The sequence below is a fragment of the Hirundo rustica genome, chromosome 5, assembly GCF_015227805.2.
Source record: "Hirundo rustica isolate bHirRus1 chromosome 5, bHirRus1.pri.v3, whole genome shotgun sequence".
Lineage (NCBI taxonomy): Eukaryota > Metazoa > Chordata > Aves > Passeriformes > Hirundinidae > Hirundo > Hirundo rustica.
Window position 1 is genome coordinate 48,676,298 of NC_053454.1, and position 247,788 is coordinate 48,924,085.

Below are 247,788 nucleotides of genomic sequence, written 5' to 3' on the forward strand. Positions count from 1 at the left end.
GGTAGGGAAGAGAATCAGAAGAGTGAAAGCTAGAAAATTCAGGGGTAGAGATAAGGACAGTCCAATATGGAAAGCAAAAGCTGCACATCCAATTAATTAACTACATCCCATGGACATTCAGGTGTTCAGTCACGAGCAGCCCAGAAAAGCCAGGCTCCGTCAAATGGAATTGTTAATTGAGAGTACAAACACCTTAGCTCTGAACATCCCTCTTCCTCCTTCCCCCAGCTTTTATTGCTCAACAAAATTGTTATACGGTGTGGGATATATGGTGACTTTGATCAGCCAGAGTCAACTGCTCTGGCCACATCCCCTCCCAATTTCTTGTGACCCCCCCCAGCACCCTCCCCTGTGGAGTGGCAGAAGAAGCAGAAAATCCCTCAATTCTCTTTCAGAACTGCTCAGCGATAGCTGAAATATCCTTGAAGTATCAACTCTATTTTAGTCACAAATCCAAAACACAGAGCCATAAAAGTTACTTTGATGAAAACTAAGTTTATGACTACCAAAATTAGTACAGCTGTTCACATAAAAGTGACATGGATAAAATCAGTACCACTTAGCTTGTTTTTTATAATAAATGTTGCCATAAATTGAACCTTTTCTGAAGCCCCTCCATGTTATCAACACTGTTTTGGTCACAACTACAACACATAGCATCTTACAAAGTTCAATGAAGGAAATTATTTCTTTTCCAGGTGAAAGCAGTAGACACCTCCAATTACCTTTCAGGGCTTTTTTCCCACAAGTTGAGTGCCATGGTTTTCATGTACTTTTTGTCACTGTAGTGGTTTTAAGTCACGGGTTCTCATTTTTTTTGACTCCTAGGCAGGAATAGAAACCAGTCCTGAAGACTTTTGCTTTTTTTTTCCCTTACATGACTGTGTAGTCTTGACAGTTATAGCCTGCATTTACATGAAAGTATGTATTTATGCCAAAAGTTTGGAGGGCTTGAGGTCAACTAGAAGCTAGCTGAGCACTGACTGAACTGGGATGTGTTTTGCATAAAATGTACAAAAACATCATCCAAAGATAGAAGTCTCTTTGCAACAAGATGTCTAAGAAACAGAATTTGAATTACACTTCTGGAATTCTTGGCTCGGTTCTGTTGAGGGGATGGGGTTTTTGGCCACTCATTCAGACTTGCTCACTCGTGAATCTCTCTTCAGCACATTGAAAGGTGAAATGTCTCACTTGAAATGTATTCCTTGTTCAGCATATTTGCTGATGTGCATTCACATCTCTCCCACAGTCATGGATGCACTTGCAGGATTTTGCAACCCATGGGAACGTACAAAATTGTCGAATGAATAAATTGGTTTTGTACATCAAAATAAAAACAGCTCTCCTTAGCCATGGGATTTCATGTTTTTATTTCTGCTACTGGCTGCCATCATGAGCTCTTATCTTCTTTTACAAGTGGGTGATGTGTATTCAGTTTCTTGCTATGCCCCTTGCAAAAACCCTGGCCAGTTCATTCAAAGTGCCATTAGTACTTTTGCCAACTGTATTGCAAATCAGCAGATACCTACCTTACAGAGGATTATAAAAGGTAAAAACTTAAATTTGTATCTCTATTGTACTTTGGTAAGAACAGAGTGAATAATTTCATGGTGTTCATTTTATTGCCAGGTGGTACTTGGCAGATGTTCTTTCAGCTCACTCTAAGAAAAGGCAAGGAAATACATGAGCAGTAAAGATGAGAGAAGAACAAGAAGAGATGGAAAGCTTAGGAAATGCAGGGATTCTGTACTTAAGCAGCACTGATATATAAACAAACAAAAAATATTAAGAAACTTTTCTGTCCATGAGTGCACAGCAGACCATTACCACTTAAGCTAAAGCTGTCTGGATCCTGATACAATTTAATTTACAACAAATATAAACTCAGTAGTTATGGGAGAATAAAAAAACAAAAAACAATTGTTTTTAGAAGAAAAAAAAAAAGGAAAATAATTTAGCCACTTCTATATTTTCCACCCCTCATCTCAAAATGGAAGTGGTGGAATGGACAGCAGCTCAGAGAAGGATTAAAAAAGGCCTTGGAACAACTTTGTACAAAGAACAACTTTCAGAAATAGATGAGTGCGAAATAAATTAAAAGTGAAAAGGAACACAAAACTAGGCTAGAGAGGAAAGTTAGGGTAAACTTAATATCCTCTTCTGTGCAAAAAAGATCTTGAGAAATCAAGTAAGGCTAACACAATGCGTGTTCAAAAGAAGAATGCAGCCATTACTGCAACAGATCTCATTTATGAAATTCCTTGTCAGTTTGTTGTGGGAACAACATTAACTTTTGAGAAGGGAACTTTGCCTTAACTTCAAGAGGAGGCCAGGTAATTGCTGGAGAATGCTAGAATTCCCTGAGCATGCTAGATAGCTACAAGTTCAAGCTGAGTTTAGAAATGGATGAAGGATGAGGGACTACTCAAAGTATTATCCCGTCCTTCATCCTATGCATTCACTTTTTGGTGGCAGGGGCAAAGTCCTGTGCTAACTGGACTTCAAATCTAATTTATGGCAGCTTTTTGGGGGGGATTCAGGGTAAGGTTTTTGGGGGGGGGGGGGCGGGGGGGGGTGGTTTGGTTTTGCTTTTGGTTTTGTTTTTTCAAAGGAGGAAAACAAGTTTATAGTGTCTGAACAGTTATAATGTCATAGTAAAGAAAAGGATGGACTAGGAGAAGAAGAAAATGTCATCATAAATGTGTGACACCTTGTGTAGACACGATTTTGTTTATTTTCTATTACAGCCAATACAATAGAAAATAGCCAAGACCTATGTAAATATTTCATTGATTTTTTTGTGCAAGATTTTTTTAAACTAATTATTTTTAAACCATTTCCCTTTATTTTTTCTTCAAATAAATATATTTAATGAAAAATTTAAAAAAAGTAAAGCCAGGAAAACACAAAAGGCCCCAAAATCCCAGCTGTTCCCAAAGAAAGGCAGGGCTGGCTCAGACAAAAAGATGTTTTTCGATGATTGTAATAGACCTCTGTTCTGGAAGCATTGACTTTGATTGAAGTGGGAAACAGCACAGGGCCATTAAATATGTTTACTTCTCTTCAAATCACTGATTACTTTTCTTGAAACTGCTAATGATATTCAAACTGTTTAGCAGTGTTTTTGAACCACATATATCATGAAATTCCTCTGCCAACATCGCTGCAGTTTTCACAGCATGGGACAGTTGGGCACATGAAAATATTCTGTTCTCCTGCGTGGCAGGGTGTTCCAATGAGTGCCCCGGCAGGAACGCTCGTGTTCTCCTGACAGACAGCCTTGTGTTAACAACCAGCAGCAAATCCCAGAGCAGTGACTCACAGGGCTGGAGGAGAGTGGAAGACTCCAAGTGTCTGCAAGGCCTGTCATAAACTTTGGAAAGGGTATACTGGGCCTGTGGAATGAGGCTGGATGTGAAGTTGGGAAAAACATTGGATGTTTGACCACTGGTTGAAGAAAAGGGTGCCTGGGGACATGCATTGTGGCGTGCTAGTGTTGAGCAGAGGATGCAAAGGAGTGGGTGGGAGGGATGGATAAGGTGATAAAGTGAGGCATATTTCCCTTCTGTTGTCTGGTTGGCTTTTACATGTACTGAGTTAGGGTAAACATTGCCAGCTGTAGGAACTGGCTCAGATGGATGACTAATTTCACACATTATAAAAATAAGAAAAACGTGTTTGGTCCCAGTACAATGAGATCAGAATTGAAGATAGCAATGCTATTTTTCAGTCTGAATGTTGTGTACTTCGGAAAGGTGACAGTATAGTCTTGCAATTGTGTGATGACCTTAAATATTTCATAAGCATTACTTTTCTATGTTTAGCTGTCAAGGCTTAGACTTACTGTGTCAACTCATTGCTGGCAGCCTACTTGAAACTGAATATCAAACATCTTCTTACAACATTCCAGAATAGGTCCTTAGGCTGGTTTGGTTCTAACATTGAGGTATGCAAAAGAAAAAGTGGGAAAAGTTTTCAGGGGCAAAGCTAAACTTCTGAACCCGACAATATTTTTTGTTAATTGTTAAGATTATGCATGAGAAAGTGTACTGTTACATGGTCTTACCTCAAAAATTTCCTTACTTGTCATAGAAGATCCTTCAAATGCTGTTTTATTCTAGTGAAAAAAATGCAGCTTTCTATATTCTCTAGGCACTATAATTTATCATGAGTTACAATCCTTCCACAAAATCTAACAGCTCATAGAACAAACATCAATCTGCTATGCCATGAAAGAGAAATTATTAAAATTGAAGCTCTTGTTTTTACACAACAGTTAGTAATAAATCATACTAGAACATCATTTCAATGTTGACATAGTCTAGAAATATTATATTTCACTGAATAGATTTCTGAAGTCATGTTTACCTATTTGAGAAAAAGCATTTAACTTTCTTCAAAAAGTTCAGAAGTAAATATCTACTTAGTTTATTTAAAATATTCACAAAAAGATGCAAGTGAATACGCCTTGGTATTATGCAGTGTCCTTAATTTTTTTTTTTTTTTTTTTTTTTTTTAATGTGGATTACAAAGACAGTTGAAATTTTCATTATAAGTTTTCTTGTTTTGTTTGTGGGTGGTTGGGGTTTTCATTTGTTTTGTTTTTATACATTATTGAGAATTTAACTCAGAACTACCAGTTCTATGAACTGAATTTTTCAAAAGAGCTTAGAAACCTGTGGGAACATCCCTCTTCTGACTGATTAATGCAAGCTGATGTTATTTTTCAGGTTACTTTATCTGATCTTTGTCATGGTGATATATGTAATCTATTTAACTGTTCCAGCTGCACGGAGGCTAGAATAAATGAATATGCCTCTGTATGGCTGAAAAATATTTAGATAATTTTTCTTATTTATTTAGCTTGCCAAGATAAGTATAAAAAACAATTTTTTATTCCTCTGAAAAGTAATTGACACACATGGAAAAACCATCCCTGGCTATATTGTAAAGATGTTTAGATGAGGCACTTAAGGACACGGTTTAGTGGTGGGTTTAGCAATGGTAGCTTTACAGTTTAACTCGATGATCTTAAAGGTGCTTCCCAACCTAAATAATTCTATATATCCCTTTCACGCATAAAATTATACAGCAGAGTATAATTATTGAGTTGCAGCCTATAGTAAGGTGTTATTAAAAACAAATATTCTCTGAGTCTGGTAGATAGGAAAATGTGGCAGAAAAGAGAAGGGAAATATCAGAAGATGCAGAACAGTATTTTGGATATGTTCGCTAATATTGAGACACAGTTATACCTGAATCTAAAGATTCTTCTGTTCCTGAATCTAAAGACTTTTCAAATTATTTTGGTTTTGTTCATAAATACAAGAGCTTTATTCACTTAAGAGTCTGGAGCAAAGACAAAAAGTCAGAAACTGTTGCCCTTAAAAGCACATTAATCTAAATTTAGAAGTCTTTTTACTTAATAGTGGTTTAGAAACAACTTTTCACGAAAGCTGACTGAGAAGGAGGGAGCTGCCATTTAGGTGGCAACCCCTTTCCTGAGCAATAGTAATTCTGTGTTGAAAAGCCCAGTAACTGAAAGTTCTTTAATTCTATAACAAGTTATTGACATAATGTGTGGGAATGAGCTCCTTGCATACTTCTAGAGCACTGGCATATCTTTCTGTTTAGCACCCATTCAAACTGAGTCCAGATGATGCAGTCCAACAAGGAAACAGATTAACCTGAAACTTACCAAAGTGTCAGACTCTTTACCGTAATAGTATTTGAAATTTCTTCTGTGGTTATCTGTCTGAAAAAAATACCATAGAATGTCAAAACAGCTGAGGTAAGAGGCGATGTCTGACAAGCAAAACTTGTCCAATCTCCTTGCCCAAAGCAAGCGCACGTGGAGCAGTTTGTCTGGGTTCTGCTCCAACAATAGCTTTTGAATATCTCCAAAGAGGGAGACTCTACAACCTCTATGGGCAACGAGTGCCAGTGTTTTATCACTAACCTTCACATAAGTGTGGGGGGTTTTTGTTGTTTGTTTGTTTGTTTGTTTCTCCCAATGTTTAAACAAAGTTTGTGGAATTTCAGTTTCTGCTCATTGCCTCTTGTCTTGTGTCTAGGAATCCCTGAGAAGAGTCTTTCTCTTTCAACCCCTCAACAGACATTTATCAACTTCCTGCTCTTCTAGCATGTCTGTGTTGCCCTGGTGAGCACAGGACTGGACATAAAATGGCTAATGCATCTCACCAGGGCTGAGCAGTGGGGAAGGATCACCTCTCTCCATCCCTGATGCTCTGCCTGTAGCAGCACTGACTTGTTCCAGCATGTTTGCCACGCCCATGACCCTGTAACATAAGGTTATAGAATAGTCTAAAGTGGCAGAATTATAAAAGAAGAAATTAAGGTCTGGGTATCTAAACAGGTGTGTAACGCAGGAAAGGTGACAGCAACAATTCAAGAAGGAAAAACAAAAAAAATAGTTGGTGAAAATACCATTAAGGAAACTAACAAATTTGCCTTAGCAGATCTTTCTCATGAATATGTGGGGGTTTCACTTTGTCACTTCAAATTCTGAAAACTACAGCTAGTGGACTACTATGTTGATTAAAATGATTGCTTTAAATTTTTTCAGGATGGGGAAAATGTTGTGTATTGCCTGAACCTGAATGTTAGCATGTGCATATAAAGGAAGAGAACAAAAACAAACAAGAAGAAAAGCCAGGAAATGACACAAATAGAAGCAGATATTGAAGGTGTTTTAAAAGCGGTTTTATTTAATGGCAAAATTGTGGCAATAGTATCATCTATTTGAGGTATTTTTTAAAAACAAGTTCTATTCAGATTTCTATTAGCTGTTTGATAATGTCTTTACTCTTATTTGTGTATTATACAGGAATTGTATATTTATATGGGGACTTGCTGCATTGTAACAAAAGAGATTTTGCTGTTATTTTTAGTCTCTCAATTTGAAAAAATCTATACTTGTACTGGTTACTTTAGGTACTTAATTTCTGCCTACCCAAGTGTGTTAAATCACAGTCTGTTTGAGACAGCTGGCACTGCTTGAGAGTTATGTCCACCATGTTTTAGAGTTTACAAAAGCATAATTTATGTTGTGATTTAATTCAGAAAGGCACTACTTTAGTAAAAACAAAATTTTTCAGAAATTAACTCTAAAAACTTGAGTCCAGTATCTGACTGAAAGAATTATTTGGCTATCACTTTTCTTGCATAATTCTTTAGACTTTTTTGGTATTTAGCAATGCTGAAATAGTGCTAGAAGTAACACAGTTTGCTCAAGAATGTGCTTTGCTTGCATAAAAGGAAGCAGTGCATGTTGGGGTTTCAGATTGTTTGCTATTATTTATTTGGAAATTTCTGTTTAGAAGTTAACAATCACACTTGCAAAAAAAAAAAAAAAGAAAAAAAAAAGAAAAATGATAGTGGTTGTTTGCAATTGCTATTACCAACTACATGCTAATAGATATCTTTGGAGGTTTTATATAGGAAGTCTGTTGTATTTCTTTAGCGAGACCCAGATGACCACCGATGGCAAAAGGAAAGAGTCTGCTCTTTGACCGGGGCGGGGAATTGTAGCTTTATTTTCCCATCCTCGCCGGTGCCAGGGAGAGAGCAGCCCCCCCTGTCCCGGGGCTTTTTCCCAGGGGGGGAAGGGCCCAGAGGCAGGGACAAGCCACTGCCAATCAGGGATAAGGTGGGAGAGGAACAGAGTTGGGTTACATTCCAGTGTGGGGCATGGGCGCGGCCGAGCAGGGACAAACCATGGGATAACAGTTTCCAAGGGGGACAGGGAAAACAAATCCAATGAAACACAATATAAACCAAATTAATGTGCTACAAAAGAAGTCGCAAAATAAAAAGGATAGTAGGAAGGAATTGGAAATACTTAATAGCTGTAGTAAAAACTGACAGTAAAATCAGGTGTCTTTGTGGGCAAATTTTCATCTGAAGATGTGCCCTTGAAAGGTCTCAAAGTGTCTTGTATGTGGTATGTATCCTGAAGATTTTATTTGGGTGGATTTACAGGTAGTCTTACCAATCAATATTGCCTTAAGATATCAGAAAGGAGATTAATCTTACACTGGCACCAGATTCTGTCTCCAGTAGTCTTATAAATCACTTGAAAGAGAACAATAGTTGCAAATTTTGTACTCAATCTATTAACTTGGTAGCAAAGTTTGGAAATCTGAAATCAAACAGGTTGGTTCCATACTACACATAAGGATATTGTCAGTAGTCCATGATGTAAGACATAAGCCAGTTGTTTCAATCCTTCTAAAAGTTTGCTGTTTTAGAGGGGGCAAAGGATATAGAGTTAGGTTCCAACCCAGCTGTTTATTTCTCAAATAGTGACACCAGGCATAAATAGTTCTGCCAGTCAAAATTAGTCTAAAACTTACGAAGACTTAAATCCAGAAGTCTTAAAACATTTTGGTGACCTTTTTCAGAACAATTCATCTGTTAATGAATTTTTATCATTATTGACATAATAATTTTTAAGACCCTACTATTATACAAAACCATTTTGTTCTTCTCATTCTGTGTTTCTACATACCAAACCTCATAATGAACGTTACTTTCATGCATTGTCATGGTATACAATAATAGAAAAAAATACTGATGTAAATACTACTCAACAACATCAAAGCTGAGATTAATTGCTTGGAGAAGAATAAAATTTCTTTGTCCCTCTCTGCCTTCAATTTTTCGGGGGCTTCTCTTTTGATTTACTTTTCTGTTTTTCATGTATTTTGTTCATTTTATATGTTGCTTGGCACTCTGCATTTATTATTTTGGGAACAGTTCAACTTTTGTCCCACTATAATAAAATAACAAAAATTCAGAACAGTCAATAATTTAATCTTGTTTTATGATAATAATATTACACCGCTTGGCATAAAATACTCTGTTATAGATCTAACCCAGATCACAGCACATTAGCAGGCTGCATTTTTTGCTGAAGACAGTATTGATGATAGAAGCTCAGTTCTAAGATGAAGAGTCACATGACATGTTTTAGCTACACTTTCATGGCAGACTTCCCTTTTTGCTTCTTCTGTTCCCCATTGATGGTTCAACCAGCAATCTGATTGAACGTCCATCATAGATTTTCTTGGGATCTTTTTTATTTGACTGTTGAGCACTTGGGGTACTTTCAAACCAGTCATACAGTCTTGCCAAAGCTTTTCTAACTCTTGGGTGGAGATGAGAGGAGTATTTTTAATACTTCTTAGTCACAGAATGTAGGTTCATCTTGCTGAGCACAGCTGAATCCATGCTACAGTACCAATGAACAGAACAGAGGATGTGCTAGGGTGGCCTCCGTCTCTGCTCCAACAGCAGTGAGGCAGAAGATGCCATCTGAATTGCTGTCTGTAAAGAATCTTGAAAATTCCTCCCAGCATAAACATCTCATCTGTGTATCCAACTGGACTGAGGCTGGATTGACCAGGTTGTGCACCACCTGGAATGGTCCCGCAGACCAGGATATGGCAGATGGCTTTGCAGAAGCTAAGAAAGCTTCATCTCTCTGCCTTCAGCACAGCTGTGGCTCCATAATTTTAGGCATTTGGAGTAGTTAAGAAACCTAGAACACCTATGCTTTTCCAAGCTCTTCTTCTGCTTCAGATTGTTGGATGGCAAGGTACACTCTGAGAATGGAGTGAATGTAAAAACAATAAAGGCACCAAAGGAAAGATTCAATATTTACATTCCTGCTGCTGTGAATCTTCTGGTGAATCTAGAGTGCTACTCAGACCATGACTTTATGCAGTGGTGCTTTCACTATACTTTTTTTTTCTGTCCTTGGCTTCTCTAGGATTTATGTATAACTTTCAATTTCCCTTTTTTAAAGATCTGTTTTAAAAACTATTCTTTATAGCTTATCCTTTTGACATACCCTGTCCCTCCCCAGGAATCTTCTTTCAAGCTTTGACTCTCTTAACTTCTTACATAGGAATTCTACTCTCATCAATGTTCCTTTCCTTTCTCTTTTTCTTTCTCTTTTTTCTACCTTTTTTTGTGTATCAAATTGGAATTGTCATAAAGCACAATGATTCCTCAAGGCAATCCAAATGTAGCACTGTCTCTCTTAAAATGCCGTCACAGGTGAAATAAATTTCATACATATAATTAGAAAATACATATAATTAGAAAATAAGTGCTATTTAGATTCTTTTCCTGTGGTGCTTCTGGAAGTTGGACTGATTGGTTAATGATGAGCTGTTGAAACCTTGTCCTCAGTGTTAGAGAGCACAGACTAATCAAAGAAAGAGTTAAACTATGTGGAATTGTGTAAAATTATTCTGGAGTTGCATTTTCTATTAACAAAAGATGTCATAATCACCATATTTTATTGTCATCATCATCCCTCCCAACCCTGAACAGATTACTCAATAAATAGGTGACAAAACAACAAGGAAAAAGAACAAACAAGCAAGGACCAACCCCCAGCTGCAAACAGCTGGCATTTAAGTAAAGCCCTTGTTTCTTTAATTGCCAGATCTTGCCTTTCTTACTCTTGAGAGAATTCATTGTCTGTAAGAGTACCATAAAGTAAATTTATGTGAGTGTGATGGGTATTCCTTGACTTTTAGAGCAGTTGATGCTGTGGAAGAGTGAGAGTATGGCCAAATTCAATTAGCCAGGCAATATTGCATATAAAAATTAGTGTCACCATAATTCCTATCTATGCTTTCAGACCCATCCACAACATGACACCAGCACAGATGGCAAAGTTATAAAACAATAAATCCCATAGGAAGCCTGTTGCCATTGGAATAGGTGAGGATCTCTGATAAGTACAGAAGGGTTGTCCTTCTGTCCAAGTGCCACAGTCTGAAACAGAAGCTGCAATCTGTGAAACTTATTTATCCATTCATCTTGAGTCATTTCTAATGCTGGCTGACCACAACCCTTGCTCAACCTTCAGGGAAAAAAACCCCATGCATACTAAATCTCTCCTGATTATTTTGATGTAGAAGCACCATAGGCCCAGATTACAAAAGTTTTTAGAAGCTTAATTCATACTGATTTAAGTAGGGCTATGCATCTAAGCAACTTTGACATTAGCAGAGTTCCCTTCTGCTCTTTATTGCAAACAAAATGACAAGTGTCTTATATTCCAAGTGAAATTGTACAGGTTAAAATATGAAACTATACTTATTTCTTTCCTTCTTTCATATAGAAGCAGCCAAAATTTCATACATTTTTTTTCTTGTCTTTTTTTAAGGAACTGCTTGGGCTCAATCACAATATATACCATAATAACATTTTTCTTTCCAAAGGATATGTGATGTAGCCCTGATTCTGTGTTGATAGGAATTAGTGGATAAATTTCTTGCTTTCTTGGAGTGCAAAGCAAAAGCTTTTGCTTTTCCTGCTAAGCTGCTTAACATAACCCACTTTTTTCTCACTCTTCCAATTCCTTCCCCCATGCCACTGCAGGGGAACGAGAGAGCAGCTGTGCAGTGCTGAGCTGCCTACAGGGGTTAAACCACAATGACTGTATGTAAAATTTGTGTAGTGTGAAGACTTTCGGAATCTCATTAAAAATAGTTGGTAAATAGAGATTTTGAAATAGTAACAAAAACTGGATTATTTTTTCCTTGTCTTTTTGAAAGGAAGAAAAGCTTATGAAAAATCCGATTGCAGATTACTCAGCTTTTCCTTTTAGAAATATATCTGCATTTTTTATCTTCTGGGACAATGCACTTTAAACTTTTTCATGTGGCATAAATAATTTCTCATTGTATTCCAAAAAATATTGACTGACTCAATCTGCCATAATGCATTCCTCAATCTCAGGGAAAAAATAAAATTTAAAACATAAAGGCATAAAATCAGAAAAGATCTGGGGAGGCCTAGAAAAAAATATCACTATCAGGAGAACAGGAAGCAAGGAAAATTGCAAATGAAAAAAATCCAGAATAGTATAAGGGGAAAAGGAGAATTTCTGTTTTTAACCTTTAGGAAAAGCTGAAGTGAATTCCAAGTTTGAAACAGAATTTCAAACCACAGAATTGGAGTTTATTCTGATTTTTCATCAGAACTTTTAATGATTTTCACTTTTTGTCAGCCTGCTTTGTGACAGAGAGGAGTATCTCTCTTTTCTTCTATGCTCTGACAATATCATAGGGAATGACATAGTGTATGAAGTGTCAGGCATATAATTGATTCCCACTTTAGCTATATATGTGGTCAGAACTTTTATAATGGTAAAAGTATTTTGTTTCAATTCTGATTCCTTCTTTTCATAAAAAGAAACCCTCATTGGTTTGCTGTTAAGTGAACAGATGAAATACAAATATTAAATAAGGTCAGAAAAGTTGTAGTCAGGTGGAATTTACAAAAAAGCTATAGAAATCTTGTTTAGCTTTCTCTAAGTTTTTTTTCATATGTTCTGTGCATATAGGTTTATATGTATTTGTGGACAGTAGTAATCCAGGGAAAGAACAAAGGAAGGAAAGAGGGGAAACAGCAGTGGGGAAATGGAGGTTTGAAGAGCAGCCAGTAAATAATAGAAACACTGTTAACATATAAAATAAAAAATTATCATGATAAGGTTTTCCTGGCAGCTCTATAGACACGATATAGAAAAGGATTGTGTTTTCTCTTGGAGAGGTATTTTCTGCTGTGGTCAGTACTGAAAGATTTTTCTTTACTCAAAATGTTTGTTTCAGTCTCAGGCAATTTCTGGTTTTACTTTCTGGAATGGTTGGAAGGCCAGCTGCAGCAAGACAAGGATGGCATTGCTCCCATGATACACAGAAATGGGGTTGTGATTGTCTCTAGAAGATATTTGATGTTTGGAGTGGTTACATGCAAGGAAAAACTAAACATTTTAGTTTGTAGTTTGAAAAGGAAAAGATGCTTCCTTCCAGTGCTGGCAATAGCTTTCAAACACCTGTCTGCTGTGCTGTTAAAACATTTGTATTTCAAACACAGCAGCAGTGGAAAAAGGATAAACTCTCATGAGCTGAAAAAACATGTGGTAAGTTTTGATGCACTATGTTACTTCATGCTTCATGCAGGGAGAGAAAATTGGACACACTTGGTTGTGATGGGGCTCAGCAAGACTTCCTCAAACAAAATACAAACTGCCAGATGTGCTTCATCTGTGTTAGATGGAAGAAGAATATAAATGAGATCTAACACCTGTGTGCAAACTGACATTTCAGATCACATTTTTTCACACTCGGTGTGTTTGTAGCATTTAGCTGTGTCGCTTAGGGAAATTGCATGACTATTCCATTATGTCATTGAAGAATGACTTGGAGCTAGGAATTTTTGATTAATTAAAAGTACAACAGGTACTTTCACCAATTGTGGAAGAAAGTATAGGGATTGTAGGCCTCAACAGCTGCTTCATGGCTTGTGTTTCATGAGATGGCAGCAGTAGCTCTGAATCTCTGACACTATTCACTCATCTGTGCTCATCCTCATTAGAAGCAACACCATTTCCAGCCCCCGAGAAAATGAGGCATTATTTGTTCTTTATAGTAAAGTCTACTGTGTATTGTTTTGTGATTGATTAAGGAAAATGTGGCTTATGTCAGGAAAATAGAAAGGTTCACAATGATTAGCCTTTGAAAACCCAACTCCTATTACAGTGACAATATTTTCACTTTTTCTTTATGTAATTATTTAATCTATGAAGTATTAAAATTTTAAATGCACTGTTGACATAAGAAATTAAGAATTCATGTAAACTGTAATGAAATGAGAACAGTAAAGACAGAGGAGAAGAAATTAAAACCTGCCATGGAGAAATAGCTTTCACTCTTCTCGTTGATCTCAGTAATACTTGGCAGGACTACAAGGTTATTCTGATGTTTCACTGACTTTTATCTATGTGTTTGGCAGCACAAGTGAAAACTGTAAATTTTTTTATTATGGACATTCCATTTCCAGTGTTTTCAGAAGACTCAGTGTTAGAAAAATGAAAAAGTTCTTCTGGAACTTGTTGCATTTTTTGCTCTGTATTTCCACTAAGTGACAAACCTTACTTAACAAGAAATTACAACATAAATTAAATATGTTGAAAATATTTTAACTAAAGAAGGTAGAAAACAAAATGGACCTTTATGAAAAAAAAAATGCAGCAGTCATTATAAAATGGAAAACTTTAAAGCAATTGCTACCACAGAGATCCAGCAGGATTTTCTGCATTTCTGATTTTTAACTTTTTATTTGTTTTTGTTGTTCTTTGAAATAATCTTATGTTTTAAAGCACCTTTAACTCTCAGCAGCAGACTAAAAACATCTGGTTTTGTTGAAGGGATGTGCTGGAAAAGAAAAAACAGGTCAGTGCTTGTTTCAATGACATGAGCTTTACTTTTGTGCTACTTCTTACTAGAGACCATATAGACAACTTTAGTCTTCTTGGAGATGGTGACCAAGAGTTGCTCTAGCTAAAGGAAGAGAGACTTGAGAACTGGCCTGTTTATCAGAATTGCTCATTTGGCTGCAAATGAGCTTCTTTTCTTGCAGCTTTTGGTAAAACCATTTTATTCTCTTTTTATGGAGAACAAATAATCCTAGATTTTCGGACAATATTTTACATGTATAAGAGAGAAGAAATACACTGTTGGGAAATAGATCTAGAGTATATTCACTGGCCACAAAGCATAAAGTGAAAGGGCTGTCCAGTACCTCTAACAATAAAGCCTGTCCTTCATTTAGACATTTATCATACAGGAATAATTAATTATAAGACACATTAGTCATGTTTTGAATTTATCAGCTGAGGGCATGACTGAGAAAAAAATATTACAGAGTGGTGGCAAGGTCCTATAATGAAACTGTAGGCCAGGTAGAACTGGATTTTTAACTATTACATGGAGAAATTTTAATCTACAGATTTGAGGCCTTCTAAAGTCCAGTTTTATCATGCTTCTACTAATAAAAGCAATTGCTGCCAGTTTAACTCTGATAAAATATTGAAACAAAATCTCTTTTTAGAGAAAAATATAATTCCACAAAATATGTATTTATGGATTTTATTTTTAATATTCTCTTTCAAAGTGGGGTGTCAGAGTGCAGAGATTAGAAATAATTCACATTTTCCCTTTCTTGATAATATAAGGGAATTCTCAGAATCTGTAAGATGGTTGCACCTAATATATATAACTTATTACAGGTCTCTTCTAGCAGCATTGTAGGGAGAAAGCTGGACTTGCCAAATTTAAGCTGTTCAGGGTTGAATTTTCATGTGGAGATCAGTTGCATTTAGAGACATTTGATCAAGTAGCTGACTGCTTGGGCCTAGGAATGAGCAGGGATTGGAATGCAGGTTGGCAGTATCCGAGATGTTACCACTGGAAATACAATATTCCCCACATAAACCTATTTTTACATTATGTTAAAGTTATAATTTTTCAATTTTATACTCTTTGGCCCTAGACAATGCCTCTGAAACAGGCCCTAGAATTTGTTGGGTATTTTTCATGAAATCCTTTGAATTTTGTAGGCACTTTGGTGGGTACTATATTTATTGTCATCACTTAAGAGAGTTATTGCCATAATTGATAATTTAATGAGTGTATTTTCTCAATGCAATGTGCTGAACAAGAGAGTGAAAAAATACATATTATTCTGTAAATTCACCTTGAAGCTTCTGATACGCTGTGTTCCAAATTACTCTGCTGTCATGGGGTGACTGTGTATCCCCAATTGTCTGTTGGGTGCAGGGGGGAGGGCAAGCGCGGTTTGTTTTTCCCCAGGACAGCTCTGCTCATTGGAGTGACCTTGAAGCGGGGGAGCTGGAACACAGCAAGACGAAAGAAACTCTGTTGTTTTTTCCCCGGCAGTTAGTTAGTTTAGCGCTAGCGTAGCTAGACGCTGTAGAATAGCTGAAGATGTTTGCTTTTTTTTCTTTTTCTTTTTTTTGTCCTTTTTTCCTTCCTTTTTGCTTTTTTTGTCCTCTCCTCGGAACTGTTCCAACCTCTCCGGACTAAGGACCTGGGGAAGCACCGGGGGCCTCCACAGGGGATCCACCCCACCAAGACCAGTCCTGTACATCTCCTTTTCTCCCAGCATCAGCAGAGACGGAGCGGTGGAGCACAGTGACGACCCTCGAGGAGACTTTCTTTAAGTTTGTTATCCCTCCGTAAGCGGCACGAAGCTCTTGTCATCGGGTATTGTGCTGGGAGTGCTTTGCCTGTTTAATAAACAGGTTTTTTCCACTTCTCTCTGAGGAAATCTTTTTTCCCGAACCGGTTGGAGGAGGGGAGGGGGGCCCCGTGGGAGGGTTTCTCCCAAAATCTACCTAAAACCACCACATCTGCTAACTTGGAAAAAAAATAATAGAAGGGGATGTCAGAAAAAGATCCAAAAAGAGGCCCATTTACTTGATTAGTAATAAAATGAATAATAACACTAACCAGATATTAACAACTTTTACAAAGCAAAAAAGGATATGAAAATATGGTTTCATATTGACCCATATTAAAAAATGCACCCAAATAGGTCGAAGGTGTTTCCTGATCTAACCCAGTTCTGCCCCTTCGTGGGCACCCTCTTGGTTCTTCATCACCATCTGACTTGATCAAATGAATTCAGCACTGCTTCTGTAGCATCTTTGGACAGCAAATGTATGAAGTTAGCTGGAGTTTCTTCTGCATGCAAAAGTCCAAAAGAGAGGAAAAGATGAGGGTCAGATCTTCTGAACATGAAGGCTAAGTAAGAATAAAAACTAGAAAAACTCATTTTATGATTAAAACAAATTTTAATTATCTTTGTATAATTGATATTGATCATACCACTACTGAATCAACATGGTTCTAAGCTACGAATTGTAATTTATCATAAAAAATGTTTCGTTTAAACGTTTTATAAAGAACTGGTGGTTAGTCAATATGAAGAGTTTTAATATTATGCCGTAAGCCATAAAGAAAACAGTTGAAGCCTAAAGATAAATACTGCCACAAGTCTTTTTATGAGAAGCACAGACAAAACAATCTTGGAACAAGATGGATTACCTCATAAGCAAAAATGACTTCTCATAGGCAAGGCAATAACTTGCATGTAACTTCAAAGTATTTGTTGCTTAAAACTCATTAGATTGGTTCTTAAATGTTTGCAGAGTTTTTTAAATTAGGCTTTGTCAGTGATAAACCAAGAAGCTCGTATTTATTTCCTTGTTACATGTTCAAAGATGAACTTACATACTCTGTTATTCCTCTCTAGCTGTCAATAGGTAACTTTTAACTGGGGAAAAGATAAATTATGGTTTCGCAGAAACAATTTATGGTGATTAATTTGTGCACATTTTCCACAAAACAACTGGGATTAATGCAAATGGATGGGCTAAAAATGATCTGTCAGATATAGCAATATTTCTTATCTATATGATTTCTTTTATACATATAGCCTTAACATTAGAGAAAGTAACGCTTCTGAGATCACCAGTAGAGTATTTTAAAAAAAGAGAACATGCAAAAATACACTGTTTTGAACCTGACATAATGTTTCTTACTACTGAATATATAAACATTATTGAACTACACAAAAATATTGTTCACTAGTCTGAGTCATGACAGCTGGAAGAAGTTTGAAAGGCCAATATCAATGTATTTTTAAACATATACTTTTATCTGTAATTTAAGACATCTGATATTGAAATAGGCATTTTATTTTTTTACATAGTAACCATTTTACAGCTAGGTACTTTTGCAATAGTTAGTATATTCTACAGAGAATGTTTTTTTAGAAAGCTAATCTTCAAACTTTCAGAGTTTGAAGACCAATGGTCCCTACAGACTTGTATGTTGATGTGGTTTTGGTTTTTGTTTTAAAATATTACTTGAATTACATCTCTAGCAGTCTGAAGGTTTTGACTGATACATCATGTCAGACCTCTAGAGATGATAAGACAGGTAAGATTGTGAAAGCAGTTCTGATGTAGAGTTGGGTTTATTTTTCATGTTATATTCATAGAATGTGAATTTATTCTAATTTTTGATGTGAAAGGGAATTTCAGAATCTCATATAATTAATTGGAAAGATTTCAGCTGTGACACTTGGTGACAATAATTACATTTCTTCTCCTGATACCTGAGAGGGATCACTGTTGAGTGCATGAAATGTCTGTGGCACTAGGGAAAGGAGCAATTCTGTTCATACTTGCAGTTTTCCATAATGTCTAACTACAGGCACTTCATTGGATGGTTTTGGCAGTGCGTATTTGTATTACTACACATTCCTTTAACTACTACTCACAGCTGATTTTTAAAGGTAAATATCTAGGAGGACATTACGTCCATAAAACTTAAAGATTATGCACATGTGAATACTTGAAAGTGTTCCAAGAAAAATTGCTGATCCACTTTCTACAAGTATTTAATCTAATCAATTCATTGTCAAAAATGTTCATCAGGTTTGGTTTTGACCTAATGCTGCTGTTCACATTCAAAATCAATTTTGAACTTGAAAAAGCAGATTGGAAATATTTTGATCTTGAATACTTACCAAACCAAAGAAAAAGAAAGTGCAATGTGAACAACTGAATGTGTCTATTCATTGCTAATGAGATTCTGAATTATTTATACCAGCTTAAAAACAAACAAACAAACAAACAACAACAAAAAAAAAACCCCACACACACCTCACTGCGTACAAAAGATCCACTAACTTCAAAACAAGTTGCAATAAGGAATGTTGCCCAAGACACAAAATCAAATTGCACCCTGGATACAGACAAATCATTGGAAATGAAGCTTGAAAAATCCATATTATATCTTCGTTATTATCCAAAGTTGAACATAGAAAAATGATCTTGTGTTTAGGGCAATGGACCAGAAAATAGGCAATTCTAAGCTTAATCACTTTTTCTGCCTTGTCCTCCGTGTATGATAGAGACAAAATGTCTTTCCTTCTCAGGTACATAAAATCATAATTTAAAATAAACTCTAAGACTGTCATAATCATGTGGTGCAACCAACTGATCTGAAATATTTATTTTGACTAAGTGATAGTCATAACTTTGATTCTCAGTGAAAGCAGCTATGCATGAAACAACATTTCCCTTTTATGTATCATAGCCACCCCTCTGGAAAACAAAACAAAAGCTTACTCTGCTGTGTTAACTGATGTGAGGATTTCTTTAAAAATAAAGTTTACTGATAATTTTTTTAAGTACAATTTTTTTTCTTTGCACTTAATAGATTATTGTGGGATTACATCTCAAACAGAAAGTCAAATATTGTTACTATAATTAAAACACTTAAAAGTTAATTAAAACACAGCAAAATTTTATTGTGGTTAGTCCAAGTTCTATAATTCACTGTCCAATTTATCTAATTAACACAAAGTAGAACTCATTAGCAATACAAGTGTAAATTCTTAGTGAGAAACTTATTAATGTATACCTCTATAAGAATGGTGTCATGTTCACCCTTCTCATGGCTCTCCTGATGGTCAGGTCACCAGTTACTGTCTCCTCAAGAAGGCATCTCAGAGAGTTGTAGTGAGCGGCCGTCGCTCCCAGTTACTGTGGTCGTGTAATCAAAGAATCACAGAATGGGTAATGCTGGCAGGGACCACAGTGCCTCATCTGATCCAGCCTCCCTGCTCATCCCAGAGCACAGGGCACAGGATTGTGTCCAGACCATTCTTGAATATCTCTGGTGAGGGAGACTCCTCAAGTGACTGCTTGGTCACTTACATGATAGAGAAGTTCTTCCTCAGGTTTGGGTGGAACTTCTGTGCATCAGTCTCTGCCCATTGCCTGTTTGGCACCACTGAGCAGAGCCTGGCTCCATCCTCTTGGCACCTCCCATCAGATACTGACAGACATTGATGAGGTCCCCTCTCAGTTGCTCCTTCTCAAGTCTGAACAGGCCCAGCTCCCTCAGCCTGTCCTCATAAGGGGGATGCTCCAGCCCTTCAGTCATCGTCCTTGCCCCAGGAGGACACAAAGATCAGTCTCTATAAGTCTGGGAAAGGAGTACAGGCTACAGGTATGAGCAGATGCTGCTACATTGCATACACCAGTGGCTAAACACACATGGAAGCCTGGCTATTGCAATACTGTGGTCAGTCAGTTTTTCCTTCTGTTAATGAGAAGAGCTGATAATACCACACTGAAACCCCTAAACACACTAATAAAGTTTTGTGAAATATTGCTCCGTGAAAAATAACTGAAGACAAAAGTGGAGTGGGGATAGATTTAAAACCTGGAAATGCCAGCTGCTTGTACTTCTTTCATGAAGTAGAAAGAGAAGTTAAAAGTGAAGGGAGAGCAGATTTCTTTCACTGGCTGAAAAAATTGTATGGAAGAATCATGTTCTGAAATGCAAAAGTACAGCAATAATCACTCAAAAACGGCTCTCAGTAAAATATTTTGTGAATTATTATTTTTCTGTGAGATATTGCAGAAATTTATTAAGGCAAATGCATTTCTCCAAGAAGTTTGGTTTAGAGAGTTTAGCTTCTCGTAAGAGAAAAAAGGGCTATCTGTAAATTCACAGATTCAGTGAAAAGTGTGAAGTAGAAAAAGTGTTGGATATGAATAATACAATCTTTAAAGAGTTGTGATTCATTATGAGTTGTTTAAACTTTTTATAGTAAGATAAAACCCCCAATGTCCTGATTTGGGGTGCTTTTTTGTTTTCCAATTGCCCTAAAAAACTTACTGGTTTGTGTTATAGTTATTCAGGCTTAAATGATCTTAAATGATCCCAGCTGGAGCTTTAAATTGTCATACTCTATGAAATAGGTAATCAGAGAATGAATATTACAAAACAAACTATCATAAAAACATTTTCTAACAGTGTAGGGCACCTTAAATTGACCTTTGTCAGTCATAGTGAAATGACATAAGAAAATACATTATTTAGATGCACATTTTTCCTATATGTTAGGCACAGCCAGTAGGCACTAAGTCAGGCTGAGGGAGAAGCTGCCTTACCTGTGGCTGCATTAAAAATTCCTGTGCATTGCTAGAACACGTACAAGAGTTTGGCCTTTGTAATGCCATGACTAAAACTTCCTGAAACTTGCAATTTTGCAGTTTACCTGAATACACAAATTCCATTTTTCCTAGAAGTCTGTCATAAAACAACTTATATTCTTGGGTAAGAAATAAGAGTTCTCCTGTTACTATTCTGCATTTACCCAGAACTGTACCTCCGCGTTTTTTATTTCCCATCTGGGTCAGAGAAAAAATTTTATTGACATTTATCTGTGGAAACATTTTGTTGAAGTTATCATACAATTGTCACCCTTTTGATTTCTCCCTGTAGAAAGCGGACCTGCATAAAGATAGTTATCTCATATTACAGAATATTAACATAATGGAAGCACTGCTTAAAAATTAAATCATTTCATTAGAGTAAGTGCCTGCAACCACTTTTCAGATGACACAATGCATGATAAGCCATAACTGTGGTATGAAGCAGGAAAATAACTTATGCTAGAGGATAAAATGTAAGGTAACCATCACAGTTACAATTAGGCCTGATGTTGCTAGTTATCATATTAAATTTGGCTGTACCTAACGGAAAGAGAAAGAGAAATAAAATGTCATCACTACTTACAAAGTGATTGCATTTGCAAATTTATCTTTATCTTTGCTTCCCGGAATTCCATTCATATGTATAGCAGACCTGAATAATTTTTTCCATACATTTATGGTAGCAGAAACAATATTTGTTTCCCTCTCAAGATGTTTTTCCCAATATTAGGCAAATTTGTTTATGTCATTGCAATGATTCAGAGCACAGAGACTGTAAGCTAACAGTGGTCTTATTTTAAATAAACCCCTCATATTTGAGAGGCGTACTGTGACAGAGTTGTTAGTCGTTTCATTTATCCCTGACAGTGCATCTGTGTATTTCATATCAGATACTAAGCTACCACCTGTATTAGAAATCTAATCTGAACATTTTCTCTCTGTTATTCTTTGTCACTTGTTTTATCACTGTTAGAGCTGCCATTGGTGCATTATCCCTGGACAGGGCACTAAACCTTGCAAACACCAGTTGTTTAAATGTGTGCTCTGATAATGGCCTGAGTGCTGCCTGTTCATTATTTCTGTTCCCAGTGTTCTGTAAGGGATATTGCTTACATTAAAAATGTGCTATAAATTGAATATTTACTGCTAGAAATCATATGTAGAGCTGGACCTACAAATGGAAAACTGAAAAACCCCCAACTTAACAGGCTGCATGAAAGTACTACACATCAGTCAAAGAAATGCACTTTCATATGTGCTGTCATGATTTTGTTTTCCATGCCAATTGCACGTCAAAGTTCAAAGAGATTTTTAATCTATTCAGTCTGTGCTTTGCCAGATTTATATCTGGCATGTATATGGAAATACATATCTGGTATATATATGTAAATTTATATTTATTTCAAAAAGCTCCCATAATTTAATCTTTTGCTATATCACACATAATGTAATTGGGAATTGCTAAGAAAACACATTGAAGAGAAAAAAAAACAAATAAAACCAGCTTATGAGCACAGCACACCTGTAATTGAGGTATATTTCTCTCTTCAGTAATCTTCAATGTGGAAAGGAAACTTAAAGACGAACAAAACCAAACAAACCCACATAAACCCAAACAAAAGCCACAACAAAAGAAAAACAAATACAAACAAACAAACAAACACCACCCCCACCCTCCAAAAAAAACCAAACCCAGAGAGGATGCAATAAACTGATTTCTGATATCTGAAAAAGGTTTCTTTCATTTTCTGACCAGGAAAAGTAGTTGAGCGGCTCATGGGATTAAAGGAGTCTCTTGGAGACTCAGTGTACTCAGCTCAATGCCGGACTTCATGCATTATTTTGGACAAGTCATTCCCTTTAACCAAATTTTGTTGATTGAAAGATATTCAGGTCAGAAGCAATTGTATTCTGTATTTGTACATGCCCTGAAACAAAAGAAGATAACTTATTGAAATGTCACCAGTAAGCCTTATTTCTGCAGTATTCTGAGCCAATACTTTTCTCCTAAGGTTCATGTTTAATTTAAAATTTCCAGAGAATACATTTAGTTGGGAACCTCATATAAAACATAAAACTTCTGACAAGCATCCTGCAAAATAATAGCAGTGTGCCATGTGAGTTAATCGGTGCCAAAAGGAAGAGGAAAAACAAATCAATTAGCAAATGTTATCTTTTCTCTGATGTAGGTAGGTTTTTAATTAGACTGTTTAATCAAGAAAAAATTCAGAATAAAAATTTTTGCAAATGCTGTTAATCTGTTTCCTGATGTAAATCCTGAATAGTGCATCTCCTCACTTTTCTAACTCTTTATTATTTCCTAATGGCATTAAAATTCAGATTTTTAAAAATTACAGAATTTTGTGTTGTAAATGTGGAAAAAAATGTTTGCCATTTTTCAAGCAACAGCAAGGAGATGAAGCAAAAAGTACCTGATTTTGGAATGCAGAGGTATAGCCAGAGAAATTAGTTTTGTACATGTGATTTAAAAAAAATATATAATCCAAACCCCAGACACAAAAACCAGCTTTGAGGTTCATAGTAAAATAGCTAGTGTTCATGCATGAAGTTAAAATTAAAGATGACTCAAATAATTGAACAGCATCAATATTAATGATATGAGGAAGGAAACAGCAACAAAAAGGTGCCATGCAATTGAAAAAAATGAATGAATGAATGAATGCACACGAGAATATCTGAAAAATACATATATCTCTGAGGTGTGTGTTAAGTCACAAAATGCCAATGATGTTGAATTATTTTTTTTATATTCAGAATGATTTCTTTCCATCTTTCCTATCAAATAACTGAAAAGTACTTTTGCATATCACACTGATAAGAGATGAGGGCTGGCTATTATTGGCAGCACTCATGGCCCTTCACCACAAGCAGTACAGCAGGACTAGTGCCACTTGTCTGCCATGGCAGAGTTCCATCATCACCTGTTAAAAATCTGCTGCAATAGTTGTTGTTGTCACAGTATTTTCCATTCTTCACCCATACTGCAGGAATGTCATGTTTCCGATAAATTAACAGCTACAAGTACAGATGCTACCAATGTGAGCAGGAAAGAATGGAGCATCCTGTCTGTGGCTGTTCTCCAGCACCTTTCTTTTATTCATTCTGCAATATGGTGTAGGAGTCACGTTTTTGAGCAAAGTTGTTGTAATACAAATGAGAAAGTACGTATAGCACAATATGTTTTTTCCTAAGTATTTAAAATTTGCACATATCTAAATTATTTCTCCATTCTGTAATTTTTATAGATTTTTTTTTCTCTATGTGTGGAATTACTGTCAAGCTTCTACAGAACATATTTTCAGGGTGCAGCAGGAAAAGGAAAGAAATAAAAGAAAATCATCCTGTTCCCAGCGACCATCGTCATGGTCCCTTATGATGACAGTAGTTGTCACACTGTTTGGAATAACTTTCTTTATGAACTTTTGATGGAATTAATATAGCAAGCAATTAATTCTTAAATAATGAGGGAAGAATAAAAACACAGTAAAAATATACTAAACTATAATTTATTGCAAATTACTGGAAGAAAAATATAGAAATATTTTCTGGTAATTCAGCAACTGTTAGTTGGGTTACTGCTGCCCCTGGGTAAACTGACATTTTCATACGCACTAATTAGCAAAGAGGTCAAATAAAATCTCAAATAAAATAGTTCATTTGTGGCATTCTGCCTCTATGGAGGAACTAATCTCAAGAAATAACTGGAATAATTGACAAGTTAAACCCTAAGTGTTTTACTCACCAGGACTGGCTATTATCTACAGCTAATTAACTGCAAATGAAATGGAGAAAAATAAATTTGTAGATTAAAAAAAATATTTTTATTGTTTAATGAAAGCTGTGAACTGTCTTTATCCTGACGTAAGTGATGATGTTGCTGTGCACACAGAGACACGCTTGGTGTTGGTTATGATCGAATGCTGGAGTGCGTGGCAGCAATTCTGAGGCTGCCCTGGTGAAGCAACACAGCCCAACATCTCTTCCACTCATGTGGAAGCTGAGCTAGCAACTCTGCTGGGCTGACAACAGCAGTGAGCTCTTTTGCTAATTAGTGCATAGAGAAATACCTAATTACAGAAGAGTAGTAGTGACTCAAAAAGAGACAGCCGAAAGTACCTGAAAAAAATTACAGTCTGTATTTCCAAGCCAGCCACAACCTCACTTGTTTTAATCACAGAATTGTCCAGTTAAAATTTCCAGCTGCTGCGAACGTAATTTTATTTCCATGAAAAACGGAAGGAGAAATGACTGAATATTCAGCAACAGCATCATCTATTCTCTCAGAATCAGCATCTAGAACACAAGTGCTCAAGATCATGCATGTTTATACATATAAATGATGCTAAATTACTGCATCCTAAGACTGCTGTTAAGATGAGCAAAGCTGCTACTCAGTAAGCTGCAAGTTTCTATGGAATTAGTTTTGAAGAATACTATTTTTATATCCTCAAAATACTTTAAAGAGACACACATTTTAAATGATCACTTAAACAAAGATTTGTTTTACTTTCCAGTGAAATAAAATCTTATAGCTATAAAAGCATCAGGTAAATTTCTTTGCAAGTTATTCTACATATAAATTTTAACAAATTCTTAAGTACTCTTTATTTGGTATTTTTCACTACCTATTTTTTTCCATTCATTTTATATAGATGGATATGTTTGCCGGTGCATAATGATGCATTTTTATATATTCATGCATTGTGCATTATTACAATTTGCTATTTCAAAATATAAAGGTTTCATGAGGATGAACTTGGCATAATGTTTTTCCACATAAAAGTTAAAATAAAATGTAGTTTAATACAAATTAAGGCAGAAAGAAAGGTGTTTGTCAATAAAAGTTAGTAAAAGTTTTTGTGCAAAGAGCTGGAGAAAGCAAAATTTTAGAAACCCACAATTTTAAAATTACTTTATTGTCATTTTTAATTTTATTCTCCATGAAGAAATAATTTCAGGCAAAATCAGTAATAACTTCAAACGGTCATTTGATACTTTTGAAATACTCTGAACCAAACCAAATTATGTTTTCCCCAGAAATGAAAGCAAATATTAGCTTCCTACTAAAGGCTCTATGAAAACTAAACCAAGTTTCTCCTTCTGTGAATTCAGGCGGTATTCTCTTCATAGATGCTTTCAAGTGTCGGTTCTTGAGAAGTGTGAATGATAAATTCAATTAATGTTTGGATACTTGACGCCGTGCGTTTATGTTACACTTGATTTATTGTCTCTTTTTATTTCAAAGCATATGTATACCATGACCTATCTGTCCACATAATTTGTCAGTAGGAAGAATACTGTGTCATGTCAGAGGTCTCTTGTCATCTGCAGCATGTATAGGGCTGACTGTGTTGCCATTTTTTACTGCTCATGTGATGTATTTTAGCTCCCTTTGAAATAATTGGAAATATTTTCTCAGTGTCAATTGTTGAAGCACAAGTGTGCTTTGAAATTTCTGAGTTACTGGAAAAATTCCTCAGGCCCCATCGATTTTAGTTCTGTTCAAAAGTGTTATGAGCAGGAATGAATCCATAAAGCTGTACTGTGCCACGTGCACTGGAAAAAAGGGTCTTGCAGTCCTTTAGCTCTTGTTTGACTTTCAACTTCTGTTGCTTTCTTTTAAGATCATTCTGGTTTTATTCAAGATACAAAACGCATTCATTCACAGAAATACTTAATGAGCCTACAGAGGTTTTTAAATTCTCATTATAATTCAAAATTAATAAATGTACATAAGAATACTATTGAACGCAAACACATAAGCAATGACAGAAAAGAGAAATAAAACAGAGCACTATATGACTCAATTCTTTAATTAGACTACTGAAATATATTCTATTAAAACAATGCTTAGATCTCACATGATGAAATACAAGCCTTGAAGATTGATTATTCTTTTTCTTAGGGAAGGACATAATTTACATTTTGAAAATTATCCCTCACCTAAATGTCTGATTTTTTAACTTAAAACTCTAGACAGCATTTCATTGCTTAGGTCATGGTTTATCACTACGTTATAATCAGTAAACCAACTTCAAATCTGAGCATCACAGACCTAAAAGAAAAGACAACAACTTACCTTCTAAAAACTTAAAAACTTATTTTGTTATCTCTTGCATTGATATTCAAAAATAGGGTATTACTTGTGAACTTGACATAGGTAAAATATTGAAACTCGGTTGCCTAGAGAATGATTACTCCTCATTAGTAACATGTAACTACAAAAGGGTTAAAAGAAATCCTTTCCTCTAGAGTCAGGATGCAAAAATGTAACTAAAAATAAAAGCTGTTTCAGCTTTTGAGGACAGGAGGAGCAGAAGAGACTGTTAGTCCATCCAAAAATACACTCCTTATATCTACAGACATACAGAAAAGGCATACTTCCTTCTGCATGAAAATTAGGTTTTCAAAGCAAAATGGAAAGTTATCTGTGAAGGCAGAACCTTTTACTTCACTACATCTGACTGACAGAGGATTATATGAACAATAAAGATCTGCTTTTCAACATGTCGATAGTTCTAAAATACACACAAGAGCTGTTTCCTTCTGAGATGGTCAATTCTCTTCTGGATTTATATTTCAGGTAACCTCCAGCTCTCCTAAGGATGTGAGTGGTGCTACCGCTCAGAATTGGAAACGTTTAAAACAGCACTATATCTGGGTAGAGAAATTATTTTACAGCATTTTCATCTGCAAGCTCTTGCTGCTTTCAGTTACGCAGGGTGGTTCTTCTGTTGCTGTGCAGTGACACATTAGGCTGGGCATGTAAAGTAATGAAGTAATGCACTGTGACTGATACAAGCTGATGTTACCCTTCACAGCACAACGCTTCATAATGTGTTATGTCAATGAGAGCATTAAAAAAAAAAAAAAAAAGAAAAAAAGAAAAAAAAAAAAAAAAGAAAATTCATTCTCCAGGCAGAACTGATAGAAGAATCCAAGAATACTCACCCTTCTCTCCTCCTCCCCTTTTCCTCAAAAAAAAAAGAAAAAAAGACACTGAAAACGGAGGCCAATTTGGTTTTGACACACAAAAATAACGTTTGGAGAATACATAGCAGTTGGTGGTTGTATCATACACTAGGGCTGAATTAAAAAGGGAAAATAATTTTTATTTTAAAACCTGTCTTTCTCTTTATAGTTAACAAAATTTCACAGATGTGATCTCTACTGGCTTTCAAAGCCATGTGTTTTTAGAGGACTAAGACTAGAGTACTAGTAATGTACTTCTAGTCCACATAATTTTATGAGCGATTTCAGCTTGTAAAACAACATGTTATTTCAGTTCCAAACAGAAATATTTCTTCTTTTATGAACTGTCTTGGGTTTATCTTCATTGCATATTCCTTTTATTTATTTTAATTTTTAAACTTTATGTCTGTTTTTTCAGGTGTGCTTTTTATTTGGTTTTTTTATACAGATATTTTTCTTGAAGATCACATGAACATACTAGCATAGTGTTTTCCTCATGTTATTGTAAGCTTCTTGAATTTTTTTATTGGATCCTCTTAAATTTTGAAAATCTTTCTATCTTATTCTCAAATTCAGTCCTTATACCAAAAAACCCAAACCACACCCCCTCTCTCTCCTCCAAAAAACCCCAATCCAAAACCTCATACACACACACACACAAAATGAAACAAAAAAGAAAAACTATTTCTTAGACTAGTTAGGCTTTTTTGGCCTAAAAGTTCAAAATTGATGAATTGATAAACTGTGAAAATTGATAAATTATTTTTATACCACATCTTACAAATTAGGCAAAAGAAAATTCAGAAATTGATGAAACTTCAGCATTCTGAAAAACTATGGGGGAAAGATTAAAAATTAATTTAAAAATTATCTGCCTCTTTATTGGTGTATCTCAGCTTCCCAAGGATTACTCACTCAAATCAGGTGATCCTCTGGGCCACATTGCTTGTAATCTCAACCTCTATAAAACTTTTTTCATCCACTTATAGTTGTATGAAAGTTTGACCTTCATGTGAGAACTCAGCCAGGAGGGAGCTCCCAAAATAATGCAGAAGTTTCCTATGGGAGGGGTGCTGCACTTTCCAAGCTTCTGGAAACCCAGGTAGTAAAGGCATTCATCTTCTGTAACACATTTTTATGTTTTCAAACATGATGATTTTACCAATCAAATATTATAGTTAGTGTATTTTGTTGTTACTTTGAACACGATCCAGTTTCACCTGTTCCACATAGTCAAGGATTAAATGATCACATTTACACTATATTTTATGGCTACTTTCTGATAAACTGAAAGGAAAAACTATCAGTAAGGATAAAGAAGTAATTTATTAACTGAAAAAGTCGCCATTTCCTCAAAATAAAGCCTGAATTTGCTTTCCAATGCCAAGTCTTCCATTTTAACAATCAAGAGGAAAATGTTATATTTTTCCTTAATGTAAAAGATTATTTTAGTGTGTACTTGTGCTTGGTTTTTGGTATTTTCCCCCCCCCCAGAATAGTGCCTGTCTGTACGCAACATTACTTGAAACACAAAATTACAAGACAAATATCAGAAACAGCAAATATGTCATATCAAGAAAGCAGTATCTGATTAGAAGAGATCTGATGTTTAAACATATTAGTAGAGATTTAAAATTAGTGTGGTGGGGTTTTTTTTTTAATTAGATAAAGGCACTGTCATAAGTCTAGCAGATATTAAGTAGTTAAGTGGATAAAAAATGAATCACATAGTGAGAAAACTTCTATAGATGAGTCCTTAATTAGTTATGCCAGTGTTGATGTAACTCCATCCTGTAGTCTCTCTTTCAGTGTTTACTCATAAAGGCTTTATCTCCACTGGGAGACAACACCCAGTGGTTAACTGACTGCTCAGGAAGGATATCATGAATAAATTTTCATGTGCATAAAATTTAGCATAGCCTCTTTATTTTAGCACCTTGCCCCCTATACTTCGCTGTTTCCAGCACTCTGCAGGAATTCCCATTCCTGTCACTGACCTTCACTTCCCTCTGCGTGCTTCTGCTCCTTACTTCTCAGCTTCCCCTGAAAATATTCTTTTTTTTTGTAACTTCCATCAAGACAATGTAACCAGCCAGCACTGGGCTTGTTGTTTGAAGTGCAGCATATCCTGCTACAGTAATAGCAAAAAATAATTTAAGTTAATTTTTGGCTATGGGGAAAAAAAAGTTTTGAATCTTTTCAGTATAAATCCTTTTTTTTCCTTCTTTCTGCAGCAGTAAAAGCTGACATAGAAATAATAATAGGGGATTTTTTGTTTGTTTGTTTACACTTGTGATACCTGTAAACCACAGCATTTGGCTAATCTCATTTACTTGATGGTTTTTAACCAAAAGAGGATGGAAAAAATTGTGCAAAGACTTCACACTAAGGTGCACTCTTACACTTCTATAATAATAGCAATAATTTACCATTATTGTTCTACCACTGATGTTTAGAAGGCCTGCACAGGGATTATTCTGTGGGGTTCAGCTCCAATCCTTTTTTTGTCTGCATTGTGTATATGTGTGTGTGTGTGCGTGTGTGTGTGTTAATAAATCTTTTTCACTGGTCAAGGGAAACAGGCAGTTTCAGAGAACAGTTTATAGATTTGGGGTGAGGCTTTATAGTCAAAGCTTCACTCTCTATTTCTCTCTGAAATAAATGGAATCCAGATAAGAATCTGGTCAGGGTCCCAGCCACAGGTTTGACATGTGACCCCAGAGAGACCCAAACTAGGGACCACGGTGAATATGGGTGTCAGTGCACAGCCTCCATTCCCTAGGGAAAGTACTTGGCTAAGTTCTTAAACAGTTGCTACAAGCAGATATCTGAATTAAGTTGGAAATAATCCAAAATTTCAAAAGACAAAAGACCAAAACTACAACATAGACAAAGTACTGTCTGTTTTCTGTGGCTACATGTGCTAATGGAAATAAAATATTACTGCTGTTGTGTTTGTTATTCGGAAAAGGCAAGGAAGACTAAAATATAGTTTAATTTTTTTATGTGGGCCGTCAAACACACTGTTGCTGTGGGCCAGCCAGCTGGAGGGCTGCTGGGGAAGGACACATGGTGTGTTACAAGCGCCAAGTCTGCTAGTTACATGCTGTAGTACAGAGTAGTTCTTAGATGGGCAAGTGCTTTTATACAGAACAGATCACAGGAATTGTAGTTATTACTGGAATGTAATATTAAAACCAACATGAAAACTGACTAAAGGTTACAGCATTTGGTATTACATTCTTTTACAGTTAGCATATAGTCCTCTTGGGGTGAGAGTGATGGAGATAAGAACAAGTGTTGTAACATGAGATCTGACATCATCTGATTTATTCATGTGCTTGAACAGTTGGTTATCTGCTTGATTCGTCATTTAAAAAGGAAGTTATTACAACTAAATTTTAGCCACAGACATAAAAAAGAGGGAGTCATTCCGAAAAAGACTAGAAAACAGCTCACCAGTATCTGAGTGCCTGTTCTGCTTCTTTGCTTTTGCATACGAAGGAACATAGTAATGATGTGAAAATAACTGTCAGAGTTCCATTTTCTTTTTCCTGAAAGCGGAAGAATAGGGAAAAATTCTTTTGAGGATGCATGGAGCATATTGAAGGAAATTTAAGACATAATTATAATCCTGTCACAGCTGGAAGAGGCAGACTCCACCAGGAAGCTACTTCATCATCACAGTTTAATTTTAATATAAAAAGTTCAAATATGTAAGATGATTAAAACTTCCAGTGATTTAAGGCTTTATTTTTGGGAGATTACAGTTGCTGCAGAAAACTGAGCACACTCTACCTTGAAAACGGAGGGCACTTTTCTTTGCTTAGGTTATTTAAGTAGAAAACATCCGTAGTTGAAAGGATTGAACTGAGTGTGGATTGAACATTGTGACTCAGTGTTCTTCATTTTGAAATGACAAGACACTCAGCATTTGCCCTTAGTCACGGCTGGTGTTAATTGCTCTTAGGTACGGTCATGAAGAAACTTTCATGCCTAGTGGTGCTCAAGAAGGCTTTAACATACACATTTATATATGTCTTTAATAAAAAAATAATTTCATTTGCTTTTAAGCATTGTATACATAAATGAATTTCTATAGATATATTTTCAGCAACCTAATTTACATAGGCTGCAATACCTAATCAGTCTAATCCATTCTTTCTGGATAATATTATTCTGGTAGGGAAACTTAATTTATCCATATATTTTATTGTTGGCATCTTTTTTCTTTAAGAGCTATTCAAAAGTCAGAATAATAGTCAGTGCAGACTTTTGTCTGCTTATAATAGAAAAGTTTTTTTGGATGAGAGGAGATCTCTCTTATTGTACCTTACATTTTGGAAAATGGAAATGCATTCAGAGTTAATTCATAGACAGTCTGTAATAAAAATAGTAACAGTTTTATTTAGAACAATATTGTTATTAGCTAAAAAATTAAGCAATACTTTATAAACACTTTATAGAGAGTTTAAACAGAACACATTTGTTCCTCCACTTAAGACGAGCCTACAATTTTGTAGTCACTGTCCTTTTTTTCCCCCCCTAAGATTCTGTTTCAAAACTTGGTATTGTTCTGCTAGGGTGTGACCCTGTGGTGCCAGTAGGACACAATTAAAGAAAGTGACATTTATGCAAGAGAAATTGACTGGTTTCATAGGGAAAATATTCCTAATTAAATAAAAAAATAATAAATAGGACAATGTAATAGTTTTCTGGAAAAATATATTAAAAGTTAGAGAGTTAAAAACCGTTAAAAAACTGTTAAAGAGGAACAGAGACTAATAATTAACTTTCTGCCTGTAATTTAGCTTGGAATATTTTGCTTAGGTAGATAACTAATCAGGTTCTACTTGTAATGAAAAACCAAGGTTGAGATTTTGGCTGGAGGACTTTGAGAAAGTATGTTTTTTAAGGATAGGCATGTCAGTGATGAAGTGAAAGGATGAAGGAAAAGGCCACCTGTATAAATGGGACTTTGTATACTGTGGAAAATGGTAGCGCCCACAGAGAGAAAAGTGACAACTCACCACTGCCAGCACCAACTCCCAGCATCTTCCCTTCTCAGGACTCCCCTCTCATCTTTTCTGAAAGCAACAGTTAATGAGTTCAGAGAGGTCCTCCACTTGGTAAGGGTATTGTAACACATGCAGGAAGGCTGGTGAAAGCGGCAGTTCAGTAAAACCAAGTCTCGTGAAGTTGCTTTAGGTTGTGTAGCAAGAGCAGAAGCAAAGCAGAAAGCTTCAAGTGCATTGCTAGAGGAAGGTCAAGGAGTTTGTTTGGTCTTGAAAGAAAAGAAATTAAAAAGATCTCTGATGGGAGGAATAGGTATGGAATGGGAAGACTGTTGACAGTCTGTTTTCAACTTAAAAAATACTCTGAAGGAATGTGGAAATTGTATTTTTACTCTATATGTATTTTAATTTGGGTTTGCACATACAGAGCCTCATGGAGAGCTAGAACTTGGTGCTTGCCAATCTAGGAGCTTCAACCTGAACTTGCAACACACACAGCAGGGCTTCAGAAAAGACTCTTGTACTCAGTGAGAGTGAGGAGAGAGTTCATGGTATGGGAGGGGGGGAGACCAGTATGTCCTGCACTTTTCACTCTTCCCTCCTTCTTTTCCTCTTGTAGAATTAGTTCTGGTGGGGACACAAAGACAGAGTGAAATCTGTCCTGACCTTTCTATGCAGGGTTGCTGGGAACAGTCCCACCCTCATACTGTAGTACAGACACCTCAGATCTACTTTTGGTAGAGATTACCTGTCATCATTTTTGTAAATATTTTTGGGAAAGAAGGAAGAATAAAATGCAGCTTTGTCACCTGGCTTACAGAACCTCTTATTTCAATTCTGACTGTGTCAGAACTGTAATGATCAAAGACTCTCGCAGAAGGAGCATTTACATGACTACCCTGTATTTAAGCCTCTTCATCTTGTAAGCCATGCACTTGTGCTCAAATATTAGCTAGCTTTTCTTTATTTTTTTGTTTGTTTGTCTTTAATAGTCACTTTTCAAGGCCTGATAATTTGAAAACTCTTCCAGATTTTGAATGTAGATTGAAGACATACTGCTGTTTTCCAGTTAATGAACTTCACGGTTAATTGTGGCATGAAAAAAAAGTATTGTGGATCCTTTATATGCACTCCTATACCATCAAAGTCTTTAAAACCACACAGTTCTAATTTCAAGTAGAGCCACAGATATTGTAGGTAGTCAAGTCTGAGGACAGGATTAAAAAACCCGATTTAAGTATACACACAAAACTCAGTTTAAATTACAGAGTTTTAAAGTTTCTCCATAAACAGATTTTCCTCTTTTTTTCCTGAAAATGGAAACATTCTGAGTTTGAAACCTGCATTCTAACATAAGAGCAATGATTGTAGATATTGTGGTAGGTGTTTGTAGGGGAACAAAAGTCCTCCTTGGTGGGACTTACACATGCCTGTTACTCTTCCATAAAGCTTTTATGAAGCTGCAGATTATACCTGTACAAGAAAATCAGTTCCCAAACTCTAGATCACTCAGTCGGGAATGAAAGGTATCTCAACAGGACCTTCTAGTTAAAAGCAAGTAAGTGGAACAGGAACTATTTTATTCTACCTTACGGTTTTGGCCAAAGTAGAAGGCAAGAACAGGTTATGCTGAAAACATAAAGGATTATGGTGGAGGAAACTGAGCATAATGTGCTGGTGAAATAGTGTCAGAGAGCTATAAAATAAAAACTATCCTAGCATGGATAATGTTATCAAATGTAACAGAAGACACCTGTAAGTGGATATATTTCATGCCTGACAAGCCTGACATCCTCTTGCACTGTAACTCTGTTGAATTAATATCTCTGGTCTTAACTGTGCTGTGGCTCTACTCTGTAGAACCATCAAAAATTATATAACAGAGCAGTCTCTAAAGCTTTTGATGGAGCAGTTGCAGTACAAGACTTGTATGTAACCAGAAGATCTGATGGTCCCAGAATTATATCAAACCAACCCAAAGTTCTTCATTCTTTATTTAGAAAAATGAACCAAACCCTGAATTTGAAGAGCCCATGACAGATGAGAGACCACTATAGTTTAAAAAATTATTTTCCCCTTATTGCTCTCTGTGTTCCCCTTACTGCTCTGAGGAAAACACTCTACAGTTAAAAAATCTGATGCTTCAAGTACCTACAAACTTGTAATCAGTGTGCTGCTCTAAATAGCAATGAAGCGCGCCCCATTCTGCATTGTTAGCATATGCCACACTTGGATAGCAAGCAAATAAAGTGAACTAAAAATACTGGCTTCAATTGCCTGGTGACAACGAACACATAGAACCTGTCAGACTCTCATTTAAAAAATAAAAAAAGAGAAATATTTTTATGATTAAATTAATATTAGTATCATATCAATCATGACAATTCCATAACTGAGTCTTTCTTAACAGATGTTTTCTTCAAATTTGTGTAGTGATGCTGAGGCTGCTTGAAGCTTTCCCTACAGCTTATGTTGGTGTAGGGTTTTTTTAGGTCAGTGATTACAGTACACACAGATGAATACAGAAAAAAAGAGTATTTGTACTCTTTTTGGCTTTATTTTGCTGATATTAAATCAAAGGGAAAAAATAAGAATTTGGCGCTATCGTCTAAAAATCAGTCTCATTGTCCCACTCTTTGTCATTTTAAGTTATACAAAGCTTCTAGAATAATTCACAAGATGATATTTCCTTAAGTAATTATTAACCAAATGAAATTTATGAACTTTATAATCCTATCTTGCCAGTCACAAACCTGTTAGAGTCGTGATGGACTTAGCACCTCTACAGTTTGCAGAGTCTTACTCTAGTATACAATTTTTATCTGAAAGATTTGGATTTGTAACATTTCCTGTCTAAACCAATAAAATGAGATAAAGGTCAGGTCTGTACTCAGATGAAATATCTTATATTTCACAGGGTGATCTAGAGGCTCAGATAAATTCTTACTCCTCATTTAGCCCTGAATCATTGCCATAGTTCTGCACCCAGAATTTCTGTCTTTTGCAAAGACATCCAGCATAAAGATCTAACTTATTTGGTGCTAGAAATAAAGAATTCAGACACAGATATATCAGTCTCTGTTCTGGCAAAATTCCAGGTTATTAAATTCTGCTTGTCTAAACCTTTGTTTGTTTGGTCATTGTTAATTGCAAGGAGGTATTTTATATTTTGTGTAGATATCTCATCTCATGACCATTGACCCCTGGATCTTAAATTCCTTTACAGGTAAAAGACTGAAGATATTTATTTTGAATGTGTGAATTTTCTGAAAATGAGATAAATCTCTTTAAATTTATTACTGATATGCAGATCTTAGAGCATGTCACACCATAAAAAAATAATCGCTATCCACAATTTACAAGTGGGAACAAGGCTCAAGGCATTGCAATTATTGGGAGACCACACAAGGACAAATGTGAGAAGAGAAGATACATCTTCAAAATCTGTCTATTTAATTCACTGTATAGACTGTAGATTGAACAAATCTTTCATTTTGCATTGTTTTGCAAATTCAAAGAATTCAAAGAAATATTTTAACACACTGCACACACCAGAACTTATTGAATCATATAACAGTCAATCAATCAAATTCATTTACAATTCTGATAAAAATTATTCTGTGTCACATTATTCACTATGGGACAGTGTCAGCTGTGCTTTAAAAATAAGTTCCTAATTTTAAACTGTAAATCTTAAGAAGCTAGAAAATAGCTACTATTATCCAAGGGAGAGGAAAAATACAGTGGTTTTTAGATGTCAATTTGCGTTTACTTACGTTAAGACAATTTCTGGAAAATGTGTTTTAAAAGTAGCTTTCAATTTATTTCCATTAAGCAGAAGTGAAAACATGATATATTCTGAGTGAAGTCAAAGAAAGCAGTGACATTTAATGATGGTTTTTAAAGGAGGGTAGACAAGTTTTCAGCCAGGGCTTCCAAACATATAAGTAGTTCTAGCAGTTGAAAGAAGAGAATTTAAATCCATTTGACATCCTTAATTGGATGTTCCCTCGCTCTCTCGCCTGTCTTGCTATTTGCCTTTACTTCTCTCTGAGTTTTTCAGAATATTAAAAGTGTTAAATTAAAAACTGCCTAAAAACTATGCACATAAGTATTTGTAATGCCCTACTGTCTCAAACCATTAGAGTCAGTGAAATTACACCTGGTGATACTTTACCACCCACCATTTACCACTCAAGTCATATAAACAGATGTGTACACTTCTTTAAAATCCTATTTTTGCCAGAGGTTTGGCATGTGAAGAATTAAACTGACAGTAGTGGTGGGTTGATACAGAATGGGAGTAGTGTGAGCTCTGCACTAGTGTGTGTTTATGTGTGTGTGCTTGTGTATGGATACGTGTCCTAGTATATATATATATATATATAAATTTTCTGGCCAAGTTTTTTATGCTAGAATCTAGATTTTTAAAAAGCCATATCACATTATATCAATATTCAATATTTTCCAGTTGACATTTTCTTGTCATGTTTATTGGTACGTCATGTGGGGCATGCTCACAGTTCAGTAATAAAAGACCACCAAGCAGCTATCACAGTACTTTCAATGACAAAACACCTGCACGCAAGGAAAGAAGTGAAGTTTTGTCATTACTGGTTATAAAACACAAAAAAAGAAAAAGGAAAGGTAAGAAGTAGGAATAATTATGAGAGGAAGCTAACACATACACACAGAGACACACCCACCATGATTGTGTTTATGTGCATGTCTTTGATTTATTCCTGTTTTTAAATTACTAAATTCTGTATGGTCCTCTTAAGTTTAAAATAATGTGGTAGAACAAGAAACAGTTCAGAGAACAAAATGAGAGTTCAAAGCTATGGAATAACTTCCATGCAGAGAATGACAGGTAAGCAGGGAGGTTTTCCGAAGAACTAGCAGAAGAGGTGGAAGTGGTGTGTGGAAACGTGGCTCGGATGCAGAGAGATCGTAGGTATCAGTAGTCATTGTCTCTTCCACGACAAGAACTAGAGTACCAAGTTAAGGCACAAGGTGACACATCCAACACCAGTACAAGGACTTTGTGGCCTTCAGGATGTGTACAGGATGTTGCAGATACCAGACCTTTATACAAATTTACTTTATTTCTGAACAAGAAAATATATCAAGCATAGATATATAGAAACACAGGGTGTGAGTAATTGTAGCCAGTTTGCTGAAACACTGAGAAGCAGATTTTCACAGTTTTTTTACTGCAAAATTTCACTGTATCATGTACTTTTATGCTTTGTTTTCCAAGCAAACAATCCATGAATTTAAGCAGAACAAAAATTAACACTGTGGGAACATTCTTAAGCCCTGAAGCTGAGGTAAGCAATGCGACGTCATTGCTTTAGTACAAACTTTAATCTACCACAACATAGATATTGTAGAAACGAAGAAAAAGACAAACAGGTGGGATTTGTTGAATTTGAATCTTTTTTAATCACCTCTACTTTTCATTTTCTTCTGAAAGATTATTATTAAGTAGATCCTTTTTGGCTTTCGAATTTTGAAGCCAATATCACTGACATTTAAAATAATGTATGCAATTTTTCCTCCTTATTTCTTTATTGCATGATGCTTGAAACATTTTTGTTATGTTTATAGTTTAGCATGGAAGTGTCCGATCTAAGCAAAATCTACATTTTCAGTATTTTCTTTTGGTTTTTTTATTTAATTTTACCACCCCCTCAGTTACATAACTGTGTTATGCGGGGTTTGTTTCTTTTTTCCAAACCACTAATTTCAAAACATTTTATGTGTTTAGCACAGTACTTCCCAAGCTATTGAACATATCAGCCAAGACAAAATGTGGCAGTTGTAGCCTCAGGTAACTCATAAATTGGCTGCGTTCACATCTGAGAGAGAGGAGGAAAAAGTACAACTTGCTGTGCTTAGCAGTAACTGAGTTAATTATTTGCTGACATTGATATTCCGTGATAATTGCCACATTCACAGGATTCCACAGAGACTCATGTTACCAAGTTTCAAATGTGTTTAACCAAACTAAAAGAAATAAAATCGAGCAGTTAATGAACTGCAGATTGCCGGAAGGATTATGACAGGAACTATAGCACAACAAGCTTGTCCCCCTCTTATACCCCCGTCAGGTGCCTGATGCTGACCTGGGACAGAGCTGATCCTTTGGCTCAGTGTGACTTTGTGGCTGTGCAGGGTGATCCCCAGACGCAGCTGTGTCACATCCACAGCGTGCTGTGAAAGCAATGTAGAGCTGACAGTGGAAAATACTGGAACCCCCACACACATAACTCGGCTGACTCACAGAATATGACTTTGCCTTGGCTGTTGGTCTGCCTGAGTTGCTGACCACCTGGACCAATAAGTGCTGAAAGTCCCTTCTTATTCCCTGGGAAGAAGTGAAGCTGAGAGGGAGCCAAGTTCTGGCACCACAGACAAGGCATTTTAGGAATTGAACCTCTTAGTTCATTCACAGGCAAAGAACAACAGCTAGCAAGAGATACTGAGAAACAAGGAGTTCAGATTAAAATTAGCAGGTGGTTTATATAGGTAGGGCAGTTGCTGGAGAAGAGGCAATGTAATAAATTATTGATCCTGTGGAAGGTGAGACAGCTACAAGCTGGAACACACAAAGCTGAGACAGGCAGAGGGTAGAAACTAAATTACCTCAGAGAGTGTTGAAATAGATCTGGAGAGCAAGGAGGGACACTGCTAGTGAAAGGGAAAGAAAGATGGTGAACTTCTGCCCAGAACAGGAGAGGGTAAGAATATCACTGCAGAGAGAATTCAAACTGAGACAGAATTTCTGAGACAGAATTAAAACCGGGTGAAATGATAGGGGGCTGTTGAATTAAAAACAATCCCTTATATTTCTGTTAACATGGATTTCTAATGAGTTTTGAGGCTTCACATATGAAGTTCTTTCACAGAAATATAAGATTTTTGTGTTTACTATCCACAGTAAAGTATTTTAAAACTTCCATGAGGCAGTAACATCTGTGACACTGAACTTTATTGCCCAACTGACTAATTTGTCTCACTTTATCTTTGGTAGTAGATTAGTCACATAATGGGAGACTTGAGCAGGAGCTTGAGTTCTTTCTTTTGGTATGATAAATACACACTTCTCTCTTCCGACATCAGAGCTGTGAAATAAGGAAGCGTTACAATTATACACATAAATGCGTCTAAGATGTCAAACTTTTGTGACAGCTATTTTAGCCCTAAGAACATCAAGGTTATTTTGGGGATTCTCAAAATTTCTATAGCATAAATGCAGGAGGAGAAATGGAAGGGCTAGTGGCTGTTGAAGACCTTTATCCATGTAACAGCGGTCTGATGTTCTCACGCAACTGATGGAAATAAGTAAAAAGAATTTTTTTTAAGGCATGATTAATTATGGGTGAAGCTGGTTAAAAAGCAAAGTTATGTGCAAAGTGTTTCTTGTGTCTTGGGTATCTTTTGTCTTTTACCTTTGGGTAAAAATATTTTTTTGCTGGGTTTTTTTTTGTTTTGTTTAGTTCTCTTTTGGAACACAAGCAAATGGAAGGAAGTGGATTAAAGTATCATAATTTTGATACTTAACTAATAAATCCACACAATTCCTGATCCCTCTGCAATGAATTAAGAAAAGGTCTAACATAATGAACTTTATTTCAGCATCTATTCAAGGCCAAACTAATTTGTTTTTCAGAATTCCAGAATGTAGCTAATGAACAGATTAATTAGGAACAAGGTAATGATTTAGAGTGCAGGATTTGGGGAAAGATGATGGACAAGGAGATGAGAGCAGACAGATGGGACTTCTACACTGTCAGTCATAATCTTCCTTGTTGGAAGTGAATAAAGAGTTTGAGCTAAAAAGAGGTGAAAGTCGTTTTCTGAGTTTGAGAATAAAAGTTCTCAGTCTACATCCATGACCATTGCAGAGAAAAAGTAGATTTATAATTTTGACTGTGCTTTTGCCCACTCCTTGTAAGTGCTTGTGAGTTATTTGATTATTACTGCTTGCTGTGCAATATCTCAGAGCCTGGGGGCAGGAAGGAGCTCACCAGCTTGATCAGTTTCTCACAGCTTTCTCTGAAGTACATCCTGTGCCCCTTGGTTATCTCTCATTTTTTGCACTCTCACGTTACTTTTTAAAACTGAGTTGTTAAAAATGAAATTAGAAATCTTGTATGGTTTTCCCCAAAGAGAAATTCCATGTTTTTCTGGACTTCTTTAAAAGGAGTATGGTTATGATGATACCGACTGCCACCATAGGGTCTGTGTGTTTTTAACAGTGCTCTCAGGTAATATCTACTGGTATATATAAATATATATATATAAGTGTGTGTGCATATATATATATATATATATATATATATATAATTTTTAATTTTTTTTTTTTTTTTTTTTACCATAACGCATGTTGTGTTTCCTCAGCCATCAGACAGTGCCCATATGGTGATTTAGGAAACCAGTATGTCCCAAAGGTACTATGTGTTAACTCATCTAGTGTAAAAAGGTATTTGAAATCCGACACCTTTTCCCAAGAAAATTCCTCTCTTAGCTAAAGGCAAATGTTCCCATTTTGCCTTTTTTCAGGTATTTTAGCCTTATCCAGAAAGAAACAAATCTAGCAGGCAGAAGAGTAAAAGAAGTTGAAGTATATGCATCAGTTTGAGCATTACCCTAACCCTGAGCTTATCCTGGACACCGTGCCTATCTTTATACAGTCTCTATGTTCCCTTTTGTTAACTCCTCATTAACAAACCAGATGTTTGGTGCACGTTCCTTTCTTAAAAGTGAGACTAGTGAGCAAAAATACAGCGATACAATTATATACACAGGTATGAGATTAAACACACGTCTGTAAGGTTAGATTTTTGTCTGCTTGCCCCCATGCAGTCAGTACAGACACTGAGTACCCTGTCATGCTGGTCTGATTGTGCCATACTCACAATTCTTTCCTCACTGCTCACCCTCCTTGAGTATCTGAAGGATGGTGTGGTTTACATTCATTTTAGCAAAGAAAAGTCTGCCAAGGCAAGTTGAAACTTCCCCACTTCAATACTTACATCTGTGATCCAGGATTTGTTCAAGCCTTTTAGAATTCAAAACATTTCAGAAAAAACTCAATGTCAAGAATAACATACTGTTTTTCTTTAAAAGTATATTCTTTGGAGTTGCTTTTTGGATCTTGGTTTGGGTCATATCACTGGGTATTTGATTTTTAAGCAGAAATTGAATATTGAAACACTCATGTTAGATGATGCTGGAAGATACTAGGTGTGCTTGCAGACACCCTGAGCACACCCCCATGCTCCCTGATCAGCTCACTGATTACATTCTGGTAGCATTCATAAGTCTCATGTAACTGGAAATTTAGTAAATCTCAACCTTTTTTGTTATTATTATTTCTGTGTAGGAGATCACCTGACTCGTACATGGCCATGCATCCTTGCAAAGGGAACAGAGTTGCCTCAGGTTCTCTGTGTGCACAGCTGCTCAGTATTAGCTTCCTACAACACTCAATTTTGGTGGTTAACCAGAACCCAAACTCTCAGGTGCTTAATTGTTGCGAGCTGTGACGAGACACCTGTATGAAATGTGGAACCACCTCAAAAATCTATTAAGTGAAAGACTCTGAGCCTGTGGCTGGACCAGCCCCAAATTTATTACAGGAGAGTTCTTGCTGCCAGGGCTCCTCTGTAAATGCATGCATTAATTTGTTCACTTTTTTCCCCCATTATCATGTGAATATCATGTCAAGAATTTCACAGTCACATTTCAATCTCTTTTTTTCCCTGAATGTTGTTGTGGGAGTACTCCTCAGTATTGTATTTAAAACCTTTCCCTCTAAAAACCAAGCCCAAACACAAACACAGGCCGACGAACAAACCCCCCCATCTGATGCTAAAATTTACTGTTGAAAATCAATTATCTTGTTGCAGCTTTACCTTTCATTAGGCATTAGAAAACAAATAATCTTATAATCAAAACAATATTACACCATTTATATAAAAGATTGCAGAAAGGTTATATCTTTCCCTCAGGGCCCATAATCGAGTCTATTTCTATGCAGTTCAGAGTTGGTTAAACAGCTGAAAGTCATAAAAGGACAGGGAGTGTTATAAGATGTGGAGGAATTTAATTTGTGCTAGTTTTTAAAAGTAAGACCATGTAATTTTCTTTAATTTTTATGACAAGCCCCAAATTAGAGAAAGACAGATATAGAATGACAGGGAAAATACTAGTAAAATATGATTTTGGAAAATTCAATGTTGTGTGTGAGAAGGTTAATTTGTTACACACAGCTTTGAAAATAGAAACTTAAATTTCAGAATATAATTATGTTCTTCCTTTACATTTATCAGAGTCAGAGCAAACCTTGCCCACCGATGTTTAGAGGATATCCCTCTGAAGAAATTACTTCATAAAGGAAGCTGGCATGGACGTGAATTGTAGACTGTGACAGGGCTTGCATTATTTTCAGTGCCTGTGACACCTATGAGCAGTAACCAATCACCACCCTTCATATTTTGCAGATTTTTATATATATATATATATTATTTTTTTTTCCTTAATTTGGAGTTGAAATTGAATACATGAGTTCATGCCTCTTAGAACAGGGGCAAGTTCAACACAGTGAATATTTTCCTTCACTTGTGTTTCTCTTATTTGCTATTTATTCCTGGAACATTATTTATAGATAGGTTTTCCTCCCACTAGAATTTTGATTTTAAAAATTCTGAAATTCAAGTCACACTGGTTACTTAAAATTCAGTCTGGGGGTGGGTGTCATGGTGCTTTAGTTCTGCTTACACCAGGAGAACCATACTGCTTTAAACACCACTGGGTATAATTTTGATGCCAACCAGTTACCAAGAAGGTAGCTGGGAGACTTATATCAAATGATGTGTAAACTTTGTGCATTGGAAACACCCTGGTCACCCAACATTTAGTTCTACAGTTAGTCTCCAGCTTGATTCTTTGCCTGTGTAATGCTGCAGTGTGCTATTAAAACTAACAGATGTTCACTCTAGAGATGGTTGTACTTCATCTGTGAACAAAGTGACTCCCATGAGGATCATGACAAGGTATATTTTCTGTCATAACTTGAAACTCAAGCAAGTCCAACAGATGTAAAATTTAACTGAATAATTGAAACAGAATTTGACCTACATGTTCCCAATATTAAGTTTTAGAAAGCATTTATGATCCATGCAAATGAAGACAACTCATGCATATTAATATAATGCTATTATTCTAATTATCTTTGCATATGGCATAGTAAATATTGATACTATTAATAAAGTTAAAGCAAGATGGAAGTGAATATTCATAATTTAGCTCACAGTACACTACAGATGTTTTACACTGAAAATTAATTCTGTGTGAAGTTATATATAACTTTGATAAGCTTTAATTTGGCTGCTTTTTTATCTACAGTATGCTTATTCTGTCCTTGATTATCACCTTCTGGCAAAAAAAAAAAAAAAGTCATCTATGAGTTTCTCCATTTTAAAAACTAGCAAGAATGATAAGTTAAAAGAGCTTAAATTTTTCTGATAAAGAAAACCTGCATCATTAATTTAAAAAACCTTTTATTTTTTTCACCACTGGAATAAAAAAAAAAAAAATTTGAATGCTTCTCTCTCTCTATCATAGTTGATTTTTCCTGCCCATTGGTTTAGTATGATTTCAGTGTTGCAACTTTTTTTTTGTTCTTGATATCTTCTTCCTCTTTTTTGAACCATCCAGACTTCTCGAATTGCAACTGAAAGATCCTGTGCAGAGTCCCAAACCTTTGCATCAACTTCCATCCTTGTTCATCTGAGGTATCACCTCTTGAATACTGTTGGTATCTGAGATTTAGTCTTTCTATGGATGTGGAACTACCTCCTTTTGAATTTGTCTTTATTGCCTCATTTCTCTTAAATTATTGTAATTCCTAGGGCTGCATTTAGACCACTGGTCTCTTTTTGTCTCATCCTCACTCTGACAAATAGCTCTTGTCTTCTTCAGTTCCAACTTCAACAAGCTCTCCTCTTTTCAATACTTCTCTTTTCAATGATTTTCTTCTTTCAATTCTCTTCTCAATCTTTCTTGTTTTCTGGGCTAGAGAAAAAGAATTATAAGTTTAAAAAATACTTTTAGAAGGAGGATTCACTTAAGACTAAATAATTCCACTCCCTTTCCACCACTGCTTATTTTCCTTGGAACACAAGCAAGTCCAAGAAGTCTTCATGGGCTCCCATTTCTTTTGCTTTGGTGGGTGGCCCCATGCAGATGCTGCAAGGCTTGCATTTATTTTGTTTTCCCTTGAAGAAGCAGTTTTATATAGAAAAGCTGTGTTTTAGCATGATCTGCTCTCTAGAGATAAGTGTCCTGAGGTTTTTTTCTTTCTGGCATTTGTTTCTTTTCTTCTTGCTCTAGACCAGAAGTGCTTGGAAACATACATTTACATAGCTGCAATAAAAGTTCAAGTCTTTTAAGCTCCTGTTTAACTCATTTTGCTTTCAAGTTCAGCTACTGACTTGGTACATATATCGTAACTATATAATTCAGTATATACACTTAAAATTGAATATATATAAATTAGTATAAACTAAGGGAATGAAGAAATTGCCGTTTGATTGCTATTCTTTTTCATTCTGCAGGCAGAGGTACCTTGCCAATAAACAATAAATGGAAAGGAATTAAAACAGAAATTAAAAATTAAAAAAAGTCTTCAGGGAAACTCTGAAATATATTTTAAACTACATTGATTAAGGCATATTACAGCTTGAGATAAATTAAGAGTAAATCTACTTCAGCAGGGTATAAAGCTCACAGATATGCTCAGAGTACATTTAACAAAATTTTATTACTAAGCGTTCCTCAGTTTTGCACATCAAGCCCTCAGGTTCATTTTTTCTGGATGCCTGATTGCATTATCTGTGCCGAGCACAAAAGTACTGACCTGAAATTCTTGTTTAAGTGACCAACAAAGAATCCTTTTTTAAAATGAGTCACAAGCATGGACAGAATCCTTTTCTCTAGGGTAAAATAAATTATGCTGCCATGATTACAAGTTCATAATTTTAAAATAATTTTATGCTAAATTTAAAACACATATTTAAAGAAACAATATAAGCATGAATTATGAATGATACCTATTAATTAATTCACAGTTAACCTTGAATCATCAGCAACTGCAAAAATATTTTCAGCTGCATGAGGTAATGATGGGGAGGATACAGGTGAAAGAGAAGGAAAATGTGGCGCTTTTTTTCTTAAATTATTTTTTAAAGATTATCTTTTTAGTTTATCAAGTAGAATACGAAATACTTTTATTAGTGAATTATGGCTCACCACTTGTTCAAGAAAAAAATCATTAATATTCTCACAATCATCATACCACTAACTAGAACACTAGAAAAACACCCACAATGTCAAATACAAACATCCAACAGTAAAATTTCAGAACTATCAGCATTAACACCTGGGTAGCCCTCAGTTTAGAAAAACTCAAAATGAAATTATCAGGCACATAACACATCAGTAAAGTAAAACTGATATCCCTGCAGTCTCAGAAATGCTATTAAAATTATAAGTGCCAATGGTGTTGTGAGGTAGTAAATGTATTTTTCTGGTGTTTATTCTTAACTTTCACAGAGCTGCAGCTGAACAAACAGAATGAAGTTGTTTTGAGTGCCCAGGATGCTGATTATAAGTTATCCATGTATGATATACGGTTTCTGAAAACATCTTCAAATCACTCATTGCTCAGCTATACTCAATTTGTTCTAGAAAGCAGAATGTTTGTAACATGAAAGCTGCATTTGAATTATTGTAATTCAAGTCTTTTTTATATCCAATTAGAATCTGATTTTTTGTTCCAGTCAAGGTCTCATCTGTGAGGGACTGTGATAGCTCCCTGAATTTGTAATACATGTCAATTTCAAATTAAAACTTTGGATACTTTTTCATTTTGTATTCTGAATTCAATCCATGTTTCTTATGTTTCTAATTTCTAAGGAAAAAGATCCTCCTCCAGCTAAACCACAGATTTTTTCAGCAAGAAAAATGCTTTCTTTTGCAACAAGTGCTCGCATTTATGACAGGGTTCTAGGCTGTGAATCCCCAATGGAGAAATAAAACACTTTAACTCTGTGTTTCCTTTGGCTGGATTAACCAGGCCTTGATCTCTCCTCTGAGAGCTTCTGGCTACAGTCAAATAATGTAGTCCGCTTTCTTTTCCTTTCTTTCCTTTCCAACATATGTGGAGGTTACTCACACTACTCACCCCTTGCCAGCTGCTAATACAAAATGGTATTGCTCTCTAAGGAGACTTGTTCTTCATGTGTTTTTCCAGAGTTCAGTATAAATTCTTCCCCTCTCTTACAGTTCTCTTACAGTAGTTCTGTACGGCCACGGTTTAGTTTTACTTCTGTTATTCTGCCCTTCATGCATACACATCTTTCAAAGCAGGCAACACAGACCTCCTCAGCACCAGCCGTCAATCCTTTGAGTCCATTCCCTGCTATTTCTCACAAGGCTGCAGAGCAGCTCTCCCTCAATACCCTCGATTTCCTTTCAAGGATGATCTGCCCCGCAGCAGAGTGCACTGAGCTGGCTCCCTGCACAGCCCTATCTGCAGCGCTGCTCCGTCCCCCTGCTGAAACGTGACGTGTTTGGGAGACTGTAAAACATCACAAAATCAGATTCCGCAATTCAAACACCTGGAATATCCTTTCCATTCCAACACCTTTCCCTTCCTACCTTTTAGGTTAAGATGTACGTTCTTCTCTGGCCTGCTCCGGGTCTATGTGCATATATATGCATGTATATGTGCACTCGTGGTAAAGCAAGTGCACATATACTTAGCAAACAGGCAGATCTAAGTCTAACTAGGGACTAAAGTTAAAAAAGTGAATCAAATGTTTGATAGCGGATATCTGATCACTATACACAGTTTAAAAGGGACTATTTGCACAATTTTCAAGCACTTCACTTAAAGAAATTGCTACTTTTCCCAAAGTAATTTTGCAGATCAGCTAAAAGAGCACATTGAAGGTCTTTAGGTCTAAAGCAGTCAGAAGAGAGCTGTAGTAAAAACTTGTAGTTCTATCTAACTACAAACATATTAATTGCTAAATACAACAATAATGGAGAGGTCAACAAATATTAGGTATACAAAGTAAAGTTCTTTCGTCATGGTTTCTCTATATTAAAAAAAAAAAAAAAAAAAAGTTATCTGATCCTTCACATTCTCCCAATGAAATAGTATTGAGTATACTAAATATCAACATCAATGAAAACAAAAGTATTATCCACAGACACTAAGAAACTCTATTCACAGGCAACTTAAACTGCATCAAAACCAAATCCAGAGTTACTTTAAATTTCTTATTAGATTTCTTATTAGGCCAATATGTAGATGTACTCAAGAAGAACTGAATAACTAGTTCTTGAGCAGTCCTATGGTTGCTTTTACTGTGTTTTACATACCTCCAGCTGCATTCCATGGCCAAGGGAGTAAGAGTACGTGTTGATCCAGCAGTGCTGGATGGGAGGAGTCAGAATATGAGATTTGCAAATACTGTTTAATCTACTTTGAAAATTACAATTCATGGAATTTCATGCATCCATTTTAAATTGAAACCTTCATCTGGAGAAAAACCTCGTATCTTTCACAGATTGCATCACTTGTTAGGTGTCATGCTCCAAATTTGGATTTATTATGTTTTGGATCAAGAACTGTTTAATTAGTTTGTGCAAAGAAACTTGCTTAAAATGGAGAAAGACAGGATACTGAACAAAGAAAGTCCTTTTTCAAACTAGGAAAACAGACCCAAGATTCTGTTTTCTGTTTTTGCTCACACTTTGGGCTACAAATTATTCCGTGATTATTTATTTAAAGGCCTTTCTGCTCTAGACTACCATTCACGCAATGAAAAACTGTATAAAAACCAGCAAACAAACAAAAAAGAAAACCAGCAAAAAACCTTACAAAAGCAACATAAATTTAAACATTACAGAAAAGGCTGATCTAAGGAAAATTCACTATCTAAAAAAGGTATATATATATAAAGCTGTGAAGTCTGTTGGGATTTAATGATGACTGCCTTTACAGTCAAGAAATGACAAGAGAGAAATAATGTAGCTAGCATTTCTAAAACTTCATGCACTTCCAAACAGATACACCTGAGAAAAAAAAAGAAATTTGAAACGGTTGAAACGGTTGAATTTTTTTTAAAATTAATTGGATTACCTCATAGAAAAATAATAATCAGAGTACCAAACATTTAAACATTTGAATGAGATTGGGCTAACGGGAGGGAAAGTTCACCCCGAAAACTAGAAAATTTTACAGCACTTTCTTGATGATAAGGCAGCAAAGGGAACTGATGTGACATCTCAGTCTAACAGAAGCAAATTAGTTTATTCCCCTCTGTAACAGCTAGTCGGAAGCAATGCAGTGCCTACTGATGAACTGGATCACTTTACCAAGGCTTTTGGTGTATATATATATTACATTTAAAAGACATGATGCCTTCGATATCAAATCTTCTCTGTACCGCAGTACACACGCAAACACACTCACTAAGAATTTCAACTTATTGTTCCACTCTTGTCTTATATCAGACATCAAAACAATCCAGAAATTCTTTCCTGGATTTCTTAATCCATCAAATATCATGACAATACATTCAGCATTTTATCACGATATGCAAAACTAGCATATTTCTTTCTTAACAGAAAATTAAATGTTCTGATCTTATTCCCATTTTTACTGAATGGGAATAAATTTATTTTAAAATAAATTATTGGAACAATATTCTTGAGAATGTTCATCTGCCTCAAGAATATAATTTCTGCTAGCAATGGTTCTTTAGCTTCATACAAGTGTCAGTGATGCTGGCTAAATTGTTGAAAGAGAAGAGGCTTTGACTTTTCTTTTCAATTTATTCTCCCCTCCCCCCCACCTTTTCTATTTTCCTTTTTTCTTTCCAGATAGAAGACTGCATGACAAAGGCCTGGAAGGACCTGGGAGAGCAATTATCACCGAATTTCTTACGCTTGCTCTTTTTTCCTCCCTGTTTGCTTCACACTGTTCTTCTTCTTTATTTTGTCACTTAAGAAGCTTTCTGGACAAGAAGTACATTGTTTCCCAGGACCGGAAAATGTTTCAATACTGTAGGTACAATTTTAACATACAATTACCATTATAAATAATGGAATCTTATTTAATAACAGTAATCTGCAGAGGCTGAACTCGTGGAGCTACTTCAAGCGCTTTTCAAAACGCACAAAAATAATAATAAAAAAAAAAAAGTGAAAATTCTTTCAGCAAAAGAGACTAATTTTTATATAAATTGTAAAGTGAATCTTGTTGGGTTTTAATCTCACAAGATCTTAATGCTTGTCTGTTCTGACCCCCAAGAATTCTGAAGTGGATTCTACAGAGCTTTTGCAAATATAAAAGAAAGAATTCAGTGTTTCTTTGATGACATTCTGGTAGGAAAACATTTTCCTTTCTTACACAAGCTGCATAAAACATGAATGCATTCTTTCCACTTTATCCCACTGAGATCAGACAGGGAGATTTGCCCCGGAGCAGCCCTAGTTCTTCAGATTATTTTGCTTGTTATGCAGGGGGTACATTTCTATGTTGTTTTTTCATTATGCTACTTCAATTTGGCAGGTAGGTGGTATTCCTGTGGATCCAAAAATGCACCACACAATGCAACAATATTTCACACAAAGCAATATTCAGGAGCCTAATTTAATTTTTGCCACTTTCAAGTGAGTGATTTTTTTAATGTCTCTGTTCGTTGTTTCTTGTGGTTCATAGTGTACTTTCGTGAGTCTAGAATGGGTACTTTGGAGACATTTTATAGCCAGAAAATTCTGATATCTGTTAGCCTATTCAGTTCATAAATCATGAGAATCAGAGTTCTTTTAACCTTCATGTTTGCTGCTAAAACACTCAGCTTTTTGTGTGAATGGTATTTTTCTCTCTGGTTACAGCAATCTTTAATATCTTTCTGTTCTGAAATCACATTTCTTCCAGTTTATTTTTAATGCCAACAATAACAGCTATCGATTTTCTCATCATCCAATTTACCACAGTCGACACACCAACAATTCACAGCATAAGTCTCAATTTTCTCCTCAAAGCATCACGCTTTACTCATATATACTCATTCACCTGGCCCTCATGTGGGAAGAGTAGGAAGAATCATCCAATATCAGCACTCACCTCGAAGACCCATTTTCTTTTTGAAAGGGATGTATAAGATCTAAAAAATCAAGGCAAGCCTAATCTATAAAATAACCAAGCATCAAGACCACGAAATTCCTTAGTCAAATGATTTTATGATGTTGTCAATGAATTTGTTCCATATTCCACAAAATAAAACAGTTACTTCCACATGGTTTCCTATGTCTGCTTCTACATTTCATGTAAGATGTAAAGACTTTTTTGAGAGAAGACATCAAAAAGAGTCTGGGCCTTCCTGCCACTGACCTATTTTGTCAAAACAGCACCATAACATTTATTTTTGAAATTTAGGAGTGATTACAAACAAAGATCTCGATAGCAAATTCAAGCATGTCCATGTTAACCAGTTGAAATAAACTTTCAAGTCACTTTACCTGAAAACCTTTTTTTTTTTTTTTTTTTTTTTTTAAATATAGTTTGGCTCTTATTCTGCAGTGTCTAATCATTTGTAGAGTTACACATTAAAAAAATCCTAGGTTTTTCACTGAATCCTGGGTTTTACCCTGGAGTCAAATACCTTCTGAAGCTAAATTTGGCAATCCTTCATTTGTGTCCCCAAAGTCCCAAATGGGATCTAATCCAAAGTGCTTGACAAGATAAAAGCATGAAATCTGTCTTTTAAAAACCACATATTACCATTTTCTCTTCTTGTACATATCTATAGCTCTGGCAGCTAGGGCATTCTAGGCCAAAAAGTAATAAAATTACTTAGGTTGCCTTCCTTGTGAAGATCTCTTAAACCCTACTTGAAATTATAGTAATCTGAACAGTAAAGATAGATGATATGAAATACATTGGTGTTACCTTGCCAACGAGAAAGCTTAATCAAAAATCTGGTGGCTGAACTTATGAAGAAAATGTATATTTTCCTAAAGTTTTTCTACCAGTCTTCATAAATTACTTCTACATACTTTGCATGAAAAAAAAAAAAAAATCTTTTTTTTTTATCTATAGAGGTAGATTCAGTTAATAAATAAAAAAAGGAGTCAAGGCAAAAAACCCACACTAAAAGAAATTAGGTAATTTTAAAAAAAAGAAAAAAATAAGAGAACTAATATTATGCTGAAACATTAGAAACTAATGAAATATTTTTCCTGGATTCCCAGCAGGCCAGCTGAGCATGGGAAAAAAAAAATAATTATCCATTAGATTTTTTGAGCATAATATTTATCTTTTTATTACTTCTGTTATCCTCTGGAAGGCTGGTCATTTCCCTCAGTGGCCAAACACAAAAGAGAAGGTGTTCTAAAAAGTTATCTGAATTTGATCATTTTTCCTATCACAAAATTAAAGCCAGATGCATGTGTGTTATCATTATCTAGACAAATACATCAGTGTCATAAAACTGAAGATACAATGAGAGTCCTAAAAGTGTCTAGATAGATGTGTACAGCTATGAGATAAGGAAAAAAACCCACAATTTTAGATGAAAGTTTCTGCTTTTGCAGTGTACCTATTCCTATGGTTTATTAAAGAATCAAAGCTTTCACTTATAACTTTTTTTTTTTTTTTTGTAAATCTCTTTGAAAGCTACTTGAGGACAGAAAAAGGGAAGACATGAAAAAAAAGGGGAGAAACATTACTGGGAAAGATTTTACAAGCCATTGCTTGCTAATAGGTTAAATGATCATGCTACTTATTTTGTGTGCTAATAAAATGTAGTCAAACAGATCTTTAGTAGTCTAAAAAGTAATTAATAAATGATACAGGAAAAAAGCCATCATTTTTATTTTTGTGTGTAAACCTTCCTCTCAACAGGTCATTGAATTTGTAAAGGATTACAAAATCAAAGCAGTTTAGGAAAACAACTAAGGAAAGAATACAAGGGATAAGTGTAACCAAGCGCAATAGAATTCACAGCAGAGTGCAGAAGAAATTAGACAGAATAGCCTCTGTTTCACTAGGAACTATTTTTCAAAGTTTTAGCAGCTTACTAAATTTTCCAATTTTAGAAGCTGTGAAGAAAGAGTTATAAATCACCTAAATATTCAAACTGAGAGAAGTGGGGAAGAAATTGCTCACAGAGTAGTTATTTGTAGCTCACTGACAGATGATAACTATCCTAAAAAAGGACAGAATAACAGAATATCACTTTGAAATATTTTTACTGAACTGAAATACTTTTACTAAACTGTCCACTCTGAAAAACAGATTAAAATTTTATCATTTCTTTTTTTAATAATAGTGATAACCCTTCTGACCCTCTGCTAAGCAAAAATTGAAACTCAAAGAAAAGCCCCAAAAAACAAAGCAGCAAATAAAACCCAACCAAACAACAACAACCAACAACAACAACAACAAACACCTGAGGAAAAGAAAATAAAACATTAAGTAGTCTGGTTAAAATTCAGGAGTGGAGGAAGGAGAAAAAAATTCAAGATTAACATCATATTTCACTAAAATTACCTGCCAAAAATGGAATGAAGCAACAAGTACCAGCAGAACTACCAGCTTACTTGGCACTAGTTATGTGGCAGCTAGTTCAGAAAGATGACTATTTCTGCCACTGTGTTTCTAAAAAAGATAGAAAAACTGATAAGAGTCCAGAGAAGAGCTATATGGGATAAAAGGCATCCATAAAATATAGTACATTGAAAGATTTGGATATTCCCTGAGGAACATAGGAACATATAGTTAGCTAAATTCCTAATTTAAAAAAAACCTTCCATGTTATGATGAACAAAAAAAGATCCCTAACATCAGATGGAAATAAATAATGAGATCAACTCAGAGGCTGTAGAGACATTTTTCACTGTAAGTGCTCAGAGAGAAAGAATAAACATTTATTAAATCTCCTTTAAAAGGTCTATGAAAACATAATTCTACCTCCCAGCTGGGGAAATCTTGATTCTCTCTAAAAGTTCTAAACATAAAACTCTATTTTTGATTTAGTGAATTGGGAGACAAATGAGTTTAACACCCCATGTTCTTGGAAGCCTAATAGATGAGAACAGAAGAGATAATGAGACATAGTTCTTATGCAAAAACCAAGCAAGAAATGAGGTTACATCTGTCTAGTATCAAGAAAGCTTATGGACTCCAAACAACTGCTGTGGAAAACTGATTTTTCTAGACTTTTCACAACCAAGCATATATTTCTGAAGGTTTCTGAGCATATGTGGTATGTTACATGACAAGTTGAATATATTTAAATCAGCCAGCATTTAACAAATAAAGTTATTTCACATTGGTAGACTAAAAAATTCATCTATGTTAATAAGTTTTAGCTTTTAATCATAATCTAAGTTTTACAAAGGGGGAAGAACTCTTTCCTAGAGATCAAATATTTGAGATAACAAGATTTAGTGGTGTTCAGTGTCCTAGTAAATGGAGGAAGAAATCTGAAAGAAGTTAATCAGCTGCTTTAGATTAATAAGATCTGATCATAACTTTTTTGAAGGTCAGTCACTTTTGAAGTTATGGGTGACAGCAGTAACATATACAAAAACTAAGGAAAAATCAGAAGCTGGTTTCTACCAAATGTGAAATGGCTTTACGCAGCTTGAGTTGCTTAACAGGGTGAACATTTACTTTTTCACCAGAAGAAAGTGCCTTTGAGTGATGAAAGCTGCTCATAAAAGGGATGACAGGAATACTTAACAATCTACCAGCCTTCTGCTTTCTTATCCTGTTGAGAGCTAGTCCACAAGATAGGTCTACAGGAATTTCTGTTGGACACTTTCAAAATACTGACATAAAAACTTTGGGCATGACCTGGGAGGAAGCTAGCAAGCCAGTAAATGAGAAGAGCAGCTTTTATGTGGTATCTGCCTGCATATGTCAGAAAATTGTAACACCTGTGGCCTAAAGACCAAGTACAGACAAATATCAAGCTTTGCACTACTCATCATGCCCTCTGCAACTGTTGTAAAAGAGAAATTATCAATATGAGATACGAATTAATAAGGATTTTTTAGGTTGCTTACCGTGTAATAGCTGACAGAGAGAAAGCCCCGATGTTAAACAGACTACAGACTGAACTTTCAGGATCATACGCAATGAGATTTAATATATTTTCATTGCACATAACCCTTCAATGCTTCAGTAAATGACAGTGATAAAGTATTTGGATATTTTTTGGTTAATTTTATTTTTACATTGGAATAATTTCTCTTGACTTTTAATGTGGATACATTTGACTTCACACTTTATGAGCATTCCATCCGTAATCTCTCAAATGTTCTGCAAGGCATATTTAGGAGTCCACATCCTTCAATCTAACATTTTATGTCCTACTGCCATCAATTAGTGTGAAGCTTTTCAAAAGTGTAGTAAAAGAATAGAATACAATTTAAAAATCATATTTCATTTGGAAAGGACTTGCAACAATCATCCAGTCTGACTGCATGAGCACTTCAGGGCTGACCAAAAATTGAAAAAAAACCCAAATATTAAGATCTTTGTCCAAGTGCTTCCAAAACACTGACAAGCTCAGGGAATGAACTTCTCTAGAAAACATATTCCAGTATTTGACAACCGGTTTCTCTGTCCCAGTCCATCATTTGGACTTAATGTATTTCATGCTACTGATGGTGCCCACTGCTGCAATCTAAAGCTGATAACTGAGTGCTAAATTCAGTATTTCTCAAAATAAAATGTGAGATATTAAGGTGGCTATTAGCTCGTACAGTTTTACAGAACTCATTATAGCTAAAAGGGTTCTTAACTCTGAATATTAGCTAGGGATTCTAACTTAAATTTCAAGCAGCTTGAAGTTGGTGGGGTGAAGAAAGAGAAAAAGGAAGCAGGGGGAAGAAAGACAAGAAGGCCAAAAAGAGAGTAACATCTTGAACTGCTTTCAGTTTTTTCATTTTTTTTTTTTAACCTCTAGCTTTTTCATGTTTCATGTTAAAATCTTTGTTGCTGAGTTGTAAGTATGTGGAGAAAAGGGTGTTACCTTTGCATGTTCTTTTGATGTCATTCTGCCTTTTTTAAAACCAAAATATGTGCACCTAAACATTCCTCTACTTCTTTCTTTCATTTCAAAAATATGCTTTTATTTTCAAAAGTTCATAAAATGCTTTGATATACCACACAGGTTAAACTACTCAGCTTTATACATGTCACTCAGCTTTATACATGCATATTTCCTTAGAGAACCTTCAGCATATTTACTGATATTAAACATTTCCTTTTTAAAATGGAAATGTCTAGGCAAATGTCTTTGTTTAGGAAAATTTTTATGAAACTTGAAACGTTTTAAGGAAAACAGCAGATCTGTCATTTTGCTCATATGACTAATAGATTTTAAAATAGAGATTGATTAATTTTGTGACCATGGAATAATTTTAAAGGGTACCTAAATTTTTAAATAGAAAGCCCTTTCTCATTTTTCAAGCAGAATAAGTAAATAGGTTAGTTGAGATTGTTACGAGGATGAAAATGTGTTCGTTGCTTTGGGGATATTTGAACTCTGCAGTAAACACCAAAGGAAAATTTAATTTTCATTAAACTGTCAGAAATGCAAAGTGCATTTCACAAGTAATTTAACACAACAACCAAATTTACTAGTTCAGCTGTAGAGTCACAAACTTCTGGATCCTATGCATTTAAAATTTCTTCTGAATCGAAGCAGAAGAATGAGGATTTTTTCCCACCACAATGTGAGTAGTTGCATGAACTATTTCACTTGACCTTTCCATGCCTGAAAACCAACTGATTAATTCAGCCTATTAAATATATAATATTAGGATTCATATCAGAAATAACTAATAATCTAATTAATCTCATAATTCCTATTTCCTGTTCACTGTATAGTGAAACTGAAACTAGTGTCTGATTCAGTGGGTATATCTCAATATGGCTTGCTATTTATCTTGTTTATTCATAATCCATAGTATTTCATAAGACTACAATAAAACTATTTTTAGTGCACTATAGCCCACATTATAACAATAGAGAATTTTCATATTTCTTGCAAGAGGTAAATTCAGCTTTTGGGATTGATACTTTTGTTCTGGGAGTGAGTCAGAGAATACAGAGCTAAAAGGCCTGGTCAGCTATTGGGTAAAAATGGATTTGGGGTGAACTTCACCTTGCATCAACCAGTCAGCTGGATCAGCCAGTGTGGTTGTTATTTCTCCAGAAAACCCACAGGTTTTGCATGTAAAAATACAGAATATCTTCAATTATTAGGGCTTAGGCTAAATATAATTCAACAATATATTCTTAGGTAAGAACATGAAAGACAGAGGAAAAACACAGGCAAAGTCTTACAGAACAATTGTACCGCTGTGGACCTGTTATACACTAAAATCTACCACAGCTCTCAAAGTGTTTTGTGAAGAAATTCTCCCAAGACACTGCATCTCACCTAATTAGGAGAAAAGGAATCTTCCCATAATGCTCTTCCTGTAAATTTATGTTTTATTTGCTTGCACAGTGTTGCAAATACACATTTCAGGAAATATTGTTTAACAACTTCAATATTAACAATTCAGCGAGCTTTCAACAGTAAAGGCACAATTGCCACAGCAACTAGAAGCATTTTAAGAGAAACTCAGTTCTCAGTTCTCAAACTAAAAGGTGTTTGCTCTTTTTAAGGACAGCATCTCAAAAGCTAATCTTTAAACAAGTATTATCTGAAATTTGAACGAAATGAGGAGACCCAGAACTAAAATTATTGTAACTTTTATTAAGGTGTTTCAGGGCAACATGCAAATTATAGTGATTTATCCAAGATACTTATTTTCCTTCTGCCTTCAACTCATCAGAATAGAGCCATAAAAGTCTCCTATGCCCTGTGGGTGATACACCTGAATGGCCTATATGATGGCCTCCATCCATTTAAATTTGTTAATCAATTAACAGATTATTATTTAGCAGGGTAAATTTTTGTGTATAGTGCAAACAAAGCATTAAGATATTTTCTGTGCCTCAAGTATTGTATACCTAACATAGCCCAGTTAGGACAAAATATCACTTTTTGAACAATATTGGGAACCAATGTTGAATATTACACCGTTTTTCAATAATTACGTAAAATTTGTCAATGTCAAAAAATGTTTTGTATGCATTGTTTAACAAGATTTCTAGGAATTTGGGGGGGGGGATAGATTTACAATGCATAACACAGGTAAATTTCTGCAAGCTGTTGCTCATTATACAGATTATGTTTAAATTAAATTCTATTTCTATACTAATTCTCATGATATATGATCTACCCTACTCAGATTCATGTTATGCTCAGTCAGTATACTGGACACACCAGGAGAGAAGTTTTTCTCTGCAAACCAACAGACATTGATGTTATATTACATTAGAAATACAGAACGCCAGATACCCTTCTATTAACCAAAATGTAACTATTCTGTCATAAAGAATTGTTTCATAATCAGCACTTCCCTGGTAGAGTCACCATAAATAAATAAATACAGGCTGAAATTAGAGTCTAGATCTGTTTTGTGTGTCTTCAAAGCAAAACTATTACCTCTTCAATACTGAAGCTACAGTAAGCAGTAATGGAACATACTTCAGAATTCAAAGCACTAATAAGATGCACGCTTCCTTGTCTATATTTAAAAGAAGAGAGTCCTTGATGCACAAGGTTCTATGGTTAGGTCTGAGCATTTTTAAAGCCTGAGATCTGAGTAGAAATTCAGAATACAGAGTGTGATCTCTGAGAAACTGAAATCCTAAGTAAGTAAAAAATCAGCTATACTGCTAAGAATAATGCATTAGAATATTTTATAGTGGCTTGATTTTGAAGCTCAAATACACTATTTAAGATAATTTAATTTTCAATTTTTAGTTGGCCAGTTTCTCTTTCCTTTTTAATAAAAAATTTCTTTTTTGAAGAGTTATCTGTTGTAATTAGTTAGTTGAAAAAGCTCAATACATCTGAAAACACAAAATTATTAATATACTGTGATCCCAAGAGTAACACAGTATTTCAAGGAAATATGAGCTCTGTTGAATGATCTTTTGAAACACAGGAGATAACTTTGTTGAAAGAACTGAAAGTTGAAAACTGAGCCTTTGAAAAACATAAAGAAGTGACTCACTGTTTGGAGCCAAAGTTGCAAATAATATCTTTGAGAAACAAATAAATGAATCATTTGTGAAAAAGGGAGCAGATGATTTTCTTAATCAAAGCACTGATTGACAAAAGAAAATGGAAATATTACTCTGGAAATCAAACATCTGTACAGTATATATATGGATATGTAAAGTGTGTTGATACATCTATTAAATAACTGAAATCTTCACATCCTGTCCTTGAACAGGATACTACTTCTACAGTAGTATCCACTTAGATTATAAAATTAGTTCTGCCTGCAACAGTGGCAGTCTTTAAAACATTTTATGTGTAGTCTACTGGAAACAGGCAATACAGTCAAGATTGTGAAGAGGATCAAGGGAGTTGTCACACAATTGACCACAAAAATTCCCTACATTCTAGTCCTACTTAGGTTGCCCTCTGGAAAACTATCAAGCTTCAGGGCTCTAAACCACTTGTAATAGCAAATACTTTTACTCGACCTGTCATGCTTTTTCTTTAGACAATTATAAAGATACAACATCCCCAAACAAGCAAACAATTGTCTCAAATTTGTTGTACCTACCATCCTCCTCAGTCATTTTCACCAGAAAGAAGCAGAACCTAAGAAATTGGGCTGGGTTTTTTTTTGGTTTTTAATTTTTTTAAATTAAATTTTGACTTTTGTGTGAGAGAAACAAATTTTTTTCTCAATTTGAATGTTGAAAGAATTACTTAAAATATTTAATGGTCTGCAATGCCTCTAATTTTGTCTAAATTAATATATAAACCAATAAAATATAATTCAGAATGTAAAGAAAAGATCTTTAAGCAACATTTATTTTTTTGTGAAGTTTAATGTTGAAACAGATGAATTCTTGATATTGTGAAACTGTTTGAATGCAGTTTGTTTCAGTCATCAAAAACCTTGAAAGGCATGAAAGACACAATCATAATACCTTGCCTTTTTTTCTAAACAATTTTTATGAATGTGAAGCTCAACATAGACAAAAGGGACTATTTAGGAGGAGATAGCTAGAAATCTGAAAAAGTCAAATTTTCAGATTCCTTAAAAAGAATTTCTGCATCGCAGTATAGTGATCACAGAAGTCGGGAGGGAGACATCTGCACATAATCTAGTTTACCTGCCTACCAAGAGATGGCTTCAGGAAATCAAACACTATCCCAAATACAAATATTTTTAAACCCCCAAACATTAGTCTAAATTAGATTAAAAAAAACTTCAGCTTTACTTGCATAGGTGATGATACAAATTTCACATAATCTCTGTTTATGTAAGGAAAAAAGCTCTAAATCCACACAATCAAGTATGCTATTCAATCAAGCTGACAAGAAACTCCCTAGGATCACTGGTTATTTCTTTGTAGTTCATTTGTTGGACAGCTTTCTGCTCCTTCTTCTATATGAAGCAGGACCTCTGGGGAGCTAAATGTTCCCGAAACTCTCTTGTGAGCATTCTTTCCAGTTCAAATTCTCTCTTTCTTTTTACTGAGTGGCCAAGATCTGAACTTGACTTTTACCATTGCCACACCTATTCTAGCATCTGCTCTGTAACAACACTATTCATGTGACAATCCACATTACTTCCTTTTCATATTGTTAAGAAGATTAGAGAAACTCATTGCAATGAAGGCATTAGTCAGTTCCACCTTGCAAGAGCTCAGGGTCTATATGCAGGCCAGAATACAATAAATTAAGTCAACAATCCACGGTCTCCAATGATGTGATGTTAAAATATAACACACAGAACGAGGAAAGGGTGATAAGGAAACTTTCCGAGTAAACTTCAAAGAAACATAAAAAAGCTTTCAAAACCCTAGGCACTTAATTAACAAATTTAAAGTTGAACGAATATAATAGAGATTAAGATAATTTTCTTACAATTTCTCATCAGAAACAGTAAATTATCTATCTTAGTATACGTTGGCTACATTTCCGTATGATTACTTTGTGTACAGCTACTAATGTTATGAATTCATCTCCATTTTGAAGGAATTCAATGCAGAAGAACTCACCTTTATATGAACCCACTCTATACAACAAACCTTATATCCATCAAAGACTAATACTCAGAGCAGAAAACAGTAACTTTGGAGATGATTATCTAAACTTTTCCACTCACATTTGTTTAGATTTAATACTCAAGAAAATTTACACTGATTTTGCAAGAGTGAAATCTTGTGGAAAAGAAAATAAGCCAATTTTATTTGTTTGCACCCTATAAAAATGGTAATTCTACTTTTACACACTTCGCATTTTCCTTATTATTAAAGCATAAGCAAAATCTGGTATCTGAGAATGTTTCACTATGTCTTTTAGAAGTCATACTTTATTGTAACTGAATTTTGTATATGATTTTGTATATATCAATTTATCAATATATCAATTTTTGTATATATCAATCAGCCATTTGTGCAAAAAAAGAGCCAATTCAGTGCCAAAGACAAAACTAAAAGCCTTTTTTTCTTTCTTTCAGGAAGCATGGCTTTATTCTCTTTCATCTCCCATGTTACAAGTAAGACATCCCTTCTTTCTTTTATTATCTGTTTAAGAAATAGATGTTTCAATTAGTTGTTGGAGTGAGAATATTTCAGTATTTTATCAGTTAGTGACAACTCATTTAATGACAATAATTTAATTTCTATAATGACAGTCTCACTTTTAAAATTGGTGAGATACTCATTGATGTTCATAAACACTCTCTGGAATTGATGTCATGCATCATGTCTGAAAACCACAGACTAATTTAAAAATTTACAGTCATTGTGCAATGTTGGTCTTACTAATTTGATGAACTACGTTTGTAGTAGTAGAATAACCACTGACCCATTACCTCAAAAGTCCACATTTGCTGTTTCATTGACATTTGGGTTTACAAAAATGCGTACAGATAGGATGAAAAGTGGGATTTCCCATCCATTTTTGGCAATAATTATGTCTCACCACAAACATTTGTGCTTTGTATTCATTTAGAGTCAGTCCATGCCAGGTTGACTCAATTTTGATTTCATTAGGGATGAACATACGTCAAACATTGTTGACTGAGTTAAGACTTGGATTTTCAAAGATCCGCAAAATCTAAACTACAGTGACCTGAAGTAACACTGATGCTTGTCACCTCAAATGAAGATCAGCAAAGGCATTTGTATGGCAGAGTTTATGAGGAAAGCAAAAATTGTGTAATGACTAGGCAAACCCAGAGGCATCCTGTTCTAGATTGAATAAAGCCTACCTTTAGATTGATTATGTTTAGCGAGTTGACTTGTGATTTCCTCTTGAACCATGAAGGCTGAGCCTTGACTGTTGCAGCTTTTGACTTCTTGCTGTTTCATCCTACACATTCAATACCTCTCTCAGCAGTTCCAGGGTCAGTGTTATTCTGTGAGAAAATTCACAGGGTATATAGAATATGCATTACAAAGCCAAAAGATAAGACCTTTCATTGTGGATTGTTAAATAAAGACAATTCTACTTGATTATCATTGTTGAGACTTTTCTGGGTGCTCTACATGCTTCTGCTCAGATCTAATTACATGGACTTCTCTAATACTTGCCAGACTCCTCCAGTTTTCCTGACCAGAGGCAGCTCTCCCCCACAACTGTGCTCATAATTTATTTCTCTTCTGGACATCTTCTATCTCCACAATTCTTCTTTCTTCAGTGCATCATTCAATATTCATATTATTTAGTTCATGGAGAAAATAGCTAACTACCTTTTGAAATTGTTTTTAAAAAAATTAAATCTGCCCAAAACAATTATAAGAAACCACAGCAGCTGCCCTTTCCAGTTACTTTTTAGCCCTATGTCACCTTGACAACAAGTGAGGTTCATTCAGGCCAAACTAGCATTACTTCAGTGAAATCTCTTTTCAGATAGCCCTTGGTGTGTTGGGGGCAGGTACTAGCTCAGCTAGTAACCTGTGGTGAAAGTTATTAAGAACAGGAATTAAGCTACAGCTCAAGCCCCAGGTGTTAGAATTAAAATTCAGTATGCAAAACTCAAAGAAAAGTGTGTTTGTACTTTGCTTCTGAGGAGGACAGAGAGGCCAGCTATTACACACCTTAATAACTCCTTAGTCAGTTAATAATAGCATTCATTCACAAACCATTTATCAAAATGCAGCAAATTTCAATGTAACCTGAATTACATTTTAGGAAACATAGAGTGTTTAGAAGAGAAAATTACCTTTCATCACAGTTGAGCTGCAATTGCCCTGCAATCCCGATAACAGAATTGAAAAAGACATCATCAATTGCTCTGAAATATTAAATCTTCTTTATTTAAGAGTATAAAAACCCATGTAAAACTTCATTAAATGAGTGAAAAATTGTACATCTTATGGACTTACAGTACAAGCCAGGTACACTTTTGGTAATAGCTGTTTCAGCTTTGTAGCAGTGCGGAAATGCACTTTAATGGTAAGGATCAAATGCTGCCAAAGAGGTTATTGTATTATTAACATCTTGGATGAAATTTAAAATGTCCTTAAGTTTCGGGTTCTTCATGAAAATCAAACTCATAAAACCTTTTGCACTGAAAAACAAAAGCTATATTCAAAATGTTTGAAACATGATACAAAAACAACAAAAACCCCCTGATACTGAAAACTATTCCCTACCACCTCCCTTGAATATTTAACATTTTAAACAGCACTCAGAAAGTTCATGTTCACACAAAATACACTTTTTTAAATTCATGTTTTAATTGCATGTCTTTCTGGGTTTCCATTAGAGGACGCGTCTATCTGAGGTCCTAGTACTTTTCCAAATTGCCACGACAAATACAACAGCATTATTTCCACAAAGGCATGGGCCACCCAGCAATCTACAGACTAGTGAAAAAGGACATTTTTTCCTTCTTCTTCTCTTTATTACTTGGTGGAACAATTCTTCTTCTGTCTTAAGAAGAAAGATGGAAAACATGTATCTTCCCACATGTGAAATAATTGTTTCTTACCTGAAGATACGGATGAATGTCACCATAACACAAGAACTTTAAAGTTATTGATCAAGTTTTTCAGTATAAAAGGGCTTAAGTATAAAATTAAGATATGCCTTACAATTTCCCACTAGTAGCTGTGGGGTTTTTTTGAGTCCCAGGAAACCAATCCTCACACAGCTGTTATTCCCCCATTTATTCTCTACATTTTTACAACCTTTCACTGCAGATTAGTTTCAGTGAAGGTCACGCAATGTCTGACTCCCAAAGGAGAAAATGTTATTCACAGAAAATTTCTGTGATATCAGATGGGGAAATCATACAAATGAAAATATTGGTATAGGTAAATTGTTGGGGAAAAAAAACCTCAAACAACACAGTACCTCTGCAGATGTATGTAGAGACATAGCTCTCTCAGAGAACCATACCATCTCTTCCAGAGAACTGCTTCATTTACATAAAATACTACCTAATCAAAATATTCCCTATGAGTCTGCAGAATTAAACAAATTTATCACGAGAAATAGCAGAAACTGAGAGAAAACAAACTTCATTCTGATACAAGAGAAAAACAGCCATAAATTTTTCAGCAATATGAGGAGAGAGATGGAGAAAAGTTTTCTCCTATATCAAAAGTTAGAAAAAAAATCCCTTTTCATCAAGAAGAAATTCCAAATTTGTGTAGACACAAATGAAAGACTATTAAGCTATTAAAGAAAAAGACTAATAAGCTACTAAAAAAAAGAAATTTGATCTAGGTTATGTGATGGGTTGATGTGATTTATTTCTGTTTACCAAAAACTCAATTAATGGAAAACCAGGACAGATAACTAAAGGCAAGTAACAAGGTTTGAGGTACAGAAGAAAGAATGCTATCCAGGTACACAAGATGGCCTCTCTTCTTGCTTATGCACAGTGATTAATGGGACTCTTTAAAACAGCAATGAACAAGAAAAACAGGACTTGAAATAAATGCTATGTTAATAACTGGGTTTCATGGCAGCAGGCCCAAAGGCAAGGCTCTCTAAACCATTATAATGTTGCATACCTTGGACATCCTGCGATTTAAATTTATATTATATTTTAAAATAAACTAAAAAAAAAGACATATTTGTCTAAAATTTATGGTAAATAACCAATGTTATGGTCAACATCCCCAAATCAGAGTGAATGCTATACAAAATTTTTGTGATAGTACCTTAAAATAAAATATTCCCATTTTCTTCAGAGTAGCATTTTAATAAATATGATCCAGAAGACAGAATGCTTTAGAGGGAATTAGGGAGGCATAATTAATCATAGATAGTAATTTAGTTAATCTGTACTGATAAAGTACAGATTTATCAGGAGGCTGATAAAACATGGAACCAATTTCTGATTTAATTGGACAAAAACCAGAATCCAAGCGCCCAACTCATGCGTTTCCACTAGCTAATTTTACATCTTATGTTGAGTCTTCTAAAGGTGTTAGAAGGCATATTGATTACCATTGCTTTTTTTATATTCACTATGTATTTTAAAAAGATCAATGAATAAATAATAGGTTGAAATTTCATGAACCCACTTGGAAGGTAATGCTCTTTTCATTTTTAAAAGTTTTCAAACTGTTGGTTCTATGGCACAATTTTAAAGGCGGAAATAATAATTGATTTTTCTTATGTTTTAGTCCATTTCAATGGGTGTAGTCACTTTTTGTTAGCTTCATTGTGCAAAGGAAACTTCACACCATTACACATTCTGATGCTGGAGGTCAGTGCTCACTTACTTTCCTCATCTGGTAAGATCTTCCATCTTCAGGCTACAAAGAAACTTCACAAGCCCTGAAGAGAAAAAAACCAAAGAGATAAAAAAAATTCTTCCTACAGGATGGTTGTCTTTGTTGATTATCTAAACCAAACAGTTTTGTTTAATCTCCAGCATCATTAATTCTTTAGAACATGTAAGACAGAGTCCCAAGGGAAAATTACTCACAACATTATAAATTGCAATGGGCTTTTCATAGACTTTTTAGTTTTTAGAAGTAGAAAAATAGTGTATTTATTTATTTTTCAACTTACCATAGCTGTAGAAATAGGCAAAAATGTGCTAACCGCAGAAGAGCAACTAAAAAGGTGAAAATATATCACAGGGAGACACAAGGAATTATCACTGAACAATTCAAGAATGGTGCAGCATAGCTGGGAAAAGAACTGCTCCCATTTCCATTTTGCAAGTTTAAATAAGGGTGTGGTTTAATAAATAAAACATCAAAAGATGGAACACCTTTCAGGATGGATGAAACAGCAAGATGGCAACATAAATGAAGTAATGACTGCGATATTCAACATATCAATCAGATTTGCGTTAAGGTCAAAAGTCAAGCAATAAATAATGTCACTTTCTGTTGTGAAAGGCTTTTTTCCACTTTATTACAAACCTCATTACTAGGAAAGAGCAGGGTTTAAGGTAACTTTAGGACAAGACCACGGAAAATAAGGAAAATAGCAACCCACTTTATATTTTTCTCTTTTACAGATATGTCATTTCAGAAACAATTTTTCAAAAGTATTGGAGTCCTTGCAGCTCACTAAAAACTGATTGTATCTGGCTGTAGGCTTGTTGAGCTAACAACACTGGCGTCAGGGCATCTCTGACCTTGGGCTTGCGTTGGCCTGTCTGGAGTGGTGATTTGGCCAAAAGAGCAAACATGCTGATGGCTTTAGTTTCAGGGAGGTGTGTGGCATAACACCTGCTGTTTTATCTGGGATTTGCAGGAGATGGCTTGTAGTAACAACTAGTTGCTATGTGTAGAATAACTGTTCCTGAGTGCTGCACGAGTGCAATGCGTGCCAGGACAGACACATGACTGTAGCAGGAACCTTGAACCATCATAGCCAGCTACCAGAGGCACCAGAGCTATAAACTCACCAGGGTTAGTTTCCTGGTTAACAAAGAAATGCAGCTCAGGGAAATGAGCAAAAGCTGTGTTTGGGACAGCGAAGAGAAGTATGGAACACATTCATGGATAGCTAATGTGGATACACAGCGCAGCCCTGAACCAGGGAAGAAAGACAAAGGCGTGGAGAGTGCTAGCAATGCATAGAAATGACTTCCACTGGATTCCTACATGTGGATGAAGAAATCATCAACATCATACTCCCGGCAAAGAGCTTTGTATGCTGCTGACTTGTCCACCGACAGCCCAAAGCCACCAATCTCAGAACTTGGGAAATGAGTGGAAGGGAAATAATTATAAAAGAAAGAGGTGCATGCTTCGCAGAAGTTTGCATATATTAATTTTAACAGTACTTCCTTAAAACTCTAAGTTCTAGCAACACCACAACTAGATTAATAGTAACGTTTTGATTAGAACTGCTAAGATTTCATCTAGATTAATAATAATTCCTTAATTTACAAATTCAGTGTATTACCCAACTTACACAAAAGAGAAATTTGAGTGCAGCAAATGGGTGGGATCCTCCAGAAGAGGAGGATCAGGGAATCCTGTTAGTGTGCACAAAAATCTAGTTGAGGGTAAAAAAGAACAGGGAGAAAGACTCTCCTCCATGGTGCCCAAAGACAAGAGAAGAGGCAACAGGCATGAATAGCAGTCATAGGAAATTATCTTCCAATACCAAAAAAACAAACAGGGTTTGTGTCAAGTGGATTGTACATCCATAGGTAGTTGTAATTTTTTACTTCTTACACATTTTTGTCTGTTATGAAAAGAATTTAATACACTCAAACATAACAGAAAAACATATTAGAAGAACAATATTTTGTACCAAAAGAATTAGTCTAGAGAGATATTAAAGTGGGAGAAATAGAAAATATATAATACAAAAGTTATTAAATATTTGCATTTTACCAATCTTATTTCTCATTGCCTTCACTTGTGGTCTTTTCTAGTTGTCACAAGACTAGTAAGCAGAAGAAAGGCAACCCTAGAAACAGTGAGAGTTCACCCAATAGAGCTGCACCATATGAGATGCTGTTCTCTGACAGCGTTACTACATTGCAGAATGTATTTCTGAGGAAGGTTTTCATTTAATATGCTTGTATAAACATTCCTGTCCCAGCATAAAGAAGAATCATTGGGAGTTTTGCCAACTCATGTCTTAACACAGTGTAAAGACACTTTCTCTGGATGTTACCAGTGGCAGCATTTAAAGGAGATATGTTAGCTCCTCTGCAGATGACTTAACACAAATTTTTTAACTGAAGGAAAGTCAAGAACATATTGGTTTTTACTTTGTTTTTAAACTAGGTGACATGGACAAGTTCTATTCACTTCAACAAGGACATAAGGCCTGTACATATTTCAGTAAGTTCAGTGAGTAGAAATGCTGTCAGGCTGTTTTGTGTACAGTAATTTTCTCTTTGTTTTTTGAGTAGAGTAAGTTTCTCTGGCAAACACAGCAACAAGATGTACTGTGTATAAGTGAATTAATGTGTGTATAGAACTTTAACAATTAGCTTGAGGACACCAAAACAAATGCACCAGACATAGGCCTATGTGAGCTGAGATACAGTTGATATTCTTTTTAAAACATGCTTATAGACCGGGCTTTTTTTTCTATGTTGTTATCCCTGAAGGTTAGATTAAACCTTTATAAAGACTTTGACACACTTCATTAAAAAGCAAAAGGGTAGCACTGGAGTGACTCTAAGTGAACAAATTAATCCAAGGTGAAGGAAAAACAGACTAAAATTATTGACAAAATCTGTGGGTTGCCAGCTGCAACAACCAACACTGCATCTATCACAGAAGGTTAATTCTAATTTTTAAATAAGGAAGCTTAGCTCTTTTTTTTACATGCTGATATCTAGTAAATAGGAATAGATTTTTACTTTCATTTCAAGGTTTTCTTCTCATTAATATCCTCTCCTGCCTCTTTTTGTTGTCAAAATTCTTTCAGGAAGGGTACATGCAGAGAATCATTCAGAAACAACCCAAAAGCCGAGGAACGCATTTATTTTAAGATAAGATTTTCAGTGGAATAGTCAACCTAAATGCAGAGTTGCCTTTATTTTCAATGTAACTATAATAAATATCACAGATTCCCTGACTCTCAGACTTCAATTCAAAAAATTCTTTATGCTTTCACATGCCTTTCAGAACTAAAGACTTTTATGGACAGTCAGTTTCAGTGGGCTGATGGTTATAACCAATCCAGAGAAATTAAAATATATGTACTATGTAGCTGTTCTTACACCATTATTTGAATCTCCCACACTTCTCTGTGGTCTTTACTCTTTATATTTCTTTAAAGTGAAACAAGCACTCAGTTACCTTCACTACAAAATATTGTGAACTTAGCACACCACACTGTTCTTGTATTCCATCTACAGTTTGAGACCTCATATCCACCCTTTCATGTATTTCATATACAAAAATACATAAAATTTCTGTTTAATTAATTAATTCTGTTAATTAAATTGCATTCAATATTCATTTGTCCAGTTAAGAGGTCGAATTTTCTACAGGGCCTCTTCAATAATAAGCTCTTCATTCTCTTTTAGAATTATCATTTAAAGACTAAGCAAATAGTAACTCTGCATAAGTAAAGACCTGATGAATTGCCAATGCCAGGAAATGCCACGGACATGGCTATAATCCTGCACATACCTGACAGATCCAACGCCACATATACTAGATCCAGCACTGCAAGTAATTTAAAGAAGAGGAATGTCTGTCTTTATCACTTCTGCTTCAGCATCGCTCCAGTGATTTGGGCTGTTGTAGCAGCTGGCTGAAATTCTGTCCTCCTCAGGCTACAGAAAAATCTCTTCTAGGAATGGGCAAGAGATGTGATTATGACCCAGCTTCCCTTGCAAATATAGGATATTTATTTTTATTTTGAAAAAAAAAATTTTTTTCTAAATAATTTATATTACATGGTTGTAGAAAAGTTGATTCTTAATTGCGCTGAAAGAGCTAGGTAAGGTAAATCCTGTTTATTTCTTTACCAGAAAAAAGAACATTTACTGCCGGAAGAAAGGTATCATACGAAAGACTGGCAGATGCAGCACCTTCCTTAAGACATAAAGAAAACAACTGGGAACAAAAAGACTGAGAACTGCTATGCCTGCTTGTCAGGGACTCCTAGATAACTGGTGGTTTTATTACAGGAGATTCCTATGAAAAATTGAGAATAGTCTTTTTTTTTTTTTTTTTCCTAATTTCCCAGTTCTTTTTAAACAATCTTTGTCTCTGCACTGAACCACAGAAGTTCTAATTATTTTGTATCTAGCCTTTAGAATAAGCTAGCTATGAGGATCTGAGTGTAAAAAAGGAATTTTAGGGCATGCAGGCTGATCTTAAAAAAACCTTCAAATAAAGATAACAAGGAATACATTTTAGTGACTAGCAGTTTATACTTTTCCAAAGGCAGCTCCATCTGAGAGCACCTATGAAATGTATGCTCCCACAGGTAATAAACAAAACCCCTCTATACAGAGCAGCTTTGAACATAATTGGAGATTCATAAAAAAGTATGTGGGTTTTTCACAGGTTGCTTTTCAAATAAATCCATAGATATACTACCATTTTTCTTAGAGGTCACCCCAATGAACATTAATATAATTACAATACCATTGCTGAAATACTTGTAGTATTACATACCCACATGCAGTCAGAGGTTAAACCATTTTGGGTACAATCCTGCTAACTAATCCTAACATCATTTTCTCCCTTTCTGAGACTGAAACAGAGGTACTGGAACCAAAAGAGAAGATTATGTGGAGAATATAAAAAAATCCCAGCTGATATATTTTGTACCTTTCATTTCTGTTTCCCCGAGTAAGAAAGGAAGTGCCAATCCAGCCGCTCATTTTCAGCAGTTGAGGATAATCACAAAGGACACCTCACCATTACCTTCTCATCTGCAGAACCTCTGACACCAGTTGGTATCAAACAGTGGAAAACTATCCATACAAACAAACAGAACAAGGTCAGGGAGAACGAGGGATGGCAGCTTTGTTTTCCATTAGCAAGTGGGACCTACTAGAGGAGAGTTCTGGCAAACACCAGGGCCAGCTCAAGGAAGCTGGTGAGAGCATGAAACCTGGATGCTGTGGGTTAACACCAGCATGCAATCAAGCCCCACACAGATGGTCACTCACTTTCCTCCACAGGATGGACAAGAACTTGAAGAATAAAAGTAGTGAAAAGTCATTGTGTGAGTTGAAAACACTTTAGGAGGTAAAGAAAAGCTGTGCACAAACAAAGCAGAACAAGGCCTTCCGTTCATTCACTTCTTCCCATGATCCAGTCAGTGTTCACCCATTTGTAAAAAAGCCAGGCTCCATCACACTTAGTGGTGACTTGGAAAGGCAGATTCCACAAGTTCAAATATTCCCATTCTTTCCTGCAATGTCATTTGCTGTTGGATATCCCTTTGGTCAGTGAGGATCAGCTGGCCCAGCTGTGTCCCCTCCAAACTTCTCATGCAGCCCCAGCCTACACTCTGTTTAAACATTCCTCAGCAAGAGCTAAAACCTTGGTGTGTAATCAACACAATTTTGGTCAAATCTAAAACATAGTCCCATATCACCTACTGTGAAAAGAATTAACTCTATTCCACCTCAAACAAGAACACTGGACTAGCTACCTTTTTATTAGAAGAGGGGTTTGTGGTCTGTTTGGTTTCATTGTTTAAATCATGGAGACAATCTTTATGTAAATTCAGATGAAAAAGATTTCAACAGCTGTTTCAGTAAAGATTGGATTGTGATAGACCAGTTTCAGAGAGGTCACAGAGAGACAGACGTATGAAAATACCTATCATCTCCCTTTCCTCTTAAAAATATTGCATGAAATTGCTTAAGACATTCATTAAGAAATTGCTTAAGATTCTCAGACTTTCTTTTATAAAACTTCAACATCTGAGACAAGATACCCCAAGTAAGAATAATCACAACACCAAGAGGTAGATCATCAGAGGAGAAGAGAGAATTAAGCTGCAAAAAGCAGGTAAGATGGCAAATATCATAGAGATTCAGGAAGAATAGTGAGAAAGGTCAGGGTGAAATAGCATCTCATTTCACAAGACATTTTAGTGAGATATTTTAATTAGTGCCACCATGAGCACATGGCACTTTAGTAAGACACAGCTCTGTGAAGACCCTCACTGATTTCTAATGCCAAGCATTTGGCATTAGATGAACACTAAAAACCAGTTTCATTCCCTTTTGGAATATTGCCTGTTAAGAGTCAGAGTACCCACTGGATTTCTACCAAAGTAAGAAGTCCTAATGTATTAAAAGAAATATTATATATAATAGAGGACCGCTACACTTAAACAATGAAGGATTTGTGACTCAAATGAAAAAGAGAAACAAAACTGCAAAGATTTTTAAAAGTATTTCAAATAATTTCCAATCATTTGGCTTTTAGCAGTCTCCAAGCAGTTCATAGGAATGAGACATTATTAAAAAGTATGGGATCAGGAAGGAAAGATGTTATCAATACTTACATAGCAAAATGAGAGCACTTGTATTTTTCATATCCAGATATGGACATTCCCCACTGGTAGATCTAATTCCCTCTATTTCAAAATAACCACAAATCAGTCTGTTTCATTGAGTGTGATAACAAATCCTTACTGAAGAGCAATACTGCTTTAGTGGCACCATTGACTATGGATACCCAACTCTGTAATTAATTAAAAAACCACGATTCTGTGTCTAAATAGAAAATTTACATGTTAGTTCCAATCTATTGATTTGCAAAGAGGAACAATAATTAATGTCTGTGTATGTATAATACGTGTATGTTACGTTTGCAAATAAATTCTTATCTCATTGGTTTTGTTTAATTTTACCAGAAAATTTTACTGGGATATGTAATCAAAACCACAAAGCATAAGGAGTGTATATAAATAAAAATAAATATACATATATATAATTATCAAATATAATTATATATATAGTGTATTATTTCAGGTAGGTCCTGCTTCCAATAAAAATATCCAGGGTTATTTAAGGTGGGAATACTGTTTGAAGTCTGCTCTGAACACAGGAGAATGGATTTCCAAGTGACAGAAAAGAATCCTTTTTCCTGCTTGGTAAAAGATGCATCTGATTCTAAGCTTTATTTAAAAGTCTAAAACTGGAAGTAAAGAAATGTATGATATGAGATAACATAAATCAAAATGTCTGTATGTGATACAGGCTATTAAGAGATAAGGAAAAAATATGTCAGTCAACAGGCTGGGCACGAGATGGTTCCATGGTTTTCAAAAGCACCAACATAGTAGTCACACTGTGAAAATTCACTCAGATATTCTAACCAGATGCAAATGTTATTTGTTCCAACTAAGCACACTTTTCAAAGAAATATTACTGAGCAATCATTGTAAACAAGATGCCTTTGGAGATGTTGAGGAGGTGCTAAAGTGAATTTCCTGTTAGATCAGATACTGTGGAAAAATACACTGTTAATAGAATGAGACTGGTGTTGAAGCATGAATTTATTGACCTAATATAGAAATACAACAACAGTGAGAAAATGCATCAGCCTTTGATTCACTTTGTATCAAGAAATAATTTGTTGTACAGTATCAAGAGTAATAAAATATGTAATATATCTGTCTTTCAAGCTCTTCTCTTTTTTCTTGCTTTCTGCTTATGCTTTTTATCTGTTTTTCCAGATCCATCCCACAATTATATAGGCAAACTGTCATTTCAGTGCATCAATTTCCCTATCTGATAACCAGTTTATCCAGTCTCAGAGTTTACCACTTTCAAATTTTAGATATATTCATGTCAGAGCTATGAATGTATATACATAGAATTTAATTGCTGATAGTGTAAAAAGAAAAAAAATCCAGATTCTCAGTTTTTATCTTCTAGTCCTCTGAGTAAGCTTTTTTTTTCCCTCCCCTGCTTTATAGTTCATTTTACTATAGGTAGATCCATGTGTTAGGTATATCTTTCAGTAAACTATTTCTGACGGAACACTGAAATAATGGTGTTTAGCAAAAACCTGTGCACAGATTTTGTCTGCCTTATTTGGGCTTTGAAGTAATCGAATAGAATCCAAACAAACTGTTTGCCTGGGTTCCAGCAGTTTCTACCGGCATCTTTCTGGATTGATTTTAGCTTGGACTTTTTGAAGTGTGGAGAAGAATCAGTTTCATAAAGACCTTCTAAGATTAATGATATTGGCTACTCCTTTAGCACAAGTACCAAAATGTTACAGTATACCCTAACAATTACTCGTTCATCAGCAGTCTGTACCACCCATTCCTTTAGTTCCAGTCAGTCTGCAACACCCATTCCACTTTAGTTCTCTATTTCCAAAACTGAAGGCACTAGAGCAGATCTAAACAATACCCATCGAAGACCTCGTACCATATTTGTTTCTGCAATATCACATATTTTTCTCATAAATTGGTCATTGATGCTTTCCAAAACTCAGCTGTCTTGATTTCTGCTTTGGGGGTTAGTTATTCCCTATTAAAAACTCTATAACTTATACTTCACCAGTTGAAAATGTGTAATCATTGGCACTTATCAGCAAGGTAAGAGTTATAACACATTTCTCTTACATTTGTGTTACTGTGGGCTGTACAGGCATAATCACAGTTCAATAGCGATCTTCTATTGCATATGCTTATCAGTAATTATGTTTTTCCACTAAAATAAACTAATTGTAGAAGTAAGAAACAAAACAATAAAAAAAATAAAATATTTCCATGATACATCTGGTTTATTATGTAAACAAGCAAAACAACAAAACCAGACAATATTTACTGAAAATGACAAACAACAATTACACCATGTTCCAACTCAGCAAAATCTCAAATGTAAAAACCCCCCCTTCTTCTTTAAGTATTTTCCTTTTCTTTCTTCTGAGGACAGTAAAGAAAATCCATTACTTTGATGCAAACTGCTGTGGATGAGAGATCAAATATTTTTTGCACCCTGAAGATGGTGTTTTGTGAATTTCATAAGCAGGTCACCAAGTAAATTCTGTTTGCATTTTCAAGTGGACAACTGTTGCCAGATGTTAAATTGATCTCTACAACTTTTAAAATATTTCTTTGTAAAAACAGAAAATGGAGAGATCAGATAACTCCAGTATCTCAAAAACTACAACACTGCTTTAAAAAGGTTAATAAATATAGGTACCACAAAAGAAGATAATATTTAAAATCACCATAGGTAAAGGACTTCAAGTATTTCTTTTCTATACTGTAGTAGGATAGCATTTCCTCTAAGCAACTTAAGTTCTGAATTTTATTTCTGCCTAACAAAACTTGGACCACAGAACTGGAGGTCAGGCCACTTCAAATATATGGAAGGAAAAGACTAGTAGACTTAATATATCCTAATCCTTCTCCAAAAGCTTGAGTTGAGGCACCAGTGATTTCTTCTTTTTTTTTTCTTTTACATCTTTTTCACATTTACCACCCTAAGAAGCCAACTTCCCATGCAAAATACACTGACTGACTACGCTGCAGAAAGTTACCTGTTGATCTGTCACTCACCTGCAAATACATCTCCAGGTTCAATCTGTCTGTTCAAGCAGACAGAAAATGGAGAATAAGAATATATGCAGGAGTATAACAAAAGACATTCAATCTAAGCTCTTTACTAAGAAGAAAAAAAACATGCTCGTTTCCTTTTTATAGTCATTTAGAGATCAAATAACATGGAAAAAAAAATTTATGTCTGCTGCTGAAAGAAAATAGTGGAATGAGGAAATCTGTGGATGCGCTTTCAAATTTTAAGAAGTAACAAATTAAACAACATCATCAAGTGGTCATATATCTGACTGGACAGGCACAGTATATGAACTTCAGAAGTTTCAGCTATGAGCTGGAAATAAACAGAGGATTTAAAGAAAAAAAAGAGATTCTATAAAGGTCATAAAATGAAAGGTCTTGGCAGTGATGCTGACAAAATTAACATAATGCTATATATTAGGAGAAATTAATATATGTTTCTCCTTTGTTCCTACTGCTTTAGTTAATATTCTTAACAAATCTTTCATAACTGTCTCAAACTTTTAAAATACACTGGGTTGACCACAATTCAGTACAGTTCAAGCTATGACTGGAGACCCCAGTAGGCAGCTGCATAGAACAGTGTGATAGCTGCTAACATGAATACCTAAATTACCCGCTGTGCAGGGAAATAACAAAAATATTCTATTTAGAGAAGTAGTTTAATTTGTGAAATCACTGTTCCCTCTCAATATTCAGTTCAAACAAATTACTTTAATGTAGAAAGGCTATGAAATGAAACAAACAAAAAACCAAGCAAATCACAAACACAAGAAACTAAATGCATGGGTGCACAAACGAGAACAAGTACTGAGAAAACCAGCATATTGTTTTGCATATTTTCCCATTTAAGTTTCATCTTTCATTAAATTACACTGCTGTTAAACAGGAAACTGAATTTTTGCTTTTGTCAGTGTAATTTCCTTCTCCTAAATGAATGAATGCACCTTCAGACCCTTCTATTAGGTAATTAGCTAAATTATTCATTAATAATTAATGATTCAGATGGACCTGTTCTCTTTGCATTAAACAAATACATTTAAGATTCTCTACAGGGCAGTGCACTTTGTGAAAAATAACAAGCTAGACAATTTACTAGTGATAATAAGGCAAAAAGGGGGTTTATTTCTTAGATAACGGACCCTTAGAAAAACAACACTAAAAAGAAAAAATGCAAATAATGACAATTAGAGCTTACTAAAATAGCTTCTGGAACAGCCCAGATTCCAAATAACATGGATTTTTTTGCATACTAACATTCAATGACATAAAGACTACTGGCACAACAGAACTGGTTATATATTTTTTTAAATATATATTTTTGCTGAAGTGGTCTAATGTACTCTTTCAACTCCTTTTATCACCACAGCAGTATCCCAGGGTCATCCAACAATAGTCTGCTCTTTCAAAAACTTTTTTTATCTTTTTTTTATATTGTGAGTCATATATGGTTACCTAAACCAAGGCTTTTAAATGTTTTAGTACTTTTCAAAGTACCAAAAAATCAATAGCAGGTTGAAAGGTCCCCAAATGCCTTTCGATCATACATTAAACAGTGCAGCAGATTTTCAATGTTGAATCTGCCCTAATATCTGTTAAAGGACCTTCCAAAACACGTTTTTGTTTGTTTCTTATATAAATAGTGACCCTTAGCAAGTATGCTCAGCTGTTCTGTAGTAAATATTTAGTAACAGAAATTTAGAATAAAACTCAGAACTTTCTGAATTGAATAAACAGTAGGCTGTATGCACCTTGGATACTTACTGCTGTATCTTATTTCATCATGGATATCTTTGATGAAATAAGTGTGGTGTCATTTCAGACCTGCAAAACCTGTTTCAGAAAGGACAAAAAAAAAAGCTTGAAAAGTTTGAAAAGATAGGAGTTTGAAACCTTTTATATTCAGTCTAACATTCTTTCAAAATTTCCTTAACTTCTAGACCCTACCACTTACCAATTTACTTTGAAAAGGGAAAAGAAGTGGATTACTCCATAATGCTCCCTCCAACCTAGATGCTTTTGATTCTAAATTTTGTAACAAACCTTTCTGTGCCTTCTTTCCTACTGATGTAACCAAACAGTTATTCTCCTTTTAATTTTGCTTAAACATTCCATTTCGTAACACCGACAAAAACTTAGTCTGCATTACACTGATAATTATTTACATAGCTAACCTCTACTGATTGATCCCATGTCCTCTAGGTTCTATATTTTCATGCACTAACAATCAGAAAACGCCTCTTTACAAACCCCATGAAGCTCTGCTTCCATACTGTTAGGCATGAAAGGCTCCAGTCAATAGCAAGAACTCCTGAACACTATGACAACATAAATGATAAATAAAGAGCAGCTTTCAGATTTAGGATACTCATAATCTTGAAACAATCATTATTTTGAATATTTCTCTGCTCTCCTAACACTATTATTCTATTATATACTACTTATATTTTGATGAATCAATAACTTTTTGTACCTAAACCCTTTTCACATAGTATTTCAATCTCAGCAACAACATGAGTTTTTATATTTTAATACTTGTGTTCAAGAAGTAGTTCTCAAGGTTTTCCTATTATCAACCACAACGTAGAAAAGGGGTTTGATGTGGAACTGTCACACAGCATGAAAAATCAGGTTTCATGACTGAATGCATTTTGCAACATTATATTAGACCTTAAATGAGTCCACAACCTAATAAACCTCTGATGCATATGTGACCATTGAAAAACATCCGAGACATCTTCAGTGACTGAATTCGTGAGTCATGATTCTACAATATGCTTAAAGATTGAATGTCAAGATGAGATGCTTTTATTTTCCCTGGAATTATTTATCCATATACATGTAAAAAATACTTAATCACAGTTTCCTTCAGAGCTGGAGAATCTTTTGACATATGCATCTAAACAACCTGCAGTATTTGTCATTTTGTCCCAAAGAGGCAGACTCTAGTTTCTAAAAACTTTAAAGTTAAACTTTCAAGAGAAGAAGATATACATGCAGCTTTGGTTTACTTTTAGGAACCAAAACTTTGAAAATCCATGCTAAAATTAGAAACAATTTTTTTCATTTAACAGTGAATAGGATCCTGAGAGTTTTCATAACTAATCTGAAATATAGTATCTTTTTGTCATAGACAATAGATCTATTATAAAAACTTTTACATGACTAAATTATTGACATTGACCCACTTCTGCCACAGTCCTGAATCAATTGTGAAGAAGCAAAATGTGCTTCTTCAAAGATAATGCCATCACAAAGACTTCCAGGATGAGTACTGGAAGTTAGAATCAAAAAAACCCCTGTCCTTTACATTATTGGATGATACCAGCCAACGACTTCAGCCTGCTTTTCACAGAAAAGCTGAATTCTATTATGTTTAGTCAGTGAAAGTCTTGATGTGCTCTGTCATATCTACAACACTAATTTTAGGACTCTTGCTCAAGTCTGTTTTGTAACCAATGGGGAGCACTTTTTAAAACATCCCTGCAATTTACTAACCAACCCAAGGCACTGTGCACTTCTAAATTACTTATGTACTTTCCTACTTAAAGCATTTAACAAAATTATATAAATTGGCTTTTCGCTTTAAAAAAAAAATCTATTTTCTTTCTCTTAAGCAAAGTTTCTTTATTCATACAATGGCTTTTAGTCCTTTAACTAATTTTCTCTGAAGGTAAAACATTTTTCATTTTAAATTATTGGAGTGGAAAATTGCACAGGTTTAAAAATTTATGAAAAAATATGTAACGGCCTGCGGTCTCATAAAATATGTATCATACAGCACCATATTTATTCCACCTACTTGTTAAATTTGCTTAAAGTGCCCACTGTGATTTGTTTGGCAGAACATGCTTCTTTTACCATAAAAGTCTTTTCTGTGTCTTAAATTGTTATCTATTGTTTGAATTCTGCCAGGAAAAAAGAAAGCATTGCATTTCTGATTTTTTTTCCTGTCCTAATTAACAGAGATTAGCTGATAGTAGAAATATAAAACAGCATTATTATAATGTCACTGAGGAAAATTTAAATCTGAAGAAAACTTTATTTAATAATAAATATAAATAAATATAATAATTATATAAATATAGTTTTTACATATAAGTGAAAATTTCCCATCAAGATACAGGAATTTGGAGTGAAAATACTAATTTTGTTTAACTGTGATCATCTTTCAAATGATCTTTGTTCAGTAAGAAGCTTAAATATCAGAATATTTTACAGTAGATACTGACAAATTATTTGATGATAATATATCTGCCTAGCTGTGGAAAAATTTGCAATATCAGCAACATAGCTCAAAGAGAATATCTCTTTAGCCAAGTTTTTTCCAAGAATAAATAAATATATTTTTTTTAATTTCTGTACTAGCTTGTAAACTAAGCAATAAGTAAAACAATAAAGATAAAAATAAAGATTAAAGATAAATCTATTATTTTAAGATAAAGAAGTCCATAAAGTTCTTTAGAATCATTATGAAGTCCTAAAACAGTTAAATTTAAAAACAGTTCTAGTTCATAGCTGTTTCTGAATTTTCCCCACACTTAAAACTAGTGAATTTGCTAGTAGATTTTGAAATGCCACTCACTATGCCATAGGATGTTGAACTCTTTTTCATCATTTGACAAAATAAAAAAAAAAATATTTTTCATCAAGTAAATCTCCATCAGAACTTCTTATGATATGAATTTCCATTATTTTAATGTATTTATATCAAGAGAAACATATGCAGAGGTACTCATCGAGCTGGGCCACAAACCCTTCGATTCGGGATTCAATACTGCTGTTCAGTGCATGCTTAACTTAGTAAACAAAAGTAGTTACGGATTAGTTAGTTATAATTTGTACAGCAGGAACACTAATTGCTATGAAAAGGAATATGTAACTCCAAAAAATTAATTGTACTATTTGAATAAAGACCATAAGCAGCTCATGAATTGTTCAGATTTTTCCACTTTCATTAAAAAAAGATATTTCAAAGTCCATAAAATCTCTTTGCAGTTGTACCACTAGAGACATTAAACTCCTGTTAAGTAACTACTGAAATTCATACCTTCCAGAACAAATTGATCTACCTGGATATCTGACTCCATCCATGCACTAGGATTTTCTTCTCAGACTATATCTAGAATTTTTTAAGTTGCCCCACTCCTCCAGATCTTTCAATTACCTTATAAAGCCTTGCTAGTTTCTGCTCATTAATTTTATTGCTGGAGATCAAGGTTATTTTTTGCAGTGTCTTCTTCCTGGCAATCCCCCAAAGCTTCCTCAAAGTTTCCCTAAAGCTTCAAGTATTTTTAGACCTAAAGGATAGTCTGTGGGTCCCTGAGGCAGCAGGGTCCTTATGAGGGCCTTTTGCTAAGACAATTATCTTAATTGCATCTAAACTCAGGGAAATGTGCAACCCTCCTTTCTTGTTCTCAAAAATCTAGATTAAGGAATTTACTGAAGCACACAAAAGGAACATAACTATCCTTAATTTGCCTGTCAAAACTGAAATAAATCAAATTATAGCTACTTTTAAATGTTAGCTACTCTTTAAGTCTGGTTACGCTTCAGTAGATTTGCAGCAAGAAATAATAACTAATTAATCCTAAGGAACAGGATTCCAATGATGTAAAGTAGAATTTTATATTGAAAATCTTAAATGTCCAATAATGTTAAAATATTCTGAATTATCATCAAGCACCTCTAATCAACAATTAAATCAAAGGGTAATGTTAGTGAAACCAGGTAAGCACAGTTCCAAAGAAAAGACAGTATTCTTCAGTATATCTTCAGAAAAGATATAGCATCATTATGTTAGCTACAAATTCACTTAGCTACAAATTCTCTGCTTACTCCTGTTTATAGGTGATAATCTACCTTAAAAATGCAGTACACAGTTGTAGCAGGATGCTTTGCCCTGTAATGCAGTCAAACAACTCGAACAATACTCTGATCTATAGTCATTTCACCCTAGTTCCTTTTACATCTTAGAGTGCTTTTGTTTTTACAGACAAAAATCTCAAAACATTCCATATTATTATATCTTTCAGAGAGTGGCTAAAAATAATTTAAATGACTGCAAAGCTTCATTAGTTAAGGTCAATCTGCCAAGATGACATTGGCAAAAAATAGTTAACCAAGGAAACTCTACTGGGCAGCAGTGAACAGACACCCGAAAAATATTTGGTGATTTCTATCTTCTGTAGTACAAAATAGAAGTTTGCCCACCTTCAGGTGCTTCAACAAGGGTTCACCAGCAGAAATCAGCTTTGGGGGTGATGTGGATAGAGAGGCAGTGGGAAGGAAGACGAGGAGAAAGAGGGGTTGGAGTGACTGTGGGCCTCCCCCCAACAGTATTGGTGTACCCAGACAGCCTAGTGGTGCTCAGATGTGGGTCTAGCTGGGCAAAAACTGGGGGTTTTGGGGTACTGCCTCCCAAGGGCATTGGAGAGGCTATCTGGGAGCTGAAGGATATTTTGAGGAGAGATGAGATCCCAGGGACTCTCAAGAGCGGTTGATGAGGGGTTGTGATATTTTTGGGGAAGACACCCCAGAGTATGGATGTACAGGGACCAGGGTTGTATTGGGGTGGGGTAGAGGGCAGCACATTTGAGGCTGGGGGGATTTTGAGGAGAACACTGAGTTAGGGTTCAGGTTGGGGTGTTTCCCTCAAAGGTTTCATGGATGAATGAGGCCAGTTGTTGCTGCAGCCCTTGTGCCTTCTTGATGGCACCTTTTCTCCCTTGAATTTTCTCAAGGTGTAAATAATGCTGCTCCTTTGTCTATCTCCATGCCTGATGTAATTCTCTTTCTGCCATATAACTAAAGTCAATGACACATCCTAGAGGGCTTTTTTCAGTTGCTCTATTTCTTTTTCCAGCCTGCTAACTTTTGGGTTGGCTTTGTTCATCTGGTTTCTCACTGTCAGAGATGTCCTCACTGACCTTTTCTTGCACTTGAAGTCATTGCTTACATGCTCTGCAACATACACATCAGCACCCCGTGATGTCTGATGGCTCCCAAGGCTCAGGTTGGAAAAGGATGAATTGGACCTAGATGTTGCTACTTCTGCATATTCAATGGTAAAAAAACGCAAATTGACAAAACTTAGGACATAAACATCAAACAGGAGACAGTGCCAGTGGCTGTTACCAACTCGACATCAAATTATAAAAGAGTTTTCAACAGTTCTAAATTAGACATAATTTACGGGAAAGTCTTATTTTGCATTAGTGTGTAATTCAATCCTAAAGGGAGAACTCTAAAACCTTTGCTTTTACATACCCCCAAATATTTTTCTAGCCTTGTGGGCTTCTAGGTACAGCTCATCCTGTTCCTTGTCCCAGAGCTCATTGCTTCTCCTGTTCCTGAAGGACACAAGTCCATCCTGCACCCCAGCACCATCAGGTCTACTTTGTGGCCCAGTGGGAATGGCCACTGCACCCCCCTGCCTCACCTCACTGCCTCCCAGGGGCTTGTGACAGGCAGGACTTGCCAGATGTTGCCAGATGCCACATGCAGAAAGAGGAGCCAAGCTCCTAGGTGCAGATCCTAGGAAGCTGCCTGCAGGACTAATCACTGTCAGAAATTCCACCAGCCCAGAACCACCAGCACCACCCTGGACCCCTGGGTGTGTCTATTGGGTCTCCACACACTCCCTTACTGTGCCTTTCAGGGAACATGGCACCTCTCAATGTGATTTTCTGTGTGTCACAGACTCCAGGATGTATCTTTTAGCTTGGTATCTTTTAGCTTGGTATCTTTTAGCTTGGTATCTACCCATACCCCACTGCTTTTTTATACTATGATACTGATCATGCCTTTAAAATAAAACTTTTTCCAATTTAACCTAAGTTCCAGCATTGGGTTTCTGAATGAAAAGACTAACTGTGGGTTGAAGACCTTTCCTCTTCCTTCTCCCAATGACACGTGTAAGAAGAGAAGACACCTCTAGCTATCTACTGCTTATTTCCAGTTCTCTCCAAATTTTTAATACGTACAAGGATTATTACATGGATTAAATAAGTGATACATCATGTATTAAAAATGAGTAAATCTTTTTGTCACAGTAAATTGCAACCAAATATAAACCAGAAATGTTTTATAAACATATTAAACTGGTGTGGATTAATTTTTCATACCCATGAGCTTTATACTACATGTCTTGCTACACCTTCACAGTACCTTGCCTTAGCATCAATATGTTCAAAGTGGATACCAAAATTAAGGTTTATGAAATACAATTTTAAGCGGAAGATGCTGACAGCAAAAAGAGCCTCTAGCATATTAAAGAAAATATGGTTTTAGAGCAAGTGAGAAAGTCCTCACTTGTAAGATGCTTATAGAATAGATTAGTCTGCAGATGCTGCATCATATGCTTGGTCACACAAAGAAATTACCTTTAAAATTGAAAGATAATCCACGCAGTGCGGATTGAAGAGTTGTGTGTATGAAAATGTGACAGGATCTATGATCAGTATGTCTAGGAAGTAGGATATTGCTTTCATTTCTCCTGTTTTGGAAAGAATTGCAACGGGAGTTTTAAAAGTGCAGATCATACATCCCTGTACAAGGAATTCCATGGGCTTCAATCAGTAAGGTATTTTTGGTGTTTTATTTTCTGATTCTTTGTAATGACAAAATAGCTGCAAAATCAATTTCGTGAGATTCCTTTCTCTTCCTTAGCATAGAAGACAGAAAAATATATATGATATATATGATATATAAGATATATAAGAAAAAATGGGAAAAAATGTTACAGCAAGAAGGAGAAAACCTTCTTAGGTTTGGGGGGATTCACACATTCTCTAAGACCCTTTGAAATATCACAGAGACATGCTAACTCTGCCTTTTAGGGGAAGTAGGTACTGCTACATTTCATTAATTTTTTTATTCTGAAACTGAGAGAAGTTCACTGGTGTTTATAATTGCAAGTGATAACAGCGTATCCAAATTGTGTGCTTGTAGGGAAATTGAGTCAAGCCTCATGACCACAGAAGAGTGGCATAGATAAAAGCTGAAAATAATTTGCTCATATATAGATTGTAACAAGTTTAAAAGTACTTTTCAAGTGTCTAATCTTTCTAATTAGTTATATTTAGGAATTCTAAAATGTAGAGATATATAAATAGAATTATATTCAGAAATAAATATGCCTTTATTTAGAATCACTCAATTTCTGAAAGAATACACATAACCTTTCAGTATTATAATACTTTTTTGCTTCTCAAAACAAGAGTCATTACAAAGGAATAGCAGAAAAGGAAAAGAAAAAAAGTAGGTAAATTTTTTCTCTTTGAAAATAGTTTCTTCTACACTGGTTAAAATAAATTTAAACATTTTAAAAACCCAACAAACACATAGCTAATTATAAAAGATTCTTTTCCAAAGAATGCTTCTAGTATGACAGATATTCATTCAAGCTCATTTTGGAGATGCCACTTTGAGTTAGATGGTTATTTCTGACCAGGCAATTTGAAAGAAATCCCCTTATACTTGTTGATACTTAGTTGACTTAGTCTGAGTTGACTAAAATTTTAATTTTTTTATCTTCATTCTGCAGATAGTAAAAATTTAACAAATTGCTTGACTTTTAAATGTGAATTACTGTCAATTCTTAAAATGAAAACTTTCTCTTCTCAGGATAAAATATCTGTGCGATTTTGCAGCTATGTATTTACCTCCAGAAGATGTTAGTTACATAGTCTTTTAGTGGAGTGGGAAGAAGAACAAAGTTTCAGTGGGTATCAGTTATCATAGGAACACAAAAACCCCATAAATTTGGACACATGTTCTAATGATCATTCATTCTTGGATTCTATTAAACATAAATTTCTAAAAAAGCACTCCTACGCTATAGATGGAATCTATTCAACAACTGACATTCAACAACAACCCATTGGCTCAGCTGCACACCCTCAAGCTCAACAACTTCTTTTCTTCCATCTGCTATAATATGACTAGATAGAAATGGGTGATTGAATGATCATGTGTAAAATGAACCCAAAAGGAAGAACTTGCAACACACACAAAGAAAGGATGCATGTGCATCCTTAGGGTAACAGCTTTTTCAGTCTAAATTTGTCTGAATCTGGGCTATGTGTTGAAAGATCAAACATTACTTAAAAGCCTCTCAAAATTAAATCTGAGCCAGAATGAGGTTGCAAAAACAACACCATAACTAAATCTCAGCTGGTGGTTCAGAACTCAACTTTTTCAGCCATAAGAAAGTCTTTATCTCAGCCTGCATACTAGAAACAAGATGCTGGCCTACATGCAAAAGATGCATTTGTGTCCGGTATATTCAATGGCCTCAATTCTCTTCCTACATTAAATTCAAAACAAACCTGTGAAGCTGTCTCTATCTGTACCTTAAATTTACACTCTTACATCCCCCTATCTCCTGCACATTTATTTTTCCTTATCCTTATAAATGTTTTACATATATGTGTGTACATATATTACATATATTCCATATATTTGTATGTGTATTTGTCCTTTTGTGTGTTCATACTTATGCTCTCGAGCATGTCATAATCTATTTCAAAATTTGAGAGCAGTTTAGGATTGATAAGAATAACAAAGTATAAGTCACCAGTGTAAACTTCGAAATATATATATTTGAAAGCATTAGGAAGCCTGTATTGTCTGATTAAATATGGGAAAATGTTTTAATTCTGAGATATTTTAACCAACGTAACTTTTAGTGATTTTCAAGTCAGCTACTCTCTCATTCTCAGTCACAGACTCATTACAGTTTTCATGTTAGTGAAATCTAAATGAGGCCTATCTACATATCTCCAGGCAGTCCTAATCAGAGCTTGGTCCTCACCTCTGCAGCAGGAAGACAAAAAAGCATAACTCTCAGCCTTAAGTGGATCTCTTGTGGCCTATTTATACTAAGGATTTATTCACGCTGTGAGGTAAGAGCATTCAATTCTTCTCTCTTCAGCAGAGAGAGCTGGAAATCCTAAAAATCACAGCTTGAATCAGAGCAAACACTCAGATATCTTTGACTTCCTGTGAAAAGGGTCAGGAAAAATCTAAGATCACAAAATATCTCACAGAATGAAAATGCCCCATCTCCACCATCTCAATTTGGACTTCAAAGTGTTTCTTTGGAGATGGATGGGTAGAAAAAGTCCCTTAAGAAATGAAAGCTGCAATTTTAAATACTTTACTGCAAGATATGATCAAATTACAAAATTATATTTTATTTAAGCAGTAACTAACTTGTGCATTTTAAGAATGAAATAGCTAGGGTAACAGGAAGCTTTTAGATTTCAGCACTACATAAAAGAGGAATAGAATTAAAATTTATTTTTACTCTAAAAAAAAAAAAGGAAAAAGGTTTATTTCATAAAAAGTAACAAATTCTAAAGTCTCATGGAAGTTTTTGATATTTTTACCTTGAAAATATCCCCAAATACTGAAACAGAATTTTTTCAATGAAAAATAATTTTGACTGAAAAGTAAATATAAATTCTAGTCTTTCTGATAGTAAGAGAAATAATACTCAATTTAAAAAATGTTTTTGCTGTAGCACAATAAAAGATGATTATGAAAGGGGAAATGTATGCAAGCCATAAGCAAAAACTTCCTGATACTTATATACATTATTCATAGCACTGATAGGAGTATTCAAACTAGCCTCTCATTTGGTATGATTCAGGGTAGCATCTTTCCACCAGTTACCTCATTATTGATCAAAAACCCTTTCATTTGGCTGAAATGCATCTCTGAACAGAGTCATCTACCCTTGTTAACAAAAGACAGAAATTAATTTCCTTCTGCTCTTTCTCCAGTGACTAAACTCACTGTTAAAATTTGTGGACAATTTATACCTCAGATTTAGGACTTTGTAGTTTACTGCATTTTTCCCTAATAAAAAATATCCAACAGCAATTCACATGTCAAGTTTATTCTAACAAAACCATTAGATGCAAGTCTTTAACAACAAAATTTTATCAGTTTTTGAGAAATACTAAAAAGGGTATTGGAAAACTAAAAAATCACCAATCATGAAAAGATAGTTTCAAAGGTCAAAACCAGTTATTAATCTCCTTTGAAATGCAAAAGACATAAGATGTAAGGGTGATCCACAACATCCACTAAGATTCACTGCAATGCATTAATCTCTGATGCACTTTCATTAGTTCCTCCAACAAGCTGCAAGCCCTAAAGAATACACACTGAGATACCTGAAATGTTTTCAGCTACACAGAATCCTGAGTTTCCTGGACAGCAACACCTGTTTGCCATTTCTAGCATTACTTTTCCAGAACACTCCATCAATTCCATCAGGAATCCAAGTGCACTTTCTGACCTTACCTGAAGGACTGGCTTGGAATGTATTTCAATAGAGAGGAAAAATATTTGGTCACTGAAAAAAAATTCCAAACTTTGTATTTAACCTGACTGTTGGCAAAAATGTGGATCTCTACAAATCTACTCCTCTGAACTCCAAGACAGAACAGACATTCCAAGAGGCACACCAGGACCAGGGCATCTATCAAGTGTAAGGTGACTATAACTGGGCTGAGATTGACACAGAAAAAGGGCACATCTCACACTTTGATACAGCATCAAAATCAGAAAAGTGGTCATGACTATGGATGACTCACAGCCAGCTAGGTTCATGCAAGTGCAAGAGGAGTGTGATAGCTATAACCTCTGAGAAATGAAATCAGAAATAAACATTAACAGGATGTACAAGGCTATTATTTAGGATGGTTACTATTTAGTATTTGTACCAAGATAACTGCTGATAAATACTTTTGTCCTCACTAGCCAGTAAATTCTGTGCTTCCTTCTAATCTGGGAGTCTCTGGACAGTCCTCAGTTACATTCACGAGTACACTAATCATAAATGGCTTGTTACTGCCAAAAGACTGCCTGAAGCTCCTATGTTTAAATTGAAAAATCATCTAAGGCATGAGATACAAGACGGTGTCAGAGATCTTTAGGCTGGGTGAGCAGGGACGGGAAAAACCCTTCATCCAAACTAATGCAATGATGTCTTCCTACAAGTGTAGACTGCTCTGGTTTTGAAGCCATTCAGACCTTTCTGAAGCAGATGCAGGGCAAATCACAAGACTGTTTATTCACACAGCTGAGAACTCAGAATTCAGCCATTACACTGATTTTGGAGATTCTTTATCGGTTCTGCTGCATGGAAGAGGAAGACTTTGGAGACAGAAATTAAGCACGGTGTGTGGAACAGGGCAGTCTTCAGACTTGTGTTAGATAGAGACCAATCCCAAAGATAAATCCTGGAAAGTATCGGAAACCGGAGAATTCCAAGAAGCTGAGGCCTTGGATACTTTCAGGGAAAGGTTGTCTTAATTTTTAGTCCAAACACATACACTATGAACAAAGGTACAGACCAGCCACTGAGAGGAAAATCAAAGCAGGTATTCCCTGCTTGGCTTCCAACAACTACTCCTTTGGTATCTTTGACTTATGTTTCAGCTACCTTTTGTAGAAATAATCCTATGCAGACCCAAAAGAAGCTTCTTACAGTAACCACTCAACCCAAAATTTTAACAAGCATTAACTACCAGTCAAAAGGAATATTGGAACTGTGCTTGTATATGCTCTGAACTGATGACATCCTCCATGCAAATTCAAAGTACTTACTAATGACATTCTCTTCAGAACTAATAAGCAGATCTATCCTGGTTTTGGTTGTTTGCTATTTTGAGGTGAAGGTCTATGCCATATTAATGACATCTTCCAGGACAAAAAGCAAAGCTGGCATGAGACAACACTGTTCATTTCACTGAACTTGAGAAGAGAAGGCTAAAGAAGCAAAGACAAGGCACTGAAAGAGGCTTCCGAAGAGCACAGTGTGATAATTCAGATATCCACTTTCAAACCCAAGGTCAAACATTCTTTCCTTCCTCCCCCACTGCTTTTACCTTCAGGAGGTATGCACTGGATGCTAACAGACTTTCTCTTCAAACAAACAATTTTTCATTCTGGTTTTGTAAGATCACAACAGACAACAGGTGCCCAGATCTTTAACCAGCACACTATACAACATCCTATTAAAAAACCAAGGTGCTCCATATACTTTTGGTCTTTTGTTTCTACAGCTGATGTATAACAGGAACTGAAGTTCCATCTGCCTGCAAGCTAATGAGAGTTTACAGAAGCAATAAAAGAGTTAAGAAAAAACTGCACTGTTCCAAATCCGGATTCTGGCCTGTATTTGCAAACAAAATCTATGCTGCCTAGTGTTTCATAGTGCTGGTCCCTGATAAAATTCAGTAGATGACACCAAAGGGCAAATATTAGTGAACTTTAAATGTTTTTAGACAAATGTTACTTCTCACTCTCCAAAAAAAGAGCAAAACATGCCAATTGCCAAAGAATATGCTTTGTAATTTGTAGTAGTAGGAAACACAAAAGAGAATATTGATTTTCTCTGTTGTCTAACAGTCTTTCCCTAATGATAATTCACTACAAAGTAACCCTAGAACTGGGAGTCCCCTCCTCTTAGAGGATTGTAACTTTAGGACAGGACAAAGACCACAACAACACAGAGGAGGCAGCATTTGCTCAAGCAATCATTTTCTCAAATGAATCTTAAGACTGACAGCAGCTCTGTCTGCAAGTAAGCACACGACTCTTCAATGAGCAATGACGCTTCAATGACTTTCAATAACCTTTACACACTAAGAGACAATAACTTTTCTAATTTAGGTGCCTAGGATGCAGTGTCTTACAATATCCTTCTCAAAAGTCTCACTGTGTTGCATTTACTCTATGCCATAACTTGAAGCACCTGTACAGTTTTGCTTTTTTGTCCTCCATTTTCATTTCTATTCACCCTGGGAGGAAGATGTATAAGCATGGCAGCAGATACTAGTTTAGCTTACTATTGAAAAAAAAAATTAAATGTAAAAATGTTCTCTCTATAGCCATGCATTTTTAAATATACCTTTGTCTCCCATTTTTAGAGTCCATCCAAAAAAAAAAAAAAAAAATCACTAATAACTAGACACAGTGGATTTTTCAGGTATGCTCATTAAATCCTACCAGTTCTCAAAAGCAGTTTCTGACTCAGCTCCTTCTTTTACTTTTGTTTAATATTTTTGGGACTGACATTTCACATGTTTGGTCTATACTTAAGAAGTCAGTTGTTTGCTTATTGCCCTCTCTCCAAACTTGAAAAAGTTCCTTGAAGTCAATGGGGTAAACAATGTGACAACAAAACAGTTCTCCCCCATTGATCAGAGTATGTAAAAACCCCAAAGTCCTGATTTTGGTCTACAGACCAAACCTTTCAGAGGTTTTCAGAATAAATCTCATTACCACTATGCATTATGAGTAAAGACTGTACAAATAAAATCCTGTTATAGGAAGACATGGTTAGACAAGTGAAGCAGTAAGAGACTAAAATATTTCTAAGCTTAAAAAATTTCAAGTCAAGTTGTGATTACAAGGGCAATTGGCTACATTACGAAACTGCCAAATACTAGAAACAGGAGAAGATGCATTCTTCTGTGGTTTATGCTCCCCTACCTCCCAACTTTGCAGCACCTGAATTTCTCTATTTGGTAAATATAATTAACAGCTTCTTCATATGACAGAGTAGTTGTGGAAGAACAGTTAATTTAAAAGATATTTGCTTGTTCCTGAGGAATATAATGAGACTTGCAGATCACAAGCAGCATAAACATGCTGGAAAGAAAAAAGTACTCAAAGCCATCTTTAAATAAACTGTGCTTGTTCTAAATTTAACAGTTTTCCAACACTATTACAGTCATGGTGTTGGTGCTGCAAGATTGTGATCCTGCACTTTGATAACTTTTTCTACTTGTACTTTCTGTGGAAAGTATTCCTTCCTTCTTGTCACCAAACTAATCCCGCCACTTGACACTGCCCGAGGTCCCGGCTGTTATCACCACCGAGCCTGGGCACCCAGAGCCTCAGCGTGCAAAGCACCGAGCACCCACAGAGGTCGTCACTACTCACTTTTCTTTCTTGTTCATTCTGTGACAGGGCTACAATCAATCAACTGGTGTTTCTACTCCCTCACGCAGAAAACACTTACAAAAATTACTAAATTTAAAAACTACCCTAACTTTATGTATGTGGCAGGTTCCCAGAAAGCAATTTCTTTGGTTTAACTCGGTACAGGTACAGCCTTTGACCTGTGAAGAGAAAGAGGCTGTACTTTAGGCCTCTGGTTAAATCCCAATCCGTCTTGGCGCACGGCCTCTGGCTCCCCGGCGCTGGTTCCCAGAGGAATTTCAGACGCGAACGTTTTACCCCGTCCCTGCACTTCATCCTGACAGCTCCCCCTGCCCCACATGGCACCGACACCGACTGTCGGGCCATCCCCCTGCCGCAACAGTTCAAGGGTCGGGGTGCTGTGACACGGCCGGGAGACAGCGAGGGGTGAGAGCCGGATCCCAGGCACGATGACCGCGCTGCCGGGGTGAGAACGGGGTCCCGCTCCCCGCGCCTACCTGTGAGGCGGATGAAGCCGCCGACGCTCTCGGGCAGTGGCAGGCGGGCAGCTGGACCTTGACGATGCGGGCCAGAGTCTCCAGCTTTGGTCCATTTCACTGCATGTCTTCTCAACCCATTCACTTTTATTCTTTTCATTGGTTTTGAGATTTTTCTCATTATTACTAGAATTTAATTTCTTTAATTTCTTCTTCTTCCCCTTTATTTCCATTGCTTTTCCAATTTCTGGATTTGAATTAAACTAGCTTGGGCAAGGTTTGGTCCTTTTCACTGCCGCTCATTTCATATCAGTCCACAATGCTGTGATCACCCCATTTCCAAATTTGCTACTTTTTTTTTCAGTTACAGTTTTGGATCATACCTCCTTTCCAGATACATCATTAGACTTTGTCCTCTGATTCCAAGATTCCATTCCCTTTCCTGAAAGGAAGGCATTCCTTTCAGGAAAGGGAACGAAATCGTGCAATTTCAAGGGGGATTAATTGAGCAAGCTTTGGTGAATTTACCTGCACTTCTTCTCAGCCGATTCAATTTTATTCTTTTCACTTGGTTTTGGGATTTTTCTTCTTTTTATTATTAGAATTTTATTCCTTTAGATTCTTCTTCTACTTCATTTCCTTTTCTTCCCTGATTTCAGGATTCTCTTTTTTTTCCTGAAAGTCTTCCTTTCAGGAAAGGGAACAAAATCTTGTGATTGCAATGAGCATTAATTGGGCAAGCTTTGCTCCATTTCCCTGCACTTCTTCTCATCCCATTCACTTTTACTCTTTTCAATTGGTTGCAACATTTCTTTTTTTTTATCTTCAGAATTTCAGTTTGTTAGTTTCTTCTTCTTCCCCTTTATTTTCTTTTCTTCCTTCATTTCAGGATTGGAATTGAAGTAGTTTCAGCAAGGTTAGGTCCTTTTCAGAGCACCTCATTTCTTCGCAGTCCACTCAGTCGTAATCACACCATTTCCAAATTTTCTTGGTTTTATCCAGTTGCGCTGTTTTGGATCATATCTTCTTTCCAGAGCTTTTGTTAGACTTTGTTCTCTGATTTCAAGATTTCAGTGAGCATTAATTGGGCAACCTTCAGTCCATTTCCCTGCACTTCTTCTCATCCCATTCAATTCTACTCTTTTCAATTGGTTGCAACTTTTTTTTTTTTTTTAATATATTTCAGTTCTTTAGTTTCTTCTTCTTTCCCTTTATTTTCTTTTCTTACCTGATTCCAGGATTTGAATTGGAGTCGTTTGGGCAAGGTTTGCTCCTTTTCACTGCCTCTCATTTCATCTCACTCCATTTGGCTATGATCACTCCATTTCCAAATTTTCTTGGTTTCTTTCAATGACATTGTTTTTGATCATATCTCCTTTCCACAGTGTTTGTTAGCCTTTGTTCTCTGATTCCAGGATTTCATTCCCTTTCCTGAAAGGAAAGCCTTCCTTTCAGGAAAGGGAATGAAATCTTGAGATTTCAATGAGGATTAAACTGGCAAGATTTGCTCCATTTCCCTGCACTTCTTCCCAACCCATTCACTTATACTCTTTTCAATTGCTTGCAACATTTTTCTTTTACCTTCAGAATTTTGTTTCATTAGCTTCTCCTCTTCTTTCCTTCCCTGATTTCAAGATTCCTGTTTTTTCCTGAAAGTCTTCCTTTCGGGAAAGGGAACAAAATCTTGTCATTTCAAGAAGGATTAATTGGGCAAGCTTTGGTCCATTCCCCTGCATGTCTTCTCAACCCATTCACTTTTATTGTTTTCACTTGCTTTTGAGATTTTTCTTCTTTATTACTAGGATTTCATTTCTTTAGTTTCTTCTTCTTTCACTTCATTTTCTTTTCCTTCCCAATTTCAGGTTTCTCTTTTTTTTTCCTGAAAGACTTCCTTTCGGGAAAGGAATGAAATCTTGCAATTTCAATGAGGATTAAACTGGCAAGCTTTGCTCCATTTCCCTGCACTTATTCTCAACCCATTCACTTTTACTTTTTTCAACTGGTTGCAACATTTTTCCTTTCATTTCTATATATTTCAATTTTTTAGTTTCAGAATTTTTCCTTGTTTTATATTTAACATTTCTTTTCTTTTTGTTTCTTGTCCTCTTTCTTTCTTTCCATTTCTTCCCTGATTTAAGATTTTTAATTGGAGCAGTTTGTGGAAGTTTTGGTTCTTTTCAGTGCACTTCATTTCATGTCAGTCCTTTTGATTGTCATCACATGCACAGGGCATGTTCCTGTTCAGGCATATGGTAGTAGTGTCAGCTGAAGATCCACATGAAGAATGTGTATTTTTAGTTGCATCCTTGAATGTGAGCTTAATACCGTGTTTTTTGCTTGGCTCACTTGTGAATAGAGGAGGCTGAAGTAGTGAGACATGAAATGTGCACAGCCTAACGTGCTGCCAAACAGGGCACAGCGCCCAATTTAAACAAAACAGAAGCCTTTGCCCTCTCTCTCATTCCTTTTCCATCAGATTTAGATGTCTCAATGAAACTGGTTTTCAAGTAAAAATGAGAATTTGTTCTGAAGACCTGTGAGAGAGAGATGAACCTCAGAAAAGAAAATAACAAAAAAGGAGATGGAGGGGTTTTTTAGGTTACTTGTACTTCACAGGCTAGAGATCTCCCCCTCATACCTGTGAACATTTCCGCTAGAAGAAATGGATAGCATTTACGTCTGGTTTTTGGGGTTTTTTCCCCTAAGACGCCACTTTACTGTTAACTGGCTTTTCCTAAAGCCTCTGGTGCCACACAACTACAAAACACTATCTGCCATACCCCTAATACCACACTGAAGTGGAATACAATGTTTTTTTCAAACTAATGGATGACTTCAACATCACAGCTTCAGGAATCTGCCTTGGTCAATGCATAACATGAAGGAAAAAAAAATGCAATATATGCTCCCAAACGCAATCAAAGAACTCTTCAGCACAGAAGCTAATTATCCAAAATACTGCTAATTGTGACGCTTATGCTATGCTAGTCAAAAAGAGTTCTAATTAATTTGTATTGCCTTGTCTGTACGGAAGCAATTAAGGAAGAAAGATGCCATGTTGCACCACCAATGAGTACAAAGGAGAACTATAGCACCCCCAGCTATTCATCCACAGACAAGCTCTGCTCTCCAGGACACAATGCTTCATGGGGACTTGTCTGCTGACACTTTGTTGACACCAATATAACCTTTATGTTCTCTAGCTGATGTTCAGATGTCAAAGCCTAACAAATCTCAATAATGAGGGAAGAGGCCAGGAGTTTCAATAATAAGACTCTTTACTGCTCTCAAGTCATCAAGAGGATGCAATCCCTAATCTTCAGAGCAAGCTTCTTCAGTAAGACCATTCTAAAACTAACATATATTCACATCATATAAACCACAGCCAGTCATTTTCCACAACTTTTTAAATGCCTAGAAGTTTTAGCACTTGTCACAGGGAACTGGATTAGTGTATTGGTTCTGCATCTGATAACGCTTCAGAGATAACTCAAGAAATTCCATAACACACAGTTATCATTTAGCATCCATGTACAGATGCTTACTTCAGGTTAGTTTATGTCACCAAGCACAAGGGTTTGAATTTAAGCCAATTCAACTGGTCTTCCCACAGTTTTCATCACCAGCCCCACATGCCTCACTTCCTCTACCTTTTCAAAATGCAGTTTACACAAAGCCCTAACTGAGTCTATCACATTGAGGCATTTCCTTATTTTCCTTTCTGTCGTCCAAGTCAGCATTTAATCCCAATTCATTCAAAATACAGCCTTATTTTTTGTTCCAGTGAACACAACAGAACTACGCTAAATATAAGACTTCCAGACTTCCATCTTCAAGTGTGATACTTTTGAAATACAAGCTTACTCAATTTCTGTTGTAGGATAAAACCAGTTTGTGTATATGATGACCCATTGAAAATGCTTTAATTTATAATGTTCATACTGCTGCTGGTTTTTGTGTAGACTATAATTTTGCTGTTTTTATAGTGTTTACTTCCCAAATTGCCTCCTCTCAATAAAAAAAAGTTAGTGAAACAACTCAGACACAGCGCTTAGATCTTTGAATGCCTGTGAATAACAGCCCCCCAGATTCCTTCGCAGCACATGCAAGTCGAGGAAAATATTGCCACATGCAGAGCACAGAATTTTAGGGCACTCAGCAGAGGGAGTGTAGTTAGGATTTGGGCTCTACATCTTTGAAAGAAATTAAGAGTGTGGGAAACCATGCAGCTGACCTAGGATCAGAAAGTCACAGAGAGACCATTCTCTTTTTAACCTCAAGTTAAAAAAAAAATCTTTGTGCATTTAAGTAGCAACAACTTACATGTTGCTATGTTTTAATATGTCAAGATAATTACACCCAAAAGCATAAAAAAGCATAAAATGTATAGTCACTTGATAAGACAGCAAGTTTACAACATCAAATATATCCACAGTTGCTTTTCCAAAGAATGTTCTTGAAAATATTATGAATTAAATATGTTTACAGATGAAAAGTGTCAGAAAGCAAAACAGAGCAGAAAGATTATAAGAGACTAGCAAAATAAAGTTCTACCAAGTACAGCTAATGGAACCTCATTATTTATTTCACAATTTTAAATCAGACTTTTGAGCTTTCTGTAGAGAAACAGAAACCACTATCAGATCTGAATGTTTCAGAGAGCTCCTTTTTTAGTTCAGAACTGATTTCTACTACTTGTAATTATTCCATCCAAAAATCTCCAAAAAAGTATCATGCACATTTTCTGGAACTGAGTTCTTAATATGCTTCCCCCTCTTCCAGGCAGGCAGAAAACCATGAGCTTCAGTAATCAGTTACATATAATGACCTTGATGCATTTAAAATTTACTCCTTGCAACTAGTTCTAATAAACCTTGCCTTCCAGTAAGATCGAACCATGATCAGCTCCAATTTCTGTCTGCTATCCAACCCCCCAGCACAAACATCCAGAAATACTTAAAATTCCATCCTTCCTCACTAACCAAGTGAGAAATAGGTTATACAAGGCCCCAAAAACTGTAACTGAAAAGTAGTTCAGTACTAACGTTACCAAATAATAACTTACAAAGACCAACACAAAGCTTCCACCTCATTTTATCCACAGACAACTACAAATGAACACACGAAATATACACTATTTTAGCTGCCTGCTGGTACACCACAGTGAATAATATACCACTATGCGCTACATTGAACACATACTCTGGAGCAACCAATGCCAAGCTCCACCCAAGTATTTCGCATAATCTGACTACTGCGTTGATCAGACTGAACTGAGACTTCAAAATGTGAGAGAAAAGCCTATCTGTTAGTTTTTAAACACTTTAGGTTTTTTGCATATTTATTCAAGTCAAGATGTGTTAGGTAATCATTCAAACGTGGAAATGAAATATGTAAGAAAACCTGAGAAGCAGAGTAGTGAATTCTTGTTTTGACATGCCCCTGTCTTCAGAGGCATCTTGCTGAGGAATACAGACTGCTTTTATTTAGCTCAAAACTTAATAATCTGGTATATCTGTGATGCAATTCCAATTTCTTACACAAAGTAAAGCTAAATTAAAAAAATCAGAGGCCAAATTTGTGCATTAGCTTTATGTTCATGCTTCAAAGCATAATACAACCCGAAGCTGACAGTGCTTATCTGAAATGCTTTAAATGTATCCAGGGGAGCACAGAAAAATACATATTATATTGATTTTTCAAAATGTGTTCAATACCCGCCCACTGAATAACTTAACTTCATGTGGCATTTTAGCTTCTGGAAAAGTGTTCTGCTCTCCTCTCCTCCTCTGTACTGCAAAGGGCTTCACAAAGACAGCATGAAGGAAGACTACTAACCTTTAATGAATCTGGATCAAAGCTTACTAAACTTTCACAATCTTTTGCTGTAAGTTCCACAGGAATTTCTTCAGAAAACCAAGAAACAGCAATAAAACCATTTTCCCAAGTCACTGATAGTCAAACACAACAGCACTGTGAAAGAAAACAGTAAATCACATTCTGTGGTTGAGAAGCAACACCTGAGTTTAACACCACTTTAGCACAACTACTGACATCTCTCATTCTGTGCTTACAGCAGCATGCAACATTTTAAAGAACCAGACCTGAGCCAAGGGTAATGACAAAATGCTGTCACACCAATCACATATTGGCAGGAGGTCTTCACACCTTTTCTTATCGACTTAGCCCAAATTCTTGGCACCCTTTCTTACAGGCTCTTTTATATTACACTTTTCAGCTTGTCCACCATTCTTATAAAGAATCATCACAGCAACAAGTTCCAGTTGAAGGTCTCATTGAAATCTATTTGATTTACACCAGCATTGGACATGAATTCATTAATAGCAGGGATGAAAAAGCAACTCATATGTAATCACCAGTACTAACTATATCTTGCAATACTACCATGTTCCAAGGCAAGATAAGACCACTAATATGACATAGTAACACTTTTACCTTGTGTGGAGTCCAAAACCACACAGCTATGAGAAAGCAGCAAAGCAACACTTTTTTTTTTCTATGCTACATGTATAGTGAAGAAAATACTAATAAATTTAAACGGCTCTAATCTACAGACAAAACAAAAACACCCCAAAACAAACAAAAAAAAATCCCAAACAAAACCCTGTTGTGTCTGTATGTGTTCTTTTGATAAAATGCATTTCTAAATTTGAAGATTTGATCAAATATCCTGCCAGCTTTACACAAGATTATTTGGCAAGTACACAGCCTGAAAGCTGACAGCAGATAAAAAAAATAACAGTGTTATTTCATATTTTACTGCACTTCTGAGAAAACTGCTTGTAGCTTCCTTGCCTGCAAACTAGCAAAACCTATGAAGTCTTTTCAGGAGACTCATACTGGAAAACAAAACATTCTTTTTCAGAGTAGCAGAGTACTTCGGTGGTGGGGTGGGGAAGAAAGTAGATAATACATGTGTTATTTTGAACTTTTTTATTCCTACCTAAGTTCTAGTCAAACTGGGTTCCCATTTGCTAGCAATTAGAAAACTGAGGATATCTTTTCCTTCCCCCTCCCCAAGACACTGTGTGGCTAGTTTTCTTCAAGCTTCCAAGTCCTCAGCTGAGTGGCTATGCTATGCCCAGTAAATTGCACATACACATTTTATGCAGCTCAAAAGCAGTGAGGTGACCTATCTTCCCTATTCTATAGGAAAAGATTAAATATAATGTATAGTGTATAATAGATAACAAGTAAAATGTCCCTACAGCATTTCTATCTCAACACAAGATACAAGCATTTCTATCTCAACACAAGATACAACAAAAACAACAATCAAGGATTGACCACGACTCCTGGTAACATAGGAAATATGTTACTGTAGACTTCATTTGGATAGGCAAACTAGCAACCAAATATTGATTATATTTTTTGAAGAATAAGGTGTTTCAGCAAAAGGGTTGGTTTATTTACAAAAGGGAAGGGAAGGAGTAAAGGCTACACAAACAAAATGAGGCAGTCACTGGAGAATGACCTTTTTAGGTCTAGTGTTCTTTATGACCACACTAGCGAAACACCCAAAACCTATATTCATGGTACATTATCCATTCATTGCAGCACGCTGCTTTGTTGGAATTATTTTCATGCTTAAATTTGAGTGAGGGGATGACTGACTGATCTCTCATAAGCAGGCATTCTACTTGCTTCCTGGACAGTTCTGCTCACATTAAGCCAATTGTAGTATGCGTAGCTGTGTGCGTGCAGCTTTCAACCATAGACTCTGTGTACCCCTGAATGAGGGTTGTTAGCTCAGGCCCAGAGGCACACTCATTGAAGGATATTGTTTTGGACAACTTGAAGGGCACATGGGGTGAGATTATATCTGCAGGCAAATAACACCATGGACAGAGTATTATGTTAGATTAAGACCACAGATCCGGCAGATCTAAACTCTAGTTTTCATACATCTTGCCCCACAGGTAAAACTGTACATATATCCAGAGTTTATAGATGTAAAGCCTTCCTTAAAAGTCTTGAAAAGTTATGTGTCACTCCTGGGACAAAACTCATGATGGTCTTAACTTTCTTGCTGGAAATACTAATTGATCCTTTAGTTATAAACTATATTTTTTGAAATTGCTAGCTATTCAGTTAATGTTCAGTGCTGCTCTGTGATTGCAGAATTGCAGCCCTACCCTGTGAGGAGCATTACAACAGAGATACACAACCCTATGTATCTCATATTCAAGGAGAGCAGCCAGAAGGATGATAAGCTTATGAGCTGTTTGACTAATCACCATGATCCACCATCACTAAAAAACTGATTATGTAGTTTAGAGCAAATTTCAAATTGGAAGGATCTATTAACGCAATTTTTCTAAATTAAGGAGACAACAAAACGCACACAAGCAAAGATTTCAGCATTTAAAAAAAAAAAAGAGAGGTTTAATTTAGCAAAATTTTTGAAATCATAAAACAATTAATCAAGATAATTAAGGAACTAAAAGACTGCATTAGTGAATCTTGGGAAAATTAAGAATTGGTTTCTTCCAGATGGCACTCTTAAGAAATCCAGTGTGTTCATAAAGAAAGTCAAGATCTGCAACATAAAAAGAATGTATCTAGGAAAAAGGCTCAGAACGAGAGTGTGCACAGAAAGAATTTAAATTATAGGTGTAAAAACAAAAACAAAGCGGTCACCTAATGCTGCTAGTGCTGTTTCTCAGTATGATTTTTCAGGTTAATGCCCCACACATGCAGAGAACTGAGCAAAGCAGTTCAAAAGGTACCTTGTACCAAGCCCAACCAATAACTGCGCTTTTTCCCCACCACTGAAGACCTCCGTGAAATCTCACAGTGAAAAGCATGAAAGAAAAAAAATACATTAAATAGATTTTTTTAATTACAGGGAGAGGGTGCTTTCTTCTATATTGATATTCTGTCAGTGTTCTTTTATTCTACACCAATTCAAAATCAGAAGCAGTTCTTAGCCATGCCAGAGCTGACTGTAAGGGAGACAAATTAAATTCATTGCTGAGATTCATAGGCACAGATGGGGCCTGACATTTTAAAAGCAAATTGAAAGTTAAGTGTGTTCAAGTGCAAAGGCTTCAGGACAAGCTTAAGACTTCAGCTTACACCCCCCAAACATCCATGAAAGATACAGCAGAAACCTCCTCTCCTCTGCAGCAGAATTAGGGCTCAAAATTATGCTGGGAGACTATAACCAACACAGATAACAGAAAATAATCACATCATTCGAACCCAAACTGATTGAAAATGTTAGAAGGCAGATATTATCTAACCAGAGGACAGCTGTGGACCAAAGAAAGGAAGACCAGGACAGAATCATCAAATAAACTCTCACATCCTAATGGTACAAAAAAATAACATCTGACCACCCACATCTTTAATTTTTGTGGAAGAAAAACCACTCTCCTTCCCAATAGGCTCCCCAGATAGAATAATGTCCACATCTCTTTTAATGCTTCTTTTATGTTCTGTGACAGTATTCAATACTTGTACAGACAAACCAAGGAGCCTCAATATTGGATTAAGGGATTATGTGCAGTGGGTTTTGCAACTATTTTCATTTTCTCACTCCTATTATACCAGTATTTTCCAAGTTGAAGTGGGCTGGAGGCAAGTTCAATTTCCATCTCTGCTCAGGGGAGTGATTAAATTTAGCTGATGCAGAGAAAACAAAATTCTGTGTGATGAACATAGCTAGACTTGACTTGCAAGCCTGTGAGACAGGATTAGTGCCACAAGCAAAGCATAGCTACCAAAATACCTGCAGAAAATATGGGAATTTACAAATAGAGAGGAAAAAAGTAGGAAGGAAATGGAAATTTAATCTTAAACAAAGAAAAAACCAGCAAAACCCGAACACTATCAGCCCAGGACTTAAGCACAATAAACTCAATTCTGTATTTCAATACCAAAGAGTATTTTAGTAAAATTTTAGCTTCATGAGAATCGCCTTTAATTTTGAGACAGTTTGCAACACAAATTGAGGTTTGCACTGTGTGGCTAACACGCACCTTTTAACAGAACTAAAATGGAAACCTAAGTGAGTTCCACTAATATTTGGAGCTGATTCAAATTTAACAGTATTTACTTATTCCTGGCAATAAGACATTAAACGGCTGCCTCCGTTAAGAAGAAATATTCAAACATTTGCTCGTGGCAAACCAGAATAACCTTTGCTAAAAACTGAAACTTTCCCACCAACTGAAACAGCAGGCATCTCTCCCCCCAAGGAGATCAATGAACACTTCAAAATTAATCATTGCAGAAAAAGGACAATTTCTACTCATACAGCTAATTGAACACCTTATTTTGGAGTTATATATTAGTCTAATTTTTTTTTTTTAGTTTAATTAGATTCAACTGAGAGCACCACCACCCTGTTGAGACTGGCAAAAAATGGATTGACCCAGCACAACTATATTCCAAAATTTTCATTATTTTTACTATTCAGAAAGAGCATAGGGTCATCTTAAGAACATAATGTTATCCATCTTGCCAGAATGAAGGATTAGAATCTATTTTCCAAGAGTGAATCAAACATATGGAAAGAAGGGATTTTTCTTTTTTTAACCTTGCTTTTCCTCAAGAAGGAAAACACAAAGGTCTTTTGGGATTCTTTTGGCTTTCTTCTGTTTTAAGAAAGCAAGCAGGTCCTCTAGAGTTAAGGCCTATTAACTTGTGTAAAAGGTAAGGAATAAAACAGGTTCAAAACTATTTGATTCAATTTTTCATTAACTGTTGATTTTGAAAGCCTTTTCAGTTTCAAAATAGGAAAAAATACAATAATAATATAAAAGTATTATAAATGTATTTTAATTAATCAGAACTAGTCATAACAACTACATCAGATACCAGCATATTAATATCAACAAAATAACCCCGTTCATCACAAAATGCACAGAACCATTTCTATTTAAAAGCAGCTCAATTTGATATATTACCATCCACAATATGTGTGCAGGTTTGTGTGTGCTTTAAAGAATGATGATACCCACAACTAATTTACTAGTTTACTGGTTTAATTAATTTTTCTAGTAAAACTGTACTACTGCATGGCCCACCTGCCTAAAGCAGTGTTATGTTTTGTCTTTTCACTTATTCGTTTCAGCAAATTCACTTGGTATGGGAAAAAAACAATTAGCACTGAAAAACAGTTCAGTTCAGCTGCTCTTTCCAGGCAGTTAATGTTAATATCAGCACATTGATACTATCTGCTCGTCACATAAGACTCAAGAATTAGACTTGAAGAGGCTCAAAACATTGACTATCAATTGACCATAAATCAATTCTTGCTACCACTTTGAGAATGTCACACAAGACCAAAGCCATTTCACCTCAAAACTAACAGACAAGTGACAGAAATTATATCAGACAATATCTTCTACAACAGAAGCTGAGTATGTTAGAGTATCTGTACTCTAAGTCATACCAAGACTGTTTTAAGAGTTAATTACACAATGCAAGCACAATGCAAGAAAATGCCCAACCCTAACACAGATGCCAGTTGGCCCAGCAGCTGCTGTAAGAATGAATTCCTACCTTCTACAGGTAAGATATGGGCTCGTGTTCCCATCTGCATGTACATCACCACCAAAAAATAAAGCAAATACACCAGTCATCACAAGATAAAACTACTTAATGACAAAAGTATAAGAGCTCCTTAGTTTTGTACGCAGAGCCACCTGAGAAAAAATGTTTGCTCTTGTATCTCCCAAAAAATCTACAGAGTTGTTCTAACTTAGCTCTATATGAAGTTCAAAAGTACATCACTAAAGAAATGTCTCTAATTTTTGCAATTCATCCTGTTGGAAAAGAATAAAATATGTCAATAGTGAATTCTTTACTTTCAAACAGCACCACCACTCAGATCTTTCCTTATTTTGTCTCACCTGTGTCTCATAAGATGTCATACAGATTATATGCTACAAATACATAAGTCTCAAGTAATGTAAGGAAATCTCTTCCACTTTTCCCAGGAGGTTGAGTGAACTGTCCACTAGTGAGGTTTTTACAGCATAAACATTTGTGACATCAAACCAGACAGTGAGCACATGCTGCCCTGGTGAGTGCTATTTACAAGCTGGTGAAGGACAGAAAACATTTAGTTTCAGATTTGCTTTCGAGTTACAAAACTCATTCAGGCACAGTAGAATCAGCCCACACTTTTAAATCAATAACTAGAGCTAATCCTCTACAAGGCTTCACTCTGTTTGGGGATTCAAATCTCCCATGTAAATAAGACATAAGATGAGCTGCCCTGGCTACTCCTTCACATTAAGCAAATGTGCAGTGCCCAGTTTTAGAGAAACACAAAGCAGTGATTACAATGAAGTCAAGAGGGGAACTGTAAGGGCAAACATTCTAATTGGTTAAAAATCTGGACTAAATAAAAAGTAAAATAAAGGCTGACATAAAATCCATAACAAGTAAACATTCTCACACATAGCTGTTATAACATTCCCTGTTATATTTATTCCTGTTTATATTAAATGAAGATTGAATACTTCCAAGCAGCAGATTTGTGGGGATTGAGTTTTGGGAATCAAATAGTTTATTTACTGTGCATTTGTTAAAATATTTTCCACTCTTTCCCTAAAGGTATTAGCAGAAAAGTCTTTCAAAGGTCCTTCTTCACGGATGAGACGTAAAAGGTCCTTTAGGACAAGTATTTGACACACAGAAACTAATGAACTATTATTTAACTTCATCCTAAGTATCAGAAGCCTAAAGCAACAAGGGTTAATTAAGATGATGTGCGCCCTAAGTCTCCTCCCAGGAAACTGGTGAATAACAGCAGATTCCCCTCATTGCCAGATTTATACACAGAATTATCTGAACACATCTGTTATAAATATATGAATGGCATGAATTCTCCTGCTGTTAATTCAGATTGATTACTTGTTAAACACATTTAATTGAGGCAGAAAGCAGCTTAACTGATGTTTACATAAATATATTTAAAATAATAGAGAAAATGTACTTGCAGCATTTAGAGAGAGACTGAAGGACTGTTTAAACATCAGATCTTACATGTGTTCAGATGCAACACATGAAATAACCATAAGAAAACGTATCCTTTTTATCTTTTATTATTGTGTATTTAATGATTTAACAGGTTTCAAGGTTTGAATAATATAAACTAGACATGGTAGACCCTTTATTGTTTAATAAACTCTATTTCTTGATCAAGCAATGACTGCTTCTAAACCCTATTACTTCACTCTACAGGCTGTTTACAGAAACAAATGCCTTACTAGACAAAACTTAAGCTCCTGAAAGTACATTACACCTAACCAGAGAAATGTTTCCTATAAATTTTGTGTCCTGTGTTCATTGCCCTTCCATTGAACCTCAGAACCAGAAGGGATCTAGCCAGCTGAAACTGAGACACTGCAAACACTCAGTGAAAGTCAAACCAGGTCCTTTTCAATTTTCATAAACTCACCACGATTTTGCCTTGATCCCTACTGGGCTAGATCTCAGTAAACCTACCAGAAAAGTGTCAGCTTCATCTCTGGTAATTGTTGTTTATGCAAAAGCTCTGACTCAGGAAATCCATTTCAGGAACACAGCTACTGTCACTGCAACCCCAGCCTCTTTCAGGAATGTCACCTCGACAAGTAAAATAACTATTGCCTTTATCTGCTGACTTTTAGGCACGGCATTTCAATGTCTTCTGGAATATTATTAGTCAAATCTGTTTGCCTTTCCTGAGACTTAATCAACTTGTTTATTAGTAAAAATATCCATAACCTTGACATTTTAATCTTATCTGCTCATGTCAAAACACTCTTGATCTTTCACTTTGGAATTAAAATAGGCAGAGAAAATTGGAAGGGAAAAAGATAGCAAGATAGTAATAAGAATACCACAGATACCACAAGAGAGATTTTCATCTCCCAAAGGGGTCTAGTTTTCTGGATTACAATAGAGCTGTTCTGATTCAAACTTGTTGAAAATAGCCTAATTACAATTATATCCATTTAGAAATTATTATGGCTATTTCTCTGCTTCTCACAATCTTTATCCAAATTTCAGTTACAAATGGGGTTTATTTAAATACAGTATCTTCAAAGAGTGACACATTTACTGCTTTTTGCTAAAAAGTGCTCTCCTCTGTTCCCCATAATTCAGGCAGTAATTTCTGTATAATTAAACTAGAATGAAAATAGGCAAGCTCTCTGAATGATTTTTCTGTTAACACTTGACCAAAAAATCTCAAATCAGGGCAAAAGGTAATTTGTGACCTTACTGCAAGAAGAGATGAGAGAGGACAAACTCCGTAACACAGTAACTGACCTCTCCCTAGCAGGAACTTAATCATTAAACTTCCATTCCTCTCCCCACACACCCCAGTTGAATAAGCTCGTAGTCCCAAAGTTATGAGCTCTCAAGACTCACTCAAGGCAAAGTTCCACAGTCAGGAAGAGGCGATGAAAGACAGTTATTGGTAAATGAATATAGCACGTGCTTAGAGGAAATTAACAGCACATCAGCTGCATATGGAAGATACACCAAGGTCAACAGAGGCAGCTTTCAAGAGCTGCTTAGGACCACAACTGAAAAACAAAACAGATGTAAGGCTTGGGAAGGAAATACAACTTCTGGAATAGATCCAGAATTTCAGAAACTACACTGTCTCCCAAAAATAAGATACGTGGCAAGTTTTGCCATTACTGTGTCTTGATCTTATTATATTTGGATTTCTATGTTTCTCATAATACAGCCAAAAACCTGGAAAAATGCTAGCATTAAGAGATGTAAAACTCAAAATACTAATACTCGTAATTTAGAAGTCTTTTTCATCCCATTTTTGTTGTACTTCAGTATTAAGCAAATGAAGAGAAAGGCAACATGAACTATACAATTTAAAACTGGACCTGATCCTTTTTTTGAAGCACAATGTCAAAATAATCTAGTTTTATTACTGCTTAGTTATCAAAGGTTAACTTTCTGATCACAAAATTATTTAATACAGAGTGAAAGGTTGATTAAGAACACATAGCATGAATTGCTCAATTAATAATCATACAGAGTTCAATACAAAACCTATACCTCAAATAAATTTTGAACTCTGGATTACATATTAAAAGATTTAAATCTCTAAGACTTCAGGCTGAAGAAGGGCCTCATAAACAGGTAGAGTATTCACAAACTCAGTAATGAAACCAACTAGATGCTATTTTAATCTCCACAGAAAGAAAAGTATTAATACACTGTGTCTTCAGGTGCTGGGTAAACTAATTCAGAGTTCCAACAATATGGTGCATAATTAAACCTGTTAACTCAGAATTCCACAGCCATGATATTCTTTTGAATACAAATAACAGTGTCCAAACCTATTCACAAAGGTTTTGATGCTTGTCTCAAAGCAGCAGGTAAAGCAGTACCTCATAACACTCAGTAGTACTTAATAATTTCAACCTAAAGCACCAATTACAATGAGTTGTCAAGAAGAGTGGAAATACAACACAGGTAGTAGGCATGTTAAGACTGCTGGAAGTTTTCCTGTTATGATTTATTTTCATCTGTAAACACACCACCTTGTAAGTAAGAGGCTTGGTTTTCTTTTTTTAAACTCAAAGTATTATTCTTATTGCTTCACACTTATTTATAACTGTGCAAAAAATTTAGGGTTTTTTTAATGCATGAGCTTACTATGTCCTTGTGTGAAATATCATAAATGAAAAAAAAATGCAGATTCCTTTCAAACAAGATTTTGAGCCGTAACTGTCTCTCTGAGATAACTAACTCTACAAGGCAGCATGGCCCTCTTAATGAAATCATGGTCACTTCAGGAAGCAAACCACTGTAAGACTAACAGACAGTGCTTGTACCAAAATTCCTTACAGAGAAGTATAAGCTCTACTGTGAATTATTTTAATGTGTGGAGTTCTTGCTCCGCATGTTTTCTCCTTACAGTTATGACTGTATCCTGGAAAACCACTGTTGGCTGTGAAGTATTAGCACTCATTGTTTTCATCTTTTCACTAACAGGACTGGAACCGTGTATAAAATCACTCACACCTGTAGCCCAAGGTCGTGGCTTTGCTTTTCCAAAGAAGAAAAGCTTTGACTATTAAGCTAGGAAAAGGATAGCATAATTTTGTAGTGTACCTAAGTCCCCTCAGATAGATCCAGTTTCCTTATTCAGATGAGATGAATATGGTTTGAATCTCAGCCTGAAGGGAGTTGAATTCAGGTCCCTCCCCTAGTGAGATCTACCCAGGCAAGTATAAAGGGTTTGTGCCCCAGCACCTGCTCTTCAGAAAACAACCCCTACTCATTCCTTTGGACAGTAAAGGAAAAGGCAGAAAGTTGTTTTCTCCTTCAGCAGAATATCAATAAATTTGGAGTCCGAAACGGATAATCATGACCTCTTCCAGTTATAAAGACTAAAGCCTGAAGAGATGCATAATTTATAGCATATGATGACAATTTCCTGATCATTCACCTAAGCAACCGTTGGTCAATGCATGGATTACAATGTCTTTTTAAATTCCAAACATTTTACCCCATGCACATTAGCTCTAAGCATCAAAGAGTTCTCAATCTCACGCCACACAGCTACAAGTAAAAGGTTATAGTCCCATAGTTTTACATATTTAGGGGCACATTTTAAGATGCTCTTACATTTTCTTACCTGGAAACAATATTTTTTTTCATATTTTGACAAAGGAATGCAAAAGAAAACAACAAGAGGTTTAATTTGAATGCTTTGAACACATATTAACACTGACAGCTAAAGAAGCTGTCTTCAACAAAGCATAGATGGAAACAAGTTTCAAATGCAGGTGAGCAAGATACTGTCTAGAATGGTTCTACAAATATTTTGTAAGAAAAGCATAGACTAATAGAATCTGTTGCACTATCTAAATTCACACTATATTTTCCATGGAAAACTTATTTATATGTAAAACAGGATGGAAAGTCAAGACATTGCACAGTTAATATAAAGTAAGGAGAAACACCTGAGACACTTCATAAGTACTCCCATGTAATTCCCTTAAACAGTATTTTGAATGGTGATGCAAATTTTTGCTTTTTGTTGTGCTTTCATAGAGGCAAAAAAGGACATGGTGACTAAACAACTAACTGCAAATTAAAGCTCTATCCAACATAATAAAAAGGAAAACAACGAATAAAACAAAATCACTTGTCAAGTGAGAATGCTTTTTACTAGGAAATTGTTTACAGGAAGTTCTACAAGTCTGGAAAAAAGAAAATGGGACAAAATTGTCTGCAACAATGGATACTGATCATAGACATCAAATTTACAATGAAAGAGTGTTTGAACTTGTAGAAATTATTTCCAGATAATGACTGATCTGATGGCATTTCATGAAAGCTCAAAGATAGAGATGGATTTTTTTTTTATTGGAAACCAAAGTGAAATTTATAGGTTTATGTGACTGGGATACGCAAAGCAATACCACGTAGATGAGAAATTTCGCAGGGCAGAGTTGTTCCTCTGAGAGAGCCAAGGCCGAGAACCAAGGTGGAGAGCCTCTGCCTGTTTATTTCTTACTTTTTATACATTTGTGGGTCTTGCAGTGGATTGGCTCCTGGAGTTTTCATCCCTTAGCCAAATGGCCAGACCAACTGTCAGTTACAATTGTTTTCAGATTAGAAATATGCAAACAAAAGACAGAATGAAAAACAAAGGATTTGTTTATGTTACATGTGTGAGAAAAAGTGAAAACTGCTCCTAATATTGTGCAGTAGCTAAAAGATCCGACTCCATTTTATGAACAATCAAAAGGCTTTAAAAACTAAGAAAAACCAGGGTGACAGGTTTACTTCCCCATTATGCTTTGAGTATTAATGCAATTGCATTATTAATTTAGTGGATACAATTTAAACACACTATTTTAAGTATATTATCCTCAAAGATGTCCATTATTACATATCACACAGTCAAAACACCGTAATATAGGACAACTTGATTGGGCGGTGTTGAAAAACAACACGGCCTAAAAAGCTGAATTTTCTAAAAGTCATATTCAGTAGCACAAATTTCATGACAGAACTGCAATATCAAAATTGATTTTTGAATAGAATTTCTTATTCATGGTGTCTAACATGGCAAGATCCGCCTGTAAAGAATTAGGCTGAACTTACATACATGACTAATGCTAGTGAAACACTTGAATCTCTTCTATATATCCCTAAGTTCCATAAAACCTCATAACCATTTCATTTCTAATGGAAACAATTCCAGCTACACTTTTGAAGGATTTTAAGTTTAGAATACTTATTTTATAATCTGATTTTAGAATAGTTATTTGATAAATAGCAAAGAATATGCTTCTATCCTCCTCCTAACTATTTGAAAGGGGAAAGCATCAGGACTGGTTCTCTATTTCCACATAGCTAAGATAGTTTTGGTATACAGCTAAATCATTATACCCTGTTTTACACCGCTGCTGCAGATCAGAGGGCTTACCATAGTAGGGGGGAAAATGAAAGAATCCATTCTCTATATAATGAAAGTGCTGTGACACATACAGCTAGGGAAAAGCAAAATAAGGACTGAAATGCTTAATTATCTTCAAGTACTTGCACTTGCTCAGCTTCATGTAAGAATAAAACCTTTTGCGTATTGTAAATTGAACATGGTATCTAATAAATATACAAGGTGACTCTCAGAAATACAGCACAAGTCCCAGCTCTGCAAAGCAAAATGTGAGCCTCCCTTGTAGTAACGGCAATAAATCATTGTTCCATTTTATCTGCTATTTAATTCACTCTTCACTGAAACAGAAATACTCAAGAATTGCCACAATGAACGAAACTTCTCCTAACCCATCCCCACCGAAAGGAGAAATTTACATGCAGAAAAAAGAGAAAACAAGCCTGGTAAGGTTTCAACAAGCCTACAATCAGCCCGAACAGAGGAGGGTATTTGATGCTAATTCCACCGCACTACTGCTGCAGCAAAGATCCTAAACTCCCATCAGTGTTGCACTGTTGAAACACAACAATTAGGATCTACACCACTCTGGGGAACAGACTGGGTGTCTTCAACGTGGCCCACAGGTTCAGTTGATGAGAATAGTGCTGCAATACACAATTATGTATAGCCAGAACTTTTTGAGGGAAGACCCCATCCCACCAAGACATTCAGATTCCTCTGCAGACCAGTTGAGAAAAACACATTGGAGAAGCTGAGCTGGCCCTATGTGGATCCAAGACACGCCTATTTGAACCCTGTATCACAGCTATAACATGCCAGCAAGATCATTCTGCCTTTCTTCCCACCCCAGAAAGTGTCACAGAACTCCAAAATCTGCAGCTGTGATCTAAGAGACTTGCAGGAAATGGACAGTTCTGAGCATCAGCACAAAGCACCTCAGCTGGCAGAGGTTAAACTCAGCATTTACTTAAAAGATTCACAACTGCCACACCCTGTTTGCCAGAAAATTCAGCTTTCTCCTCTTAAGTATCAAAACCTACAATGCTCTGATAGTACTAGCAGGTAAGAAAAGATACATCAACATCAATGAAAATTATTATAAATTAGAGATACAGCACCAAGAAAGCACTAATCATGCTATTGCTGTGCAATTTTTAGCCAGTTACACAGTGACCAAAGCCAGAGAAATACCGTCACCTTCAGTAATAGAAATTACATACACAAAGACGTTACATTCCTGAGTCTAAAAAACTAAGAGCTTCAATTTCTTGCACTTCTCCTAACAAATATCCTCACTGTGGCACTGTAATTACATAGTTTGAACAAAAGCTTAGCTTACAATAAAGCTTTAGAACTCAGATTACCAGGTGATAAAAACATTTTTTTTTCCCTTGAAACTGTACTGGTCCATGCCAACTCTACTGCCACTGCACCATTACCTGTAACTTGTGGTGATTTTCTGAACTCAGGGAATGCAAAATACAGAATCTGCACATCAGGATGTGACATCACACTCCACATTAACCACAGAAACTCTCCACCATAAGTCAGAATTAAAACCAGTTTGTCTCCCAGCATATATCCTCACCTATGTCAAAACATGAAAATGAAATGACAAAGGACCTAATCTCACTTTCACAGAAGTCAGTAGCAAAGCTCCTGCTGACTTCAATAAGAGCAAAAGCCAGCACTAGATCTCCAAACATAACTTTATTTCCTTCAGAGCACCAAACACATTTCCTATCAGTCCCCTGCAGAAGGATGATGGTCTCTCAGCTTTCCAATAATATTGCCTCATATAAAAAAAGCATCTCAGACTGCCAGTGTTCATCTAACATCTATGACCACCTGAGGAATACAGTTTGACTTCAGCATACAACCCAAAGAAGAAAAAAGAATCAATCTCCCTATGGGAGAAGAAAGGTGCTCACCTGCAGGAATGACTCAGTGAAGACTTTAGAACCAACAGAAAAAGTCTGCCATATTTTAAGGAGAACACACATGGGTGTCTCTTCCTCTCTGCACAATAAACAGTTGAGATTCAGGGAATAATATTTACAAGATCATCTTAGATATTTAGCAGGAAGTTACTACCAGAAATTACATATAAATAAGAACTTTTCCCAGATAGAAAACTATATCCTGAAAATGATGCAAAAATACATTTTTATCCTCTTTGGGTTTAAAAAATTAATAAAAGTGGAGACTCCACTACACAATTAAAACCACTTACTGTATATTTAACGTAGCATAGAAATTGCATGAGGTATTTTTAGAACTGCAGGAGAACCAAATGTTGCTGCTTCTGAACTGAATATATTTATGAAAAAGAGATTAAAAAGCAGTTACATAGTTAATAGTCTTTTAATAAGAATTAACAAGGTTATCAAGACAAAACCTGTACTTTTCAAGTACCTGTCCTCTTGAAGTCATTTGGAAGCAGCCAAAGCAAGCATAAGTATTTAATCCATAAACACAGCATAAAGAAAAAGCTAAATATTATCTTCAGACCCTGAGGAACTCCAGTCTTGACCTCAGCACGCAGCTTGAAACCTATGCCATAGGAAATCCAATGAGAACCTACTAATTATGCCCTCCTCTTAAGTGAGCTGCCAGCACACCTGCAACTACTTGATGGAACAAGCACTGAGCAGAAAGCAACAGCAGCTGCTTCATATTCTATAGGCTGGAATTAAGTTAAATTTGCCTTGCCAGCCACACAGGAGAGACCAGCTTCATCTCATTAGTTATAGGTGCTACTTAACTGGTCTAGAGGTGAAGGGGTTTTTTTGGAAGACACACATGGGACCTGAATCTGGGCTTTCCAATTCAATACTTGTTTGTAAGGAAAGCAACACAGTACAGAAGGATTATCAGCTGAAAAGGGAAGTTTTCTTCGTGTTGCCTGTCATTCCCTTCCCCAAAATTCACATGTTCAAGATTCACAAATGAACCTCTATAGAAATGTAACAGATGTCCAGTTCTATGTGCAACACTTTATATCATCTTTGGATCCCCATTTCAAAGCTAGTAACAGGTAGGAGTTCAGTTAAAAAAAAAAAATCCACTGAAAAGCAGAATTAATTCCACAGGTCAAGAAACAACACTGGCCACAGCAGAGACAATACAAACCTCCTTCGGAAAGGGAAAACATTAATACTTCAGTTACTGTTCAGCTGATTAACCCATGCTACTGACAATGATCAGAGTATGATTATGCTGTAATATTGCACATATCCATTTCTTACTTTTCTGTATCAACAAAAGACCATCATAGCACCTTGGTGAAACATCCTTCTGCACTGATGTATTATTTATCCTGAGCCCTTGCACGTGTTCTAACTTAAACAACTGCAATATAGGTGCCACCAGTTTTCTTTCTGTGCTGAATAAAATTGGAAAGACAAAGCACTTGCCCTCTCTTGAGCAGATACTTCTCTCAACACACTAGAAAAAAGGTAATTCGGTTCATACAGTTTTAATAGAAGTGAATTACTAAAAGAGTTTTCCCTCCAAGTATGAGATACAGAAATCAAATGGGAATCCACAAGTAATTTGCAAGTACTGTATCGCCCTCTGCAGTCAATGGGCAAGTTCTGCAAAATGAACCTGAGCACATTCCTTCGCAAAGATCAATTAAATATTCCTCTACAAGTAAAAAAACCAGCAGAACTAACTTTTTAAATTATAACGACTTTTTTCTTGGAATCATAGGAAAATGCAGAAATTTTTAGTTCTTGATATAAATGCTCCACCTGTCAAGGATGTGGAAAAGTATGTTCTGCTGCTCCTTTACAATGGGTCAGATTCCTCAATGATACTTCTAGTATTTACTCTCTTGGAATGTGACAGTAGTCTGCCATAGCTATTTCATAATTTTTCCTGGTTGCTTCTAATAAATATCCAAAATAAACCACACTTTTTAAAAGTTACATTAGCTGATCCATCAATGACAGAGAAGTGTATTGTACAGTTCAGGTATTGCACTACTTCATTTAACACAACCTTTAACTTTAACAGGACATTTTTATGGCACTGCACTAGTTTCACCCTGACTGCATGCCAGGTGCCCCCGCAAATCGATTTGCTATCACTCCCTCTACTGAACAGGACAGGAGAGAAAAAACACAACAGGTCAAGATGAGAGCAGGAAGATCATTCACCTATTACCATCACAGGCAAAACAGACTTGCCTTGGAGAAATAGACCAAATCCTTTACCAAGGAACTCAGAGCAGGATAATGGGAAATAACACCAAATCTTTAAAATGTAGTATTCGCATACTGTTGCAAACGAAAGTTAATTCACATTATGGCCACCTGTCTCCTTAATTCTTCGCTTTCTCGACCTGTGACAGGACTCCAGGTAACAGCATGAACCTGAATCAGGGGAGGTTCAGGTCAGATATCAAAAAAAGGTTTTCCAATCCGAGGGTGGCTGGGCACTGGAACAAGCTCCCTGGGGAAGTGGTCACAGCACCGAATCTGTCTGAGTTCATAAAGCATTTGGACAATGCTCTGGGGCACATGGTGGGACTCTTGGGGTGTCCTGTGCAGTGCCCAGAGTTGGACTAAGTGATCCTCATGGGTCACTTCCACCTCAGCAGATGCTACAATTCTCTTATTAACACTGATTGTGCTGCATGACAAAACTGCTTTCTATCCAAGCACCTTCATTCCAACTTAACTTATAATTGCTTGGGGTTTTTTTTCCCCTTGGATCCACGAATAGAATCTTTTAAAGCAAATACCAGATTTTACAGTATTTTTCTTCTCTTAAAAGAAAAACCTTTGTACATTATGAACAGCATATCGCCACTAAAATGCACACAAATGCAATGAAGGCAAATTAACAACCTTCTAAAACAAGATTAAACCTCTGAAGACCCACTCTTTTGCTCTCAGCAGACGGCTGAAAGACTCGTATCACGAAAGTTCAAGGGAAAGTATTAACAGCATTTCATGGTTTCACAGAACAAGACTGGTTTGGGTGGGAAGGCACATTAGACATCACCCGCTTCTCACCTGATGCCATGCGCAGGGACGCCATTCACTAGACCAGGTAGCTCAGGACCCCGTTACAGACCAACCTCAACCACCTTCCTTTCACCATCACCCCCGAGCGCCGCTGAAAGCGGTACAGAAGGGCTCAGAGGCCCCGCTGGAAAGGGGAGCGGCAGCCGGGGCGGGTCACTGGGGCTGCCCTCCCTCCCTCCCTCCCTGCCTGCCCGCGGCCGCGTTCCCCCGGTGACGCGCCGCCCGCCGCCGTTGCTGCTGAGGGCCCGCGCGGTGTCCCCGGGCCGGGCCGGGCCGGGCCGCACACGGGCCCGCAGCGAGCCCCCGCCCCAGGGAAGGGCAGGAGGAACCCGCCTGTGTCCGCCTGAGCCCGCACGCAGCCCCCACGCTGCTCACCCGCCCCAGCGGCGCCCCGGGCAGCCGCCCTCTGAGACCCTCGTCAGCCCCAGACGTCGGATCCGGGACCGGCTCCCTGGGAATACCAGGAGACTTTAAGGCGAGGGTCTGAGCAGCCACGAGGAGTGAGGAAAAGCATCTCTCAGCCGCGCCAGGACCCGCACCGAGCACAGGACCACGGGGGAAGCGTCGGCCGGACCCGTGCAGCAGGACAAGCACGGTGTCGGTCACAGAGCCCGGTTCAACACCTCGGCCACCCACGGGCAGCAGCGCACCAGCTGCAGGTGCCACAACTAAGCACCAGCCGGAAACAAGGCTCCCGAGGCACCGGGGACAAGGCACAGCATGGATCAGTCACCGGGATTAGACCCTTCACGGGAACCAAAAAGTGCCGATCCACAAGATGCCTATGAACGTGGCCACGGCCCTTACCAGCCACACGAACCGGGTTATGGTCTAGACCAGCCCGGATACAGCCCATATGAGGACGAGATTCCCGATCCCCAAGCTCGGATGCTGGCAATCAAGAATGCAAAAGCATATTTACTGAAGACCAGCACGAAATCTGGCCTGAACTTGTAAGTCTGAAAAAAAGGATCACAATCAAATACGGGTAGAAAGTATGAGTGGAGGGAAAGGTAAAAGGACAAAGGGAGGTACCATATAGAATGGGATCATGTTACATATGCAGTATTTCATCACTAGTGATACTTGGATGTGTCCAACATCTTTCAGAAACAAAATTCCCAATGGAATTTTATAAAGAGTTAAAAAATAAATTGATATGATAGAGAGTAAGTTTAAATTCAGATTCAGCTCATAGATGGATGGGGTATGTACTAGAAATGGAAGATGGGAATGCTCTTAACTACAATCAGACCAGTTTTAACTCTTAATTTGCCTTAACGCTCCATGATCCCCTTTCTTCTAACTATTCCAATGATTTCTGCAAAGATCCAGATGGTTAGCCTTTACTTTTTTTACTAAAATCATAATATTCTAAGACTTTTGTACAGTAAGCCAACAATATTTACATTTATATGACAGATATGATCATTTTGCTAATATACTAACAAAGATCCTGGATGAACAGCCCACAAATACAGTAGACATAATTGAGAATATCAGCAAGGATGTGAAGTGGGCTCAGTTTCGGAAAAAAATGGACACTCTTCGAGACGAACATCTGATTCCTCCAACATTTGAAGCTGCAGAAAAGTTTAAAGCTTTGTTCATCAAGAAAGGTGGAGAAGAAGAACGTGAAGAAGTAGAAGAAGTGATGGTGAGTTATTATCGGAGTGAAACAGGTACCAAATATACCAGGGAAGGGGTGGGTGGATAGTGGGAAGGGAAAGGAGAAAGGGAGCAAGTTGTGGTCTCTTCTGAAGTGCTGCCTCTCGTGACCACACAAATAATTGTAGCCACAGCACTGTGTACCCTCTTCACAGCTGAGCTCCTCCCGTGTCTAGTTCCAACGGGACAAAAAAAAAAAAAATCTGGTTGCTTAGTTGAGATGTTTTTTCCTGCAGTAAATCTAATATCCTGAGCCTTTCTAATCAGGGATGTTCTAGAGATGATAAACAGAAAGTAAGGTTTATAACGTCTCCTGTACGGAATATTGCATATTCCGTTCAGCACGGAATATTGCATCCAAGTTTATTTTCTTTATATAAAAGGGATGTTTCCTTGCTGAAGTGACCACAATTCTTGATACCTTTTAGACAATATTGTGCACAGCTGCTACTGTAAATAGAAAAATGCAGAATTTTGTGATTCTTCCAACTCCTGATGTGATTCCAGTCTGTCCTTCTCCAACTGAAACAAAATATGGTTTTAATGAAGAACTAATACAATTGAAAAGCCACTTCTTAAAACAGGATTTTTCATTATTCAGTTGCTTATATGCAGAAGCATTTTTACCCAAAGAAAAATGAGAATTCTTATAATGAGAAATATAAGAATATAAATGAGATTTATAATAGCCAAGGGAAATCATTCAACAAGATGTTGATTTTCATATGAAGTTAACCAGTATATATTCAAATTAATTACCACTGTAGAGTCCAAATACCAACCACAGAAGAGATAGTCCTTCATCTTTTCCATAGCTTGTTGTATATCTTACATTAATAGTATAGGATTAAATGGAAATGGAAAAAAAGATAGGGTATTTCAGAAAGGAATTCTGAATTTTTCATACTCCTGTCAATCTTGCTTTAATATAAGAAACCTGTCAGATCCAAAGAAATTCCATATGAAACCAGCACTGATTCTTCCAAATTCCCTACCCTGTCATGTCCAACTTCTAGTAACTCTGTGTTGTATGATCACCTACCTCCCATTAAATGAGAGAGAGGTGGTAGAGCAACGGGAAATACTTAATTATTAGCCTACTTCTGCTTTCACCCAAGCCAGATGGAGTCTTACAATGCACTTTGATAAGAGCAGGGGCAATATTTTAAAATTGCAGGGAGCTCTGTGCCAAACAACATTCATCCCAGAGAAATGTTGTTGGTCCCGTGCCTAAATATGTAAAATCTGTATTATCTACAACACAAGGCAACACAGTGTCACTGTTTGCAAGCATCAAGGCCTCTTACCTGACATGCCCTAGCACTGAATCCCTTGTGGATCTTGTGTAAGAATGCTGACTTTCCTTATTTTGCAGTAATTAGGAGTTTGAATTTTGAAATCCTGTGTTCTAAGAGCTGCAGTTCATCTGTGTTCCCTTCTTTACCACTAAAAGACTTTTAATTTTTCTAAATGATAGTAAAAAAAGTAGTGAATGAATGTCTGCAAAGCACTTTGAGATAATGAGGGGCACGACAGGAAAGTGAGGTATAATGTTCAGTAGATAACATGTTCAATTTTTAAAATAAAAAATTATCCTATTCTTTAGCTCTAACTCTGAATATTCTTTTCTAGGGAGAGCCCGCTCTACCAAATGTGATGGAAACAGCCTTTTATTTTGAACAGGCTGGAATTGGCCTGAACAAAGATGAATGCTATTACATATTCCTTGCCCTTAAAAACCTAATTAATCTTCAGCCAATCCAGACCTGCCGCTTCTGGGGCAAAATTTTGGGCCTGGAAATGAACTATATTATAGCTGAAGTACAATTACGGGAAGGGGAAGAGGAGGAAGAAACAGGAGAGGAAGGAGAGGGAACTACTGCGGAAGGAGTGAAAGAGACAGGTGAGGCTGAAGAAGAGGAGCAGAAGGAAAAAGAAGCTGAACCACCAAAGTCCACCTATAAACCCCCACCTGAGATCCCAAAAGAAGCAAATGGGACCGGGACTAATAAATACGTCTACTTTGTCTGTAACGAGCCAGGCAAACCCTGGGTGAAGTTGCCTCCAGTGACACCAGCTCAGATTGTCTGTGCCAGGAAGATCAAGAAGTTCTTCACTGGTCGGCTGGATGCTCCTGTCGTGAGCTTTCCTCCTTTTCCTGGAAATGAGGCCAATTACCTGCGCGCACAGATAGCTCGAATCTCAGCAGGAACCCATGTCTCCCCCACTGGATTTTACCAGTTTGCAGATGAGGAAGAAGAAGAAGAAGAAGGAGCAGATACTTATGAGGAAAACCCCGAGTTTGAGCCTCCTCCTGTGGCTGAGATGGTGGAGTCCCTCGCCACGTGGGCACACCATGTCAAGGGCATTCTACAGCAGGTGTGTGCCGGCACAGCTCACATGGACCCTGGATACCACTCACACTGAGTGCTTGTAGGGTCACAGGATGTGAATGACACTCAACACCTGCACATGCAAACTAGTCACAGAAATGCTATTGGATTGAAAGATGTTTATATAGAAAATACATTTTATATTGTATATAATACCAAAATATCTTGCACGTATTTTATATGGCATGTAATATATAAATATCTTGCACATATTTACATATACCATCTATTTTTATGTATGTGTATATATATGTGTGTGGATATAGACATATATGATATAGATAGAGATAGAGATATTTAGGAACCCTCTAGGTTTAGTACTTTTTCCAGTGATGTGTTCTTGAGATTGAAACCTATCTTTAAATAACAGTATGGAGCTACACCCTGATAGATAATAATTATTTCTTGCAATCTTCTTTATTAGGCTTTCTGCTTTGAGATCCTTATTTGACAAAAATGTTTAAAATTCTCTTTTCTTGGGTAGGATGCTAAAAAGCAGATCACTTATGGTTGTAAGCTAAATGGAGCTTACTTGGTGTTTTCTTCTGGTTAATTTTTTGCTTTATACTTTCTGCTGTGAAACATTCAAATGAAAAACTTAAAAACATGTTCTATCAAACCAGTGCTAGAAAGAGCTATTACTAATTTGGTTTTCATTGCTGGATGGTTTGATGGCCAGTCTACCAATTCAAGAATGCTGGTGTAAAATAACAGCAAATTATAGGAAATAAGGTTTAAATTTACTACCAGCAAAACAATAGTTGTAAAAAATAAATTTTATATGCATTAGAATCTTAAGAACATTCTGTTCTGTTTCTCTGACTGTTAGCCAAATAACAAGGCAGATTTTTAAAAAAAGGGATAAGTCCATAGTTTGCAGTAAGTGGTAATCTAGCAAGATATAAACCAAGCTGGCCAGGAACTGAAGAATACAAAATGACAAAAAGCTGATGACAGAGGTATAAGGTTATTCTCAAACAGTAATCAGAAAGGAACGAGGGGAGGAATGAGGAGAACATTCTGACAAGAGGATACAGTATTCTGTTAACAATATACCAATTATGCAAAGCACATACAATACTGAACATTGCTGGAAACAGAAAATATGTACTAACACCCAGACACTTACTGAAACTTGTTTTAAATATATATATATATATATCTTTGCTTACACTAACAATTATGAACAATTATGGAATACATGTTTTTCTTTTCCCTATCCCTTAACTGTGTGTGTGTCTGAGCCAATTGTTTTAACTAGTTTTAACTTGCATTCTTTCAATGACTACATGTATTTATTACTTTTCCACATCAATTACAGGGTCGCTGTGTTTGGATTAATCCTTCTCAAAAAACAGAGGAAAATGAAGAAGATGATGAAGAGGAGGAAGAGGAGGAGGGGGAGGAGCAACAGGAAGAAAGAGGACCACCTCTTCTTACTCTAATCTCTGAAGATGAAGGTATTCTTCATGGAATATGAAATTTTTGATAGTCACTAGGAATGTTGTCATTTAGCAGTAAATATTTGAACTCCATTTGAAACATTTGAACTGTGACTGCTTGGAGCAATGTACTTTGTCTACACTGTTTGTAAACAGTGCCTACACTTACTGTTTCTGACTTCTGGCTCCTTCCATCATGCAAGTTAATATAAACTTTGCTTGAATTCTGTGCAAGTCTTGTAGCTCAGTCTTAAATATTTTGTAGAGGCTCATCAAGTCCATTTATTCATAGACAGTGTGTGTTTGGCTGTCTCCAGGCATGAAAGACATCCCTGCTTGGACAGCTCAGGCTTCTACAAACCTGATCCCAGAATATTCTGTTGCAATCCTGCAGTCTAACCGATGGCCTGGAGCTTATGCCTTTGCATCTGGCAGGTGAGAGTCCACCTGACATGGTCACAACACTGACTCTAGTGCTACATACGGGTGTCTCTCTAATGCAGGCAGAGTTACTTTATTATTAATTCATTGACTGAATTCTACCTATTCCAGAGAATGATGGAGATGGCCACTTAAATGTGCATAGCAACAGTAAATATGTATTTAAGACTGAAAACAAATAATCATTGGAAAGGCTGGCATAAAGTTAATGGATATAAACACCCTTTATAGTATTTGAGCACAGTCCTTGATTTAAGGCACATATTCTTGTGTCTGTGGGACTTTTTTACAAAACCAGCTACATTCTGCGGTTCTAATGTTCGTTTGTTTCCACTACACGTGGTTATTACTTCCATGTATATTTCCACTACACAGTCATTCCACTACACTGTACCGCAGTGAAGTGCAGTGACACATCATCTTTTTGAATAGATGCATTAATAACCATTAGAGCAGTTAAAAAGAAGTGCCATGTTTAAAATTCTTCTGCTCTAGGATATCTGTGCCACAGTGACTTCTTGTGCAGCAGAGTAAGGATGCCTGAGAGTGTCTCTGCTAATAGTCGGGGGATGAATGTGTGATCTTTCATTTCTCTTCCTCAGGAAATTTGAGAACATCTACTTTGGCTGGGGTCACAAATACAGTACAGAAAGCCACACTCCTGAACTGCCCCCACCAGTACAAGCAGAATTCCCCACTGGGCCAGAAATCACTGAGACAGTAGACCCCACTGTGGAAGAGGAAATGGCTTTCAAGATTGCACAGGAGGAAGCCTTAGCCGAAGCTGAGGAAGAGGAAGATGAGGAAGGGGAGGATGATTAAAATATGGAAGAAAACAGATAGTTTTAGAAGTCTGAACACAAACAGTGTTTTCATAACTTAGTCATTTATTTACTGATCTCAAAAGAAACGCATTTGGAGCGTGCTTTTTTTTATTATTATTATTATTTCTGTGGGCTTTTCTTTGCAGCTATCTTCCTCTCCTTTCCCACCCCTCAACCTACCCGCATGGGCATGAAGGCTTTTTCTATGTTTGACTAAACAAACACAGTCTGCTTCCTAAACTGATACTGCTTTGAACTAAGAACTACCACCCACCAGATGTTTGCACTGTCTTTCTAGCAGTCACTTTGATACATATATACAGTTTACTTAAATAAATTTTTTTTAAATCCCATGACAGCGCCACTTTCATGTGTAAAAGCGTACTATTCAGATACAGTAGGCAGCTCATTGATGTGCGGGCTGAGGGCACGGCAGTGATACTGCTTATCACTGGCACTCGTTGGCTACACCTCCAATCCCGTGCTCAGTTTGGGCCCCTCACTGCAAGAGACGTGGAGATGCTGGAGCACATCCAGAGAAGGGCAATGGAGCTGGGGAAGGGTCTGGAGCACAGATCCTGTCAGGAGCGGCTGAGGGAGCTGGGGCTGTTTATCCTGGAGGAAAGGAGGCTCAGAGGAGACCTTATCCCTGTCTACAACTCCCTGACAGGACGGTGTAGCCCGGTGGGGTTGGCGTCTTCTGCCCAGTTACAAGATGAACAGCCTTAGGTTGCGCCAGGGGAGGTTCACACGGCATATTAGGAAAAAATCCTTAATGGAAAGGGTTGTCAGCCGTGGAACGGCTGCCCAGGGAAGCGGTGCAGTCACCATGCCTGGTGGTATTTAAAAGACCTGCAGAGGCGGACCTGAGGACAGCGTTCGATTCCCGGACCGCTGCCATCCGGGCGCTGCCCGCAGCCGGGGGGGGAAGGTGTCGCTCGGGGCCGCTCATCCGCCTGTTCCTGCCCATGCTTCCCTTGCCCGCCCCCCCCACACCTCCCCGCCAGCTTGTGCGAGTGGTGCGCTCCACGCACGGCGTGCGTCCCTCGCGGGCCAATAGGGAGCGGCTGCGGGCGCAGTTCAAACTGCGGCGGCGGTTGGGGCGGGCGCTCCGTGCTCCCGGCGCTCCCGATCTTCCCGGTCCCCCCGGTGCCGTCCCTTATCCCTGTTCCGCTCCTCCTGGCCCGGGCGGGTATGGCGGACGAGGGCGCCGTCACGGTGTGCGTGCGTGTGCGGCCGCTCATCGCCAGGTGAGCCGCCGGGCTGGCGGCGGGAGGGAGCTCCCTCCGCACCCCCGGGTGCCGCCGTGCCAGGGAGGCGAACGGAGGGATCCGGAGCGAGGGGCTGGCGAGAGCCGGGGAAAGGGGGTCGCGGTAAGGGGCCCGCGTTTTGGGAGCGGAGTCTTCGCTCCATAAAGGTAACAAAATGTCTCTTCTTGTAGGGAAAATGCCTCAGGAGATAAAGTGTCCCTGCACTGGAGAAGTGAGAATAATACCGTTTCCGACGTGAATGGTACCAAAATATTTAGTTACGGTAAGACTGTGAGAGTAGTTGCTTTACTTAGGTGCTTACGCGGAGCTTTGCGACAGTACTCTTGAGCGTGTCGACTGTGGTGAATGCCCTGAGCTTCTTGAAACGCCCCCCAACCTTCCCAGCCTCGTAATTCCGAAGGAGTGTCAGTGAGCACGCAGGATTTCGGGTGTAGGCAGCACTGGGATGTGCTTTTGAGGTTAGCTTCCTGCTGGACTTTGTTTTCTCTGTTCTGGTTAATGCCGTAGTAGCTTTGGAACGCACTTTTTTGATCTGAAATCCAATAACAAATGGAATAAACAAGGGCTAGTCCAGAGCATTTAGGGAGAAAGGTATGGGAGAACACAATCCCAAAATGACTAGTGTGAATGTTGGATTCTCGTAATTAACTGGCTCCCTTTGAGTCTTTTCCTGCTTGTAGATTGACTCTACTTGTTAATATGAATGTAGCCACTACAAACATTTTCCCCAAAACACCGATTCAGTAAAAGCATGCACCAGGCTAGGAGTTTAACAATTAACCCGTCTTGTCAGGCTTACCATCCTTGTAGATAAATTAGCCAAAGCTTTTTAGGATTAGATGGGATGATCATTTAACTGTGTTCATTATTCTTAGGGGGTTTTTTTAAGTTGTCTGTCATCTGTGCATTGTGTCTTTCTTGATTTTGTGTTTAATATTTATGTAAAACAAAAATTTAAAGCTTACATTAGTGGTATTACTTACATTACTTACATTAATGGAAATATTATATATATTATATATATTATGGAAATATTTATATTTCAATTAACCTACGAATGATTGTCCAAATTTACTGGGTTTGAAATCAGCAATACTGAATGACAGCTTGTTTTGACTTGCAGTAGAGTGGATTAACGTGCTTTATTTTTTTGTTGTTTTAAGATCGTGTCTTTCACTCAAGCGACAACACTCAGCAGTTGTATGATGGTGTAGCTGTTCCAATTATAAAGTCAGCTGTGCAAGGCTATAATGGTAAGTTTTAAAACTCTGTTTAAATCCTTTTTGTAATATATTTCAGAGATAGTTGGTAAAACTTAACCATCTTTCTAGGCACGATTTTTGCTTATGGACAGACTGCTTCAGGGAAGACTTACACAATGATGGGGAATGAAGATTCCATGGGCATTATCCCTAAGGCAATTCAACATGTGTTCAAAATTATTTGTGAGGTGAGCAATTCTATTAAACTGAAGTGACTGAGAGGATTAGTAATATTTGTGATGGTTACATAAAAGTTAATTTTAGTACCAAGAGGCTTATGAAGGAAATTAATTTATATTGGACTATATGTTGCAGTTACTTTGCTAGCCTGGTAAAGATGAGTGTTTCAAACAAAAAGTTAATGGGACTCTATTAGTTGAATTCAAATCAGAACAAAACTGAGGATGTTTCTTAACCTCCCAAATATGTTAAACTGATTACAAATAAAAACAGGTACTCACTTAATAATGTGAAGCTTTGTGTTTATTCTACCACTGTAAAAGTCTAAAAAATTAACAATTAAAGACTTTTTTTTTTTTTTTTTTAAGTGGGAAGGATATGACACTATTTATTTATTTCAGGCTCACAAAAGAATTGCTAATTGCTCAATATTAATAAAAGTAAGGAGAAAGTGTACATTAAAACAGTGATTTCCAAAACATGATTTGTGGAGTGCTTGCTTTTGCCTTGAGGGCTTCAGGTAATTGTTACCAGTGAAGTGAAATGGTCACTGCTCCTTTAAAGAGGTGCAGAGTACCTTTAGAGAGTTTATAGAATTAAGGGTTCTAAAGGCAAGAAGATTTTCTTTGAGTCCATTGTGCAGTCTTTTCTCACCCCAGCATTCCCTACCAAGGAGGCAGGGGAAGGAGCAGCAGCAAAGTAAATCCAAGCAAGCAAAGAGAGAACACGAGGTATACAGAGAGGAAAGTCTAAGCAGGAGGAAATTGTTTATGGAATTGGCATTTAAGTAGGAGAGCTATTGTCATGCTTCTGTAGGGCAGTTATCTTAATTTTATAACCTCTTAGAAGTGGTATACCATTATTGCAGCTGGAAAGAGGTGGGATAGCAAAAAAATAATTCTGTATTGATAGATGCTAATGCATAGAAAGGATGAAGGGAAGGAATCTGTGGAACAGTATCCAAACTTTTATCTTGAATATAAGAATACTTGAATTAAAAGATGTCCATCAGTTAGTCTGTTTTTTGTTTGTTTTGTTTTTTCCTTCAACATTAGATTCCAGATAGAGAATTCCTGCTAAGGGTTTCTTACATGGAAATCTACAATGAAACAATTACTGATTTGCTTTGCGATAATAGGAAAAAGAAGCCTCTGGGAATTCGTGAGGATGTTAATGTAAGTGGCTGTTATATGTGAGTATTGCATCTGCTTGGAGTAAAAGAAGTTGGGGGGAAAAAACATCTTCAGAAGCATCCAGTGGAAAACTTTTCTGAGACAAACTGTGTAATTGTGTCTTCAGCATTAGCAGAAGGACGCTTGATGTAGTATAATAACAGTAGTGACCTTCAGCTTGCTATTGCTTGTTCATCTTTATAAATCTTTATTAAAGTAGATTTAATCCTTAGTTTAGGGATCAGAGTTTTCCTGGATGGTATATTTTATTTAACTTTTACAGTAAAGACTCAAGAATTGTTTAGCTAATGACACTTTTGCTAATATGACATTAAGCTCCATGTGTTACCAGTTTTGGATGTACAGAGTCACTTTAGTATCATCTTCCATATGATACTTCATATCATCTACCAAGTAGATACACTTTTCTTCTGCAGTGATCATAGAATATGAGACTAGAACTATTCAGTAAGGCGATCGCTATAGAAAATAGATCTTTATTAACACCATCATCAGTTTCTTTATATTACATTTTGTAGGAAATAATAAAAACAGTTGGTTTGGGGGTGGGTTTTTTCCTTTGGTTACCTTAAATGATCATGGGCTTGGAACACAGGAAGAAGGGAAAGTTACCAGTTGTATGACTGTGTCCTCATAAGAGTTACTGAGAGATATACTCCTAAATTCCCTTAGACAATGTCAAGACGGATATTTCATGCAGCAGTTCTGGTTTTAGGAAACTTTCTAAGTCTGTTGTTTGGTTCTTGTGCCCTTAGACCACAATTTTGGTCAAAGTCTAAACTTTACCCATCCCTTGTGTTTGGAGTAAAAAGAAATTCAATTGTTGAATAAATATCATAATAATTGCTGGTAATGTTAAGTTTATGTATTGAAGTGTGTTTTGGAGTTCAGTAGAGTTTATTACTGTGTTTATTCTATAGAGGAATACTTATGTAGAAGATCTGATTGAAGAAGTTGTGGTTGCTCCAGAACAAGTTATGGAATGGATCAGAAAAGGAGAAAGTAAGTATTTAGACAATGTCAGCTGATAGCTTAAAAAAGTGTTGGTTACTGAGGTACATTTAGAACCATGGGGTATCCCTTTGGGTTTATATTCATAAGCCAAAGTTTTTCAGAAAGTTTTAAAATTGTGCTTTTAGTCTGTTTATCTCCAGTTTACTAGATTATAAGCAGAAGTACTCTAATATTGTTTTTGTCAGGAAATCGCCATTATGGAGAAACAAAAATGAATGAACACAGCAGCCGTTCTCACACTATCTTCAGAATGGTAAAAACTGTTTCACTACTGGGGGTGGTTTTATTGTTTTCAAAGTAACAAAATCTTCATTGCACTTCATTGCGTTTCTAGATCATTGAAAGCAGAGAACGGAGTGACCCTGCAAATGCAAACTGTGACGGGGCAGTCATGGTTTCCCACTTGGTAAATGTCTATTTAATGCCTTCTTGGGGTACACGTTAACTAGACAATTTACTGTTACTGCTTGTTTGAGACACTAATGGTATTTCACTATGCCTTACAAGAATTCTTTGCTGTTAACTCTGACAAATGTTTTTTAGTGTAGAGGGAGACTCCTGTGGCATTATCTAGAGCAGATGTTCCCACCAGAGGAAATTCTATATGAGAATTATTCAGGCTGGATTGGGGAGTGTTGTGACCTTGTAGGCGCATAAGGGATTATGTCAGAGTGCTCTTGCATTTTGTTAAATATATCTTCCCTACAATTGTTTCTGACCACTGACAAGTCCAGTGGAATAACTTGTAAAATGGGTAACCTTAAGACTTCCCTTATCCTCAAGTTTAGTAGTTAAAAGAACGTATGGCCTACATCTGCAATTGCCAAAAGATTCTTTTTTTTTTTTTTTTTAAAGTAACCCCACTTAGCATCTCTTTGGTGGGTTACTGGTATATGAAATACCATAAACTGGGGGGAATACCACTGGACATCTCTAGAGAAATGTTAAAGGTTTCAGAGGCCTTTTCTACAGCCTTTTCTTGATTCTCAGAAAATTATTTGAAACAACTACAGGAATAGAACCAATGTGAAACTATTTGAGCCTACTAAAATCTGATGAACACTCTTACTCAGAATTGGAAGTGGCATTAAGTTAATCACATGCATTGTGGAAAGAGCTTTCTGTTCTGGCTTCATGTGAGAAAGCTCTGGGGTCTGAATGTAAACAATGCTCATGCAGTATCTCAACAAACTAAGACCTACTTTTTGTGCTTACCATAACTTAGAGGATCCACTCTTCCTGCACCACCCCCTCTGCCCCATCCCAGTTCTGACTTTAGAGTAACCACAAGCAACAGCAGGGAGGGAAGAGGCATTTTGGCCCTCTTGGTCTGTTTCTGCTTGGTGGAGTTAGTACAGGATTTTACTCCTCTGAAGCAAAAATCAACCTGAGTGAGGGCTACTTGCTCAGGCAAATCATTGTGGGATGCCATAATGTTCTAGTTGGCTTTGAACCAGGTTCAGAGTGAGGCTTTTCCTCTAGTAGTTAATTTCTTTTCCTTATCTCCACAATGACGGGCAAGGAGAGACATACAGCCAGCTTAGGACAGGACACTAGATAATCTCACCTAGGCTTTTTCCCATGAAAGATTCCTACAGCTGGAATTAGTAGTTAACACTTTGTATTGAGAAACTGTGTTTATCTCTTTCTGACTGAGAGTAGAGGTTGTTGCACTGAGAGTTTGAAACACTACTTTGGGGTGAAATAATAGAGTTCATACAAACTTGCCCTTATGTGCCTTTGAAAGTACTGTTTGTGTGTAGTAGCAGTGCATCAATTACAGTAATGACAGAGCCCTTGCTTGTTTTTGAAGCTTAACTTTAGTTTGTGAAATTGTTAGAGATTTAGAATTAGAAGGACTTAAAGTAAATTTCCTCAGAACTAACCTGTGAAATATTTAATGAATTTGCAGAACTTGGTAGATCTGGCAGGCAGTGAAAGAGCTAGTCAAACAGGATCTGAAGGTGAGTGTTAAATGAGGCTCCACTGACAATAACTTCTGTTTATTAACCCTTATGAGAGTCTGTGATAGGAAGGAAATTATTTGATCCATGTTGATATGGTGTTATTTATTGTTTATGGATAAGGCTTTTTCCTCTTGGTAGGACAGGATCTACTCAGGGAAACACTGTAAATGCTGTGAAGTGCAAACAATTAAGTAGTGATGTGCCTTTTCTAGAACTGCAGGCCCAGCAACAGTCCTGCAGTGAATAGAATGGAGATGACTCAGTGAAGATGCACCTGTAATAACAAAATCACAAGAAGTTTTTTAGGCACTTGTGTGTAAGGGTGAAGAGTGAATAGATGGCTCACTCTTTAGTTCAGAGGAAGCTCATCTGTTAAGTGACAACATGAAGCTGCACATAAGTGTCTTAATCAGAAAAAAATTATCTGAGAGGGACACCAGTAATAGTCTCTCTTACAAAGAATGCCTAAGCTACAACTTTATCTAAGACTGTTTTTTTACATGTGTAAATGTGGACATTTGCAAAATTTAAAAAGGAAGCAAAATTGTAGTTCTTATGGCCCCAGATGTTTACTATATAAAGGTTCTAAATGCTTGCTTTTCATTACTGTTTTATTTCCAATGCATTTTGGCTGTCATAAAGGATTGGGTGCTGCCTGCTGATGGGTCAATAGTGCATTGTGGCACTTAAGGTTTATCTCTTGGAAAATCAATCCCTCTGAGCGTAACAAAGCACAAAAGCTTGACAGGTTGAAATGTATCTTAATATTGTTTTAAATTTAAAATAATAATAGTAATAAAATGTGTGGTACCTAGGTGTTCGACTGAAAGAAGGCTGCAATATAAATCGGAGTTTGTTCATTCTGGGTCAAGTTATCAAAAAACTTTGTGATGACCCTTCTGGGTAAGCAACTGTTTGTATACCTGTTATAAGATGAGGCACTGCTAAACTAAGAAATTAAAATCCTTTATAATGTTGTGTAGGTAACTGTTTCAAATTACCTATTACCTTTAGAAAATATATTTGTGTTTATGCAGAAATCTGAATTTCTTTTTGTTGTTGCCTCTTTATTAGCTTCATAAATTACAGAGACAGCAAGCTGACTAGAATTCTGCAGAACTCCCTTGGAGGAAATGCTAAAACGGTTATTATTTGTACAATTACTCCTGTTTCTTTTGATGAGACCCTCAGCACTCTTCAGGTAAAGCTTCTCACCTCTTCTCCAGCACTAGTGATTGTAGATATATTTGGGGGTGGAAATTGTAATCTGCGTGGATCTTTAATGACATGGATCTTCTGAAGGGCCTCTGTAAACTCAGAACTTGCAATTTTTTTTTTTTTTTTTTCCACACAGCATCTTTTCCCAGTCATTTTGTGCTAGGTTGTCTACCTAGAGCTTTTTGCAAATTGGAACAAAGCTACTTCTCTCACTTTGCAGGCAGGAGATAACCACTCTTATCACATTTGTTTTTTCCAAACATAGAGAAGTCTTTGCTAGCACAAGATGTTAGGCACTGCAGGAATTGAACTGTTAATGAACAGTGTATATTCTTTAGGTAGGATTGTCTCCCTTTTTTACAATCTTTCAAGCTTTTTATTAAATAAAAAATAATTTGAGATACTCTTAGTTAAATTTTTTAGGTAATAATATCAAGCAAGGAAAACTTAACCTTTTCAAAGCTTTGAATACATTCAAAATAAGCTAATTCAAATATTTGTATTCTGTATATGCTGCTCTTTATCTAATAACTCTCCCTTTAATTCTGTTGGAAAATACAGGACAAAATAAGTCTTTTTAGATATTTGTTCTTCAACTCTTGCCCATGAAAGACTTTTTTTTCAGTTTGCCAATACAGCCAAAGGAATGAAGAATACACCAAAAGTCAATGAAGTACTTGATGATGATGCTCTCCTGAAGAGATACCGCAAAGAAATTCTGGATCTGAAGAAGCAGCTGGAGGAAGTATGTAATAAACTCAAATAAATCAGTCCTTAGTACTGATAGCTTGGAGACCACCTGTTTTAAACCAAAAGCAGTTAAATTTGGGGTAGTAGGTGAACTCTTTAAAGTGATATTTGCCATTTTTATTGAGTGAATGGACATTGAATAGGTGATGAATAATCTAGAGCAACTAATGATGGTCAACATCTGTGTGCAAGCTAAGGTTGAATGAGATCAACTGGCAGAATTGTTAATTGGTTACAACTAATCAGTAGGTTAACATAATTAAGAAATCGAAATCTGTGATGCCTTATAGCATACTTTAACTGATCAAAAGAAACAGTTCATATCATTAATTGATCTGAGAAGTGATTGAATGTCTGTTAAAGATCCCAACTTCGTATTTCCTTCCTTACTGATGTCTAACTTCAGTTTGAATTGCAGGAAGTTGCAACTGCACGAATATCACTGGCAAAACTTAGGTCATGTGTAGGTGGAAGGTGCATTTAGAAAATGAACAATAGTAACTTCTCACCAAACAATGTAGTCTGTTTTTTTCTTCTCTAAAACTCTATGGAGCTGTGGAACAATCTTGCCAGTCTTGTTTTACCCCAGATGATAAAACAAAGGAAAACAACAATGCTGAACACCCTGTTCTAGTGCATTAAATCAATGAGTGCACATTTTTAATTTCAAATTATAAATTAAATGCCCTTAGAGAAATTTTTTAGAAAAATTATTTCTTATTTGTAATGATAATGAATTTGCAACATGAACTTAGGAATATGTTTCCTATCTTCTGTGATAGCAGGTAGTGATTTATATTTGAAAGTATGTTGGGTTTTTTGTGGGGTTTTGGGGGTTTTTTTGTCCCTGGAAAAATCTGAGGCTGTATTGTTTCTGGGAATTTTGACCACTTTTAAAAACTAAGTCTACAGTCAAATTGTAGACTGAATTGTCAGTTTCAGTATTAAGGATTAAAGATTTCTCTTCCACACTTAAAAACAACTACACACATATACTCTTAAGTATCTTCTGTAGGAGTGGTTTCTGCTTTTAAAATGTCAGTTTGATTAAAATTCTCTTTATGGAAGGTGTCTTCAAAAACTCAGATTCATGCAATGGAAAAGGACCAATTGGCCCAGCTGTTGGAAGAAAAAAATTCCCTTCAAAAAGTACAGGAGGACAGAATACGAAACTTAACTGAGATGCTGGTGACTTCTGCTTCCTTTGCATCAAAAGAGAATGTTAAAGTAAGCACCTATTCCAGATCTTACGTGATAACTCTAAAATACTTTGCAAAAGGTAACATAAAATACAGAGGTTTATATTGATAATGAAGAAGTACGATGGGCAATTTTCACCCTTTTTTTCCGTATTTTTAAAGGGCTAACTTTTAAATAAACTTCTGACTGTCAATTCAATGTTGCCTTGTGGTGAACAGACTGCAGGGACATTTTACTTTCCAACTAATTTTGAGGAAACTGCAAAATACTGTCTAGTTAACTGCTGATACAGATACTGATACAGACCTAGCCTGAGGCAACATTTACTCTCTACCTAGTGGTTTGGTTTTATCACTTTTTCTGTGAATACTTTTTTAAAGGCCAAGAGAAGAAGAAGAGTTACGTGGGCTCCTGGTAAAATAAACCAGGCAAACGTGAACTTTTTTGAAGACTTCGAAAATACAATGCCGACTGAAACAAAAAAAATGAAGTTGTCTCTGCCAGCAGTACCAGATGTGGAGGATTGTAAGTAACCAAATGGTCTTTGAGGTCCTTTCCAACAGAGACCATTCTATGGTCTATTTCATTTTCTGTGATAAATAATTTTGCAAGCATTGCATTACATTTCCCAAAGGGAATAAGTTGATCCTTTTATAGCACAAATTAACAGGACTCCAGGTGTTCTTGTGCATGCTTTTCAATGAAAAGTGCTTCTACCACCCTAACTTCCCTGGATATTGAGCTTTTAATTTCTTAAGACCAAAGTGGAGAGCTGTGAGGTAAATGGCAGGGTCTATGAACAGTCGCCATGCAGCCTGCCCACATCCCCTGTGTTTTTTGGGAAAGTGTTCTTTAACACAGACTACCATTTCAACCCATGATCTCTCCTCAAAAATGGAGAGGTGTGTGTGTAAAATCCCCAGATCTTCAACAAGAATAGGAAGTCATCACTCAAAGATCAGATTGACATTGAGGTAGAGAAATTCAAGGATTCCTAAGAGGAGTGAGCTGAAAATTGAAAAAGAAATTTTCTAAGAAAATTGAACTGAAGACAAGAGGACAATTTAGCAGTACTGTTGCTGAACTACATCTTACATCCTTATTATCTCTTCTGTCAAATGTATTTGCTTGTAAGTGGATTGTTCTGGGCTCTTTTTTTTTTCCCCCTGTATGGGGCTGGGGTACTTTTTTTCCTTAAATCTTCCAGGTTATTACTGAGTGGTTCTTTCCTTGACACTCAAACTTTTCCTAGTCTGTAAGTATATATTGTGGGTTTGGTTTAGACACTAACTTGTGATAAGATGGTCAACATAAGTATAGGTATGGACTATAGTGGTGTCCCTTTCATAACAGAAAATCATGAGAAGTCATCAGAAGTCTTTCTCAGTGCGCTGTGGTTTTGCCTTTGAATGATTGCTTCCAAAATGGTAAAATTATTTTATGAGAAGATTCTTGATGCTCAGTTTAAGATCTACTGGTACTTCTGTTAACACACCTTTCTTTTCAGCTACCTTAGAGAATTCGGAGTATGACAGCCCTTGCCTGATGGTTCCTGATCAAGTTTCAGAAGCTGAATGGATTGCTGGTCCTAACATGAATTGGGTAACCTCATAATCCCTTTTCGCTTTCTGATACTGCGCATGTGCATAACATGGTTCTCAAGCAAGATCAGCCTTACTCTTCTGTAGAACACCAGTATTCAGTGTCTGCAGAATTATTGAAACTGTTTAGAAAGTCTTTTGGACATCTCTGTGAAGCTGTGGTATGGTTCTGTGCTTCTATGAGTTTGTAGCAAATGATCCAGTCAACTTTGGTCTTTAAACAGGACTAGCTGTGAAAAGACAAGCAACTAGGAATATAATACTCAACTCAGCTTGCTTTATCTTGTAGGTCTGCTAACTGAGAGTGTTTCTTTTTCTAGACCCAGAAAGACTTTGAAGAATCTGTGCAGCTCTGTGAAGCATTAGCACTAGAAAAGGTAGGTCTGTTCTGAATTTTCTAGAAATAAGGCTGACATTGCAGCAACAGCTTCTGAAGTTTCTTGTGCCTCTTCTATAGGATATTGCTGTAAATGAGGTCAACGTCCTGCAAGCTAACTTCAATAACCTAGTGCTGGAAAATGAGCAGTTGAAATCAGAAATAAATGAAATGAAAGAGAGACTGAAGGAAAAAACAGAAATAGATGAATTTGAAGCACTGGAAAAGCAAACACAAAAAGATCATGAGGTAAGGTGCATTGAAATAGAGAGATATGAATTCTCTATGCTCAAATGCTTTCTACAGTTTATTCAGTGTACCTGGCCTTGAATGTTGATTCACATTGGTGAACGGTGTTATAAGATACATTCAGCAACAGAATGAATGAGCCCAGGATTTCAACTGGATTTACTTGGCATGTAAAATTCAGACAAATTTTTGGAGCATTGTATGATGAAGCCTGGTTAAATATGTATTTATGTGAATATGTATCTATACATTATTTTTATAATGTGTGACTTGAATTTCATTCTAGACTTCTGTGAGGCAGTTATTTTGCTGCTTAAATACATTTTAGAATTGAAGTGAAAATATGATCACTAAACCGTACTTCTCATAGTTCTTGAGCGAGAGGTCTTACATTCCAAGATAGTTCATGTTGGTAATCCATGGACTTAACATGAGCATTAACTTTTAACATATTATTTAACTTAGTCATGAAATTATTTTAAAATAATAGTAATAGTAAAATCAAAACGTTGTATTTTGTGCCAGGAAGTCACAAAAATGTGAAATTATCTACTGGATAACTTAAAATACAGGAAATGCTGACTTTCAGTTCTCTTCACCTCATTGTGTAGTTACTTGAGACGTTCCTTGTTTATCCAAATGTTTATGTTCTGATTCTATAGTCTAAAATCCTTACCACTTGTATTAGGTTCTGCCTGCCTAAAGGCTAGACTGTGAAATAAGTTATGGCAAAAAAACCACCCCAAACTAAAACAATAACTCGAGGTATTGAGACATGGATGTATTATTCCATTTCTTTCCTGGTACCTTTGCTGGACGTTACTTGTGTGCATTAGTCTGTGTAATATTTTCTGATCTTGATGCTAGCGTTGAAGTTTGTTACATCCTTTTGCATCTTTATTCAAGGTTAGAAATTAACAGTGTCACTGCTTATTTGCATTGTGTTCCCTACAATGATTTGTGGATCTTAAAGAAAATGGCTGCATAAAATATTACCATTTAGCTTGTATTTAAGTTTCTTTTTAGAGCCTTTGTATGCTAGACTGAATATGCTATCTTCCTTAGCTAATGTTTAACAAATCCTAAGTTACAGGTTTCCCTGCAAAGTTTTTGAGTTTTAACAGATGTAATGTCTAAAGTAGTTTCCATTGCAAGAATTGGTTTTTGAATTTTTTGTCTTCAGATATCTGAAGACAGTCCATAAAATGTAAGCATTTATTGATACCCACGTAGTAGATTAATTATAGCAATACTGAAAGGTCAGATACTTCACCAAATACAATTAGATGAAATATATCAGTTTGTACAGGTAAATGACGTAGGAATATCATAGGAGAGTGCTTGTTTTAAAGCTTTTTCACTGATCTTAAATTTGCAGATTGCATTTTCTTACCTTTCCTTGTGGCTATACATAAATACTTGTAGATGAGTGTTTATTGTAAAGCTTTTCTAACAAAAGACCAAAAGAAAGAAATTGAAAAAGCTCCTATCTGATCTTCTGCCTCTGACTTCTTTCAGAGAATGGCACTGAATGTGTTCATGGCTTTTTTTACTTCCGTTTTGGCACTTTCTCATTCCTTTTAGTGACTAGATTAAATCATAAATATCTGCACTGTGTCATAAAAACCTGCTTAGCATGACTAGAATTTGAAGTGATGTATCTGTACATTTTCTGTATTAATTGCTTTGATCACATTGCTCTTGCTTGTCAAACTATCGTGGATTAAATTGTACTTTAATCCTTTCTAATTACTGGGAAGCTAAAACAGAGCTTTGCATCTCATGTATCTGTTTTGAAAGAGTATATAGCATCTTGCTTTGTAGCTGTTTAAGTAGATGTGAGAGTACATACTAATAAAAAAGAAAGCACTAGATAGACCTGGCTAGTTTTCATGGTGTTGGCAGCTAAAACTACTGGTGTGGGTGCTTTCTAACATCCTCTGCAATTTTGCTTTAATTTGCTTCACAGATTCAACTAATGCATGAAATTACCAGCTTAAAGAATCTAGTTTCAAATGCTGAAGTGTACAATGAGGAACTTGAGGTGAGCCTCTCCATGAATTTACAGGTAGTAAGACTTGCATGACATATGCTTGGTTTGTTTAGTTTGAAACACTGTATCTGCTGAGGACAAGCTGGACATCATTGTGCTTGGGTTAATCTTACCAGCCATGAGGAGGATATGTCTAAAAACCGTTAATGCTTTCTGTGTAAGTTTTAATAAATTCTGACCTGAAAAAGCAAACTGAGCACTAGAATCTTCTTTCCCCCCCCTTTTTTTTTTTTCTCCAACTTGTAGGCAGAAATAAATTCCAAACTGGAACAGCTAAAAGAGAGAGAGAACAAAATAAAAATACTACAGAATCGTGTGGAGGAATTGCAAAAAGCAGGAGTGGAAAAAAAGGAGAAGTCTTTTTCAGTGGTAAACTTGAGTCTTCTACTGGCTTGAGAGATTACTTTGTTTCTTCTGAGATGGATTAAATTAGGCTTAGCCATGGTATGATGAACATCTGCTTCCCTACAGATCTTGGGAAAATTTGTTCTACAAACCTTAAAATTCTGATTACTACATGTATCATATAGCAGTACTCTGGGGAGGTCAAGCTGTGAGAAATGCTGCTGTTTATCCCATCTCTCAACCTGCTTCTCTTCCCCTTAAAGTAAACTTACTGAGTTTTCGTAGCCTGCATTTACATTTTAACCACATTAAAATGAACACATTTGCTTTATTATGGCTCTATAGTTTTTTTGCTTCTTCGAGTGTTGTCTTTTTCAGGGAGATTCTGATAAACTAATTGAAGAAATTCACCAGCTGAATAAATCCCTCTTAGACAGTGAAGCTGTAGCCTTGGATGCCAAAAAGGAATCTGCTTTTCTCAGAAGTGAAAACTTGGAGTTGAAGGAGAAGATGGCAAGTACTTGTTCAACTGCATTTATAGCTGTACCAAATGCTGTTAAGGATGTGTCTGCTTCCAGACTAGTGAAGAAGGTCATCAGTGTGGTGAAGCACTCATCATTAGCTTTCTCCAAATACTCTAAGTAATACTTTTATTATGCAGTTTGTGGAAAATGGGTCTTCAGGAAAGAGATAAAAAGAAAGTAAAGGCTTTTTCCTTAGAGTGGGTGGTTAGTTTTAGGTTTGCCAGAAGAGAGAGCACAAAGCAGCAGTCTTTAGGGCATTATTAGGACATAAGACTTCAGACCTAATTTTACCAGGGAACAAACGAGAATAAGATGTGGACTCAGAAGTGGGATGGAGCTTTGAAAGAGTAAAGACATAGTAGCAGCAGTTATGGCCCTGACCTCTAAGGCATGTTTTGTTAGAGGGTTCTGACAGGAGTGCAGTTGTTAATTTGTGCCTTATTCTGCCATATTTATCAAAGCTGGTCAGAGTGACAACAGCAAATGAGAAAATGAATCAGATTAAATGTCAAGTACATAGACTTTTATTCTGTGTGTGACTTGCATGTTGTATTGTTTTCATGAAGAATGAACTCTTAAATAACCACAACCAAATGCAAAAGGATGTTCAATTATATCAGAGGCAAATAGAAGCGGGAAAAGCCAGTTACCGAAAAATGCAAACTGACTTGCAGAGAGAGCTCCAATCTTTATTTCAAGAAAACACAAGACTAACTGCGCTAATGGAGGGAAAAGTTCCAAAAGGTACTGTTCCAGGTGGTGCCTTTTCCCTGCTCCCTCCCTCTTCCCTTCTCCTTGTAATGGTGGGAAGATAAGCAAGGCTTTGGCTCTTGTCTTCCTCATACCCAGAGACTCTGTCAGTATAAAGCAACCAGGGTATCTGGTATTGCTGGCATGGAGTAACTACTCGAGCACTTTCTTGAACGTTCTGGAAAATTAGAGCTTAAAAATATTTTGCATTTTGCACAGTCAAGTTAATGAAAATTGTTGGAGAGAATCTAAAATAAATTGATTATCAACCTAACAAGTGTTGACAGAAGTCAGACCAGGAGCTTAGTCTTTTAATTGCTGGCAACAGTAAAATGTACTTTTCTGGAATTATAATGGTATGACACCCAAAATGCATTATAAATTTTCTGCTTAATTTAAAACGTGCTTTTTTTCTCTTGCATTCGCTCATTAGTCTAAACTTAATTTTCTAGATTTGCTTTCTCATGTGGAGTTGGAAAAAAAGGCAGCTGACTTAAAAGGAGAACTAGAAAATGCTTTGAAAGAGAATGCACTTCTACAAAAACAAGTAGATGAGCTATCAGAATTTCAATCTCTACCAAATACTGTTGAGATGCAAAAGAAAGAGGTAAAAAAAAATCTAGCCTTTTTTCTTGGTTTTGTATTGTACTTCACTGGTAATGTACTAATGGATATGAAATTTTAAAGCCAAAAGTTGTCGTGAGTCAAGCCAACCTGAGATTTTACAGTTAAGTTTGTTAAATTGTTGCTTCTCAGATATTCAATATTTGTACATAGGAATAAGTTTGTTTAGTTTAACATGTTTAGTCTCTGATTACTATAGTTAATCATGATTTTCTAGTCCAACTTTTATATGTCTATTTGCTATGGTCACCACTGACAACTGAATGTATAGATATAATAGTGCTTGATCCTGGACACTTCTAAAACCGATTTTTTTTGTCTAACTGAGCAAAGAGAAAATGTCAAGATCTCTTAGTAGAAATTCTGCTTGAGAAGTGAGAGATTTACCTTGCAGATTCTGGAAAACTTGTTAGCAAGCTTTTTATTTCCTGGCAGGTAAGGGATTAGTAGATTAAGTATGCTGTAAATGTTTTAAAGGTTTGTTTGCAAACACTTTCTAACTTCCTCTGTTCTAAGGACCACGTGCTACTAAGTATGTGCAGTGAAAATTATTCAGGGCAAATAACCTACAAAACTCATTAATGCTTTGCAAAAAGTTCCAAACCCTCCAAGGGTCTACTTCCACTAATCAACAAAATGTAATTAGATGTTAACAACTTCATCTCCGTTTTGACGCCTTAAGTTTTTAGCTTTTATGTTTTTCAGATTCTGTACTGCATTAGTGTATAACTCTGAAATCTATATAAAATGCTAGTTAGCTTTCTTCACATTTTGGTCAGACTAAACAATTGTTCTGGGCCTGGGAACCAAGGTCACATCATTTGCCTCAGGCCCTGGAAACTATAAACAAAAATCGGGTAGCAGGGAAAAGCAAACCGGGGGAATGTGACTTCATTACCTGAAGCTATAATTGGATCATTAACCTCTGATATGCAAATAGACCAAACTTACAACTCTCTGAGAACTTGTGACTGTTGTCTATCTTGGGTGTAGCCTCTGCCAGGCTTTTGCACTGCCCAAGGTGTATCCTTTGAAGGCCTTTAATAAGTACCTACTTTTTTCTCTAACACTGTCTAGCCTCTGTTCTAGGTGGCCAGTTCAAGGCATCAGTATCATGAAGAAAGTATTGATAGATATAATATCCAGTTTAGGAGTCCAGTCTTAGGTCAAACATAGGAAATAGGAAGTACTGAAGAAGAGCTAAAGAGCTAGAAGAGAGATTTCAGGACTTGTGAAGGGGTCTGTCTTCCTTCTCTTTCTTTGCTAGACAGTTCCTACAGAGCAAAACCCAGTGTATGTTTGCCTGTACTTCATTTCCTGTATCTTCACATGTACCTGTTTATTATGTTGTTCTGGCAAATACTGACTTAGAAACCACTGTACGTTAATGCTGTTTTTCTGTTGGCAGATTCTTGAAAAATGTGAGGAGTTACGCTTATTAAAATTGGAAAATGAAAAGCTGCTTTCTGAAGCAGCTGATAATGAAATGAGACTTAAATGTATGTCTGAAGAAATTGAAAAATCAAAAGACAATCTCACAGATGCACAACTGAAATATGTGAAGTCTGATGAGGAATATGTAGCACTTAAACAGCTCCATAAAGAAATAGAACAAAAATACATAGCTGCATCAGAAACCAATGAACAAATGAAGCTCCAAATAGAATGCCTATCTAAAGAAGCACAAGAGTCTAAAACAATTCTGGATGAAGTAAAATTAGAGGTCAGTGTCAGCTTGCTCCTTTCTACATACGAGACTTGATTTAATTCATAGTGCTAAAAAAAAGGGGTTTGGAGAAATACTCTTCAAGGTATAAATTACAATATCACTGACTTCCTCTGGCGTGAGTGGGTATTACTTATTCTGTGCCAGGAGTATATTGAAGGTCTCTTTATTGAATGATCTCTTTTTATAGGCAAAAAATATATGGAAATATATGTTGCCCTAGATTATTTTCTAACTGACCTTTTAATTCTCCTTTTCCCATTCTTAAGTAATATTTTTATTATGCCAAGGTTTTTTTCTATCAGTGCTGCTCTCACGTACTTTATATAAAGTCATAGATACAAAGTTTCCTCATTGGGAACTGGAGACTTTTTAGAACATGGGTTTGCTCAAACCAGGGAGAATTGCCACAGAAATTTGCCATTAGAATAGAAAAATAAATATTAAAAAATCTAAGAGAAAAGGAAGTTAAACATAGATATTTTTGACAAAGCTTTGGGCACTACTCTGGCTGTCAGATGCCAGCTGTGGTTTTGATAATTCCTAAGATATGCTACAGTTTCATGTGTATGTTTCAATAAGACTCTTGCTGCTAAGGAGCCATCACAGGAAGGTTCCATAACCAAATGCTTATTTCTTGTGGCAAAGAGTATAAGCAGTGACTTAGACTAATTATGAATTTGCTAGCTAGCATCTTTCATCCCTTCTGAGTTCATAAAAGACCTGTGAGAACATGTACATATAATGGAGTTCTGCATAACAATGAAAGTGTCTGTCCTTTTCCTTTGCAACCTAAAGCTCTCTAGCAAAATGAAAGAACTGGAAGAAAAAACAGCAGAGCAAAAACAACTTCTTGAGCTAAGAGAAAATCTTACTCAGACTCAGCAGAAGTTAAAAGAAATGGAGCAATTAAAAGAGGAAGAAAAGATTAGTGAAATGCGATTGGAGGCCAAAGATTTGGAGATCCAGGCAGTCTTGCAGCAGCTTACAGATTGTCAGGAAGAAATAAAAACCTTAACCCAGGAAAGAGATGACCTGAAGCAAAAAGGGGAGTTTCTCCAAGCAGAGACAGAGCAACTCAGAGAGGATATAAAGGACACTGTTTCAATGGTAGGAATTTTGCATTTTTAGAAACAGATTGTACATGTTAGGAGAAAGATTTATAAACCATATTAAAATATTCAGGAGCATATAGGAGTGGAAGTTTGTGTGGTTGTTGTTAATCAAGGAATGCTTTCTAAAATTACAAAATATATGTATTTTCTTTGTGGATTTTTTTCTCTTGTATTCTAAAGAACATCTTGGCACATGAAGATCTGAGAAATACACAGAGTTCTCTGAAGGAATCCCAGAACATTGTTAAAAAGTTGGAAAAAAGTATTTCTGAAAAAGAATCTCAGATTCTGAGTATTGAAGAGGCACTAGGGAAAACCATTAAAGAGCTCCAGACACGGGTAAAACTTTCTTCAATAATTAAAACAAGCCCAGTTAATCTGCTTGTAGTCTCTTCTGCATGTCCTTAAAAGCTTTCTAGGCTCTTGGTAGCAAGTGGGCAAGGAAACAGTACTGCCTAATCCAAGTCTGTACCACCTGCTGCTGTTTCTGTGGAGCTTCAAGGTCTAATGTACAGTCTTTTGCTTAATTGTGTGCCCAATAGTTGTGGATTTGAGTGGTGGCATTGGATGGGAAACGGAAGAGGCATTTGATTTTTATATTGAATTGATGAAACTGATGTCTTTGCATTGTTTTTCACTAGATCTCAGAAATGACAGAAGAAATGAAAATCATCACATCAGAGAGAGATCAGCTTGCTGAGGAGAAATCAGAAAGTAATAGTTGTAGAGAAAGTGAGCAGCTTCTGATGCAAAAGGAGCAAATCATTTTCCTTACAAAGGAGAACCGTTCATTGCAGGAGAAGCTGGAGAGTTTACTTTTGGAAAAAGAGGAGTGCGGGGAAGGAACTTTGGTAATGATGCTAAAGCTGTAATGGAAAGCTTGCTTATTTAAACTTGCACTTGAGTGAAGTAATTGCAAAAAACAGTGCTGAAAAGTTGTGTACTTGACTGTACCTTGTTAAACTCCAAGTTCATTATGATTTACTTGAGATATAGGCTCACCATATTGTTTATATAAGTATAGCTATATATGTATGGATGTCTAGTAGTAAAATCACTATAAATAGAATATTATCTTAATACAGTATAGTAATGATCTGTACTGATCTGCAAAGAAATGTTCTATAATGAAGTAGGTGAAGCTAATAACTGCTCATCTGATAAGCTTTTTTAAACTATAGGCAGAACTGACTTTTTCCTGGCACTGAAAGGGACATTGCAACCAACAATTCCTGTAACTGGATGTTCTGATTGCACTTTTGTGTGTGTTTTTATAACAGTGCCTCTGTATGTGGTACATAATCAACTTGTCAGAGGTGTCAGATATGTTTTTCCTAAAGCTGCTTCCTGAATCTGTTTACTTGTGTCTCTTACAAAATAGATGCCACAGGGTCAAGGACCATCGATGGAGCAGGAGCTATCTCTTCTGAGGGAAGAGCTGAGCCAGGCACAGAGGAAATTGCAAGAAATGGAGGAAGCCAAGGCCAGTGAATATCGAGGAGAATCTGAAAAACTGGGGAAAACAGATGTTATTCCAAAACCACATGACTCCCAGGAAGTCAGCAGCCAGACAGAAAGAGATGAGGAGGGGGAGGAGGATTTTAAAATGCAACTGGAAAATCTCCAGCATGAGAGAGACCAGCTAAGAGAAACTCTAGAGGAGACAATTAGCAAGGTAATAAAAGTAGTCTTCTTCCTGCAGGAGAACAGCTTTAGTGGATTTCTGTCTTAGATTTTGGAAGCGCTGTTCAGGTGTTAATGTACTTTAATTGTGTCCAAAGAACTCAGAGATGCAGGAGGCGTTGAGATGTACTCGTGAATCTCTTGGACAACATCAGGAGACGATTGTGGAGCTGAAAGGAAGTATTTCAGAGAAAGAAAATCAGCTCGTGAAGGTGCAAGAGGCATTGAAGGAAAAAACTGATGAACTGCAGCAGAAGGTCAGAAGCAGTTTTGTCAAGAAAGCCAGAAGTTCTGTTGGGCTCGGCAGCCCACGTCTTCTGCAAACTTTTGTTTGTAGGGCTGCAGTAGATGTAATAAAGAATCCAGTTATTTATAACCAAATCTGCCTTGGTGCTGAATGACTAAATATTATTTGGAATCAACAATGCACTTTGACCTCTGTCTGTTTGCCCAGCCTTAATTTTTTTTACAGTCCAATAATGTAAATTAGCTATGTAATTCTGAAGATCCTTGAGCAACTTTAGGACAGCTTAGTTCATTCTTTAATTTATTTCACTATTATAGATTTGTCCTCTACTTTCTGTTTTTGTGTCTGAAGCCCGTGTGGATTGTAGGCTTCATCTTTAACTCTCAGTCACGTCCCCTATCTGCTGTGGATACAGCAAGTGAGGCATTTTCATGGATTTAGAATGTCTTGCGCTTTTTTCCACATTTACTTTTGCCTGCCACTGAGACAGAAGCACTGACACTTGATTGGCTTTTAAGCAAAATTGGGGGGTTTTGTTTTGTTTTTTTACTTATTATAGCAGGAAGCCATTGGGGATGTCTTCCTTAAAATAATCCTTTTATAACGACCCATATGTACAGACAGTGCTTCTGAATGATGCTCCAATAACACTCTTCAACCCAAATCTCATTGCTGGGACAAGAAAACTTAGGAACTTAGAATGCTACTGGTTGGTTTTTTCTCTCTAGAGTACCAAATTATTTATGCCCGTTGCAAGAGGTGATTACAAACACCAGTACTGGTTTTGATTTGTTCTTTGCAGCTCACTGAAGTCACTGAAAACCTGACTCGTGTCTCAGCTGAGTATGGCAACCTCCAGGCAGAAAAGGAGCAAACTGAGAGGGCAATGACTGAGCAAGTGTGTCAGCAGCTTGAGAGAATCACTTCACTTAACAAGGAGAAAGATGAGCTACAGCAAATGGTAGAAACTTGTAAAGAAAGGGAAGAACATTTGTTAAAGGTTCAGAGGCAGTCAGAGATTTTGAAGGACAGTCTAACAAGCAAGGTGAGGAGTTTTGCTGTTTTGTCACTGTTTTGTATTATGCTGTTTTGTCACTGATGTGCTGAACTCTTGCTCAGCATAAATCCTGTTTAATTTTTAATTCTCAGCACATCATTGTTATGGTTGGTTAAACAAACATGAACATGGGCAAATGATTTTGTGTAAGTTTCTTTACTGATATTTAGGAATAGCATCCTCAACTTGTCTTAGCTTTGCAACCCATGGATTTGGTCTGTCTTTGCAATGAATGTGATTTTATGTGATGTGTGCATTTTTAATATAATAATCAGTGCTTGAACACGTATTCCAAGCTTTTAAAGGCTCTGTGTAGACAGCGCGGACTTAACTAGGTTTTGAATCCTTGGTGCATTTCACACTTTGAGTAATAGGTTTGGTTTGGAAGATTTTCTACTTTGATTAAAATGATTCTATGTTAAGAACACTGTAGCAGAATAAATCAAACAAAATTTGGCATTTAATTTTGTTTTGAATTCATGGAAATGGTGTCTTTGCCTATTTTTTTACTAGATCTCAGAAATGACAGAAGAAATGAGGATCATCACATCAGAGAGAGATCAGCTTGCTGAGGAGAAATTAGAACGTAATAGTTGTGGAGAAAGTGAGCAGCTTCTGATGCAAAAGGAGCAAATCATTTTCCTTACAAAGGAGAACCGTTTATTGCAGGAGAAGCTGGAGAGTTTACTTTTGGAAAAAGAGGAGTGCGGGGAAGGAACTTTGGTAATGATGCTAAAGCTGTAATGGAAAGCTTGCTTATTTAAACTTGTGCTTGAGTATAATAATTTGCAAAAGATACTGCTGAAAAGTTGTGTTACTTGACTGCAGACCATTAAACAGCAGATTTATTGTTTGAGATATAATCTCCCCATATATATCTGTATATATATGTGGACACCTGGTACCAGAATGTGGCAAATGTTCTTCTGTAAGTAAAATACTGGCTTGATACAGGTTGGTGATGTTCTGCATTAATCTGGACATGGGTGTGGTTCTTATGATCATGTAAGTTAAAGCTAAAAATTGCTCTTCTGAAAAGGATTAATTCTGCTTTTTTTTTTAAGTATATGTAGAACTGACTTCTTTCATGGCAGTGAAAGGGACATTGCAATCAACACTTTCCATAACTGCATTTCCTGATAGTACCCCTCTGTGTGGGTGTGTGTGTATATATATATATAGTGCCAATTTCAAAAGAAAAGTGGTGTCTATGCATTTATTTTAATATTGAAGGGGCAGTAGACAAATTTCAAGTAAATAATTTTCTGATCCTACCTAGCATTACATACTGCTGAGAATAGAAATAGAGATAAGGGAGATAAGGTCTCTAGATTTGAGACAGGTGAGGTTTGTTCTTGGGCTTTTTTGTTGTTGCTATTCCTTTCAGTGCCTAAACTATGATAGTGAAATTCTGCTTCTGATAATTTATTTTAAGAGCCCTTGCTTCAAGTTTTATTTTTACATGTCTCTTGATTCAAGAAACTTCAATCAAATATGGAGTTTGATAAAATTTTAGTATTTTTAAAAAGTACAAATTTCTGTAAAGCAGTGTTGCTGTCTGTTGTACATAATCAACTTGTCAGAGGTGTCAGATATGTTTTTCCTAAAGCTGCTTCCTGAATCTGTTTATTTGTGTCTCTTACAAAATAGATGCCACAGGGTCAAGGACCATCGATGGAGCAGGAGCTATCTCTTCTGAGGGAAGAGCTGAGCCAGGCACAGAGGAAATTGCAAGAAATGGAGGAAGCCAAGGCCAGTGAATATCAAGGAGAATCTGAAAAACTGGGGAAAACAGATGTTATTCCAAAACCACATGACTCCCAGGAAGTCAGCAGCCAGACAGAAAGAGATGAGGAGGGGGAGGAGGATTTTAAAATGCAACTGGAAAATCTCCAGCATGAGAGAGACCAGCTAAGAGAAACTCTAGAGGAGACAATTAGCAAGGTAATAAAAGTAGTCTTCTTCCTGCAGGAGAACAGCTTTAGTGGATTTCTGTCTTAGATTTTGGAAGCGCTGTTCAGGTGTTAATGTACTTTAATTGTGTCCAAAGAACTCAGAGATGCAGGAGGCGTTGAGATGTACTCGTGAATCTCTTGGACAACATCAGGAGACGATTGTGGAGCTGAAAGGAAGTATTTCAGAGAAAGAAAATCAGCTCGTGAAGGTGCAAGAGGCATTGAAGGAAAAAACTGATGAACTGCAGCAGAAGGTCAGAAGCAGTTTTGTCAAGAAAGCCAGAAGTTCTGTTGGGCTCGGCAGCCCACGTCTTCTGCAAACTTTTGTTTGTAGGGCTGCAGTAGATGTAATAAAGAATCCAGTTATTTATAACCAAATCTGCCTTGGTGCTGAATGACTGAATATTATTTGGAATCAACAATGCACTTTGACCTCTGTCTGTTTGCCCAGCCTTAATTTTTTTTACAGTCCAATAATGTAAATTAGCTATGTAATTCTGAAGATCCTTGAGCAACTTTAGGACAGCTTAGTTCATTCTTTAATTTATTTCACTATTATAGATTTGTCCTCTACTTTCTGTTTTTGTGTCTGAAGCCCGTGTGGATTGTAGGCTTCATCTTTAACTCTCAGTCACGTCCCCTGTCTGCTGTGGATACAGCAAGCGAGGCATTTTCATGGATTTAGAATGTCTTGCTTGTGAGACAGAAGCACTGACACTTGATCAGCTTTTAAGCAAAGTTTGGGTTTGTTTTGTTGGGGTTTTTTGGTGGGTTTTTTTTGTTGTTTTTTTGTTTGTTTGTTTGGGGGGGGTTGGGTTTTTTGTTTGTTTGTTTTGGGGGGTTTTTTGTTGGTTTTTTTTTTTTTTACTTAATATAGCAGGAAACCATTGGGGGATCTCGCCCTTAAAATAATCCTTTTATAACAACCCATATGTACAGACAGTGCTTCTGAATGATGCTCCAATAACACTCTTCAACCCAAACCTCATTGCTGGGACAAGAAAACTTAGGAACTTAGAATGCTACCGGTTGTTTTTTCTCTCTAGAGTACCAAATTATTTATGCCCGTTGCAAGAGGTGATTACAAACACCAGTACTGGTTTTGATTTGTTCTTTGCAGCTCACTGAAGTCACTGAAAACCTGACTCGTGTCTCAGCTGAGTATGGCAACCTCCAGGCAGAAAAGGAGCAAACTGAGAGGGCAATGACTGAGCAAGTGTGTCAGCAGCTTGAGAGAATCACTTCACTTAACAAGGAGAAAGATGAGCTACAGCAAATGGTAGAGACTTGTAAAGAAAGGGAAGAACATTTGTTAAAGGTTCAGAGGCAGTCAGAGATTTTGAAGGACAGTCTAACAAGCAAGGTGAGGAGTTTTGCTGTTTTGTCACTGTTTTGTATTCTGCTGTTTTATTACTGATGTGCTAAATATTTGCGCAAACGTTTTAACTTTTAATTCTCAAACATGAACATAGGCAAATGATTTTGTCTAAATTTCTTTATTGATGTTTTTAGTGACATCATCTTGTCTTAGCTTTGTAACCCATGGGATTGGTTGGTCCTTGGAAAGAATGTGAATTTATGTGATGTGTGCATGTTTGATATGATAATTGGTACTTGAACATATATTCCAACTTTTTAAAAAGTGCTGGGTGGACAGTATGGACTTAACTAGGTTTTGAATCCTTGGTGCTTTGCACACTTTCTGTATATCAGACAATGTTTGAAAGTCTTGTTCTTAGTTCTTGCCAACTCATTCTTTTCATAGTGTGTACGTTTGAGTTTTCCAGCTGTCTACTTCCTCTGTAGATCAAAGAATATAACTGAGGATTGCTTCAGTTTAGCAAATATTACTCTCCAGTAGAGGAGATACAGATATTGTCCTTTTCTTTATGTTCATTTTCTATTTATTTTAATTTTCTTGTGATATAGACATAGGTTGATTGCCTTTTTTTTGACTGCTCTTGCTTTACAGAAGACTAAAGTTGACTCAGGTAGACTTTTTTGGGTGTCATACTATTTCTCTTCCTTGTAAATTTTTTTCTGTGTTATTAGAACACCAGAATTATTTTTAAACTTTTCTTTCTGTTACTGTGAATTTTAGTAATTTAAAATTGTGATTTTTTTTTTTTTGTATTTGACAACTGATTTGACTACTCCATAGATAGGATGCATAAAGACCACACCCACCAAATTGTGATTTGCGTTTTTCTCCCCTGTTCATTGTAGATTCAACAGTTAACTCAGACACTAAATAGTGTATCAGGTGAGAAGAACCAGTTATTAGCTGAAAGAACTAGTTACTCTTTACAACTTCAAAATCAAATCTCATCAGTTAATCGAGAAAAAGATGAGCTACACCAACTTCTTCAGGATGTCAGGTCTGAGCGGGACCAGCTGAAGGCAGAATTGCAAAGAAATTCTGAGATGGTGAGTGTTGCAATTTGCATGCCTGAGTTACTCATAATCTTGAATGGTACTTAAATACGTGTGCTGTTATTTTAGTGTGTTGAAACAAAGGCAAAACTGGAAGATGCTTTAGAACAACTGAAGCAGAGAAATCTGAATAATATGTCCATTCAGGTAAACCCAGTGGATACTGCAGAGCAGGTAACTGATGACACCTTGAAAGAAAAAACCTTGAAACTTAAGGTAAGGTTGTTTTTCTGCTTGTTTTAAAGATGAACATAGGAACTTAATGACAGTTGTCATGGAGCATAAGCCTTTTGTGCATTATGTATAAAATGGTTTGCATATCTTGCTAAGATGCTGCATACCATGGGATCAGTTGATTTGCTGTTGTTGTTCAGAGATTGCACATCTCGTGTCAACTGAGAAGTTTAATATTCACAAAACACCTGACTTGTTTTCATTACTGTCCAGCAGCCCCAATGAAAATAACTAGTCGTGTAGGATCATAGAATCATTTAGGTTGGAAAAGACCTCTTAGATTATAGATTTCAACCCTTAAACCAGCACTGCCACAATCACTGCTAAACCGTGTCCCTAGGTGCCGGATGTATCCATCTTTCAAATAGCTTCAGGGATGGTGACTCCACTACTTCTCTGCACAGCCTGTTCAGTACTAGACAGCCTTTTCAATTGAGAAATTTTACCTAATACCCAGCTGAAACCTCTCCGTCTAATGAAAGGGCAACTTATAACATGTTACTGGAGAGAAGAGACTGATGCCCACCTGGCTCCACCCTCCTTTCAGGCAGGTGTGGAGAGATAAGGTCTTCCCGCAGTCTCCTTTTCTCCAGGCTGAATACCCCCAGCTCCCTCAGTCACTTCTCAACAGGAACTGTGCTCCAGACCCTTCCCCAGCTCCATTCCACTTCTCTGGACACTCCCCAGGCCCTCAAAGTTCTTCTTGTAGTGAGGGGCCTGGGACTAAACACAGGATTTGAGATGTGGCCTTGCTAGTGCCGATCCCTTTCCTGGTCCTGTTGGCCACTCTATTCCTGACACAATCTAGGCAGCCTTGGCTGCTGGGGCACACGCTGGCTCACGTTCTACTAGCTGTTGACCAGGACCCCTAGGTCCTTTCCTCCTGGGAAGCTTTCCAGACTCTATTCCCCCAGCCTGTAGCACTGCATGGGGGGTGTTGTGACCCAGCAGATCCCCTTGTTGAACCTCAAATTAGAAGCACTTTCCCATTTTGGTTTTGTGAAATCCCCTCAGATCTTCCTGTCCATTATTCCTCATCAAATACTAAATTGGTGTCAAATAAATTAACTTCATTCAAGTGCTTCTGCCCTCAAAACAGGAATTCCTCAGACCTTTTGTTAGTTAGCTATCCTGAGTATATTTTTACACAGATGCAAGAAGTGCCAGTAACCTACTGAAAGCCAAAATAAACCAGGATTTATGAATATGTATTGTTGCATATAGATAAAGCCTTATAAAATAAGGGCCTTGTTACCCTTGTAAAATCATGGCTCAGGCCTGCTACTTTGGCTAAGTAGAAGGGAACTGTAAGATAGTGACTCAGCTGGACTAGGGATTGAGAGATGTGAGAGATGTGCTGTGTGGCTGCCATATGTCCACATCATGTCCACACATGGTGTATGCTGGTTGGTCGACTTGGGCTTGTTGTGCCTTAAAACTATGCAAAGTGATAACCAGCTCTTTGCTTAAAAAGGCCTGCTTTTTGCAATAAAGAGCTCTCCTTTGTGCTGCCTGGGGACTTTGCGTCGCTCTGCATTGGCACATCTGGCACCCAGACAAGAAATTAAATTACAATGAAAAAGTAAACTACCACCAATAACAAAGCCCCGCGAACCTAAAGCGCCAAATTACATTGAAGAAATAAACAACAAAACAAACCCTGTAAGGTTGTAAACCCTCAAACTACAAAGAGGTCAAACTCTACTACAACAACATAGAAATTTCTTTACAAACCACAATCCAATGGAAAACAAAATACCAGCACAACAGATAAAGTTAAATCATAATGAAGTTAGCATCAGCTGATCCCTTTTAAGAGCACTCTCCTTCTGAATTCTGTAATAGGATCTGGTCTGCTTCTTCTCAATGTTCCAGTGTTTTTACTGTGAGGTGAAGAGTTCAGAAAACTGGTCAATCTTGGTTCTTTCAACTAAGAACCAATGATGGAGGGAGTATGTCAGGGGAGTTTTATACTTATTTTAAAATGTATAACATAGACATAATTAAACATGATACTGGAGTTGAAGTTTACTGGGTCTTCAAGCCTGTAGCACTACTGAGCCTGCTCACTGCTTGTTCACACCTTCCTTTTCATGGCAGTCTACTAGGACCCACTTCATGAGCCTTTTTGTTCAGGAAAGGAGAAGCAGATAAACCTGGGAGTCCATCCTGAGTGAAGGCCAGCTGGCCTTCTTGTGAACAAGCAATAGGTTTTTTTCGTGCCTGATTTACAAGTCTTGATGTGGCCAGGAAATCTAAACCACAAAGACAATTTGAGCTTGTGAAATCACTTGCTGGAAAACAAAGACATTATCTGAGTTTGTGACTGGATTAGTGTTTTTGTCACATCCCTGTGGCAAGTCAAAGCCAAAGTCTTAATCATAATAACTTTTCCTGTTATAAAACCAGTATATGCTGTAGGGGTGAGTCCTGGAGTCAGGTAATTTATTTTATGTTTCTGTCTATAGCTAACTACACTTTTCCTTCTTGTGAACAAATCAATTTGTTTCACTTGCATTTAGGAGCTTCTTGAGAAATTCCCAAATATGGGGAAGAGATATGAGTGTCTCTCCACAGTGTCTCTCAAGCTCAAGAGTGAACTGAATTGTCAGAAAGCACTGATAGCTGTGATACTGCCTCAGCTTACATTGGAACAGAGTAAACAAGTCAAAACACTTCAGACTAAAAATGAGGAAATGAACACTCGTCTCCAGAAGTTATTGACCAAATTGAAGGTACCAACTTAAAATGCTGAATAAGTGGGTGCTTCATATCGCTTGGAATTGGGTTTGGGGTTTTTTTAATAAGCTCTCAATGGTGACAGCTAAGATTTTATATACTCTAGCTTTGAGTTTTGAAAATCCATACATTGGCAAAAATAAGTTGATAGTAATTGCTTTACAGTCTTAGAAAACTGGAACTCTAGTTATGTAAATTCAACTTTGTAACTGTAGTTCAGTTGCTTTGCACAGATTTATTTCATTAATATTGTTCCATTTTAATTGGAAAATGAAATTTTCTTTCTATAATCTATAAATCAAATAATAAAAAACTAAGTATGCATGTTTTTGTGGGGGAAAGAGACATACAAGATAGCTTGGAAATGCATGCTTACTCTGCAAAACTACCCAAGTGGTTTGATGATTTTACAGCCTTGCAGATCTTCTCCAGTTTGGAATCAGTTTCTCCGCTGGACTAAAATTATCAGCGAAAAGGTTAAGGGTAGTTGGGAAAGAATTCCTGTTAGCATATGCAGAAGTACAGTAAATGATAAATATTTATTTACCATGAAATATTAAGGGCTGGGAGTTTTTTGGAGCAAGGAAACATGCACAGGCCTGAAGAGAGGGGTGAGGTTCTTGAGAGTCAGTCATATCTATAAATATCCATAAACTTGGGAGTTGAACTAATGTTCTGAAGAGCCTCATTTTATAACTTAATGCAGCCATTTTAGGTTTAATTTTTTCCATAATTGGCTTTTAACTTTCACGGTTAAAGATGTTTAAGATTCAACTGGCAAGCTGTGCTAGAAAAAAGTTTTAAATCAGCCTGGTCACATTATTCTCATAGATCATCTACACCTTTCACAACTCTTAGGAGAAAATAAATATAACCAAGAATACTTTGCTTTGTTTTTTGAAGTTTAGATTTCTAGAAGGCTGTCTAGACCCTTTTAGACTCCTTGGCTTTTTTTGGAGTCTACAAAAAGTAGCATCCTGAAAAAGTGCTGTCTAAGCTAAAAGGCTTACTTACTATAATGCACTTGTGAACCTGATTTTCTTAGTCATGTGTTAGTTATCCTGGACATTTAGAGGCTCAGGGGGTAAACAGATTGAATTATAAAATACTGTATTTTTGCTGGATGCAGTGTACCATTTTAAAACAGATACATCCTGTTTAAAACTGATACATCCTGTGCTCTTGCAACAGCTTCTGTTCAGTTCTGTGTGCACAAAGAAAAGAGAATATCACACTACTGTTCACAAGTATGAAATGGAGTTCCTTGAGGAAAAGAGAAAACAAGATCACCTACAATCCCAGATTCAATGTCTCAAGAAGATTAATTTGAAGCAGAATGAAGTGTCATCTCAAGAGTTAAACAGCAGTGAAGGGCTGCAGACTTTCCACTTGGATGCAGAGGTAATACCTGGGAAAATAAAAGACCTATTCCAAAGCACGGGGCCATGTGGTGGTGGGAATCTAATGGCTTTGGGTTTATCTGTTAAAACTTCACTTAAAGGGGGCTGAAGGAATAGAGTTATTTTTTATGCTACTAAAATAGGAGGATTTTGCTTCATAAAGCAGGTGAAAATAAAATTAAGAGGTTAGAAAATAGCAGGAATGTTATTTGCTTATTTGCCTTCTACAGTACATATTATCCCATAACAAGATGACCTGTTCTAAAACAATGGAATAAACTTTTACTAATAAGCACTTTTTCCCCCCTTCCACCTGGCCCAGGAATGTAATTGTCTTCTTGCTTTCCCAGTAGGGTGTAATTTTAAGTCTAGCAAAACTCCTTTTATATGATAATTAGATGCTAAAACAGACTTCCTTACTATACTGATAGCTGAGAGGACAGAAGGTATATTTAGACATGTGATATTCAAACCAGTATTTAAATTTTAATTCCTTTTTTCTTTTTTTTTTAAGAGCATTCTCAAAGATGTATCAGAAATGGAACATGAGCTTCTCTTCATAGAAGCAGAGTTACAGCAGGAAGAAAGTGCTAGAAAAGAAACAATACAGTTCTGGGAAGCTTGTTCAGGAACTCACTGGGATGCTGAGGAACTGAAAGAAGAACTAAAGAAAGATAATGAAAGACTTTTGCAAGTCTTTAAATTCTGGACTCCTAAAGTAAAGGTAAAATTAAATGTTACAGAATCAGAAATGTATTTTGTGTAGGTGCTCTGCAAATGCCTATGACTGAAAAAAAAGACAAAAAAGACTTTTAAATGATCATTCATTTATTATCAGCACTTACTCATATTTTAACTATAAGATGTAGGAATACTTAAAAGATTTTTAAAGATTCCTCATGTATCATGTATCTAGCAAAGTTGGAAACTTGCTTTCTAAAAGACTTTCCAAGTAATAAATGGGCGGGGTGTAGGGTTGTTTATTTGGGGTTTTATTAGTCTTAATTCTGGAAAATGTTGCTTTTATTGCCAAACTCTATCAAAACCACTATAGCAATTTTTAAAACACAGTTAAATTTATATTTACACTTCTTTCTTTCTTATGCTTACCTATTGCCTCATTTGGAAACCTGGACAGGATTTTTCAGGGTTTAGTGCATCATGAACAGGATTTCACGGGATTTCATCTTTCTGATTAAATCTTATGTTTAGCCTATTTAAAAAAGTTTCTTTTGTAGAGTCAATAGTCAGTCTTGACTTCTTTGGGATTTCACAGTGTTGGCAAGGTTTCTGGAAGAATGCCCTGGCCCTAATACTATGTGGATCAAAGATTTTAACAAACAAACAAAAATCTCGCAAACATTGTCATTTCCTGGTAATTGTGAAGTTTTTATTTATCTGACATGTTAAACATGTGGGTTTCTAGAATAGTCCAGTGTTTAGGTTTAATTTCCTTTAGTCAGTTAATACATTCTAGTAAAAAAATCTGTGAATAATTATGGCATTCTGTGGCTGACATTCAACAAGTCTTCCCAATATAGCTCCTTTGTTTCTCTAATACTAGAGTTTGAGTTAATGCAGAAATACTGGTAAACCTGCAATATAGTATCATCTTCTCTTGTGCCCCTTCTTGCCTCCCTCTCTTCTGGAAATGAAACTGTTCTTTTGAGTGATAATGATACCATTTCTGACAGCAAGCATTTACAAATGGGGCACTGAAACAAGAATGTGAAAATAATACAGGCTAAGGTACTTCCAGTTTCTTCACTTGTCATACTTCTAGCAGATTAAAAAATTATTAAAAATTATTCTGTGTGATGCTACTGATTTTCAGATACTCCTTGAACTTTCTTCAGAGTTGGATGCCAGAACTGCTGATTATAGTAAAAATGCCGATGTTGAATTAAAACAGAGAAAAGAGAAAAATGAAGAGTTGCTTCAGGATCTAAACACCCTGAAAGAAAAACTGGCCCCTGGTGGCTCTGCCAGTCTGGCATTAGAAGAAGAAAATTACAAGCTTCATAACAAAGTAAAGGCTGCAGAACAAGATAAAAAGGTAACCAATACTTGTTTCTAAGGAAAACTCCTTTGATGCTTGCTTTCTAAGGGAGAGTACTCCAAACTGAAAATAAGGATTGATGGCAACTGTAAATCTATGCCACCACAGTAAAAATAGAGTACATTTTATTTTAGTAGCTCTTTTATTTCCAAAGTGGAATTTTGAGCTCTTACCTGTAGGATGATTATTTTAATTGCCTGATTTCTGTCCATGAATAGATTTCAGTTTAGAAATGCATATTAAATGTTTTTATTTGCTTTTGAAGTATTGACTTTAATAGGATGATTCTCTTAGTGCTTCCTGTAAGTATATGGTATTCACTATGTCAGACATGAAGCTGGAGAAGAATTCTCTATTTTATCACACGAACGGAGAACTCATTTTTTCTCTATTTTTTTGTCACAGTTACCCTTCTCCAAAGCACTTATTTTCTTAGACTTGGGTGTTTTAGATTATTAAAAGGTGACACAAAACAGTGGCCTGGATATGAAGAGCTGCCATAGAGCCTGTTAGTGTTGGATTTTTTTGTGTGGTTTGGGTTTTAGGTAATTTTTGCCAAGAATATGACCATGTGCTGTTACTGTTACTACCTTTTGACAGAACTGCTCATAACTGATTGATTGATATATCTCAATAGGCTATGGAAGTAAAAATTCAGAAGTTAAAAAATGTAATAGATGAAGTCAGAGAAAGTGTCAAAGAGAGAGATGACAGGATAAACAAGTTACAAGCACAGATAAAAATAAGAACAGAGACAAGTGAGCTCGCCCAACTGCAAGCCAAACTGAATGAGATGGATAATTGCCTCAGGACTGCCTTAACAGAGAAGCAGAGTCTTCAGGTATGAGCAAAAATCTTCACTCTTCTCTTTCTCTTGTGATGAAAGATATAAAGCATGCTTGTCAACAGTTGTAGGTGAAACTTAGCTCTCCACAGTCAATGTATTTGTTTTGTATGGCGTTCCTAGAGTAAAACACTCCGCTTGCCTGTTTAGCGGGTAGTTTCACGTTCTACCAATGCAACCTTCAGTGGCAACATTTAGAATCCATATTACAATACTAGAAACGAAATGTCACTTGTATGTGATGCATTTCTGAAGCACTTTAAATATTTTAAAACTTTAAACTGAAGCATGAGGTATTTACTCAATGGGATATATTTGCATGGTACTTTAAAATTCCCATATTTGTAGCTGCACAGAAGTCAGCAAAACTTGCTAAAATATGGTTGCATGTAATACAGAGTAGGACACTAAGTGCTACCATAGTGCTAGTTGGTCATGTGAGCCACCTTAGTGAAAAATAACTTCCCACTCCTGCTCTTGTCCTGCAAAATCTAGTCATAGGAAAGATACAAGGGAAACAACCCTTAATTTCATTGCTGAGTAACAACCCCTTATTTGTACTAAATATTTCATTTTCAGGCAAAATTAGATAAAGGTGCTGAGCTGTACAAAGAAGAAATTGACCATCTCAAAACACAATTGGTAAAATATGATCTGGAAAGAATTAAACAATCCAACTCCTTTGAAGTGAAGTAAGTTCAAATTTTATCTTCTTACAGTTCTAAACTACTTTATTCTTAGCTTCTACTTCCCCCTTTATTTTTCCCACATAAGAAGAAGTAAGCATTCATCTTGAGTTGTTGTAAGTTTTTATGGTAGTTAAAGTAAAATCTATGTGCACCTTGGGTTGCTTACAAAGCTTCTTCCCTATACACCTACCAAAATTTCTCAACCAACCATGTTCAGCTATAAATGAAATAACTGTTCTGACAAAAGAAGGCAAGTGCAAAGCAATAATTGAAAGTATTCTCGACTTCACTAGAGAGAAGGATACATCAAAAATAATTATTCCAACTTTTGGGTGCACTTCACCTAAAATCTAACTGACAGCCAGGTTTATATATTTTTTTCTTGTAAAAGGTGGGTGTGTCTTTTATTTGATAACTCATTGGAATTCAACTGAGACTGTAATAACTATTAAATTGAGGTTTTCTGATTTCTTTTTTTCACCCTCCCTTCCTGCCTCATATAGACTTGCTAATTATAAAGCCCTTGCAGAACACCGAGAACAACAGTTAACAAAACTAAAAGAAGAACTGAGAAGAGCACACCAGGAGCAAGACGTTACTGGTAAATTTAAGATAAATAGAAGGCATTCTTTCACGTTAAACATTGAGTTTTGAGGTTATATGGGTAGGATCAGATTGAGATGTAGGCCTTGTACTCAAAAGGTATGAGGAGAATTGGGTGCACTGGAAGATGAGATGGAAGTAGATTCCATTAACTGCATATGAATCACGGCAGTTCCTGTGTTTTCCTCCAGCCACGTTTGCCCTTGTGGAGCGATAAGCTGCAGGGGTGGTAGCTCATGTTGCCACCTTTTCCTTGACATATGGATACCTAGTTCTAATCAAAGCTTTGACATACCTGGAACAATAACTATTTTACCTCTAAATGGCCCAGTGAACAATCTGTCGTGTTTCTTAGTATCTCGCTGGCAACATGAATATTGGGAGGTGTATTTTGGGTAGAAAAAGAGTAACTATTGTAATAGCACTTGAAACCCAGTGAGGTTTCACATAAAAGACCACAAGAAGGAATAGGCTAAAAAATGTATTGGCTTGGTTTTGAACACTCTCCAAATAATGCATGCACACATAAGTATAAATCTGTTTTCTAGTGCTGACAGAAGCAGATCCTCAGCAATCCCAAATGCCCCTTACGTGTGGTGGTGGCAGTGGTATTGTGCAGAGCACACAAATACTTGTTCTAAAATCTGAACAAGCTAAGCTACAGAAAGAGAACTTGCAGCTAAAGAAACAAAATGACCTTCTACTGAGGTAAGTGGACAGCTGACTAGCAACATGTCAAGTCATTTATTGTATTTATGTACATCATTAGTATTTCTGGGAGACCTATGGAAGTGAGTAACCATTAATTTTAGATTTCACATCATAAACTTTTTTATTTAAAGCTAGTTTTGTGGCTTAGAAAGTCATAAAGGCCTTTTGAACTTTAAATTGCTTGTTTTCTTAAGTGCTGAAAGATACACTTTAACTGTATGTTGGAAGGAATTTCAGCTTAAAAAAAAATCCTCTGAAACCAAGATACACAACTATTGTATTACCATGTCTGTGATATGTCATCTGAAAATACAAAAGCTCTCTGTTCTTCAGGGTTTTTTCCTTAAGGAAACTGCTTTAAACTTTTCTTAACTGAATGCTGGGGTTGTTTTCTTTGCAGTGATGAACATGAACTGAAAGAGGAGCTCAGGAAATGGAAAGAAAGAGCACTAAAATGGAGAGAACGATGCTCAAGAGAAACTACTAGAGAGACAGTACCGAAGTCTCCTAAGAAGGCAGTGTCCTCCTTCTTTAAAGAGCAAATGCCTTCACCCTCCAAGGAAATTATTTCTCAGGAAACAGTGACTCAGGACCTACCAAGGCCTCTGCCTCTGACTTGTCCAACAAATTTCTTTGATAATTCCAACTTGGGCGTGCTAACAGGTACGTAACATAGCAGTAGTGTCCTGTAAAATTTGAAGATGCAAAGTGTAAGGGGTGGCCCGAGATCTGAAACTTGCATGATAACAGTTTTCCTGAGTGGTTTGTTATCTGACTGTTGAAAAGCTGACCATCTGAGTGGTGAAGATTCTGTATGTTCTACAGAATCAAAATACCAAAATGAATTCTTTACCCACTGAAGAATATACAAACTTTTTTTCTTTTTCTGCTGTGGAAATATTGATGAGTGACTTTTAAAAGTGAATCAACAAAATATTGTTATTAGATAGCTGGTGCTCTAAAATGTTTTGCTTTTTAGCTTTACATTAGTTAAGCACAGATTTCTGGGAAAAATACATAAAGTTAATTGCTGGTTAACTTTTCTCTTAAGTTTTTTGAGATAGTAGACTTTAAGTTTTGGTGTTACATCTGCTACGCTGCCTGGCTCCAGCTGGAATAATAGCTGTTTTGATGATAACTTCTGTTCCTCAGCCTCTCTTCAGATTTCTTCTATCTGGCTTGCTGACTTTGAGTGACCTTCTGCCCTCATGTTTCTCACAGCTTTCAGAAGGGCCCAGCAGGCATGTTGAAGAGTAGCCAGATTTTGAGGTGTTAGTAGCAGACTTCCAGAAAGAACATGACTGGCTTTGTGATGGCCAACTTGGTAATAGCACAGTAACAACACAAAGCTCCTCAGAGGGAAGTTTTCACAGCTGACATACAAAACACTAATCAAGATTAAATCACTGTATTCCTGCTGCTTGTCTGAGAAAGGCTTTAATGTTCTTGTCTTATGTACAGATACACGACCTGCAGGCACAGAGTCCACAGAAGAACATCTTAAGCGCTTGTTTGGGACTTCAGACAAAGATAAAGCCCCTGATTGTAGCACCCAGTAAAGATGCTCTCCTGTAAGCTGCCCTTACAGTGGCTACAGCCAGCATCTGCATATACAAAAAAAAATTGCTTCAGGTTAAAAACCATCAGCCTCTTCCATCTTCTTGGAGTTTTTACTTCCCCCATCTGGGAAAGCTGGAATATGAGGACAAAAATGGAAAACCAGACATTGCCCCACAACCTGCTGATCTGCTGATGTTCTACTCTGGGGCTTTGATGAGGATTTTTTTGATGACAAAGAGAAGCTAATGTATCGAAGAAAAAAAAAAATGGGAAAAGGAATGGATCACAAACTAATCTACTGTGAAACTTCTCAGTCTCAAACTTTACATTCTGTCATTCCTAAAACAGCCCTTTTCTGGAGTGTTGGTATTTGTATCTTCAGAGTGCTGTTGACTTGGCAAGAAATATTCTTTTTGTTTCTTAGTATGTGGGTTTTATACCATGCTTTATTTAAGCTAACAGAAACTGCATTTTCACCACAATCTTGACCTGTTTGGACACTGCAACCGAAGTTACTGATCTTCTGTTTGTAGAGCACACAATCAAGGGTTCCTCTTAAACCTCTTAAAAGTTTCTGCAGATCACCCAATTATGGTACTGTGAGTAACTTTGAATTTCGCATCATTTTCCAATATACCTGTCTGAAGTTGTGTATTGGATATTTTCTGATAGTAGGCAATGGACTTAACACTCTTCTGCTTCTCTAGTGAGGGGAAAACAAATGAGATCATTTGGGCAAGACGGACTATTTTATTAACCTACTTATCTGTATTGTGAGACCTACATTTTGTATGTTTTATGTAAGAAATTTTAAACTGCCAATAAAATTGTGTTAAATATGTAAAAATGGTTTTGCTGTTGATTGTGCTATGATCCAAGGATGCTGATTACAAAATTCAATGGCTAAATTACTATCTACGGGTTACTAATTACCAAATTCCTATCTTTATACTAATTTCATCATTTCCATCATTATTATGCTTCTTGTTTCTGTCCTCTGTAGTCTTCTGTAGCAATTACTTGTGCAGAAGTTTCCCGTTGTGAGATTTTTATTTAATTCTTTGAGTCTACAAAAAATGGTTGAAGTCTAAAACATAGATCCTCTTCCCTTTCCTCCCCTCCATGCCCTCCACTGCCAAATAAACAAGAATTGGGCACTCAGAATCTGAGATCAACTCCATCAAGGACGAAATCATCATCATGAGATGAGAAAGTCATACCTAAGAAAGATACCTGCATCAAAAGCATCATCCTTATTTCATAGGAATAAATCTCTCACTGATGCTAGGTCCTCTTTGGGTCACCAAAACTGACAAGCAAGCGGCTACACTGAGATGTTCCGGAGCATTCAGCAGTTACTGGAATTGGAGGAGTCACACGAGGAATATTTACCTGATGGAGGTACTTCTTTAATAAAGAACCAACCTTCTATTTACTTTGAATGGCTGGAAACTGCCAACCACTGTACCTACTAAGAAGTTGCAAGGATTTATCTCAATCTCTGGCCTGGAATGTGTTTTGGGAAGCTTTTAAAGGCATGACAAGCCAGAAATATACAGGTTCTAAAGAATGTTACAGAGTTGGGCACTGCAATGTCTTTCTGACTACAGCCACAGGTATTTATTTTCTGACAGGGATAAATGCAAAGTGCTGTTGTGTGTGGTGGTGGTGTTTTTTGGGTGTTTTCTTTGAGGTTGGTTGGAAGTTTTTTGGGTTTGTTTTGGGGTGGGGGGGTGGGTTTTGGCTTGGTTTGTTACTTTTTTTATTTCCAGCTATGATGAAAGATTTCCTTTGGCTTACCAGCATTTTGGTGTTCTAATAAATGAATTAGACTTTTTTTCTTCCAGAATTGGGAAAGAAGGTGTTATATATAGATCTGCCTTTTCCATACACAATTTCCAGTGGGGTTTTTTTGTTGTTCATTATTACTTGCTTGGAACAACGAGATTTGGTGGTGGTTTTTTTTTGTGTTTTTTGGTTTTTGTGTTTTTTTGTGTTTTTTTTTTTTTTTTTTTTTTTGGTTGGTTTTTTTTTTTTTTTTTTTCCCCCTGGTGATTGAATGAAAAAGTGCAGGAACTTATTGCAAAACATCTGTGGCTGAATTCAAGTGGGAAAAGCTTGGGGGCCGAAGAATATATCCTTGTAGCAAAATAAGTCATTAAAAGTTTTGTGTACTGGGGAGCTGATTTAGCCTTAAAAGCTCTCATAGTTCAGCAAAAGACAGGATAAACTGAACTTTTGTCTAAGTGTGTCCCAGTTTATCCACAGAAGTGGCTTTTCTGAGAACAAACTAACCGCAGTTTAGGTAGAACACCAAATTCCTTAATAACGCCATCAGGTAGCTTTAAGTCTGGCATGAGCTTATAGCTAAATTAGTTTGTCTTAAAATTTTTCAGTCGGATTATATTAATTCTGCTTTAATATATGCAAGTTAAAACACTAGGAACAAAATAAACATTGGTAAATCACCGGTTTAACCACAACAAAAAAGTAATCACATAAGTTTTGTCCTGGTTTGGAATTTGATAGTTTATACTGCAAAAAGACATTGCTTGGAAAAACATGTTAGTGGCCTTTTGGTGGGAATCCTACTGATCTCTTGAATTCCCATTGTAAAGAGAGTCAGCTGATGCTGGTGATCTTGTCTCCTTTCCGGTGCAGGACTTTTTTTCTAAAATCCTGAGTTTCACTAGATGGCAGCATCTCAATGTTTCAACAGGAAATTACGTTCTTGTAGAGAAACTTAAGAGTTGGACTACAAATCCCAACAAACACAGTAAAAAAAAAAAAAACAACAGTATAACTTCCTTTCGTACAAGGGTCAGTAAATATAACAAAGCTGTTTGAGATCTCTGGGTGAGTGACTACGTTAATATTTATTTGTAAATGCTTCATAGAATTGGTATGATAAATGATCATAAAACCTGATTGTTAGACTGAAAAATGTATTTATAATGCATTTTGCTTCCCATGTGTTAAGGTGATTTGGGGAAGTACTTAAACTGATCCAGGTGGCTTTTGGAAAGAAAAAAAAATTTCCATTCCATTGCTTCAGAAGTCTAATTTATGGAATCTGTAACCTTCAGGAAAAAGTTTTGCTGCAACTTTTGTCAGGAAAAACATGTAACAAAACAAAATTTCTTATCAAAATAAGAGAAATTAATAATTGATTCAAAAAACAGGACACTAAATTTGACTCAGTAATCTGAGTCACAGTATGGATTTGAGCATCTCTAGATGACAGCATTGGCTGTTAAAACAGGGAAGATTACGGCACCTTTAATTTTCTAGTGAAGTACTTGGTGTGTTGGATTTATGTGTATATTTAAAGACTTTGTTCTTATGACACCTTTCTGTGTTCATATATACATAGACAAAGTTGCTTAGATGATTATGAAAATGCAAGAGTTTTGCTTATAAGGAACCCAGTTAACAAACTCCATATACTTCACTGTGACTGGAACACAGTGACCTCATTTTTTAGGAGGTTCTTTGAGACTTGGCATTTGTTTTTTACTTGTTTGTCTGCATTTTTGCATCCTGTATTTTGTTAAAACTAACACAGCACTTGAACAGGGCTGTATTTTGTCTTTTGGCTACTCCATCCAGACTAAGGTAGCAGCTCCTAGAGGTTCCCTACGGCCCCAAGCATGGTCAGTGTTCCTTCAGAACAGGAGACAAGAGACAAGACTGGCAGCTTCAATCCCCCTGCACCCTCCTCCTTCATTGGGGCTGGAAGATTCCCAAGACAACTGAGAGCAGATACTAAGGCCAGGGCATTATATGGAATTTATTGCAGTCTAGGAAGTTGAAGCACTTGTAGTTTGAGAGAAACAAGACACCCTTGCTTTCTGAGAATACCATGGAGATTGAAAACATTGGATTACAAACTACTGTACTGCAGTTTCCTCTTGGTTTCTTTTTTTTTTTTTCTCTTGAAGAAAAAAATCCAATTTCTGTTCTAGTGAAGCTTAATTTCTGAGCTCAAATACCTTTTTTATGCTTGAGGTCCTTTTACATAACTGAAAAAAAAACGCCAAGGCTGAGGCAGCCATTGCCCTCAGAACCCTGGATAACTGAGGGTCACACAGCAGCCAAACAGGACAATTGTGATGGCAGAGGTACACCCTGGATCACATCTAGTCTTGGGAATGTATTTGCATCTGGTTCCCAGGGGTGGTGTTGGCTTATCTCTTAAATTTCTGTGCTATGCCATGCCTGCACAGGTCAGCACCATGGGGCGGCTGGATGGGAAGATCATCCTCTTGTCTGCGGCAGCACAGGGCATTGGACGAGCAGCTGCTATTGTAAGTTGGAAAACATTTGTTCTGCTGTGCCTGTGCAAAGTCTCTCATTCTAGCTTGTCTGATGACATTTGCACTAAACCAGTTCTTGAATTAACAAACCATAGATGAGGCCAGAACTACACAGTGTAAAAATCAGGGAATAACGTAGCCGCTATGCTGTATCATGCAGGCTTTGTGCTGTTTGAATTTATGAAAATCTTCAACTCTCGAATGGAGATGGTAGATAAGGATAAGAGCAAGATTTGAGGACAGCTGCAACTGCTTTTCTAACAATAGATGGTTGGTACTGTCTGTACCTTTTATCCAATATCTCTGTTGCTTTGTTCTGGGAGAAAATAAAGATGATAGAGGGAATATTTCCTGGTTTCAGGCTCTGGATACTGTGAGGATCCCCTACAGTAAAGCCAAGGGGTTTTTTATGTATATTTGTGATTGACATAACCAAGTTCACATGATACTAACACATTGTTCACAATGAGCAACAATAAGAAACCCTTTACGAATTTTGTTTGATTACTGTTAAGCAGAATTCAAGGTACGTATTAACTTTCCAGTTAGCTTGTAACTCCTTTTGACCAGTTCTTCTCCTGCTACTTCCCTTTTCCATAGCAAATATAAAACCCAGTGGAGTTGTCTCGTTATCTCTGTAATGTAATCAGCAACTCAGGAAAAGCTCCTGTAGCATTTTTACCGGACTGGTTAGTTTCTCATGCAGGTGGTTGAGAACGCAGAAGACTGCTGATCTTGGCTCTAACATAAATCACTCAGTCCAAGGAGCAGGTAATCTTCCTGATGGTTTCACTTTGTAAATACCCAACAAGCCATGGAAGACTGGTATGGTTAATGTAACTATCCTCTTAAGCTGCCCTTAGGATACATATTTTGAAGACTAGGGGCTAAAGTCCAAGATGTCAGAATACTTTTGACAGACTTGACTTTGTTAGCTGTTGATTTATCAGTAATCACAATAAAAATAAAGAGGCTTTTGTGGAGACTGTCAAGAATGAAATAGTCTCTGGTTAAATATCAAAAGTCATGCTGGTTTTAATATTGTTCTATTCCAATTATTTGGATACAAAGGATTTTGTTAAAAATAAAAAAATACTGGTTTATGACTTCTGCCTTTACTTGTCAAGTTTCGTAACTTCATTTAAATCTAACAACACAGACAATTCTAGCCCTATTGCTTACTAGTGTAGCTAATAAGGGCAATAATAATATCCATTATCTTAGTCTAGTTACTGTTCTTCTACTTTATTTATGGATTCCTTCCTTTAGGGAAAACACCTTAAATCTGTCTTATCACACAAAGTTACATAGTTGTGTGCAACTCCCTGATATGCCCAGAATGAAAACTAAGAGATCAGCTGCCTTCGGCTTGGCTTGGCTTCTATTTCAAGCCAAAAAGCACTTGAAAAGAAAACAGGTGGTTTTTTTCTGGCATGATCTACAATATCTAAATATAAAGTTCTCTTGTGTTCTTCAGGCTTTTGCTAAAGAAGGAGCCAAAGTCATTGCTACAGACATCAATGAGTCTAAACTCCAAGAACTGGGGAAATATCCAGGTAAATGGCCCTACAGCAGGCATTAGTTCAGCTCTTGCAAGTTTTGTGTGGGCTGTCTGAGATACATTTTGAGGATAGGAAAGCTTGAAAAAGACATAAAAAAGGAAAATATCCAGACTAATTCTTTCTATGTTTGCATCTCTTTATTCTGTGGTGTGGATATAGCAGAGACCTGGCATGTAAAATATTGCAACATCAGCATATCAGAGCACTATTCCAGACATGTGGAATAACTGATTTTCTTGTGTCACAGAAAAAGCTGATATTTGTTTGCTAGAATAGCACCCCTTTCAGTTACCTTTTGGCATCACTAGGGTAATCATCAAGTGCATCACTCCGGAAAGCATGGAATGCTTTCCTCTGATGGAGGGAACAAATCCCACTATACAGAAAGGTAGACCTAGTGTCTTGCATTTCTCTGGTCCATACTTGGCTTATCCTTTTAATGCATTCCTCACTGTCCTGTAGATTCCATATGTTTTCAGAAATTTAATTCTAGCAACACTAGAAACACCTATTCTGTTTGTACAAATGTTCAGGCCTGAAGGTTGTTTTTCTACTGACACCACAGGAACATGCTTGAAGGAACAGGTTTTGCACAGATGTGTTTCTAATCACAGGGGACACAAGTAGGACATTACGTTAAAAAGTATTTTTTCAATATTGAAATAAAAAATAAGACTTGAATATAGTTTACAGCTGAAATTGCTTCTAACTTGATTTGAGAGAAGAAAGTGGACTTAATGAATTCCTGCTAAAGGCTGACAGTAAAATACACAAAACCACAGCTGGCACACCTTTTAGCATGCATACCAGTCTCTGCCCATTGGAGTTTACCAAAGCAATCCCTCTGTAATTGTTTGGGAACTTGAGGGCTTTTCAGGTTCCTTCTGAGGGTGTTTGGGAAAGTGGTACATTTTCTTTCTTCTGCTAGTATGCTCACAAGGAAAGAAATAATTTTCCATATCTCAGAGCCATTTCCATCCTTTAGACATATGATCAGTCAATCTATAATTAATCAAGACTTGGCACATTGAGGTCTTTAAATTTTATCCAGGAGAGGTAATTCCAATGTGGTGTTAATCACCAGCCTGTAGTCTGATCAAATACACAAATCTCTTCAAAAGCGTCTCCATCATTTAACTAAGGCACAGAAAGCCTGTTCATGGGCTTGTTGCTTTGGTTTCAAAAAACCCCAGGTTTTTACCCATCTCAAATCAAGGTCTCCTTAAAATTAGACAGCACTCAGATGCTTTAGAGACAGCTTTGCAGTATTTCATGGAATTGTATCTGCTGGGTGAGAGTTCTGGAGGCCATGTAGTTCCATCTAGTGCTCTAAGTGGCACTGGTTAGAGCCGGTTGCTCAGGGCTGTGTTTAGTCAAGTTCTGAACATCTCTAAGGATGGAATTTCCTCAATAACCTCTGCAGGACCCTGTTCCAGTGTGGCTGCCCTCATGATTTTCATAATTTATGCAAAATATTTTTTTCTTATTAGTTAAAGTATATGAAGCTCATTCATAATATCATCAACTACACATGAGAATGTGGCATGTAATGGCACTGTAAGACACATGTAACTAGTTCCAAGTGTTATTCTGGAGCATGAAAGTTCATTATGGTTATATCATTCTTCTGTGTGAGAGTATAGTGAAATTCAGATTTGTTAGGAATGTTTATATGGTAAATTAAAATAGCTCATCTGCTTGTGCTGTGCTTTATAACAATTAAAACAGCTGACATTTTAATTCTCTCTGAAATTTTAAATAGCATTGCACTGATCATTGAGTGACTTGAATTGTAAGTGCTATCCTCAGAACATCATAAAAATATTCAGTTAATCCTTAATCAAATACATTGAAACAAATGCCATGTTTTTTTCTAGGCATTCAAATACGGGTTCTGGATGTCACCAAAAAGGAGCAGATAGAAAATCTGGCCAAGGAGATTGAAAAGATTGACGTTCTCTGTAACATTGCAGGGTAATGGGATTCTCTTTGCTACTACTATTTTTCCAGTTTTCCCTGTCTTCCAGAACTACTTTCTATTACTTCAATGCATTTTGTTATGTTTTAATGGATTTATACTCTTAATACAAACCTTCATGTGTTTTCATCAAAACTGGACTCTTTTTGCACAGCCGCATAACCCAGGCCAAGATAGAACAGCTCTGGAACTGATGTATTCCTCACTCTATGGGTACCCTGTACTGATGGCTTTGGCCCTTCTAGCACAACAGTGAACAAAGCCTGATGGTTTGCTAGTGCCTTTTTTTTTTAAATCTTTCTATTGCAAATCATTTTGTTGCACATATTGAGTCTGCTCTGTGTCCTTGATACCTACCAGAAGGAATACTCTGTTGCTTGCATTACTCAAAGGAGCTCTTATCCCACTCTTATCAAGGTTGGAAAAGTTAATTACTACAAAATAGAGGTGGAAAAAGGGCCATAGCAACCGCAGACAGAAATCCACTTTATGCACTCATTCTAGGTTTGTTCATCATGGAACCATTCTGGAGTGTGAGGAGCAAGACTGGGACTTCACGATGAACCTCAACGTTCGCAGCATGTACCTAATGATCAAGACGTTCCTTCCAAAGGCAAGGCTTGGCTGCCCGTGACTTTTAGGCTCTGCTGCATTGTTTGAAGTGTGAGAGATCAGAGTTGTTGCCACTGTGACAATATACAAAATACAAGCATGCCACTTTGGAAAGGGGAGCCCTTAGATTACAGTGATCCTATTGTAAAACATTCTCAGCACTGCGTAATATTTCAAGTAGACAATTTATCTAGAGGATATGGTAGAGAAAACTTATTTGGCCTATGTAAACTAGCTAAAACACTTCAGACTTTATGCAGAGCAGTGAAGGAGCCATTGCAATACAGTGCTAGTGTATTATACTACGGCACACAGCTGCACAATACCCCTACTACAAAACATTTATAAATAATGTTTATTAATATGAATTTCATACAGCTCTGGAGACTATCTTGTGAAGAAATTCAGGGATGCTGATGCTAACATATTGATTAGAGCACAACAATTCAATGAAGGTAGCAGCTCGAAGATGCTTCTTGGTTTTACATAACCACTAGGTTTGAGTCTACAAAAACTTGTGGACTGAATAAGGTGTTTGCATTCCTGTAAATGCAAAGGCCACTCGCAAGCTGTGACCATGACTGGATGGCAACTTCTCTTTTCAGTATTGTTCCAGTTCTTTTTGCTCCGTTGGTTTGGTTTTAGTTTGTTTGGGGGGTGGGTTTTTTCTTAGCTGAACTTAATTTTCAGAATTTGGGGGATTTATAACGCCTTCAGGCATATCAGGTTTTAGGATGCCTAAATAGGTCATAATGTAAAATTTGCTACAATTTTTTGATGCTAGTCTGTTGTGCTTTATTCTTCTCCAAAATGAGAAGAGTTTGAGTGGGATCAGTGAGTTGCTGCATTGGTAGGTGGTATGAGCAGACGTCTGTGTGGTGTAACTTAGTGTCGTGACAAGAGGGCAATGACTGAGAGGTGGTGATCTAGGAAAAAATAACCTTTCCTGGTATACTTTTCAATCCTGACATGGCTCAGGAGAACTGAGTGAGAATTTCAGACTGCTTTACTGCTTCAGTCAACGGCACCTACTCATGCCAATTAAGCTTTGTTGCCCTGTGTATCAAATGCATGCGGGGCTGTTCTGTGAGATGCAGTGGGCTATTTTGCTGAACCTGTACATGACAAAATAGTTTGCATTCGAGTGACATAAGTATTCTTTTGCAGATGCTTAAACAGAAATCTGGAAATATTATAAATATGTCTTCTGTGGCATCCAGCATCAAAGGTCAGTAGCTTGCTAGATTTCCTTATATAAATCTTTAAGATGATGGATATACAATATAAATGTTGTGCAACTTTGAACTTAGAGGACGTTCTAAATTCAAAGCTATTTCTAAATCCTGTGGAGGGATGAGTTAGGAGAAAAAAGTGAATACGTTCAACTCAAACATAAATGCAAGGACATAGATGGAAAATTGTAGACTGTGAGATCCTTACCTCTAAGCTTTTTCAATGTTTTGTAGCATCCTTTTTACCAGTATTTATTAACTAAAAAGAAATTGATTCCAGTGATATCTTGGCACATATATTCTTCAAAGAGATAATCAAGAAATGACAATTACATAAGTGCTGTAACTATGCTTTCAAAAGAAGCCTGATCATGACTAACAGATGGATTTCTGCTGTTTCAAAATCTTTGCTCTTTGCTATGTATTCTAGACTAGTCCCCAGACTTACAGTATTGAAGGATTGTGTGATTTCCTCTGTTGTATACCTGAGTAGAATTCTGGCAGTTGGCATTCTAGCTAGCCTGCCCTTATGGAGAGGCTACAGCTGCTACAGGAAATGCGGGGGTCCAGAAGCCAGTGCATATTGAACAATCTTGGCTCCTTCTTCTTTTCTTTTCCTTGTTAACTGTGGTTTTATGCTGCCTTAATATGGTCCTCCTGCTAGGAGTTGTGAACAGATGTGTCTACAGCACTTCAAAGGCTGCAGTTATTGGGCTAACAAAGGCTGTGGCTGCTGATTTCATTGAACAAGGCATCAGATGCAACTGTGTATGTCCTGGTAAGTGTTCTTACGTTATTCTGTGAACTAGAGTAAATGCCAGAAGGCCAGATTGAGTTTGGCTTTTTAAACAAAGACTAGACTTGGAAGTGGTAACTAAAGTTACCAGCAGTCCATAAGAACAGAGCATGCTTGAAAGGCTTAATATACAAAAGTTGTTATTCTGTGGTTAAACTGGATTTTTAGTCTGATTAACCCACTATCTGCACTTTATACATACATTACACAGTATTTGAGTGGTTGTTTTCAAAGATGCAGTCTAGGAAGTTAGAAGCAGTGTTTAACCATCTGAAAAGTATTGAATGTAATTCTCAGAACTCTTGCTGAAATTTAAAATTATGAGCTCTGTTGGTAGCTTTGCAGTCTTTCTTCTGAATTATATTTCAAAGTTACCCATAGGTGTTAAGACATACAAATAGAACAAATAAACTTTTGTCGAGATTGCTGATGCAGTTGATTTTTAACACTGAATTTAAAATTGTGCTTAGGAACTGTTGATACACCATCTTTACAGGAAAGAATCCAAGCCCGGCCTAACCCAGAACAGGTGAGAATGCAATTTATTGGCTTGGTCACATGTGTACATATGTTTAACTCTCTTTAAAAAATTAATATATAGTTGCCCTTCTGCCCATATTTAAGAATGTCCTCAATGTCAGAGTACTGTGGATCATGTAACGTTGCTGTCTCCTTTGAAATTGTGGTGAGCTTGAACTAGAGCCAGAAGCCTTAAGGCCAGAGCTGAAGCACTGGAAGCATAATATTGCTTAGTGAACGTAGAGGGTCTTACCCATGGAAGCAACTCCCAAGTGCTGGTTACAGTACCCAGTGGAAAGCAGAGGACATTTTCTATTGTGGCATGTGTCAGCTAAAAGGTAGTGCAAAAACAATACAGACAGGGCATTCTGGCCTATGCATTTCAACATAATTTGGGATGTTCAACCATCCTTATTAGATAATGGCAAGTTCTCATTTGAAGGACATGGGAATATTTACCACCAAAGGAAAGAAGGATTTTATGTTGGCTTTATTCTGGAACCAGAGATTTAGGTGCATTCTAAAAGTCTCCTATCTTTTTTCAACCTGAAATTCACATCCCTGTTGATTTTATGTTTTTCCAGCTTTAATTCCCTACTTAGTGCACTAAAGGAAGCTATTACTAGAGGCATGTTTCCAGTATTGCTTTGTACGTGTCAAGAGTTTAAAATAATTGCTTTTTTACTTTTGATATACCAAATGTTCTTGTATATCCAGGCACTGAAAGACTTTCTAGCCAGACAGAAGACTGGCAGGATGGCTACTGCTGAAGAAGTGGCCCATCTCTTTGTGTACTTGGCCTCCGATGAAGTAAGTATAGATAATAAAATGCCCTGTCACAGAATCCCATGCTACTTTGATGCTTCACAGTGGAGAGGGTATTTGTTTCAGGACAATTTATATTCTCTTTGAGCTGGATTATTACAAAAATAAAAACCAAACTATCTTCTTGTACTGAGTTCTTCCTGCAATACAAAAGGTATTCTGAATGCTGACAGTGATTGCAAGGCATTATGTATTTGGTGCCATAGCCTGGTGGTTTTGTGTCACCTGTGCAAATTGACTGACACCTGGTCATCCTGAATGCTGAAGAGAAATGAGCTTGTCAGCTTTACCAAGCCTGCAGCATGGCTAGATCATGTTTTAAGGAGGTAGAATTAGTAGAGTTGCTAGAGATTTTAGCTAATGCTCAGGGTGAATCTGCCATTCCAGCATAAAGAAAATTACAAGCCCACTGTGAGTGTTACACACCAGACTCTTGATGACCGCTGTAAACGGGACCAACATTAATGGGCACACACCAACGTTATTTCAGCTGCTATAAATTTACTGAGACTAAAAACTGGACTGCTAATAATTTTTTCCAGTCTGCTCACAGGGTTTTCATGTGTAAACAGAATTCCATTTTTTCCATATATTCAGCATGTTTCAGAACTGACATAGGAAAGAATGTCAACAGCTCAGTTGCTTACCCCACTCACTGTGTGTATAATCTAAGTTTTTAGTTAGGTCCCATTATAATTATTGGCTGACCTGGTGAGATTCTGCTCAGCTTGACAGACCTGATAGCATCATAGTGTAAGGTATTTTTATTCCTGCAGGTAAGATATCTGAAACCTAGCTTTTGTAAATTTGTACTCTCGGGATGCATTCTCATCTTAATGCCTCTAATAATACTTTTGCCAGACTTCCTTGAATTAAGTAAAAAGCTTTAACATCTATGTTTGTTTCTATTTAGATATTACATTACTTATTCAGGTATTTTTGTAAAACAAAAAAAATGTGTATAAAAAGAAAGCAGATTTTTTTAATTTAAAGAAAAAGTGTTTCCCTGTAATTAATAGCCATGAAAAATTACTTGAAAATTACATTGTTTATTTTATGTAATTTCAGTCTGCCTATGTGACTGGTAATGAACTAATCATCGATGGAGGATGGAGCTTGTGATTGACTACCTGCAAATGGAAATTCATACTATGATGGGCAAAAATGAGGATGGTGTATCTTGCAAAGATTGAGATCTTGCATGTGATGTCTTTCCAAACAAATTTGCTGCTCTCTCTCTCTTTTGAGCGATCTTACTGATTAACTTTTCCTTAAATAGAGAAACATACTTCATGTGGCTTCAATTTATGGCAACTCCAAAAACATGAAAGAACAGCAGTTTAATGTTCAAGATTTCAGGAGGCCAAACGTATTATTCAAGTTACAAAAGCTGAGTTGTGTTTTAAGCAAAATCTGAGTGAAAAGAATTAACTATTATCCTTATTCTCATCTTACAAGGTATTTGAAAATTAAAACTCACAATTAGATTTTCACATACAGGAACCACTATGCAAGGGCAGTACCCTAGCAGGTATGGATCGGGGCATTTGTGAGAGGAGGATTCTTAAATACGCGGCTGGGTCTTCATGAATATGCTTGACTTGTAGCACAAAAGCAAAAGGAGTGGATTTTACCACTCTATCTAGAGCCAATATATTCCTCTCCAAAATTATGTGCTAATATTGGACAAATTAAAAGTAAAATCTGTTGCTAGGTGCTACACTTTGGTGCTCTACACCTTATTCTCAAGTACCAATATAGTTCATACTAAAGCACAAGGCAAAATTTCTCTGAAAAGAACTGTTTCTACATGAGTCATGTGCTGATGTTTTTATTGTGGTATCACATGGTAGCTTTGATTCATGAAATAGAAACCTATTATTATTAAGTTTCATACTCTTGGAAAAAACAGGGGTCCTGACCCAGAGATCTAAGGCAATGAATAACCTGAATTCACAAAACATTTGTTTTGCTAATGTACTGCTTAAAACCAACATGAACTACTTGGTGACTGCCTATTAATATGGTTACTTTTAACATAGCTCCACTTATCTAGTTCATAAAAGAAACTATGTAATTTAATACATATCTTCATATACATTATATACCTATATATGTGAGACAGTAATTAAGGACCAAGTGCTACTGAATATGATTCATTAGTAATTAAAGTACAAGAAAAATATAAAATATTGTATGTGTTTCTGTAACAACAACTGCCACGTTATAAAATTATTGCTTTTCAGTATCAGCTAAAGCATTAATATAAATTATTTTATTTCAAAGATAATGAAACACATCTAGTTAATATCTGGCCTCTTATTTTAAAATAATTGTATGTAAATTTTACAAATGAGAAATGTATTGTGGATGTTGACTTCATTGGGCTCATTACGGGTTTAACGTTTACCTTTAATCATGGTTGGAACATTCTGATCTTGTAGTTTGTTTATGAGGTTTTGGAGAATCTAGTATTTCAATCAAGTGACCCTGGCAGCCAAGCCAGGATCAAGTTGGGGCACAAATCCAAAATTATCCAAAATGGCTCCAAAAATATTCACTCACATAAATTCAAATATTAAAAATTGAGGCTGGCAGGACATGATTTCAGAGTTTAATACAAAGGCCAAAGTCCTTCTTTTGCAGTAGGTGCAAAAGTAGCTTACCTTGAAAAGAGAAAATTTCCCCACTGCAGTAACACAGAGAATATGTACTGTGTATTCTGAATGTATAATTAAGTATCTGAGAGACAATTTGTTATTCTTATTGCATATTGACCATCATTACTTAGCATTTCTAAGCTCACATAGAAGTGATTGTAGGTGATTGTAGTGCACAGTTGCTGCTCAAAAATGGGTGCTGCTGTTGTGGTTGTCAAAGAACTTGTGCAAGAAAATAAGTACCACCTGCTTTTAAATTGCAGTGAAGGCACAAGGGGCTATTTTAGTGGTAGGCCACAAGTCTGCTGCACCAGAAAAGTAAAAATCAGCAGAGCTTGCTGCCTCTTGCCTTACTAACAGTGCTTTTCATGGAGGTGTTAACAGCTGCAACTCCGAAATGTGTTCCAATGTCATGAGGTTTTTCAGCAGACTTGAAGGAATTATTGAAGGAAAATGCTTCTTAATGCTCTCATGACCTAATTCCCTGGTCTGTTTTTAATGGAACTGGGTAATTATCTTTGTTTTCCTTCCACCCCAGTGACAATATAAAGAGGCTTTTTGACTTTTCATATTCTAGGTCAAAGTTTTCTCTTGTGGGGGAAGGAGGAATAGACTTCCCCGATTCTGAGTCCTTCTGGAAAATTTAATCTGATCAAAAAATGCTTTCATTTTCTCTTGAATTTGTAGTCAGCTTAGTTCTGTGTGATGATACCAGGAGCAAAGTAGCAACATGTGGCACTTGACTCTGCTTTCACATGCGCTCAGTGCAGCTTGCAAATTTAGAGGTGAGAAAAAGAGAAGGTCTGTCTCATTACCTCGTGTGCACTTACAAATGAGGTGGATGAACTTGCTTTATCTTTAAGAAGTCGAAATTCCGGGATGGGAACGACATGAATATGCAAGTTGCGTTTTTTGGGGGTGGTTTTGGGGATTGGTTGGTTGTTTGGGGTTTTTTTAATTCTCCTGTCTGCCCCAGCGCATTTTATCTGTGTGCACCCAGAGCAGAATCAGCAGCAGCTCCTTACCCTTTCCTTGCACCAAATCTCCGGCTCCTCCTGCGCTGTACTCTGGGTTCGAGGTCTGCCTGTAGCTCCCTCACGCATCTTCCCGCAGCCGTGGGAAAGGCAGCGCGCATGAGAAAGCCTTTTTCCTCCGTACCGGATGCACTGAATGCCATGGGGGACTGGCCATGAAAGACACAAGGATCTTCCTCCTGGGTGCCCTGGGTATCCAGAGCCTCGGATGGGCTCGGGTCTGGTCCTTGGCTCCCGCCAGCCCCACAGCTCGGACCGCGGCCAGTCTCCTCCGCCTCCATTCCGCCAGGCAGGCGGGAGGCCCTGTGGGGCACCCCCAGCCGCGGCCGCCGGCTCGGGGAAGCCGTGGCTGTGGAGGAGGACCTGTTGCAGCGGCAGCAGCAGCAGCGGGGGAGGAGGAGCCGGGGCCGGTCCAGAGGAGCTCCCGGCTCGGGGAAGCGCCGGCTCAAGGCAGCGCGGGGAGCGCGTCCCTCGCTCTGGGCCCCGCCGTGCCCCGGGTGAGTTTTGTGCCCCTCCCGTGTCCTGGCATCCCCATCCCCTGCAGCGGGAGCGGGGGTGGGAGCTGAGAGCAGGCTTGGCAGGCAGGAGCCTGCTCCCGGGTTTACTTAGCGCCTTTTTGTGGATAATGACGGTTTGGGTGTTTTAATCGTTATTTATTCTGAGTGCCAGTTGCTCTGGTGGTGTTTGTGGTATTTCATTTGCATTGCTTTCTGTACCTTCCGTGTGCAAAGCAGAGTGCTGAGAGTCACCGAGGCAGCAGTGCTCATGTGGTAGGCACGCACAGCCCTCCCTCACTCAGTCAGCTCTCCCTCACTACCCATCCAAAACCAGCTGAAACGAGAGGAGCTAATACAAACCTTTCTGCTTTCAAAACGAGAAAGTGTATTCTACAGGGAGGTACTAAAATAGGTCTGTTACTGGCTAGTTTCCATGGGATAGGCCTTAACCCTGAGGTATAAATTCTACCCAGTGATTTCTCAATCTCTGATTTTTGTTGGCATAGAAGGTGAAATTGAAAAACCAAACCCCTCTCCCCCCCAAAAAACCCAAAACCTGTGAACTTCCAAAAGACCCATGCTGACATGAGTACGCTAACTACTCACTTTGTCCGTTGGATCAACGGGACCAGTTCTTGGAAGTAGGTTCTCGATCCTGCCAACACAGTGAAGACCTGCCACAGAACAGATAAGAACAGCACTGTTAGATTCCTTTCACTCCCTGAAACCATTCCATCCTGTTAAACAGAACATTCAATATCCCTGCTTAGTCAATCTTTCCTGTTCTACACGCTGCTGTGAACCGCACTTTCAGGAGCTGAAGCTGTGCTGAGGTGGACTTGCCTTTATCAGAAGTGTTAATGTATTTTGTGTCAACAGTTACGTGACTGATCTGGGATGTTACCCATGCAAAGCTGGATGGAGAACAATATCCCTCTGTCCTTTGCTTGCACACGAACCAAGTGCAAAATTAAGTACATAAATCCACCCTGGGAAAGTGGTCGGTGAAGCAAAGGAGGGAGGCGCTAGTAGGTTGCTGATAATTTTTATTCCAGTTAGGAAGACTGGCATTTGTGAATTCCCAGCCCTGATGAAAGGGTGAAAAAAAACCCAAACCAAAAGTATTCACTGATGTCATTACAAGAACCCTAAACTCACAACTATTTGGTTCCACAAGTACTAATTAAAAACACAGAAAAGTACTAATTTTAGAAAGAGTACTAATTAAAAATACAGAAAATGGAGTAAAAAAACCCACTTTGCCTTTAAAAAGGAAAGGGAAAAAAAGCAAAACTATTAACTTAGAACGCACTGAAAATGTTTGCCTATGGCTCTGTATTCTTCTATGCCTTGGTCATGCCAGCTTCATATCAGAACAGCTCAAACAAAACCTCATTGTTATTAAAATGGCCCTTGTCTTTATGGTATCAGCCATTCCTAAATATCAAATATTTCATTTTAAACCTGAGGCTTGATAACTGTGAGAATCAGCTCTGACTTACTTCCAATCCCCTAGCAAGGAAGGAATTTCTTGGCTCAGAAGTTCTGGGTTCACTTCACTGGTGTTTTGTATGGCCAGAGCAATGTAAAAGACTTGAAAGCTGATGGAGAATGTATGTCAACCCTTGCTGTAAGAGAGAACACTATCAAGCCTTGTTTCCAGATATATGCCTGCCCCCCTTGATGGCTCACACTTGTGAAACTACAGTAAATATGTGCACCAAAAAATACCTGATGTATAAAACAGTACACTGCCCTATCTTTTGTTAGAATCTATGGGACAAGAAGGAGACTAGTTAGAATGAGCAAATACAGTGTTAATTATCCACAGATTACTTGGATCTTATTTCCTACTCTGAGAAGTATCTTCATGGGATATAATCAGTAAAAAAAAGCCATGTTTAATCAGGCTGCAAGCTCTGAAAAGTCCTGATCTTTATTCCAGCAGGCATCTTCACTTTCACAGGTACTCATTCAATGTGTTTGTAACTAGTAGGATCTAACAGAAACACATTCTTAAAATTCCTCTGAAAACCGACCTGGATAAGTCAGGCTTAAGTTAGAGGGAAAGTGACCCCTCCTGAAGCTTTAGAAACCCCTTAGAGTTTTAGAAACTATAGTTGTTCTAACTTTATTAAATGGTCACTTGCACTGACAGGGACACAGGGCCTGGGACACTTTCAGAACTAATGGTCCTGTTAAGTGGTGCTGACAGCAAATAACCTTTATTATGTGCTGAAAGGAGGCATAAATAGATAAAGTATTACAGCCATACTTTTAAGAAGGAATGAAGAGGTTAGCACAGATCATTGTGATTCTAAAACTCAGATTTTTTTTTTTCCTGTGCTTGAATTTCTAAGCTTAATACTGTTATTCAGTTAGTTTCTCTTGTTCTTAGGTACAGCATACAGAGGGACACAAAAAACAATAAATTTGAAATTGGGCTGAGAGAATTTTTCCACCTGATCTGTAGGGAAAAGACAACATCACTGAGAAGTCATCCATTTGGAAAATAATGGTTATTTTCTTCTCTTTAACTTTTCCACCTTTATTTCTTTCTTTAGGTTTGCAACAATGGTAAAGGAAGATGTAAATGACACTGAAGATTCTGAACTATCAGTATGTGAGAGAAATGGCATGATTCTCATGCATGAGCAAAGTGAGGTAATTAACTAGGATCTCAAAGTATTGTTCTAATCAGAGAGAACCCTCCTATTTCTTTTTCCTTTTTTTTTTTTTAAGAATAAAATTCTTAATGTAAAAGGCACTTAAAAGTAAGCATATAGTGTTGAGTATATCTCATATAGATGTCTATATGGCACATCTTTATGCACATGGTGATCACGGAACCATGGGGTGAACAAGTAACTCCGTGCTGAAAGCTCACGAGATTTGTGTTCCAGTCGTGACTCTGAGTAAGGAATATTTATATATATATAGAGAGAGAGAGAGGGAAGAAACAGAAAAGTAATCAGAAATGTGGAACTATTACTGGAGAAGAGCCAAACCACATTATAGGCAGAATTCCATGTCTACATTATGACAATATGCTGACATGCATAATCATACAGGAAGGCAGATGATTAACTTGTCAAAAATAATGCTAAAATTAAGTGAGACACATCCAAAAATGGTCAAAAAGTGCTTTGGTTATGAATATGGATAAGTAGATGTACCAGTATAAGAGAACAGCTTCAAGGAACTTCAAGGGAATAACTCCCAGTGTAGTATTTCTCCATCTCTACTTTGACTTAACCAGCTTGAGACTTCCAGCAATGGATCATGTGAGTAAAGCTTGTGCTGGCCAGCTGTGCTCTTTCTTTCATCTTTGTTTTGTTATTTTGCTTCAAGGCTTTGCAACAGAAGTTATTTAGGAGTTATATTAACAGCACCAACATATTGGAATGATGCTAATCATTAACTGTATTGTGAAATCGAGTCTGGAAGCAGAACCTTATCAAATTGTATAAAATATTAATAAATGTGTAGTTTTATACACAAGACAAGCTGAGCATGGCCTGCTTCTTTGTCAAATATGCAAATATTGTTACTGCACAGGTGCTGTATCTATTGGGACAGGAGCCCTGTCAGTTGCAGATATAAAGGCAAATGTCCTGCAATTTCTCACATGCACATCTTTGTGCCATGCAGAAAACAAACACAGGGCCAGAAATGCCAAAGACACGTCAAAGCTGGACATTCCTATAGTGGTTGTTTAGTTAATGTAGTCGTCTGTAGCCAGTGTGGATCCAGTGCATCTCAGACCTCAGGGGTTGCACACTGCTTCACATACATACAGTTGCCACTCCTGAGAGAGTCTCCTTGTTTGCATCCAGCAGGGACCAAGAGCAGATGCCAAAGGTAATGATGGGAATGTACAAACAGAAGAAACTGCTCTCCTGAACCACTGCACTCAGCAACCTCCAGAACCAGCAGCAGGGTCTTCAATACCCGCAAGATCGTGGAGGCAAATATTTGCTTGTCCTCCTCAGGGTTTACTGGCCCAAACAGTGACAAATGGTAGGTAAGAGAGACAGAGTTTTATTAAAATGAGAAATGGCAAATGAGGTACTTGTTTCTCTGAATGGGATGATATCTGTCCACTGTCCTTGAAAATAATGAATGGAAATAGCTGTGTTTTACTTACCACAGCATTGTTTGAATGTTTTAGCCAGAGAGGGGAAAAAAAAAAAAAAAAGATGCAACAAATGTTTGAATGTAGAGTTTTTGTTTATCCGGTCTCATTTGTTTACTATGGTAGGTATGTTTTTGCGCTGCAAACTGTTTTTATCCGAAGAAAGACCTCCTAATTTTTGCCTTGATAGTTTGTCCTTAATAGCACAGGCTTGCAAAGCTAAGAGCCCTCTGATCTATTTTGTTTAGAATTTGTCTTAAACTGAAAAGTCCCCGAAGAGATGCCTGCCTAGCCAATTATTTAAGATTTTTCCTAACAGAAGACATTTCATGTGTCTTTGACTGCTTCCACAGCCACTTGGAATTCTACTGTCTTCCTTTGCCACCTGTCACCCTCAAGTAAGATTAAGAAAACTCCAATCTGAAAATGCAGGACACTTATTCAACACACTCTTTTCTTCTCCTTCAGTCTTCTGTTTTGTATGTATGCATGCCTGTTCTCGTTGGACAACTGTCAGAACAGATTTGTGAACCTTGAAAGACCATAATGTTTTCACATATTTTATAATACTTTCACACACTGTTCTCATAATATTTTTCAGGATATTTTCCCCTCTGTATCATCCTGCTTTGATTGCTGTATCAAGGGAAGTATCTGTACTCCCAATGTCCCAGAGGCATGAACCCTCTTCAGAATTTTTTTCCCAGGGATAACAATGTATTGCACAAACGCATTCAGCCAAAAAATTATGCTTCAACTCTTAAAAATTAGATTGGATCCACAGTCATCAGCTTGAAGATATGCTAGCCTGTTCAGCAGTAGATTTTACTGTGGTTCTGAAGTAGCTGAAGAAAGATAAGCAAATGCAAGATAAGGTAGTGAAAGTCTTTACTTTACGTTTGGAACATGTGAAGTGCTTTTCACAGCAGACCAAGGCTCACTAAATTTATTTTGATATTTAATGATGTTCCTGTTTCCAATTTTAAAGTATTTAATATTCATAAAATCAGAACATCAGTTTGGGGACCAGCAAAGCTTAACTGCATTGTTATGATTAAACTGATTTTTAAGGTAAGCAATTTCATTTCTAAAAGTCATGGCTTTTTTCTTTAATAGCAAAACAAATATGATCTAAGTTGTTTCTGGGAGATGATTAAATAGTAATTATTTTTCATTTTGTTCCAGTTGCATTTGTGATCCTGGTTTGGGCTGTGGTTTGGTCTATAACTGGGGCTGAGTGTCTCCCAGGTGGAAATCTCTTTGGAATTCTGTTTCTTTATTTCTTTGCTGTCATCGGAGGTAAAATTTTTGGATTCATTAAAATACGAACACTACCCCCTCTCCCTGCTCTTCTGGGTAAGATATCCTTCCTTCTTTTCTTCCTGCATATTTCGTGTTGTTTAAACCATTGAGTAGTATCTGTATGGTAGACATGTTTGGATTGGGAACAAATTAACTGTTCAAAATCTGTAGCTTTTCCAATGACTTTTTCTGGTCCTCTCTGAAAAGGTGCAAAATTCCCCAGGCTGACTCAGGTGAAATTAAACAAGGCTCTCATCTTAATTCTTTGTGGGTCAAATAACTGTATGTCTACAGACTCAAAGTTATTGTCCTTCAGGCCCTTCTGTCACAGTTACTTAAAATCTGGGTTTAATAATACCAAACAAGAATCTTAATCCAGACATCATCTCAGAGTAGAATAGTAATCTCTTTGCAAAATTATTGCTGAGATGTTTCTTTAGTATCTCACACAATGAAAATATTTTCCAAAGAAAACATTACAGCAATTCCCCACTACTGGTAGTCCAAAGGATTTCTTTCTTCTTCTTCCTTTGTCTCAAGACAATTGAAACCTGAGAAAATAAATTCACAAGGAAAAATTCTTCTGCAGAATTATTCTGATTCATTTTTTTTCACATCAACATCCTATTTTATTTTACATAAAAATGCAAAACAGAAATGGGAGATGAAAATAATGTTAATTCTGACATCTTTAAAATCTTTTCAGGTTTCTTTCCTAGAGGAGGTTTTATACTTGCTTAGATGAGTACAGTATTTTGAAGTGCTGTGATGTCAGTGAAGCTGGAAATGAAGCTCCAGGTTCTTCTCACCAGCTGTATCCCATCCCCTTGCTATGTTTAGTGCATAAATGAGCAAAGCTGTTGACAGACAGTAAAACTCCTTTGCTGAGTGGGCCTGCAGTGCCCAGGTGTGATTCTGTAGCCTGCAGTGGTGGTGTGCCTCACACAGCAGCTCCTCACACAGCTCTGTCCAGGCAGTGTGCACTCTTGTGCTGCTTAATTTCACCAGAGGAAAAAAATTCAAATGAGAGGAAGGGAGGTTTTGCATATAGCATATTGCATGCCTGCAATATGAACACGGAATGTCACATGCAGGGAGTCTGCCCTTCCTAAGTAAACACCCCTCTTAAACAAATAAAAGTATTTCCGACCATTTGGATTCTGCTTGTCTGGGAGTTTTTTAATTACATCTGTATCTAAAAGTTACGAGTTGAGCACGAATCTGCTTGTCAGACAGGTAATACTGGACAACAGAAACTTCAGCATGACAGCACATGTCTCTTGAGTTGTTTAGGACAGAGTTCATTGTTCTGGTCTCCAGTCTTGGAGGAGAATTGGAGAAATCTATGACACAGAAGACGAGATAGACAATGTCTGTCAATATTCTGTTTAGCACCTTACTGTGAGCCTCTCTCTCAGGAAAAAGGGAGCAAAATTGGTACTGAAACAACCACATATTTTAGGTGTATGTTGCAGAGAGGATTCTGCAGCAGGAAGCATGGTGCAAGTTAATGAGGATATTCTTTGAGCTGGACATCTTTGCTTTGTTAAGTAGATTTCTAGATCAGGGTAGCTCCAGTGACTTGGACCTCATGCAAACATTGCAAAGAGCATGTGATCACAGTGCCAGCCTGATATAATTGTCATGAGGTACCACAGATGAATTATGACTCTGTTTTTTTTCCAGAAGGTGGTAGAAACTGTGGCTAAAAGTTTAGAGTGTCCCAGGACAAATCAAGTTGACAGTCAAGGCTCACACTGAGCTGGGACCAACCTGAGCACACTGATTTGTTTACTTTGTCTTTTTTTTTAGTTTCCTGTTTCTAAACATGACTAATATAAAATTATGCCACAAAAATGTATCTTTGAATCATCAGGACTCACAGTGAATTTTTGTAGATCCATATTTAATGTCAACTTTTCCTGTACTTTTCCATATCCTTTCAGAGCTGTGGCTTTGATAGCTTTGCAGGAAGTCTCTGGACAGTTTTATTAATATTTGTAAAACGTTGTATCTTGCAGGTAGCTCAAATAGAGAATAAGACAAAGTTTCTGATTTCCCTTCTCCTTTTTGTCCCCTCTTCATGTAAGAGTTTCCTTTCCAGAGCACTTTAAAATGCTTGTTAGTCCATAATGAGCTGGTTTAGATTATATTTACTAATGAATGCAGCATTATGGTTCCAGGTGATACCTGCATTTCTTACCCTTAAGAGGATTTTTAACAATTCCCAACTTCTGAGATACATACACAATATTAGATGATCTTCCTATTTTTGTATTAAAACAAGCTAACAAGAAAAAAAATCTTTAACGATGCAGAGGTGTCTTTTCTTGTGGTATGACCTGCACCTGGTAAACAAAGCCAAATTCTTTTGACTCAGACTAAAACTGTGTATCAGCATCCTGCTGATTTATTCACTGGTGATCTGCTGTGCTCTTAGGCTATTTTCACTGCTTCAAATGTGTTGTTTATCTCTTCTCATGCCTCAGTCCCATTGTTAAAACCTGGCTAATAATTTGGAATACAAATTGTTTCTTTTTCTCTCCTAAAAACATGATATGGTGTCTCTTTAAGAGTGCTATGCAAGCTTTTCTTGTGCAATAAAAATGAATTATTTGACAGGAGCCTATTTGTTTTGACTTAAGGGATGCTACTTGCTGGTTTCCTAATCCGAAATACCCCGTTCATCAGTGACTTTGTCCAGATAAACCTCCGCTGGTCTGCAGCACTGAGGAATATTGCTCTTTCCATTATCTTGACCCGAGCAGGACTCGGCCTGGATCCAAAGGTATGGGACCAGCCATTTCTGTGTGGCAGACTATACAACAGCAATCAAAAAAAAATTTGAGTAATTGGGTCCATTAAAAATATGGAACTGCTCAGTCTTGGAGCATCTGTAGATTAGATCATTACAGAAAGCATAGTTTCTGTTGTCTAATTATATGTGTGCTAATATTGGCAGTTGGATTTGTACAGTAGGCAAGCAATAAAAAAACAAACCTGAAGAAAACTGGTATTATGATTATTTTCATTTCCTGAATTCTGTGAGAAGAACAAATTGAGGATATGTGCACTGTCATGGTCTGTCAGGAAAAGTTTACACTCCCTGACAAACTCCCTGTTAGTTTATACTGAAAATCTGAAGTAATGGAAGGGATCCCCAGTCCTTGAAAGAGAAGGTATTTGTGTGGACAGAAATCCAAAGAACCCAACCAACCAAAAAAGTGTAAACCCTGTGTGACTTCTTTACTTTTTTTTTAATCATTGCCATGTTAATGCAAATATGTTAATTGCAAATGAATCCTGCTGCACTACTGAAACAATGATTCTCATTATAATGAAGCCCATAACAGTCCTGTGAACAGAAAATAGTCTCTGCACCCTAAGAAACATGGTATTTCATAAATTGATGAAGGCAAGGTTTTGTTTATTCAAAATGAGCAGGCTGAAGTAAAGCTGTACCATATTGGCCCCTGCCTGCTGAAGGAATCACTCAGAGTTTATATAAAACTTAGGTAAAGTATGAGTAGTTTAGAACATCTAAACTGATTTTTTTCTTAACCAAGAAAAACTAGAGAGTTGCCAATGCTTCAGTTATTTAGGAAAATAACATTTTGTCAATATTGAAAAATGTCTGTTTTCCTATGTTATCATCATTTTATTTTCCAAGACACTGAGGCTTATATGAATGAGCATGTGTGTTGTTAGACACAGCTTGGATGTCCAGTTCTGTGAGACTGCAATTCTTTTCTTTCTATTTCATGACAACTTTTTTTTTGCTGAGGGAACTTCTTCCTTTTTGACTCATTTTTCTTCCATGTGGCAATGAAACTGTCATTTGCACTCTGTGTGTGGCAATGCTTTGGTGGAGTTAAAATTGTTCCTCATGTAATTGAAACTGTAAAGACAAAGAAGTCTGTTTCTCTGCTCAACCCTGGACTGGTAAAAAGTGGAACTCACTGATTTTTCTTCTTCTTCTTCTTCTTTTTCCCTTTCTCTTATTTTAATATTCCATGTCAAAATTAGGAACCTGTCCTAGCAGACTCATGTTTGTGACTAACTATTAAAGCCAGCGGTCACAAGCAAATGTGCTAGTTTAGAATTTTTTTTTAAAGTTGCTGAGCCAAAAGGAGCCTAATCTCTGAATATCAAGTGAGATACAGATGAAAGATGCTTGGCTCCTTGTGCCAAACTGATGTCGTTCTACAACTTTGCGTCATTTGTTCATAGATTTTGGGGCAGTTTTTGGGAGTGCTCATGCATCTTCTGGGATTATAGTAAAATCATTTGTAGATGGAGCACTTGACAAGAAGCCAAACAGAATTTTCTGTTACTCTTTCCCGTGACATTCAGGAACCTTGTCAAACCTAGATTCACTGCCACACTCAAATTTTATATCCAAATCCGATTGGGCTTGGGCCTATCTCTAGTGTAGGCCGTGTCTTGTCCTACAGTGCAGCTCAGACAAGATTCTTTAACAAGTCAGATCAGATTGTAAATGTTTTTCCTCTCTGTAAAGCCAAGGGTACTGACACTCCTGTGCCTGTATGATTGCAGGCTCTTAAGAAGCTCAAAGCTGTCTGTTTACGGCTTGCTTTCGGACCATGCCTCTCAGAAACAGGCACAGCTGCTGTCCTTGCCTACTTGTTCCTGCATTTGCCATGGCAATGGGGATTTATATTGGGGTAATGTACTGCCTTTTCTCCTGTATGACAAAAGTGCTGGTTTTCAGGCTGCAGCTAAACGATCCAAGGTAGTTTTCTGTGCCAAGCAGAGACCTCAGTTCAATGCCATTTGGGAAGTTGTGCTTAGCCTCTGTGGTCTTTTGGTTACCATTTGTGTCTGGCTCTGTGGCTAATTTAAAGGTCATGTTTTCAGGCTGCAGAGGAGTAGTTGCATCATTACTCTTCTGTGTTTGTGACCTAAGTACTTGAAGAAGGAAGAAGGGTAGTGCAGTCCCTGAGTCTTGAACCACAACACAGGGTGCTTTTTAGGGAAAGAAAATTATACCACATTTTGAAAAATTTTCATACTGGAATTCAGAACTTCCACGTAGAGAAATGCATGTAGGACAGCCTTCTGTCACAAGTCAAGGATAAGGTTATGGCATGGTATATTCTAGAGTAACATCCTTGAAAAGAAGACTTTTTCCATCTAGTCCTGTCTAAATTGGTGGACTTGGGCCAGACTCATACACTACAACAGAATGGGTGAATTCCTTCTCAGACACACACTGAATTTTATGAGAAGGAAATGGGTTACAGAGTCTTAATCACGTCTAAAACAGGTTTCCAAATGGGACAATCAAGGCATCTGTCAGGGAGCATAACTGGCCTGCAGTGGAGACTCAGTTTTGGTCTGTGGAGCCCTTTACTTTTAACGTTACTGAGTTGGGCAGAAAGTAAGAGCTGATTGCAGATCTGCATAGAAACATCCTTGCTTGTAATTAGAGTGGAAAGGTTAGGAGAATACTTTACATAAAGGTCTACTTACTTATACTTCAAAAGAATTATGGTCAGAACATTTTGAAGTTTTTTTAGTTCAGTGCTTTCTTTTTGAGATGCTGAACCTATGTGATTTCAGTTTTGTTCTAGGTGCAGTCTCCCCTGCTGTGGTGGTTCCCTCCATGCTGATTTTACAAGCTGGGGGATATGGCGTGGAGAAAGGTGTCCCAACTTTGCTAATGGCAGCTGGCAGCATTGATGACATTCTGGCTATCACAGGCTTCAACACTTGCCTTGGGATGGCTTTCTCCTCTGGTATGCTGGTTAATCTGTTCATGATGAAATGCAGAACAGTGATATTTTGGAGAATGTGTGCTCTGTTATGATTGACTGATTTGTGACTTAATAGCATCTCGTTATAAAATTCATGTATAGCCTTAAATACTGAGATAGAAATTTCCCATTTTCAAAAGCTAGTGTAACATTGTCAGCTGTGAGCTGAGGGTCACAGTAACTTTCAGAGAACATTTTTCCCTGACTGCCAAGTCTGGGCCCTGCATGGTCAACATAATGCTTTGAAATTTCACTGGGTTTGGCAGTGTTCTTAGAGTGGCTCTTTCTCTGACTTCTCTTGCACACTTTCTTGGCATGAGCCTCCAGAGAAAGAAAGTTGCACCATCCAGTTCCTTCAGGCCCATAGGTTCCCTTCTGAACTCCTTTGCCCCAAGTAATTTAAAGCAGACACTGTCCTGGAATCACCCTCAGAGGTCTAGAGCTTGTTTGAGTGAAGGTCTGTGTATGGCTTACTGAACACGTTTTTCTTTTGCAAAACAGGTTCTACTTTGTACAATGTGCTCCGTGGAGTGCTGGAGGTTGCTGTTGGCATAGCAGCAGGGGGAATTCTGGGAATGTTTATTCGATATTTCCCAAGCCATGATCAGGTAAAAACTTAGTTAAAAGAAAAGAAAAAATATTATAATAAAATGATTCTTTGCTAAGGTATTATTTTCTTTAGTTATTAATTTCCAAGCTTCATGTGAAGTTGGTTTTGGAGAAAGCTTTTTACAGTGCTAGCAGCTTCCAGATTGCAAAACCTATCAAGTGAGGATGTGTTTTAAAGGTGATTACTTATTTACTGCACCAATAATAATGTATGATCTCATAGTCCTTCCTGATGGAAGTTCAGAATCCAGCTCACCATCCTGCTCTCATTGAAAGTAGTGGAAATGGAGGAAGGGTCTGATACCCATTTCAGACAGTAAAATAATAGTTTATTAGATTGATGCAGGACACGTTCACTTCTTTAAGATGTACCCACTAGGCCTAAGATTAAAAATTAATAAAGCAGATGTATTAGAGGTTTTAAGTGTTTGGTGATATCATTAGTATTAATTAGAATGTGTTAATTTCCATAAAAATTACATTTATAGAAAGTGGTAGATGAATTTTCTATCAAGGGGTAATTAAATAAAGAGAAAATTGTGGAAGAATGTAGATGTGCTCTGGACTACTGAAGTCACTATTCAGAGAATCTATTGCCCTTAAAGTGGCATAAAATTTTCTTATTAAATAATGTAAGAAGTGTGATACAAGAGCTAAACAGTTAGACACAATTGAGGAACAATGGTAGATAACTGTCTGCTGTAAGACTGAATGAAATAAAACTGGCAAATGTTTGACTTGTCCTTAAAAACATCTGGTGGCAAAGATTTCACCTTTCCTTGGATAAACTACTGTAATACTTGACTACACGGGTAGAAAATCCTGCTATCACAAAGTTGAAGCAGAGCTTCTGGAACAGAGCATCATGTTCCTTGTGATAAAAATAACCTAATGGCAATAAGAATTTGGTTGGGCAGAGGAAAAAAAATTACATTTTCAAAATTTGTATTCTTAAGATTATTGTCTGAAAAAAAGTCCTCAATCCAACTGAGCAGCTGAAGTCTCACTCGAAAGCTTTGATTCCTTCAAAATTATTAATTTTCTTTTCAAGTTCTTATTTTCAGAATTAACAGGAGTAACTTTTTTCCCCATTTCTGAAAGAAATTAATATTCTGTTTGTCTCTTTCCTTGGCTGTAGGCATCTTTAGCATGGAAGAGATCATATTTTGTACTTGGACTGTCTATGTTTGCTGTTTTTGGCAGCATCTACTTTGGCTTCCCTGGATCAGGAGGGCTCTGCACATTAGTCTTAGCTTTTGTTGCAGGTGTGGGATGGTCTGATGAAAAGGTAAATGTTTACATAAGAAGCATACCATATCCAGAGTCTGGTGAATGTACAGCCTGGCAGAAGCTTGAATTTCTGTCAGGAGTGGTAATGGTATATTTGTGAAGCGTTAGAGGGTGTACAGATTTAATTTAAACAAACAAGAAAAAAAAAAAAAAAAAAAACAAACCAATCTGCACATTCTACATTTGTTTTGGAACTCTTCAGCATTTCCCATGCCAGAAAGTTACCATGTATGTCATTAGAGCAATATGTATGCCAATACAGAGCCTGGTATACTGATAGAGAAATGCTCAGCTTCTCTTAGACATCTTAAGCCATATGAAGTTGTGAAGTTAGTTGTGAAGGCACTTGACAGTAGCAATCCAAAGCTTTAATTCCCAGCTCTGTGAGTGTCTGTACACAGTCCCTTTATTGTAAAATTTACAGATAGGTGTCCAAGATCCAGTTGTGGACATGGCCTGAATACCCTGAGGGTTTGTCCTCTGTGGTTTGGAGGTGGTGAAATGAAAAGCAGCGATTAACTATCCTCTCTCATCTTTCCCGAATCCCAGACAGTGTAATTTGGATAACTTAGAGAGCAGGGTGCACACAATTAATGATGATGTAAGGCCATAAAAACACCATACAAAAGACTGCTTTTTAATCACCTTTTCTTAGGTACTAGCCTACTTCATCTTACTGCTGCTTCCTCACTGTCTTTCTGTACCTTGCTATGTCTGACTGCATCTTTTGCTTGATACCATTTACATTTAATGTTTTGAGGGCATCTCTCTCTCCACAGCTATAGCTTTGTGACATTCAGGGGGAGAAGGGGAAGAAAAAGGAAAGGGGATTAGATATAGTAGAGTCCATGTTATTATCTCCTGACTTTACTAAGATCTCAAGGTTTGTTATAACAATGAAAAGAAACTAAGATTGACCAATTTTAAAGGATGAAAAACTCTCCTTGGGACTTAACTAGTTAAGGATATTACAAGTGATCAAGCTGTATACTGAAAAGCTTTTAAACCATTTCAGGAGGAAGGAATTTAAAAGAGTATATGCAATCTATATGGGCTTCGTTTAAGTTCCTTTGATCCGTGAATGAAGATTCATGGCCTTAAGTATATTGATGTCAAATGCCTTAGCTCTTTTTTTCTCAGAGAGAGAGAGGTGTCTGTGTACTCAATATATTACCCAGCTTTTCCTGCTGAGCTGTTCAAAGGTCACTGCCTCCCACTGTCCATGGTGGAAGGCACTTGACAAACACTGTCTACAGAGAACAATGAACATTGAACCTATTCTTGGACAGTCAAATGGGCAGTAAATAGGCTGAAATATTTAGATATATACATTTCCACCTCATTTTCCTTAAGGTTACAGAAGTTTTTGTATTACCCACCATTCCATTGACAGAAGAGCAAGAGGTATTGCAGGATCAGTCCCAAAGAGAATACCAAGGATGGGACATGTCTGGGCCCTGGATTGATTATTGAGTGACAGAGCACTCCACTTAGACTTTCCATATGCTCCAGCCTGAAGGTTCATTTGCTACTGTAGAACCCCCTTAATTAAAAGACAAGTGCTATTTGATATGCTATGTGTACCTTTTTCATTTAAGTGGAAAATTCCTGTTTATCCTGGCAGCAGTTTTAGGAAAATTGTGTCAATTTCAAACATGAAGGAGAAAAGATGGTTTTGCCTTTATACACTATATTCCACACAGTGGAAAGTTCAGCACTTGTTCCTGGTATGTGATTTCAGACTTACTCAGACTGACTTTGCTCCTGCTGACATGGAGAGAGGCCTCTGACTGAGTGCAGCACAGAGTTAGGTCATGACTGAAACTTGGGAGAGCCTGACTCTGCTCAGCTACAAATAGAAGAACGTGCTTAGGCATGCAGTTCCCAAAGGCTCAGAAACTTCATGGCAAAGCTGTTGAAATTACATCTTTCTAAATACTGAAAATCAACAATGCTTTATTTTCCTTCTGTTGTCTGCAAACTGCTCTGTTACTGTTCAAACATCGGTGCTTTTTATTTTTCCTCTCAAGACATCAAATATTTATTTACTAGGACAGCTGGATGCAGTCTGACCTTCAAAAGGTGTGCAGCTGGTTTTGAATATTTTAGTATTAGGTCAAAGAAAGAGGAGCAATTTTGGACAGTCTTTATGAAACATTTTCACTTTGTCTTATGATTACTTAACTGTTGTGTTTGCTTGGCTATCTTTTAGTGAATTTACAGATTTTTTTTGTTTGTTTGTTGTATTGCAGAGGGAAATAGAAAAAATTGTGGCAGTTGCATGGAATATCTTTCAACCTTTTCTTTTTGGTTTAATTGGAGTGGAAGTATCCATTACATCCCTTAGGCCTGAAACTGTTGGTAAGATCATTCAAAAATTATCTAGCTTTCATTACTGGCTTCAAAAGAATCTCTATAAAGAAATCTAAAATAAAACAAACTATGGCTAACCCCCCCCAAAAATATCAAAAAACCATAAGCAGCTATGCAGAGAAGTAATGAGAAGTGTTTGTCTCTTGCAGGGCTCTGTGTTGCTATATTAGGCATCGCACTAGTTGTGAGAATCATAGCAACGTTCCTGATGGTGTCTTTTGCTGGGTTTCATTTCAAAGAGAAGGTATTTGTCTCACTGGCATGGATTCCCATAGCCACTGTCCAGGTAAACAATCCAACACCACTTTGATTCCAGGCCAAATCTATTTTCTTTAGCAAAGCTCCCTGTAACTTGCACAGCAATAAGGAGGGAAAGGTTCAGGCTCAATAACAGCTGAGTGTAGTATATTGACTGTTCATACTCTAAGACACACTAACTGCTTGAAAAGTGTGTGGAGACTTGCATCCTGGGTTTACTCTTAATAATGGCAGGGAATCGTACATATACCACAGGAAATGTAACCATTTCTCAGCCATTGCTGATTACTGTACCTTCACATACAGATTCTAAGAACTCTCAAAGGTAAAAGCATTTCCCCCTTACACATGAAGTGTCTGCAAGGACAGTCACATCAGGACTCAGAACAGGTTTCAGTTTGTGATTATTTTGGTAAGGAGTAATCTGAGAGCTGTATTAATAGAGATGCCTCAGGCTGGCTACATTCCTGATCCTTTATTTCATTGATTATAAAGTCATTTAGACTTTGCCTCAGTAGCATGATTACTTGCAAACAAAAGTTAATAATCAAAACAGGCAAGGCTTATTACATGATGAGTGAATTAAATTTTCAGAAGCTGCCACTAGTTGACTGTTGGGAGGATACATTCTCCAAGTGTGGCATTTTAACAGCTGCAATACACAATATACGGACCTATTTCATTAATCACACATTCTCCAGAAATGTAGATAAAATGGCAGCTAAGCAGTGTTCTTCACAGGAGGAAGCCACACAAACTCATTAGCTTAGTAAATTCCAAGCGTAGTCAAGTGAAAATTGTTCTCATAGGTGTAATATAGTATTTATTTTGCTATGTAAAGCCTAGAAACAAATGGGTTGAATGTACTAAAAATGTCAAAGTTATGTGAAATGTTGACTGATAGGTTCCCTTTTTCCCTCATTCAGTGCTAACAATTACTTGCTCCATCTCAGCAATGTTTTCTTCCATCCAGGCTGCAATAGGTTCTCTTGCCCTGGATACAGCAAGACGACATCAAGACAAGCAACTGGAAAAGTATGGAATGGATGTACTGACAGTGGCTTTCTTGGCCATCTTGATCACTGCTCCAATTGGAGCCCTGGTTATCGGCTTGGCAGGGCCCAGACTTCTGCAGAAGGCTCAGACAAAGAGCAAGGAGGATGAGGAAGGCGCAGAGGTTGGAGAAGAGGCAGAGGCCTGTGAACCTTCATAAGACAGACAACTACAGCAGTCTTGTCCTTCAACCCTGGCACTTTTGTTGAGTAAAGATGGCATGTCGCTGATCTTGCTGGAGGAACCTAAAACTATCAGTTACCCCTGCTATTTTTAAAGCAGCCCTGGTGGAGTTGTATAAAATATTTTTATGTGATGATGGTGCCTTGAGATGAAATAGCTGAACGTACAGTGAATGAGGTGACCTGGCAGTGAGTCACTGAGAAGTTAGCAGTCAAGAGTTACTTGAAATGTGTGGGAGGTGAGGCCAGGGAGAGGGTCAGAATTGTTGAGGCATGGAGTAGAGTCATGGGGTAGAATATAAACAGAAAAAAATTGAGACTACGTTGAATAACTTCTTGATGGTTGAAACTGGGCTGTGAGATGACAAGTTCCACAACTCAAAGAAAGCAACTTCCGAGTAAGAGATTGCTTGAAACATAGTGAAGAAGTCCTGCTATAGGTTGGTGATTCCCTCTCCTTCCTCATTTGCGTTCCAAAACTTGCCTTTTCCTATTAGTGTTCTTCTCACAGCTGAGGCACTCCTTTGTGCCTTCAAGGACTGCCAGCTCTGGTCGTAGCAAGGAACAACAAACATGCTCAAAGAGACAGCTGGGGCCATCGTAGACTGTGGTAATAGAGATGTTGGTGCTGACAGAAAAAAGGACGGAGCCTGAAAATGAGATGAGGGTTATGAGATGACTATAAGGACTGGGGGAGGGTTGTATGGGATTGGGATGGCTGCTTCTTCACCTGTGTACCTCAGCCTTCACACAACATGCTGTCAAGGGAGGGATGCTGTCCTGCAGCCAGGAGTAACCTCTGTTGATAAAAATCCTGCTCTTGCCTTTGAGGTTTGGTACCATTTGACAGATACCAGCAAATCTGTCTGCTTCTGCTACATTTTGTATAAGTAACTAGCTCCAAGTAAGTTGTTGGTAACTCCATTCTGAGGCAAGGGGTCAGTACAACATCCCTCAGAAACTGGAAGTTACTTAGTTATTTTTAGGAAAGGCTATTAGATTGTGCCTGTATTGAAGGCGGACAATGTACGCCTATAGATTTCTACACTACAGTTCACTGAACTCATTTTACAGGATACTGTGTAGAATACATTTGATGGTGTCTATATTTTGGCAGTAGTAAGAACAAATAATTTCTGGTTTAGCTTTTAAATTTTTACTATCCAAAACAAAAAATGTACAAAAATACTTCTAATTACTTAAATACTTCTAATGTTGACAGTGTACTATTTGCAGAGAGTTATATGCCATACAGATGACCTGTATACAGCTCAATATGCATGCCTTTCTATAAGCCTTACTCTCTAAGCAAAGCTTCCTGAGAAATACTTAAATTTCGTAGCCTGAAGTTTCAACACAATGATAAAAATACCAGGAAATTCTTTGGTAAGTTTTCCCTTAACAGTTGTCAAGTACATTATATTTTTCTAACTGTGCACACTACTGTTGTCTCTGCTTCCTCAGGAATGTACCATCTTTAGTTCAGTTCATCTCCTGACCTGAAAGGAAGATGCTTTCACACTGCACCTGATGGGTTTGAAGCTGGAGCAATGGTTAAGGGTGCTGTGCTTGGTTGTTATTGTGACATACCTGGACTTCTGTGCCTGTTCTGCCTACTTCACGTGCACCCCTGGTGTCCCCCTGGCCCAGTCCTGTTCAGTATCTTTACTGATGATCTGGATAAGGGGATTGAGCGCATCCCCAGTAAATTCATGGACAACACCGAGCTGGGTGGCAGCATTGATCTGCTGCAGGGGAGGAAGGCTCTGCAGGGGATCTGGGCAGGCTGGATCAATGGGCTGAGGCCAGTGGAATGAGGTTCAACGAGGCCAAGTGCCGAGTCCTGCCCTTGTGTCACAGCAACCCCAGGCAGTGCCACAGGCTGGGGCAGAGTGGCTGGGAAGCTGCCCAGAGGAAAAGGACCTGGGGGTGCTGGTGACAGCGGCTGCACGTGAGCCAGCTGTGCCCAGGGGCCCAGAAGGCCAAGGGCATCCCGGCCTGGATCAGCAATGGTGTGGCCAGCAGGAGCAGGGCAGGGATTGTCCCCCTGTGCTCAGCATTGGTGGGGCCACACCTCGAGAGCTGTGTGCAGTTCTGGGCCCCTCACTACAAGAAGGACTTTGAGGGGCTGGGGAGTGTCCAGAGAAGGGCAGCGGAGCTGGGGAAGGGTCTGGAGCACAAGTGCTGTGAGGAGTGGCTGAGGGAGCTGGGGGTGTTTAGCCTGGAGAAGAGGCAGCTCAGGGAGCACCCGACTGCTCTACAACTCCCTGACAGGAGGGTGTAGCCAGGTGGGGGTCGGCCTCTTCTCATCACACAAAGTGACAGGATGAGAGGACAGAGTCTTAAACTTCACCAGGAAAGGTTTAACTTTGACATTAGGAGGAATTTCTTCACAGAAGGAGTTGTTAAACAGTGGAATGGACTGCCCAGGAAGGTGTTGGAATCATCTTCCTTGAAGGTGTTAAGCAAAGATTGGACATGACACTGAGAGCCATGGTCTGGTTGACGTGGTGGTCATAGGTTGGATCTAATGATCTCAGAGGTCTTTTCCAACCTCATTGATCCTATGATTTTGTGAAATACCTGTAATTTTAATAGGAGGTTAAGTATTTGGAAATTGAAATGTTGGTAAAGCTAACTGGCAAAATGAGGAAATACAGTGTTCAGTTCATCAGTGACTGTCTATAAAATAGTTCCGCTTGAGTAAAACTTACAGGAGTTCACTTTTTTGGTGAAGTTTTATAAGTAGAATCCTCCCACAAGGATCACCAAATTTGGAATGTGTTCAGTAACAAAAGTGTGATGTTGTAATGATTACAGCCCTTTAAATTTGGACACAACCTTAAGTACAAAAGCCAACGTCTCATGAAGAGCTCTTGTTTGTGATAGCCTCTAATACTTCCTCACCCGCAAAACAGCATCTCATAAATGGGATTTACCTGTTCCCTTAAACTCAGTGTGCTCTCAATTATACATCAGATCACTTCTACAATTCTGAGTGCCTGAATAATACATATACCAATGAAAACTTGTCATCTTTTTTACTAATCTGAGATTGAATCAATTTTTCTTTCCCTGCCATTTTATGTGGGTATTTCTCATGAGACCCCTTTCCCACAGGTTTTATTAAATCTTTAGAAAGTATTAGGTTGGAGCTATTACATATACCTGCAGATCTAAAATGAAAAGCTTTAATGCTTTATAATGTTCCTTTTCCTCATCTTCCAGAAAGGAAGAAAACACATCTTTTCATGAAATGATATACCAGGACTAAGAACTTAAGAGACTGGGTTTTTTTAGTAAGTATCATGACAATTTCAGCTGCTTCTAAATAGCAACTAACTTTGAGAGATTCAATTTCAATTTTTATCAGAGTATGCGTGAAGCATGACATTAAAGACCACCTCCCTTTTAACAAAATGCCCTGAAAATCATTACTGAATAAGGCATAAGTTCAAGCCAGTAAAATCATTGTGCCATGGTACTCTCTTATTTGCAGGAAATAAAATAAGAGCACAATGTGCACTAACTGATAACCAGAGACATTATCACAGGCATAGTGTGGGGGAACTCTGAGCCTGCTGTTCCAGAAGGTTACAAAAACCTCTGCAGAAAGGTCTAACAGCAGAAAACATTCCCAGCAGCCAGCATCCAGCAGTTATAGCAGGCAGCATATGGGAAAAGACAATTCTGTCTATCTACAAGCAGGGAGTCACACAGGCCAGGGGACAGGGACATGATGATATAATCACTGCTTACTTTCCCTTTTTCAACCAAGTGGAGCTTTTTATGGAATCTAAACTGAAGTCTAAAATTAACTGTGAAACAGTCACGGTGCAATACAGCCACAAAATGGATTACAATTTCTGTATCTTGCTTTTTAAATAAAGAGTGCAAGAGATCAAATTTTTGGTCAATTGCACTTTAATTACACTTACTTTGTATAGTAGTTGCTCCAAGTCAGAAACCTGTTTTACAAGTTTATTTGTAGTCCATTATAACCATGTTCAAATTAATTATGAAAACACTGCTGTTCTTTTAAATAGGTGTTACCATATACTGATTTCAGTTTCCCCAGATTTTCCATCAAGACAGAAGACCTGGTCCTATGACCTCAGTTCTGGTGTTTATTAGCATGTAGGGCAAATTTTCTCCTGTGTGTGAAGCTTCCCAATTAGATAAGAAAAGTCAGGTCGCTGGTTCAACCTCTCAGTTGCTGGTGAGATTACAGACCTGTACAGGCACTTAAGCTCTTACCTGTCTATCTGTGTAGACTTTAGATGGAACAGATTAGTAAATTGAGATTTTCTAGAGAAGGTTCTGCAGACATGAGACAGAATTACCTTGACAGATTTTGAAATGCAAGGACATTATGATTTATCTTGCTTTTGATTCTCATTATATTATTATCTCATGGAGATTACTAAAATGTTTTTTCTACAAAAGAACTGTGACTTGCTCTTGCAACACTACAAATTTGTTCCATTCCCTTACAGATATAAGCACAAACAAAAAGACTGTCCCTGTTTAACCTATAGCCATGTTTGTAGACTGCTGTTAAACTATCTCTTTTAAGAGAAAGTAGGGAGAAAAAAATAATTACTTAATCAAGCTGTGTTAAAGATGGAGTGAAGAGGTTTCTTACACTTTACACTTTCTTCTCTTCAAGGAGCTTTTGGGAAAAACAAAACCATGTTGATGTATTACTCACTTTAACAAGATCTTAATTTAACAGGTTTGGTTGTGATTTCAGAGGAAATCAAACTGAATATGAAAGTATCTTGATAAAAGCTGGAAGCACATACAGGCCTGTGTCTATATATCTGTAAGTGAAAACTGAGTATAAGACACCTACCTTTATATATTTTTCTCTACTATAAATGTTTATATCCTAACACGTTTATGGTTTTCTCAGCCATTGTAGTAAGACCATGATGAAGCATTTAAACAAACATTATACCATGGTTCTGTTGCACACTTTGTAAAAGCAGGAATTTAACATACAGTCACATCCTACTCTGCCATCTTTTGCTGCAAGGCAAGATGTTTTGGTACCTAGAACTACAGCTGTCACAAATGAACAAGGAATGATCTACCTTAATTCTGCTGCTGCTGAAAGAGCCCTTATGTGAGAACAGCTTTCTGACTCGCTTTCTGTTTCAGCACTGTGATGATCAGCTTTGGCAACAGCTCTGGGCCCTCCCACCTAACAATGGGTCAAATGAAATGCTGTTAAGGAATGGCTGAGATCTGTCATGGTACCATTGTCTAAAACTATAGCATGGACCAAATTTTTATTTTTAAATTGACAGATATATTATTTCATGGGAGAATGAAGCACTTTAGAATAATGAATTAGAAATCTAGCAGTTAGGTAAGTAGTAATTATCTGCATCTGAAATTAAGCCTCACCACAGCAATGTTCTGACCTGCCTAAATAATAATTCTGAATGGGTAACAAGCCAAGAGAACAGCTCAGTTCTGCGTCCTCAGTTCTGTCTCTTAACCCATTCATCCCTTGAAAATTCCCACTGCAAACATAGCAACTACAGAGCAAGTCAACTTGCAGGAGGTAAATTTGTGTTTCCTTACCATCAACACAGGGCCCAAAATACAGGGCTAAGGTTGGTGGCTGACCTGCTCAGTAGTTTGGTTTATATATGGCCTGGAACTGCCAGCACTCCACCTGGGATGCTCTGTGAAACTTTCCAGCAGTGTGGGGTTTGTCTGAGCTGGGCTGCTTTGTGTAAGACCAACAAACTGCCTGCTTAGGCACCACGCAGGCCAGACCTTCAGCTTGCATGACTTAACACCAGTCTGCTGCCTGAATATATATTCACAAGGGGGAAAGCTGATATCTTTTTCTCCCTCACTTAAGTACATTTAAATTTGTTCCAGAAAAGCAAAGTAAAACATGATTTCTCAACAGAAAAGTGCACTTAACATCACTTGAAACAGTGACAGTTTTATAATTTTATGTTTATACAAAAAAGGCTTAGTTGTAGAAAGTCAATTTATTCTTGAAATAAACGACTTATTTACAGAGATAGGTACTTTACAGTTTTACAAAGCAGGCAAAATTCTTCTCAGAATAAGGTACCAAAACAGTGACAAATTCATCACTGTGCAAATGCAGTTTATTCCAAAAGGAAATCTACAGCAATCATAAAACTAAATCATATCAATCACATAGTAAAATGCTGTCCATTGCAACTACAACAGTATAAAAGACTTTTTATCAGTCATAATCTAGATTAAGCATCTGCTATACTTCTTTCTTCTTGAGTATTAGTGGACCTACATTATCTCCCGTTAATTCATTGTGCTTGTTGTGGGAGCCATCACAGACAGGGAACTGAAAAAAAAAAACATAGCCAAGGAATTAGCATAATTTTGTACAGCAGTTGCATGGTGATTCTGTATTTCCTCCTGAGCGCTCTGATAATGTTGCTAGTTCCTCCTGTGATGTCCTGGTCAAACTCCCTGCCTCCTATCAGACACAGGATACTAAGGAAAACAAACACTGTTAATGGGTAGCTACATTTGTGAGATCCTAAAATAGCTGTACTTAGACACAAAGTCAGGGACAAAGCCTTTTCCATGAAAGAGCAGCAAACAAAGCAGCCATCACAGCTACAGATGGATTTATTGAGGAGCTAGTAAGAGTCCTCTTAATAGATTTAGTCGTTTGCAACCAGAAAGTACTTTTTTAAGAAAAGCCGAAATACTTGGCTGAAGTGATTAGTCCAAAGTGAAAACAGCTGAGTAAGCTTCTTCAATTCAGGGCAAACTTTTTTGTTTTTATTAAAAAAGGAAAGCATTTAGTCCAGAGAGAACAAAACCAGTGTGGTCAGGACATTCAAAATTGAATCAGGAAATGAAAATTGAGGCTAGATGAAATATACTCATTTACATCAAGTTGATTTGGGGGATATGGAATATCCCAACCAGTCACCTCACTGCTCTGGACCAGGTGGGAATCTCCCTCATCAACACAGGCCCAGCCTTATTTTCATTCTAATATGAACAACTTTCCAAGCATTGTTTTCTGCAAAATAAGAGTAGTTATCTTTTACTTAGTTGCAATGTATTTCCAAATAGTAAAACAGGCTTGCTTGGTTTATTCTACTCCCATGTGGTCACTCTCTAAATGTTTCTAGAAAAACCCTACTGTGTTTCTTTCAAATTTCTATAGTTGCTTTCTCCATGTAGATAGGTTTGTGCCATTCTACCAAGTTCAGGAACATGTTCCAACTCCAGACAAAGGCAACAGCTCAACACAGAGCAATGCACTACCCAAACACTGATAAAAATATGCAAGTTTCAATCTCTAATCCTGCAGCAGCACAATGTCTTACCGTCTTTGAACGCCAACACCTGCAGTAAGCTTTAGTGAGGCACAGATCTTCAATGTTTATCTCATTCACTACTTTGGGATTTTCCTTCTGGATCTTGAGGTTAATCAAGCTATCCTTCTGCTGTTTCTTCTTGGGGAGGAAGGGACGAACAGCAAGGTAACCGAGCAAGGCCAGCACGCCCAGGAAAGGCAGTAACCGCAACCATTCTGAAACTGAAGATAAGGTGGGATTTTAGGGTGGCTTTTGACACCACTCCAGGGTGGTGCAGCATCAGCTACTTTCAAATGGCTGAGGGTATGGAGGGGCTGCTCAGTCAGCAGGGCCCCCGGAGCAAACAAGATTCCATTGGTGAGTCTCAAGGGAAAAAAAAAAAACCAAAAACATTAAGTCCTAGGATTTACTCCAGCCAAAGTAAAAAACTGACTCCTGGAATTTAATCTGAAACTGAATTTTATCACTCTAGAAGATGATTCAATGGAAGATAATAAATACAAAACAAATAAAAGATTTACTGGAATGGGCAACCCTAAAGAACTGGCAAAACCTTCACCAATCTTTTTGGTTTTATTTTTCAGACCTCTGTTTGTTCAGAGATGTGCAACCAGTTTCTACAACACAGAGAAAGAAAGACACCTAAGATCAGTAGGTCAAGTCACAGAAAACTGGTTTTTACCAAGGTAAGGAACTTCTTTAGGGTACGGGTAAAAAGTAAAAGTATCTGCTGCAGATCTGGCTGCCCTGCTGCATCATTATATACCTTCTAGACATACTGGTGAGAGAAGACTTACTGGGCTTTTTAAGAAATGTATCAGTAATTGGCATATATATCTTTATATAAAATATATCTATCTATATTATAGATAGATAGACTATCTATATATATAAGGTGGACCCACTTTTCTAGCAAAACATGCTTTGATAATATTCCAGTGCAACTTAAGTACCATGGTGCACTAAAGGTTGAAAGCATTTTTCTAAATTTTTGGAGAATATATTAAAGCTAAACACTCATACAGAAGGGAGCTTAAAAATATTTCAGAAGGGAAAGAAAAAAGTATAACGAGCTGGAGCACAAATAGCTGTACAAGCACTTTTTAAGACAAGACACTAATCAACTTACTCTTCTAAATCATTTAGGATCAGAATATAGCAGGATTTTATTCTACAATTTGTTTTTTGAAATTAAGATGTACAAGAAACAAAACACAACAGAGCAGGCTAAGGCTGCCAGGTGGGCTGTAGTCCTGAGAAAATACATTATTCTGTATAGCTTGATTTTATTTGTACTAGTAAAACACATGTTTATGCTAATACTTCTCCAGTCCAGTGGATTTTTCTTAAGGATCTAATTTTTCTGGAACCAGACCATGTAACGAAAATAATTTATGGGATTGATTTTTTGTTCTTTGTTGCCCTTGATGTGACAGCCACATTAAGTGCATTTATCTGGAAATGTATCACAGCTGCATAAATGCTAAAAGCACTACAAGAAGTCTCAGTAGTCATTTCCCAACTGCACCTGCAGCAGTCTATACACATCAGTTCACAAAATTCACTAAGACTCACTCACTGCAATGCATTAATCTCTGATGCACTTTCATTAGTTCCTCCAACAAGCTGCAAGCCCTAAAGAATACACACTGAGATACCTGAAATGTTTTCAGCTACACAGAATCCTGAGTTTCCTGGACAGCAACACCTGTTTGCCATTTCTAGCATTACTTTTCCAGAACACTCCATCAATTCTATCAGGAATCCAAGTGCACTTTCTGACCTTACCTGAAGGACTGTCTTGGAATGTATTTCAAAAGAGAGGAAAAATATTTGGTCACTGAAAAAAAATTCCAAACTTTGTATTTAACCTGACTGTTGGCAAAAATGTGGATCTCTACAAATCTACTCCTCTGAACTCCAAGACAGAACAGACATTCCAAGAGGCACACCAGGACCAGGGCATCTATCAAGTGTGTAAGGTGACTATAACTGGGCTGAGATTGACACAGAAAAAGGGCACATCTCACCCTTTGATACAGCATCAAAATCAGAAAAGTGGTCATGCCTATGGATGACTCACAGCCAGCTGGGTTCATGCAAGTGCAAGAGGAGTGTGATAGCTATAACCTCTGAGAAATGAAATCAGAAATAAACATTAACAGGATGTACAAGGCTATTATTTAGGATGGTTATTATTTAGTATTTGTACCAAGATAACTGCTGATAAATACTTTTGTCCTCACTAGCCAGTAAATTCTGTGCTTCCTTCTAATCTGAGAGTCTCTGGACAGTCCTCAGTTACATTCACGAGTACACTAATCATAAATGGCTTGTTACTGCCAAAAGACTGCCTGAAGCTCCTATGTTTAAATTGAAAAATCATCTAAGGCATGAGATACAAGACAGTGTCAGAGATCTTTAGGCTGGGTGAGCAGGGACGGGAAAAACCGTTCATCCAAACTAATGCAAAGATGTCTTCCTACAAGTGTAGACTGCTCTGGTTTTGAAGCCATTCAGACCTTTCTGAAGCAGATGTAGGGCAATTCACAAGACTGTTTATTCTCACAGCTGACAACTCAGAATTCAGCCATTACACTGATTTTGGAGATTCTCTATCGGTTCTGCTGCATGGAAGAGGAAGACTTTGGAGACAGAAATTAAGCACGGTGTGTGGAACAGGGCAGTCTTCAGACTTGTGTTAGATAGAGACCAATCCCAAAGATAAATCCTGGAAAGTATCGGAAACCGGAGAATTCCAAGAAGCTGAGGCCTTGGATACTTTCAGGGAAAGGTTGTCTTAATTTTTAGTCCAAACACATACACTATGAACAAAGGTACAGACCAGCCACTGAGAGGAAAATCAAAGCAGGTATTCCCTGCTTGGCTTCCAACAACTACTCCTTTGGTATCTTTGACTTATGTTTCAGCTACCTTTTGTAGAAATAATCCTATGCAGACCCAAAAGAAGCTTCTTACAGTAACCACTCAACCCAAAATTTTAACAAGCATTAACTACCAGTCAAAAGGAATAGTGGAACTGTGCTTGTATATGCTCTGAACTGATGACATCCTCCATGCAAATTCAAAGTACTTACTAATGACATTCTCTTCAGAACTAATAAGCAGATCTATCCTGGTTTTGGTTGTTTGCTATTTTGAGGTGAAGGTCTATGCCATATTAATGACATCTTCCAGGACAAAAAGCAAAGCTGGCACGAGACAACACTGTTCATTTCACTGAACTTGAGAAGAGAAGGCTAAAGAAGCAAAGACAAGGCACTGAAAGAGGCTTCCGAAGAGCACAGTGTGATAATTCAGATATCCACTTTCAAACCCAAGGTCAAACATTCTTTCCTTCCTCCCCCACTGCTTTTACCTTCAGGAGGTATGCACTGGATGCTAACAGACTTTCTCTTCAAACAAACAATTTTTCATTCTGGTTTTGTAAGATCACAACAGACAACAGGTGCCCAGATCTTTAACCAGCACACTATACAACATCCTATTAAAAAACCAAGGTGCTCCATATACTTTTGGTCTTTTGTTTCTACAGCTGATGTATAACAGGAACTGAAGTTCCATCTGCCTGCAAGCTAATGAGAGTTTACAGAAGCAATAAAAGAGTTAAGAAAAGACTGCACTGTTCCAAATCCGGATTCTGGCCTGTATTTGCAAACAAAGTCTATGCTGCCTAGTGCTTCATAGCGCTGGTCCCTGATAAAATTCAGTAGATGACACCAAAGGGCAAATATTAGTGAACTTTAAAAGTTTTTAGACAAATGTTACTTCTCACTTTCCAAAAAGGAGCAAAGTATGCCAATTGCCAAAGAATACACTTTGTAATTTGTAGTAGTAGCAAACACAAAAGAGAATACTGATTTTCTCTGTTGTCTAACAGTGTTTCCCTAATGATAATTCACTGCAAAAAAACCCTAGAACTGGGAGTCCCCTCCTCTTAGAGGATTGTAACTTTAGGACAGGACAAAGACCACAACTACACAGAGGAGGCAGCATTTGCTCAAGCAATCATTTTCTCAAATGAAACTTAAGACTGACAGCAGCTCTGTCTGCAAGTAAGCACACGACTCTTCAATGAGCAATGACGCTTCAATGACTTTCAATAACCTTTACACACTAAGAGACAATAATTTTTTAATTTAGATGCCTAGGATGCAGTGTCTTACAATATCCTTCTCAAAAGTCTCACTGTGTTGCATTTACTCTATGCCATAACTTGAAGCACCTGTACAGATTTGCTTTTTTGTCCTCCATTTTCATTTATATTTACCCTGGGAGGAAGATGTATAAGCATGGCAGCAGATACTAGTTTAGCTTACTATTGAAAAAAAAAATTAAATGTAAAAATGTTCTCTCTATAGCCATGCATTTTTAAATATACCTTTGTCTCCCATTTTTAGAGTCCATCAAAAAAAAAAATCACTAATAACTAGACGCAGTGGATTTTTCAGGTATGCTCATTAAATCCTACCAGTTCTCAAAAGCAGTTTCTGACTCAGCTCCTTCTTTTACTTTTGTTTGATATTTTTGGGACTGACATTTCACATGTTTGGTCTATACTTAAGAAGTCAGTTGTTTGCTTATTGCCCTCTCTCCAAACTTGAAAAAGTTCCTTAAAGTCAATGGGGTAAACAATGTGACAACAAAACAGTTCTCCCCCATTGATCATAGTATGTAAAAACCCCAGAGTCCTGATTTTGGTCTACAGACCAAACCTTTCAGAGGTTTTCAGAATAAATCTCATTACCACTATGCATTATGAGTAAAGACTGTACAAATAAAATCCTGTTATAGAAAGACATGGTTAGACAAGTGAAGCAGTAAGAGACTAAAATATTACTAAGCTTAAAAAATGTCAAGTCGTGATTACAAGGGCAATTGGCTACATTACGAAACTGCCAAATACTAGAAACAGGAGAAGATGCATTGTTCTGTGGTTTATGCTCCCCTACCTCCCAACTTTGCAGCACCTGAACTTCTCTATTTGGTAAATATAATTAACAGCTTCTTCATATGACAGAGTAGTTGTGGAAGAAGATCAGTTAATTTAAAAGATATTTGCTTGTTCCTGAGGAATATAATGAGACTTGCAGATCACAAGCAGCATAAACATGCTGGAAAAAAAAAGTACTCAAAGCCATCTTTAAATAAACTGTGCTTGTTCTAAATTTAACAATTTTCCAACACTATTACAGTCATGGTGTTGGTGCTGCAAGATTGTGATCCTGCACTTTGATAACTTTTTCTACTTGTACTTTCTGTGGAAAGTATTCCTTCCTTCTTGTCACCGAACTAATCCCGCCACTTGACACTGCCCGAGGTCCCGGCTGTTATCACCACCGAGCCTGGGCACCCAGAGCCTCAGCGTGCAAAGCACCGAGCACCCACAGAGGTCGTCACTACTCACTTTTCTTTCTTGTTCATTCTGTGACAGGGCTACAATCAATCAACTGGTGTTTCTACTCCCTCACGCAGAAAACACTTACAAAAATTACTAAATTTAAAAACTACCCTAACTTTATGTATGTGGCAGGTCCCTGAAAGCAATTTCTTTGGTTTAACTCGGTACAGGTACAGCCTTTGACCTGTGAAGAGAAAGAGGCTGTACTTTAGGCCTCTGGCTAAATCCCAATCCGTCTCGGCGCACGGCCTCTGGCTCCCCGGCGCTGGTTCCCAGAGGAATTTCAGACGCGAACGTTTTACCCCGTCCCTGCACTTCATCCTGACAGCTCCCCCTGCCCCACGTGGCACCGACACCGACTGTCGGGCCATCCCCCTGCCGCAACAGTTCAAGGGTCGGGGTTCTGTGACACGGCCGGGAGACAGCGAGGGGTGAGAGCCGGATCCCAGGCACGATGACCGCGCCACCGGGGCGAGAAGGGGGTCCCGCTCCCCGCGCCTACCTGTGAGGCGGATGAAGCCGCCGACGCTCTCGGGCAGCGGCAGGCGCTTGAGGTAGGCGGGCAGCTGGACCTTGACGATGCGGGCCAGAGTCTCCAGCACCATTGCCAGCCTCAGCCGCCGTTCCCCCGCGCGCCGACCCGGGATGCGCGCGCGCCGCGGGGTGGGGCCGCGCACGCGCCCCGGCTGCCGGGCCCGTGCCCCCGCGCGCGCCGCCCGGGCCGCGCTTCCCCCCGCCGCCGCTAGGGGGCGCCCCCGCCGGCGCGGGGCGAGAGCGCTCCCGCCGCCAGGGGGCGCGCGGGTGAGCGAGGGAAGGGAAGGGAAGGGAAGGGAAGGGAAGGGAAGGGAAGGGAAGGGAAGGGAAGGGAAGGGAAGGGAAGGGAAGGGAAGGGAAGGGAAGGGAAGGGAAGGGAAGGGAAGGGAAGGGAAGGGAAGGGAAGGGAAGGGAAGGGAAGGGAAGGGAAAGGAAGGACCTTCACAGGTTTTATGTAATTACCTATCATCACCCTGCTGCATTCAAGTTGTGTTCCATGTTGATGGTCGTATAAATATTGAAGTAAAAAGATGGAAAGTTCTTCTTCATGCGCATGAGATAGGATTGTGTGAGTGCTGAATGGTTTAAAGTTACAGGGAGAGGTACAACCACCTCATGTTTGGCAATAATTTGCACAGAACAAGACCTATCACATACCGGTGTTTGTTTGTTTGTTTGTTATCACTTTATTTTATTTTTATGTCTAGGAGACTGGTAATTTTTTGTCATATGAAATCCTCTGTATAGGCAGATGAAAAAGTAGGAAGCAGGTAGCCACTCTGGGTCAATTTAGACAATCCATCCAGACCTGGACACTCTAATGTTAATCCCTTGGTCACGACAACACCATTTGCTTCAAGGTGCTTTGCTGCCATAAGTGAATCTATCAAGTGCTAGTAGCATGTAGCACAGAGCACGAGCAGAGGAGCTGAAGCAGCGCAATCCTACAAGCCCTGTCTCCTTCCTTACATGATCCTGACTGAAGCACAGTTCTCTCTCCTCCCTCAGTGTACTGAAATCCCACCATATCTGCCCAAATCAACTGTGTACTTTTCCTGCTGGAAAATCCTGGGAGGTAAATTTAGGATAAATCAAATTTATTTGTGCTTCCAGCCTATGACTTTTCTACCTGTGACCCTACATTAACATTTCCTGATGAATCATCATCTTTAGCTAGTGGGAATATTCCTGTGATCTCAGAATATCTAAGTTCCCTACCTCACCTAAATTTATTGACATAATGACTGTGTCTGATGTCCTAAGAGGATTCCTTCTTGTCTAGGCAGATGCCAGCTATTAGACAAGGTAATGAAAGAGTAAAACACTTGGTTATTCCTGTAAAAGTTATACATCAGATTATTCATGCCATGTGTAATTGTGAGATTTTGTGAGACTTTCTAAAGGAAGAATACATAAGGTAAATACTCCAGGCCTAAATCAAACACTTTCACGCTGGAGTTGGGAACCTCTGTCCTACTCTCCACCCCCCCACATTCTCCTGCTCTTCCAGCCTTCTCTGTATTCTGGGAGCACAGCTGACGTTTTGGGGAAGCTCCCGAGCCCTGCTGTGCTGCCTTTGATCAGTGCTGCATTCAGCACACTGCGAGTCCTTCTGCAAATGTTGCAGAGAGGAATTGCTCTCCCTGTGCCCCTCCTGCTGCGTAGGGATCAGCTGACATGAGTCACGAGTGGGTTTGGTGTGTCAAAGTCTGAAAGCCATAGATTACGACAAACCTATAAAGAAAATGAAACCTGAATGAGATTCTTAATCGAAGCAGAAGTGAAAAGTGGTCTTCAGAAATCCAGTCTGAACCAGAGCCCAGGAGATGCATGTTCACCCTGCAGTTTGGCTTCAGACTTCCTGTTTGCTTTAAGGTGGAAAATGTAAGCTTCAGGCTTGCTCAGTCCTGCAGGAAAGAACAGGGTTTTACACATTAATCCATCATCAGGGACCATATTATGGGTTCAGAACTTAAGGTTAGTCAACATCAGGAGATTTAGCAGGCAGGTGTGACATCTCCCTTTTGTTATACATGTTTAACATCCTACGTGGACATTCTTACTCCAGAGGCAAATTGCTTCTCCAGGATTTTTTCAGCATATTTTTCAACTGAAATATCAATAATGTTTGGTATTTGGAAAATTTTTTCACTTTTTTTGTGGGGAGAATCACATGCAACAATTCATTCTTGTATATTTAGTTTCAGTCTGTAAACTGTTAAAAAGTAGAGAATGCCTCTGTGTGTTTCATGCTAAATTTGGCCATTGAAGCTCTGGTATTGGGAGGATATGTAGAAGTTGCTGTAATAAAAGAGCAGCACAAAGAGCCCAAACATAGATACTTGAACAGAACCCAGGTCACCTGTATGGAAAGATGAATATTGCTTTCAGCACTAGGTATCCTCTGTCATTGGGATTTTTCATCTAGCAAGAAGATTACAGATAAAATGGAGCATGGAGGCAACATGAAGAGATCTCCATCTCTCACAGCCCAGGTCTTTGACATGGAGTTCCCCAAGCAACGCCCAAATGAGAACCAGCCCATGCTATGATAAGAATGGTATAAAAGTTCATGGTGCAGATGATGTTTGGCAGAATTTGTTCTCGTCACAACAACATAGCTACACTTGTCCAGCTCACAGCAGAAATAAGAGCTGCCTTCAGCATCCACAACCTGGTCGGTCCTGGTCCAACAGACTGAGGATAGATGAAAAGAATCTGTTTGTGTTCCTCTTTATGTTACCCTTTGAAAATTGCTCCCTTTCCCTCTGCCCTTAATTCAGCCGTAAAATGAAATAATATTTACTGGTCTGTCTAGGACACATGAGATTTGCAAAGGAGAAGAACATTTAAAAGTTACATATATTTATTTTATTTTACCAAGTACATAACAATAAGGATAAAAGATGAAATATTATGAGGTAGGAGACACACTGTTCTTACATCAGTAGAACAAGCCTAAGCAACACAGTAATTTGCTCAGTACTTTTTCATGGTAATGAGCTTTTCTATCTAGAGGATGTCTGGTGTTGTTTCAACCCTTTTCTTGGAATTGGTGTTGCCATTTTCCAAACTGACCACCTGGAATAATCTCTGCAGCACGCTAAAGTACTACTGCTAACTAAAAACTACACTGTCACTGAAGGGCTGGCACGTGTGATCAGCAAACACAAGTCTCCTGTCGAGGAGGAAGCTAGATCTCTCCCTTTGTATTCGAATCATTTCATAATGGGGTGTGATTAGCTGCTGTTCCTGCTGTATGTAAAGATCTCTCTCTTCCACTTCCCCAAAAGCAACCAAAATCATTACACCTCAGAAAAGCTGTAGGAACTGTGATTCACGTCATGCAATGTCTCCATCAGCTAGCTGTGCAGCACTGTCCACATCCAACTATTAAATACTTGAATTTCAAAAACTAAGCAGACTGGCTTAAAATTGGATATAAGACCATGCAGATGCATTTACTTTCCTGTATTTTATGCATAAGAACATTGCAAGCAGGTTGCAATTGCACTGCTTGCAGGTTAGGTTTTTATTTCAGATTTTTACATCCAGCGGTTTAGTTGTCCAGAGAAGAAGGCTGAGAGTTGTGCTTTCACTTGGCTCTCAGACCTGGCACCTTTAGTGGCTTCTGCTGGTCTTTATTGAAAATAGCTGCCTGTCCACGGTGGGCAAAGTGTTTGAGAGAAAAATAAGTTAAGGAAACAAATCACATTCATAACAAAATCAGTGGGGTAATCCTGTGATAGCATAATGTTCACATTATAAAATTACTAATAAAATGAGCATGATATTACTTCCTAATCTAGCTAATGTCCAACAATTTTACAATGTAACCATTATGTTTTGAAAGCAGGTGCTGTCATATTTGCCTTAATAACTGCAGTGTCCCACTAACAGCATGTATTACTGTTGAATTTGAATAATCTCTGTGGCTTAGAATGGCACTTATTGTTGGAGATTGTAGAGAATTAATTTTGAAAATAATGAAAACAAGAATGTGAAGAAAAATGGCAAGATTTCTAAGAATTGCATCAGGTTCCAACAAGGCAACTTTGTGCATGAGAACAAAGAACACTAGACACTGTTTTTATTTATTCAAGAAAAATGCCATGCGTTGATCTCTCAGCCATGGGTTTAACACTTTAATTCCATTCTCTCTCACTACTGCTGGGGAGTGGGAAATGTTGCCCATGAGTTGTGTATAAAACAAAGTGGAATAAATCCCCAGCTCAAGAAAAAATACGTGTATTCAGAGCTAACCTCCCTGATATCCCCAGCCAAAGTTCAGTTACTTTCTACTTACATTGTATGGGTTTTTCCAAGCTGGAGCTGTCTTTTTATGAAGTGGTTATACTGGGAGTGGTTTCTACAGCTACTCTTACAGTTGCAGGAGTAGCACAAGACGAAACTGTGAATATCCACTCCATTACCTTAAGTTAAAATTGCATTTATTTAAAGCACAGAAAGCAACACGCTGTATGGCATGAAACTGTTGTAAAAAACATCAGTCAAATAACACTAACAATGCACAGGAAAGTACACAGTAAGTTTAATATTGCAATGAGTTTTAAATTTTGACACATTTCACGAATCACCCAGTTTTTCCATCCACACTAGGTAGCTGATCCAGTATGTACTGTTCATAAGGATCCAGGATAATCTGATCACATAGAGACTTGCATAAATTTGGAACTTCATTGGCTTCCAGGGAGCTGCTGTTTCACAATTTTACTCAAATCAGAACAAGTATCCTTAGGATTCATTAATATGTTCATAAGAGACCAGATATGTTATTGATTTGTAGCAGGTTCTGCCTGTTTTGTTGCAATAAACCAGACTGCAAAATCCCCAGATTGTCCCCTGGGAGGAAGCTGCAGTGATGGAAAACAGATACATCCTCCCCTTCACTAAAGGACCTACAGAGGACAAAGCTGACATAATCTGGGAAGTACACACTGTTAAATGAACAGATGTGAAGTAAACTATCAAAGCTGTGCTCATGATGGGAATTCGGGGGACAAGAAGCTATATATATGTATGTGTGTGTGTCAGTATATTCTCAGTAGCAGACCACTCACCTTTCTTTTTTAAACTGCACTGATGAGTGAAGACTGTCTATTCTTGACAGACTACATATTTTTTCCCTTAGTACTTTACTCCCTTGGCATAAGAGCTGTCACTGAAAGATACTTCCTTCATTTTGGAAGGCAAAGGTGAGAATGCCACAAGACTAATTCCTGTGATGTAATGTGCGTTCTCTGGCACTGGCTAATTATAGCACAGAAAAGTAACAGCTTCCCTGCTGAGGACAGAGGAGATGATCTCTGCTGTAGGACTGCACTCTGCTCTTAAGTTCTTCCTGTGTCACAATGCCCAGTGACACTGCAGTGAAACAGCAGTTTGTCATCCCTTCTCAGACGGCTGGGCAACAACAGTGCTGAGAAGATCTCTGAGACTGGCTCCCCTTTTCAAGGTGAGCCAGGTCTGGCACTGACAGTAACCCCTACTCATTCTCTGTCATCTCACAAGAATAAAGAGGAGTTAAAGAAAAACCTCAACCCCAAAACACCATGCCTCTTTAATTTAGACACGCGTATGTCCAACAGATGGAGATGAAAGCAAGGAAAAAGTGGCTGTCTTGATTCCAAGGCAATGACATGGAATAGTGTTACAGCTGGTAAAAAAGATTAATACAGCCTCACTTATGCCTATCTTACTAATGCTTTTTCTTTTTCTATTTTTTTTTTTCCTATTCTATTTGTTTTCCAGACATTTCCCATCCTCTGGACTATAATTCAGTTATAGCACAGTGCATTTCTAGATCTACACAGCTGGCTATTCCCTAGATTTTTAAGTTACTTCCTCATTTACTTTTCAAGATATTGCCAGAAATTTATATAAATTCTGTCCTCCACCCCAGTGCGCAGACCTGTAAGGTCTATAAATATTTATTTTTAGTAAGGTGGTTTCTCTGCTGATTCAAAGGGGAAAAAAGTAACTGTCACAAAATGTAGGATATAAACATATCACCCCAAAATTTACAGAACTTACTTTACAGGAAATGTATTCCTAATGGCTGTGAAAGGTACATGATAATCAAGAGACATTCATGTTGAACAACATGCTAGAAGAGTGCTTTCAGAAACTATGCAAAGATTCTAGTGCCCCTTTTTATTAGAACAGAAAGTCTTTTATTGAAAGCTAAGTTTGTGATAGTGTCTATAGTTAATTTGTTAAAACACTTGAGAATGTTTTAAACTGATTTCCTGAAAGGAATTAAATAATTGTTTAGGGTTTTTTTGTGGTTTTGTTTTGTTTTGTTTTGTTTTTTACTTTTGTGTGAGTTGACAGTTTCAGGGACAGAAGTGTTTTGATTATTCAGGAAACAAGTATAGTAGAAACCACTGATGCACATAGTGCCTCAAATTGCCTGTCCAACTTGATTTGATACTGTCAAATATTCTGAATGATGAATGGGTAAGGGTATCATTTAGTCTCCAAGTACCTGAGTCTTCCATTTCTATTGTAGCAGTGCTTTTCTTCTATGGGAGCTAAATGGAGATCATAAAATGATTTAAGATAAGGCACCGAGCAGTCAGGAAAGAAATTATCTTTTTTGCTGTTATTTTGAATTTAAATCACTATTACTGAGAAAGTTAGTATCTTGGATTCCACTACCAACTCCTTAAAGTGAGTATTTTTCAGGGGGTATTTTTTTTAACAAGATGATATCCCATTTTTCAAAGCAAAACAAACCAGAACATTTGCAGGCTTCATTGTCTTTATAAAAACAGAATCACATTTATTGCTTGGAAAAGTGACAAATCCATGTAGTATTTCTTGACCCTGAAGAATAAAAGTCAGCAGGAGTACAGAAGTCAGGTTGCCTTTGCTTTAAGATTTGCAAAACTTTCGGCAACTTCAAAACACCTGGCCATATTTCATTACTACCATGTCTGTCACAACCCACCTTCTCAGAAACACTGTCCTGGTCCATCACCTTAACCATAATGGTGAAATAACTGCCTGATTTCAGTACTGGTGACTCAGAGACATCAACAATATTTGCCAAACTACAATAAGACAGCAAACAAGAATAATACACCATCCTTCTAAGAGATATATTTGGCTGTAATTACCTGCATATTTGAGGTCTAAGTAAGATCTTGGATACCTTGTGGTTAACTGGAACATACCAAAGAAAAGATCAGGCAAATCTTTAAAGATGAGCTTGCTCAAAAGGAAAGAAAAGTAAAATGACTCTTCATTCCAATGATACTTGGCTAGTTAAATCCCTCGCCTAAATAAACAGCATATACTCCTGACAGGTCAAAGACAAACAAATCAACCAAACAAAAAAACCCTCAAGTATTTCTGTGGACTTTATTTTCTTAAATCATTAAAATTAAGACAATATGCCATCAAACAGAATACAGCACTCTACAAGACGCTGTAATAATTTCCTCATTGAAACACAGCATTATTCTGTATAAAACACAATGGGGGGGAAATAAAAAAGAAACAATGTTCAAGGAAACAAAAACCCAACAACTCTAAATGAGGGGTGACTGCAAACGAACCTGCTGCCTCTACTGAAGTGTAATGTTTATTTAGCTACAAATATGTGAACGATTCTCCAGCAGGACTGCCTCAGAAGGAGACAAGGCCAGGAGAAGCAGTTCGCTGCAGGCCATTTGTGACATCAATGGTACCAGGGTGTCACCCTGGTTTTTCTGAGTTTTTTAAAGCCTTTTGATTGTTCATAAAATGGAGTCAGACTTTTTAGCTACTGTACAATATTAGGAGCAGTTTTCACTTTTTCTCACACATGTAACATAAACAAATCCTTTGTTTTTCATTCTCTGTCCTTTGTTTGCATATTTCTAACCTGAAAACAATTGTAACTGACGGCTGGTCTGGCCAGTTGGCTGAGGGGTGAAAACTCCAGAAGCCAATCCACAGCCAGACCCACAAATGTATAAAAAGTAAGAAATAAACAGGCAGAGGCTCTTTGCCTTGTTCTCCGCCTTGGCTCAGCCTTGAGGTGGCTCGGAGGAACCCTCTGCCCTGTGAAAATCTCTTGACTCTGTGTGATTGCTTTGCGTATCACAATCACACCAGGGCTCCTAGCTCGGTGAGGGCCTCTGCCCCAGGTCTTCAGGAAACACTGGCTGATTTCTGCAGGGAAACCTACGGAGATAAAAGGCGGTTTATACTTCAGTGTGTGAAGTACACCATCAGTGTCCTGATTAGCTCAGGCTAATTCCCTGTAGCTCTAGTCGAACAGTGAAAATTGCACTTTGCACGTAGCGGGGCAGGTGAATGGAAGCCTGCCCTTCAATCAGCTTGAAGCCTTTTGTGACCCCCGAGCAGCCGTGCCCATCCTGGGGAGCCTGTGAAACACCTAACGGGCCTGTTTGAGTAATTACTTTCAAGCATTAACATTTTATCTGAACTAGCAACTTTTAAAGCCTATAAGGTACACCGGTCAAATCCTTTCTTAAACCCAAACGCTCCTCAAAGGTTGCGGTCTGCCGAGTACGTTTGCATCGTGGAACAAGGACTGGAGTAGCGACCGAATTAGGATGGTCCAAATCTGGCTAGTAATCAATTACATCAAAGTAATAAAAATAGACATATCTTGAAAGCGCTCCAGAGAATCCTTTGATGTCTCCTTTAGTAAACACAATAGGTCAAATTACCTGCTGCTGAAAACTGCTGTTAACAGCTTGGTCATTTTCAGTAACAGTGTAACCCATACAGGCTTAGCTTGCAGTCTGAAGGCAGCCCGAGGGGATGAAAAACAGGAATAACAAGGAAAAGCAACCACCTCCAAAGGGATGGGGTAAAGCAGGTCACCATTAAACACCTTTTTGACAAGGGTACCGATGTACCAACCCATGTACCCTGGCCTCCTGAAACTGATAAAACTCCTGAGTTGCTCCTGAGAGGGGTTTTGCCCATCGAATTCAACCTGTGTTACATTATTTTAGCAGCAGTGGATAATTGTCCAGCCCTTCACACCCCTGCTATTTTGCCATGTATGTTTATATTATTTATGTTTATTCAGGCATGTAAAGAATTCATACAAAAGAAGGAAAAAGAGGTAGTTAGTAACTGCACGACAACAACAAAAAATTTTTTCAAATCTGGCTCCATAATTACACCATGCACATGCTCATCTGACTTTCATGCTTCAATATCCAGAGAGCTGAATCAGCACAGAAAATTAACATTCTTGTTGACAAAAACTGCTGGTGACTTGACAGGGATATATTTTATGTAGATCAAATGGTAGTTTTGCTGGGGAGAAAAAAAAAAAAAATAAAAAAGGAATACTCTGTATTGCATACTAATAAATAACCTGTAGCCATTTTCAGAGATTCTATTGCTTAGGTCTGTGAAAATAGCATAAAAATTTTTATGTTGTCATATGTTTATTCTTGTAAAATAGTTCCTATTTTCAGAAAGGATTTCAAGAGAAAAGAAGAATCTTTAACTAAAAGAAAATTATCTTGTCATTATGGAGATAAAAAGGTACCAAACAATGAAGGGCTAAACAAAATCCTGAGGACTAGAAGATTTTTTTGGGAGACTTCAGCCCCTTTATCTTGGTGTAAGTTACTGAAGTCTTCTATGCTCTTGTGAATCCCACATGACTGTGCAAGCCTTGAAAACTTAGGATATCATAATTCAACAAAGCACTCCAGGTTTTCACTGGGAGTCATATGAAGACTTAAACACTAGGTTTTCCAACTCGCTACACAAAGCTGCAACAACTTAAAATGGACTGATGTAGGGACTCAGCATTTTGCTCCGTGACCTAGAAGTGAGACAAAAAGCACTTCTAATTCAAAGGAAATGTGAATTAGCTTGGGAGTTGTTTCAGTGAAAATACCAGAGAAGCTGTGAAGAAACAATGAGAGATGAAGAACTGGCCAAGTTGGAATATCAAGAAAGTTACTTTTTATCTGGTATTTCTTAAAAAAACTAACTGCTGCCTGACACACTGACCTTGGGCTTCACTCCAGATGTGAAAGGGGGTTGCTACCTCTTCTTCCTAACAGAAGGAGACATAATGGTCCCAGATGCACTACAAAGTCTGAAAGTGAGACCTAGTCATCCTTATTGAATGGGGGAAGCCCCCAGCTACACAGAAGGGCCTGCTGATCTTTGGAATTTGAAACAGATCAAGTGGAACCCAATGGCATCCCCAAACCTGTTTTTTCCACCATGTCTTATAATGGTGCTTGGCAAATTCAGCCTCTTTTTGTTGTTGTTGTGTTTAAAAAAAAAAAAAAAATCCAGTGGAACAATCTTATTTCATCAGCTTTCTCCTGTGATCTTATTCTTTGTGGTATCCAGTGAATCAAAAGGGTCCTCAATAAGGTGAGTTTTGCTCAAATTAAAGAAGGATTTGGCTGCAAGCTTGATTTACAATAATTAAAGGAAAAAACAAGTTGGACAGGATGCTGAAGAGAAAATTGAGGCCTGCTAATACATGCAAACAGGGAGAAGCTGTTGTTGTTGTTGTTCATCCTAGCAATTTGTTTTCCAGCAGCATGAGCTGAAGTGCTCCAAATAGGAACTAATAGTAATTGATTGGGTGGACCAGATGAATGTCCTGCTTTTGTTGAAGTAATTTTTTTTTTTTTCTATCCTAAAATGGCAAATCTTTTTGGAAAACGTTTGCATCTTGTTTCCCCCTTTCCTCTCAGATATATGAAGCATCCTGTATGGAATGCTGCTTGGTGTCCAGGATGCTTGGTTGCTCCACCTGTTTTGAAGGCAGGTAGAATAGCATGCTCCAAATATAAAACTGGCTGGTCTCGGGCAAGCAGAAGTGAAAAACCAGCAGTGATGTACAAGTAACCATTGTTTACCTTTAAACTAAAAGGCTGGGCTGCTTTTCCCTCAAGTCCCTGAGGGGCAGTGCTATACCAGCCAAACAAGGCAACCTCCATTCATGGCTGGACCATCCATTCCTCTGTTGGGCGATCAGGAAGCAGCTGAAATGGACTGGTCAATGCAGCCTTTGGAGGATGTTGATCACTTGGCCACACAGGGCTCTGGAACACCATACTTGAAAAAACAAAATTCAAAGACAGGGTTCAAGAGAGCTGGTCTGCTCTCAGTATTTTTGTGCAAACTGTTTATTACTAGGCCACATCTACTGAGCTATTATGTATAATAAACCTCTAAAAGTCTAACCCAACTCCATTACTGCGGAGGATTAGACATGGTAATACATCTCTACAGCCACTTCTGAGGATTAGCTTCAAAAATCAAATTAAAATGAAGCAAACATAAATAGTTCCACAATAAGTTGCAACACCTTTATTCAGCAACCATCATCTGTGTCTCTTGCATTTTATATTACCATATGAGGAATCTATGCAAAAGAATATACATGCTGCATGTGGTAAAACTGAGAAACTCTCTGATGGGCACATCCATGTATTCAGGTTTTGAGGCCTTATTTGCCCAAATATTCCTAGTGAAGTAAAAAAACTATTTGGTTTTATTAATTTCCAAATACTGAGGAGAAAATACATTATTTTTACCTCACAATTTGAGGAAAAGGAGGTGAGAGTGAAAAGTATCATTCTCGAAGCAAAACTGTGTGCTGTGACTTGCAGAACTGGTCACAGAACTATGACTGCATGTCTTGTTTTTCATTCCTACAAAAGCCATAATTTTTTTATTCTTTTTCTCAAGTGTGCTTAAAGGTCATTATTTACATGGGCGGATTTGTTTTTTAAAAATGACCAGCAAGTGCAATAAAGTGTTTGCCTAAACAAGTATACTAAACTAAAATTTGCAAATCTGTTTCTGAGCTATGGCTATAAACAAGAGCTATCCAATAAATTTAAAATTCTCTTTGGGGTCAAATGCTAAGAGAGATATTGAATTTAACATGTAAAAAGACTTGATTTACCAGATTAACAATTCCTGTTGCCTTAAATAAGCAGGGAAAATAACACACTGTCAACAGTATGTTTGTGCTGTTCTTAATTTCTTTCATTATACAGCAAATGTGAATCACAAATCTGATCAAAAAAGTTAATATAAAGTCATATTAGAGGTCATTTATCTCAAAGAATAATTACAAAACATAGAACTGGAATAGTGCCAAGTACCTAAATCTCCTGAGATGACAAACAATAATGAAGCTCAGAAAGTTTCTGAGGAATTTACAAGGCAGAGGAACATGTCTGTGGTACAAAGATAGACACGCTGGTGATTTTGAGTAGTTTAATAGCATCCGTAATCCAAAGCAGGAACAGCAAGGTGTTCTTCAGCAATATTCTTGACTAAGATGATAAGAATGAAAATCAAATAGTTGGGAATTACATTTCCTGAGCATGCTGTTTAGTACAATTAGAAGAATAAGCATAAAATGAAGACTACATAAGGAAGTTGCTAGGATTGGTTTAGGAGATCGTAGCGAGATAACTGAACTTTACAGGTACAAGGCATTGTTTTCTCTTTAGCCTGTAAATATCAGTGTTAAAAAACTATGGCAGTCCTACTACAGTGCTATTTTTAACAGTAGTGAAAAACCCCAATGCTCTCAAAATCCACTACTGCCTATTGTCAAGCTTCATACTGAAAACGTTATTACGCAGTAAGCTTTTCTGAATATTCTGCCTTCTCTGGACCAATAATTATTATTTTAGACAGCAAGTCAACTAACACTACGGCACTATAACAAACACAAACTGAGTCCAGTGCAATTATGTGGACTTCCCCCTCGGACAGCAAATGCCATGTTTGTCACTCTAATACATCCCATCCTTACAGCAGAAGCGCAGTCAGGCAATCTTTCTCTTCTTGTTTCACAGAAATGGAGTAGGAGTCCTTCCCCATGCAGAGAACTATGCATAAACCTGCACAATTTATTACTGTGAGGGGAAAAAAAAAAAAAAAAACCAAACCAAACCAAACCAAAACAAACAACAACAAAAACCCCAACCAACTGGCTGAGAGTGATCTGTTGGCCCTTGCTGCACAAAATAAAAAGCCTCCAAGGAGCTGGAAGTGTCACACATGGTATCACTGTAAACAAAATAACTATTGCTCATCACTCTCTAGAACTATCTAAAAGGTTGTCGCGAGGTGGGAGTCAGTCTCTTCTGACTTCCTGCTGTGTGGGGACTAGAGGAAATGGTGTTAAGGTGAGATAGGGTAGCTTCAAATTAGATATTAGAATATTTTTTTCAATGTTCAGGTGGTCAGGCATCGGAATAGGTTGCCCAGGAAAGCGGTAGAGTCACCATTCCGGGAGATGCTTAAAAGGTGTCTGTAACTGGCATACGGTTTAGGGGTTACAGTGGTAATGCCATGTGATAGTTGGACTTTATGATTTTAAAGGTCACTTCCAATTTTGATGATTATATGATTCTCTTGGATGTGTCTGGCCCTTGTACTGACAGTCCACGTCGCCGTATCTTCCTTTTGGTGACTTTTTTTCCCTACACTGGTTCGGTATCCTCGTGTGTGCCCATACGCCACTAAAAGGAAGCGTCCAGGCCCGTTATCCCCCGACCAGGCCTGCGCTTTTCCCGCAGAGCTTTAGCTTCGTCACTCGCACTGCAGCGACCGGCGCAAATCCCATCGCTTTGGGGCTCCCGCCTTGCTCCGTGCCCAGGCGCTCCCGCCACGGCCGTGCCCACGGGAGCGCCGGCTCGTCCCAGGCGCCAGGACGGCCGAGCTCCGCTCCGGCCGCTCGGGCGCCGGGCCGGGCGAGGTCTCCGCGTCCTCCGGCGGGCGGTGACCCCTCCGCGGCGCTGACAGACAGCTGACGCGCGGAGGAACACCGCGCCCCGCGTCAGCGGGCGGACCTAGATCCGGCCGCTGCCGCCATTTCGCGGGGAGGCGGGCGGGGCGGGACCCGCCGTCAGCGGTGCGCGCCCGCCGCCGAGCTCCGGAGCCCGCCGCGACCCGCCGGAGCCGCGGGCAGGAAGAGCAGCACAGCGGTCCCGAAGCGCCGGCGCCCGCTGGCAACCCCAGAACCTTCCTTCCCCTGCCCCGCCCGTTCGCCCTCGGCCCCGCCCCTGGGCCTCGGCCCCGCCCACCGGAGCCGTTGGCGGCGGCGTGCCGGGCCCGGCCCCGCCTCCCTCCCTCCCTCCCGCGGCGTCCGGGCCTGGCCAGCGGCGGCAGCGCGGGCCTCTCTCGCCCTTCCTCTCTCGCTCTCCCTCGGGCGGGCGGCGTCTCTCGGCTCTCCCCGCACCTCGCACCCTCTCCCGGCCGTGACGGGCGGCGGCGGGCGGAGCGCTCCCCCGGCAGCCTCACGGCCCCGCTGCCCGCAGGCAGGCAGGACTTCGGGCGGCCGGCCGGTCGGGCGCCCCCCAGGCTGTTTCCGGAGGAAGGAGAAGAGCAGCTGCCCCCTCCCCCCTCTCCGCCTTCCTCCCCGTTCTCCTCCTCCTTCTCCTCCTCCTCCTCCCTCCCGGCCCCCCGAGCGGAGCGCGGAGTCACCCCGGCGCGTAGACGGGCCCGGCACTCGCACACACACAATGGCGCTGAAACGCATCAACAAGGTGAGTGAGCGCCGCGGCTCCTCCTCCTCCGCCGTCGCCCCCCTCCCTCCACCGCTTCGCCCCTCTTTTTATTGTTATTTTTTTGGGTGTTTTTTCTTCCCCTTCCTCCATCGCCTTTTCTCCCCCCCTCCCCCCCTTTCCTCCTGGAGAAGACGGGCGGCGGGGGAGAGGCGGAGGCTGGAGAGGCCGGGAAGCGGCGGCTCCTTCCGGCGGGGCCGCGGCCCGGCTGGGGCGGTGAGGCCGCTTTCTCCGGCCCTGAGCCCAGAGCTCGGCCCCGGTCCCTTCCTGAGGGCGGGGGCCGGGGGGGGGGTCGGAGAGAGGCAGCTCCCGGGGCTGCTCGGATGTCAGCGCAGCCCGCCGTCGCTGCCGCTGCCCTTCCGCCGAAGCCGGCCCGGATGGCGCCGGCCCGTGTGTGCCGGGGGTTTCGGCGCGATGGCGGCGCTGCCCGGGGCAGCAGCTGGGCCCCCTCGGTCGGGTTCTCCCCTCTGCCGTGCAACTTCTCTCCCGCATTGTAAGATGGCGGCGGGTCCGCCTGGCCCGGGCGCTTTCCGGGATCCCTCGTTCCGCAATAACGCGGCACGGACACGCGGAGCAGCCGCCGCGGTGCTGCCCTCGCCCCGCAGTTGCCCCTCTCGGCCGCCCCGGGGCCCTCCGGACCCCCGGGAATCCATCGCCCGTCCGGGAATCGCTTCCCCCCGCGCGCGGCGGGAGCGCGCTGCGCGCCGCCGCCTCCCCCCCCGTTGCACAATCGGAGCCGGGTGGAGCAACTTCGCGGCGGCTAACTCGGAAAAAATGCCGAGGTGATGAAAGTTTGTTGGTTTGGTTTTGGTGGTTTTTTTTGTTTCTTTTTTTCTTTTTTTTTCTTTTTCTTTTCTGCATTTTGTTTCTGTCTTGTTGGTGGTTTTTTGTTTTTTTTGGTGGTGGTGGTGGTGGTGGGTTTGTTTTTTATTAAACCTCTCCCAGGGTAAAAAGGCGCTCCCGGCGTGAAGTTGTCTCCTGGGCAGGTTTAGGATTTCTCGGCAGGTTTGAGAATTTGTGGGAGGTAATGATAAAACGCAATAGGAGCGCAGCGGCGTTACCGGGAAGTCGCTGTTGGTCTGTGCTCCTTACGCGAGCTACGTGGAGCATTTACGTGCTTCAAGAGCTCAGAGGAGTTTCTTGGTCATCTCAGAGCCTGCCAAGATGGCAGAACGTCAGTGTGTCCTGAAATCGGTGAATTTCGGTGCACAAAACATCTTTTGTAGACAGTCTATAAACTTTATGCCGCCTGCTAGTCTCGCTTTAATTTCACGCAGTGCTTGTGGTCATATTTTAGACAAAAGGAATGGATAGTACTGTTATCCTCGAAAATTTTAAATCCATTCTGAATAGCTAGCTAAATGGTTTGTCTTTGAATTATGGCTATCCTCTGGCAAGGATCTTAAAACAATTCCTTTTGAATCTGCCATCTGAACTTGTTCCCTGTATTAATGGATGATACCACTTTAGTTGAAACGCAGCTACTGCCTGGTATGCTTTGTCATCAACTCATGCTTATGAAACACGTTCAGGCGCTGCAGGTAAGAATTTATTGTTGAATGTAAACCAAGACAAACCCCCACTTATGTAGTAATCTGGTGGTCAGAACCTGAAAACAATTCAGCATGACTCTTGAACCAGTAAGTCATCTCTCTGACTTCAGCGTTTTGCCCTGTCGTGTGCAGTCTCTAGTCCTGTATTGGCCCTTCTGCTCTATTGCACTGTGTAGTAGCAAGGTTCTTCCTTTACCCAGTGCAAGAGTTTAGGATTGGGAAAATAACCGAGTTAGGTTTTTTTCTTTTTGCCTTTTTTTTGTGTGTGTGTGTGTTTGGGTTTTTCTAAACAGTTTAATCACACCACACTGCAATATACACTTCTAAATTCACATGGATTTTGTAGTTTTGATTTTTGTATTTGCAGGCCTGGAAGGTGAACTTTATTTGTGGAATGAAACCTTTCTTTGCACATTGCTTTCTTTCCTCTACTGGTCTCCAGTACAAATGTTTACAGGGCCTGATGCTGATGTAAAAAAAAATAGCAGGGCCAGTTCTGTAACAAAATGGTTGTGAATGTAATTTTAATCCTGTTAACCAGTAAAGCCCAGAGAGAATGGCATTGTCACTGGTAAACTGGATTCCCTGTCTTCCAGTTGTAAGATCACAGATCAGACCTTGGAACTCTGTTTCCTTGTAGTATGTCTTTGGCAGTAGATGAGAAACCAGGACTTCAGATTACCACTGTAATCACACATAGCTGGCTTAGTTTGTGTTATTGCTTGTCAGGACTAGAATTCATTGTCTCCTGCAGCAGATGACATCCTGAATGTACCAGTGAAGATATTTTCAGTCTGTTTGCCTAACTCCCTCTTTGTGGACTTGACAATCAAGCAAAATAACATTTTTCATTATGTCGTATAAATTAGTCTTTGAGACTCTGTTAGTGTGTGTGTACCTTTAATCTCAAGTGTGTTACACATTCCGAATACAACTACTCTTAAGATGTAACTGGAAAATTCTACTTCTGATTTGAAAATGAAAGTAAATTAGTATTTGCGTGTTGGGTTGTCTACTTCTGGAACATGCTGTATAAAGCACTTCCCAAAACTGAAGTAGTTGTCAGGTACACAGCCAATCCCAGGGAGATTATTGTTATGCTGGAGTTTGTCGTGGCATCAGTGCCATCTGCTCTGGGGGCAGCTTGTGTACAGTTGGCAAAACTCTGTCCTTGATAGGGCTTGCTTTGCAGTTGTTTTATGATAACAAGCAAATTCTTTTCCCATGGCATAATGGGAACCTGTATCTTAAAATTGAGTGTTTTCTTTCCTGAGAATGAAATTTTTCCCCAATTTTTTTTTTCTCCCTAGAATTATCAAGAATTTTGCATTAATTGATGAGCATGTATCTAAATGCTTGGTGCATGCTGTGGCACATTGTCTTGGTCTGAAGTGTCAATGGTGCCTGCTAAAAGCACGTCCTGTAATTGCTGCTGCATGCTGGAGCTTCCGCTTCAACTGGTGATGATCCAGTAGCAGGGAAACATTTATGTAGGAGCAGGGAATCAGGAATGTGTAAAATTTAGAAAACTTGGAATTGTTACATCATTGATGGACATCCATTTTATCACTGCTCTATGCATCCATTAAAGTGAGGTAGTATAAGTAGCCTAAGTGATCTTGATAGGCTAAAAATAGAATTAATTAATACAGGAGGTACATCTCTTCTACATGCATGAAATGTCTTGTCTGTGTAATCCTTAAGAAAGCTTGTGCCTGCTGTGTTTTATGGCCATTTGATTAAGCATAGCACAAGTTAGCTTCATTATGTTGGAATAATTTATTAGAAAATCTTAAGTGGAGTTGGCATCCTGGAAGCTGAAGGTGGCAAAACCATTTATTGCTACTTAAGTCCATATAGAAGGCTTCCATTGACACTGGTGGAGTGGAGACTGAATAACGGTTTTCTCAGGCTATAGCCTCCAGCACTGTTCCTAGATGTATAATTAATTGCAACTTTAACGCCCCTTCTCCAGATACTCCTAGTAAGAAATGCTGCTAACCCTGGAAATACAGTATTTTTCAGAGATGAGGTGTAATGTGCATCTGTGAGGACTGCATGGAAATCTGCATTAGTTTAACCAGAGCTGAAGGATTACAGAGCCTGCTTCTTACTTTACGTTTAAACTGCTACTTTTTAATTTTGAACTTGGTTTGAATTAAAAAAAACAAACTATAATAAAGCTAGTTGGAATTAAGTTTTCTTCTCTGGATGAAACCCACAACACTTTTGCAAGGCAGTCTTGGATTGTGTTTGCTGGGCTTTTTCAAAATAGTTGAATAACTTGAAGCTATGTGATTGAACTCATGCTTTGAATGAATGTCTAGAAATAAGTCTGGATTTGTGTGTTTAGGGGCTCAGAAAGTTAAGATTAGCTAGCTAATGAAATTCAGTTGATGTAAGCTTAGTTGAAATGCTTTAAACCTTTGTAAATGCTCTCTCTATGTATCGAATGACCTTTTTTACTGTAATTTCACCTTAACTATTGTGAATATCCAGGGCTAGACTAAGCCCTGCCTTGGGCAGGTAATTCAGTGCAACTGCTGCGCTCAGTGGTAAGAAGGGTCACATTGAGCCAGAAAGCAGTGGTTGGTTTTTAAATCATGATACCGCAGTAATGGAGTTTGGGAGGCCCTAGTATTAAAGAACATTTTTTTTTTTTTTTTTTTAAGTTTTTTTAAAGTAAGAATAAAATATTTAGCATTAGATGTAAGCTGTCATCACTTAAATTCTGTTTAAGATTTAGGTTAGAAATTACATTTCTACTATGAAATTAATATCATTAAAATGAAAATAATGTTTTTTAATTGGGTAGGTTTGGTACTCTGTGTTGAAGACCAGCATTTATTAATAAAGTATTGGATGTGTTTGAAGAGCTGGTAATTTTTTTTTATGAGAGAGGAAAACCGATGCTTCCTTAGCTAGAAAGTTTGGACTGTGATAACTTAAAGATTTCTCTTGTTAATTGAACACAGTGCTTGTGAAATAAGCTCCCAGTCAGCATGGAACTTCAAACGTGTGCATTGGAGTGGGAAGAGAATGGGGATTGTTATCTCACTTAAGTGATTTACAGAACTTCAGAGATCAATACTCCATTAGATGGGTACTTCTTGCATACTTTACAAAGAGTCCTCCAGTATATCAAGGATTTAGGTTGCATAATATATACAGAGTAAAAAGGTTGGCCAGCTCTTATGATCTTATGATCATTCTAGCTTTTAGAGATCTGGTTTTGAAAACAAGTCTGTGCTTTTGCTGTTATTCCTAGTGTGAGTTTCTTCTACAATAAGGCCTGATGTGGAACTCCACAGAAGGGGCTCCCTTCAACTTCCTGCCCAGTGTGTAAGCAATTCTGAGGCTTTTCTCTGAGCTCATGGTTAACGAGTAAGGGAGTGGAGGAGGATGTATAAACAGCTGTAAGCAGCAGCTGTTGGGCACTAAGCAGTGCACTGCCTCTTGCCAAAGGCATCTCTGTATTCCTTGTGGAGCCCAGTTCCAGTCTGGTGTTTTACCCTACCCATTGTTGTGTTCCCTGCATCCACTGGGTTGAAATGTTGAGGGAGGGAGAGGATGGAGGTTCTTAACCTTCTCTGAGATGTCAAGTGACAGCTGGTAAGGAGGAGTGGGAAAAGGTTGAGCTTTTGTGTCATTCAGATTAGAGCACTGGTACATCATCCCTGATAAATCTTTCTGTTGCAAATATGAAGGTTTTGCCACTTTAACTGTCTGCCCTGTGCTCTTGTGTAGATCCCTCCCCTGTGCATCAGAGCTGGCAGATGGGAACTTGAGGTTTGCACTTCAGCATTAGTTCTGATCTCTCAGAATAAATTGAATTTTGTTGATGTTTTTAGGCTAAGATGCTATAGCTTGCATTGGAAGGGTTGACTTAGAGACATTCTTTCCTGTGATTGATTCCATGTACTAACCAGTAGACAGCAGATTATGCAGGGGAAAAAAATGGGAAATGAAAGCAGCAGTATGAATGTGTGTGTGTGTACATATATCTATCTATCTGTATATTTGCAGTCATTAGTGCACTTTTAAATGTGGTTGCTTTTTGTCAGATCAGTTGTATTGGAACAGTCTTAAATTGTCGAGTTGCACATGCTTGACAGTTTTGTAAACTTTGGAATATAAATTTAATGCCTCAAACTCTAAATGAAGAATGCTGGAGATTTAAAAGAAAAACTAACAAAACCAGTTTCTCTTCACTGGTCTTCTATAGGACACTGATCTGATTAAATTCAGAAGTTGTGTTGGGGAAGCTTTGAAAAAAAAAAAGAGTTAAAATTATAGTCACAAGTTTAAATTGGTGTTTATGCCTTTGGCAACTCTTTGTAAAAAACACTTGAATGTAGACGGGGTTTAATACTGGAAAATGGAGCACTGCAGGATTCAGAACTGAAAGCTAAATAGATTGGGGGATTTTTACCAACAGTGAACTTCAGTATTAAATTCTCGTGTAAAGGAAGCCTTTGTTCTGAACATCATCCCTTAGAGATGTGATACACTAGACATCTTCAAGATCTCCTGCAATTTTTTCCACTGTAATTGTGATGGGTTTTTATTATGGTCTTAAAGCAAGATGAGAGGATTCTGGACTGCTTTGCAGATGTTACGGCCCAGTAGAAAAAGGTGACCAACATTTAAATCTTTTCACAAGTATCTGGACACCAGAGTTGCAAGCTGAACTGAGTGCCAATGCTGAAGTGCTTTAGGTCTTTCTGATGGGAAGGCATGAAGATTGTATTAAACGTTAACTTTATACTGAGCTTTCTCTGTAACCTAGAGTTAGGTTGGCCAGGTGTTCATTACTTCTGTGAGCTCTTCTAAGTTTCTAATAAATATAAATAAGTGCACTCCTCAAAGGCAGTACTTCTTAACCTTTGTTGGCCTATTTAGGTAGTAATTCCCAAAAAGTTGTCTTAAATCAGATAGATGCAAAGTTTGTTTTTCCTTTTAGCCTTAGTTTTAATTTTTCCTAGCCTTGAATAATATAAGAGGATTTCCTGAATTACTATTTTCCACATGAGCAAGACCCCCTTCCACTCCCCTACTTCAGGATGCAGTCTGCTCATAAAGATGTTTTGAAACTTTTTTTTTAAACTTACCTCATTTATTTTTAAAGATCCTTCTGTACATCACTGTTCTGTAGACAGCTGAGATGGAATTCAACTGTAAGAGCGGTTGAACTCCAGATAGTTTGTGTTTTGTCTTGGTGGTAGTTGGTTTATTTTTTTACACTGTTGTCTTGGTATGAGCTCATTTTGTGTGTAACTCTACCTAATCCTATAGACAGGCCCTTAGGATGATTCTGAAGGATACTTACAGAAATAGCAAATATGATAGGGTAACTGCGCTCTAGCTAAGGCATTGTAGTCAGTCCCACGTAGTTGTGTCCATAGCATACACCCATGTGGTATACCGAAATAACGTACGTGTGCATCTTTGTATTTACACAGAATATGGGCTGGTGAAAGTCAAGAGAGTTTTTTAAAGGAGAGCTGATTTTCAGAGTTCGTTAGGTTAACTAATAAATTCCAGAATAATATATCATGCTACTGCAAAACGGTGAATTCACTATGCTGATTACAGACTTGGTGTTACTTGTTAGACTACTAATTTGGTAACTTTCTGGTACACTGTCCTAGTTTTTTTGAGAACATGGAGAATTGTAGCTTTTCAGAAAGTGCAGGCTGACTGATGTTGTGCCCCATTGAGGCCACTTGTCATTTCCGCAAAAACTTGTCCTACACACTGCCAGTCTCCAAAGATGCTATTTGTGTAGTCCTGGCAGACTCTGGGAGTCTTCTGTCACAAGGAGCACAGGGTGTACAGGTGCCACTTCTGGTAATGTGTCAAATGTTGGTGGCTGAGGTTGTGCTCTAAGTTACTGTGCCCTTAACAAGCTGAAGGCCAGTATGTTGGGAGATTCTTTTATAATGCTGCCAAACTCCAGCATCTAAGGAATATTAAGCCAGCATTTGTGTGAAAATGTCTAGCACAATGCCCAAATCACATTTCTGAGAGGTGGCCATCAGGACAGTGCCTTACTTCAAGTATAAACTTCTTTCCGGCTGCATCAGTTTACATTTGTCTGTACTGAATTTCGTCTGTCCCTTTGTTTCCCAGTCATTCTGTTTAATTTAGCAAGGTGCATCTTGGTGTTTCTCACGTGGCCTGTTTATATTAGTTCCCCTCTTTGAGGGCTGCCTTCTAGTCCTGGGTTACAGAACAGCGGATGACTGTAGTTCTTGCAGGAAAACACTCCCAAGGGAAGAAGCATGCTGAGTTTCAGTGTCCAGCATTCAAAAGCTTGGAAATGGCAGTATGACTCGGTAGTGTCGCAGTGCTTCACTTCACACTTGCCCCTTCAATGTACTTTAGCCAGTGTATGCAGTCCTCATTCTACGTTGAGCATAGGAGTGTTTTAATAAGCTCTGCTGTTTTCAGGGTATGGTAATTGTTATAGTACCTCAAAATTTGTGTGTTAAGCAGTCAGATTTTCTTCATCTTGAGTAAGACAGCTTCTGTGGTTTTGGTTACATTAGGGGAAACAAACTGTACTTTTGAGTTCAAGGCACAGCTACAGGTGTGTAGTTGCCACCTTTTTGGTTTTTTTAAGTTTGTTCTGAAAGCCTTTAGGGAGTGACTAGGAAAGCAAAGTCTGTGACTGCATTCCTTTTCCAGTTGGATCTGGCCAACTACTCTGCAAAACATTGGAATAAATAGCCATTTTAGTTACAGTAACTCTGAAATTTCCCAAAAACCATTCCCTTCATTGTACACCTTCCAGATTTCAGAACAGATGAGAACAGCTGTAGACAATACTCTCATTCACAAAGAGCTTGTGTACTGAAAGCTAGGTTCTTTGAAGAGATAGTAGGTAGTCACCTGAGTAGTTTGTATCACAGTCCAAGTACACTGAGTGATTTAATTACAGTGGCACAGCAGTCTGGCATTTCCTTCCTTGAGTGTGAGGCTTAAAACATGAATATTTTAATGTTTGTCTTTTATTATACCACGATGGTATTATGGCTAGACACTGTGCATATGTGGAGTGTAGGCTGAAAAATCCAGTACTAAGGACTGAAGGGAGAACCATGAAAAACAGAAACAGAATAATCAGAATAGGGAGAATCACAACTGTTACATTCCTGTGTTTTAAGTTTCTTAAAAACCTTTCTGTGCTCTTTGTCCTAGTTGTTTTCTGTGACTGCTTTTCACGTGTTTTCTCTGCATAGTTGCTCTAATGTCCTTTTTTAATCAAGAGGAACCTACATCTTTCTATATCTTGTGCTGCCATTACACATTGCTTTTATCTATTTATTATTTGCCAAAAGGCCAGCTTGTTTGAAACTGATAATTTTTTGCTGGTTACATTTGTTTTGTGATGTCTACTATGTCATTGCTTTCTTAGCTTAGAAACACACATTCAGTGTCTTACAAACTGTTACTTTCTGCTTCCAGGTGTAATTAATTTCCATGCTGAAACAAACGTTTCAAATGCAGGTGTGTGGGATGAGGCAGTAGTTCTCTGCTGCTTGACACTTCTTAATCTTCAAACAGGCTTAAATGTTCTTCCCTTCCCTTTATAGCTGCTTCCAATCCTTCCTTCTCTTTTAAAGCTGTTTTCAGCTGTGAGCTAATGAGTAAGACTAATGCAGTGATGAATTTTTGGTTGCCTAGAGTTTGAAATATCCTGTTTTACACATCATTAGTCTAGCAGTCAGGTTAATAAATGTTGATTTTTTTTTGATTGGCCTAAACGTTCCTTTTTTTCTTTGTCCTTTTTTTTAGTTGGTTTCAAATTTTGGGGGGTTGGGGGGGTGAGTTTTGTGTGTGCATGTGTTGTGGGTTGTTTTTGGTGATTTTTTTTGTTTCTGTTTTTTTGGGTGTGTTTTTTGTTTTGGGGTTTTTTTCTGTGTTGTGGTTTGCTGATTTATATTCTGAGCTTCTGATTTAATGTGTATTACCTTTCATGTCCTCCAAATCGTTTCTTGGAAATATAAAGCAAATTAACCCCGCTATGCTTTCTTGAGTACCAGAAAGCTGCAATATGTAATTTTGACAAATACTTGTGTTATGAACCAGTATGAAATGTAACTGTGAGCTAAGGTCTGTGGAGGACCATCTTTAGTCCTTCTGGTAGGAGTGATCTTCTGTCACTGTGTCTAAGTCAGCTGTTACTATCATTTAAAGTAACGCCTGGCTATTTCTAGTTTAAACTAAAAAAAATGTAGTGCCAGAGGAGAGGGAGTATGGAATCTGATGAATGGGAAGAAACTGGTGCAGATGCTGCATTATTTGGTACCTTGCAAGAAGGCAGCTTGGTAGGCACCAGGTTATCATTTCTTACAGAATTTTGTGAGACCTGAAAACTTCTGTTTTCTTGTTCATGCATATTTGGATGAGATATACTTTGTCAGTCTTCAAAGTTTCTTCATTCTTTAAATGGCTTCTGTAATCTTTTAAATAGCTTGTAGAGGGGAGTCATTTGAGGGATTTTTTTTAGCAGCTTTTCTGTCAAGAAAAGAAAGACACTTCTGGTTTTATTATAAGATAATAGTCCTGCATTTGCACTCACATGTCAAAGTTTCAAATCCTCACTTGAAGCTTAAGCCATATTTTCTATGTTAGTTATGCTTAAATTGCTGGAAAACAAGCAGGTTAGTTAGCTCTTTGTATAAGCTTTTTTATTCTTGAAAGTATGGGTGTGTGTGTGTTTTTTTCTTAGCTTTCTGATAAATGTTTAGTGAAAGAGAAGGGAGGAGATAAAAAATGGAATTCAGTGAAACTGAATATTGCTAGAAACCTAATGTGAAACTGGCAGAAGACAACGGTGCTGAATTTGTATTAGAGCAGGTCTGTGTGTCGCAGTGATGGGTACTGCTGCTTTATTTCTATTGATATCTGTTTTCCAAAATGCTGTTGCAGAACTGTACATGTATTGCTCCTTGTCTGTGTTACGTTGCAATTGTCTTCTACCAGTAGCATTGGTGCTCACTCTTCTAACAGTGTTCTAGCCTGTAAAATGCTGAGTGACTAACCATCCTTGCTGAGAGGTAGGAACTATCACACTTTATATTTGGAAACTGGGACACAGAAACGGTGACATGCTGGAGCTGCACCGGAAACCTCTGGCAGTGACAGAGGCTGCTGGTCACTGTCGTAATTGAAGACTAATCCTTTCCAATAGGCGCATAGCGTGTCACTCCTCACCAAATTTGGTTTATTGTTTCTATGTAAAGTCTTTCACATTTGCTGCTTGGGAGTTCTGTTTTGGTCTTTCTTTTCAACCACCTCTAAAGGGAAAAACTGCAACAACCAGTTTCAGGAAGATGTGGATTCCACTTTGGGGATTTTAAAGAAAATTTGGGATGTAGTTTTAATGCCTCTTGAGAAAGGGAAAGCTCTACTGAAACCATATTAACAAAAAGAAGCAAAGTTGGAGAAGTACATACGATAGAAGGAATATGATGAGCAGAAAGCTCTTACATGTAAAAATATTAAATATTAATTTGTTATAGAATTGTTAGATTGCTAAGCTGAGAAAATAGGTTTGTATTTATATTGCCGAGTGGGAAGGTTGGAATAAAAAAAAAAAAGCTCCTTCCTTTCCTTGAACGAAATTTTTCAGCTGTACTCCAGATCTCACAGCCCACGTGCCTCTGCTTGTTCAGTTTCCAGTTATTCCAGTTTGCCTGTTGTGTTCAGTAGTTGTAGCTTTCAGAAGGAGGTACTTTTTAAAGTTGCTTAGAACTTTCCACTCCCTTGTTGCAAAAAGCCTTCCCCTCTTTGTGTAGATGTGAAGTGTCACACAACAGAGATGAAGTCAGTCTGGTGTTACTGTGAACCAGGGTTTGCTTCGTGTTTACCCAAGTTCTTTTAGAACCCTTTACACTCTGCTGAAGCAAACAGCTTTACTACAGACTTTTCTGACCATAGTACCCTGGAGAAGCAAATACAAGAGCATGTGCCACCTCAGCTTTCTTTCCCCAAATTTAGTGGGTGAATTACTTGCTCTGTGGGTGAAATGCCAACTGGTGTATCATTTGTTCCCAGAACTACCTGTATATTGAACTGCTTTGATTAGCGCAATTAGGGTGGTTTTTTTTTACTGAAGTGTTTCAGACCAGACAAAACTTTAGTCCTTTTGTCAATGAAGGTCACTGCTACTTTGTTACCTTGAGCAGTTCAAGTAGTGAAAAGGAGTATAGACATAAATTTTGAAATGACTGGAGTCTGGAATATTGAGACTCATTTGTTTCAGCTTTTAAATTATTTTTAGTATTACCAAAGGGGTTTTTGCACCAATGTTTCACTGGAACTTACTAAATTTAATTTATGTCTTACATATGCAATTACTTTTCCTGGTTGAATTATTGATGTTGAATTACTAATTTTCCTGCTGTGGTAAAATACCTATTTTTATCTTGAGTACTGAATTCTTGTTTCTCTGAAGATAGTAGTACATCTTGAAGACCTCTCTAGTCTAATGCACGTATCTCTGAAAGCCCACTTTATGCTGTTCTTTTCTTATCCTTGTCTTCATGCTACTCAGTTTTATAATTTTCATAAATGGCATGAAGAGCATTTTCATAGTTCTTAGTCCCTGTGATAGATTAAAAAAAAACAAACTCGAGGATCTAAATGTACTTCCAATATTAAATAAATCCAGTGATAACTGTACAACTGCATTAAAATAATATTTGTGTCTTTCTGCTTATTCTATTGCTACAGCTTACTTCAAGGGGCATGATATCTTTTTTCCTCTCAGAGTTTGGAAATGATTATTCCTTCTTAGAACTGGAAAATATGTTTTGATGAGAAATAAACTTGCTGTATTTGCTAAATGGGGAAAAAAATGCCCTGAAAATTAAAAAAGCCCTTTTTATCAGAAGCTGCTTCTACATTTATTGTTTGCCTTTACATGGATAACATAAATCTAAGTTAACATTTTTTTCTGAAGGATAATGAACAACATATGAACCTAAGAAGTGTTATTAAATGGCAGAAATGAGTCTGTCATCACCCCCCCCCCCCCCCCCCCGCCAATATCTCCAGATATTTCTGGAGAGTGTAGCAAAATGCAATCTAAATGCATTTACTGTGATGATCTGGAAAGGACTGATGCCCATTCTTCTACAAACAGCAGCAGTGAAATGAGCTGTACTATTAACTTCATTGTGCCATTGCTTATCAAAACTGATACGGTTTCATTTTGTAAAACAGTCAGATGTCAGTGCAAAATGGAAATATTAATTGGAAAATTCATCAGAATTAACACATGTAGGGAGGGGAAATCTGGAACTAACTTTTCTTGGTATTTGGAGGGAAGGGAATCGTAGACTTTGGGTGATGTGGTTTTGTTGTTTGGCGGGGGGTGTTTGGTTGTTTGTTCATTTGTAATTGGGGTTTTTTTAGTGTATGGACTTGCACATGTTGAAGTGGTGTTATTCTTTCTGTGTTTGCAGGAGCTATCATCTTACCAAAGAACAAGTGTTTATGTTTCAAGAAACATAAGTTGGTTTTTTTCCTCATTTTGTGTTAGCTTATACTTAGTAAATTTTCATGAAGTGCTGAATTTGAGAAACTTAAAGGATGTACATTAGGATCTTCTCAGGCAGTTAGCTGTCTGGTTCAAATATGCATACGTTTCCAGCATAATAGGTATGCCTGGCTTTCTTAAATGTCTGACAAAGTTCTTGGTTGAATGGCTTGTATAGACTTGTAGGAAAAAAACCAAACTTGAGTGAAACTGTTAATGTATGAAAGAGGGCCTGAATATTATGCCTTTTCTCAAGACTTCTAGATACCTTGACAAGTGCAGATTTATCTATAGAAGCTCTTGAAGCTGTTTTTAGAGTCAAGGGAGGAGAGCAGGGGAGAAAGAAGGTGGTTGTTTCATGCTTTAACTAAAAGTGTAAATTTAATTTTAAGACACTGTCCAAACAAATGACTTTTGGAGCATTAAAACAATTTAATAGAGAGCTTCTTTGTTTCATCACAGCAGTATTGTTACTGCACAAGGAATCCTCCATCTGAAGTATCTGTTTCTGTTCCTCTGTAATGGGAGAGGGAGAGAACTGTTTCTGCAGTTCAGTAATTTTTAATTTTAAAAGCATAATTGTCTTAAATATAAAGTTAAAAAAAAAAAACAAAAAACAACGCAACAGATATTTTGCCTGATTACAGCACTTGCCAGCCTCTTGAATTTTCTTGTCTGTTTTGATCTTTGTGAGGTATGTACCTGATGCAGGTAGTGGGTAAAGTGAAACCAAGTTTCTATGGGTTTTTTTCTCGCTGTTCTTAGTTCTAATGTCAGATATTACATACAGAGTGCTTCCTGTTTCATGAAGACTCATCAACAGTTTTCTCTCACTTCAGGCTTCTCTAGCTAAGACTGAGTCCTTGATCAGACTTTGCCAGATTTGCTTTGTGTCCTGCTTCTTTCTTCAGCAGGAGTGTTTTCACAGTGGTGGCATACATAAATTTGGAAAGGCATGGTCATTGTAGCTGTTTGTCTTCATTGCTGGTTTTGGTGCTCCTTTGTCTATTACAGACATTTTTGATACTGATATTGTGGTACTCAGAGTTAATAATTGCACATTCTTTTGTGTTTGTATATGGAAAGACTGAAGGTTTTTGTTAGACATGAAGTGAAAATTACTATTTTTGTTTGCTTTTGTTTTCCTAAAGGAACTTAGTGACTTAGCCCGTGATCCTCCAGCACAGTGTTCAGCAGGTCCCGTTGGAGATGACAGTAAGTAACTTCAAGTTTTATGTTTTGTTCTGCTGACTCAAAGCATATCATGCCTAGATAATAATGCGGAGTTTTTCTTTTGTAGTGTTTCATTGGCAAGCCACAATTATGGGACCTGTAAGTATTCTAATTCTTGTGATGTAATATTAAATGAGTAGTTCCTGCTGAGGAGAAAACTGTTGTTGATTGGTTTTTTGGTTTTTTTTTTTTTTTAAGGTTTACTTTTGTTAACTCTCCTTATCCAACTTAAGTTCTAGAGGTCTTTGTTACAGTAAAGGAAAATGAGGGAGGAGAAAAAACCCACCAGTTATTTTGTTGTTGCGGTATTTTTACGAGGACATGTATTTCAGCTGAAATAATCTCTAGAGCCATGTTAGGTGGTATTACTTAATATCTAGAAACTGTTTGCATATAACTTTAGAAAAAGTTTTAATCTAGCGTGAACTTTGTATTAGTATCTAGTACTACTGTCAGGAGTTAATTGGAATGTTTTTCTGTGGATCTTAGAAGGGAATCCTTATTTGGTCTGGTGTTTTAATGCTGAGATCTTGATTACTTGAAGGAATAGAAGGGGGAATAATCAATGAAATGTGAGGTTGCAGTTATGACTGGAGGAAAAAAGTCAGTGTTAAATGTTCAGTAAGCATCTGAATCTTGAATGGGACTTCTTCCTCATTAAGGAAGCCAAAAGTTTGCTTTTGGTTGAAAACAACCTGGAAGGAATTCACATCTGAAGTTTTCTGGTTATCTGTATTTAAAAGACAAAAGCTTCTGTATCTTGTGAAGACAAGCCTTTGGTGAGGCTGTGAAGTAGGAGTTCAGTATCAGTGATGCTGAATGACCATGGCTTGATATATAGCTTCAAGTGTGTTTGTTATTAGGAGGTGGCTATTAGAGATTCACTGGACTGAAAAATGTCTCTTGATCCTGAAGTACCTGGTCATCACTGATTGTAACTAGGTACCTCAAAAAGATAGAATTGTTCAATAATTACATTCATGCTTGAATGGCAAGGAGTGTTGATCACTGCACTGGGTATGATGATTCTATGTGGCTGGTGTCACGAGGTATTAAGCATTGGTTGAATTTAAATTGGGATTATTATTTTTAGTTTTCCCTTGTGGTTTAATAACGTACAGCTCCTTTTTTCCCTGTGTGGTTTTCGTGGTGTCAGAAGGTCTGCATTCCTGTTTCCAGATTGGGCAGTACCCTGATAGAAGTGTGTCAGTGTGGTGTTAGTAGTTCTAGTGCTGCTGTGGTGCTGCCTTTCATAACGGGCAGGGGTTGTAGAACCAGTCATCTGGTCTTCCACCTCTGCAATAGGATATTGTGATTTTCCTGGATAGGTGTATGAGAGTGTGCTTTGGTTTAATACATTTTAAGGAGGAGTTTCTGTAATTGAAAAAATTGATAAAATGTACCCCCAGAATATGTCCAGTGAGCGAAAGGGCTGGTATTGGCTCCTCAGGGTCTCATAATGATATCTGTTGACCAAATAACAGGAGATTATATCTTGATCACTAGGTTTCATCAGAGATATGATAGGGTATAACCTACATGTTGAAGGTTTGAGTCTCCTGTCTTGTGTTGCAGTTTTCGTTTTCTGGTAATTTAAGTAATACACAGTTACTTTCTTATATTGGTGAAATGTTTTTGTAATTAAGATGAGAATTCAATGTGCAAATAATGCAGAAGTGTACTGTGTATGCCTCAAATTCACTTCGCCTAGCCCTCAGTCCGGAATTAACAGCAAAGTATTCTTCAGGTTAAACTATGAAATTTTTAGCTCTGTTTCAGAAATTTAGTTGTAATTTTGAGTAAAAACCTTTTGCTTCTTTCTTCTTGTAACTACTAGCTTATACAATCCCTATTTAGTCCCTCCAATTTTTTCTTCTCCTTAATATCATCTTTTTTACTTCTACATGTTGCTTTTAGTTGACACCTGAATGAATTATCCTACTAATTCTTTCGTTGGAGTGTGAAATACACTCTCATACTAGATTACAGTAATTTCTAATACAGAAAAAGAGGAAAAACTCACTTGAATTATGATTATCCTTTTATCTCTTTGATTGTGCTGGTAGGATGGGTGGTTGGGGTTTTTTTCAAGGAACAAGGATCTAGCAGTGTACTCATAGGTTTTCTGCAGGGCTGAAGCTAAGGACAGAATTTAGGAAGGAATGGGAGTCTGTGGACACTCTAAACTTGGGTGGTCATAACAAATAAGCTCCAAACACAGATATGGAGGTTTTTGAATCTGATGGGACCCCCACTCTGTAAACAATACTTCTTGGGGCTATCTTAGGAGCATTTGAATACTTTTGCCCTGTAGTCCTGAGTGGATTGTCAGAGCTACTGGGTTCTATGATGCATTTGGTTGGAGAGGTCCATGCGGAAAGTGACGTGTATGTGTTCTGTATTACTCACCTTAGGAAGTGAGAATTAAATTTTAATTATGTCTCACTTGTATTGGCAGATTAAACATTTTGGTTTAAATAGATTTCCTCTCCATTTATTTATAAACAAGGTCGTCAGTGATACTCAGTTCTAAAGATGATGATAGGAGAATTATTTGTTTGCTTTGACAGAACGACAGTCCATATCAGGGTGGTGTATTCTTCTTGACAATTCACTTTCCCACAGACTACCCATTCAAACCACCTAAGGTAAGTATTGCTGTCTTGTTTGTGACATTTGTGCTTTTTAAAGAACTGAGTACAGGACAGAAATTGTCAGCTTCTGTACTGTAGTATTGTCAAGTTCTCACTTCTTTTCAGACGTTCGTACGATCGATGAGATGTCTGGGTCCCATTCTGACTACCATGTGTGTTAGCATATTCTTTAAAAGCAAATCCATGTGTGTGAATTCCGAATGTCTTGAAATATTTGGGTTAATTTCTGGGTTTTTTTAATTGGCAAACTTTTCATTAGCTTTGTGTTACTATGGTAGAATTGTTGCTGAGGGGACTGTCAAGTGTTAGTGTAGCTGTTTGGATTGGTCTGTAGGATTGAGATGCTGTGGGTAGGGATTTACTTGCTGAGTGCCTAAAACCAAGTGAAGGGGTTATTTGTTAAGAGTTTGGCAGTAACTGCAAAAGGTGCTCTTTTTTGGTAGCTTTATCAGCCACTAGCTTTGTCTTCCAATTTTCAGTCAATATGAAGGCATACCCTTGGAGTGACTGCGGTGTTGGAAGTTCCTTAGCTCTGTGACAGCAGTGTTACTGTGGTTTAGGGACTGCTGTTGAGCATCTTCATCAAAGGCAGCTGGGATTAACACACTCATACTTGCCCTCTCTGTTTGAAATAATGCCTCATAGTGGGAGACTCAGAGCTTGTGGCTTGGGTGCATTTCCCTGAATTTGATGCAGTTTAACTGCTTAATCCTTTTCTTTTAGAGTAAATTGAATTGACTGATAGCTTGACTAAGAAGAACGGGTGCAGTTACTGTCATAGACCCAAATGCACTCTTCATTTCTTTGTTTTTTGTTGCAGGTTGCATTTACAACAAGAATCTATCATCCAAATATTAACAGTAATGGCAGCATTTGTCTTGATATTCTAAGATCACAGTGGTCTCCTGCTTTAACTATTTCTAAAGGTAACTTCCCTGAAGGAGAAATTTTTCCATCTTGTGTTGAATACTGTGCTTTTAGCTTTGATTGTGTTAAGTTCTTGCCCATCTCTTTGATTTCCCTTAACTTCCCTTCCTCATTCAAGCCTATGTTTTGCCAGTTTGATAATACTGCATTTTTAATTGATCTTTTTTTCTCACCTATGTGGCTGTTTAAGGCCTTGTCTGGCCACTTACTTGCTTCAGTATTCTTAGCAGAGCTTGGGCCCAGAGGAATTTGCTGGCATTTGGATTGAAATAGGCCTGTGTTGGGGTGTTTGAGCTAAGGCTAAGAAACTGCTTGTTTGGAGCTGCCCATGTAGATACACGTGCATATTAAATGAAAGATTAATTTAAAGTCAGTTTTTAACACTGAAATTTACATAATTTTTTCCTCCTGCCTAGAGTTACATGCATAGTTCTATTGGCATGTCTGTGGTAGATGAATAAATCTGTTATTGATACATACTGCTTTCTGCCATGGTGCACTGGCATTGCATTACATCACTTTATGAACTAAGTTTACTGATCCTACTTCATGATGAATTGATCCTGTGTTGCAAGAGAAGATTTGTGCCTTTTCTCATTTTACTACAGTAAATAACAGATAATTCTCAAATATTTTCATGATGATCAAATTGTTTTGCTTCAAAGCCACTGGTCACTGTGGCTTTAAGATCCTTCAAAGTGCCCTTTTGTCTATAGAACTTGTAACTCCCGTCTGTCCAAACAGTTTGTTATTTGAATGTGGATTCCCTATATTTTATGCTTCACTATTTTCTTCTAAAGCTTCTGTGAGAGTAGAAGATTAAGTCCTCATAGTTGCCTACAGGTGTTACTGAGTTTTTTACAATGTGTAGTTTTATCACTGCGGACCAGGATATTTTTGCCTTATGTACAACATATAAAGAATTCAGTCTGATTTAAAAACGAAAAACTTAAATTTGAGGATTTTCTGGTTTTAGTGGTAAGAACCATGAGTATGCTGTTCATCAGAGTACATAATGTGCTTTTGTTGGCTGCTATGTTACATCATAGTGTAGGGGACAACAGTGCTGTTCTCGTGTGTGTACTGACAGCTGTAAGTATTGGGAAATAGGAAGCAAATAGTTCTTGCAAGCCTTTAAGTTAGTCCGGACTTCTTACTTACGAGTGAGTTACGAATTTCTATTGGCTGTTTTATCAGGAAAATACTTCTTAGGTTCTGTCCTGGGACAACACTTGTGCTACTGTAAAGATCCGTGCTCCATTGTTTCTGAGATTTCCATTCCTCTTCTGCTATTTTTTTACAGTTCTCTTATCCATTTGTTCACTGTTATGTGATCCAAATCCAGATGATCCACTAGTGCCAGAGATTGCACGTATCTATAAAACAGACAGAGACAAGTAAGTACAGAATTTTACAAGCCTCGTATTTTAACAGACTGTAAGAGTGCATTGTCTGACAGCAGATGTTTGCAGTGAGCCTTTTGTGAAGATCTGAGATGGAGAAAACTTGTGTGTCAAAGAAGTGAGTAGTGCATAATTTAAAAACAATGAAGCTAGTATCTTTGAAGTTATGGGTGAAAGAGACTTACCTTTTTCTCACATGCATGGAAGTATTTTACAGTGTATATATATTGCCTTTTTTTTTTTTGCTTACCAAGCATAAATCTAGTTAGATCTTCATAATGAGGAAGACAGCTTTTTGTTGTTTTGATGCCTTTGTTTAGCAGCAGCTTGGCCTTACATTTTTGGTTCTTCCCTTGAAAATGGGCAGCAGAACTTCTTTCCCCATCTGTGTTGTAATAACTTTTATTTTCCTTAGGTAACATTTTGCACAGATAGTTACATGAAGCAGATTTTGGGGGTTTTATATATATTAATGCTAAATATATTTGTCCAATTAGGTACAATAGGTTAGCAAGAGAGTGGACAGAGAAATACGCTATGCTGTAGGGTAAGAATTGCAAGCTATGGTGCATTTAACAAAATGGAAGTTTGTCAGCACTTGGGTGCTGCATGCTCTAAGGCACTGGATTAACTAACAGATAATGGATGCACCAGTTACTGAACATGGAAATTTAACAGCTTGATCTGTGGTTAGCGTGTAATGTATTGGCTAGTCACTATTTCTCACAGATACTACTCTTGCATGGCCAAAAAAAAGAGTTCTGAGCCAGGTTGTCAACTGGCTCTGGTAAGTATGTACCCAGATTTTATCAGAATTTGCTTCAAAGTGATGCCCCTGTAGCAAGACCTCATCTACAGACATGAGTGAATTCAGACATTCCAAATTTCAATTATTTTTGATCAGTGGTGTCTGTCTTCCACATATAAACTAGGAAATGTATGGGGATTATGTTCTGCCTGTATAGTTAATAGTTAACTTCTTACTGACAAGCATGGAGTTTAGAGTTAACTAATTGTCAACTCAGTTCCTGTGGAAGTAGTGTACTTTAAATAGTTTTCTAATGTCCTTATAAAATTTTGACCAGTATATTTGTGTGAAAAGAATATTCAGTGCAATGAAATGTTTAGTGTTATTTTTCATTAAAATTGGAAATTTGACATTTTGTATCCAGTGATATTATTAACCAAATAATCTTTACTTACGGCATGGGATATACTGTAATCTTAACCTTAGAACAATATTTAAAATACTTGCCTTGTTTATTCCATCCCAGATAGTCTCTATTCCTTCTCTTTCAGTCATTTTTTCATAACAGACTTCTAGCAAATTTGCTTGTCTTGAATTTAAAGCTTTTTCCTAAAAATTAGAGAATATTCATCCTAATTGGTGTAGGGAGGGAATTGTTCAGTTTTTTGAGTTCAAGTACGTCTTGGTACAGAAAGAGACTTCTCACAGTGTAAAGAGAATAAAGAGATGGGAACAAGATCATATTTAATCATAAACTGTTTGGAAAATTGTAATTTTCATGCTGATGTTAATTCATTTCCTGGTTTTGTCTACAGGTACAACAGAATATCTCGGGAATGGACTCAGAAGTATGCCATGTGATGCTACCTTAAAGTCAGAATAACCTGCATTATAGCTGGAATAAACTTTAAATTACTGTTCCTTTTTTGATTTTCTTATCCGGCTGCTCCCCTATCAGACCTCATCTTTTTTATTTTTTTGTTTACCTCCTTCCATTCATGCACATGCTCATCTGAGAAGACTTTAGTTCTTCCAGCTTTGGACAATAACTGCTTTTAGAATCTGTAAAGTAGTTACACAAGAACAATTGCCCAAGATTCAGATTTTTTTTTAATGGAGCATGTGTATTATGTGGCCAATGTCTTCATTCTATCTTGGTTATGAGGTTAAAAACAAACATTCCTCACTGCTCTAACAGATACTGAAGATACCACCTGAAGGGGGGAGGGGAGATGGATGTGCAGTTTTCTCCCATCAAAGAAGTAACATTGCTGTAGCAACATCCATCTTGTTCCAAACCTTCCAGTGTTAGAGAACTGAGGTTTTATTATATACTTTTGCTCATAACTGATGTGTCTGGAGAATTGGTACTGAATCTATAGCATCAGCAGAACAGAAAATGTGATGTATCTTATGCATGTCAATAAAGGAATGACCAGTTCTTGTTTTACAGAGAATGGAAATTGGAAGTCAAACATCCCTTGTATTCCAAAATAGGGTTTAAGAACATTTTTGTAATTCATTTAAATTTTGTTAGGAGGCTTGGAGCTATTAGTTAATCTGTCTTCCAAAACACTGTTTAATATAGCACTGAATAAATGATGCAAGTTGTCAATGGATGAGTGATCAACTAATAGCTCTACTAGTAATTGATTTATTTTCTTCAATAAAGTTGCATAAACCAATGAGTTAGCTGCCTGGATTAATCAATATGGGAAACAAAATCTTTTGTAAAAGCAAAGCTGGTTTTTGTATATACTGTTGGCATTTGCCTCATTGTTTAACATCAAATAATGATGTAAAGTTCAATAGAGTGACTCTTCTGCCATTTTCAGTTCTAATGCTCAGTCTGTTGCAGGTTGGCACATTGCTCGGCCTGGTGGATGCAGAACTAATAAGCTAACATAGTCGTGTAGCCGTAGTAGGGGGCTGCACTCGGTGCTGGGAGCCCAGCGTTCAAGGATGGACTTGGGACCCAGCAGATCTGAAGTGGTGTGTTGTGGAGATACTTCCTGATGCACCTGTGTTTGCTGACTGAGAACCTTTTTCTTCACCTTGTACACTTGACAACTGAAAGATCTTAATGTGGGGGGTAATGATGAGGCAAAAAAATTATAAAATAAAGTACTGTTTTGATGTGGGAATTGTCATGAGGCTGTGTTGAAGTGACTTTACTATGTGGGATGTTCGTTACCATTGAAAAGGACTTGTTCAGCCATGCTGCCATTTACATTGATGACTATTTTAATGCAACAGACACTTTCTTCATGTCAGGTGACTAAACGTGAATAAAGACTCATTGCTATTGGATTTTTGTTCTACAAGAAACATTGTCTTGTGCCATTAGTTTATCTTCAGCAACGAGGGCATTATTAAACATCCGACTTTTTCCTCCCCTCTTCATATTTTTCCTTGTTTAATCTTTTTGGTCTCCATTCTTAACGTCCATAGCTTCATTTTCTCTAGTCTTGTACTATCACTTTATTGTGCATCTGTGACTTCTCACTGGCACCACTTTTGCACTGCTTATAGTTATGTACATTCTGATTCCTTGTCCCCACATGGATGTGGAAAGCTAGATGTAAAATAAATGTTAAACCTTAATTTTTATAAAAATTTGAATATGTAGTTCGGACATGGTTTGTTCTGGTTCTGAGGTATGAGACTGAACTTGAAATTTTCAAGTTTAGTTGGCTTGGAATGTAGAAGCTTGGGCTCTCTTTAGCAGTACGTGCTTCAATGACTGCTTTCTGAAATTTATTGAAGTTGCAGTTCATTTCTGCTTTGCTAACCAGCTTACACCATTTTGCTGGGAAATTGGAATACAACCAACCACCAGTAGCATTACAACTGAGGTAAAAGTTTGTATTTTTAAGCTTACAAATGTGCTGCTATCAGTTGTTTGGTTTTTGTGTACTTTTGTTAATCTGAATCTTGTTACTTTGTCATGGGAGTCACAGCCACTGAAATCACACGATCAACTAGGAAGAGGTTTTGTGAGGTGTAAGGCAGGTGTTAGAGAACACAAGCAGGTGTGCATTACGAAGAGTCAGGAAAGAAGGAAATAGCAAATTATTACATGGAAGATGGACATCGTGTTTGGATTGGTACCTGTTTCTTTTTTGCATCTGTCATGTCCCTCTGTAATAATTTTTTTGCAATTAGGAAGTGTGTATTTTCATAAAAGAATGAGGATGGATTGTAGGTGTTCTAGATGCATGCTGATGATCTGAAGTGGGAAATGGCAGGTGTTTGTCTTTGAAGCAGACTCAGTCCTATCCGGTGCAAGCTTCCTGCAGGAGTCACATTTGGGCTTCCTGTTCAAGCAGGGGGGTAAGAGGAGGAGCTAATACAGACACTGAAGAATTCTAAGACTTATTCAGAAAAAAAGCTTAATTGGTGATTACCTCAATGAGTACCTACCAAAACTGCAGGTAGATGAAAAACTACGTAGTGGATCTTGATTCCTTTGGAACATGGGGCGGGTGGAAAACTTTCCATTTGAACTTAATGTAAAAAGTGAAGGTTTGGGAAATGTTGAGTTGTCCTTTCCAGCTGTGGTAAAAGATTTTTTCCCATGATAAATGCTGTAATAGTTTCAGAGGGGTCAGCTCCATACTAGAAAATGTGAATTAAATAAAATCTTAACTCTATTTTAATGACTTTTTTTTCAGAGTGAGTATAGAGAACAAAATGTCAAGCCAAGACATATAATGGGGAAAGGAACTATAGTGTTCTTTCTGCAATAATTTTGGTTTTTTAAGATTGCTTGCTATTTTTAATTGAGATTTGAATTTACCAACATGATTGCAGCCAGTTTGTCCAAGTTTAACTTGAAAAACCTTGAGTGGTTTTAAGCACAAAAAGTCTTTTCAGGATGCAGGAAAAACTTGATCTATAGTATTGGCTAGGGATTTTTCTGTCTTCTGATGCACACAGCATCTGTGTTTGTTATGTGTATACACACGTTTTTGCATGCTTGAGTAAAAATATCCTACTCAATTGCACTTTGCCATAGTTTTTATATTAAGATTACAGATGCTAACTTCTGAAAAGTCTGGCTTTAAGCAGACCACCGCCGCAAGCTTTGGTTGCTTTGGAGGCATTGCACTACAGTTTGGCAAATGATTAAAAGACAACCAGTTAGTAGATGGGTATGCAGACGCACAGTTCCGGTCCTGTTAGATTGGATAGTTGCTTATGCAGAAAGGAGTTTGCATTAATCAGCAGATAATGTAAGGGTTTAAACACTCACAGCCAGAAATGTTCTAAATAACTCCATTGTTTTTATTTTTTTGCAGCCTCCCTTCAATTTTTTTTAGTTATTTTATTTCAAACTCTTCTTTGCTATAAAGAATAGTGATTTAACAGGCATTATCATCTGAAGCAGATAACTTAGGTCCATTGAATGTGGCTGGTGATTCAGAAGTCTTCAGTCTGCATATCCCTAGTAAAACATAAAGCATGGTTGGAATTCAGCTGAAGATTTCTTGCTGTGTTTATAGCTGTCCAAGAAAAAGTCAAATTGTTTTTCCCTGATTCATTTGTAGTTTCATACATGAAAATGAGGCTAAGACAAAACCCTCTGTAGTTAAATTAGCACTAGAACAATGGAATGAGGTAACGTTTGATCAATAAAGGATCTTAGGTTTAAAAGTTATTTATATGTTTATGATGGATCACAGACTATACTAATTCCTTCAAATGTGAAAACAAGAAACAGAGTATTGGTTGTTATTTATCTGCATTCTGGTCTTTGGTAATTGATGTCATTGAATGGATGGTATTTTACTCCAGTGCCTTCAATGTAAATATAAAGTATGTATAAACTGAAGAACAGTTGGATTCAGATTGTGATAGGCAATTGCATATTTTAAAAGGTAGATGGAATTGTGGCTAAAATACTTTAGGTATTAGGCTGAGGGCCTGTATTTTGGCAACAATGCAGGACCAATGCAGAGAAAGCATGGGAACACAGGAAACAAAACTTGGTAAATACATGATGCAAAGGGAAGGTACAGAAGGTAAAAATGAACTGCTTGTACTACTGTGAAGTAAAAATAGGCTGCTGTCAGTTCGTGCATTCTAGGATAAAAGCAGCTGGTTTCAAAATCATTTGGAATAAGATAGTTGGTAAATTATAATTTCAAGTGTCTATGTTAGCCTGACAGAGAATAACAATTCAGAATAACCCTTAACTGGAAAACCAGTTCTGGGTGCAGACAGACAAGCTCTTGAACACGTGTGTGTTCAGTGTAGAACAGTTTCTAAATTGGTGTTTGTGATGGTTTAACTGATGCCCACAAACTGACTTAGCATCCTTGGTTAATGCAGCAGTAAATCCTGCCGGAACTTTGTTCTGCAGTGCCTTTAGAAGCAAGCACTCAGTCTTCTGCAGGGATTGTTCAAAGTTGCCAGTCTTTTTTCTGTACTGCAGTGGTTGGTTTAATGTCAATCAGCTGTGGGGAAAAGAGTTCAGTAGCTTCCAGATAAGCAGGAATGAGGGCTGTAACTATTGAGCAGCTGTCTGCCTCGGGTAGGCTAGAAGAGGTAGCAGTCACAGTCTTCACAGTGATAGGTGCCAGAAGTGAAACAGTGAATTTGATGGACAGCTTTGTGTAAAGTAATACTTGAAAATTTCTCTGGTAAACATGCTTGTTTGTCCTAAATAGCTTTTGTTTGTTTGGGGTATTTTTGACTATGCATTAGAAATATTGGTGAGACTTCAGTAACTTCTTCGAACAGTGAAGGATTTTAATTCATGATGCAACAAAGCTTTATCAGGACACACAGTTGATCAGAGTATACTGGTTTTCAACAGCTTTTAATACTGATAATTGATCTCTGGGGTGGTTCCCGTGCTCTGACAGAGTAGTCTCCTCTCTTTAAATGGCTTCTGCTGAGGTTGGTTCCCCTTCAGGAGGTTCAAGCAGAAATACTCAAGCTTTGTACTTAGGAGTCCGAGGTTTGGCAGATTAGGTAATTCTGGCTTTTGCCTAAACTTCATTAATGTTCATATTAACTGTGCATTGTCTCATCACAGAGTTAGTGCAGAGTATAAACAGTTGCTTAGAAGATGGTAACACGACGTTATCCTCATGGGAGGAATGTCAGCTGTAGAGCTGGGCAGTTGGCTTTGCTCCAGCTGCTTTGGCAGACTAGGGTTGTGGAGACAGAATTTTGAAATGCCTTTACTTTTATCAAGGATGGGAATTCTGACTCAAGTTTAGTCTCATATGTGATCTCATGTTTCATCAGAGGGAATGCAAAAATTAAGCTGTTACCTGTGTTTGGAAGAGCTGTCTAACAGGTGATGTTCTCTTAGAAAGCATTTGTAGACACTGAGTATGGTAGTTTCATGTATGCTGAGGAGAAGAGAAGCCTGTGCTTATTTTTAAGTCAAGCCTGTTTTGTTTTTTTTTTTCCCTCTGGCCAGGCAAGCCTCAGCACTTCTTATCTTGCAGTCTTTGGTGCAAGTCAAAAATGAAACTATTCAGTCATGAGTCCTGGGGTTTTTGCTTTGTTTGGTTTTTTTTCTTTTTTTTGTTTATTTTTTTAATTGTTTGTTTTTTGTTCATTTGTTTTGGTTTTGTTTTGTGGGGTATTGGGGTTTTCTAGAAAATTTTCTGAAACACAACTTCCTACTGAATGTGCAACTCTAATCCTCTTGAGATCTAAAGGAGGAACTGCAATTTACAACCTTATATAGAGAACTTAATGTGAGGCTATAAGCCCTTCTTCCTGGCAAATTTATGAAGGTAAATAGTGAAGATTTTCATAGCTCTCTCAAAGATCACTGTTCAGTGTGAAGCTGTTAATTCTTTGGGGAAGGATACTCTTGCTAAAACAAGGTTTGCAGATTACTTGCCATAGTGTTAATCGTGCTCTGACAGTGAATGCTGAAAACTAATTCACAGATACCTCAGTAATTGAATGAGCTAGTCAATATAA

At 37.6% G+C, this 247,788-nt stretch overlaps 6 protein-coding genes and 1 long non-coding RNA gene across 10 annotated transcripts; 5 read left to right on the forward strand and 2 right to left on the reverse strand.

Moving 5' to 3' along the window:
• Positions 1 to 44,526: 44,526 nt before the first annotated feature.
• Positions 44,527 to 113,010, reverse strand: LOC120752954 (uncharacterized). 2 transcript variants are annotated; one of them, XR_005700886.2, is made up of 5 exons: positions 112,872 to 113,010; positions 65,879 to 65,933; positions 63,361 to 63,388; positions 62,407 to 62,553; positions 44,527 to 45,024 (listed from the first exon to the last, which is right to left on the reverse strand). It is a non-coding gene; the product is annotated as an uncharacterized LOC120752954 (long non-coding RNA). The 2 variants fall into 2 exon arrangements; XR_005700885.2 differs by lacking the exon at positions 63,361 to 63,388.
• A 2,838-nt stretch (positions 113,011 to 115,848) lies between these two features.
• LOC120752944 (radial spoke head protein 6 homolog A-like) lies at positions 115,849 to 122,613 on the forward strand. Its single transcript, XM_040064778.1, has 6 exons — positions 115,849 to 116,445; positions 116,915 to 117,149; positions 118,793 to 119,539; positions 120,875 to 121,013; positions 121,313 to 121,430; positions 122,039 to 122,613. Exons 1-6 carry the CDS (start codon positions 116,213 to 116,215, stop codon positions 122,256 to 122,258), a joined length of 1,692 nt encoding a protein of 563 aa, XP_039920712.1. The 5' UTR covers positions 115,849 to 116,212; the 3' UTR covers positions 122,259 to 122,613.
• Positions 122,614 to 123,331: 718 nt separating this feature from the next.
• On the forward strand, positions 123,332 to 160,734 carry LOC120753463 (centromere-associated protein E-like). The gene is made up of 45 exons (XM_040065718.2): positions 123,332 to 123,510; positions 123,702 to 123,793; positions 124,695 to 124,784; positions 124,863 to 124,981; positions 126,029 to 126,148; positions 127,087 to 127,168; positions 127,366 to 127,433; positions 127,515 to 127,586; positions 129,093 to 129,144; positions 129,963 to 130,050; positions 130,222 to 130,348; positions 130,991 to 131,110; positions 132,184 to 132,342; positions 132,696 to 132,840; positions 133,823 to 133,917; positions 134,237 to 134,293; positions 134,374 to 134,541; positions 136,511 to 136,585; positions 136,841 to 136,963; positions 137,318 to 137,452; positions 138,030 to 138,207; positions 138,666 to 138,820; positions 140,246 to 140,560; positions 141,362 to 141,673; positions 141,859 to 142,017; positions 142,320 to 142,529; positions 143,060 to 143,353; positions 143,460 to 143,618; positions 144,411 to 144,653; positions 145,179 to 145,388; positions 146,316 to 146,609; positions 146,716 to 146,874; positions 147,741 to 147,983; positions 148,847 to 149,047; positions 149,123 to 149,269; positions 151,810 to 152,022; positions 153,218 to 153,427; positions 153,941 to 154,150; positions 155,261 to 155,482; positions 156,123 to 156,326; positions 156,909 to 157,021; positions 157,522 to 157,619; positions 158,170 to 158,329; positions 158,733 to 158,995; positions 159,794 to 160,734. Exons 1-45 carry the CDS (start codon positions 123,455 to 123,457, stop codon positions 159,889 to 159,891), a joined length of 7,113 nt encoding a protein of 2,370 aa, XP_039921652.1. The 5' UTR covers positions 123,332 to 123,454; the 3' UTR covers positions 159,892 to 160,734.
• A 476-nt stretch (positions 160,735 to 161,210) lies between these two features.
• On the forward strand, positions 161,211 to 173,922 carry BDH2 (3-hydroxybutyrate dehydrogenase 2). Of its 2 annotated transcripts, none has more exons than XM_058420784.1 (10): positions 161,211 to 161,508; positions 164,119 to 164,199; positions 165,686 to 165,764; positions 167,648 to 167,744; positions 168,253 to 168,361; positions 169,528 to 169,588; positions 170,257 to 170,370; positions 170,859 to 170,917; positions 171,625 to 171,717; positions 172,801 to 173,916. In XM_058420784.1, exons 2-10 carry the CDS (start codon positions 164,128 to 164,130, stop codon positions 172,852 to 172,854), a joined length of 738 nt encoding a protein of 245 aa, XP_058276767.1. In that variant the 5' UTR covers positions 161,211 to 161,508; positions 164,119 to 164,127; the 3' UTR covers positions 172,855 to 173,916. The 2 variants fall into 2 exon arrangements, with proteins under 2 accessions (XP_058276767.1, XP_039921658.1); XM_040065724.2 differs by lacking the exon at positions 161,211 to 161,508 and adding an exon at positions 162,623 to 162,748 and having other exon boundaries at positions 172,801 to 173,922.
• A 1,862-nt stretch (positions 173,923 to 175,784) lies between these two features.
• Positions 175,785 to 194,338, forward strand: LOC120753464 (sodium/hydrogen exchanger 9B2-like). Of its 2 annotated transcripts, none has more exons than XM_040065721.2 (12): positions 175,785 to 175,923; positions 178,488 to 178,587; positions 179,763 to 179,943; positions 181,244 to 181,414; positions 184,006 to 184,148; positions 185,918 to 186,045; positions 186,944 to 187,119; positions 187,639 to 187,745; positions 188,885 to 189,034; positions 191,289 to 191,397; positions 191,559 to 191,695; positions 192,641 to 194,338. In XM_040065721.2, the coding sequence occupies exons 2-12, from the start codon at positions 178,498 to 178,500 to the stop codon at positions 192,878 to 192,880; spliced, it is 1,632 nt and encodes a 543-aa protein (XP_039921655.1). In that variant the 5' UTR covers positions 175,785 to 175,923; positions 178,488 to 178,497; the 3' UTR covers positions 192,881 to 194,338. The 2 variants fall into 2 exon arrangements, with proteins under 2 accessions (XP_039921655.1, XP_039921654.1); XM_040065720.1 differs by having other exon boundaries at positions 175,786 to 175,923; positions 179,760 to 179,943.
• Positions 194,339 to 198,897: 4,559 nt separating this feature from the next.
• Positions 198,898 to 206,318, reverse strand: CISD2 (CDGSH iron sulfur domain 2). Its single transcript, XM_040065725.2, has 3 exons — positions 206,176 to 206,318; positions 200,261 to 200,472; positions 198,898 to 199,257 (listed from the first exon to the last, which is right to left on the reverse strand). The coding sequence occupies exons 1-3, from the start codon at positions 206,276 to 206,278 to the stop codon at positions 199,168 to 199,170; spliced, it is 405 nt and encodes a 134-aa protein (XP_039921659.1). The 5' UTR covers positions 206,279 to 206,318; the 3' UTR covers positions 198,898 to 199,167.
• Positions 206,319 to 220,467: 14,149 nt separating this feature from the next.
• On the forward strand, positions 220,468 to 243,161 carry UBE2D3 (ubiquitin conjugating enzyme E2 D3). Its single transcript, XM_040063892.2, has 7 exons — positions 220,468 to 220,750; positions 235,024 to 235,087; positions 235,173 to 235,204; positions 237,676 to 237,753; positions 238,580 to 238,685; positions 239,990 to 240,083; positions 241,653 to 243,161. The coding sequence occupies exons 1-7, from the start codon at positions 220,727 to 220,729 to the stop codon at positions 241,696 to 241,698; spliced, it is 444 nt and encodes a 147-aa protein (XP_039919826.1). The 5' UTR covers positions 220,468 to 220,726; the 3' UTR covers positions 241,699 to 243,161.
• Positions 243,162 to 247,788: the final 4,627 nt, after the last annotated feature.

Excerpts from the sequence above, each read along its gene's own strand:
- LOC120752944 (XM_040064778.1), top strand. The coding sequence starts at position 116,213 with ATGGATCAGTCACCGGGATTAGACCCTTCACGGGAACCAAAAAGTGCC. Across the intron at positions 121,014-121,312 it reads TCTAATCTCTGAAGATGAAG|GCATGAAAGACATCCCTGCT; the intron begins GTATTCTTCATG and ends GGCTGTCTCCAG. Across the intron at positions 121,431-122,038 it reads TATGCCTTTGCATCTGGCAG|GAAATTTGAGAACATCTACT; the intron begins GTGAGAGTCCAC and ends TCTCTTCCTCAG.
- LOC120753463 (XM_040065718.2), top strand. The coding sequence starts at position 123,455 with ATGGCGGACGAGGGCGCCGTCACGGTGTGCGTGCGTGTGCGGCCGCTC. Across the intron at positions 127,434-127,514 it reads CTCACACTATCTTCAGAATG|ATCATTGAAAGCAGAGAACG; the intron begins GTAAAAACTGTT and ends TTGCGTTTCTAG. Across the intron at positions 130,349-130,990 it reads AGACCCTCAGCACTCTTCAG|TTTGCCAATACAGCCAAAGG; the intron begins GTAAAGCTTCTC and ends CTTTTTTTTCAG.
- BDH2 (XM_058420784.1), top strand. The coding sequence starts at position 164,128 with ATGGGGCGGCTGGATGGGAAGATCATCCTCTTGTCTGCGGCAGCACAG. Across the intron at positions 164,200-165,685 it reads TTGGACGAGCAGCTGCTATT|GCTTTTGCTAAAGAAGGAGC; the intron begins GTAAGTTGGAAA and ends TGTGTTCTTCAG. Across the intron at positions 171,718-172,800 it reads TGTACTTGGCCTCCGATGAA|TCTGCCTATGTGACTGGTAA; the intron begins GTAAGTATAGAT and ends ATGTAATTTCAG.
- LOC120753464 (XM_040065720.1), top strand. The coding sequence starts at position 178,498 with ATGGTAAAGGAAGATGTAAATGACACTGAAGATTCTGAACTATCAGTA. Across the intron at positions 187,746-188,884 it reads ATTTCCCAAGCCATGATCAG|GCATCTTTAGCATGGAAGAG; the intron begins GTAAAAACTTAG and ends CCTTGGCTGTAG. Across the intron at positions 191,398-191,558 it reads CCTTAGGCCTGAAACTGTTG|GGCTCTGTGTTGCTATATTA; the intron begins GTAAGATCATTC and ends TGTCTCTTGCAG.
- CISD2 (XM_040065725.2), bottom strand. The coding sequence starts at position 206,278 with ATGGTGCTGGAGACTCTGGCCCGCATCGTCAAGGTCCAGCTGCCCGCC. Across the intron at positions 200,473-206,175 it reads CGGCTTCATCCGCCTCACAG|TTTCAGAATGGTTGCGGTTA; the intron begins GTAGGCGCGGGG and ends CCTTATCTTCAG. Across the intron at positions 199,258-200,260 it reads GGTGTTGGCGTTCAAAGACG|TTCCCTGTCTGTGATGGCTC; the intron begins GTAAGACATTGT and ends TTTTTTTTTCAG.
- UBE2D3 (XM_040063892.2), top strand. The coding sequence starts at position 220,727 with ATGGCGCTGAAACGCATCAACAAG. Across the intron at positions 235,205-237,675 it reads AAGCCACAATTATGGGACCT|AACGACAGTCCATATCAGGG; the intron begins GTAAGTATTCTA and ends TTGCTTTGACAG. Across the intron at positions 240,084-241,652 it reads TATAAAACAGACAGAGACAA|GTACAACAGAATATCTCGGG; the intron begins GTAAGTACAGAA and ends TTTTGTCTACAG.